Source organism: Thalassophryne amazonica, chromosome 14 (assembly GCF_902500255.1).
Source record: "Thalassophryne amazonica chromosome 14, fThaAma1.1, whole genome shotgun sequence".
NCBI lineage: Eukaryota > Metazoa > Chordata > Actinopteri > Batrachoidiformes > Batrachoididae > Thalassophryne > Thalassophryne amazonica.
Window position 1 is genome coordinate 61,052,591 of NC_047116.1, and position 288,358 is coordinate 61,340,948.

Genomic DNA, 288,358 nt, shown 5'->3' on the forward strand with positions numbered 1-288,358 from the left:
ATTGTAAAAGACTAAATAATTAAATTAAATTTATTTATATAGCACCACAACACAACAAAATCGCCCGAAGGCAGTTCACATGGGTAAGGTCAAACCTTCCCAACCCCCTGAGCAAGCACATAAGCGACAGTGATAAGGAAAAACTCCCTCTGGTGTTTTATGAGGAAGAGACCTCAAGTAGACCAGGGGCAGAGGGGTGTCCCACTGCTGACCACCGTTACACTGCTTCTACTGTTACAGCAGGTAAAATATTTTTTTTCTCAGTAAATATATTTTGAAAAGTGCTACTGAAATGAAATTTTCACCAGTTTCCACTAACAACCCAAGTAATCCACATATACAAAGAAATCAAACCATAAATGTCCATAAATTAAGTGTGATAATGTGAAATGGCACAGGAAAAAAAGGATTGAACACCTGAAGAGAGGGAGGTGCAAAAAGACATGGAAAGCCAACACAGCAGCTAAAATCTATCAGTAATTAGAATGCAATTCTGCCCCTTGTCAGTGCAAATTAATATCAGATGGTTCAGTTCCAACTGACGGCCTATAAAAAGGTGTCACTTTACCAAGGTGTCAAACAAGAAACATCTCATGGTGGGTAAAAACAAAGACCTGCCTCAAGATCTTCACAACCTTATTGTTGCAAAACATACTGATGGCATTGGTTACAGAAGGACTTCTAAACTTTCAAATGTTCCAGTGAGCACTGATGGGGTCATAATCTGAAAGTGGAAAGAACATAATTTCACCATAAACCGGCCACAGCCAGATACACCTTGCAAGATTTCTAACAGAGGAGTCAAAAGAATTATCAGAAGACTTGTCCAAGAGCCAAGGACCACTTCCGAAAGACCTGGAATTCGCAGGTATAACTGTTTCAAAGAAAAAAATAAGTAATGCACTCAATTGCTATGGCCTGTGTGCACGCTCACCATGCAAGACTCTATTGCTGAAGAAAAAGCTTGTTGAAGTTCATTTAAAGTTTACAACACAACATTTAGTTAAGTTGAAATAACTTTTTGAAATAAATTTTAAAATTCTATGCAAATTGTTACATCACTTTTTCTTGTTGAGACAGCAGTTCATTTTCTAGAGTGTGGTGTGGGGCTGTTTTTCAGCATACGGTACTGGTAAACTTCATAATTGAAAGAAGGATGAATGGAAAAATGTACAGAGACATGAGAAAAATCTACCAGGATGATGAAAATGAAACAAGAGTGGACCTGTGGCCCATTCTTGGGCTCGACTGTGCTGGAAATGATTAATCTTTCATTAACATCTGGATCTGTTCCTAAATGTTTCAAATTTGCAGTAATTAAACCATTACTTAAGAAATCTAATCTTGACATGAGTATATTGAAAAACTATAGGCCGTTATCAAATCTATCATTTTGCTCTAAAATTCTGGAAAAAGTGTTTTCACGGCAGCTCGTGGACCACCTTACTGAGAATCATTTTTTTGAGCCACTGCAGTCTGTTTTTAGAAAATATTCCACAGAGAAAGCTCTCACTAAAGTGGTGAATGATCTTCTGCTTGTAATGGATTTGGACACCACTACGGTTCTGGTGCTGTTGGATCTTAGTGCTGTGTTTGATACCATGGATCATCATATTCTACTCGTTAGGCTGGAGAATAATTTTGGGATTACTGGGAATGCCCTTGCATTGTTGACATCATACCTGACCAGTCGTTCTTGCTACCTCTACCTCTAACCTTAGTGACATGAAATTTGGGGTTGCACAGGGGTCCACTGCTTTTCTCCCTTTATATAGCACCCCTTGGGCACATATTGCAGTGTTTTGGGATTACCTTTCATTGCTATGCTGATGATACTCAGTGATACATGCTGATAACTACTGGTAATATATATATATATATATATATATATATATATATACTCAGAAAAATGCTCAGTGTGTTCAATGCTTAGTTTACTTGCAAGTAGGATGTCAATCACACATTACCAGCAATCCCAAATTGGTTCTCAAGCCTATCCAGTAGTAATCAATGATCCACCATTTCAAACACAGTGCTGAGATCTAACAATAGCAGAACTGTAGTAGAGTCAGAGTCCATTGCAAGCAGAAGGTCATTTTCCACATTAGTAAGTGCTGTTTCCATGGAATGGTACATTCTAAAAGCAGACCGCAGTGGCTCCAAGAGGTCATTCTCAGTAAGATGGTCCACAACCTGCTGTGAAACCACTTTTTCAAGGATTTTGGAGCAAAAGGATTGGTTCAATATTGGTCTAGAGTTTTTCAGTAAACCCAAATCCAGGTTAGTTTTCTTAAGAATTGGTTTAATCACTGCAGGCTTAAAACAGAACCTGAAGCTAATGATGGGTTAATAAGTTTCAACATAGTCAGCCTGTTGTGAAAGTGTAGGAACACGGACCCACAACAGGGGGCGCAATGAACGGACAATGGAGGAAGATAAATAACAAGGTTTACTATTGTGAAACAAGCACAATAAGTACAACAATCACAATTTGGGGTCGAATTTGCTGGTGTCGTGTGGGCAGGCTCGAAGGTAGGAGACGCCCGTCTCAGTCGAACCGGAACCACCCCGATCTCCTCTGCCACCGAACCCTGGAAATACTGGAACCGCCAAGTCCCGAATTCCCAGGTGGCCACTGCCTCCGCTCGTCGGATCCGGTACTGCTGGCAGGAGAGAGCAACAACACACAGGTGTGATGCGACAGCACCCAGTAACGAAGAGGGGAGAAGCCGCCTCCACCTCTTGTCAATGCACAACAGGAAGGTGAGTACTTATCCAAGCAATATAGCTTTTAGCAGTCAACAATCCTGAAAAGGTTTAACAAATGATTAGCTGGTTAATCAGAATAAGAATGCAGAGATACTACCTCAGTCTTAGGCGATATCTCGGCACTGAGGTGGAGACGCCGTCCTCCTGATATACCTTGGTGCCGAGTAGAAACAGCTGTGTCCAATAATGGGTGACAGCTGTCACCCTGGCTGCTCATCTCAGGTGGCGACGCCCTCTGGTGCCTGGAGCCCGCACTCCAGGCAGGGCGCCCTCTGGTGGTGGTGGGCCAGCAGTACCTCCTCTTCAGCGGCCCACACAACACAGCCCAAGAGTAGCCCACAGGTTCCCGAGACAGTTTAGTCAATGTAGAGTCAAAAAGACAGGTTGTGGTTTAAGTGGAAGTTAAAAGTTTTACCAGTATACCCAGCATAACAGTACCCAATTTGTCTCAGCATCCTATCAGAGATGGCCCCCACGTCAGTAGTGTGATCTAGAGGTGGAACTAGCAAAATGTTGGGATATATTTGACTTAATATCCTCTATTTTCTCTTCAAACTAATCATTGTAAATAAATAAATAATTTTCTGAAGAATCCCAGTTAGTGTTTCACATGTTTCAGAAATGTGATTCGTTTTCTGAAGCAGTTGTTTAATGTTCTGTTAATCATATTTAATTTTCATTTCATTTATATAGCGCCAAATCACAACAAAGTTGCCTCAAGGTGCTTGACACAAGTAAGGTCTAACCTTACCAACCCCTAGAGCAGGGGTGCTCAAGTTTGGTCCTTGAGAGCTACCTTCCTGATACTCTTAGTTGTCTCCCTGCTCCAACACACCTAAATCCAATGAAAGACTCGTTAGCAGGCTTCTAATGAGCCTTTCATTGGATTCAGGTGTGTTGGAGCAGGGAGACAACTAAGAGTGTCAGGAAGGTAGTTCTTGAGGACCGAACTTGAGCACCCCTGCCCTAGAGCAAGCACGCAGGTGGCAGTGGTAAGGAAAAACTCCCTCTGATGATCTGAGGAAGAAACCTCAAGCAGACCACCTTTTCAAAAAGGTGAATTGTTTGTGAAACATTTGTTAACTTTTTTGTTTTCAACATTTTCAACCAATCATTGTCTAAGGCAACTGATTCATCAACTTTTTTAATCAGTTTGAAACAGTGAGCCATATGATGATGAAATTGAAATTGAAGTTTTGTCAAAATCTTCAGTTTTCCAGCACCCATAACCATCCAGCAGGTGGCAAACCTATCTGCACGATATTACATTGGCAAAAAAAAGTTGTTTTTCAGTTTGATGTGGTGCATCAGTTAACCACCATCTAACCAGTTCATTGTCCTTATCTGCTTTTTTTTAATTTGATGACGTACAAGATGACAACATTTATTCTTTTTGAGTTATTGCTTACACAATCCTAGGATGGATGAACCCTGCCAGTCACTAACACCCTCATCTACAGTACATATTTGTTGTACAAGTTCTACGCTGTAACTAGCACATGGAATTATTTCTCAGATCATTTTCATGTGGGCTATAAGCCTTCAGACCAATACTTTGAGACACGTGGTGGAAGGACAAGATAATTTAGTGAATTAGATGATCCATTTCCCCAGGATACTTAACAAGACTTTTTCAAAAGATGTGGTGCAGTCATCTCTCTCAGCATTCGTTTTGAAAACCACAATGCCTCTCAGTGAGACATTTATTTTCAATGACAGAGAGTTCTAAAGCTTGCAGAGCTGCAGTGTGGGGACACCACAATTCCCAGACCAGCTCCAGTGTTAGGAAATGAGACAAAAATAAAAAGAACTTTCCACAGTCCTCCAGCTTCAACATGATTCTGGTGGGAACTGCAGGTAAAATTAATCCATGTCTGATGTAAACAGTAGACAACTGTATGAAAAAAACTAATCTGTTCTCATTTCCTATGGTGTTATGTGAAGGTGTGTCCTTTCACATCTGTACGGATGTGGTTAGTGTTTAGGTCAGTGGTGTTCAAAGTATTCCAGAAAGGGCTGACAGGGTGCAGGTTTTCCTTGCAGCCACTGACTCCAGCAGGTGATTTCACTGATTAACCCATCCCACCTGCTGAAAGTGATGTTAATCAGTGAAATCACCTGCTGGAGTCAGTGGCTGCAAGGAAAACCTGCACCCTGTCAGCCTTTTCTGGAATACTTTGGACACCACTGGTTTCCACTTTTGCTTATACAACTCCTGGCAAAAATTATGGAATCACCAGCCTCAGAGGATGTTCATTCAGTTGTTTAATTTTGTAGAAAAAAAGCAGATCACAGACATGACACAAAACTAAAGTCATTTCAAATGGCAACTTTCTGGCTTTAAGAAACACTATAAGAAATCAAGAAAAAAAGATTGTGGCAGTCAGTAACGGTTACTTTTTTAGACCAAGCAGAGGGAAAAAATATGGAATCACTCAATTCTGAGGAAAGAATTATGGAATCACCCTGTAAATTTTCATCCCCCAAATTAACACCTGCATCAAATCAGATCTGCTCATTGACATTGACCCTATGTGTCTTTTTGCAAGGAATGTTTTTGCAGTTTTTGCTCTATGGCAAGATGCATTATCATCTTTTAAATTGATGTCATCATCCCCAAACATCCTTTCAATTGTCCAAAATATCAACATAAACTTGTGCATTTATTGATGATGTAATGACAGCCATCTCCCCAGTGCCTTTACCTGACATGCAGCCCCATATCATCAATGACTGTGGAAATTCACATGTTCTCTTCAGGCAGTCATCTTTATAAATCTCATTGGAAAGGCACCAAACAAAAGTTCCAGCATCATCACCTTGCCCAATGCAGATTCGAGATTCATCACTGAATATGACTTTCATCCAGTCATCCACAGTCCACAATTGCTTTTCCTTAGCCCATTGTAACCTTGTTTTTTTCTGTTTAGGTGTTAATGATGCCTTTCGTTTAGCTTTTCTGTATGTAAATCCCATTTCCTTTAGGCGGTTTCTTACAGTTCGGTCACAGACGTTGACTCCAGTTTCCTCCCATTCGTTCCTCATTTGTTTTGTTGTACATTTTTCGATTTTTGAGACATATTGCTTTAAGTTTTCTGTCTTGACGCTTTGTCTTCTGACGCTTGGTCTACCAATATGTTTGCCTTTAACAACCTTCCCATGTTGTTTGCATTTGGTCCAGAGTTTAGACACAGCTGACTGTGAACAACCAACATCTTTTGCAACATTGCGTGATGATTTACTCTCTTTTAAGAGTTTGATAATCCTCTCCTTTGTTTCAATTGACATCTCTCGTGTTGGAGCCATGATTCATGTCAGTCTACTTGGTGCAACAGCTCTCCAAGGTGTGTTCACTCCTTTTTAGATGCAGACTAACGAGCAGATCTGATATGATGCAGGTGTTAGTTTTGGGGATGAAAATTTACAGGGTGATTCCATAATTTTTTCCTCAGAATTGAGTGATTCCATATTTTTTTCCTCTGCATGGTCTAAAAAAGTAACCGTTAGTGACTGCCAGAATCTTTTTTTCTTGATTTCTTATAGTGTTTCTTAAAGCCAGAAAGTTGCCATTTGAAATGACTTTAGTTTTGTGTCATGTCTGTGATCTGCTTTTTTTCTACAAAATTAAACAACTGAATGAACATCCTCCGAGGCCGGTGATTCCATAATTTTTGCCAGGGGTTGTAGTCACTGCAGCAGGTCTGGCAAGGACCATGATGTTGATTTGAAACCAGTTTTTTTTGTCAAATGTCCTTACGGACACAGTGCACAAAGAGAATGGCACCCAGGTGGTCTTGAACCATGGATCTTCACGTTGGCAAGCAATTGTTCAACCCAGCTGTGTCATCAGATTGCCCAAACATATGGGATTTTCAGATATTAACAAGACCTTTCCAAGAAACATGTCCAAGGTTACTTGTGCTTTGACAAATCAGTGTCTGTGGTTACTTTGGCTGCAATGTTGTGATATTAATCAGTTCACTGGAATGGGGGATTTTCAAGTTGCACCGCCTTCTTGAAACTGAGAGTGAGCGTCTCACTCGCATGTTTGGTGTCATTAGAAACAACAGATTGTTATGACGCCTCATGGACTGGCTGACCGTTCGGATGTTATGACCCCTCACGGAGCGGTTAAACAATCAGCTGTTATGACGTCCCTCACAGAGTGGCTGACCGTTCAGATGTTATGACCCCTCATGGAGCAGTTAACCAATCGGATGTTATGACGTCCCTCACGGAGCGGCTGACCGTTCGGATGTTATGACCCCTCTCGGAGCAGCTGACCAATCAGATGCTATGACGTCCCTCACGGCGTGGCTGACCGTTCAGATGTTATGACCCCTCACAGAGCGGTTAACCAATCGGATGTTATGACGTCCCTCACGGAGCGGCTGACCGTTCGCATGTTATGACCCCTCACGGAGTGGCTAACTGATCAGATATTCTACTATGGTCGCCCATCATCCAAAAACCTGCAAAAACAGGATGAAATGGCTTAATGTAGTTTGTCTCCTAACAGGCTGGCTTATAAATTGCAGAAGTGGCAACTGGCTGGATTCTAAAATGCAGAAAAAAAACAAAGTGAGAAGCTTCCCCCTCGGCCAGAGCAGTACCAAATGCTACTTCGGCCCCAAATTTCTAATTTCAAATTGAAGCCATTTCAAAATGAAGCCGTTAAGACTATGAACACCCAGAGGTTACCATGCATTAATGACGATTTTGCGAATTGGGGTGAAATTTTTGAACAGTTCGACCATTTCACCCCAAATTCAAAACTGGTGCTGTAACTTCTATGTATACAAAGCATAATCAAGACTGATAAAGATGGATCAAGAAGTTACTATGATGTTTCAAAATGCATCCCAATTTTCTCTTTGTGATGAAACGGGAAGAAATGGCTCTATGTGGAATTTCCCATTAACTTTGGCAAGCACCGTCTTCTTAGGTGGTTTGATACTTTGTTAAACTGCACAGCAGGTGATGGTATCTCAGATAACTGTAATAAAATGCTCAGAAAGAACAATCAGCCAACCCGATTTTGTTGTTATCAACAGCGACCAGCCTCTGCTAGACAGAGCTTTAATTCATTTGAAAGCTTGTCTCTTAGTCTTGTCCATCCAAATTGGAAGTCCCAAAAACCAGTTTTATTTGTTATTATCTATCGTCCACCTGGTCGTTACTGTGAGTTTCTCTGTGAATTTTCAGACCTTTTGTCTGACTTAGTGCTTAGCTCAGATAAGATAATTATAGTGGGCGATTTTAACATCCACACAGATGCTGAGAATGACAGCCTCAACACTGCATTTAATCTATTATTAGACTCTATTGGCTTTGCTCAAAAAGTAAATGAGTCCACCCACCACTTTAATCATATCTTAGATCTTGTTCTGACTTATGGTATGGAAATAGAAGACTTAACAGTATTCCCTGAAAACTCCCTTCTGTCTGATCATTTTTTAATAACATTTACATTTACTCTGATGGACTACCCAGCAGTAGGGAATAAGTTTCATTACACTAGAAGTCTTTCAGAAAGCGCTGTAACTAGGTTTAAGGATATGATTCCTTCTTTATGTTCTCTAATGCCATATAACAACACAGTGCAGAGTAGCTACCTAAACTCTGTAAGGGAGATAGAGTATCTCGTCAATAGTTTTACATCCTCATTGAAGACAGCTTTGGATGCTGTAGCTCCTCTGAAAAAGAGAGCTTTAAATCAGAAGTGTCTGACTCCATGGTATAACTCTCAAACTCGTAGCTTAAAGCAGATAACCCGTAAGTTGGAGAGGAAATGGCGTCTCACTAATTTAGAAGATCTTCACTTAGCCTGGAAAAAGAGTCTGTTGCTCTATAAAAAAGCCCTCCGTAAAGCTAGGACATCTTTCTACTCATCACTAATTGAAGAAAATAAGAACAACCCCAGGTTTCTTTTCAGCACTGTAGCCAGGCTGACAAAGAGTCAGAGCTCTATTGAGCTGAGTATTCCATTAACTTTAACTAGTAATGAGTTCATGACTTTCTTTGCTAACAAAATTTTAACTATTAGAGAAAAAATTACTCATAACCATCCCAAAGACGTATCGTTATCTTTGGCTGCTTTCAGTGATGCCGGTATTTGGTTAGACTCTTTCTCTCCGATTGTTCTGTCTGAGTTATTTTCATTAGTTACTTCATCCAAACCATCAACATGTTTATTAGACCCCATTCCTACCAGGCTGCTCAAGGAAGCCCTACCATTATTTAATGCTTCGATCTTAAATATGATCAATCTATCTTTGTTAGTTGGCTATGTACCACAGGCTTTTAAGGTGGCAGTAATTAAACCATTACTTAAAAAGCCATCACTTGACCCAGCTATCTTAGCTAATTATAGGCCAATCTCCAACCTTCCTTTTCTCTCAAAAATTCTTGAAAGGGTAGTTGTAAAACAGCTAACTGATCATCTGCAGAGGAATGGTCTATTTGAAGAGTTTCAGTCAGGTTTTAGAATTCATCATAGTACAGAAACAGCATTAGTGAAGGTTACAAATGATCTTCTTATGGCCTCGGACAGTGGACTCATCTCTGTGCTTGTTCTGTTAGACCTCAGTGCTGCTTTTGATACTGTTGACCATAAATTTTATTACAGAGATTAGAGCATGCCATAGGTATTAAAGGCACTGCGCTGCGGTGGTTTGAATCATATTTGTCTAATAGATTACAATTTGTTCATGTAAATGGGGAATCTTCTTCACAGACTAAAGTTAATTATGGAGTTCCACAAGGTTCTGTGCTAGGACCAATTTTATTCACTTTATATATGCTTCCCTTAGGCAGTATTATTAGACGGTATTGCTTAAATTTTCATTGTTACGCAGATGATACCCAGCTTTATCTATCCATGAAGCCAGACGACACACACCAATTAGCTAAACTGCAGGATTGTCTTACAGACATAAAGACATGGATGACCTCTAATTTCCTGCTTTTAAACTCAGATAAAACTGAAGTTATTGTACTTGGCCCCACAAATCTTAGAAACATGGTGTCTAACCAGATCCTTACTGTGGATGGCATTACCCTGACCTCTAGTAATACTGTGAGAAATCTTGGAGTCATTTTTGATCAGGATATGTCATTCAAAGCGCATATTAAACAAATATGTAGGACTGCTTTTTTGCATTTACGCAATATCTCTAAAATCAGAAAGGTCTTGTCTCAGAGTGATGCTGAAAAACTAATTCATGCATTTATTTCCTCTAGGCTGGACTATTGTAATTCATTATTATCAGGTTGTCCTAAAAGTTCCCTAAAAAGCCTTCAGTTAATTCAAAATGCTGCAGCTAGAGTGCTGACGGGGACTAGAAGGAGAGAGCATATCTCACCCATATTGGCCTCTCTTCATTGGCTTCCTGTTAATTCTAGAATAGAATTTAAAATTCTTCTTCTTACTTATAAGGTTTTGAATAATCAGGTCCCATCTTATCTTAGGGACCTCGTAGTACCATATCACCCCAATAGAGCGCTTCGCTCTCAGACTGCAGGCTTACTTGTAGTTCCTAGGGTTTGTAAGAGTAGAATGGGAGGCAGAGCCTTCAGCTTTCAGGCTCCTCTCCTGTGGAACCAGCTCCCAATTCAGATCAGGGAGACAGACACCCTCTCTACTTTTAAGATTAGGCTTAAAACTTTCCTTTTGCTAAAGCTTATAGTTAGGGCTGGATCAGGTGACCCTGAACCATCCCTTAGTTATGCTGCTATAGACGTAGACTGCTGGGGGGTTCCCATGATGCACTGTTTCTTTCTCTTTTTGCTCTGTATGCACCACTCTGCATTTAATCATTAGTGATCGATCTCTGCTCCCCTCCACAGCATGTCTTTTTCCTGGTTCTCTCCCTCAGCCCCAACCAGTCCCAGCAGAGGACTGCCCCTCCCTGAGCCTGGTTCTGCTGGAGGTTTCTTCCTGTTAAAAGGGAGTTTTTCCTTCCCACTGTAGCCAAGTGCTTGCTCACAGGGGGTCGTTTTGACCGTTGGGGTTTTACATCATTATTGTATGGCCTTGCCTTACAATATAAAGCGCCTTGGGGCAACTGTTTGTTGTGATTTGGCGCTATATAAAAAAAAAATTGAATTGAATTGAATTGAATCTAACACACACCTACATACAAACAAATTTACTGCGCTGCAAGCCGTGTAGAGGCATGAAGAGCTGTTAGGAGGAAGTTAGAATGAAAAGCTGGACTAATTTCTGACGTAATTTTTTTATTTTATTTTATTTTTTTAGCTGCACTGAGGAGATACAGGGTTGTTTTTTTTTTTGGAAGTACACAAAGTCGGTGCACAGCATTGCAGGACTTTATCGTTAGAATTATTTTTGGACTCTTATTTAAAGTTCAGGTTGGATTGTTGATGTCAAAGCAGCAGTGATGCACAAAAGCTGGACAAATTTCTGACGTGATTTTTTCACTGGAGTGAGGAAGTACACGGTCTTTTTTTTTGTGTTTTGTAAGTACACAAAGTCAGACGCACCAAAATGTAAGTCCCTTTTCTGTTGTTTGTAAATTAATATAATATCACTTGACAAGGATCTATTTTAGCCGTTATATGAAACAAATAATGAATGTTTTTATATTCTTTCAATGGAACAAATATTTAAGTTGTAGAAAGCTGGAACATACCATTCAACGCCTTGTTGAATGGTATGTTCCAGGGTTCAACAAATTAAACAATCGTACCACTGAACTCATTAACATTCATTATTTGTATATTATGAAGAAAATGAACACATTCTACCAACTCATCACATTTTAATACTGGGCCCCTTTGCGTCACCATGTAATGAGTTAGGTAGCCCCTTCGTGTCTTTAGCAACATGCGGGGACGGTTTTTTGACAGCTGCACCATTTATCTCTGACAGTATCCAAAACAATCTGCTTCACTTCCGTGTCATCAGGGAGTATTTTTCTATGTCTTGGTTATGTTATGGTCATGTTTAAGGTTATGGTTATGGTTAGCATTTCCCCAAACAGTGAAGCAAAGAGGCTACCCAACTTGCCACATATTGAAGTTCGGTCAGTATGAACCCTTTTGTGTCAAAATGTGATGAGTTGAGTGTAAGACGCCATTGAAATAATAATTCCCTGTTACAGTTGTTCATTCATTCATTCTTTCATTTTCTATACCTGCTTGTTCCAATTACGGGTCATGGGGTGCTGGAGCCTATCCCAGTGGTCATCGGTGTGCACTCTGAGCATACCCATAGGGCCCGTACAGCTGTCATAAAGAGGAAAACTAACTTTTTTTTTGGGGGGGGGGGAGCAAACATGTTTATTTGTGCTATAAATTTGGACAATTTAAGCTGCATTTACACATAGGCAGGGTGCGTTACGAATGTCATTTCTCTGTTATGCTCTGTTATTTCTCTGTTAATGCATCTGAATAGGGTTCTTAACAGTGCGTGTAGGTGTGTGATTTTCGTGGAGCATGTTTTTGGATGTTAAAAAATCTTCCACAAATGTCACGCAACACCCTCATTTCGCCTCATGTCTTGGAGCTCGTAACTGAGTTGATACCTCTTGATTAGTGGTGATCCTTAATAATCCAATCAAATCAAATCAATTTCATTTATATCGCGCCAAATCACAACAAACAGTTGCCCCAAGGCGCTTTATATTGCAAGGCAAAGCCATACAATAATTACAGAAAAACCCCAACTGTCAAAACAACCCCCTGCGAGCAAGCACTTGGGAAGGAAAAACTCCCTTTTAACAGGAAGAAACCTCCAGCAGAACCAGGCTTAGGGAGGGGCAGTCTTCTGCTGGGACTGGTTGTGGCTGAGGGAGAGAACCAGGAAAAAGACATGCTGTGGAGGGGAGCAGAGATCAATCACTAATGATTAAATGCAGAGTGGTGCATACAGAGCAAAAAGAGAAAGAAACTGTGCATCATGGGAACCCCCCAGCAGTCTACGTCTATAGCAGCATAACTAAGGGATGGTTCAGGGTCACCTGATCCAGCCCTAACTATAAGCTTGAGCAAAAAGGAAAGTTTTAAGCCTAATCTTAAAAGTAGAGAGGGTGTCTGTCTCCCTGATCCGAATTGGGAGCTGGTTCCACGGGAGAGGAGCCTGAAAGCTGAAGGCTCTGCCTCCCATTCTACTCTTACAAACCCTAGGAACTACAAGTAAGCCTGCAGTCTGAGAGCGAAGCGCTCTATTGAGGTGATATGGTACTATGAGGTCCCTAAGATAAGATGGGACCTGATTATTCAAAACCTTATAAGAAGAAGAATTTTAAATTCTATTCTAGAATTAACAGGAAGCCAATGAAGAGAGGCCAATATGGGTGAGATATGCTCTCTCCTTCTAGCCCCTGTCAGTACTCTAGCTGCAGCATTTTGAATTAACTGAAGGCTTTTCAGGGAACTTTTAGGACAACCTGATAATAATGAAATACAATAGTCCAGCCTAGAGGAAATAAATGCATGAATTAGTTTTACAGCATCACTCTGAGACAAGACCTTTCTAATTTTAGAGATATTGCGCAAATGCAAAAAAGCAGTCCTACATATTTGTTTAATATGCGCATTGAACGACATATCCTGATCAAAAATGACTCCAAGATTTCTCACAGTATTACTAGAGGTCAGGGTAATGCCATCCAGAGTAAGGATCTGGTTAGACACCATGTTTCTAAGATTTGTGGGGCCAAGTACAATAACTTCAGTTTTATCTGAGTTTAAAAGCAGGAAATTAGAGGTCATCCATGTCTTTATGTCTGTAAGACAATCCTGCAGTTTAGCTAATTGGTGTGTGTCCTCTGGCTTCATGGATAGATAAAGCTTAGTATCATCTGCGTAACAATGAAAATTTAAGCAATGCCGTCTAATAATACTGCCTAAGGGAAGCATGTATAAAGTGAATAAAACTGGTCCTAGCACAGAACCTTGTGGAACTCCATAATTAACCTTAGTCTGTGAAGAAGACTCCCCATTTACATGAACAAATTGTAATCTATTAGATAAATATGATTCAAACCACCGCAGCGCAGTGCCTTTAATACCTATGGCATGCTCTAATTTCTGTAATAAAATTGTATGGTCAACAGTATCAAAAGCAGGTCTAACAGAACAAGCACAGAGATGAGTCCACTGTCTGAGGCCATAAGAAGATCATTTGTAACCTTCACTAATGCTGTTTCTATACTATGATGAATTCTAAACCGTGACTGAAACTCTTCAAATAGACCATTCCTCTGCAGATGATCAGTTAGCTGTTTTACAACTACCCTTTCAAGAATTTTTGAGAGAAAAGGAAGGTTGGAGATTGGCCTATAATTAGCTAAGATAGCTGGGTCAAGTGATGGGTTTTTAAGTAATGGTTTAATTACTGCCACCTTAAAAGCCTGTGGTACATAGCCAACTAATAAAGACAGATTGATCATATTTAAGATCGAAGCATTAATTAATGGTAGGGCTTCCTTGAGCAGCCTGGTAGGAATGGGGTCTAATAGACATGTTGATGGTTTGGAGGAAGTAACTAATGAAAATAACTGACAGAACAATCACAGAGAAAGAGTCTATCCAAATACCGGCATCACTGAAAGCAGCCAAAGAGAACGATATGTCTTTGTGATGATTATGAGTAATTTTTTCTCTAATAGTTAAAATTTTATTAGCAAAGAAAGTCATGAAGTCATTACTAGTTGAAGATAAAGGAATACTCGGCTCAATAGAGCTCTGAGTCTTTGTCAGCCTTGCTACAGTGCTGAAAAGAAACCTGGGGTTGTTCTTATTTTCTTCAGTTAGTGATGAGTAGTAAGATGTCCTAGCTTTATGGAGGGCTTTCTTGTGGAGCAACAGACTCTTTTTCCAGGCTAAGTGAAGATCTTCTAAATTAGTGAGACGCCATTTCCTCTCCAACTTACGGGTTATCTGCTTTAAGCTGCGAGTTTGTGAGTTATACCACGGAGTCAGGCACTTCTGATTTAAGGCTCTCTTTTTCAGAGGAGCTACAGCATCCAAAGTTGTCCTCAATGAGGATATAAAACTATTGACGAGATAATCTATCTCACTCACAGAGTTTAGGTAGCTACTCTGCCCTGTGTTGGTGTATGGCATTGAAGAACATAAAGAAGGAATCATATCCTTAAACCTAGTTACAGTGCTTTCTGAAAGACTTCTACTGTAATGAAACTTATTCCTCACTACTGGGTAGTCCATCAGAGTAAATGTAAATGTTATTAAGAAATGATCAGACAGAAGGGGGTTTTCAGGGAATACTGTTAAGTCTTCAATTTCCATAACATAAGTCAGAACAAGATCTAAGGTATGATTAAAGTGGTGGGTGGACTCATTTACATTTTGTGCAAAGCCAATCGAGTCTAACAAAAGATTAAATGCAGTGTTGAGGCTGTCATTCTCAGCATCTGTGTGGATGTTAAAATCGCCCACTATAATTATCTTATCTGAGCTAAGCACTAAGTCAGACAAAAGGTCAGAAAATTCACAGAGAAACTCACAGTAACGACCAGGAGGACGATAGATAACAACAAATAAATCTGTTTTTTGGGACTTCCAATTTGGATGGACAAGACTAAGAGACAAGCTTTCAAATGAATTAAGGCTCTGTCTGGGTTTTTGATTAATTAATAAGCTGGAGTGGAAGATTGCTGCTAATTCTCCGCCTCGGTCCGTGCTACGAGCATTCTGGCAGTTAGTGTGACTCGGGGGTGTTGACTCATTTAAACTAACATATTCATCCTGCTGTAACCAGGTTTCTGTAAGGCAGAATAAATCAATTTGTTGATCCATTATTATATCATTTACTAACAGGGACTTAGAAGAGAGAGATCTAATGTTTAATAGACCACATTTAACTGTTTTAGTCTGTGGTGCAGTTGAAGGTGCTATATTATTTTTTCTTTTTTTTTATGCTTAAATAGATTTTTACTGGTTGTTGGTGGTCTGGGAGGAGGCACCGTCTCTACGGGGATGGGATAATGAGGGGATGGCAGGGGGAGAGAAGCTGCAGAGAGGTGTGTAAGACTACAACTCTGCTTCCTGGTCCCAACCCTGGATAGTCACGGTTTGGAGGATTTAAGAAAATTGGCCAGATTTCTAGAAATGAGAGCTGCTCCATCCAAAGTGGGATGGATGCCGTCTCTCCTAACAAGACCAGGTTTTCCCCAGAAGCTTTGCCAATTATCTATGAAGCCCACCTCATTTTTTGGACACCACTCAGACAGCCAGCAATTCAAGGAGAACATGCGGCTAAACATGTCACTCCCGGTCTGATTGGGGAGGGGCCCAGAGAAAACTACAGAGTCCGACATTGTTTTTGCAAAGTTACACACTGATTCAATATTAATTTTAGTGACCTCCGATTGCCGTAACCGGGTGTCATTACTGCCGACGTGAATTACAATCTTACCAAATTTACGCTTAGCCTTAGCCAGCAGTTTCAAATTTCCTTCAGTGTCGCCTGCTCTGACCCCCGGAAGACAATTGACTATGGTTGCTGGTGTCGCTAACTTCACATTTCTCAAAACAGAGTCGCCAATAACCAGAGTTTGATCCTCAGCGGGTGTGTCGCCTAGTGGGGAAAAACGGTTAGAGATGTGAATGGGTTGGCGGTGTACACGGGGCTTCTGTTTAGGACTACGCTTCCTCCTCACAGTCACCCAGTCGGCCTGCTTTCCCGGCTGCTCGGGATCTGCCGGGAGGGAACTAATGGCGGCTAAGCTACCTTGGTCCGCACCGACTACAGGGGCCTGGCTAGCTGTAGGATTTTCCAAGGTGCGGAGCCGAGTCTCCAATTTGCCCAGCCTGGCCTCCAAAGCTATGAATAAGCTACACTTATTACAAGTACCATTACTGCTAAAGGAGGCCGAGGAATAACTAAACATTTCACACCCAGAGCAGAGAAGTGCGGGAGAGACAGGAGAAGCCGCCATGCTAAATCGGCTAAGAGCTAGTAGCTGCGCTAAGCTAGCGGATTCCTAAAAACAGGCAAAGTGAAGAATTTGTAAATAATTTAGAGGTGATTCAACAAAGGGAGTGCTTTAGTTAAGGCACGTGAAGATTACACTGTGAAACAAATCGTTATCTAGTTAACTAGATCAATCTAACTGCGCAGATTAAACAGCTAACAGATACAGCAAAACACCGCTGTGCTCCGGAACAGGAAGTGATACAATACCGCAGTGAGAGCCAACCACCAGTAGAGGCAAGCCCAGAGGCATGACAGCATTCATAGTGGTTCCTGTGATGGCTCTCGGAGTGCATACTGTCACGCGTTGTTACAAATTGACACGGAAACTATCGTGTCACATTTTACTGTGCGCCACTACGAATCATTTCTCTCACATGTACACAATTAAATCCTGCTGCACTGCAAGAAGGACAGTGATGCCAAGTAGGCTAAATCTCGTTCCAATGGTCCTCAGCGCGGTCCTGCAGGTGCCATTTGTTGTTGTGCCTGATGTTCGGGAGAACGAGTCTGAGCCAGAGGAGAGCCTCGTGCAGCCAAACTAAGCATGTAATCACAAAGTTCTGGATTTTGAGAAGCAATCTGAGACCAAACTGTTCAGCAGCTCATGGGAGGATGAATATGGGGTGCGTGTGGAGACAATTCCCCTGATTCACAACGTGACAGGGCTGGATCAGGTGACCCTGAACCATCCCTTAGTTATGCTGCTATAGACTTAGACTGCTGGGGGGTTCCCATGATGCACTGAGTGTTTCTTTCTCTTTTTGCTCTGTATGCACCACTCTGCATTTAATCATTAGTGATTGATCTCTGCTCCCCTCCACAGCATGTCTTTTTCCTGTTTCTCTCCCTCAGCCCCAACCAGTCCCAGCAGAAGACTGCCCCTCCCTGAGCCTGGTTCTGCTGGAGGTTTCTTCCTGTTAAAAGGGAGTTTTTCCTTCCCACTGTTGCCAAGTGCTTGCTCACAGGGGGTCGTTTTGACCGTTGGGGTTTTTCCGTAATTATTGTATGGCCTTGCCTTACAATATAAAGCGCCTTGGGGCAACTGTTTGTTGTGATTTGGCGCTATATAAATAAAATTGATGTGATTTTGATTTGACAGAATGTAACTACAGCGCCGAACATTATTACTGACTGTGAGTAATGGTTCGTGATAATTCACCAATGATATGTGCCATTAATTGTAACGCATGGTAACAGGTTGCAACATTTCCTGAGGACTCCTGAGGCCTCTGCCCCGAATCATCACATTTGTGATCAGCAGCCAAAAATGTATACTTCATGGTATTCCTGACTGGTTGTCATTATGTGTAAATGCAGCATAATATAGATTTCTATAGGGACTAACTCATTCAAGTTGCCATACAAGGAACTGTAAGTTTTTCCATTTCCGTGTTGATAACCATTTGTAAAATCTAGGTGGCTTTTGATGGCTTTCAGTGGAGTGAGTATATGAGAAATTGTTTAACAGCAGGACATGTTCCAACTTGTCCTTAAGGCTTCCAATGGAGGTGTTTTTCCTGTGGCGGAGCGTCGTGGCGGCTGCGAGCCGACGCGCGGACCCGTCTGCACGTCTTTCATTAAAAAAATCTCCTTTAACAGTGGAATATCCGGATAAAATGCTGAAACCGACTTCTTCTGAAAGTTCTCTGTTCTCTCACGACGTCCTGGATCAATAGAGCCTGAAATGTGGAGGTTTTCAGCTTGAACAGGCTGACGACGGCGCCTGAGAGCGCTGAGCGACGTCTCGCACCGTGGGAAGTCCTTAAAGCGACAGAATCACCTCAAAATCTCTCATCAGCCATTAAAATTTTCACTGAAAACCAGCTTAATTTTTCGAACCGTGTCCACTTCGATGTGTCTCACAGGTTTAGAAAAAATTTTGATCAAACAAAGCGCCAGTCTCTCAGCAACTTCTCAGACAAAGGAATTCCGACGAGGGGCTGGACGACTCCTCCCACAAGGAGTGCTCACAGGCGAATGACGTCACCGACAGGCGTGGAAAAACTCACGCATGCGCACGAGGGTTCAAGCATGTCTGACGTAAAAACGTATGAATGAAATCCATATAGTTTTTGAAAAAAATAAAAAGGACCGTTACTTTATTGACAGCCCTCGTATGAAATATGAAAGGCTGTGTGCAACAGAAAAACAGAAAGAAAGAGAAACAGAAAAAAACAGTGCAGTGGGATGAGTGCAATTAAAACCAAAGTACATTGTCTAAAGTGACCCGTGATAAAATCATAAAGTGACAGAGTTAAGGTTAAGGTGACTGAGTTTGAGGAGTTCATGAGTCTAACGGCAGAGGGGAAGAAACTGTTCTTATGGCGGGAGGTTCTGGTCTGGATGGACCGTAGCCTCCTGCCCGATGGGAGTGGTTGGAATAGACCGTGTGCAGGGTGAGAAGGGTCGGCTGTGATCCGACCTGCTCGGCCCAGAGTCCTGGAGACGTGCAGGTCGTGGAGAGATGGAAGGCTACAGCCGATCACCTTCTCAGCAGAGGCCACAATGCGCTGCAGTCTGTGTCTGTTCCTGGCTGTGGCCCCGGCGTACCACACCGTGATGGAGGAGCAGAGGATGGACTCGATGATGGCCGTGTAGAACTGCACCATCAGCTGGACAGGCAGCTTGGCCTTCTTCAGCTGCCGCAGGAAGTACATCCTCTGCTGGGCCTTCTTGATGAGGGAGCTGATGGTTGACTCCCACTTGAGGTCCTGGGTGATGGTGGTGCCGAGGAAGCGGTGACAGTCCACAGTGGTGATGGGGCTGTTGGTGAGGGCGAGGGAGGGTGGGGGGGCTGTGGCTTTCCTGAAGTCCACGATCATCTCCACTGTTTTCTGGGCGTTGAGCTCCAAGCTGTTGCTGCTACACCAGGTCACCAGCCGGTCCACCTCCCTCCTGTAGGCAGACTCATCCCCATCCGAAATGAGTCCAATGAGGGTGGTGTCATCCGCAAACTTGATGAGCTTTACGGAGTCGTGGCTGGAGGTGCAGCAGTTAGTGTACAGGGAGAAGAGCAGAGGGGAAAGGACACAGCCCTGTGGAGATCCTGTGCTGAGAGCCTGAGTGTTCGAGACATTCTTTCCCAGCCTCACATGCTGACTCCGGTCCGTCAGGAAGTCTGCGATCCACCTGCAGGTGGAGTTGGGCACGTGGAGCAGAGAAAGCTTGTCCTGGAGCAAAGCCGGAAGGATGGTGTTGAATGGAGAGCTGAAGTCCACAAACAGGATCCTAGCGTAGGTTCCTGGGGAGTCCAGGTGCTGCAGGATGGAGGGCAGGGCCAGGTTTATGGCGTCGTCTACAGACCTGTTGGCTCTGTAGGCAAACTGCAGGGGGTCCAGGAGGGGGTCGGTGATGGACTTCAGGAGGGATAAAACCAGGCATTCGAAGGTCTTCATGACTACAGACGTGAGAGCCACAGGCCTGTAGTCATTAAGTCCAGTGATGCGTGGTTTCTTGGGGACTGGAACTATAATGAAGGACTTGAAGCAGACTAGAACATGGCATGACTCCAGGGAGGTGTTGAAGATAATTATTGTATGGCCTTGCCTTACAATATAAAGCGCCTTGGGGCAACTGTTTGTTGTGATTTGGCGCTATATAAAAAAAATTGATTGATTGATTGATTGATCTTGAAGACTGGGGCCAGCTCATCAGCACAGTGTCTCAGGGTGGCAGGAGAGACACAGTCTGGGCCCGGGGCCTTACGTGGATTCAGCCTTTTGAAATGTCTTCTCACGCCCTCCTCTTGGACGGAGAGGGCAACGGGGGGAGGGGGAGGGCAGCGGTGAGAGGGGGGAGGTCCAGGTTGTTTGAATATCCAGTTGTGTGGGGGGTGGGGAGGTGTAAGTCCTTGTCTTCAAAGCGTGAATAGAAGACGTTCAGGTCATTGGCCAGCTTGAGGTCGTCAATAGAACGAGGTGCTTTGGGCTTGTAGTTGGTGACTCAACTTTGCACCATGGGAGACAGGGCCTTTTGTTCAGCTGCATCTCATATATAGAACTCCCTCCCTGACCACCTGAGGGCTCCACAAACTGTTGACCCTTTTTTTAATGAAAGCCATAAGATGTACTTGTTTAGACAGGTCTTTCACAGCTAGCCATAATTTTGAACCATTAGCGTCTTATACTTTTTATTCAACTTTTATTATCCATTTTAGATTTTATTCCATTCTACTGACTCTTTTATTTTAAGATTTTCTGTTTTAATCTCTTACTAATCCTTGATTTTTTTCCTGTAGCATTTTGAGATTTTTATTAATGAAAGGTGCATTACAAATAAAATGTATTATTGTTATTATTATTATAGCTCTAGGAAGAGTCCTGGTGGATCTGTACTTCTTCCATTTATGGATGATGGAGGCCACTGTGCTCATTGGGACCTTCACAGCAGCAGAAATGTTTCTGTGCCCTTAACCAGATTTGTGCCTCAAGACAATCCTGTCTCGGAGGTCTACAGACAATTCCTTTGACTTCATGCTTGGTTTGTGCTCTGACATGCACTGTCAACTGTGAGACCTTCTATGTAGGTGTGTGTCTTTCTGAATCATGTCCAATCAACTGTTCTGGACTCCAATTAAGCTGTAGAAACATCTCAAGGATGATCAGAGGAAACAGGATGCACCTGAGCTCAATTTTGAGCTTCATGGCAAAGGCTGTGAATACTTACTGTATGTACATGTGATTCCTTAGTTTTTTTATTTTTTAAATACATTTTCAAAAAACAAACAAACAAACAAAAAAACTTTTTTCATATTCTCATTATGGGGTATTGTGTGTTGAAAAAATGAATTTCATCCATTTCTGAATAAGGCTGTAACGCACGCACGCACACACACACACACACACACACACACACACACACACACACACACACACACACACACACACAAAATAAATAAATAAATATGTGGAAAAGGTGAAGCATTGTGAATACTTTCTGGATGCACTCTACCTCAGTTGGCAAGTATAAAGATACAGTAAATTGTTATTATTATAACATTATTTCATGTGATGGAAGTTTACAATGCTACAAACAATTCAGTCATCATTTTGAGACTTTGAGGCTTTTGCTGTCACTGCCAGTCCATGACATTTAACTGCTTTCTTTATATAGACTTAACCCGGCCTAGACCTACACTTAGGTTTCCTTATGGCCCCAAGACTAAAAGGAGCCACAAACTGAGGCAGAGAAAATACAATAAGATAACAAGTGCTTAAATAAATTGTATCTCTGAGAATGACAGCATGGCTAACAAAAACAAGTGATAACTGAAAAAGAGTTGAGAAGAATGGAGAGAGTAGGGAGAGAAAGAGGGAGCATGGATCTGAATTCTGTAGTTCTGAGGAAACCACATAGAAAACCTCTGCGGCCAAAGCATCCATCATCCTCATGTTACTGCGATGGGAAGAGATTACTGACCTCACCAACAGATGTGCAGCCTGCTGGCTGGGCTGGGCTCGCCAGGGTTGGCCACAGTTTGACTGTTGACTGTTGAAGGAGCATTAATTTTCTAAGTTCTAAGATGGTCACGCTTACAACATATCGAAATGAAGAGTTGTGTTACTATTTTGTTTTTTGATAAATGATAAGCTATACATGAATATTCTTAGTTGATCTGAAGGACTTCTTGTTTAGTTGTCAAGAGCTTTATTTGCTCAGTGGATAACTAGTTCCTTTGTGCTGTGAACATGTAAAGTTAAACCTGTTAAGGTTTCTGCGGCCACAGTTGTGTCAGCTATTACACACTCCAGGCAGTTCAAAATTTGCATCTAGACTGCTTATTTGCTCCCATTGACAGTTCACTTATGCCTGGTTCACATGGCAAGATAATTAGACTGATATCGGACCCAATCTTCCCCTTCCGACAATCTTAAGGATGCCCCGGGAATTGTGATGACACTAAAAATTCCTGCTGTGTGTGGTGTGTTAAGAGCACTCTGATCTACACTGAAGGATGTCTGGGGTGCCCTGATCACAAATCGGGGATATTCAACATGTTGGATTGCCCGATATCGCAGTGTGTGTGGTGTCCTCTGACAACAAACTAGCATGCAGCCTGCTGAAAGTGAGGTGATGCTTTCTGATTGGCTGTTATGGCTTACCAGAAAGTCTAGTGGTTACACCATCTCCACTCCTTTAAAGAACACCTTTTCTTTTTCTTTTTGTATCTTTTTTCCCCTCTGTTGTAAATAGTCCACAAACTATCTGTTTGTTTACTCTGAAGTCACGTTTAATCTCGAGAGATTTTGCGAGATTTCCTGTCTGACCTGGGAAGGTTTGTGTGTGAAATCTGTTCATGTGTGGTGTTGTTGTCCTTACATTTGTTTTCCCTTTTGTCCTCTTGTTTTTTACTTTTACGATACTGGGTTTTTATCCTGTGGCTGTCTGATGCTTCAGACTGGCTTCTGATTGATTCTGCACAAATGGAAAGAGGACAGATCCTGACACAGCAACATGCAGTGTGGCTCTTCATTTTATTTAGCCAAGGTCAGACTAAAGAAAAAGGTCAGCGACTGTCTGCTTTTTCAGAGCGGTGGGCAAATTCTCTTGGCAAGAAAGTGCTGCAGAGTTGTTTGCTGTCCTCAACAATGCACTGAACACTGGCACAGTGAGAAAATGCTGTCAGCACACGGACATAGTGAGGAAGTATCACGTCATGATTCCCGAGTGAGCCGGACTGTCCACCTGTCATGAGTCTTGTAAGCACAACTCCTCCTAAACCATTTGGTGGGTTTCAGTGAAACCTTACACAGTGTTAGCACATCATCTGAAGATGTGCATGAAGGAAAATATGATTTAGCATCTTCAAGGGGAGATAACTGGACCTTTATGTTTATTTGATACATCATATGACATTGAATTCAAAATTTCAGCTCCCCCAAAACTGGTTTATGGATTTCTATGAAATTTCACAGGTGTTTAATCACAAAAGATTCACTACAACTGTTTTATAATATAAAAAAGCATTTACAATGGCAGAGTGAGGGTGGGGTGGTGAGCTTACTGCCAGATCTGTACTTCTTACAGTTAAATTGGGACAGGTGTTATTAGGCACTGTAGTCCATTGTGTACTACATCGTTATCTGAATTGGCACGTGGCTTCTGGAACAGTATCATACTATAATTTGAGAACCCAGAATTGCTCTTAAGGGTTTTTGAATGGTCAAAAAAAAAAAAAAAAAATTGGTTTATTTGTGTGTTTGTTCCCTGATTTCCAGCAAACTTGATATGTGGATGAGAGTCAATCCCTGTCAGGCTTCTAGGTTGTGGGGGTGGTTTTGGTGTTCGGTTTGTCTCTTTTTCTACTTTTATGCTTGGGTTTACTCTGTCCTGTTGTCTCTTGCCTTCTTCTCTAGGTTCTTGGTGGTGGGTGTCTCCTTCTGTCTGGCCATGCCCCAGTTCTGGGAGTTTCTCTACACACCTGTTCTATGTTGCAGTTGGGTGCTTTATAAGCTTCATGTTTTGACTCTGTCCTTCGCCAGTTTGATGCTCCTTGTGCCTTCTTACCAGCTCCGTTCTTGTATTCTTGCCTTGCTTTGTGTGCCTCATCGGTTTATGATGACTACCTGCTTGTATTTTGACCACGCTTTTTGCCTGATGTTCTTGATCCTGTTGCTTTGTTTGACTGCCTATCCATGTACCGACCCCAGCCTGTTTACCAAGTAAACGTTTTTCCTCCACTGAGCTGTGTTTCTGCGTTGTGCATTTGTGTCCAGCCCGTCCTGCCTATCAAGCCTAATAACCCCTGAATTCTCCTTAAATGGTTTGTTTTGGAAAAGGACAAAGTCATTAGGATAAAGGTCAAAACAGAGGTTTTTCCCTCTGATTTGCACCAAATGTGGCACACGTATGGAAGTGGGTCATGGAATTGGCCACGTGAGCACAAATTTGCCAAAGGTTAATCACTGGGGTCAAGATTATTTGGGTCAAAGATCAAAATATATTTCACTTTCAATTGTACCAGACTTGGTGCCTGTATACATACATGTATGAGGTCTGTTAGAAAAGTATTGGACCTTTTTATTTTTTTGCAAAAACCTGATGGATTTGAATCACATGTGCTTGCATGAGCAAACCTTGAACCTTCGTGCGCATGCGTGAACTTTTTCCGGCTGTCGATTGCGTCATTTCCTGGTAAGCAGCCTTTGTGTGGGATGTGTGCTGTGCGCTCGGCGGATTTTCATTTCAAGGAAAAAGACGGAACGACTGGAGCAGCGCCGCATCACATCACATTTTGCCAGAAACTGGGTGACAGCCAGGTGGAAACCATTCGGATGATTCAGACGGCTTTCAGTGACTTTTCAGTCGTGTGACTATCCGAGAAATTGTGGAAGAGGTGGGCATGTCACAGCATGTCCTGTGAGACTTCAACACGAAGGCGCTTTTGCTCCGCTGTCAGAAGCAGCATGAATTTCACAGCCACTCTTTTCATGGCCAAATCTTCTGTCTTCTACAGTGGAATGTACTGAAAAAGTGCTGATGTCCACCTCTTCCGCAATTTCTCGGACAGTCACACGATGGTCCCACATTACCACAGCGTTCACTTTGAAATGATCTGGTCATTTCAGCATGTTGATGGCCGACCGGAGTGTGGCTCGCTCTCTGCCGTTGTGCATACGTCTTTAAACCGGTTGTACCGCTCCTTAATCTGTGTGATGGTTTCCACCTGGCTGTCGCCCAGTTTCTGGCAAAATTTGATGCGGCGCTGCTCCAGTCGTTCCGTCTTTTTCCTTGAAATGAAAATCCGCCGAGCGCACAGCACACGTCGCACACAAAGGCTGCTTACCAGGAAATGACGCTATTGACAGGCGTGAAAAAGTTCACGTATGTGCATGAAGGTTCAAGGTTTGCTCATGTAAGCACATGTGATTTAAATCCATCAGGCTTTTGCAAAAAATAAAAAGGTCCGATACTTTTCTAACAGACCTCGTATACGTGTGTGTGTGTGTGTGTGTAGGCTATGGAATTGTCCACCAAGGTCAAATTTGCCAAAGATCAATCACTGGGGTCAAGGTCATCATCTCTGTTGACCTTATCCTGCCAGGTGCTTTTGCTGATATCATTGAAGATATATGTATGTATATGTATGTATACATGTATTTAAAAAAAAGTCATTTTGGCAAAGATCCAAATTTTGGAATTTCAGGTCAATTTAGGTCAAATGCAATACACACTTAGGTGGAGTCCCTGTCAAGGTCAAGAAGAGGTTAATCAAATAACGAATTAATCATTGAAATCAAATCAAATTAAATAACAGATTAGCATACCCATTTTTTTTTTTTTACCTTAAGTTAACCAGGTTAGTCCCATTGAAATTGAGCCCTCTTTTGCAAGGGAGACTTGGACAATTATAAAGTTTCCAATTCACCAGACCTGCATGTCTTTAAATGTGGGAGGAAACCCACACACAAACACAGGGAGAAAATGCAAACTCCACAGGTGGGAATCAAACCCATGACCTTCTTGCTATGAGGGAACAGTGATAACCACTAAGCCACTGTGCTGCCCGTTACTCTCTTTGTGCCAGTGATTACTGTTACCTAAATGATCACAAACTGATTTGTGCTTTCCTCATTAGAACTTCAGAGATATGATCTCTTTACTGAAGCTGATTTCGCTAAACATTAAGCACAAGTGTCAACTACTGAATATGACATTTTGGGACAAATTTCATAGACACAAAGTTAGTTGAAGTGCCATCTGTGAAATACAGTCTTTCTGAAGTGGTAAAGGGACAGTTGTTCCTAGTGAAACCAGTGCGATGTTTTGCTCTGTGATGACATCACAGGCTGGTATCATATATTTACTGAGCTCTACATAAAGGCACAAACTGGATAAAGTAAAACCTTAAAGATTTTCCTTCTTTCCTTTCTGCTTCATTCATTTAATGACACCCACTTCCTATCTGCTCTTTTTTTCCTCATATTTTCTTCTTTTTGTTCCTCTTTTTTTGATCTTACTCTGCTGCCTTCGTATCCCTTTATCCCTCCCTCCCTCTTGATTCCACCTCCCTCACTTCTGCTCTCTCGTGGAAAGTACCGAGTTTAGCCTCAGCACCAGAAGCTGTGGCAGTAGTGCATGGGTCACACTATTGAGGGGAAGGCACTTTGCTGGCAGCAGGCCTACCACATGAGAGAACTTTGGTTTATGTATGTGTGCATGTGCATGTATGTGCATATGCATGTGTGTCTCATAATAAGAGCCCTGCTGCCTGTCAGCCACAAGGCAGCAGCTGCAGAGTCCCACAGATTAGAGGCTTGAACTGCACTGGGCACTCTTCCTGAGTGGATGGATGGATGGATGGATGGATGCATAGATGGATATTAGGTAGCATATTGACGAACAGTTAAAAATAACCAACATAACAAAAAACAAACAGAAAACTGATGACATCTAATGCAGTGGAAATGATAAAATAAATAAATAAAACTGGCCATGCTTCAGTTTTTACCAGCAAGATGGACATGTATCTAATGCTGCACTCACATGTTGACAGGACAGCTGGTCCTTGTAGCTGAATGTGGCAAATGCTGATTGGAGACACAATACTTTACAGTGGTAATTAAATGGGCAATAATTTACTTAAACAACAGATGCAACAGTGTGTTTGCAATTTTTCCCAAGGTTAAAGTGTCTGTTGAAATTTATTGTTTATATATTATTAAGTGCACCACGGTGGCTTAGTGGTTAGCACTGTTGCCTCACAGCAAGACAGTCCTTGGATCAATTCCCACCTGGTCCTTTTTGTGCGGAGTTTTGCATGTCCTCCCCATGTTTGTGTGGGTTCCCTCTGGGTGCTCCGGCTTCCTCCCACCTCTTAAGGATATGCAGGTAGGTGACCCAATGACTCTCAATTGACCGTAGTTATGTGTGTGTGTGTATGTGTGTGTGTGTGTGTGTGTGTGTGAATGAGTAATGAGTTTGTCTGTCTATATGTGGCCTGCAATAGACTGATGTTCTGTCCAGAGTGTACCCTACTGCTGGGATAGAATCCAGCCATTTAGTGTAGTGTATTTTCATCATTTTATCATTTATTTTAAATTAATTTCTTGTTGTTGTGTTTTATTTTTCTGCTTTATTGCTTTAAATGTTATATTTTTGATGTAACTTTTTCATTATTGTTGTTGGTGGTGGTGTTTTTAATAAATTCTCTAGCCTGATGGTTTGTGGAGATATCTTGGAATATTTTAAAGCAGTGATTTGATGAGATTCAAAATTTAATCATCTGGAAACACTCACCTCAAGTATATTCACACCAAAATTCAAAGTGAGAGGATGCCTGAGGAGTGGAGATGAAATGTGCTGGTTCCTATTTTCAAGAACAAGGGTGATGTGCAGAGCTGCAGTAACTACAGAGGCATAAAGTTGATCAGCCACATCTTGAAGTTATGGGAAAGAGTAGTAGAAGCTAGGCTTATAAAACAGGTGAAGATCTGTGAGCAGAAATATGGTTTCATGCTGAGAAAGAACACTACAGATGCAATGTTTGCTCTGAGAATACTGTTGAGAAGGCCAGAAAGTGATACTTTGTGTGTTTGTGGACTTAGAAAAACCTTATGATAGGGTGCCAAGAAAAGAGTTGTGGTATTGTATAAGGAAGTCTGGAGTGGCAGAGAAGTATGTTAGGGTAGTGCAGGACATGTACAAGAATAGTGTGACAGTGGTGAGATGTGCAGTCGGAATGACAGACTCATTCAAGGTGGAGGTGGGATTACACCAAGGATCAGCTCTGAGTCCTTTCTTGTTCGCAATGGTGATGGACAGGTTGACGGATGAGATCAGACAGGAGTCACCATGGATTATGATGTTTGCAGATGACATTGTGACCTGTAGTGAGAGTAGAGAGCAAGTTGAGTGTAGTCTGGAGAGATGGAGATATGCTTTGGAGAGAAGGGGAATGAAAGTCAGTAGAAGCAAGACTGAGTACATGTGTGTGAATGAGAGGGAGCCCAGTGGAATAGTGCAGTTACAAGGAGTAGAAGTGGTGAAAGTAGATGAGTTTAAATATTTGGGGTCAACTATTCAAAGTAATGGAGAGTGTGGTAGAGAGGTGAAGAAGAGAGTGCAGGTAGGGTGGAGTGGATGGAGAAAGGTGGCAGGAGTGATTTGTGACCAAAGAATATCAGCAAGAGTGAAGGGGAAAGTTTACAAGACAGTAGTGAGACCAACTATGTTGTACAGCTTAGAGACGGTGGCACTAACAAAAAGACAGGAGACAGAGCTTTAGGTCGGAGAGCTGAAGATGTTAATATTCTCTTTGGGAGTGACGAGAATGGACAAGATTAGGAATAAACAAATCAAAGGGACAGCTCAGGTGGGATGGTTTGGAGACAAAGTCAGAGAGGCGAGATTGAGATGGTTTAGACATGTGCAGAGGAGGGACCCAGGGTATATAGGGAGAAGGTGCTGAGGATGGAGCCACCGGGCAGGTGGAGAAGAGGGAGGCCAAAGAGGAAGTTTATGGATGTGCTGAGGGAGGACATGCAGGTGGTTGTTGTGACAGAGGAAGATACAGAGGACAGGGTGAAATGGAAACAATCCATCTGCTGTGGCGACCTCTAACGGGAACAGCCGAAAGACAAAGAAGAAGAATTCATGAAAATCTGCTCACCTGTTCCTGAGTTATTTTGGGCACAGTCACATGGATGAGTGATTACAATACCCTCTCGTGCTGATGGGGTGCAGGGTATCAATGTTTCTGAGATCAGGAAGTCAGATGAAAAGCTTCGGTAGAGTGATAGCAAGTCAAACGAAACTGAGGTGCATACCAAGTCCATTTGTGAATTGATTCAGATTCAGACATCTTTATTGATCCCTAAAAGGGCAATTCATTTCACACCCAATTACTGCAGACAAAAATACTGCAATTAATCCACAATCATTACTAGCTGAACGTAATAATGGCAAACATCAGAATTAAAACAACCTCACATGTACATTTGATTGTTTATGTACGCGAAACTTTGAAACAATCCGTCATCCGAATTGAGGCATGTGAGTGTGTGTGTGTTTGTGGGGGGGGCTGCAGCAACACGTGATCGTGCAGCCAACTTGGGGGGGAACGGGGAGCTACAGCAACTAAAGCCGCGCTGCGTCCCAGAAGGGGAAGGGAGTGGCGTGAGCGGGGGCCAGAATGAGGCGTGGGTGGGGACAGGAACACAAAGGAGGGGTTGGGAGGTGGGAGCATGTGTATCAGTCAGTCCATGTGTGAGTGGCAGTTACTGTCAATGTCTGGAGTTGATGTCAAGAGATAAGAAGGCAGCCGAATGGTTCACCAAGACCATAGAAATTCTTCTGGAGGAAAACAACGGGGCGTTTTGACCTTCAGAGGCTGATAAGCCTGCCATGTTTAGGGCTGAGCAGAGAAAACACATTTGCAGCTCTCAGGAACAACCAAATCCAGTTAATGAGTATTCCCTGGTCTCCGACATCTTCCTTTCCAAGGCATACATTTGCTCTGAAATGTTATCCAAATTACGTCTAAGTTCAAGGGTTAACACCAGTGGTGGGCACAGATAACCAAAAAGTTAACTTCAATAGCAGATAATAAGATAACTGAAAAGTTATCTTTGATAAAGATAAACCGATAAAAAAATGTATCGGAAGTTACAGATAATCGATAACCGATAAATTCCGGTGTTGTCTATGGAACATTTGCAGTTACTAAAGAGCTGAAATTGATTTTTAACACAATCACTTTTGAAAGCATCAAAAGCAGTAAAAGACCTAAAGAACAAGCAAGAATATTTGACCATGCTGCCCCCTGCAGGAAGCAGCATAGACAAATCCTGAAAGCACCCACGAAACCAACTCTTCACTAATCATAATCATTTTTCTTTCAACATTCTGCCGCTGCTGGAAGCTCTTATTTACAACAGCGCTCCCACCACAGAGACACACCGAGAGCAACCATAAGGCCCACTCCCTATCAATTTCAACACTCCGGTCAGGTGGAGGTCTTGAAAAATAAAGACATACTAACTTATGGTTTTTTGAAAATACTCATAGAATAACTCCATTAATGTCAATTCTGTCATTTGTACAAAGTTAAAATATAACATATATATTTTAATGTTGAATAAGGCACTAATTCTGAGGTTTTGTAACAAACACGGACCGCAAAGCATTCTGGGTAAAAGTGCTAAACAGTGATTGGTTCAGTAATCCATTATGTAAACCAACACGTTAATGTGACATGTGTCGTGTGTTGGTTTAAAGATACATGTGCTTTGTAAAATATTCCATTTTTATTTGTAAAACAGGCATTTTTACGGAGCCCTGGAAGTGTCATCGCAATTGCATGTTTTAAAACTTTTATGATGTTGTAAAACGTGCACTCAATATTAGTAAGTAAGTAAGTAAATTTATTTATATAGTGCCTTTCACAAACATAAGGCCATGTACACATGTTGTCGGGTATTTGTAAAACCGAATATCTTACACTTTCAGTTTGGGGAAAAAACTTCATCCACACTACGTCGTTTAAAAAAAAATCCATCCACATCGAACCGTATAAATGTGTTGTAATTAGTCTGCCAAACCTTTGGGTGGTGGTACTGATTAAAAATCTCTCCAATCAGGAGCCTTATTCTCTTGTCGTCACTTCCACAAAAACTAAAAACATGGCGCCAACCTCGTTTGTGTGGACCGATAAGGAGTCGGAATTACTTCTAACCGTAGTTTTAGAATACAAAGTTAACAAATATATGCACACAAAAAGCGCCTGGACAATGGACAATACCAACACTTTGAGAGCAGCCATGTACCCAGACGTTTAATACTGCCATGAACACTCCTGGCCAGTAGATGGCAGTAGCGGCCTTGAAAAAATGTCAAAATTCCAGATAATCCGTGTCTGCTACATTTAAGATGCGTGGAATTTAACAAACGCAAATACACTAACGTCTATAAACCCAGAGAATATATTCACGAGAGTTTTAGGCACTAGAGTTTAATGCTGTTATCTGTGGACCCTGAACAGAGTGTCTGAAATGCATTTGTCCTGTCGAGAACGTCTGAGATTACCTTATGCTACCCATAATGCATTGCTGCCTGGCACAGCATGTGCTCACAAAACCTTAAAAATTAGCACATTACTTTAAAATGAAAACATATATCTGATATTTTCACTTTATAAACTTCAGACATGACAATAATTTTAAATAACTTGTCTAAAATGAGTGGTTAAAATTTGAACCATAAGTTAAACATGTATGCCTCTGGATGACTTGGTGACATTGTGATTATATTAGTATGGTGTTAAAGTAAATGACTTTTTTTTTGGTCACCAGTTCTCCTTTGCTTACAGATGATAGAGTGGTTTCTGTTTGCAGAGGATAGAACAACATGCCTATTAGGGAACTTTTAACAGGTAGGTCTCAACAGCTTTAACACTTTTAAGAATGTTTTTCACTGTTCAGCTTAGTTTAAAAGTTATCGGACGGTAATTCACTGGAAGATAATTAGTCCGATGATGGTTTTTAAATATATCTAAAAAGATAATCTGATAATGAAAACATTATCTTCGATAATTATCTGTTATCGGATTATCGGAAGTGTGCCCACCACTGGTTAACACAGTCTGAGAATGTATCGCGCTGCCCAACTCATTAATCATGACAGACAGGTGAGGGGTTGTGGTTCTGGTAACAGCCATTTTGCCAATTCTCCGGTAGGTCAGGGCAGCAGATAAACCAATAAGTACCAGCCCTCCTACGATAAAATACAAATATAAATAAATCTTCGATGTCCTCCACAGAGAATGGCACCAAGCATGTGACATGCCATTTCTCCCAGGTGTCGAGAACGTAGCCTGCAGGGTAGGTTCCATCTGGGCATGCAAGGTCCCCAAGCCCTGATTTCCTTGTTGAAAAAATGGTGTCAGTTGCGTTCAGAGACCGGCTGATCAATTCCATGGTTAATCCAATATAGTTTGAAGAATTCACAGTCTGGTGAAGTAGGGACTTTGAAGGTTAGAGCAGTGATAGAGGAGAGATGAGAGAGGAGGAGATGCGACTGTCCTCGCGGGAGTCCCAAGCAGAATTCAAAGATTGTCCAAGTCCACAGTGTTGTTTACACACTATGAGCACAAATTGGGGTGCAAGGTACAAAAGGGCTGTATTCAGTCACATAATTAGTCATGGCCATTTTGTCTAAAATTGAAAGACATTGTGCCACGCAACTGTGTGGCTATGCACTGTCTACCACACTCTCACACAGACGTGAGTGTGTCCTTCTGTTTCTTTTGAGACTGGAGTGGCATTAGTGTTTGTCGTCTGTTTTCATATCAAGCAAGGATTATTTCACATCTTAATCATGTATTATCAGCAGTGTACTTTTAATTTCGAACCATATTTGATGTTCAGACACACCAACTCCCCCGGTGTGCCATCCCGGGGAGGTAGAAAAACTAGCATAAAAAGATGTTAAGAACCAGATCTATCAAAGTTTTGGGTTTCCCCCATTAGTTATAAGTCTTTTCATTGATAAATGTTGTTTTCAATTCACTTTCATAGTAATATGATACAGTAATGAGCATCCCAGTGTGCAGAGTGTAAGTCCAAATTATTGGTATTTATCCAACAGGCAGATGCTGTTCGTATCAGTAAGTATCAGCTGAATAAATCCCACATGTTCTAAAGCACATACGTGTGCACATTCATGATCATCTGCATTCAGAAACACCCTCAATTAACCATATATGGTAAAAAAAAAAATTGTTGCTGATGCGCCTCATCAGAATAACAGCAAAGAGAATAAAGAAAATCACCTTTTATGAGACAGAGATTGACATGCCTGTCTTAAGACCTCTTCACACATAATGCAAAGATTGGTCGAATACGGCGAAACAGCGCAAAACAGTTCAAATTAGCGCACCACAAAGCATCACACCAACGGGCAGGCATGCACGATCCCGGTGTGAGGGTTTGTGCACACGACGGTGTCTTTTGAGCAGGAACACAGTGCAAGATGCACCACATTGCGCCGCTGATGTGGAATAAATAAAAAAATAAATAATTAAAAAAAATAGCACCCATGGGATTCGTACTTACACTTTACTGATTGCCAGCCCAAAACTTTACCACTGAGCTACCATCACTGGCCTGTAGATGGTGCGGGGAAAATGCCTGAAATCAACAAAGAGATGGACATATTTAAAAAAAAATACACCATAAACAACACAGTATTTTATATTGAATTCCTCTTATCAAGCAGGCAATACAAAAATGATCTGTCTGTTTCTCTGTAGATGACCCATGGTCACAGACATACAGTCATGAAATGACATGAATGGGAAGCAGTTCGCTCTTCTCATGTCCACATCTGCTGGCGCATGTCCAGCCGGCCTGCGCGCATGTCCTTCCCAACACACGTGTCTTGTGGACTTCGCGCCAGAACTGACACCGTGTCATATGGAACAGAGCTCACGTGGGTGACGCGAAAGTCAGATCGCCCGCTGCATGGTCTGATCTGACAGTCTGTTTTCATCCTGGGGGCAGCCTGTCAGTGGGCTACAGCGAAGGTGTGAGCACACGCTCGCTGCTGCCCACAGCATATATCGCCACAGCGATATATGTTTTTATTTATGTTCATGTGATGACAGCAAACAGACACACACGCGTCACAGTGAGCAGTTGTTACTCCATGTCTACCCAAACACAGTACGTGTTGTCCATCTGGGATGTCCAGATCGACAGATCTCCACAGCTGCTTCAGTGGGCAAAAATTACCTTTTTTGAGACAGAGATTGACGTGCCTGCCTTAAGGCCCCTTCACACATAATGCAAAGTTTGGTCAAATACGGCGAAACAGCATAACACACATTGTGTCAGTTCAGCGTACACACCAAAGCCACACTCGTGGGGAACTTAGATGAATTTCACTGCCAGCATGACAGTGATTGTCTGCAGACTGTTGTCGTGCCAAGACACATTTTCTAAGTGCCAAATGAGCGGTGCTAGATGTTTGTGCATGTCAGCTGGAATTTGGCCGACACCTGCTGCGGGAGGGATCGATGGGATAGTACAGCACACACACTGCTATTACTGCTATGTGGTACTACTGTTGCTACTACAACTACTATTACTACTACTACTGCTGATACTACTACTATTGTTACTACTGCTAGTGTTTCCTGCAAAAATGAAGAGGTAAAAAGTTGAAAGGAAAAAGAAGGGAATAGAATAGAAAGGTATGACACCAAACTTTTAGCACACTTGCCAATGATGCAGCACAAACATGTCTCTCCCCTTAACTGCTACTGCTACTATTACTACTACTAAAGTGCTCAAAAGCCTATGTCACTCCCTGTAGGTCAAAGTATACACTGAGGCAAATATGTATTTGATCCACTGTCAATTTTGCAAGTTTTCCCACCTACAAAGAATGGAGAGGTCTGTAAGTTTTATCATACGAGTGAAGTGTCGCGAAGCTCGCTCATGGTATAGGGAGTCCGAAAAGGAAGTGTCAAATTTTGAAATCTACGGTAACACAGGAAACCTTCAAATGTCAAACACTTCCTGGATTGACAGACGAGATCTCATGGAATCTTGCCGGCAACTCAGTGGCAAGCTCACAATCAAAGAGGAAAGTGCCAAATTTTCAGGCACAGTGAAACAGGAATGTCAAATGGAGGCCGGGGTTTCACTGGACTGCCCTGAATCTGATTTGACACAGATGATTGACATGTCACGGCACCGCACATTGTGGTTGAAAGAGTTGCATTTTGAAATTAGTGAGTCACATGACTGCTAGGTTCCTCTGTCCAGTAGTTGTGCTGTGTACCACAAAAACTTCTAATCCACCTTAGTAGAAGAAGAAAAATGTTTGCCTCAGATCTGAACTGAACACGTCGTTTGAACTATGGACTAATAATGACACCAAACTTATATTGGTGAGTAAACAACCGTATTTTATGCCAGAAATGAGGTCCAGGTTGTTAAAAGCAATATTTCTCCTTTAACTCGGGTTGCCTTATACACACATGTTTAAGCTAACAGACAGCAGCTGGTTCATGCTCTGGTTTATTAGTGCAGCAGATAACTGAAACAATCCTTCAAATGGTGATACAAGAATCAAATTCAGCACAAATACAGCTTAGACACTACACTTAAAAAAAAAAAAAAAAAACTTGAATTTTCAATAAGCGGTCAGGTTGGGGTCAATTGAAGAATTACACAGGGGTCAAAATTTAATAATGCTCAAATCAAATCGAAAACTACATCATGTTACTTGTCTGATTATAAAAATTCCAAAAAGGTATAGTTTGGGCTATCTATGACTGAATGTTATGGAGTTTTGGGGTAAAAATGGCAAGAATGGTGACAAAGGTCAATTTCAGTTTGTACAGGGGTCAAAAGAGTTGCTCTAATTTTGGTAAAAAAAAGTGATGCAAATTATTGGTTGAGGATTAATAAATGGAATAGTTTTGACAGTGCTGAATGCTTGGTCTTCAAACTAAATGTCAAACAACGTCAATGTCAATCAATCAATCAATTTTTTTTTATATAGCGCCAAATCACAACAACAGTTGCCCCAAGGCACCTTATACTGCAAGGCAAGGCCATACAATAATTATGTAAAACCCCAACGGTCAAAACGACCCCCTGTGAGCAAGCACTTGGCTACAGTGGGAAGGAAAAACTCCCTTTTAACAGGAAGAAACCTCCAGCAGAACCAGGCTCAGGGAGGGGCAGTCTTCTGCTGGGACTGGTTGGGCTGAGGGAGACTGGTTGGGGCTGAGGGAGTGAGAACAAGGAAAAAGACATGCTGTGGAGGGGAGCAGAGATCGATCACTAATGATTAAATGCGAGTGGTGCATACAGAGCAAAAGAGAAAGAAACAGTGCATCGTGGAACCCCCAGCAGTCTATAGTCATAGCAGCATAACTAAGGATGGGTTCAGGGTCACCTGATCCAGCCCTAACTATAAGCGATGTATAACCAATGTGCATTGGATTCTATGACATGTGACATATGTTACCCTGTAACATGAACTAAGCATGTCACATGATGCAAACTGTTACTTTTTAAAACCCGATTAACAGAAGCTGAAAGGTTTTAGTCATGCTCATGCTCCCAAGAACAATTTTACTGAAAAAAGTCTGAAGGACCTAAAGGACATGGTTAGATGGCGAGGAGCTTTACCAGGCATGTGAGAGGCAAATAAAGAAAAATGTTTAAAAAGACGGGGGTTCTGGGAGGGATTTACTCAAATTAAAGTCTGAAGGACTTCACTTGTTCATGTACGCGACATATGCATATTAGGACAGAATCTATTAAAAAAAATCTGAAAAATCACACAATTTTTATTTAAATAATTAATTTGCATTTTATAGCATAAAATAAGTATTTGATACAATAGAAAACCAGGCCTTTAATATTTGATACAGAAACCTTTGTTTGCACTAACAGAGTTCAGATGTTTCCTATAGTTCTTGACCATGTTTGCACACTGCAGCAGGGATTTTAGTCCACTCCTCCATACAGATTGCCTCCAGATCTTTCAGGTTTTGAGTTTCATCTCCCTCCAAAGATTTTCTGTTAAGTTCAGGTCTGGAGACTGACTAGGTCACTCCAGGACCTTGAAATGCTTCTTATGGAGCCACTCCTTAGTTGCCCTGGCTGTGTGTTTTGGGTCATTGTCATGCTGGAAGACCCAGTCACGACCCATCTTCAAAGCTCTTACTGAGGGAAGGATGCTGTTTGCCCAAATCCTACAAGACATGACCCCATCCATCCTCCCTTCAATATGGTGCAGTTCTCCTGTCCCCTTTGCAGAAAAGCACTGCCAAAAATGATGTTTTCACCCCCATGCTTCATGGTTTGGACAGTGTTCTTGGGGTTGTTCTCATCCTGTAAACACGGCAAGTGGAGTTGATGCCAAAAAGTTCTATTTCGGGCTCATCTGACCACATGACTTTCTCCCATGCCACCTCTGGATCATCTACATGGTCACTGGTGAACTTCAAATGGGCCTGGACATGTGGTGGCTTGAGCAGGGGGACCTTGGGGCCCTGCAGGATTTTAAACCATGACGGCGTTGTGTGTTACTAATGTAATCTTTGTGACTGTGGTCCCAGCTCTCTTCAGATCATTGACCAGGTCCTCCTGTGTAGTTCTGGACTTTCTCAGAATCATTCTTACCCCACAATGCGAGATCTTACATGGAGGTCCAGACCAAGGAAGATTGACAGTCATCTTGTGTTTCTTCCATTTTCTAGTAACTGAGCCAACAGTCTCTGCCTTCTCACCAAGCTGCTTCCCTGTTGTCCTGTAGCTCATCCCAGTCTTGTGCAGGTCTACAGTTTTGTCCCTGGTGTCCTTAGACTGCTCTTTGGTCTTGGTCATGGTGGATAGGTTGGAGTGTGATTGACTGAGTGTGTGCACAGGTGTCTTTTATACAGGTAACAAGTTCAAACAGGTGCCATTAATACTGGTAAAGAGTGCAGAATAGTTGGACTTCTTAAAGAAAAACTAACAGGTCTGTGAGTGCCAGAAGTCTTGCTGGTTGGTATCAAATACTTATTTTAGAATCAGAATCAGAATCGCATTTATTGTCATTGTAATTTGCATTACAACGAGATTTGAGTGCAACTCCAAAAAGGTGCTTTCCGTGGTGCGAGTAATTTTTAGCCAATATAAAAGATAGTGAAATTTAACGCTAAATTATTCAGAGTATATGTACAACTAATATAAACATAAGGTAAAATAAAATAAAATGTGGACCAAGTAAAATGTAAACTGAGAATTATATACAACTGTGGAATCATATTGCATGAGAAAATTGCACGTTTTACAGATACTGCACAAGAAACTTGAAAGGTGCGGATTAGCGTGATTTGTTATTGTTCACTGGAGTGATCGCTCTGGGGAGAAAGCTGTCCCTGAGTCTGTTTGTCCTAGTTTTGACTGACCTATACCGTCGGCCGGAGGGTAGTAGGTTAAACAGGTGGTTGCTGGGGTGGGATGTGTCTTTGCTGATGCTGGCAGCTCTGCTGAGGTAACGAGAGCTGGCAATGTCTTCCAGGCTGGGCAGAGAGCAACCAGTGATCCCCTGGGCCGTTTTGATCACCCTCATACAATAAAATACAAATGAATTATTTAAAAATCATACAATGCGATTTTCTGAATTTTTGTTTTTTTGTTTTTTTTAGATTCTGTCTCATAGTTGAAGTGTACCTACAATAAAAATTACACACCTCTCCATTCTTTGTAGATGGGGAAACTTGCAAAATCAACAGTGGATCAAATACTTATTTGCCTCACTGTGTGTGTGCAAAGCTTAGCCGAATTCTGCAGCACAACCCCAATTCCAATGAAGTTGGGACGTTGTAGAAAATGTAAATTTAAAACAGAATACAATGATTTGCAAATCCTCTTCAACCTATATTCAATTGAATACACCACAAAGACAAGATATTTAATGTTCAAACTCATAAACTTTATTGTTTTTGTGCAAATATTTGCTCATTTTGAAATGGATGCCTGCAACACGTTTCAAAAAAGCTGGGACAGTGGTATGTTTACCACTGTGTTACATCATCTTTCCTTCCAACAACACTCAATAAGTGTTTGGGAACTGAGGACACTAATTGCTGAAGCTTTGTAGGTGGAATTCTTTCCCATTCTTGCTTGATGTACGACTTCAGCTGTTCAACAGTCCGGGGTCTCCATTGTCGTATATGGCGCTTCATAATGCGCCACACATGTTCAATGGGCGACAGGTCTGGACTGCACTCTTTTATTATGAAGCCACGCTGTTGTAACACGTGCAGAATGTGGCTTGGCACTGTATTGCTGAAATAAGTAGGGATGTCCCTGAAAAGACGTTGCTTGGATGGCAGCATGTGTTGCTCCAAAACCTGGATGTACCTTTCAGAATTGTTGGTGCCATCACAGATGTGTAAGTTGACCATGCCATGGGCACTAACACACCCCCATACCATCACAGATGCTGGCTTTTGAACTTTGTGCTGGTCACAATCTGTGTGGTCTTTTTCCTCTTTTGTCCAGAGGACACATCGTCCATGATTTCCCAAAACAATTTTAAACGTGGACTCATCAGACCACAGTACACTTTTCCACTTTGCATCTGTCCATTTCAAATAAGCTCGGGCCCAGAGAAGGCGGCTGTGTTTCTGGATGTTGTTGATGTATGGCTTTCGCTTTGCAAAGCCATACATCAACTTGCAGCTACAAGTTTTAACTTGCAGCTACAAGTGCAAGTTTTAACTTGTAGATGTAGCGACGAACTGTGTTAACTGACAATGGCTTCCTGAAGTGTTCCTGAGCCCACGCGGGGAAGATCCTTTACACAGTGATGTTGGTTTTAATGCAGTGGCACCTGAGGGATCGAAGGTCACGAGCATTCAATTTTCAAACTTTCGGCCTTGCCGCTTACGTGTAGAAAGTTCTCCAGATTCTCTGAATCTTCTGATTATATTATGGAGTGTAGATGCTGGAATCCCTAAATTCCTCCCAACTGAACATTGAGAAACATTGTTCTTAAACTGTTGGACTATTTTTTCATGCAGTTGTTCACAAAGTGGTGATCCTCACCCCATCTTTGCTTGTGAACAGCTGAGCCTTTTGGGGATGCTCCTTTTATATCCAATCATGACACTCACATGTTTCTAATTTGGTGTTCTTTGAGCATTCATCAACTTTCCCAGTCTTTTGTTGCCCTGTCCCAATTGTTTTGAAACATGTTGCAGGCATCCATTTCAAAATGAGCAAATATTTGCACAAAACAATAAAGTTTATCATTTTGAACAGTAAATATCTTTTCTTTGTGTATTCAATTGAATATAGGTTGAAGAGGATTTGAAAATCATTGTATTCTGTTTTTATTTACATTTTACACAATGTCCCAACTTTATTGGAATTGGGGTTGTATTACTACTACTACTACTACTACTACTAATAATAATAATAATAATAATAATAATAATGATAATAATAAAGTGCTCAATAGCCTGTGTCACTCCCTGTATGTCAAACTATGTGTGCCAAGCTAGGCTCAGTTCTGTAGCACAAAGGTATCTCTGCCCTTACTACTACTAATACTAATACTACTACTACTAATAATAATAATAATAAAGTGTTCAATAGCCTGTGTCACTCCCTGTATGTCAAAGTATGTGTGCCAAGCTTGGCTCAATTCTGTAGCACAAAAGTGTCTCTCCCCTTAATTACTACTACTACTACTGCTACTACAGTGCTCAATAGCCTATGTAATTTCTTGTATGCCAAAGTATATGTGCGGCAAGTTTGGTTCAATTCTGAGGTGCCGTTTGGACAGGAGAGGGACATATACACACAAACAGTTGTCTCCTAGTATATAGATTTTAACAAGTTTTAAGAAGCTTTATTACACTCACCACAATAAATAGCATAGATCTTTTCAGTTAATTATTGGAATAAGTAGACAGATATTCATCATCAAACTTTCCCATAATCATTTGTACTTCCTTGACTACATTGTGCTGTGTTTATTAAGATAAAATCTCTCCTTATCAAATATGAGCAGCGAAAAAAACATGGGCACATTTTTGATATCAAATTGCAGGAGGGACATGATTTAATTCATGCTAGTGTAGCAGGTAGAGCTGCACACTTTGTCTCGATCAGGGGTGTGCAATAATGTGCCATGAAGTGCTGAGACACTGCAGGTTTTCCTTGCTACCAGTCACCTCAGCAGGTGATTTCATTGATGTTTAGGTGTTTATGTTCAGGGGAGAAGCACATCAGCAGCCCACCTGCTGAGATGATTGGGTGCAATGAAAACCTGCAGTGTCAAGGCCCTCATTGCCCCCTCCTGGTCTAGAAGATGGTGATAATCCACTTAAGTGCACCACTAATTGTGTTGAAATGTTGGTATGCAGGATTTAGGCAAGGTTTTTCTTGTCCACAGTGCATTTGCTTTCTGCTCAACACAATACCAGTGCACCTGCACTGTTCCTGACCACACCCCATTTTTGGGCCAACACACCAACACACCTGCCCTAGACGTGTTGAATGGTCTTGTGATTTTAAAGAAATCAAAACTACAACTTGTGCTGTCATGTCCTTGTGGTGGAATATATCACATGACAGAAACTAAAAATTCTCATATTTCTCATCAATTTCTAAATGGACTGCATTTATATAGCACTTTTCCATCTGCATGAGACGCTCAAAACGCTTTACAAATAATGCCTCACATGTACCCCGATGTGGGGGTGCTCCCATACAAGGCGCTCCCTACACACCGGGAGCAATAGGGGATTAAAGACCTTGCCCAAGGGTCCTTAGTGATTTTCCAGTCAGGCTGGAATTTGAACTGAGGATCTTCTCGTCTCAAACCCAACACCTTAACCACGAGTTAACCACCTTTCTACACAAGTGACATACATTTTATTCTATTATATAATAGATTTTTGAAACAAAATGCAAAACAAGCTTAAAAACTCTTCTTTCAAAACACTGTTTATTCTCTCAGTTACATGGCCTTTCTGAGTGTCCTTGTTTTCTGACTCTATACTGAAGTTGATTACTCATCTGTTGAACATATTTGAACTTTCGACCTTGCCTCAAAGTGCAAAATGTTAACAGTGAATGGATGTTCCTGCAGAAAAACACTTTATCTTTTTTGAGTTTGGTGACATATATCAACAATCAAGGTTTTCATTTGACAGCTGCAATAAACAGCAACACACTTCTTCTTGGCTTTTGTGTTATCTGACAATCAGCGTAACACAAAGACTCCAAACCTCCAGCAGAACCAGGCTCAGGGAGGGGCAGTCTTCTGCTGGGACTGGTTGGGGCTGAGGGAGAGAACCAGGAAAAAGACATGCTGTGGAGGGGAGCAGAGATCAATCACTAATGATTAAATGCAGAGTGGTGCATACAGAGCAAAAAGAGAAAGAAACACTCAGTGCATCATGGGAACCCCCCAGCAGTCTAAGTCTATAGCAGCATAACTAAGGGATGGTTCAGGGTCACCTGATCCAACCCTAACTATAAGCTTTAGCAAAAAGGAAGGTTTTAAGCCTAATCTTAAAAGTAGAGAGGGTGTCTGTCTCCCTAATCTGAATTGGGAGCTGGTTCCACAGGAGAGGAGCCTGAAAGTGGGGAGGATGCACCACCTGAAGAAAGACAATCATTGGAACAACAAGTTACAAACTTTTTATATCAAAAAGGTGTTGTCATCCATCAAGACACAATATCAGACTGTTATACTATTCCAACTAAAGATAGAAAAAATAAACTATCTAACATTGTTATACGATTTACAAGCAGAAAATATAAATATGAGTTATTAAGACAGGCAAAGAATTTGAAAGGAACGAGTGTCTATATAAATGAGCATCTAACAAAAAAAAAATGCAGATATTGCTAGGGAAGCAAGACTACTAAGAAAACAGAAACATATTGTTGCTACATGGGTCTGGAATTGTAGGGTGTGGATTAGAGTGAAAGAAGGAACAAACGGTATACAAATCAAAAACATGGAGGACCTTACGAAATACAGACCTGAATAGACAATCAAATATAACATCTGTTGGTAATTGGACCAACAAAAAATCAGATCAAACATGGAAACAGAGGATAAAATATATGACATAGACACTAATATTGATGAAAGTATATTTGACTTAAAAACGATTGGTTGTGAGTATTATACAGTAGAACAGCTGAATAGTGAAAAAATTGCAGAAGATACCCTGTCACTCATACATATAAACAGTCGAAGCTTGTATTGTAAAATGTCACAAATAAAAGATTATTTAAATCAGTTTAAAAATAGATTTAGTATTGTTGCAATCACTGAATCTTGGCTTAAAGATGATCTCATGGATGAAGTTCAAATGGAGGGATATGAGCTGTTTTTGTATACAGAAGATATAAAAAAGGCGGTGGTATTGCTCTGTATACAAAAACAGATCTGATGTGTACAATTGTTGAAGAAATGACAATTATGAATGATGTCATAGAAATTGTAACAGTGGAACTTGTACATGAAACATCTAAGAATATTTTAATTAGTTGTGTATACAGAGCACCAGATTCTTGTGTTGTGAAATTTACAGATAAAATAATTGAATTATTCCATCAAATTAAAAACAAAACGCTTTTTATGTGTGGGGACTTTAATATTAACATAGAAAGCTCCAGCTGCCAAAGATTAAGTGATTTTGTGAATACAATGTATAGTTTGGGGTTATTCCCCTTGATAACAAAAACCAACCAGAATTACATCGCAAAGTGCAACGGTAATTGATAATATATTTACAAACAGAACAGATGAAATTATTAAGAATGGGATCTTCATGACAGATATTAGCGACCATTTACCAATTTTTTCAATATTTAAATATAAAATAGGTACAACAAAAAACTGATATAAACTTTAAAAGAGATAAGTCAGTAAAAGCCTTAGAGGCATTAAAATATGACCTTAAAATCAAAACTGGGAAGAAGTTTATGTCAGTGATGTTAATGTAGCATATAACTCATTTATGAAAATATTGATGAAATCATACAATAAAAATGTAAATTAATTGAAATTAGTAAGAAAGAGTAAATAAACCATGGCTGACAAAGGGAATAAAAATGCTTGTGCAAAGAAAAACTATTTATACAGGTGCTTTTTAAAATTGCAAACAAAGGAATCAGAACATAAATACAAAAAATATAAAAATAAACTATTAACAATAATTAGGAAACAAAAAAAGATTATTACAGTGAAAAACTAAATAAGAGTAAGATAATATGAGGGTAACATGGGGAATTATAAAAAGTGTGATTGATAGTGATGGAACGAAAGAAACTATTCCAAATTACTTTGTTAAGGAAAATAAAGAGATATATGATATAAAAGAAGTTGCAAATGGGTTTAATCATTATTTTTCAAATGTAGGGTCAAGTCTGGTGGGAAATAAACCAATAATAGAAGATAAATTATGTACATTGGTAAATACGGTCAATAGTATTTTCCTGGACAATGTGGAAAAAGATGAAATAAGAAATATTGTAAAAAACTGTGTAAGCAAAAGATCAACTGACCATGAAGATTTAGACATGATGACTGTAAAAAGTATAATAGAAATTGTTATTGAACCATTTACTTATATTTGTAATCTGTCTCTGTCAACTGGGGTTTTTCCAGATGAAATGAAAATTGCTAAGGTAGTCCCATTATATAAAAATGGAGACAAACATAATTTTTCTAATTACAGGCCAGTATCATTGCTTCCACAGTTTTCTAAAATTATGGAAAAAGTTTTTGTAACAAGATTGGATAAATTTATTGAGAAACATCATATTTTAAATAATGCTCAGTATGGATTCAGAACAAAACATTCGACAGCTATGGCAATTATGGAACTAATAGAGAAAATATCAACAACAATAGATAATAAGGATTATTTTGTAAGTATTTTTATTGACCTGAAAAAGGCTTTTGATGTTATAGACCACTCAAGATTGCTCCACAAGTTACAACAATATGGAATAAGAGGTGTTGCACATCAGTGGGTAAAAAGCTACTTAGAAAATAGAAAACAGTTTGTTCAGATAATAATACCAAATCAGAATTGTGTAACATTATTTATGGAGTACCACAAGGATCGGTACTTGGACCCAAACTGTTTATTTTGTATATCAATGATTTTGTGAATGTATCCAATGTGCTTGGCAGCATTTTATTTGCTGATGATACAACGCTGTTTTACTCTGGATCAGATATACAGGAAGTAGCACAAGTGATAAATACAGAGTTGGAAAAAGTTAAACATTGGTTTGATATAAACAGATTGTCACTAAATATTAATAAGACAAATTTCATATTGTTTAATGATAGAGCGAAGAAATAATGTGTCATTACAAATAGATGGAATGGATATACAAAGGGTAAAAGAAATGAAATTTTTAGGAGTCATGATTGATGAAGATCTTACATGGAAGTCACACATAAATTACATAAAAGGAAAAATAGCGAAAGCCATTGCTGTTTTGCATAAGTAAAATATTCATTAAATAGTTATGGTTTATTAACATTGTACAATTCATTGATTGTCCCATATTTAACTTACTGTGTAGAAATCTGGGGATCAACATATACAACCTATATACAACCTTTATTTATTTTGCAGAAAAGAGCTTTAAAAGTGATTAGTAACAGTGGTTTTAGAGATCCATCTAATCCATTGTTTATTAAGTATAGGGTACTTAAATTTCATGATTTAGTTGATTTGAAAATATTACAAACGATGTACCAATTTATAAAAATACTTTACCAACAAACATTCAAAATATGTTTGAAAAAAGAGTAAGTAGTTATAAATTGAAAGGAATAGAAGTCTTTAAAAAACCAAGATTTAGAACCAAAGTAAAGAAAGGAGTATTGCAGTAAATGGTGTCAAATTATGGAACAATCTTAATAAAGAAATTAAAGAATTAAGGTCGCTTAAATTATTTAAAAAAACATATTAAATTAGATGTATTAAGTAAGTATGAAACTATGAAGTAAGTCAGTGGGCTGCAAGAAAGTCAAAAAAAAAAAAGTAAACTGTTAATAATGTTTGGAGTGTCTTAAGTTTAAATGTAACCTGTCAGTGATGTAATCTATTAATTTCTGGTCATAATTATGAAATGGGTCAGTGGTATGTGACAAGTTAAAGAAATGCAATCTGTTAAATAATGTTGACTATGATGCTGTATATTGAAAGATTGTATTGTTAAAAGGGGCAGAAATCATAAGACTTGTTCTTCTTTCTGCTCCTTTTCATTCTGGTATTGTGGTGCTTTTGTTTTTTGCTTTTCTGTTTTTCTTTTAAATGAATGAAATAAATATTAAAAAGAAAAAAGAAAGAAAGAAAAGAAAAAAAAAAAAGCTGAAGGCTCTGCCTCCCATTCTACTCTTACAAACCCTAGGAACTACAAGTAAGCCTGCAGTCTGAGAGCGAAGCGCTCTGTTGGGGTGATATGGTGCTATGAGGTCCCTAAGATAAGATGGGACCTGATTATTCAAAACCTTATAAGTAAGAAGAAGAATTTTAAATTATATTCTAGAATTAACAGGAAGCTAATGAAGAGAGGCCAATATGGGTGAGATATGCTCTCTCCTTCTAGTCCCCGTTAGTACTCTAGCTGCAGCATTTTGAATTAACTGAAGGCTTTTCAGGGAACTTTTAGGACACCTGATAATAATGAATTACAATAGTCCAGCCTAGAGGAAATAAATGCATGAATTAGTTTTTCACCGTCACTCTGAGACAAGACCTTTCTAATTTTAGAGATATTGCGCAAATGCAAAAAAGCAGTTCTACATATTTGTTTAATATGCGCATTGAATGACATATCCTGATCAAAAATGACTCCAAGATTTCTCACAGTATTACTAGAGGTCAGGGTAATGCCATCCAGAGTAAGGATCTGGTTAGACACCATGTTTCTAAGATTTGTGGGGCCAAGTACAATAACTTCAGTTTATCTGAGTTAAAAGCAGGAAATTAGAGGTCATCCATGTCTTTATGTGACAATCCTGCAGTTTAGCTAATTGGTGTGTGTCCTCTGGCTTCATGGAAAGATAAAGCTGGGTATCATCTGCGTAACAATGAAAATTTAAGCAATGCCGTCTAATAATATTGCCTAAGGGAAGCATGTATAAAGTGAATAAAATTGGTCCTAGCACAGAACCTTGTGGAACTCCATAATTAACCTTAGTCTGTGAAGAAGATTCCCCATTTACATGAACAAATTGTAATCTATTAATAAATATGATTCAACCACCACAGTGCAGTGCCTTTAATACCTATGGCATGCTCTAATCTCTGTAATAAAATTTTATGGTCAACAGTATCAAAAGCAGCACTGAGGTCTAACAGAACAAGCACAGAGATGAGTCCACTGTCTGAGGCCATAAGAAGATCATTTGTAACCTTCACTAATGCTGTTTCTGTACTATGATGAATCTAAAACCTGACTGAAACTCTTCAAATAGACCATTCCTCTGCATATGATCAGTTAGCTGTTTTACAACTACCCTTTCAAGAATTTTTGAGAGAAAAGGAAGGTTGGAGATTGGCCTATAATTAGCTAAGATAGCTGGGGTCAAGTGATGGCTTTTTAAGTAATGGTTTAATTACTGCCACCTTAAAAGCCTGTGGTACATAGCCAACTAATAAAGATAGATTGATCATATTTAAGATCGAAGCATTAAATAATGGTAGGGCTTCCTTGAGCAGCCTGGTAGGAATGGGGTCTAATAGACATGTTGATGGTTTGGATGAAGTAACTAATGAAAATAACTCAGACAGAACAATCTGAGAGAAAGGGTCTAACCAAATATCGGCATCACTGAAAGCAGCCAAAGATAACGATACGTCTTTGGGATGGTTATGAGTAATTTTTTCTCTAATAGTTAAAATTTTATTAGCAAAGAAAGTCATGAAGTCATTACTAGTTAAAGCTAAAGGAATACTCGGCTCAATAGAGCTCTGACTCTTTGTCAGCCTGGCTACAGTGCTGAAAAGAAACCTGGGGTTGTTCTTATATTCTTCAATTAGTGATGAGTAGTAAGATGTCCTAGCTTTACGGAGGGCTTTTTTATAGAGCAACAGACTCTTTTTCCAGGCTAAGTGAAGATCTTCTAAATTAGTGAGACGCCATTTCCTCTCCAACTTACGGGTTATCTGCTTTAAGCTGTGAGTTTGTGAGTTATACCACAGAGTCAGGCACTTCTGATTTAAAGCTCTCTTTTTCAAAGGAGCTACAGCATCCAAAGTTGTCTTCAATGAGGATGTAAAACTATTGATGAGATACTCTATCTCACTTACAGAGTTTAGGTAGCTACTCTGCACTGTGTTGGTATATGGCATTAGAGAACATAAAGAAGGAATCATATCCTTAAACCTAGTTACAGTGCTTTCTGAAAGACTTCTAGTGTAATGAAACTTATTCCCCACTGCTGGGTAGTCCATCAGAGTAAATGTAAATGTTATTAAGAAATGATCAGACACAATGGGAGTTTTCAGGGAATACTGTTAAGTCTTCAATTTCCATACCATAAGTCAGAACAAGATCTAAGATATGATTAAAGTGGTGGGTGGACTCATTTACATTTTGAGCAAAGCCAATTGAGTCTAATAATAGATTAAATGCAGTGTTGAGGCTGTCATTCTCAGCATCTGTGTGGATGTTAAAATCGCCCACTATAATTATCTTATCTGAGCTAAGCACTAAGTCAGACAAAGGTCTGAAAATTCACAGAGAAACTCACAGTAACGACCAGGTGGACGATAGATAATAACAAATAAAACTGGTTTTTGGGACTTCCAATTTGGATGGACAAGACTAAGAGTCAAGCTTTCAAATGAATTAAAGCTCTGTCTGGGTTTTTGATTAACTAATAAGCTGGAGTGGAAGATTGCTGCTAATCCTCCGCCTCGGCCCGTGCTACGAGCGTTCTGGCAGTTAGTGTGACTCGGGGGTGTTGACTCATTTAAACTAACATATTCATCCTGCTGTAACCAGGTTTCTGTAAGGCAGAATAAATCAATATGTTGATCAATTATTATATCATTTAGTAACAGGCACTTAGAAGAGAGAGACCTAATGTTTAATAGACCACATTTAACTGTTTTAGTCTGTGGTGCAGTTGAAGGTGCTATATTATTTTTTCTTTTTGAATTTTTATGCTTAAATAAATTTTTGCTGGTTATTGGTGGTCTGGGAGCAGGCACCGTCTCTACGGGGATGGGGTAATGAGGGGATGGCAGGGGGAGAGAAGCTGCAGAGAGGTGTGTAAGACTACAACTCTGCTTCCTGGTCCCAACCCTGGATAGTCACGGTTTGGAGGATTTAAGAAAATTGGCCAGATTTCTAGAAATGAGAGCTGCTCCATCCAAAGTGGGATGGATGCCGTCTCTCCTAACAAGACCAGGTTTTCCCCAGAAGCTTTGCCAATTATCTATGAAGCCCACCTCATTTTTTGGACACCATATAACATTAGTTATATCAATAAGAGAAAACCTAGCTCCTCCCATTCCCCCAGGTCAAATATGACTGTAAATCCATCCTGAAATATTAGTCTTGTGACCAGAGGATTTTCGGTTTGATTACCCAACACGCTCAATTAAAGGCCCCTTCACACAAAACACAAATGAGGCCGAATGGCGCACGAAGGAGGATTCAAACGACATTCATGGAAAGTTGAGCTGTATTTGAATGCCTGATACAGCAGTCGGCACAGCCGTTTGGCCACAGCACATGCACACTACAATCATGGCGTGCTTGCTTTGGAAACTCAACTGAATGGTGGTTTCGATGAGGTCGTACCACCATCTGACTGAAGTTGCAACATTCATACGGCTAGTCATACGCAGGTCTGATCATTCGGACTGTAGTTGAGGGGCTGTACCACGTCAAACCCTGGCCGAAAGTCATGATCAAGCCAGCCTTCACACCACAGCCTTCACCCACACTCAGCCAAAGTCCATGTGCAATCCAAAATCCTCCAACAGCACTTGCAATGTACTTACAACAGCTGGCTCCATTCGCACTGCCAGCTGCCAATGTAGTGCACATGACAATCAAGGTGCGGTCGATGTGCTGAACAGCTCGTAGGACGGGTGAAGAGCTGTCTTACTGCAGAATGACTGCAGCCAAGGCGACCGGAATGACACTCTGACACCAGTCGAAACAGTCAGTACAGGGCCAGGTGACATACTACAATGGGCAGCCACCATAGACCGTGGCCGAATTGGCGTGGGTGGGCATGGATGAGGTTGATCGACACCAGTCCCTGTCCCAATAACGGGGCCCAAGTGCAACACACATTGCGTTTGAGTGTGTTTTGTGTTCCCCCCCGAGCAACACGAACAGCCATCGGGTGTGTCGCGTCTCCCCCCAAGTGTCACGAATACCATCCGAGACTGTTGTGTGGCTCCCCCAAGCAAAACTTGCCTTTTTGCTAAAGCTTATAGTTAGGGCTGGATCAGGTGACCCTGAACCATCCCTTAGTTATGCTGCTATAGACTTAGACTGCTGGGGGGTTCCCATGATGCACTGAGTCTTTCTTTCTCTTTTTGCTCTGTATGCACCACTCTGCATTTAATCATTAGTGATTGATCTCTGCTCCCCTCCACAGCATGTCTTTTTCCTGGTTCTCTCCCTCAGCCCCAACCAGTCCCAGCAGAAGACTGCCCCTCCCTGAGCCTGGTTCTGCTGGAGGTTTCTTCCTGTTAAAAGGGAGTTTTTCCTTCCCACTGTCGCCAAGTGCTTGCTCACAGGGGGTCGTTTTGACTGTTGGGGTTTTTACGTAATTATTGTATGGCCTTGCCTTACAATATAAAGCGCCTTGGGGCAACTGTTGTGATTTGGCGCTATATAAATAAAATTGATTGATTGATTGATTGATTGACAGTAGCAAATATCCACGCAGCACAACAGGAAAACTTTTTTAATGCAGTATTTTCAGACTAAATGTAACGAGTAACGATGTCAGTTCCAGAAATGTAAGGAGTAGAAAGTACAGATAATTGTCACAAAAATGTAATGAAGTAAAAGTAAAAGTATGCATTTTTATTTTTACTTAAGTAAAGTACAAAATCCAGAAAAACTACTTAAGTACAGTAACGAAGTAAAAATACTTCGTTACATTCCACCTCTGTCTAACACACACAAAAACAAATCCACTCTGCAGTAAGCCGTCTGGAGGCATGTAGAGCACCGAGGATCTACACAGTCTTTTTTTTTTTGGAAGTACACGAAGTCAGAGCATGGTATGATGGACTACATTGTCACAATTTTAGACTCTATTTTAAAGTTTGTGTTGGACTGTTAAGCAGCAGTGGAACACCAAAATTTAATTTTATAAATGAATGAAATATCAAATGACAAGGATCTATTTTAGCCGTTATCTATAACAAATAATGAATGTTTTTCTCTTCTTTCAATGGAAGGAATATTTAATTTGGTGAAAGCTGGAATGTAGATGAATGGAACATTCCAGCTTTCACCTCATGAAATATTCATACCATTGAAAGAATATAAAAACATTCATTATTTGTATACGATTGACTTTTTTTTTAAAGGAAACTAGTACATTGGAGAGAATTTATGTGTTTTCTTTAGTTCTGGTTTTCTGTTCCACAGTCCAGTCCAACAGGAGATGATACTGCACCTATAAACTGGTGTAAACCCAGTAGAAGAAGAAGAATTAGTTTGGGCCTGGAGCTGAGTCTGAACAGTTCACAAAGGGTTTTACAATAGGAGCAGATTCACACCGTGCTTACACAAGCGGTCACTATGGAACACAATGTGTTGACTTTTTTTTATCCTACAGCGTGTAGGGTACTGTATATATCAACTGTCAGCTTGACGGTAAAATTTCAAGGTAATTTACGCAGTGATTTTAGATGTTATGATGCGGTTGCACTGCTTGATGGAAGCTCATTTCAGAACTGTACTACTTGTATGTACTGTACAATATACTCCCATTCACACACAAACCAGTGCTACCAAAATGTCTCAAGCACCCAGACCTTCAACAGACTGAGCTCCACTAAAAAAAAAAAAAAATGATGATGATGATTGTAGCTGCAAAACTAAGGGAGATGATATTGAACAAGACAAGTCGTGTTGCCACATTAAAAGCTATTCTTTGCCTGTCATTATTTATGGCTCTTTATTATGTTCCACTGAAATTTAATTAAAGTCTAATTCGCTTAATACCTGCACTATTGAGGAGAATGTGTCGGCTATATTTCCCACCTATGCCCAAAGTCAGTTTCAAGGTGGAAATCCCCTTTGTGCAGGATCCATCAGTGAGCACCCCCCACCCCTCCGGCCCCAACCCGCGCCCCACCCCATGAGCCTCTGTTGTGGTTTTTCTGGGTGAGATGAAGGCTATTGGCGTGACACTGGGAGGCAGGCTCATGCTCGGTGTCTGATCTCTTTGTTCGTTGCAAACTGGCATGAGCATACACAAAGGGAAATACACAAACGAAAGAATGTGGGAACACACAAATGCACACACAGGTTTGTTGAGCCCTGTAAGCGTATACTCTTTATGTCATGACCTCATTAAAGCTCAGGCCTCCAGATGTCTGCTGTGTGTCATTGTATCGGGCAGATCATGTGAGAGGAATTAATACCAGCTCCCTTCATCACTGATATGTCTCACGCCCCTCGTGCATGCACATACACACCAACACACGTCATCCAGCCAGAAGGTGTGATCATGTCAGTGGCACAGCAGTGATTTCACATTAGCAGTGGACACCTCATATGCAAAGGAATGCTGTTCAGAAGACATCTGGGGCAAAGAAAGCTGTTACCTAGTCAAATATTATGTCATGGTGTTCAGGTGCCGGTGATGATGTCACTGTCCATACGCCGTCTCCTGTTGCCTCACACACGCATTTATTTACAGTAAACCCAAACAGGTTTCAGATATTTGCAGGAAGCCATGACAGATGGTGTATGCCATGCACATGAGCTACAGTACCTGATACGGCCACTTATCCACAATATGATGTGATATATTTCATCTTAGCTGTTATATAGAGCCGTACATGAATCTGCATTGTGTGGATGTGAGTCTGACTTCTGTATCACCAGTCTTCAGTAAAATCCAGCAAAGGTAGGACGAAATCACTGTCAAGTCAAGTCTCAAGTCATGAATCTGCAAGTCCCAAGTCAAGTCTCAAGTCAGCGAGCAAACAGTTGGGGACATTATGACTTGAGACTTGACAGTGATTTTGTCCCACCTTTGCTGGATTGTACTGAAGATTGGTGATACAGAAGTCAGACTCACATCCACACAAACGCAGATTCATGTACGGCTCTATATAACAGCTATGATGAAATATATCACATCATATTGTGGATAAGTGGCCGTATCAGGTACTGTAGCTCATGTGCATGGCATACACCATCTCTCATGGCTTCCTGCAAATATCTGAAACCTGTTTGGGTTTACTGTAAATAAATGCGTGTGTGAGGCATCAGGAGACAGCATATGGACAGTGACACCATCACCGGCACCTGAACACCATGACATAATATTTGACCACGTAACAGCTTTCTTTCACCTCTACAATCCAGTGACAAAAGAATGATTTGCTGCCTTTCAATATCATGGGTGAAGCCCCAGGTCATGTTGTACAAGTGTATAGTCACAAAAGGAGACATCTCATAGAATGGAAAAAAAAGCATACAGTTCTCTATGTCAGATCTTGGTGCATGTGATGCCACGTGTTGCTGCAGACACCATATGATGGACCCACCTTTGGTCCAGGATGGCAACCACAGAGGCAGACAAACAGTCCATTCCCCATGTCTTGAAAGTAGTCATTTATTTGTCACAATGAGGTGAAAAATTAACATCCCCTTGGCCTTCTCCAGCTACTGAGGTGTGTAGAGTGCAGGCAAAGCATCTTGTAGGTGGGGAGCTGAAAATGCATCAGGCCTGAGGTAAGAACTGGGGAAAGTCCTAATTCAGTGACTGATCTGGGATCAGTAGAATCTCATACTCACTACTTGCAGTCTATTTTATTCAAAAGCCAGATTTGATCCTGTGAACAACCTCACAAAAGGTCCCGTTCATTATAAAACTGACAATGAAACTGACAGGTTGTTGTGCCTTTGGGTGCACAAATTGACACAACGAGGACTTCAAGATGTACAGATTCCCTTCAGATCTGAACAGAAGAAAAGTTTGGGAAAATAAAGTCAGCCATGTGGGATGGAAACGACTTCATCATCAAAGTTTTGCGAGGTAAATTTATTGTTCAGTCCCATGTACAGTAAAACTCACCTAAACTGTCATCGTACAAACCAGATGTTCGCAGACAAAAAAAACTCCCAGTGTTTTTGTATTGTTTTGTATGTAATAAACACTGTATATAATGGATTTTGTGTAACAGATTTTTCGCTCACATTGGATAAAATGTCCCATCTGATCTCAATGTATTTCCATTGCAAACCCCTCGCATGTTGGACCGGAGTCATTTCTGTGATTAAAAGGCCAGCCGTTTATTTTTTTCATACTATGCTCAGACTCGGACCCGCAGCCTGACATGCACCTGTTAAATCAAACACCACAGGCTGTAATTTGACACTTTTCTGGTTTTACCCCTTTGTGTGCCATCATATTTTAATAGTTTTTGCAGTGCAGACGCTGATTACATTTGGATCAGAAAAGTTCGCAACTCAGAAAAAGATGAAATTGTACACTTACCTTTGAATTAGAGGCAATGATTGTTAAAAAGAAAAGCTTGTTGTGGGTTAAATGAATCCATAATAAAGCATAATCCAGCGACAGAGAAATTTAAAATTGCCACGCATGTCATTGCTTCATTGACACTGACATGGAGTTACAGAGCTGCAGAAGCATAAATCAGGCTTTAAATTAATAAATTAAATAGCTTAACTAATTGATAGCTTAACTATTTTTATATTTATTTTGATAGCACCTGTTCCTGAATGTGTTGCTGTATGTGGTTAACTGATTTAAAAAAAATGTTGAAAACATAAAAAGTTAATTCAGTAGTTCAGTGCAGTTGGACCTAAAATGGCGCCATGTTCTGAGTTGACACTACTATCTCAATTAAGGGACTCTAGGTGTGGGTACCGCTGGGATACTAAACATCATTGTTGAGTCCTGTGGAGGTTGCATTGTCTGACAATCTTGTGTTGTGCTTTTATTTTATTTGTTCATATGGCTAAAGCAGATGATAACCTCACTGAGTCTGGTCTCCTTGAGGTTTCTTCTTATAGTCAAAAAACATCAAGGCAGTTTCCCTTCCCACTGACACAAAGCTGCTTGCTCATGGGTGGGTCAGGTCTAGAGTCTGTAGCTCCCTGAGATTGTCTAATATTCTTATTTGATGCTGTAAAAATGAATTGAACTGAAATGAAGCTTATCTACTGGGAGGTCTGCAGAAGTACACGGTGAGGTGACATATGTGTACAAACACACACTCACGCCTTCAACAGGTTTGAACACTGAGGTAACAATGAAGCCCTGGCACGCCCTTTCTGACATGTTCAAAACTGTTCTCATTCTCCACTTAATCTGCACCTGATCATTTCTATCACATGAAAACGTGCAGAGGAGGAGCAGAAAGATACATGTATTATTTGTGGTTTTCCACACTTTGGCATTTTGAATTTTATTATATTAGCGTCTTTCATTTCTGGGTTGCCTTTGATCTTGACTGGCAGCCTGTTCAGAGTTTATACCGCCTCTGGCCCAATGTGCAATTGGATAGACTCAAGTCACGACCTATCAGAATGAAGTGGTTACACATAATGTAATGAACGGATGGATTTCTGATCAGATAAGTGGATTAAGTGGAGACTAAATAGTAAACATTCAGTTCACAGCGTTGGTGGTGAGATGTAACATGTCAACTCTGTGTGTACCTCTGTGAATGTAAGGATCAAAGTTTAAGCATATATTCTTTATTTTCACATATGTATGTATGTAAATTTGTGAAGCAAAGTGTATATTCTGTGTTTTCAAAGTGTAGCTAGTGTAAACAAGACAGGTGATTCCACCTTTTCCCAGCATATCAGCCTCCGTTGCACCACGTGGTGCAGGCAAAGTTGCCCTACAGGGGAAGAATACAGAAAAAAGAGGGGATGGACAAGAGGGATAGAAGGAAGCAGGAATGCAAGGAATGACGAGTGAGCTCAGCCCGGCAGGTCTGTGCAGAGATAACATATGCAGTGAACTCTAGGTGAGGTAGCATGGCCCAAGGACACATCTTTGTCTCTGCATCTTCACAGAGAACTCGCTTGCTGATTACTGTAGATTTAATGAACTTTGTCATCCTTTTGTCCTTATTAACCCTTTCTTTGTCCTTCTTATTGCTGTGAATTTGAAACATACAGTAAGACAAGGGGTGTTATTGCTATGGTGTGTCTCAGTATTAAAAACAGGTTTGAGAAAAAAAATTACCAGATGGATTATAATTACAAATTACAAAACAAAATTAACTCTGTAGTCAGGAGTTAATGTTTAAAGCAAAATTAATTATTGCTGGCTGAATGTTATTAACTCTCTGGAGTCGAATGATGCGCCCTCGTGTAAAAAGTCACATGACCTAATTAAGCGGATGTAACACTCAAACTGCTGCACTCTGAGGCTCCCTTTAAAATGTGTGGTGAATGTGGAGAATTCAACCTTTATAGCACTTTTAAATTTTGTTAATAGGCCTAGTATAACCTGACTTCTGAGTATTTTTTACACCATGCATTTTCATGAATAGTCATTTGTTTATGTACACCCACGCAGCCAAAAGGATCATTTCCTTCTCTACTGCAGCAGCGACAGTGGTGGGAAGAAATATAACTCCTCCTTTCTCACTGGTTGGCTGGTTCATGAAATTTCCACCAATCAGAAGTCACTAACCCCACGTGTTCACTAAATCAATCAATCAGTTTTATTTATATAGCACCAAATCACAACAAACAGTTGCCCCAAGGCGCTTTATATTGTAAGGCAAGGCCATACAATAATTACGTAAAAACCCCAACGGTCAAAACGACCCCCTGTGAGCAAGCACTTGGCGACAGTGGGAAGGAAAAACTCCCTTTTAACAGGAAGAAACCTCCAGCAGAACCAGGCTCAGGGAGGGGCAGTCTTCTGCTGGGACTGGTTGTGGCTGAGGGAGAGAAGCAGGAAAAAGACATGCTGTGGAGGAGAGCAGAGATCAATCACTAATGATTAAATGCAGAGTGGTGCATACAGAGCAAAAAGAGAAAGAAACACTCAGTGAGAAAGAAACACTCAGTGCATCATGGGAACCCCCCAGCAGTCTAAGTCTATAGCAGCATAACTAAGGGATGGTTCAGGGTCACCTGATCCAGCCCTAACTATAAGCTTTAGCAAAAAGGAAAGTTTTAAGCCTAATCTTAAAAGTAGAGAGGGTGTCTGTCTCCCTGATCCGAATTGGGAGCTGGTTCCACAGGAGAGGAGCCTGAAAGCTGAAGGCTCTGCCTCCCATTCTACTCTTACAAACCCTAGGAACTACAAGTAAGCCTGCAGTCTGAGAGCGAAGTGCTCTATTGGGGTGATATGGTACTATGAGGTCCCTAAGATAAGATGGGACCTGATTATTCAAAACCTTATAAGTAAGAAGAAGAATTTTAAATTCTATTCTAGAATTAACAGGAAGACAATGAAGAGAGGCCAATATGGGTGAGATATGCTCTCTCCTTCTAGTCCCCGTTAGTACTCTAGCTGCAGCATTTTCAATTAACTGAAGGCTTTTCAGGGAACTTTTAGGACAACCTGATAATAATGAATTACAATAGTCCAGCCTAGAGGAAATAAATGCATGAATTAGTTTTTCAGCATCACTCTGAGACAAGACCTTTCTAATTTTAGAGATATTGTGTAAATGCAAAAAAGCAGTCCTACATATTTGTTTAATATGTGCTTTGAATGATATATCCTGATCAAAAATGACTCCAAGATTTCTCACAGTATTACTAGAGGTCAGGGTAATGCCATCGAGAGTAAGGATCTGGTTAGACACCATGTTTCTAAGATTTGTGGGGCCAAGTACAATAACTTCAGTTTTATCTGAGTTTAAAAGCAGGAAATTAGAGGTCATCCATGTCTTTATGTCTGTAAGACAATCCTGCAGTTTAGCTAATTGGTATGTGTCCTCTGGCTTCATGGATAGATAAAGTTGGGTATCATCTGCATAACAATGAAAATTTAAGCAATGCCGTCTAATAATACTGCCTAAGGGAAGCATGTATAAAGTGAATAAAATTGGTCCTAGCACAGAACCTTGTGGAACTCCATAATTAACCTTAGTCTGTGAAGAAGATTCCCCATTTACATGAACAAATTATAATCTATTAGATAAATATGATTCAAACCACCGCAGCGCAGTGCCTTTAATACCTATGGCATGCTCTAATCTCTGTAATAAAATTTATGGTCAACAGTATCAAAAGCAGCACTGAGGTCTAACAGAACAAGCACAGAGATGAGTCCACTGTCTGAGGCCATAAGAAGATCATTTGTAACCTTCACTAATGCTGTTTCTGTACTATGATGAATTCTAAAACCTGACTGAAACTCTTCAAATAGACCATTCCTCTGCAGATGATCAGTTAGCTGTTTTACAACTACCCTTTCAAGAATTTCTGAGAGAAAGGAAGGTTGGAGATTGGCCTATAATTAGCTAAGATAGCTGGGTCAAGTGATGGCTTTTTAAGTAATGGTTTAATTACTGCCACCTTAAAAGCCTGTGGTACATAGCCAACTAATAAAGATAGATTGATCATATTAAGATCGAAGCATTAAATAATGGTAGGGCTTCCTTGAGCAGCCTGGTAGGAATGGGGTCTAATAGACATGTTGATGGTTTGGATGAAGTAACTAATGAAAATAACTCAGACAGAACAATCGGAGAGAAAGAGTCTAACCAAATACCGGCATCACTGAAAGCAGCCAAAGATAACGATAGGTCTTTGGGATGGTTATGAGTAATTTTTCTCTAATAGTTAAAATTTTATTAGCAAAGAAAGTCATGAAGTCATTACTAGTTAAAGTTAAAGGGAATACTCGGCTCAATAGAGCTCTGACTCTTTGTCAGCCTGGCTACAGTGCTGAAAAGAAACCTGGGGTTGTTCTTATTTTCTTCAATTAGTGATGAGTAGTAAGATGTCCTAGCTTTACGGAGGGCTTTTTTATAGAGCAACAGACTCTTTTTCCAGGCTAAGTGAAGATCTTCTAAATTAGTGAGATGCCATTTCCTCTCCAACTTACGGGTTATCTGCTTTAAGCTGCGAGTTTGTGAGTTATACCACGGAGTCAGGCACTTCTGATTTAAAGCTCTCTTAAAGCTACAGCATCCAAGTTGTCTTCAATGAGGATGTAAAACTATTGACGAGATACTCTATCTCACTTACAGAGTTTAGGTAGCTACTCTGCACTGTGTTGGTATATGGCATTAGAGAACATAAAGAAGGAATCATATCCTTAAATCTAGTTACAGCGCTTTCTGAAAGACTTCTAGTGTAATGAAACGTATTCCCCACTGCTGGGTAGTCCATCAGAGTAAATGTAAATGTTATTAAGAAATGATCAGACAGAAGGGAGTTTTCAGGGAATACTGTTAAGTCTTCAATTTCCATACCATAAGTCAGAACAAGATCTAAGATATGATTAAAGTGGTGGGTGGACTCATTTACATTTTGAGCAAAGCCAATCGAGTCTAACAATAGATTAAATGCAGTGTTGAGGCTGTCATTCTCAGCATCTGTGTGGATGTTAAAATCGCCCACTATAATTATCTTATCTGAGCTAAGCACTAAGTCAGACAAAAGGTCTGAAAATTCACAGAGAAACTCACAGTAACGACCAGGAGGACGATAGATAACAACAAATAAAACTGGTTTTTGGGACTTCCAATTGGATGGACAAGACTAAGAGACAAGCTTTCAAATGAATTAAAGCTCTGTCTGGGTTTTTGAGTAATTAATAGCTGGAATGGAAGATTGCTGCTAATCCTCCGCCTCGGCCCGTTGCTACGAGCATTCTGGCAGTTAGTGTGACTCGGGGGTGTTTGACTCATTTTAAACTAACATATTCATCCTGCTGTAACCAGGCAGAATTCTGTAAGGCAGAATAAATCAATATGTTGATCCATTATTATATCATTTACTAACAGGGACTTAGAAGAGAGAGACCTAATGTTTAATAGACCACATTTAACTGTTTTAGTCTGTGGTGCAGTTGAAGGTGCTATATTATTTTTTGTTTTTTAATTTTTATGCTTAAATAGATTTTTGCTCGTTATTGGTGGTCTGGGAGCAGGCACCGTCTCTATGGGGATGGGGTAATGAGGGGATGGCAGGGGAGAGAAGCTGCAGAGAGGTGTGCCAATTATCTATGAAGCCCACCTCATTTTTTGGACACCACTCAGACAGCCAGCAATTCAAGGAGAACATGCAGCTAAACATGTCACTCCCGGTCCGATTTGGGAGGGGCCCAGAGAAAACTACAGAGTCTGACATTGTTTTTGCAAAGTTACACACCGATTCAATGTTAATTATAGTGACCTCCGATTGGCGTAACCGGGTGTCATTACTGCTGACGTGAATTACAATCTTACCAAATTACGCTTAGCCTTAGCCAGCAGTTTCAAATTTCCTTCAATGTCGCCTGCTCTGGCCCCCGGAAGACAATTGACTATGGTTGCTGGTGTCGCTAACTTCACATTTCTCAAAACAGAGTCGCCAATAACCAGAGTTTGATCCTCGGCAGGTGTGTCGCCGAGTGGGGAAAAACGGTTAGAAATGTGAACGAGTTGGCGGTGTACACGGGGCTTCTGTTTAGGGCTACGCTTCCTCCTCACAGTCACCCAGTCGGCCTGCTTTCCCGGCTGCTCGGGATCTGCCAGAGGGAAACTAACGGCGGCTAAGCTACCTTGGTCCGCACCGACTACAGGGGCCTGGCTAGCTGTAGGATTTTCCACGGTGCGGAGCCGAGTCTCCAATTCGCCCAGCCTGGCCTCCAAAGCTACGAATAAGCTACACTTATTACAAGTACCATTACTGCTAAAGGAGGCCGAGGAATAACTAAACATTTCACACCCAGAGCAGAAAAGTGCGGGAGAGACAGGAGAAGCTGCCATGCTAAACCGGCTAAGAGCTAGTAGCTGCGCTAAGCTAGCGGATTCCTAAAAACACACAAAGTGAATAATGTGTAAATAATTTAGAGGTGATTCAGCAGAGGGAGTGCTTTAGTTAAGGCATGTGAAGATTACACTGTGAAGCAAATCGTTATCTAGGTAACTAGATCAATCTAACTGCACAGATTAAACAGATACAGCAAAACACCGCTGTGCTCCGGAACAGGAAGTGATACAATACCGCAGTGAGAGCCAACCACCAATAGAGGCCTAAACCCAAGTGTGTGTGAGATCACAGCCCACCCACCCACATGGGTCTGAATGTGTGGTTGCTTTCTCTTTATTGCTGGTGGAAAGCATGTGTGATTAGTGTTTTGTTGCTGTTTGTGGTGTTTTTGTAAAAATGAGATGTTTTATGAATGTGCAGCAAGCGCTTCAGTTATTTTTTGAACTGGAGTAAGACGGCGCACGCAGCACATTGTCAGAGTCTGAAACAGACAGTGAGGATTCTGGTGCTGAAAGAGATGATTCCTGTTTTGTTCTGCAGGAGCAACCAAAGCAGGTGCATCCACCAACATGCACACAGAGATCTGAACAGAGGGAGGCGCGCGCTTCTGTTTCCAGATCCAGATCTCCGCTCGGACGCGCAGCAGAGACACGCCCCAGCGCTGACCCCTAGAACAAGGAGGAGGACGCGGAGAACACCAGGAGTCCAGGTTGATACACTTTCCACCCATAGTCCAAAACACCTTTTTCTTTTGTTTTTTGCAACTGACACAATTAGAACAATTTCCACCAACACCAATAAAATTGCTGCAAAAAACAAGGCATTAGGGAAAAAATACAACTGGACAGACATTGAAATGGAAGATCTGCACAAATTCTTTGGATTTTTGATATACATGTCATCAGTGTCACTGGCAAGTCTCAAATCTGAAAGAAGATCTATAAGATGGATAAGCGAGAGGCCTCTGGTGTTTGTGAAGTGGATGGGCACACTGAAGGTGTCTGCGTGCTCCACCATCCATCACGCGTTTTCAGGTGAGACAGTGCGGAGAAGGGTGAAGGATGGGAAGGATTGACGCTAGCCACTGAAAGACATTCCTTGTCCTACCCCAGTGTTGGCTTATAATAAAACATGGATTATATGTATATGTCACGGACATGAACGAGTGAAGCTCTTCAGAATCTCACTGTCAATTACGTCCTTCAGATTTTTTTTCAGTAAATGCTTCTGGGGAGCATTAGCATGGCTAAAAACATTCAGTGTCTGGGGGCTTTGCCTTCAAGACCCCCCAGTCCCAGTAGACCTCTGAGACAGGATTGTCTCGAGGCATAAATCTGGGGAAGTGTACAGAAACATTTCTGCTGCTTTGAAGGTCCCAGTGAGCACAGGTGCCTCCATCATCTTTAAATGGAATAATTTGGATCCATCAAGACACTTCCTAGAGCTGGCTGCCCATCTAAACTGAGTGATCTGGGCAGAAGGACCTTAGTTAGGGAGGTGACCAAGAACCCGATGGTCACTCTGTCAAAGCTCCAGTATTCTTCTGTTGGAGAGAAGAGTGTTATGATCTGCCTGGACTGAATTGGACCAAACTGCAGAGAACAGAGAAAGTGATGAACCACAGGATTTATGTGGTTCTGATGAAACTGATGAAAATATGCAACAAAATCAGGATGATGCAAGGTGGCACTCACAATTGTCAATTAAACAACAGAGAGCAGTAGAAGCGTTAAAACACCCAAGTCTGAAGACAGAAAAAACTCTGCGTAGGAATGCACAAAAGCTCTATACAAATCTGATAGAGAGGCCAGGTACCAGGTTGAGGAAACTCGGTTTCTGGTGCAGGTGGATGTGTTGAACTGGGTTAAATACTGTCATTTACGTCCTTCAGATTTTTTTTCAGTAAATGCTTCTGGTGAGCATTAGCATGGCTAAAAACATTCAGTGTCTGGGGGCTTTGCCCCCAGACCCCCCAACTACGGCCCTCTTAACCCCCGCCATTTTAAGCATTTTTCTTTACTTTCCTCTCACATGCCTGGAAAGTCCTCACCATCTCCTTTAGGTCCTTCAGACTTTACTTTCAGGATATGATTTTGGGGAGCATTAGCATGGCTAAAATATTCACCTTCTGGGGGCTTCTCTCACATGCCTGGAAAGTCCTCACCATCTCATTTAGGTGCTTAAGACTTTATTTTCACTAAATGCTTCTGGAGAGCATGAGTATAGCTAAAAAAAACAAAACAAAAAAACAACTACAGGCCTCTTAGCCTCCTGCCATTTTAAGCATTTTTCTTTATTTGTCTTCTCATTGCCTGAAAAGGCCTCATCATCTCATTTAAGTCCTTCTATTTTCAGTACATGCTTCTGGAGAGCATTAGCATAGCTAAATACCTTCAGCTTCTGGGGGGCATCACTCCCCCAGAACCCCAACTATGGCCCTCTTAACACCCAGCTGTTTTAAGTATTTTTCATTATTTGCCTCTCACCTGCCTGAAAGGCCTCACATCTAATGATGTAATTTAGGTCCTTCAGACTTTTTCTCAGTAAAGGTTCTGAGGAGCATTAGCATGGCTAAAAACTTGCATGGCTAAAACATGCAATTTACACACTAATAGTCACTGACTGACCTTATGTGCTGTCAAGGTGTGCGCTGCTCTCACTTTAGTGTTCCCAGATTCAATGTAGACTCAACATTTAGCATTCCTGTTTTCCTGCATCTCCTCTACTCACGTGAAATCTCCTCTTCCTCTTTTTTATTATTTATTTTAATTGAGACAAATAAAAAGTTCCACAAAAACCTTACAGAGGATAAACATACCAGAACAAAAACAACATAATGAAAAACAGGTTAATATCCTCTGCTGCAGCTCCATGAAGCGTTCAACATTTGACATTTCCTGTTTGGCTGTGGGCTCAAAATTTGGCACTTCCTGTTTCAGTTTCAACTTGTCACTGAATTCCCACGAGATCTCCTCTATTGTCGATCCAGGAAGTGTCACTCCAGGAAATGTTCAACATCTGACATTTCCTGTTTCCCTGTGGCCTCAAAATATGACACTTCCTGGTTGGAGCTCTCTATACCATGAGTGAGCTTGCGGCACTTGCACCTCACTTCACTTGTATTATTATTACTTTGATTATTTAAAAATGTATTACAATAAAGTGAAACCCAAGTCACGTCTTGAAGCATGCACTAGTATAGTACATCACTGCATCCACCACACAACTGACCCATCTTGGGTCCTGGATGGCAACCACCCAGGCAGAGAACAGGTCTATCCCCAATTGTCAAAAGTACCCAACAGATAAAATGTGGGCATCTCCTTGGCCTTGCCCATCAGCCTGGATCCTCAAAACAGATGCACTCGTGCAAAATCATGAGAGAAATGCACCACATGGTAAAAATGTCACAGGTGCAGCTGTCTCAAGATTCAATTCACTCTCCTCATTTGAGTCTCTCCAAGTAAGCACACAGTTCATACAGCATCATTGTAGTGGTATCCAAGATTCCTCCAAAGAGACCTGGTACCACAGACATCGAGTCTTCACCCTCTGTCACTGGTTAGCATCCAAGTCTCTCAACCATACAGTAAGAAAAGAAACACCAGGACCCTAAAGTCTCCTGACTATCCTGACTAAATATTCACAGTGCTGCACTTTTTCCAATGTGTTTTTAAGTTACACCCTTATTCCAAAATGGATTAAATTCATTTTCTTCCTCAAAATTCGACACACAATACCCATAATGACCTAATGAAATTTGTTGAAGATTTTTTGCGCAACACACACACACACACACACACACACATATATATATATATATATATATATATGATATAGCTGATCATCCTTGAGATGTTTCTACACCTTAATTGGAGTCCACCTGGGGTAAATTCACACTCACCTGTCAGCATATAAGATCCCATAGTTGACAGTGCATGTCAGAGCTCAAACCAAGCATGAAGTCTGTAGACCTCTGAGACAGGATTGTCTCAAGGCATACATCTGGGGAAGGGTACAGAAACATTTCTGCTGATTTGAAGGTCCCAGTGACCACAGGTGCCTCCATCATCTGTAAATGGAATAATTTGGATCCATCAAGACACTTCCTAGAGCTGGCTGCCCATCTAAACTGAGCAATCTGGGCAGAACTGATGAAAATATGCAATAAAGTTAGGATGATGCAAGGTGGCACACAATTGTCAATTAAACAATGGAGAGCAGTAGAAGCGTTAAAACACCCAAGCCTGAAGACAGAAAAAACTCTATACAAATCTGATAGAGAGGCCAGGTACCAGGTTGAGGAAACTGAGTTTCTGGTGCAGGTGGATGTGTTGAACCGGGTTAAATACTGTGCACCGTGATGAGTGGCAGGTGTGATAATCCCCAATCAGCTCTGAGAAAAAACAGAAACCAGGCAGGCCCCAAGGCAACACACCACAAGGAGAACCTTCCAGAATGACAACCAACTCAGCAGCAATCCACCTGTCATGCCTGTATGGTAGATTGGCCAGACAGAAGCCACTTCTTAGTAAAAGGCACATGGCAGCCCACCTGGAGTTTACTAAAAGGCACCTGAAGGACTCTCAGACCATGAGAAACGAAATTATCTGGTTTGAAGAGACAAAGATTGAACTGTTTGGCATGAATACCAGGCATCATCTTTGGAGGAAACCAAACACCATCCCTACAGTGAAGCATGGTGGTGGCAGCACCACTTTCTCCTTGATGTAAGAAATTGCTAAAATTTACCACCCTCTGCTGGATTGGCATGTGAGTCTATAATACAATCCATCCTTGTCCCAAAATACATAAGCATACCAAACGGCAATGTCAGCTCTTCCTTTTCTGCGTGATTGAAATTTGACACACTTGCATGCACGCACGCTCCCACACACACACACACTCGCGCGCACACACACACACACACACACACACACACACATACATAGCTGTTTAGTTTTTTATTCATTCTGCTGTAAGCAGGTGCTTTTAATTTGACAAACAGAGACGGTGGCGAAACACATAAAATCCACTACACTTTTCACTGATGGTACTAACATAACACTTAACTAAACTGACGAAACCAATTGAACTTCAAAAACACAACAAATCAACAATACTAACAACTGTTGTCATTAGAGGTCTGGATGGGAAGGGACCGGTTCAGGCGATGGACTCAAATGCTGGGAGCAAGGATGAGACAGGACTGAATGAAAGGAAATTTATTTACAATAATGGATTAACGTGCTGAAGCTGGAGCTGGTGCCTGCAGAGCTGAGACAGGGCCACTTGTAGTGGTGGAAAGCCAGGAACTGCAGTGCACATGGAGCCAGGCTTGAGAGTTAGTGAATGGGAATGAAACCCAGGAGTGTGGTACAGGAACTGGAGCCAGGTGGGATGCTCAGAGCCAAGGAGGGAGGAACGTGCTGAGAAACAAAGAGAACAAAGGTGACTTGTAACACTGGAAGCCTTTAACAACAGAATGTTCACAGGAAGGCTTAATGCAGGAATGTTCACAGTTCAGGAATTATTCACAGTTAAGGAATTGTTCACAGAGGTCAGAGATCAGCAGTAGCGCATCTTATGACACAGTTCAATTAAGCTTGACTTGGCTTCAGGAATGACTTGAAAGTTCTTAGTAGTTCTGCATAACAGTTCATACAGTTCTTGGTAATGCACAGTCACTGACAGGAGCAGAATGAGAGGCAGAATCTCTCAAACTCAGAGGCGGCAGGAACTTAGCTGAACAGAGCAGAGCAGCATGCTCTGAGGCTGAGTACTGAGGAGCAGCGGCACAGCTGTGAATCCAAAGTGATGTAGTGCAGGTAGTGCCGTGGAAGCCAGGAGACATTGCAGCATGAAGCTGCGCAAGGAGGCGTCTGGAAACACCAAAGGTCAAAGAGCTCTATTATGGAAAATAGAGGTGCTAGGTTACCTTTGAGAAGAGCTGCAGGAAGCTCAGACGTCACACCGAAGTGTCTCAGGGAATCTCTCAGAAGACTGAGTGCATGGAAGCATCAAAGTCAAAGTAACGGTAGTCTCAAAGTAGTATCTGGCCAAGACTGAGCTCATAGCTGGGGTTTAAGTAACCTGCTCCTGATCAGGAGCTCATGAGCCTCAGGTGCGAGGAGATGATGAGTTGCAGGTGCTCCTCGGCCCTGCAGCGCAGCACCCGGAGGGAAAACTGACAAACAACACACAAGAGAGAGAAGGGAGTGGAGAGAGGCAGACAAAGGCAGCCCACAACAAACAACGCTGTTAAACTAACATGAAGCACAATAACAACATTTAAATTCACAGGGTGCATTGCAGCACAATATCCATTGCTCACTGGTTAGCTAAAATTGCTAGTTTCTCAGAAAATATTTGTCCTATCAACTTTCCGTTTTTCACGGCATTCATCCTTGACATAAAACAAATAAGCATACCAAACGGCAAATGTCAGCTCTCCCCATGATTTCACCATGATTGAAGCCATATACACACACAGACACGCACGTAGGCACACATGCGGGTACGCACGCACACAGAGGCTGCTTGGTTATTAAAATATTGATGTTTTTAGAATCATATACCTTAGAATTCAACAGTTTTTGAAGAACTCAACGCTATTATTTTCTTTTAATTACATTATTGTTAATGTTAATTTACTGTCTTAATATTTATAAATTGTTTAGGTTCTTGTTATCATATACACATTATTATTATCAGTATTATTATTATAATTATTATTAATATTGTTATTACTGCCATTATTATTATTTTATGTTTACTTCTATTTTGTCATTTGATTTTTATTTTGATTTATTTATTTGATTTTGGACTACAATGGAAAAAGTCTTTTCACTTTCTTGTATCATCCACGTTTTAACATATTTGCAATTATATATGTACTTACATGAACTTGGGGCCTGATCAACCCCAGCTGGGTTGCCTGGGTGAGAGTGTATGATGTTTGAAAGACATAAAACACTCTGTAACCCCAAGAAACATCACAGATGATGTGTCCAGGGTGCATCAAGTTGATGTATGTTGCAAACTTACTAAATAAAATCACACACTCGCACTTTTAATATAGAGTGATTCCTAAGTGGTTACTAAGATTTACCACCCCTTGCTGGATTGGCATGTGAGTCCACATTGTAAATATCAGTGTCCATTGGTCAGTGTTGTTAGATAACATATGTACTGTAGCTTCTCTAAAAATATGTCCTATCAACATTCGGATTTGGCACAGTTCACGTTTGACCCAAAATACATGCCAGACAGCAAATGTCAGCTTTCCCCAGTTTGTGCATGATTAAAATTGCAAGCATGCATGCACTCACGCACAGCTGTTTGTCTTTCTATATTTTGCTGTATGCAGGTGTTTTTAATTTTGACAGAGACATAGCGGAAGACATTAAAAGCACTATACATTTCACTCATGGTGCCAACATGACGACTCACTCATGGTGACAGCAACATAACACTTAGCTAAACTGACTAAACCAATTGGACTATAAAACCACATTAAATCAATAATACTAACAACACTGCTAAACTGACATGAACCAGAACAAAAACATTGAAAATTCCCAAAACCGCAAATTCCCACAGTGCATTGCAGCACAACGTCCATTGTTTATTGATTAGCTAAAATTGTTAATGTCAGGTTCCTGGTTTTTTTTGGGTTGTGTTTGTATTCTCTGTCTCTTGTTCTGTCTCTGTTCTATCCTTCTGCTTGGGTTTTCTCTGTTCTGTTGTTTCTTGCCTTTCTCTCCTGGCTCTTGGTGGTGGGTGTCTCCCTCTGTCTGGCCACACCCTGGTTCTGGGAGTTTCTCCACACACCTGTTATGAGTTTGCAGTTAATCACCTGGTGCTTATAAGCCTCACAGTTTGTCACTGTCCTCTGCCAGATCGATGTGCCTTGTGCCTCTTTCCAGCTCAGTTCCTTGTGTTTTTGCCTTGATTGCTTCATCTTGTTTTTAATTACCTGCCTGTGTACCCCGACCATGTCTAAGCCTGATGATTTGGTTACTGTTGCTTCTTTTGGACTGCTTATCTGTGTACCGACCCCTGCTCCCGAACCAAGTAAATGCGTTTACTCCACTGAGCTGTGTACTCGCCTCCTGCATTTGTGTCCAGCCTGCTTCACCAGCCAACCCTGATAGATCGATCTGGCCAACTATGGACGCAGCAGACGCAGACGCTTTCCAGCAGGCGGTACACCACCACAGCTAGGAGCTATCTCAACAGGACCAGCTTGCCACCCTGAACACTGGTATTAGCGCACTAGCAAAATGACAAGACACCTTCATGGCCTCCGTGAGCTCTCTGATGGAGCAACTACTGTCAACCATGAAACATCAGGCTATGACCGACACGGTTCCTGCCGCCTCACCATTTCTGGGACTGTCAGCAGCCCCGCCGGCTTCCGTACCCATCTCTGACATCTATAATCAACTCTCCTGACCTGAGCGGTTCTCCGGAGAGTCAGGGGACGTGAAACCCTTTATTACACAGTGTGAGTTACATTTTGAATTGATGTCACCAATGTTTCCTTCTGAAAGGGCGAAGATAGCATTTGTGATCACTCACCTGACCAGCTGGGCAGCAGTGTGGGCTACAGCTGAGTGGAGCCACAATTCACCATCTTGCTCCTCCCTCGCAGCTTTCACCAACTCACTGCAGCAGGTATTCCAACACACCTCTCCGGGACACGAGGCGGCGCGCTCGTTGATGAAGCTACAGCAAGGCAATCACCAGGTGTCCGACTACGCCATAGATTTTTGTATTTTGGCCACAAAGAGTGAATGGAATCACACGGCGCTCCACGATGTGTTTTTCCATGGCCTGAATGACAGCATCCAAAGTCTGCTCATAGCAGTATATTTGCCCGAAAATCTTGATGACGTCATCTCACTGGCGATCCGAACCGATCGTCGCTTATCGGACCAACCTCGACAGGACTGCCGTCATCCCACTCCAAGGGCTGCCTTCATGGCCGACCGGTCATCTTCCTCCAGTTACACAGGAAGCCATGCCTCTTCCGGTGCTCCTCTAGAGCCCATGCAAGTGGGAAGAGCATGTCTTTCTAATGAAGAACGAAAGTGACGCCATGTGGAGAGACTCTGTTATTACTGTGGTCAATCAGGTCATGTTCTCTCACTTTGTCCTGTAAGGGGTGCCCCCGTGCGGCCGAGATCAGTGGTGCGGGTGAGTCAGAACTCAATCGCTCCTTCCTCACAAGATGCTCTTATTGCAGAATTTAAGTCTGATCATGTTATCTTGTCCAACCCCGTGTTTATTGATTCCGGAGCTGATTCTAATGTTATGTTGTCATCTCTTGCCAGGTTTCTCAGCCTTAAATTGCATCGGCTTTCACGGCCTTTGGTAGTGCATGCCGTGGATGGCCGAGAGCTGGGCCAAATTGAATTTCGCACGCAATCTGTTAGTATGACCATTCCTGAAAATCATACTGCACAAATTAGCTTCCACGTATTTGATAAAATGACTCACTCGGTTATACTGGGGCATCCCTGGCTTCAACTCCATAAGCCACGTCTTGATTGGTCTAGGGGGAAAAATTGAGTCATGGGGACCTGCATGTAATGATTCCTGTCTGACAATGTCCGTTGTACCTTCAAGGGAAATAAGGTCAGATCTCGAGGGGGTCCCATCTTGCTATCATGATCTCGCTGAAGTCTTTAGCAAAACTAAGGCTAAGTCACTTCCACCCCACCGCGACTATGACTGTGCTATAGACCTTCTTCTGGGGACTACACCACCCCGGGAAAGTTGTTGAAAGTTGTCTGCACCAGAGCATCTAGCTATGAACACCTATATTCAGGAGTCACTCATGGCCGGGTTGATACGTCCTTCATCTTCACCCACAGGGGCAGGATTCTTCTTTGTAGAGAAGAAAGATAAGACCCTCCACCCTTGTACTGATTATCGAGGACTTAATGACATCACAATCAAAAATCGGTACCCTTTACCACTTATTTTCTCTGCCTTCGAATTGCTAGAAAAAGCCATGGTTTTACAAAGTTAGATTTATGGAACGCATATCACCTGGTACGCATCCGACTGGGGGACGAATGGAAGACCGCTTTTAATACACCCACAGGCCAGATTGGGTGGTCCAGAGTTGCCGTAAGGACCTCCAGAGGTTCCTTGGTTTCGCCAACTTCTATCGTAAGTTTATCCATAACTTCAGTACCATCGCAGCTCCTCTACATAATGCTACCTTCTCGCAACAGTTTTTTGTATGGACCCCAAAATGCGAGGAGGCATTCCAGAACCTAAAGCATTGTTTTACAACGGCCCCAGTGTTACTCCTTCCTGACCCTGCCCGGCAGTTCGTGGTCAAAGTCGATGCATCTGACATTGGAATTGGGGCTGTTCTCTCTCAAACAAAGCCCAGCGACAATAAATTGCATTCCTGTGCATTTCTGTCCAAAAAACTCTCTGCTGCAGAAAGAAATTACAGCATCGGTGATTGCGAACTGCAGGCGGTCAAAGTGGCCTTGGAAGAGTGGTGCCATTGGTTGGAGGGGGCACAGCTGCCTTTCCTAGTTTGGACCGACCATAAAATTTTAGCCTATCTCCACACAGCGAAACGGCTTAACGCTCGACAGTCCAGGTGGGCCATATTCTTCAGCCGCTTCAATTTATTTATGTTATCTTATCATCCAGGGTCTAAGAATGGGAAGCCAGATGCTCTTTCCTGTCTTGGTGACTCTTCTGATTCCACCCCTAATCCGGAAACTATCCTTCCCGAAACCTGTTTTGTGTCAGCACTTACCTGGGATGTTGAAGCGAAAGTAAGGGCAGCGCTAGTTAATACTCCAGTTTCCTCGGACTGTCCCTTTGGCAAATTATTCATTCCGACCCCTCTTAGGGGTGAGGTAATCCGTTGGGGACATGATAGTCGATTCTCATGTCATCCAGGTATCCAGAGAACCATGTTTGTGTTAAAGCAGATATTTTGGTGGCCGCACATGTTAACTGATGTCCAAGAATATGTTAATGCTTGCTCTGTTTGTGCTATGCATAAATCCTCTACTCGCCCTCCTGCGGGTGCTCTGTTACCTCTGCCCATTCCTGTCCGACCATGGACACATATCTCTGTTGACTTTGTGACTGGGTTGCCAGTTTCAAGAGGCAACTCAGTAATCATGACTGTTGTGGATCGTCTGCCCAAAATGGTGCATTTTGTACCTTTTCCTAGGCTCCCCTCAGCCAAGGAAATGGCTGAGGCTCTGTTAACTCATGTCTTTAGGCTTCACGGGTTGCCGCAGGATATTGTCTCTGATCGGGGTCCTCAGTTTGTTTCAGTTTTGTAGGGAGTTCTGCCGTCTTCTCGGGGTCACATCCAGCCTCACATCTGGTTACCATCCCCAAGCTAATGGTCAAACAGAATGCCTCAACCAGGAACTTGAAAAGGGTCTACAAATCCTAGCCTCCCAATGTCCTGCCTCTTGGTCCTCTCAGTTACCATGGATAGAACTAGCCCACAACAGCCTTCCTACGTCTGCCTCTGGTTTTTCGCCATTTCGCCATGTAGTTTTTGATCATCAACCATCCTTGTTTAATTCCACAGATCTACGTTCACCGGTACCTGCAGCTCTGGGACTCATCTTACATTGACAATGAATCTGGGAGCAGGCTCGGAGAGCCCTGCTGCGGTCTTCACAAGCATACAAGGCTGCAGCGGATCGCAAATGGTCGATCGCACCCTTCTACGCCTTGGGACAATGAATTTGGCTTTCCACTCGCCACCTGCCACTGAGTGGAGTGTCTCGGAAACTAGCTCCTAGGTTCGTTGGCCCATTCCCGATATCCAAGATCATTAAACCTGTCTCTGTCCGTTCATCCTACTTTCCATGTTAGCCACCTGAAGCCTGTGCGGTCCAGCCCTTTGTGTCTGCCGACTGATACCCCGCCTTCTGCCCGCTTCATGGATGGGGGGCCCCGCGTTCACGGTGCGGCGCCTTCTGGGTTCCCAGCGGCGGGGTCGTGGTTTCCAGTATTTCGTGGATTGGGCGGGTTATGGCCCCGAGGAGTGGCCCTGTATTTCCTCCCGGTTTGTGTTGGATCCCGCCCTTATTCGTGAGTTTCATGCTTCTCACTCTTCTGCTCCTGGGCCATCGGGGGTCGGCCCTTGGGGGGGGGGGTACTGTTAGGTTCCTGGTTTTTTGGGTTGTGTTTGTATTCTCTGTCTCTTGTTCTGTCTCTGTTCTATCCTTCTGCTTGGGTTTTCTCTGTCCTGTTGTTTCTTGCCTTTCTCTCCTGGCTCTTGGTGGTGGGTGTCTCCCTCTGTCTGGCCACACCTTGGTTCTGGGAGTTTCTCCACACACCTGTTCTGAGTTTGCAGTTAATCACCTGGGTGCTTTATAAGCCTCACAGTTTGTCTCTGTCCTTCGCCAGATCGATGTGCCTTGTGCCTCTTTCCAGCTCAGTTCCTTGTGTTTTTTGCCTTGATTGCTTCATCGTGTTTTTAATTACCTGCCTGTGTACCCCGACCACGCCTAAGCCTGATGATTTGGTTAATGTTGCTTCTTTTGGACTGCTTATCTGTGTACCGACCCCTGCTCCCGAACCAAGTAAATGCTTTTGCTCCACTGAGCTGTGTACTCATGTCCTGCATTTGTGTCCAGCCTGCTTTACCAGCCAACCCTGATAGTTAATTTTTCCAAAAAATATCTGTCCTATTAACTTTCCATTTTCACAGCATTCATCCCCAATATACATAAGCATACCAAACGGCAAATGTCAGCTCTCCCCGGTTTTTGCGTGATCGAAGCTGCACGCATTCACGCACAAACGCATACAGCGGTCACTTGGCTGTTATACAGCTACATTCAGGTTTTCAGTGACGAATGAACCATAATTAAAACTTCCACTTTGTCCACGTTGTCTAATTTCTCCTTTTTTTTTAAAAAAAAAAATTACATTTATCTCCTTGTTGATTTTAGGCATTTTACACTCCTGTTATAAGACAGTGATTGTAGTGCAGTGGTAAATTTTCCATCTGTTAATCAGAGCTTTTGTAAATTGCAGGTTCAAATCCTGTGAGTGGCATATATTTTTTATTTAACCAGGGTTATTTAAGCGCAGGGTTCTGTATTGGGTCCCCTTTTATTTATTATTTATATCAATCCAGCGATTTTCACTAATTATACACCAATATCTAACGCATCACTGTCCAGCGATTGTAGTAATTATTTATGTACCAGGCTGAACATAATAAGACATAATGAGAGCGCACTGCTTCATTCATGTCACTTCATGACTGTATGTCTGTGACCATGGGTCATATACTGAGGCACAGAGGGATCATACCTGTATTGATTGCTCAATAAGAGAGATTAAATATTGGACATTGCAGTGTTTTTATGGTGTGTAGTTGATTTTTTGTTTCTCCACAGCAGCGCGCGATGTGGTTCCACACATTCCAGCTGTATTTTTGTTTTTTCCCCCACAACTCGGTGGACACCAATATCAAGTTCACACGTGAGGATGCCAGAAACAACAATTTAGCCTTCTTGGACTGTGATGTTATGATTGGAGAGAACAGGCAGTTCCAGACAGGGGTTTACAGAAAACCAACTCACACTGACCAATATCAAATCAAATCAAATCAGTTTTATGTATATAGCACCAAATCACAACAAGCAGTTGCCCCAAGGCGCCTTATATTGTAAGGCAAGGCCATACAATAATTACGGAAAAACCCCAACTGTCAAAACGACCCCCTGTGAGCAAGCACTTGGCAACAGTGGGAAGGAAAAACTCCCTTTTAACAGGAAGAAACCGCCAGCAGAACCAGGCTCAGGGAGGGGCAGTCTTCTGCTGGGACTGGTTGGGGCTGAGGGAGAGAACCAGGAAAAAGACATGCTGTGGAGGGGAGCAGAGATCAATCACTAATGATTCAATGCAGAGTGGTGCATACAGAGCAAAAAGAGAAAGAAACACTCAGTGCATCATGGGAACCCCCCAGCAGTCTAGCAGCATAACTAAGGGATGGTTCAGGGTCACCTGATCCAGCCCTAACTATAAGCTTTAGCAAAAAGGAAAGTTTTAAGCCTAATCTTAAAAGTAGAGAGGGTGTCTGTCTCCCTGACCTGAGTTGGGAGCTGGTTCCACAGGAGAGGAGCCTGAAAGCTGAAGGCTCTGCCTCCCATTCTACTGTTACAAACCCTAGGAACTACAGGTAAGCTTGCAGTCTGAGAGCGAAGCGCTCTATTGGGGTGATATGGTACTATGAGGTCCCTAAGATAAGATGGGACCTGATTATTCAAAACCTAAGTAAGAAGAAGAATTTTAAATTCTATTCTAGAATTAACAGGAAGCCAATGAAGAGAGGCCAATATGGGTGAGATATGCTCTCTCCTTCTAGTCCCTGTTAGCACTCTAGCTGCAGCATTTTGAATTAGCTGAAGGCTTTTCAGGGAACTTTTAGGACAACCTGATAATAATGAATTACAATAGTCCAGCCTAGAGGAAATAAATGCATGAATTAGTTTTTCAGCTAGAGGAAATAAATGCATGAATTAGTTTTTCAGCATCATTCTGAGACAAGACCTTTCTAATTTTAGAGATATTGCGCAAATGCAAAAAAGCAGTCCTACATATTTGTTTAATATGTGCATTGAATGACATATCCTGATCAAAATGACTCCAAGATTTCTCACAGTATTACTAGAGGTCAGGGTAATGCCATCCAGAGTAAGGATCTGGTTAGACACCATGTTTCTAAGATTTGTGGGGCCAAGTACAATAACTTCAGTACAATATCTGCTCTTTGGCTCAAACCACCCCCTTGAACACAAGATCGGGGTGATCAGTACGCTTCAACACAGAGCCCTACAGGTGCCCACAACTGCAGAGGGAAGGGCTAAAGAACAACAACGTGTCTGGAAAGCCCTCACAGTATGTGGTTACCCACGATGGTCCCTGGACAAAGTGCAGAAGTCCCAGAGAACGAAGAGACCAGATAGACAGGAGACAGAAACAAGAAGAAGAAGAGTGTCTCTCCCTTATTTAGCAGGAGTAGGGGAAAAACTACAGAGGATCTTCAGACAGCACAAAATCCCAGTTTACTTTAAACCGGTTAACACCTTGAGACAGAAATTAGTTCACCCTAAGGACATGATCCCTAGTTACAAACAGAGCAATGTAGTGTATTCTATCAGATGTCAGGAAAACTGTAACAAACACTACATAGGTGAAACGAAGCAACCTTTACACAAAAGGCTATACCAGCACCGCAGAGAGGGCGCCAGTGGACCTCAGTCTGCGGTTCATCTCCACCTTAAAGACAGTAACTGCACGTTTGAGGACAAGGAAGTTAAAATATTAGCCAGAGAGAAGAAATGGTTTGAGAGAGGGGTCAAGGAGGCATTCTTTGTAAAACGTTTGAAACCCAGCCTTAACCGGGGAGGGGGTCTGAGACATGCTTTATCCCCTGTTTACAATGGGATACTCAGGTCAAAGGAGTTTCAATCTTTTGTTCATGGTAATGAGTCATTCATGTCATCAAGGGAGCCATCAGAAAGGCATCCATCCCATCATTAGAGGGACAGCTGTCCTGTCATTAGGTGTGCTAACTAGAGCACAATAGTTGCTAATTAGAGCTATTGTTTAGTCACTAGCCTATAGCAGTCTGCCTCTCAGTAGGAGGGGTCTGGTTAGGTTTAAAACTCCAGCTTTTGTTGGCTTCTGTTTTATTCTTCTCTACAAGAGTCAGACAGAAGTCAGACTTCCAGAGCAAGAATTTTAGCTGAGGAAGCTTCTGCGATTTGAAGCGAAACGTCCTCGCGTCAAGCAACCCAGTCCAGTCGAAGTTTCAAGCTTCTCTACTAGAGGCTGCACGATGTTGTTCCACACAAAAAAGAAAACCTCACATTTCACCTACAGTGTCAATTTCAGCTCCATGGGAGACATAAGCATAGATTTGATCACTTTTCTGCCCCACTCAGCCAGGAAGCTGTGACTGCTGATTCATGCATTCATTTTTTGCTGCTCATCCAGGTCTGAGTCACGGTGGCAGCTGACCAAGGAGCTCTTCCCACACTTCACTATCCTTGGCCAAGTTCTGTAATTCTTCCCGGGGGGATCCCAAGGCATTCCCAAGCCAGCTGGGAAATATGATCCCTCCAGCATGTTCTGGGTCTTCCCCGGAGCCTACTCACACTAGGACGTGCCTGGAAGACCTCCATGCCCAGATAAGCAGCAGAAAATGAATAAATGTAATGAGTCTGGAATATATAAAACTTTCATTTCACCATCTGACAAAAAATTGTCTTTTTTTTTTTTTTTTGGTGCACCTGTTTACTTCAGCTCCATCATCACAAAACTGCCATGATCGAAGTCAAAGATCAAGGTCAGAAGATAAGAAAAAAAAAAATTCATAATGTAAACACTGCATGTATGACATTAACTAGACAGTAAGCATGGCGGGTCAGAAATTTTCCAACAATGCAAGTAAATACCTGACATTTGAAGAAAGATCACCCAGATAAAAATCAAACATCAATGAAACATTAGGACCAATCCGTTGATGGGCAAATATTCAGGAGATCAGATGTAGCTTTTCTTTTTATATCAGTTAATTCTCTCATGTAATCATCATAATTAGAAAAATACTAGTTCAGAATCACCTTCAGATCTTCTCAATTTCACCTGCAACTGTTCTGCAAAGCAGTTAAATGGAAAGTAGCCTTGTACTTTGGACATATTTGCGCTTAGTCCTCGCAGCGGTCTGCCGTATCCGCTTTGGAAGTAACTTTGCACAGTAATAGAAGAGATATTTCATTTTCCCCAAAATGTACTGATCTAAAATCAAACACCTACACACTAAAGCAATTGTTAGATGAAGTGGTTAAATTTAGCATGGCTGCAGATGCCATGATACTGCATATCTCTTGACATGTACAGGACCTCAGTGAGAAAAGGTCCCACCATCAGGGACATCTGGCTGGACTACAGCGGTTTAATGCCCTCATATAACAGCTCTTCCTGCAAAGGAATGTTGACCATCACTGATCAATATTTTAAGGAAATTGCTTCTTGTGTCACTTCGTATCTCCTAAGCTGACCAAGACATGTGCAGGTATGTGAGGTTGAGCTAAAGTGAATCAGTCAGCAGACCCATACCACTACTCTACACTGTCTTATCCCCTGTCAGCCATCAAAGTAAGTAGACCTCAGATCCGGTGCAGCAAATGTCAACTTAGGTCGAGAGGGACATGTTGCAAATGGTGTTAAAAGCATGTACTCATTGGCCTTGGTCATCAATAATAAATAACAGAAAGCACGCAAAAATGATCCTAGTTTCCTCTTCTAGTCTTCCCTGGTGGAAGAGGACATGAATTAGTAAAACAGATCAAACTGCAGTGTTAGCGCAGATCAAGTATTTGTAAAGAAGCTGAAATGACTATATACAAGAGAGGCCCTATGAGATCATGTGGATGTGCTTTGCATGCCTCCTATTCTTGCCCTGTTCAATTTTTTATTTGGAATTAAGCAAAGTATGATGAATTAGTTATCAAAACACAAGGCCTATCTTTAGACAAGAAAGTCTTTGGTAAGAGGTTTTAACCATGCTTTTTCCCCCAGAAATGTTTAAATTAAATGATTTAGAAAAAGAAAAAGACAGTATAATTTTCAGTTTTGTAAATATTCATCTTCAATACATCATCAGACTAGTAAAAATCAGTCAGCAGATAGCTTTAACTGTATTTCTCTGTGGTTTGTTCTGCTGCAGCACTAACTGGGTCAATCTCTCCTCTCTTATCAGTCCTCATCCAAGGCAAGTTTTTTTAAATAACACACAATATTTGTGCTAGCAGGTATTAAGCAATCTGGTCTGTGTAACACATGAAAAAGGCATTAAATAATTACCATGTAATGGGCTAATGATGCATTCAGGTTGTACCCAATCTTTGCCCAATGTATGCTGGAATATGTTCCAGTATCACAACAAACAGGACTAGTTAAATGGATAGATTAATGGATAGATGGATCATTTGATCAATGGACTGATTTAACACAAAGTCAGTTTACTGGTACTCAGGAATTCTCTGGAGAGACCAGCTACTACCCAAGACATCCACTCATCCTCTGATGCTCTGATTTCTGGATCCACCTTTAGATCTTGTCCATTTCATTTAAATCTTTCTAAAAATTTGGTTGACTCCAATTAACCCATTAGTGTAAATAATATTTAATATGTTACACAAAGGGCAGCACAGTGGCTTAGTGGTTGGCACTGTTGCCTCACAGCGAGAAGGTCGTGGATTCAATTCCCATGGCCTTTCTGTGTGGAGTTTGCTTGTTCTTCCTGTGTGTGCGTGGGTTTCTTCCGGGTGCTCCGGTGTGCAGACATGCAGGTTAGGTGGATTGGAATCTTTAAATTGTCCGTAGGTGTGTGTGGGTGTGTCTGTGTTTGTTTGTTTGTTTGTGGCCCTGCGACATCCTGGCGTCCTGTCCTGGGTGTACCCTGCCTCGCACTCTATGTCTGCTGGGATAGGCTCCAGCCCCCCACAACCCTTGATTGGACTAAGCGGTAGAAGATGAATGAATGAATGAATGTTACACAAATTTGAATCACCCTAAATCATTTGAACGTTAACAATTGAAGTACTTTATGAGGTTGGTTCAAGAATTCATTTTTTTTTTCCCCTCACATGCCATTTTCTAAGTGCCCTCTCATTTATTGGTTCATTTGGATTTTGTCCCTTTTACAAGCGTAGCCATAATATTTTTCAACTAATCTCCATAAAGCCTAGTAAAATGATTGACCTAATAAGCCAGTTTCGAGTTTTCAACGCCACGGTGGCTGCTGGGTAAGTTCAAAGGTCAATGCATATAAACATTGTACATTCCCAGGATCATGGCAGCGAAGTGCGGCCAAATCTGCCTGTGGAAATGATAACAATTACAGCAGTTATTTTGTGCAACGGGTTTACCAGTGACTGGAAGAGTGGAGGAGCTTTGGGCTTTAGTGTTCAGTGCTCAGTTCTTCAGTGTGCCGGTAAAACCCACGGCAAAAATGGAGAACCAACTCCAAGCTGCTCAGTTTGCCAACAGAGAGGAGAAGGACCTGCAGACAGGCTCCTTACAGACGACAGAGAAGGAAAAGCCAACTTCAATTCAGAGTGGTTGCAGGTAGTGTATTACCATCCATCTCGATTCTGTTTACTGCTTTTTAAAAGCAGACTGCACCCCTTCTACAACCCCTGGCAAAAATTATGGAATCACCGGCCTCGGAGGATGTTCATTCAGTTGTTTAATTTTGTAGAAAAAAAGCAGATCACAGACATGACACAAAACTAAAGTCATTTCAAATGGCAACTTTCTGGCTTTAAGAAACACTATAAGAAATCAGGAAAAAAAATTGTGGCAGTCAGTAACGGTTACTTTTTTAGACCAAGCAGAGGGAAAAAATATGGAATCACTCAATTCCAAAGTACAAAGTTATTGTACTTGGCCCCACAAATCTTAGAAGCATGGTGTCTAACCAGATCGTTACTCTGGATGGCATTTCCCTGATCTCTAGTAATACTGTGAGAAATCTTGGAGTTATTTTTGATCAGGATATGTCATTCAAAGCGCATATTAAACAAATATGTAGGACTGCCTTTTTGCATTTACGCAATATCTCTAAAATCAGAAAGGTCTTGTCTCAGAGTGATGCTGAAAAATTAATTCATGCATTTATTTCCTCTAGCCTGGACTATTGTAATTCATTATTATCAGGTTGTCCTAAAAGTTCCCTAAAAAGCCTTCAGTTGGTTCAGAATGCTGCAGCTAGAGTACTGACGGGGACTAGCAGGAGAGAGCATATCTCACCCGTGTTGGCCTCCCTTCATTGGCTTCCTGTTAATGCTAGAATAGAATTTAAAATTCTTCTTCTTACTTATAAGGTTTTGAATAATCAGGTCCCATCTTATCTTAGGGACCTCGTAGTACCATATTACCCCATTAGAGCGCTTCGCTCTCAGACTGCGGGCTTACTTGTAGTTCCTAGGGTTTGTAAGAGTAGAATGGGAGGCAGAGCCTTCAGCTTTCAGGCTCCTCTCCTGTGGAACCAGCTCCCAATTCAGATCAGGGAGACAGATACCCTCTCTACTTTTAAGATTAGGCTTAAAACTTTCCTTTTCGCTAAGGCTTATAGTTAGGGCTGGATCGGGTGACCCTGGACCATCCCTTGGTTATGTTGCTTTAGACGTAGACTGTGGGGGGGGTTCCCATGATGCACTGTTTCTTTCTCTTTTTGCTCCGTATGCATCACTCTGCATTTAATCATTAGTGATCGATCTCTTTTTCCTGGTTCTTTCCCTCAGCCCCAACCAGTCTCAGCAGAAGACTGCCCCTCCCTGAGCCTGGTTCTGCTGGAGGTTTCTTCCTGTTAAAAGGGAGTTTTTCCTTCCCACTGTGGCCAAGTGCTTGCTCATAGGGGGTCGTTTGGACCGTTGGGGTTTTTCATAATTATTGTATGGCCTTGCCTTGCAATGTGGAGCGCCTTGGGGCAACTGTTTGTTGTGATTTGGCGCTATATAAGAAAAAAGTTGATTGATTGATTGATTGATTGAATTCTGAGGAAAAAAATTATGGAATCATGAAAAACAAAAGAACGCTCCAACACATCACTAGTATTTTGTTGCACCACCTCTGGCTTTTATAACAGCTTGCAGTCTCTGAGGCATGGACTTAATGAGTGACAAACAGTACTCTTCATCAATCTGGCTCCAACTTTGTCTGATTTCTGTTGCCAGATCAGATTTGCAGGTTGGAGCCTTGTCATGGACCATTTTCTTCCACTTCCACCAAAGATTTTCAATTGGATTAAGATCCGGACTATTTGCAGGCCATGACATTGACCCTATGTGTCTTTTTGCAAGGAATTGCAACTGTGAAAAAAAATTTCACAGTTTTTGCTCTATGGCAAGATGCATTATCATCTTGAAAAATGATTTCGTCATCCCCAAACATCCTTTCAATTGATGGGATAAGAAAAGTGTCCAAAATATCAACGTAAACTTGTGCAATTATTGATGATGTAATGACAGCCATCTCCCCAGTGCCTTTACCTGACATGCAGCCCCATATCATCAATGACTGTGGAAATTTACATGTTCTCTTCAGGCAGTCATCTTTATAAATCTCATTGGAACGGCACCAAACAAAAGTTCCAGTATCATCACCTTTCCCAGTACAGATTCGAGAGTCATCACTGAATATGACTTTCATCCAGTCATCCACAGTCCACGATTGCTTTTCCTTAGCCCACTGTAACCTTGTTTTTTTCTGTTTAGGTGTTAATGATGGCTTTTGTTTAGCTTTTCTGTATGTAAATCCCATTTCCTTTAGGCGGTTTCTTACAGTTCGGTCATAGACGTTGACTCCAGGTTCCTCCCATTCGTTCTTCATTTGTTTTGTTGTGTATTTTCAATTTTTGAGACATATTTCTTTAAGTTTTCTGTCTTGATGCTTTGATGTCTTCCTTGGTCTACCAGTATGTTTGCCTTTAACAACCTTCCCATGTTGTTTGTATTTGGTCCAGAGTTTAGACACAGCTGACTGTGAACAACCAACATCTTTTGCAACATTGCGTGATGATTTACCCTCTTTTAAGAGTTTGATAATCCTCTCCTTTGTTTCAATTAACATCTCTCGTGTTGGAGCCATGATTCATGTCAGTCCACTTGGTGCAACAGCTCTCCAAGGTGTGATCACTCCTTTTTTATATGCAGACTAACGAGCAGATCTGATTTGATGCAGGTGTTAGTTTTGGGGATGAAAATTTACAGGGTGATTCCATAATTTTTTCCTCAGAATTGAGTGAGTCCATATTTTTTTTTCCTCTGCTTGGTCTAAAAAAGTAACCGTTACTGACTGCCACAATTTTTTTCTTGATTTCTTATAGTGTTTCTTAAAGCCATAAAGTTGCCATTTGAAATGACTTTAGTTTTGTGTCATGTCTGTGATCTGCTTTTTTTCTACAAAATTAAACAACTGAATGAACATCCTCTGAGGCCGGTGATTCCATAATTTTTGCCAGGGGTTGTATGAACATACACAATCTTCCACACAAAGTTTGGGTGTGTCTCATAAAGAAGACAGGGAAGGTTGTCAGTGGCTGCTGCACTTGCTTTGCTTGGATTGCCAGCCAAATGATTAAGAACTGTATTATAAATGGCCATGTACAACTATAATATTCAATTCCAATAATATGCACATTGCACATTACAGTGACAGTGTTCAGATGACCAAGGTCTCATCTGCTAAATCTTCATGCAGATCCCCCTCCACCCCCCCACCCCCACACACACACACCTTTCACCACATAAATAAATAAACTGAGAATTAAATGTTTCCGACTTTGTGTACAGTGCTATTAAGAAAGCATTAACTCAAGACTTGCATTGAAAAAGGGCCCTAAAATGTTTCTTGGGCTGGAAACCACTACCTATCACATTCAGTATGCCAAGTAAGTATGAAATATACAAAAAGACAAAACTTTGTGGGAAATGACAATTTTGAATGAATTTGTCTTTAGTCGCATCAAAGGGGAGCAGACTTCCACATCGCTTATTTGTTCCTGGATTAAGATCACATGCATTTGATTTCCATATGTTCAGCTTGTAGTCCCCATTGCCACATCCTTTTACTGCACAAATTGTCATTTCTGAGGGGGAAAAATGAAAAACATTAGACTTTCCTTAAACCTCTCAGTGACCTCTCTAGTCTGAAGGTGAAAAAGCTTCTTATTTCAATGACACAGTGTTACAAAGGTGACTCAATGTTTTGAAAATAAAACTCTTTATTTCTCTTCTCTGCTTTTTTCAATATATTAAAATAAGAACAAAGCTACGTTTATAACCTAGTATGTTGTTTGCATAAGTGAAAAGCTGATACATACAAAGATAAAAAAAACCTGACATAATTATCAATATAAATATATACAACAGTTTCAGCAGTTTAGCTGTTCTGAGAGTATGAGAACAACATACTTTCACAACAAACAACAGGGGTCCATTCCATAAAACAGGATTAAGACAGTCAAATGAAATAAACATGGTTTATTTGGTAATCCTGTTTTATGGAACGGACCCGTGGTCTTGCACGGTAAAGTGTTCCCAGCCTGATCACTTTGCTACCTTGTTTCCAAACACTGGAAGTGGCTCGTCATGGAACGGGCCGACATGGTCCAACTACTGACTTTAGAAATGTTTACATACCATTTTCTCTCCACACTGTAACTTCTTTGGGCTCTTTAAGCTGTTATGTTGCTTCAAAAACACTGTCTTCTTACCAGCGTGAATGGCGTCAGCAGTCTGTTTATATGCATTGACCTCTGAACCAGAAGTGTTAGGAGCTTTCTGCGCATGCACACTGAGAAACTCGAAACTGGCTTATAGATTGCTAGAAAGTATATTGTAGAATCATGTTGTTGAGTGGGATTGTAGATACTTTTTTCTGTATAATGCATTGGGTCATTTTTTGATATTTGAGACAAACACTAATACTAAAACTGTCAGTCACACATATCCCATAAGACTATCAACAAGTGATTTTTATTTTCCAGATAATGATAAAGATCTGGACATACAGACAGGTGATGTCATTTACAACAGTCCTGTGGTAAATCAGTGTGCAAGATTTAGAGATTGTTGCCTTGGCAGAAGAAAATGATGTCTGAATATTATTCAGTTGTTGCTGCAGTGTTTTCCCTACTTATGCAATTAGTCCATGAGCCACAAGATAATGTTGACCCAGTTATTACCACATAGTTTTGACTGTGTTGAATGCTTGGTTGCCAAAGTAATGGTCAAACAAGTTCAACATTCATTGGATTAAAGAACATGCGTTACCCTGTAATATACAGTAATAACTAAACATAGTAGATGGTGCTATTCCTTTTTATAAACCACAATATGTTGTGTGTTGGGGGGTTTGGCTGGACGTTTTGGTGTTGTTTTCTTTTCTTTGCTCTCCAGGTGGTATGCAAACTGGTTTTTGTCTGTGGAGAAGGTGCTGGCAGAAGAGTCCTTCACCCTCATCAGCATTATTGGCTGCACTTGTGGAGGATGTTCACGTGCAGGCCTAGTGACTTGCAGCACCTGTGGATGAGGCTCACGTGCAAACTTAAAGACTTTCAGCTGAAGCAGATAATGAGATGGCATTCTGCTTTTAAGCCATGAGTGATTCGAGCAGAATTGCTGGGAACTCGACCTTGTGATGTTCGTTTGTGAGACGCTGAGGACCGCGCCTGGGTTTGACACATCGTGCCTGTGAAGGAGGACGGGTGAGGGACACATGCTGTCAGCACACATCAGAGGTGATGATTGTCTGAATAAGTGTTAACAGTAATTTGGTATTTTGTTACGCAGTATATTTGAACATTGATGAGAATTGTGCAGCTCGCTTCTCACTGCCGTGGCGTATGGAATGATGATCCTCCACCTGTTGTGAGAAGCTGCTCATTTACATAAAGCTTAAATTCAGACCTGAATGTGTTGCTGATAGTGTGTGCCTTTGAAGGATATTTGTTGTAGCTGTTGACTTACCTCACCTTTTCCATCCTTCACAGAGTCAGTTTGTCGTATCCACCTGGGGGGTGTTCGGCGGTGAGTTTGGGTCCAGAAGCGTCGGGCTTCGATCCATTTGGGCGCTGGAGAGCGCGCCGTCCTTCACCTCACCATAAGCACATTTATGTTGTACACAAATTATTGCACAGAGGGGAAATAAATTTGTTTTGTTTTTGGAACCGCTTTCTGGTTATGTAGCGCTGGGTTCAGTCAGAAGCTGGTCCGCTCCTCAACTCGCGTCTGCACATAACACAATAGCCCAGTCAAAGGTGTAACTTTTAAGTAAAATTTGAGCAACTTTAACTTTTGACTCCTGTACAAACTGAACTTGACCTTTGTAACAATTGTTGCTGTTTTTGCACCATAACTCCGTAACATTCAGTCATGGACAGTTCAAGCAATAACTTTTTGTAATCTTTATCAGATAAATAATATGAAACATTTTGATCCCTGTGTAATCATTGAAGGACCACTACTTGGCTATGGCTACCACCCTGGGATGGTTATCATACATTTTGTCAAGACTGTGGTATCCTGAGGCTGGATTGTAAGTGTTGTTTTGTTACTGTAAGTGGTACTGGCAATCTGTTTGACCTATGGACAAAATACAGTATTCTCCAAATGGCTTGTAGGGACTAGTTCCTCAGATGTAGTCTTTTCAATCTACGCTTCAGGAGAAAAGCAAAGAGAACATTTATTCATGATCAACCTGGTAGCAACTAGCTATCTGTCTGAATCCTCATGCGTGACCGCTTGTCTCTGTGTCTATCTGCTTGTCTAGTTTGGACTTGTTCACTTCTAATTGACCATCTGTAGCAGATGATTTTTTTTTTTTTACATTTTATGCTTCATGGACTGGGTTTTATTTTCTTTTGGTCATGCAGCAGAGACAAGGTTTATCTTGTTTTATATAATGCTCTGCACATGCCCACAAACAAGTGATCTCATGCTTAAAAGTGCTGTAATCACAGGAATGAATGAACAAATGCTTGTGCACAAACTCAAATGTCTGCGAAAGACGCAGGTGTGATATTTTTCTTACCCATTTTGCCACCTGTTTACAGATTGTGGTTTTGTTGCGTCTAGGATGTGAGGTGGTGGGTGGGGAGTTGGGGTTGGGTTTGGGATGGGGGGTTGATCTGACAAAGTCAAACACATCTATAAATGTTGGAGATGATAAAATGAAGACTGTCACATCATGCAAAAGTTTGGACACCCCTGATAATTTTCATGATTTTCCTTTATAAATCATTGGTTGTCTGGATCAGAAATATCTGTTAAATATATCATATAGCAGAAGAACACACTCATATTTGAAAAGTGAAATGAAGTTTCTAGTATTTACAGAAAGTGTGCAATAATTATTGAAACAAAATTGGGCAGGTGCATAAATATGGGCACCCTTGTCATTTTATTGATTTGAATACAGTGAGCACTAATTATTGGAACACAAAATTGGTTTGGTAAGCTCACTGACCCTTGACCTCCTTATACAGGTGAATCCAATCATGAGAAAAGGTATTTAAGGTGGCCATTTGCAAATGTTTCTCCTCTTTGCATCTCTTCCAATGAGTGGCAACATGGGGTCCTCTAAACAACTCTCAAATGACCTGAAAACAAAAATTGTTCAACATCATGGTTTAGCGGAAGGACACAAAAAGCTATCTCAGAGATTTTAGCTGTCAAGCTATCTACAGTAAAATTTGGAGGTTGTTCCATCATGCTGTGTGGCTGTGTGGCCAGTGCAAGTACTGGGAATCTCATTACAGTTGAGGGTCACATGGATTTCAGTCAATACCAGCAGATTCTTGAGAACAATGTTCATGAATCAGTGACAAAGTTGAAGTTGCGCCAGGGCTGGATCTTTCAACAAAACAACAACCCTAAACACTGCTCAAAATCTACAAAGGCATTCATGCAAAGGAACAAGTACAACGTCATGGAATGGCCATCTCAGTCCCCAGACCTGAATATTATTGAAAATCTGTGGTGTGATTTTAAGCTGGCTGTCCATGCTCAAAAACCAACAAACCTGGGATGTTTTGTAAAGAAGAATGGTCCAAAATGCCTTCAACTACAATCCAGACTGTCACTGGAAGCTACAGAAAGCGTTTAGAGGCTGTTATTTCCGCAAAAGGAGGATCTACTAAATATTGATGTATTTTTTTCTGTTGGGGTGCCCAAATTTATGCACCTGCCTAATTTTGTTTAAAGAATTATTGCACACTTTCTGTAAATCCTATAAACTTCATTTCACTTCTCAAATATCACTGTGTTTGTGATATATTTAACTGAAATCGCTGATCCAAACAACCAATGATTTATAAAGGAAAATCATGGAAATCATCAGGGGTGCCCAAACTTTTACATACATATTTTACATACAACTGTACCTACAAAAGAACAAATCTCAGAGCTTTAAAAATGAATCTAAACATATTAAAACTAGAGCACTGGCTTGTAGATCACAAACCTCCACCAACATTAGTTTCCAATTGCACAAATTCTTACCATGCAAAAAATTTTCAAGGTGAAAGTCCTGTTAGAAGTGGCTTTTCATAAACTAAATTAGAGGTGCTCAAATGTCAGGAGTATGTATTTAGTTCATGCACTTGAATCAAAGGTTTTTTGTTGTGGTGCTGTCAGTTTTTTTTTTTTTTTTTTTTTTTTTTTTTTTACTTTTTCAGTTTCTGGATTTTTTTTTTTTTTTTTTCAGATAACTTTTAAATTTAAATTCTTTGCATTTTGACACTTGGTTTCTGACTGATAACTGGAAGATAGAAAAACAGGAATAAAATTGCAACCTCCATCCAATTTTGGTGGTGTAGGTAAATCCATAACAAAAAATAAGAGTGATTCAGGCACTTGTAAAATGTACACTAAATGAGCTTGTCAATATTCAATTCAAATGTCCACAAAATCCACAATCAAACTTTGTCAGGCGATAGTAAGTGTTAGTCTGCGCCTCACTTTTAAATGTAATAGTGACTGGGGTACATTTGATTATGTTGTAAAATATACATTAAATGGGGTTTTCAGTGTTAAATTTAAATGGCTACAAAATCTGTAATCTGGATCATATCTGGATCAAGCACTGGCAGTTGATAAAGGATACCATACTACATAACACTCTCAAATATGAAATAAATGGCAAGTTTTTTGAGTTATGAATTCTTGAATATTTGTTCAATGTTAAAGGATACAGATTTTTCCAATTTTCCTGACTTTGACCTTTGACCTTAAAAATTGAATCACTTCTTGCCATGTGTTGCTGCTGGACAGCCGAATTTCTCCTTCAGGGGATCAATAAAGTATCTATCTATCTATCTATCTATCTATCTATCTATCTATCTATCTATCTATCTATCTATCTATCTATCTATCTATCTGTCTATCTGTCTATCTGTCTATCTGTCTGTCTGTCTGTCTGTCTGTCAGGATATGAATCCTCTGCAAAAATGTTATCACAATGTATGAAAAATTGATTTATGAAAAACAAACAGTGGTTAAAACATAACGAGAAGATAATGAGAAGATTTTTGTTGGACACATTGTTGTGTTGAACTTGTATGCAAGTCATTTTGCACACGTTGTCACATGTTACTACATGCTTGGAAAGTGCCAGTTCAGGTACCACTGCAATAACAATACAACCCGATCTCTTCCCAGAGCACAGCAAAGAATAGCTTACTAAGTGATGCAGACCTGTTAGTTCATGCGATACGATCACAACATACTGTAATAAATCTTCATGTTGTTTTAGCTCAATCTGCAGTCATTCTTCAAATAAACTTCACAAACAAGTCCAGGCCTGGTGTTTCTGACATTCACAGGCAGCTATTTTGTGAAGATGACTCTTTTTCCTTCCTGTTACTGTATGTGATGTGCAGCAAGTATTTAAAGTATCACTTCAGGCTTTGCAGTTTTCCATCTGATTGCATGCAAGACCAAGAAGCAACGAGAAGGAAAAGAAAAAATGCAACAAGGAAGCTTTGATTAAATTTATCTGGCACTGAAGACAAATATTACATGAGCTGATTAATATTTTCACTTTTGTTTGACAACTTTGCATCACGTCAGTGTTACCACATACAGTCAGGTTTACACATAGTTTGACCAAAAATAGAGTTAAAACTAGAGCACTGTGCTTATAGAGCACAAATCTCTGTCAACACTAGTTTCCATTTCCACAAATTTTTACCTTTGAAAAAGGTTTCAAGGGCCAAGTCCTGTTAGAAATGGCTTGGATGTGCTACTGGGACTTCAAAATGTACTGGACTGCAGTCATTTTGAATTATTTATGCAATATTTTTTTTTGAATCCCGTTGGATTAAAGCTAAAGCACACACACGTCTTTGCTGTTTCATATTAGCCCCATTGTTGAGGTTAGAGGACCGGTACATGGTCTCAAACACTGGTAGCAAGAACCAGAACAGGCTGTGAAAGAAAAGAGCTTTATTTACAACACTAAATAACTCAGGTGCTGAGCTGGAGGAAGCCTGCTGAGTTGAGACCGGCCCCACATATAGTGGTGGAAGTTCGGGAGCCACAGTACACACAGGGCCAGACTTGGGAGTCTGAGAACGAGCTGGAGTCCTGGAGTATATGGAGCTGGAATCGGTACCAGGTGGAACACAGAGAGCCGAGGATGAGGAACTAGGAGGACCGAGGAGAACAGAGGTGAGTGATTGCACTCGTAACACTGGAAGCCTTTAACCACAAACAGTTCACTGTAGGCTTTAGGCAGGAACATTCACTCTTCAGGAATTGTCCTCAGAGGTCAGATGCTGCAGTTCCAATTAACCCCTTAACGCCCGAATTTATATAGCTGTATATAAAAAAAATGTTTTGTGTGTGTTTTTGCCTTTAAGTAGATGGTAAATAATGTTGAGATTATTAATTTCACTTTTGCACAAAAACTAGATAGTAATATTGGGTATTCTGGTAATGACTTTATGTTATAATGTTATAATAATGATGGTATGTTGCAAATTTGCGACAACAGGCATACAGGTCAATTTGGTAAGTTGCATATTTGAGTCAGAGATTGTAGCATATATGCGACGATGGGCGTTAAGGGGTTAAGCAGGACTTGACTTCAGAAACAACTTGAAAGTTCTTAGTATTTCAGCAACAGAGTTCATACAGTTCTTGGAAAACAGTTCTTGGAAATAGTTCTGGGTACTAGTTCTTGGAAACAGTTCTTGGAAACACGTACTAGTTCTTGGAAACAGTACTTAGTCATGCACAGTCACAGACAGGAGCAGCGTGAGAACGGGAACTTAGCTGTATGATGGCAGAGCGGTGCGCTCTGAGGCAGAGAGCAGAAAGAGTTTCCAAGAGATGTCGTGCAGAGAGTGGCATGGGATCCACGCAGGGAAGTGTCTGGAAACACCAAAAGATCAATGAGCTCTAATCCAAGAATTAGAGATGGCCAGGATACCTGGAGATGAGCTGCAGGAAGCTCAGATGTCAGAATGCATGGAAGCGGCAAGAATGAAGCAGCCTAGCCTCATGTTTTTTTTCGTACTCCCGTCACAAAATGAGTCAAATTTTTGGGACAGGGTTTTTTTTAACTCCGACCGGTCAGGGTCATGGAATACTCTCACGGGTCAGAGTCACCGAAGACTCTGGCCAAGAGTGAGCTCTGAGCCGAGCTCAGAGTTTAAGTAGCCGGCTCCTGATCAGGAGCTCATGAGCGGCAACAAGATGAGCTGCAGATGTTCCTCAGCTCTGCAGCACGCCACCTGGAGGGAAAACAGACAAACTACACACACAGGGTTAAACAGGGCAAAGGCAGAGCATGACACACATTGTGTTGGTGTCCATAAACAAAATTACAAAAATTGTGTTATTGTCCAAATATTTATAGACCTGTAATCCAGTCAGCATGAATTATAAGTGCACACGAGATGCACTGGAAAATATTCTTTGTATGCTAAAGTTTGAATACAGATGATGCTTTGCAGAAGACTGAGGTGAAGGATTGAAAAAAAATGAAGTGTTTTTTTTTCTGACTGAAACTGAGCAGTATTTGTAGATAAGAATAGAATGACATGGCCCTGAAATAGCACCTTTGTGCTGCACATCTGTTTGCACTGAGTGCATATCTCTTGCATTGTTACACTTGAATTGGAAACTTCATCGCTTCCCTGCAGGGCACAGAATATATAAGTGAGTGTGGACGCTCAACGGGATTTCTCTTTGCACGCAAGCAGCAACTGGTAAGAGAGTGTCTGCATGTGATGGCTGACTTGTGTTCCTGTTCTCCAACTACAAGTTCCTAACAAAACATTAGGTACAGTCACAAGTAATTACTGTAATACTGAAATTATAGCTCGCTACAGAGGCCAGCTATTCCAATTCTATGTGTTTTTAAAAGTCCTTCAGGTCATTTAGTAAAGGCTGAAAGTACGTATAAGAACTTCCACACATGTTGCCTCCAGCAAATTCCACATTTCTGTCAAAGAAGACTGTACTAAGAATAGTATTTACTTCAGTGCACCATCAATAACTGGACTGTATTTATACTGCACATTTGATCTAGATGCCCAGCGTGCTTTCAAATGATGAGTCACATTAAGCCATTGACATACAGATGTTGTGCTGCCAGGCAAAGTGCAAACTGGGAGCAATTGGGAATTGAGGACGTTGCACAAGTGCACCTTATTATTTTCCTTGTCTGGTTGAGGGAATCAAATCTGTGTAAGTAAATAAGTAAGTCCCTTCGGCTGCTCCCTTGTTTGCACTCTGGGTCGCCACAGCAAATCCAAGGGGGATCTGCATGTTGAAGTTTTACGCCAGACGCTCTTCCTGACACAACTCCACGCATGGTGAAAGGTGGCAGGGGTGGGATTTGAACCGGGAACCTTCCGCACTGAAACCAAATGCATTAACCACTTGTCCACCACCCCCTAGGAAATTGAATCTGTGACCTTGTCAAAATTTCTACTTCTTGATGTCATGGTTTGGCCCTGTTCAAGGCTTTGATTCCTTCTTTTTTTTCCTCCACTTCGGCTCCTGCTTTGTTTTATTAGTGGATTATTTTCATCATGTGTTTATTCTGTGTTCCATTTTGCTTTGTTACTTGGTCTCTTTGTCACTTTGTATTTCTTTGTCATGATTCAGTTCCATTCTAGTTTTGTCCTGCCAGTTTGTTTTCATTTTTTATCATGAGTTTATCACATTTATGGTATATGCTTAGTCACATGTTATTATTTTTTAACTTTGGTGTTGCTCATCAGATTATGTTCCATTTGTTATTCATGGCATTTTCTGTTCATCAGTTATCTTGTTTTATTCATTGCATTATTCTGTATTCTCTGGGTTTTGGTTGTTTGCAGTTTAATCCATAGTCGTTGTGCCTTTGTCAGTTATTGTATTCTCTTGTCTGCCAGTATCTGTTTCATCCTAGTTTGGTTTAATTCAAAGGTCCTTGTTTTTTCTCTCTTTAGACTTGTCACCATATTTCTTATTCCTGCCCCTTTTGGTTTCACTCACGCATTATTGTTTGTCTAGAACATGTCATGTTATTCAGTTAGTTTTTCTGTCACCTACTTATCTTGCTTTGCATGGGTTTGTTTTGCAATCCTGCACTTTCTTGTCTTTCTTCCCTCTTCTTTTTCACTAAACCACACCTCCTTCCACACACCTGCTCCACATCAACCTGATTAGTTTGCTCCTCTTTAAAACCCTCACAGTTCCACAGCTCGTCTTGTCCAGTTTGCGCTCTAGTATGTTTGACCTTGCTTGTGTACTCCGTCCTCCTCCTCGCCATAGCCCTGAACTCTGCCTGTTTTTTGACTCTGCTTTTGCTCTGCCTGCTATACTCCTTGACACCGTTGGTACGAACCCTGCTTGTTTCTTGGCCACGACCCTGCCTGTTCCATGTCTGATACCTCTGCCTGTATGTCTGACTTCATGTGTACTGAATCCACTTCCTGGGCTTCAGATAAAGTGACTTATTCTCCACAACCAACCATGTCTGCGAGTTTGCATTGGTCTCCTACTGCTTCTTGCATCAAACCATCACCTGCCCTGACACCTGAGATGTATGAGGAATAAAGGCACTACATTAGATTACATTATATTACATTACATTAGATTAGATAGAACTTTATTGATCCCTTGAGAAGACTTTACAGAGAAATTGAGGTTCTAGCAGCATTGTAGAGCAGCACACAGGGTAAGAAGTACACAGAGTATCAAACAGGAAAGTAAAAAACAAAAAGCAAAAAAAAAAAAAAAAAAAGAACAGTTGGCAAATATATATAACTACACAAATATAAACACCAGATATGAGGTTTGTTAGAAAAGTATCAGACCTTTTTATTTTTTTCAAAAATCTGATGTATTTGAGTCACGTGTGTTTGCATGAGCAAACCTTGAACCTTCGTGCGCATGCGTGAACTTTTTCACGCCTGTCGATTGCATCATTTCCTGGTAAGCAGCCTTTGTGTGGGACGTGTGCAGCGCGCTCGATGGATTTTCATTTCAACGAAAAAGACGGAACGACTGGAGCAGCGCCGCATCAAATTTTGCCAGAAACTGGGCGACAGCCAGGTGGAAACCATTTGGATGATTCAGACAGCTTTCGGTGACTTTTCAATCATGTGACTATCCAAGAAATTGTGGAAGATGTGGGCATGTCACAGCATGTCCTGTGAGACTTCAACATAAAGGCGCTTTTGCTGCGCCGTTGGCAGCTTCATGCCAAAGCCATCGGCATGATTTTCACCGCCAAATCTTCTGTCACAGTGGAATGTACCGAAAACGTGCTGATGTCCACCTCTTCCGCAATTTCTCGGATAGTCACACGATGGTCCCGCATCACCACAGCGTTCACTTTGGAAATGATCTGGTCATTTCAGCATATTGATGGCCGCTCGGAGCGTGGCTCGCTCTCCACTGTTGTGCGGACGTCTTTAAACCGGTTGTACCGCTCCTTAATCTGTGTGATGCCCACAGGATTGTCACCGAAAGCCGTCTGAATCATCTGAATGGTTTCCACCTGGCTGTCGCCCAGTTTCTGGCAAAATTTGATGCGGTGCTGCTCCAGTCGTTCCTTCTTTTTCCTTGAAATGAAAATCCGCCGAGCACACAGCACACGTCCCACACAAAGGCTGCTTGCCAGCAAATGATGCAATTGACAGGCGTGAAAAAGTTCACACATGCGCACGAAGGTTCAAGGTTTGCTCATGCAAGCACACATGATTCAAATCCATCAGGTTTTTGAAAAAATAAAAAGGTCCGATACTTTTCTAACAGACCTCGTATACTGATCAATATACTGGTTTACTGGCTACTACTTTTCCTCTCCTTCCCATCTTCTGTCTTCCTGTTACTCCTCCCCTCGAGTGAGGAGTTTTTCAGTCTGTTGGTCCTACACTTGGGAAGGAGCAGTCTGTGGCTGAAGAGGCTCCTCTGGTTGCTGATGATGGTTGTACAGAGGTTGACTGTCATCGTCCATAATGTCCAGCAGTTTGTCCACTGTTCTCTGCCATCGTTGCCTCTCTTCTCTAGTATTAGTATTAATAAATTATATTATTTGTCATAAACTCCCAAGAAAAACAGTGTAATGTAATACCTGACAATTAACTCCAAATACTAATTGAGGCCTAGAAGTGGGTCCTTTGTACTCCCCCCTGCTTCCCAAGTCAAAAAATGCTGTTTTTTCCAAGCCTCTGGATCTAATAAACATAAATCTGAATGTTAGCACTGAGCGTATTGGGGTGTAATCCATGTATATTTACTGTTTATTTATTTTTCCTCATTATGGAAAACAGTTATTAAGAAAAACTCCACTTTCATCATTTCAATACATGTATTTTATGGATACACATTTAAATGAATGTAAAGTTTTTATTTGGACTGGAGTACCACAAAAACCTGTTTTGGGGTATTGCGCATGAAATGAACTTGTCTGATATACTGTATGCTAAAATCCAAAGTTTACTGACTAAGTTAGTGGACATGTATGAAACATGGTTTAAAATGAAAACCTACAGTGGTGTTAATGAATCAATATGATGACATACTTTGATACACAAACACATTACACGCACTCATCACAAAGTCCAACATTAACAGAAATTGTTACAGAACTGTTACACGACAGTGAGCGGCGCCTACCGTGCGGTGGCCCGTGCAGCTTTGGGACTGTCAGATCACGTGATGGTCCACTTGATCCCCACGTACAGACAGAGACTTAAACTCTCTAAACCTGTTGTGAGGACGTCTAAAGTGTGGAGCAATGAAGCTGTAGAAGAGCTATGTGCGTGCTTGGCCACCACGGATTGGGATATGTTTGAGGCTTCAACAGACTGTCTAGATGACTACACGGACACTGTGACGTCATATATTCATTTCTGTGAAGACAGCATCATCCCACAGCGTACCAGGGTGAGATATAACAATGACAAACCCTGGTTCACACCTAAACTCCAGCAGCTCTGTCAGCAGAAAGAGGTGGCTTTCAGAGAAGGAGACAGAGACAGCTATAGAGGTGCAAAGTACAGATTTAGCAAGGAGGTGGCAAAGGCTAAATCCATGTACAGTTCACATCTGCAGCAAAGGTTCTCTGCCAACGACTCGGCCTCTGTGTGGAGGGGGTTGAAAGAGATCACCAACTACAAGCCCAAAGCACCTCGTTCTATTGACGACCTCAAGCTGGCCAACAACCTGAACGTCTTCTATTCACGCTTTGAAGACAAGGACTCACACCTCCCCACCCCCCACACAACTGGATATTCAAACACTCTGGACCTCCCCCCTCTCACTTCTGCCCTCCCCACTCCCCCTGTTGCCCTCTCGGTCCAAGAGGAGGACGTGAGGAGACATTTCAAAAGGCTGAATCCACGTAAGGCCCCGGGCCCAGACTGTGTCTCTCCTGTCACCCTGAGACACTGCGCTGATGAGCTGGCCCCAGTCTTCACGGGGATCTTCAACACCTCCCTGGAGTCATGCCATGTTCCAGTCTGTTTCAAGTCCCCAATCATAGTTCCAGTTCCCAAGAAACCACGCGTCACTGGACTTAATGACTACAGGGCTGTGGCTGTCACGTCTGTAATCATGAAGACCTTCGAATGCCTGGTTTTATCCCACCTGAAGTCCATCACCGACCCCCTCCTGGACCCCCTGCAGTTTGCCTACAGAGCCAACAGGTCTGTAGATGACGCCATAAACCTGGCCCTGCACTCCATCCTGCAGCACCTGGACTCCCCAGGAACCTACGCTAGGATCCTGTTTGTGGACTTCAGCTCTGCATTCAACACCATCCTTCCAGCTTTGCTCCAGGACAAGCTTTCTCTGTGCCACGTGCCCAACTCCACCTGCAGGTGGATCACAGACTTCCTGACGGACCGGAGTCAGCGTGTGAGGCTGGGAAAAAATGTCTTGAACACTCGGGGTCTCAGCACAGGATCTCCACAGGGCTGTGTCCTTTCCCCTCTGCTCTTCTCCCTGTACACTAACTGCTGCACCTCCAGCCACGACTCTGTAAAGCTCATCAAGTTTGCGGACGACACCACCCTCATCGGACTCATTTCGGATGGGGATGAGTCTGCCTACAGGAGGGAGGTGGACCGGCTGGTGACCTGGTGCAGCAGCAACAACTTGGAGCTCAACGCCCAGAAAACAGTGGAGATGATCGTGGACTTCAGGAAAGCTACAGCCCCCCCGCCCTCCCTCACCCTCACCAACAGCCCCATCACCACTGTGGACTGTCACCGCTTCCTCGGCACCACCATCACCCAGGACCTCAAGTGGGAGTCAACCATCAGCTCCCTCATCAAGAAGGCCCAGCAGAGGATGTACTTCCTGCGGCAGCTGAAGAAGGCCAAGCTGCCTGTCCAGCTGATGGTGCAGTTCTACACGCCCATCATCGAGTCCATCCTCTGCTCCTCCATCACGGTGTGGTACGCCGGGGCCACAGCCAGGGACAGACACAGACTGCAGCGCATTGTGGCCTCTGCTGAGAAGGTGATCGGCCGTAGCCTTCCATCTCTCCACGACCTGCACGTCTCCAGGACTCTGGGCCGAGCAGGTCGGATCACAGCTGATCCTTCTCACCCTGCACACGGTCTATTCCAACCACTCCCATCGGGCAGGAGGCTACGGTCCATCCGGACCAGAACCTCCTGCCATAAGAACAGTTTCTTCCCCTCTGCCATTAGACTCATGAACTCCTCATAACTCAGTCACCTTAACCTTAACTCTGTCACTTTATCATTTTATCACGGGTCACTTTAGACAATGTACTTTGGTTTTTAATTGCACTCCTCCCACTGCACTGTTTTTTCTGTTTCTCTGTTTTTCTGTTGCACACAGCCTTTCATATTTCATATTTCTTTTTTTTATCTTATATTTCATCTTATTTTGACACATTATATTTTTTCTTAGCATTTTATCTCTTCTTGATGTTGCACCATTGTACCGAAGCAAATTCCTAGTCTGTGAATCCTGTTCACTGGCAATGGCAATAAACTTCTTCTGATTCTGATTCTGAAAAACTACCTCACTCCATGTGCAACATTGTGCACAACGTGCACTGACATTCCATTTACAGAACAAGTGAGCAATTTTTAACTTACCTTTAAAAATGTGATACAGGTCACACATCTTGCTGTGGACCTACAAACCTTGAATATCCATTCATCAGGAATTCATGTTTTTGGTCAGTGAAAAATCTTCATAAATGGCAGCGGGTACAACTTGTGTTGGTCCTGTTGTCACAAAAATCAATTTAATGTCCGGCATTGTCTTTTTGCCAGCTGATTCCTCACACTAACAGATCTGTTACCTCACTTCTCAGTGCACTCTGTCAATAGCAATGCACAAACATTTGGCACACTTTTGCCTTAAAGACAGTGCCAGATGCCACTCTGATTCCATACTGTGACATCAACACGCGCATGAATAATATGGAGATTTAATCCAGCTTCTTTGTGTACAGCGCCCTGGCTGGCACTGAGATTTAGCACAGTGTAAAACGTAATGTGTCAGTGCAAAATATAGCCGTATTTGATTTAATACATGTATTAATTGGTAACATAAAATGTGTAGAGTTGGAGGAAATTGAGTGTGGATATTTTAGCCAAGGTGTATTTAAACTTGTAGCCAAGTGTAATGAAAACAAACCCATCCGTAAACACAAGATGCATTTTTAAGATGCATTGATTTGTTGCTTAAAGAATTGCTTCATGCATACGGGCCCAGGTGTTCAAAACCCACAGTAGTAGGTGCTCTTATTTTTCAGATAAAACAACATGCATCAAACAATCAAACATGATACACTTTTCGCTTATGGTGACAACATGGTGACACTTAACTCACTAAACTAATTGAACTACAAAAACACAATAAATCAACAACACTAACAACATTTTTAAACTAACATGAACCACAATAGCAACATTTAAAACCCCAAACTCAGAACTCCCATAATGCATTGCAGCACAAGAATTTACAGGTTTAGCGACCAGCCTGGTGATTGCTCCAATTTAATTTTGAGTATCATCATCATGGCATTATTTTCATGATTACGCATTTCTTAATGCAGGTATATGATCGATTGATTTTACTGTTCATTTATATGTAGGAGCACACAGTGCATTTATTTTTTATTTCCCCTTCCCTTTCCGTGACAACCAATCACAGCCCTTATAGGACCACATCATACCTAGCAATGGGGTCAACCTCGCCTCCTCATTAAGATAAGAGTTTCAGTCTCCTTCTTGCTCAGACTCGCTATCAGACACCTCCTCGCTCACTCTTTAGCTAAGATTCCTTGCCAGAAAATTAAGTTAGGAGCTCTTTGAGATGATATTGAGATGCTTTGTGCTTACGGGCCCCCTGGAGTTGTGTTAGGAATAAGGGTATCTGGTGCAAATCAACATGTGGATTCATACAACTGCTGTTTTGACCCCAAGCAGCCAAAAGAATCACATTAAATGTTGTAAATGCACTTATGTACACCCAAGGAAGAGCAGCTATTGTATGTGTAAGAGCAGATAGTGAAGAAAATATACAGACGGTACTGCAAAACATTGTTTTTCATTTTTAGAAAGTTGACAGTGACAAACACACAACAAAATAAAACTAATAGGCTGTTTTTCCAGATGGAACATTGTCATGTATTTTATTATCACATTATAACCCCTTTCAATATTATGCTCTTTACTGTCTTACAAATATTAAGTTATCCACAAAAATAAAATAACTTAGATAATACTCATATTAAAACATAAAAATACTTACATTACATTTTCGACATGAAAAATGCATATTGCTGACATCCTCATAGGTTTTCCTGGACATACATAGTTCTGCATGTGCAAATGACTAATCTCTGTCAAAATAATCTTTGTCAAAACACCAGTGACATATTTCCAGATTTTAAAAGTAAAAAATAAATAAATTAGAGGGATGATAAGGAGGAGCGCTTAGAGATGTTTATCAAGACCAAATATGATCTTAAACATGTGCAAGAGCACAAATCCACACCAATTTTGTCATTTATACACTTGGAAGTAAACATCAAGACATCCCCATTTGATAAGGTTTTTTTTTTTTAGATATGCGCATTTTAAATAAGATGAGTGCAGATATATTACAAAGAGCTCACAGTGTTGCACACAGCACATTATATTACAATACAGGAAACATTAGGATTGATGACAGCTTCATGTGTTTATAATGTGTATGAACTAAAACCTCTTGACATGCACTCAGTTTCCTGAAGCATTTAAATTTTATTGTGTAGCATCTTTTTTCTTGTATGTACAATTTTGAGCTGAAGATGAAATGTGAGGATATTTGGAAAATATAGGTCAGAATTTCTATAGAATGTGATAAGAGTTATGCTGGTGAAATTTCATGTAACACAGCACATTACACAGACATCTAACCTGGAAAGCCTTACACAGATTGTAATACAATGCTTCAAAACAACTGTAAAAACTTGGAAGAGATTCACAAATACAACCTTACATAACACAGTTATATTACTTTGTCTCATTCTGCAACAGATTTGTGTTCATTTAAAAAAAAAAATATTATTATTGAAGGGGTCATATTATGTAGCATTACAGCAAGCTGATACTGTCTTAAAACAGGTATTAAGTGTGCAGCCAAAAGTACAACATACACTGCTGTGATGCATGTTGAAGCCCATTTCACTCAACTGAAATGAAAAGAAAATCTCACTAAGTTGTTTCACTTATTCTTTAGAGGTGCTTTCTCCTATTGATGAAAATTAGGTCATAGTTCATGTACCCTCCAAAATGGACTTAACATAATAACTCATACTGAATATATGCGTACTATCATCTTGCAACTCATCAAATTAAAAGGGCATATAATGAGTACAAACATTTTCACATCTGGTGAAGTTTAATGGACCAGATCAAACAAAAAATATAGAATGCAAAGTACCCTCGGCTGTATGAGCATGTAATCAATGAAAGAGTGTGAAGAAACAATGAGACCTTGTGACTTCTTAGAATAGGTCAAGGTTAGCCATCTTTGAACTTGTCCAAGGTCTGTGTCCCAAGAATGCTCCCTGTGAATTTGAAGACCCTGGCAGGAATAGGACTGGACTAATGCTGAGTACAGACAGACAGACAGACGGGCCAGATGCAAAGTCTTTGCAACACCTGATGGCCGTCATCTTGGGAAAATATGCGGTAGCCCATAGCTGTTCCTGCCACCTGCTATATGGTTCATGGATGCTGATGACTCATTAGGAAATGGCATAGCTGGCAATGAGAAAGAGAGAGAGAGAGAGAGAGAGAGAGAGAGAGAGAGAGAGAGAGAGAGAGAGAGAGAGAGAGAGAGAGAGAGAGAGAGAGAGAGAGAGAGAGAGAGAGAGAGAGAGAGAGAGAGAGAGAGAGAGAGAGAGAGAGAGAGAGAGAGAGAGAGAGAGAGAGAGAGAGAATGCTTCCACACACAAATGTCCTAAGTCAGAGAAATAAATAACTCTTTTCTGGTTGTTTATCAGTGGTTACTAGTGATGCCCAGGTCAGGGATTGTTTTCTTAACCACCTACACTCACCCGATCCTTCAAGGGAGCCAATCTGCACTGCAAAACATATGAATAATGACCCAACCAGACCCGACCGGTGATGGAGTGTAAACACTCACACTGGATGCACTGGATACACAGCTCTGCTTTAGCCAGCATGGAGAGGAGAGGGTATTCAAAATGGCAATCCCTCCAATAGACAAGGGTGTCTTCATGATTGGGTGCAGAGAGATTGTGAGATGTAGGTTACACTACTTAATGCAGACAATATCAAGCAGCCCAGAGCGCGTCCTCTGGCTCTCACACACTTGCGAGAGGAAGATGGGAAGAGAAGATGGAAGTAATCAGATCTTAGCCTGTTTTACACCATTTAAATAGCCTATAGCATATCTGTATATTATTAATTACTTACTAATTTGTCCCTTTTTACCCGTCCCACCTGCACCCGCAATATTTTCTGACTAAGCTCATCTATTCCCACCCGACACATAGGTTCTGCACATTACTAGTGGTTACATCATGGTGCTGGTGCAACTCACAATTATTAATCACTTATGATATCAGACATCTAATTGCATCTACCATATTGTGTGGATCCCGTAGAGTCACCATTTTTCCACACACCTACGCACACCTACATTCATGTAAGTAATGTTCACTCACTATACTGCATAACTCATGTAAAATTGTGCATTCTTATTTTGGCTGGAGTCATTATGAGCATCTCTCATATTAAACATGGTCACTCATATCAGAGTGACATACACAGAAAAAGGCAGGGGGAGGGAACAAAACAAACATGCAGTTACGTTGTAAAAGTCAAATAAGAAGGCTGCATGTCCGCATAATGTGGCCAAAGGAGGCGCTTCTCTTGCTCTCTGTTTCTCTTAACACCTGTGTAGTTTTAAAAACTTGAAATGACATTGTTTGTCAGTTTGTTTTGTTTCCAAAGCCTATGTCTAGTGGCCACTAGACATACGTTTGTGAGATCCTATGTAATATATTTGAGATGCTAAGTTATAATTGTGAAATAATGTTAAATAATTTATATATAACCTTGTGTCATAATTATGAATAACTGTCCCATAATCATGAGTTAACATACAGCACCATTATAATTAATTATTATCTCATATTATGGCCCATAATCTCATATTTGTATCACCTCATAGTTCTGATTTACCACTTCAGACCTGAGAAAGTGAGAGAGAAAGTGAGAAAGTGTCACTAAAGAATGAGAGACAACGTAGCACAGACATAGGATGGACATACAGTGCTGTATATAGGTTTTAGGAATCCTCAAATTTTGGCCCAAATATAGTGTCTGGTTTTATTTTATTTTATCTCTTTTTTTTATCATTTCTACAAGTATGCTCATGGGACTGTGGGGATGCATGTAAAAGACAGCTCAACATTATTTTGCACAATATGACCCCTTTCTTTAAGCCTCTGTTGCTTTGCTTCATTCTGAGTGAGGTTTTCATGCTGAAACTCACCAGGTATGTCAGAAAATGTTTTGAAATCAGGTGTGTCTGTTCACTGTTCATATATGTATTATTACAACACACAGCATAGTGATAATACTGATAGAATTGTGTCAGTTCATGTGGAAGATCCCTTGATTTCCATTCATCTATTCCAGCTGTAACATGATAACTGGCAGAAACAACAAACCGTTGCAGCTTGCCCTTCGTAAACATCACAAAAAAATCCTTGTGTGTTGTTCTGTGACAAATCTTGTGCAGTGCACGGTGACTCTTGTATCAGAAAGCAGACACAGTGAGTAATGTGGAACATCGCTGTGTTTATGTTCTGCATCATGATTGCATCATCGGAGGGACTGCAATGTGCAATTTGTTTGTTTCGTTACGGAAGGGTTAGAGAAGCATACAACATCATCGTTTCCTTTCCCGGCTTGCAACAGTGATATAAAGCATTGTTCTGATGTTCCTGCAAGCTCTTGCATACGCTCACCTTCTTCTTCATTCATCCATGCAGTCGCTTGTCACTCAGCAGAAACCATTTGAATCCATTTGGTGTCCATTTAAATATTTCAGTTTTCGGACAATCAGTTGGTGCAGTTGTGGTCATTTTTCTCAAGAGGAAGGCATCAAGCAACATGCATATCTACCTGGCCTCAAAGTTTCACAATGTCTTCTTCTGTTCTGCAAAGGAATAAAATAATCCAATGCAAACAAAGAATGGGGCACATATATTGCAGTCATATCCCCCATTCAAAATAATAATCACAATTTAAATGTGTCTGCATTGTTTTTTCCTTATCGTGCACAATATCTGGGTACGTTTCTTCATTTACAGACACTGACCCACTCTGTTATCCTGCACTCCTCACAGACCACATAACAACACCAGTGAAACTTGCAGTTGCAGCGTTCCCTCCGTGTCTGTTGCAGGATGTTGTGGCCTCTCCCGCAGCACAGACTCTCACAGTTGTCCATGCCGGGACTAGTCTTGTTGCAGATCCGGCCTTGCGTGCCGGCTGAGTCCGAGACCAGGTCCCGCTCACAGAAATCTGGCGACTTTTCAAAGTAGATAAGCTCATTTATGCTTGGCCTCCGCCGATGTGTGTGGTGGTTGTTGTTGTGATGGTGGTGGTGATGGTGGTGATGATGATGACGATGGTGGTGATAATGGTTGTGGTGGGAATGGTCGAGCTGACCAGTGTTTCGGTTGTGGGCCTTGATGAGTGTGGCAATGTGGAAACGATCTTTAAGAATTGCACCAACTGCTCGGAATTCTGGCGTGACCTGCCAGCAGGTCTTCAGCTGACAGCTCCCTGATGTCCCGTGGCATTTGCACTTCCTCCTCATGTGATCAATGACCACCTGCAAAAAGCACAGGAGAGAAAAAGCGGCATAAAGAAAAGCCAAAGGAGGAGTGAATATGAAGATTTGTGTGTTCCTTCTGCCTTCCAATTTCAAACAGTACTCCACTGTACACTAAACGACACATAACTCCCTGAAGAAACATCAGTCCCACAGTTAGTTAGCCAGGTGGTCTAACTCTAAGCCCATTGTCAAACATCCTGATATCAAATAACAATGATGGATGCAGGCGTTACCCAAACACATAATACTGTCATTATTCATCTACTGGCAGCAAGTAATGATTCCAAGCACGACCCACATACTGCTGCACATTACGCATCAGAGCACTCCAGTATTTACATATTTCACCTAATGGTTTAATGGTGGGTGGTGAATTTCTGGACCATGTATTATGTATGTGGCTCATGCACAAAAAAGTATACTACAGGGTGCAGAATACAGATAGAGCTAAGCTTTACAGATTGCTTGGTCTACAGTAGGGCTATCTATTTTGGGGCAGACTGGCCACATTTAGCTTGTACTCCCTGTGTTTTGGCTCCCTGTGGGAAAAGAAAAGCTCTCTGCAAATGAATAAATTACAACCCCAATTCCAGTTTTGTTGGGATGTTGTGTAAAATGTAAATAAAAACAGAATACAATGAGTTGCAAATCCTCTTCAACCTATATTCAACTGAATACACCACAAAGACAAGATATTTAATGTTCAAACTGATAAACGTTGTTGTTTTTGTGCAAATATTTGCTCATTTTGAAATGGATGCCTGCAACACATTTCAAAAAAGTTGGGACAGGGCAACAAAAAGACTAGGAAAGTTGATGAATGCTCAAAGAACACCTGTTTGGAAACAAGTGATTGATTGGGTATAAAAGGAGCATCCCCAAAAGGCTCAGCCATTCACAAGCAAAGATGGGGTGAGGATCACCATTTTGTGAACAACTGCGTGAAAAAATAATCCAACAGTTTAAGAACAATGTTTCTCAATGTTGAATTGCAAGGAATTTAGGGATTCCATCATCTACAGTCCATAATATAATCAGAAGAGTCAGAGAATCTGGAGAACTTTCTACACGTAAGCAGCAAGGCTGAAACCAACATTGAATGCCCGTGACCTTCGATCCCTCAGGCGGCACTGCATTAAAGGATCTTACCGTGTGTGCTCAGGAACCCTTCAGAAAACCAGAAACAGAACAGAAAAAAGACCATCCAGATTATTACCAGTGCAAATGTCAAAAGCCAGCATCTGTGATGGTATGGGGGTGTGTTAGTGCCCATGCCACAGATGTGTAAGTGCAACATACACATCTGTGATGGCACCATCAATGCTGAAAGGTACATCCAGGTTTTGGAGCAACACATGCTGCCATCTAAGCAACGTCTTTTTCAGTGACGTCCCTGCTTATTTTAGCAAGACAACGCCAAGCCACATTCTGCACGTGTTACAACAGCGTGGCTTCGTAGTAAAAGAGTGCGGGTACTAGACTGGCCTGCCTGCAGTCCAGACCTGTCGCCCATTGAAAATGTGTGAAGCATTATGAAGCGCAAAATATGACAACAGAGACCCCGGACTGTTGAACAACTGAAGTCGTACATCAAGCAAGAATGGGAAAGAACTCCACCTACAAAGCTTCAACAGTTAGTGTCCTCAGTTCCCAAATGCTTGAGTGTTGTAAGAAGGAAAGATGATGTAACACAATGGTAAACATACCACTGTTCCAGCTTTTTTGAAATGTGTTGCAGGCTTCCATTTCAAAATGAGCAAATATTTGCACAAAAACAATAAAGATTATCAGTTTGAACATTAACTGTCTTGTCTTTGTGGTGTATTCAACTGAATATTGGTTGAACAGGATTTGCAAATCATTGTATTCTGTTTTTAATTTACATTTTACACATCATCCCAACTTCATTGGAATTGGGGTTGTAATATTCAGAGCTTTACAAGTGAAATGATTAATTTTTCTGCCACAAGATGTCACAATAGCTCAAGTTTTTCAGGACCAAACAAGGCTTCTCTCCTCTGCCACTCCTCCCCAACCTTCCCCACTCTGTATTGAGCAGAAGAATTCCAGCTAGAGCTTTTTGATCTAATGGGTCTCCCTGTGGGAAAACTCAGACTTAAGAGGCATTTTTTTAACCTCTGTATGTGGTTTTCTAGAAAGTCACAACTGTCCGTCATACTGAATGGAAACAGCTATGTGTTGATTGCTTGCCTCTACTGGTGGTTGGCTCTCACTGCGGTATTGTATCACTTCCTGTTCCGGAGAACAGCGGTGTTTTTCTGTATCTGTTAGCTGTTTAATCTGCGCAGTTAGATTGATCTAGTTATCTAGATTACGATTTGTTTCCCAGTGTAATCTTTACGTGCCTTAACTAAAGCACTCCTTCTGCTGAATCACCTCTAAATTATTTACACATTATTCACTTTGCGTGTTTTTAGGAATCCGCTAGCTTAGCGTAGCTACTAGCTCTTAGCCGATTTACCATGGCGGCTTCTCCTGTCTCTCCCGCACTTTTCTGCTCTGGGTGTGAAATGTTTAGTTATTCCTCGGCCTCCTTTAGCAGTAACGGTACTTGTAATAAGTGTAGCTTATTCGTAGCTTTGGAGGCCAGGCTGGGTGAATTGGAGACTCGGCTCCGCACCGTGGAAAATTCTACAGCTAGCCAGGCCCCTGTAGTCGGTGCGGACCAAGGTAGCTTAGCCGCCGTTAGTTACCCCCTGGCAGATCCCGAGCAGCCGGGAAAGCAGGCTGACTGGGTGACTGTGAGGAGGAAGCGTAGCCCTAAACAGAAGCCCCGTGTACACCGCCAACCCGTTCACATTTCTAACCGTTTTTCCCCACTCGACGACACACCCGCCGAGGATCAAACTCTGGTTATTGGCGACTCTGTTTTGCGAAATGTGAAGTTAGCGACACCAGCAACCATAGTCAATTGTCTTCTGGGGGCCAGAGCAGGCGACATTGAAGGAAATTTGAAACTGCTGGCTAAGGCTAAGCGTAAATTTGGTAAGATTGTAATACATGTCGGCAGTAATGACACCCGGTTACGCCAATCGGAGGTCACTAAAATTAACATTAAATCGGTGTGTAACTTTGCAAAAACAATGTCGGACTCTGTAGTTTTCTCTGGGCCCCTCCCCAATCAGACCGGGAGTGACATGTTTAGCCGCATGTTCTCCTTGAATTGCTGGCTGTCTGAGTGGTGTCCAAAAAATGAGGTGGGCTTCATAGATAATTGGCAAAGCTTCTGGGGAAAACCTGGTCTTGTTAGGAGAGACGGCATCTATCCCACTTTGGATGGAGCAGCTCTCATTTCTAGAAATCTGGCCAATTTTCTTAAATCCTCCAAACCGTGACTATCCAGGGTTGGGACCAGGAAGCAGAGTTGTAGTCTTACACACCTCTCTGCAGCTTCTCTCCCCCTGCCATCCCCTCATTACCCCATCCCCGTAGAGACGGTGCCTGCTCCCAGACTACCAATAACCAGCAAAAATCTATTTAAGCATAAAAATTCCAAAAGAAAAAATAATATAGCACCTTCAACTGCACCACAGACTAAAACAGTTAAATGTGGTCTATTAAACATTAGGTCTCTCTCTTCTAAGTCCCTGTTGGTAAATGATATAATAATTGATCAACATATTGATTTATTCTGCCTTACAGAAACCTGGTTACAGCAGGATGAATATGTTAGTTTAAATGAGTCAACACCCCCGAGTCACACTAACTGTCAGAATGCTCGTAGCACGGGCCGGGGCGGAGGATTAGCAGCAATCTTCCATTCCAGCTTATTAATTAATCAAAAACCCAGACAGAGCTTTAATTCATTTGAAAGCTTGACTCTTAGTCTTGTCCATCCAAATTGGAAGTCCCAAAAACCAGTTTTATTTGTTATTATCTATCGTCCACCTGGTCGTTACTGTGAGTTTCTCTGTGAATTTTCAGACCTTTTGTCTGACTTAGTGCTTAGCTCAGATAAGATAATTATAGTGGGCGATTTTAACATCCACACAGATGCTGAGAATGACAGCCTCAACACTGCATTTAATCTATTATTAGACTCTATTGGCTTTGCTCAAAAAGTAAATGAGTCCACCCACCACTTTAATCATATCTTAGATCTTGTTCTGACTTATGGTATGGAAATAGAAGACTTAACAGTATTCCCTGAAAACTCCCTTCTGTCTGATCATTTCTTAATAACATTTACATTTACTCTGATGGACTACCCAGCAGTGGGGAATACGTTTCATTACACTAGAAGTCTTTCAGAAAGCGCTATAACTAGGTTTAAGGATATGATTCCTTCTTTATGTTCTCTAATGCCATATACCAACACAGTGCAGAGTAGCTACCTAAACTCTGTAAGTGAGATAGAGTATCTCATCAATAGTTTTACATCCTCATTGAAGACAACTTTGGATGCTGTAGCTCCTCTAAAAAAGAGAGCTTTAAATCAGAAGTGCCTGACTCCGTGGTATAACTCACAAACTCGTAGCTTAAAGCAGATAACCCGTAAGTTGGAGAGGAAATGGCATCTCACTAATTTAGAAGATCTTCACTTAGCCTGGAAAAAGAGTCTGTTGCTCTATTAAAAAAGCTAAAAAGCTAAAAAATCTACCCACAGCAACTCCTAAAGTGTTGCATGTGTGTGCAAACATTTCACTTCAGACTGCTTTCTCAACCATAGTCCAATACAAACAGTCTATGACCCAAATTCAAACTTAGGAGCTGTAATTTTGAGCCTTTTATGTTGTTTTATGGTGTGTAGTGTGATAGCCCATTCTATGTGTGGTTGGTAGCATGGCAGCTAATGTAGGTAACAACAGGGCAGACAACATAACAACATAGACAACAATGAATACCCCTGGGTTAATATTGCACTGGATTTATAGTTCAAAAGCAGATTTGACTGATATACAAAAGAGTGTTTAAATCTGATACGTTTGAAAGAGGGAACTCTGAAACGTCTGCCTGAAGGCACAAGTTGGTATTCTCTATATAAGACGTGAGGAGTCAGCAGAAATTTTCCTGGCTAATCTAAGCATGCTCTTGTCATGGGCTTCCTGAAAAGATCGATCCACAGGTAGCCCAATGATTTTTGAACAGATTTTAATTTGGTTGTGTACTTTTGCTTCATCTTTAACTGCTAGGCTACTCAACCAAGCTGTACTGCAATAGAGCATGTCACTCTGAATCACTGATGTAAAAAACAAAAAATTTATTTCGCTCCTGGCGCCAAAAGATTTTAGTCTCCGAAGAAAATAAATATGCTGGTGTATCTTTTTACAGATATACTCTATGTGAGATGTCCATGACAGATTTTCATCATGACACCTAAATATTTGTAGACTTGGACTTGGTTAATGTCTGACCTTGATTCTTTACTGGGGGTACATGGCAGTTTGGTTTACCAAATATGGTTTCCTCAGTCTTCACAGTATTAATAATAAGAGCGTTTTTATCACACCACTCAACTAGCCAATCCACCTTACCTTGATACAGTGTTGGGTCATCATGATCTGTGAAGAGGGTCAGTAGGGTGGAATCATCTGAATGTTTTAAAAGAAACTGGTTTGACAGACTGGTAGTGCAGTCTGAAGTATATAGGGTAAACAACAAAGGGGAGCTAATACAGCCCTAGGGTGCTCCAAGATTAGTTGTATTTGGAGTGGATAGTGTATTGTTTACCTTAACTAGCTGAACCCTGTTTGTGGTAAAAGAAAAGTACCAATAAATGATATTGGGATTAATCTGTAACTGAATCATTTTTGCTAAAAGTAAGTCTGGTTGAATAGTGTTAAACGCAGATGAAAAATCAAGAAGCAGAGCCCTGGCATATGTTTTTGATTGAAGATGTTTGGAAATGAGGTGCACCAGTGTAACCACTGCATCCTCAGTACTACGACCTTCTTTATATGCGATTTGGAAGGGATCTCGTTGCTTCCATAGAGACCTATTGAGATGTTGTACAATTTGACTCTGCAGGTCACTGTGAGAAATGCTATGGGCCTGTTTAGCTTCAAATTCAAATTCAAATTTATTAATTTATATAGCGCCAATTCACGACAAAATCGTCTCAAGGCGCTTCACAACATAAAAAACAATTAAAAATTTAAAACACAATAAAAACAACCATAAAAGAAAGACAGCAGTAAAAGAATACAAGATTAAAAACACATCATAACACTAATGATAAAACAGGGAAAAAATAAATGAGTCTTTAAACGTGATTTAAAGGTCTCCACAGTGTGCGACTGCCGAATGTGTGCCGGCAGATTGTTCCACAGAGCTGGGGCACGATAGGAAAAAGCTCTGTGACCGGCAGACTTTTTATTCACCCTGGGAACACACAGAAGTCCTGCACCCTGAGAACGCAGGGCCCGAGCTGGTACATAGGGGCTTATCAAGTCAGCCAGATAGGGAGGTGCAAGTCCATGAACAATTTTATAAACTAAAATCAGTACTTTAAAATCCGATCTTGCAGAAACAGGAAGCCAGTGCAGGGACGCCAAGATTGGCGTAATGTGGTCAAACTTTCTGCTCCGTGTCAAAAGTCTGGCAGCAGCATTCTGAACCAATTGAAGACCCCTGATCCTGGACTGCGGTAAGCCAGAGAATAGAGCATTACAATAGTCCAATCTAGAAGAGACAAACACATGAATCAAAGTCTCAGCATCAGCCATAGACAGAATAGGACGAATCCTCGCTATATTTCGCAAATGGAAGAAGCCAGTCCTTGTAATGTCTCTAATGTGGAGATCAAAGGACAATGCAGGATCAAAAATTACTCCAAGGTTCCTCACTTTATCCGTACGATGTATAACACACGGACCTAAGCTAAATGCTAGCTGATCAAATTGATGCCGATGTCTCGCTGGACCAAAAACCATAACTTCAGTCTTATCAGAATTTAAAAGCAGGAAGTTACTAGACATCCAACTTCTTACTGATGCAAGACAATCTTCCAAGGATTTTATGTGAGTAAGATTACCAGCAGTTATTGGCATATACAATTGAGTGTCATCAGCATAGCAATGAAAGGGAATCCCTAAACGCCGCAATATATTCCCGAGGGGTGCTACATAAAGAGAAAAAAGCAAGGGGCCCAAAACGGATCCCTGAGGAACCCCAAACTTCATGTCTCTATGATCGGAGGAGGTTCCATTACACAATACACCGTAGGAACGACTGGACAGGTACGACGTCAACCATGCAAGAGCAGTTCCAGTAATCCCAAAGTGACTCTCCAGCCTATTGAGTAGAATATGGTAATCCACAGTGTCAAATGCAGCACTAAGATCCAGCAGCACCAGGACCATAGTGATATCCGAGTCCATTGCTCGCAAAAGGTCATTCACTACTTTAGTAAGTGCTGTCTCTGTGGAGTGAAATTTTCTAAAAGCAGACTGCAGTGGCTCAAAAAGATTATTCTCAGTGAGGTAGTCCACGAGCTGTTGCGAGACCACTTTTTCCAGGATTTTAGAACAAAATGACAGATTTGATATCGGTCTATAATTCTTCAATACACTAGGGTCGAGATTAGATTTTTTAAGTAATGGTTTGATCTCTGCAGACTTAAAACACTTAGGAACAGATCCAGAAGTTAATGAGAGATTTATAATTTCCAGCACAGTTGGTCCAAGAATGGGGCACAGGTCCTTAAACAGTTTTGTTGGTATAGGATCAATTAAACAGGTTGTGCTTTTAGTAGACGTCACAAGCTTCGTCAGTGCGCCTAGCGAGATACCATCAAAATCTGTAAATCTGGATACCACCTCAGTGGGCGCATCCACCTCCACAGCAGTATGCAGTGGTTGGGCCAAAGCCTGCTGAGATATACTCAACCTAATATCCTCAATTTTCTTCTCGAAGTAATCCAAGACGTCCTGTGCTGAGAAAGGAGAGTGAATAACAGGTGGCTGTCCATGAATAAGAAGTGCTACAGTTTCAAACAAAAACTTGGAATTATGCTTATTTTTATTAATCAAATCAGAATAATAGGCATAATAATAGGCTCAGCTTCCCTGAGTTTGTCGCTCAACTCCTTCTCTAGTTGTTTACATTTTATGGTGTGTTTATTTTTAAAAGCCATTTTCTTTGAGTTTATGATTCTCTTAATGTCCTTAGACACAAACCTTTTGTTGTTTGGGTAGATTTTTATTCTTTTCATGGGAATAACTGACTGCACACAGAAATTTATGTAATCAGTCGTAACTGAGGTGGTCTCATCTAAGGTCAAACTATGAAATAGCTTCCAATCTGTCAGGTCAAAACAAGCTTTAAACTCCTCCTTAGCATCAGAGGACCAACACATTGACACCATGACAGACAGAAAGAGTGGAAAATAACTACAACATGGGGAAAGGCGTGGACTTGTTTATGTGTGATCATTTTGCTCACAGCGCTGTGGACACAAGGCTCCTCTCAGCTAATCTCCGGCCAGTGAATCAATGCCACCTGGAAGTGACAGTGGCTCAGTGCACACAACGTAAAGTAAGTCCCTTCAGCTGCTCCCTTGTTTGCACTCGGGGTCGCCACAGAAAATCCAAGGTGGATGAATTGGCACAGGTTTTACGCCGGATGCTCTTCCTGACACAACTCCATATTACATGGAGAAATGTGGCAGGGGTGGGATTTGAACCCGGAGCCTTCTGAACTGAAACCAAGCGCATTAACCACTTGGCCACCACCCCTTCAGTGCACACAACATGTTAAATTAAAAACACACAGAACAGAGCCAGGACAATTAAATAAATACATACAACAATAACTACATATATAATTACATAACAAATACATAAAATATATAATCACATAACAAAGGAACAGAGAGTGAGACTTTTTTTCTGTGAGCTGAGTTGTCGACAGGTTCTGCCAGCTGCTGCTGTTGAGATCTGTGGACTCTAAAGGGTTAGGGTTAACATACTGTGCCATGAAGGATATGACCTGACAACACTCCACCATGAGTTGCGTGCATGTGCATGCTGTCCTCACGTGGAAATACATAAATCCTTTGCAATGGACAGGACCGGCAGGCTGTCCCATGTGAAAAGAACCATCTGATCATGTGTACACTCAGCTGGCGATCTGAATGTCACTTCTACCATGTCAGCTATGGTCCACATGACGTGGTGTCCTTTGGCGCACCGCTCGATGGACATGCGGTGCCGGCTGGACATGCGGGACCTTCTGGACACGTGGCGTTGGCAGATGTGGACACAATAAGAGTGCATGGCTTCATTTGTGTCAGTTCATGACTTTACATCTGTGACCATGGCTCATATACAGATGAAAAGAAGGATCATATTTGTATTGTCCACTCGATAAGAGGGATTAAATATTAGAAATTGCAGTGCTTTTTTTTTTTTGGTGTGTGTGTGTGTGTTTTTTTTTTTTTTTTCCCACAGCAGTGGCACGATGTGGTGTCACACTTTCCAGATGCTTGCACTGTGGTCATGCGTGCGCATGAGCGTGCACAAATTGTTCACACCTGTCCGAGCGTGTGTCCCTCCCAACAGCAGGTAGAATGTTTCGCGGTTCCCCATTTCCTTTTTTGTGTTTTTGTGTTTGTGTTTTTTTTTTCTTTTTCTTTTTTTTTTGTCTGGTTCCTGCTTCTTTCACCCAACTTCATGTTATGTGTGAAGGGGCCATAAGATTTATTATAAATCACTTCCAAATCTACCAGATGTTCGTCAGAGCATATGAAGCATATGATCCCTTTAATTTCTCCCCCTCAGGGGTTGAAATTCTAAATTGTTTCCAGACAGCATGAATTTTGCTCATACTGGCAATATTATATATTATGAATCCCTTATCTAAATGCAAAAGAATACAATTGTGCCAAAGAAAATTGTTTTTATGACTTACTCTCTCTAATCACTCATCTTTAACCGCTTATCCAGGATCAGATACTGGGGGCAACAGCCCTAGCAGGGGATCCCAGACTTCCCTTTCATGGGCCACATTGACCACATCTGACTGGGGGATCCCGAGGTCTTCCCAGGCCAGAGTGGAGATATAATCTCTCCACCTAGTCCTGGGTCTTCTCCAGGGGCTCCTCCTAGATGGACGTGTCTGGAACACCTCCCTAGGGAGACGCCCAGGGGGCATCCTTACCAGATGCCCAAACCACCTCAGCTGGGGCCTTTCAATGCGAAGGTGCAGCGGCTCTACTCTGAGCTCCCCACGAATGACCGAGCTTCTCACTCTATCTATAATTTCAATTTAATTTGTTTCATTTATATAGCGCCAAATCACAACAAAGTTGCCTCAAGGCATTTCACACAAGTTACGTCTAACCTTAACAACTCCCCGAACAAGCACACAGGTGACAGTGGTAAAAAAAAATAAAAAAACTCCCTCTGAGGAAGAAACCACAAGCAGACCAGACTCATAGGGGTGACCCTCTGCTTGGGCTATGCTACCGACACAATAGACAATACAGGAAATTATACAGGAAATTTTGGGAGATTTTGGGAGACCATGCTGGTGCACAAGACTGGAGGTCTGCAGAAGAAAATGCTCACTCCCATCTCTGGATGGAGCTGCACCTCAAACAGAGAGAAGAAACAGAATCAGGTGGCAAGAAGACAACAAATACAGTATAATTTATCAGCATTTAGCAACAAGAAAAACAGAAGCAATAATAAGGTGATCCCTCCACACCCAGAGCCTTCAGCATTTCTGGACGGATCTCATCAATCCCTGGGGCCTTGCCACTGCGGAGTTGTTTGACTGCCTCAGTGAGTTCCACCAGGGAAACTGATGATAATCCTTCATCAGCTTTTTATGACTTAAATCTTAAAAAACCCAGTGGCACTATACCTTTAATGTTGTATCTGCATTTATTTTGGTGACTTTTGTGTGTATTCAGCAAGTGCTCCTTTCCATCATGTTGTCTCTGTGTTATCTTTTGTGTGTTTTGTTCCTGTATGATTAAATTATGTGTTGATGGGTGTACAACTTGTCACCCGATTCTGTCACTACACGCCTGCTTTGTGTTTTCATTTGTGCACCTGTCTCATATTGTCTGTCTCATTTTGTCATTGTGCATGTTTTACAATTCTTTGGTTTTGAATTTAACTTTTTCAGATCATTAGGTCTCATGCCCCAATGCTCGTGGTGTTTTTCTCTTTCTTCTCTTCAGGTATATTTAACAGCATGGCAGTATCAAGACTGTCTAAATTCTAATCTTAGCAATATGTTCCAGGTCTATCCTGGTGTCTTCTCCCAGTTGAACCTCTGTGAAAATCTAAGCGAGGCATCCAGAATCCATCCACATCAGATGCTTAAACCAAATCAACTGAGTCCTTTCAATGCAGAGAAGCTGTGGTTCGAGTGTAAGTTCCTTACAGATTTAAGAACTGTTTGCATTGCAAAGGACAGTAGTTATTGTACACACCAAGCCTTGTGATGCAGTTGTGTTGTATGTCTTCCCCCAATTGCCTGACTCTCTGTTTGAGGTTATGATGTAGTTACAGTATGATAAAGGACTGATTTCAAAAAAATCAATGCAATGAAAAAGATTGTTTGAGCATGTGTGTATGTGTAGCTGTACAGTGCATGTTCATGCATGTTTGCATGTGTATTACTGTATGTGAGTGTGGGTGGATGCCTGTGTGTGCGTGCAGAAATAATCCTGTCAGCTCTTCTTGCATTGCTTTGAAGTCTACAGCTCCACGATTAAGGGTATTTTGTGGCTCATATTCCTTATTAAGAAGTACACAGCCAACTGTCATTATCATTTAACAAGGATCTCATCCATTATCCTGTTAAAATCCATCAGATCCAAGGTGATCCATCTGACCTAAAGCCCATGTTAATGTACACACAAAAATTGATCCCACTAATAGTAAATTCATAAATATTTGTCTTTATACAGTAAGTATTTTTTCTTGATTTATTGATGACATATCTTGAACTATCATCATAAAGGGTTGAAGGTGACAACACAAAATTATCATTGTTAATTCATTCATTCATTCATTCATCCATCTTGTACCACTCAGTCCAAGTAAGGGTCGCGTGGGGCTGGAGCCTATCACAGCAGCCATAGAGCGCGAGGCGGGGTACACCCAGGACAGGACGCCAGTCTGTCGCAGGGCCACAAACACACAAACAAACACAGACACACCCACACACACTCCTACGGACAATTATAGATTCCAATCCACCTAACCCGCATGTCTTTGGATGTGGGAAGAAACCGGAGCACCCGGAGGAAACCCACGCACACACGGGGAGAACATGCAAAAACCACACAGAAACACCACGGGAATTGAACCCACAACCTTCTCGCTGTGAGGCAACAGTGCTAACCACTAAGCCACTGTGCTGCCCCATTGTTAATTTAAGTCTTAAAAATTAAATTAACAGCATTTCTGAGATTATATACAGTGCATCTGGAAAGTCTTCACAGCACTTCACTTTTTCCATTTGTTAGGTTACAGCCTTATTCCAAAATGGAGTAAATTCTTCCCCTCAAAATTCTACTCACAACACCCCATAATGACAAAATGCAAAACTTTTTTATTTTATTTATTTATTTATTTATTTTGCAAATTTATTAAGAATAAAAAAGTGAGAAATTGCACGTACATAAGTATTCACACCCATACTCAAAACTTTGTTGATGCACCTTTGGCAGCAATTAGAGCCTTAAGTCTACTTGAATATGATGCCACAAGCTTAACGCACCTGTCTTTGGCCAGGTTCGCCCATTCCTCTTTGCAGCACCTCTTAAGCTCCATCGGGTTGGATGGGGAGCGTCAGTGCACAGCCATTTTCAGATCTCAAGATTCAAAAATGGAAATGTTTAAATCAGATTCAGGTCTGGGTCTGTCTGGGCCACTCAAGGACATTCAGAGTTGTCCTGAAGCCACTTCTTTGATAACTTGGCTGTGTGCTTAGGGTCATTGCCCTGGTGAAAGATGAACCGTCACCCCAGTCTGAGGTCAAGAGCACTCTGGAGCAGATTTTCATCCCAGATGGCTCTGTACATTGCTGCATTCTACTTCCCTCAATCCTGACTAGTCTCCCAGTTCCTGCTGCTGTAAATAAAACTATCCCCACAGCATGATGCTGCACTACCATGGTCATGTTTTTAATTTTTAATAAATTTGTAAAAATTAAAAAAAAATAACTTTTCATGTTGTCATTATGGGGTGTTGTGAGTAGGATTTTGAGGGGAAAAATAATTTCCTTCATTTTGGAATAAGGCTGTAACCTAACAAAATGTGGAAAAAGTGAAGCACTGTGAATACTGTACTGTTGATTAGGGCTAATAGAAGCCAAGAAGCCCACTTCAGAATAGTCCAATGTTTTGTTCTTAGCTTTGTATGTTTTTAGCTGTGCGTTTTGGGGCATTAGCCTGGTTGAGGACCCATGACCTGCAACTGAGACCAAGCTTTCTGATGCTGGGCAATACTGCCTTAATAGTCTTGAGATTTCATTGTACCCTGCACAGATTCAAGACACCCTGTGCCAGATACAGCAAGGCAGCCCCAGAACATAACTGAGCCTCCTCCATGTTTCAGTGTAGGTACAGTATTCATTTTTGCATCTGTGAATGTACAGCTGATGTGACTTGCCAAAAAGCTCAAGTTTTGTCTCATCTGTCCAAAGGACATTCTCCCAGAAGCCTTTTGGCTTGTCAGTATGCATTTTGGCAAACTCCAGTCCTGCTATGATTTGCTTTTCAACAGTGGTGGTCTTCCATTCAGTCCACTTTGGCTCAAACAGTGATGGTTGGTATGATTTGACACTGATGTACCTTGACCTTGGAGTTCAACCCTCATCTCTTTGGAAATTGTTCTGTTTCGTTCTCATTCGTATTATCCGTGTCTTCAATTTGTCATCAATTTTCCTCGTGTGGCCACGTCCAGGGTGGTTGGCTACAGTTCTGTGGACCTTAAACAGCTGAATAATTGTCACCTTTAAATAGGCAGACTGACTGATTACAAGTTTGAAGACACCTGTGATGCTAATTACAGGACACACCTTAGTTGGACATGTCCCTATGGTCAAATTATTTTTCATCTTTTCTAGGAGTACCAAAATTTTTGTCCAGGCCAGTTTCATTAATTTGTTTATTATTATTATTATTATTATTATTATTATTATTATTATTCTGTTGAATCGCAATTCAAAGGCAATGACTGATTTTGATTAGCTAATTTTCAGCATTTTTTTTTTGTCACTTTTGTCAGTTTCATTATTTTACTGACCATTGTCAGTTTTCTGTCTTTAACGGAAGCGTACCAACAATTGTCTCCACATGTACAACTGTACAACTCCTCACTCGAGGGGACGAGGAGTAACAGGATGACAGAGGACAGGATGGAGAGGAACAGTAGTAGCCAGTAAACCAGTAGCAATTAGTATGTCTGGTATTTATATTTGTGTATTTATATCTTTCACATTTGATGCTCTGTGTGCTTCTTACCCTGTGTGCTGCTATACAATGCTGCTGGAACCTCAATTTATCTGAGGGAGTCTTCCCAAGGGATTAATAAAGTTCTCACTCACTCATCTTCAACCACTTATTCCAACCATGGGTCATGGTGGTGCTGGAGCCTATCCCAGCAGTCACAGGGCATGAGGCGGGGTACACCCTGGACAGGATGCCAGTCTGTCACAGGGATTAATACAATTATATCTAATCTAATCTAATCTACATAGAGTTTTAAACCCCATTATGTAAGACATATCGAAGTGTTCTGCCAGTTATATTAAGAAATACACAGCAGTGGTGCTCTAAGGACCAAATGTTTTCTCACACTGGATGATATGTAAGGTGTCATCTCTGTGTCTGACCATACCTCATTTTTAGATCAACAGTCCCACAGGAGTGTATCTCGAGTTGGGTGTCAAAATAACAACTGTTTTGGGTGAAAACTAACAATAACTGTTGTATTGCACTGTGTGCTGCTTTGCATCCATTTGGCCTAAGAGTAAAGAATAAAAGAAACATTTCCCTCTGAAATTTTAAGACTCCAGTTTTTGCTGTGCCACAATAAGATCATAAGGACAGTTGGAAAAAGTCATTTAAAATGTAACATATGTGTTTTATATCTATCGAGTTCATGAATTTTGGTAGAACAGATGCTGCCAAGAAAAGATGGCAAACACAGAGACAGAAGCATCTTTCCTGAGTCAGAGCATGAATGAATGGAGTGGAGGAAAAAAGAATGAAATAGTGATCAATGTTGTTTCTGACTCATGAGTGCAACTGCAGCGAAGAAAACACTCCTGTTTGTCATGGAGCCAAAGGTAATAGTGATCAGTCAGTTGAACCTGTGAAGTAGAGAGGGCAATGACACGCACCTAACAGACTGTGTCAAATTACCCAGAAAATATTCCTAGACCTGTAGGGCATTCAATTTACTGCATGACAATATCACTATAAATGAAACACAAATTAAAATGTAGGTGATATGATATGTAATTCTTTTGAGTATTTAAGACTAAAATGAAACAACAGTTTGAAATTTATCCTTTCCTTTACTGAGGAGATAAATATTTGGATTTTGAACTGTGTGCCAATAAAAACCATGAACTTGGTGTCTGCAGCTTCTCCACTCTACATGGGGGCAAAACTGAGTATTTACACATTATGTTATTTTATTTTACTTTATTGCTTTGTGGCTCATACGATAATTTTGTCATGTGCAGACTGAGACGTTATGAGCAGATGAGGGACTGGGAGTCTTTTAACTGGTGGCACAAAACAGCCCATGGTGGAACAAGAGGATCCAACCGCAGATGCAATTAACGGATTACACCTGTAGTTGACTGTGCTGCTCCCGTATCGGTACAGCAGAGACTCGATCCATTACGACCAAAAAGCTGGCAAAAAGGTTTTCCTCCATGGTTTCTTCTCCCTTATTGTCATCTAAATGAGGCTCAAAACCATAAGCCCGTGTCCCCCACAGCTTCTTTAAAAACACCTTCAGACTGAACTTAAAAAAAGCTCCACGCTAGGAAAAAAAATAGTCTGAAAACAGCTCGACCTCCGCCGTGTTTAGAATTGATTTGGGCTTGAATCAGTAGGTGCCGTTCTGATGATGACGTAGCAACAATATGGCCACGGCTGAGGGCTGAAATAGAGCGCAGGCTTCAGACAGCTGTTGTTTATCTTTCACCTGCGCACTTATCGACTTTTGTTGTTCAGGATTTTTTAAAGTATCAACATTTCCTTATTTTTAGTGATGCACATTTTTGGTGTCACCTACACTTTAATCTTCTGTGATATAACAGTGCATATTAAACATGTACAAACCTGAAGCACAACTGATCTCTTAGAGCCACTTAAAATTATGTTTTTGCTAAATGTTAACTATTTAAACCCCACAGTCCAAAAGTAGGTTTGAAATGCATGTTTTCTTTAAAATAAACAAACAAATAAATAAGTCAACAAAAATTTCCCTGTTTATCATAGCCAGCCAGAAAGTCTGAAAAAATTGTTGGGTTTTTCTTATTTCTGACCATCCATGAACTAATCATGTTCTACTAATATCTTTAATGAATATCTTCAACTAATATTTCAACAAAATCGCTTTATTCTACATTCCATGTTGTATTTATGAAATGTCTTTTGCATGAACCAGGTACTGTTAAAAACAAAAAGAGAATTGGTGCTCGCTTCTTAGTGCAAGTGTGAACTAGATTCTTGCTAAGATTCAGGGCCCTATCTTTACATCCTATGGCATACAGTCTACTGTGCAGACTGCAAGTCCATATGGGGCCTGTCCACTCATTTTTGCTATTTAGAAGGTGTATAATCTGACTGGTAAAGGGTGCAAAAACGATTAGATTTAGTCTCTTAATTAGTCATGGGTGTGTTTTGGGCTGAACATTTAAGAGCTAAGTGCACTTGACGCACTCCACACAGACTGTTATTTCAAAAATGGACTAAGGTAAGATGTTTTCTGGAGAGTTAACAGATTTGTACCAACATAGTGTGGGTACATTCTACAGGTGGAAGATAGAGCCCTATTAGGGCTGTCAAAAATTCAGTGACTCTTCAACTGAAATGGAGGCTCTTAAATTTTTCAATTTTTGAAAAATAAATTATGAAAGAAATATTTCAACTTTTATGATTGAATATGTGTGTTAGAAAATTCTTAGTTCTGATAACCTTTGTTGTTGCTTCAGTAGAGGTGCAGGACTTGCAGGTGCAGTGAAAAATGAACCCCCAGTGAGTAAAAATGTGGTGGGAGCAAAAGGAAAAAAAAACAAACAAACAAACAAACAAAAAAAACATCAACAAAACACCCAGAAACAGTTTGGGTTTTAGAATAATAATAATAATAATAATAATAAAGTATTTAAATTGTCAGTATGATAATTATTACCGGTATTAGGTATGTTAGGAAAACACTAACAGAGAGACCACAGACAACACAATAATACTTTTACTCAGAAAAGAAAGCACAGTAAAGCAGTGACCAGGGTTGCAGAGACTACTAGAGAGTTTATAAGCAGCATTGCACTGAGTTCAGAGTGCAGCATTGGCCTCATTTTTTTTAAACAGGCAACCCCAGAATCCCAATCCTGCTGGTCTTAAACACACTGCAAAGCCTGTAATCATAAAACTCTCCAACCCACTTAAACCATAGAGACACAAAGTGACCTGGGAATCATAATTGCATCCATATTTCTACTGTTTAAATTCTGAGCTGAACAGAGTAGTATAGTAGCCTCAAAGGACAATTATAATACAAGTACAATTATGAGTGTAATATCTAATCAGATTTGCTCATGCTGTTTGAGAAAACAGAGAAGTAAAAGACCAATAGGGGAAATGTAGGAAATTATGAAATGAGAACAGAAGCATTCATTTAATCAGTTGCTGCACACTGCTACTACAAAAAAATCACTGGATTCTTCTGCACCATCTTTATAGGCTCAAAGAGGACTAGCACCCAGTTTAAGAATCACACTGTGCAATTTTCAGACAAATTTGCGATTAAACCAGCACCATATGTCAGCTCTGTGATGCACGCTTTGTGCTCTAACTGGGCAGAGCTTAAAAAGAACTTACGGGTTCCTCAAACCTCAACAAAAGGGCACAAAGTAATATGTGTATGTGTATGTGGGTGTGTGTGTGTGTGTGCGTGTGAGAGAGAGAGAGAGAGAGAGAGAGAGAGAGAGAGAGAGAGAGAGAGAGAGAGACAAGTTGAATGTGCCTCTGACACACAGCTGAGAGGAAAACTGGTAAAATCTAATACCTGTCATACATATGAAAAAGGAAAGGTATATGTTTTTTAACATATTCGTAGCATTAAATCATACTATAACAGTGAGATACTTCTCTAACTGCAAAAGAAATCACTGAAGACATTACTCCTATTTTGTCATTTGATTTTTAAATGGGCCACAACAGAAATAAGTGTTTTCACTTTCTTGTGTCGTCCATGTATTTTTAACATATTTACAATTATATTATGTACTTACATTGAACATACTAAATAAAATCATGTTTACATATGCATGCAAGAGAGAAAACTGACCCACCTTTCGTCAAAAAAGTGACAGCTGCCAATCAAAATTGGCCACGTCACTAAGCCCCGCCCCCTCTATGACGTCATAGCCAATCAGAATCGATGACGTCACTATGTCCCGCCCCTAAGCCCCTCCCCTAGTCCCGCCTCCAAGCCCCGCCCCTTATGACATCACAGCCAATCATAATCGATGACGTCATTATGCCCCGCCCCTAAGCCCCGCCCCTGATCCCGCCTCCGAGCCCCCGCCCCTTATGACGTCACATCCAATCAGAGTCGATGACGTCAGTATGTCCCGCCCCTAAGCCCCGCCCCCAGCTCCTCCCCTAGTTCCGCCCCTGGCTCCTCCCCTAGCCCCACCCCCAAGCTCCTCCCCTAACCCCGGCCAAGCACCGCCTCCAAGCCATACCTCCCCTCCCACCCAGGGTCTAATATTTTAATGTCATTTTATTTCATGAATTAAAGAACGATTAAAAATACCTAGATCTTTTTAATGTATTAAAGAATTAACTAATTCTGAAATAATTAAACATAAATCACTGTCTATTATTTAATGACCCTTTAATATCTTTAATTCTTAAATTATTACGTTTCCTTTTCTGTTTTTTAATTCGTAAATTAAAGAAGGGGAACAAATACCCGTCTCTCTCGGCTGTAAGTCTTTGCAGCAAGACGGTCAAATACCCACGCATAGAGCCGCTCGCGGAAACATGACCCCACGGCTGTAAAACCTGTTGCAGACGCTGTGTCTGTGTGAGTGCGTGTGTGTGTGCGTGTGTGTGTGTGTGTGTGTGTGTGTGTGTGTGTGTGTGTGTGTGTGTGTGGCGGGACACCCGCTGAGCGGAGATGCTGCCCCGAGGTGATGAACCCGAAGAACAATAAACAATGCTCCTTATCACTCACGCCAGATGATGTTTTCTTTTAAGATATTAGCCGATCGATCATGGGGCGCGGGACACCCGCTGAGCGGAGATGCTGCCCCGAGCCCGAACAATAAACAATGCTCCTTATCACTTACGTCCCTGGGAACGAGTCAGCGAGCATTTCCACTACGACCGGTGAAGAGTGAAGATGCCTGGACCCCCAGCTATGGGTATAAAATAGAATAAATTTGCGGAAAAAATCCTGGAAAACCATGTTGTTTAATTAAGTTTTCTTGTCTTCGAGCAGAGTGCGAAAACAGCATCAGCTTTCAGGGTAAGTGATTTAAGTAATCTGTTTTGATAGAAATGAGTGTTTTTAAATGATGCACGCCGTCTGAAACTGTTTTTTTTTTTTTTTTAGACAAAACCACGCAGACGGTCCAGAGCGCGTTCGGACCCGTCCTCGGTAATATATTTGAAATAGTACAGAATATCCGCTTGCGAGGGTGATGCTTTGTATTCATTTATTTATGTTAATTCTAGAAATCAAGTCAGAGCCCCCTGAAGAAGTTCGAAGGCTGGAAGCCCCGACTTCACCACGCAGATGTAAGTACAGCGATCGAGATTAAATCACGATTAAAACTCTGGAATAACCCGATTTTTTCTGTCACAGCCCATGGAGAAGCGGGTCAGTGGGAGAGACCCGTAAAACGATCCGCGGATGTACACGGTAAGGAGTCGGAGTTTATGTATTTATTTATTTTAAATATTTAATAACTAACGATTTTCTCTTTTTTCAGCACGCGGTGGAGGGAGACCGTCTATTTTCCACAGAGACGCAAGGCTCGAAGATATTCTGAGCTGGGATTAACCTCATCACGCAACTTTCTTGAAAATGTGTAGTCTGTTTTTATTTTTTTATTTTTTCTCTTATTCCGATGGAACGGGAGAATTCATTTTGAAGAGGTATATTAACTGAATTTCTTGAGGTAGATTCTTCCTGCTACAGATTTTAAAAGATGGAAGGAGAGAATTCACATCGGGAAAATAACTCGGACGTGTATTGGATTTAAACGCTTCAATAATCGACTCAGCGGGGAGCGCTCCTGGAGCAGATGGTCCATTACCCGAGGCGTTAAATTCGCCGCCTCAAAATAACATCGAGTCCGGAGAGAGACTTTTAAGCCGTGTTCGTTTAACACCGTTAAATGAGGCTCTTAACAATTTAGCGGCTGAACGAGAATCGGAAGAAATTAACCCCTACATCATTTCTGCGATTAACGCTATAAATTCGACGGTCCAGTCTGATACTGAAGAGCCCCCTGACCCCCCGCACACCTCACCTCCAGACGAGTCCGGTCCCGCGGCGTTGAACCAGGTACGTCTGACTCCGTTAAATAACGCCGTAAACCTCCTCGCGTGTGAAGTTAATCCTCACGTCCAATCCGCGGTGGATGAATTAAATCAAACGCCTAACGACGCTCGCGCTTTTTCACCTTTAAGAAGTCCCTCCCCGCGCAATGCGCGCGGAGAAGAGATTTTAAACAGAGCTCGTTTAACCCCGATAAACGCGGCGATCTCTGTTTTGATGGAAGACGGAGATGATGCACGACCGGGACCCAGCCGACACTCTCCCATGACGGGTGGTGGGGCTGCTAACGTCATCAGGAGACCTGCTTTTAACAATATCGAAATCAGGCTGCCTCTCAATTTCCAGCGCGCCGACGAAATTCCCGACTACGCGGAATTTTACCGTAACGTCGTAGGGGCTCTTCATAACTCGGTCGAAAAGGCTTTAACACACGCCAGGGCCGGGGACTTTATCCAAATGGAGATTCGTGGGGACTCAGTCTACAACGAGGCCGCTTTGATCAGCTCATATAACGACGCTGGCGATGTGACGGGCTTCCAAAATCTGTTAGAACGATTGATACAATCAAATTCCAACGTTTTAGCCGACGAGTCTCTGGAATTAGTGGTTCAAGTCATCCGCAACCAGAACGGCGCGGGGAAGCGCAGAATAGATGACCTCCTCCATCACGAGGTTCTGAGGAAAAAATCCAAATGCCTTAATATCGTGTATAATCCTGACAACAGTTTATGTTTCGCGATAAACCTCGTTCAGTTATTGAATCCTCATCTGAGTACGCACGAGGCAGAGCAGCGCGGACTGGCTTTACAAAATAGCGTCGGATTAACGGAAGCTACGCCGGTATCTTTAGAGCAGGTGGGAAAATTTGAAAACGCTCTGGGTTGTAAAATTGTGGTGTTTTTCAGAGCCGAAGGGGAGAGAAAGCTGACAAAATTCCAGACAGGAATACCGGCGCAGCAGAAAACTCTTTTCGTTTTTCTGTTTAATAATCATTTTTACGGAATCATCGATTTAAAGAGATTTTTGGGAGTGAAATATGTATGTAAGTTTTGCTTTGAGGGGTACAATAACCACGCCTCCCATAATTGTCCGTCATATTGTAAAATTTGTGAATCCACGCAGTGTTACGAGAAAAATAACCCTGTATTCTGCAGCGAATGTAACAAGGAGTGTCGCTCTCCCACCTGTTACAGCCTGCATAAACAGCCGAAGTATCGTCCTTCCGCCGGTAAGTTCGTTAATGTGTGTGATAACAGAAAAAAATGCTCTCGATGTAAACGTGAGTATTACATAGCGTTTTCTAAAAACAGCGCTCCGCACGTGTGTAAGCAGAAGAGGTGTCATATATGCGGCGAGGCTCTCCAGGAGCCGGGCGAGGGTCACCTCTGCTATATGACCCCGCTCAAAGCTGAAGAGACGCATTCAGAGAAATATGTTTTTTATGATTTTGAAACGTATGTCGATAATAACGGGGAACACGTACCGTTTTACGTCAGCGCTGTAACAAAGACGGGTGATTTTTGGAGCGCATGGGGGACAGACTGCGTAGCCCGCTTCTTTAAACATTTTAGAACGAGAAAATTCAAAGAATACGTGTTCATCGCTCACAACTCTAAAGGTTTTGACGGCTATTTGCTTCTAAAGTATTTAGTCCAGCAGGGCGTAACCCCCGCTGTGATTATGACCGGGAGTAAACTATTACTCATGACAGACGCCGCCTTTAAACAGAAATATATAGATTCGTTATCTTTCCTTACAATGCGCTTATCTCAGATGCCTAAAGCCCTGGGGATCCGGCTGAAAGACGAAATCATCCGCAAAGGTTACTTTCCGCACCTGTTCAGTTCAGAAAAAAATCTGAACTATGTCGGTCCGTACCCTGACTCAGCGGCTTACGGGGTCACAAATATGTCAGAGGGAGAAAGAGAGGAATTTAACGCGTGGTACGTGCGGAAAAAAAACGCAATTTTCGATTTTAAAGCCGAGGCCGTTATGTATTGTGATAACGACACAAAAATCTTGGCTGCAGCCTGCTCCAAATTTATGTCTGAATTCATCGCTGAAACACTCGTGGATCCTTTTACCTGCGTTACAATCGCCTCGGCGTGTATGAAAGTCTTCCAAACTAACTTTCTTGCTCCAAAAACGCTGGCGATCCCCTCCGCCGACAATTATAGAACGAGGCATAAAAAATATTCGGACGTGGCCGTGCAATGGTTAGAATGGGTTGCTGAGACGCAAAACATTATCATCGATCATGCTCTAAACAGGGGCGAGAAAAAAATAGGAGGTTATTATGTTGATGGGTATGCTCAGATTGACGGCCGGATAAAAGTGTGGGAGTTTCTCGGATGTTTTTACCACGGGTGTGCAAGGTGTTTTACACAGCATGAAATAAACCCTCTCACAAACACCTCATTTGGAGAGCTCCACGCAGCGTGTCAGAAAAAAATAGCCTTTCTGCGGGCTATGCCGGGCGTCACCCTCAACGTAATTTGGGAGCATCAATGGCTTGAAATGAGGCTGAGGGATGAGAGCGTTCGGTGTTTCCTCGCCCGCAGGGGGTTACCGGCCCCCCTCGAACCTCGCGACGCTTTATACGGCGGTCGGACTTGCGCGGCCCGTCTGAGGTACACGGCTGAGCAAGATGAGACGGTCTATTACGTCGACGTGACCTCGCTGTATCCTTACGTTAACGTAAATTTCACATATCCCACGGGGCATCCGGAAATTATAGAGAGAAATTTCAGAGACCCCAGGACTTATTTCGGGCTCATCAAAGCCATCGTGTACCCGCCCCAGGGGCTAAAATTCCCCGTCCTCCCACACAGAACTCCTCATGGTAAACTGGTGTTTACTCTGTGTCGCACCTGCGCTGATGAAAATAATCAAGCTGCAGCGTGCACACACAGTCAGCAGCAGAGAGCTCTGTCTGGGACTTGGACGACCCCGGAATTCCACAAAGCTCTGGATACAGGCTATGCTGTAGCTAAGATTTTTGAAGTCTGGCATTTTGAGGAAAAAAGTGATAAAATCTTTGAGGGGTACATAAACACCTTCTTAAAACACAAGCAGGAAGCCTCTGGTTTCCCTCCCGAATTTGATAAAGACTCCGAGAGCAGAGAAAAATACATCACGGACTACTGGCTGAATCAGAAGATTCGTTTAGACCCAGAAAAAATCAGTCACAATCCGGCAAAACGTCAGATGGCTAAGATCTGCCTCAACTCCTTCTGGGGGAAATTCGCCCAGAGGGCAAATCTGACGCAGACCGCGCTCGTTAAAAATGCTGACGATCTGTTCAGGTATCTGTTTTCTGAAGAGTACGAGGTCACATATCTAACATTCCTCAGCAGTCAGGCGGCTATGGTTCAATGGAGGTACGGCCCGCGGCACGTCAGCCGACCGGGTAAAACCGTCAATATTTTCATCGCGGCGTTTACAACGGCGTACGCGCGTTTGACCTTGTACGGTTTTATGGAGGCTGTGGCAAATCCTGACAGGATTCTGTATTATGATACCGATAGCCTGATTTACGTTTGTAGGCGGGGTGAAACCCCGCTGCCTACCGGTAATTATCTGGGGCAGCTCACCGACGAGTTGAACGGCGACGTCATCACAGAGTTTGCAGCGGCGGGACCTAAAAGTTACGCATATAAAACCGCACGAGGTAAAACGGTCATGCGTGTGAAGGGGATCACTCAAACCCACGAAAGCTGTCAGAAAATAAACTTTGACAGCGTCAAAGATCTGGTCGAGGGTTATATAAAAGATCCCGCCCTCGCTGCATCTATCATAACGCCGCAGCAGGGAATTAAACGTCATAAAAGCAGTTTCAGTTTGACAAACGTGTCATTTCAAAAATCCTTCAGGGTGGTGTATGACAAGCGGCGTCTTTTAAAGGACGGGGAAACCGAACCGTTCGGATTTTGAAACATGTCTCACTCTGGAAATACGGTGGAGATTGACCCCAGACTTCAGCTCCCATTCTCCTGTCTCATCGTTGGACCGAGTGGTTCGGGAAAGACTGTGTTTGTGAAAACATTGCTGGAAAATTGTAGCCACGCTATGAGACATGTGCCTGACAACATTGTATGGCTGTATACGTCTGAACAACCTCTGTATTCTGAACTGAAGAATAAAAATATTAAATTTGTAAGAGGACTCCCTGACTCATTTCTGGACGACAGCCTTTTCCCTGAAGGTCAGAGCCATCTGGTTATTTTGGACGATCTCATCTTTCAAGCAACGGATCATCCTGAAGTTGTAAGAATTTTCACCCAGTACAGACATCACCGGAATATGAGCGTCATCATGATCACACAGAACGTGTTTCATAAAGGGAAATACAGTCGAACCATCAGTTTGAATTGTAATTATATGGTGCTGTTTAAAAATCCCAGAGACAAGTTACAGATGAACATTCTGGCTCAGCAAATGTTTCCCGGCAGAAAACAAATTTTTTTGGAGGCACTTGATGATGCTACGAGCGTACCTTACGGGTATTTATTACTGGATTGCACGCAGGAGTGTCCAGATCAGTTCAGACTGAGATCGGGATTACTCCCGCACGAGTGGCCCACAGTTTATTTACAGAAAGATAAACGGATATGAGCTCTCTTTTAAAAAGGAACGCCCCCGCTCTTAAAGCGCTAATCAGAGCCGGGGCGAGGGAGCGTCACCACAGCCTGAAGACCTGCAGGGCGGAGCTTCTGAAAACTTTATCCGAGATCGCTTTGAATATATTAAAGGGGAATATCGCCTTGAGCGACTCTCAATTCCGGGCCTTGAAAAAACGAAAAAGAGTTTTACGTCTTCTGGCCGACAGAAAAACCAGTTATAAAAAGAAGCGGGGAGCGCTGATTCAGACGGGCGGCTTTCTCCTGCCTCTGCTCGCCGCGGCCCTGCCCGTTATAACGAGTCTAATAGTACCCAGAGGATAATGGCGTTCAAAGCGGCGCAAAAGATGTTTTTACTCACTCCACAGCAGATGCTTCAACTCAGTCATTCCGTTCCGCCGAGCGGAAATAACATCAGACAAACGGCGGAAAATGATTTAGACTCGCGAATGCGAGGTATACTGGAAGAACGTACTCACTCTCCTTATGAAAAAATTAAAAAGTATGAGGCTCTGCTGCAGCGCTATTTAACCCTGATCAAGCAGGGGGAACTCGAATCACGCGTTTCACCCCCGCAAGAGACTCGCGTCGCTAAGCAACCTGAGGAGGAGGGGGTGGAGGAGGAGGAGGAGGAGGATGAGACTGTCACAGAGGTCCTGAAGAATATCCCCTCCAGAGAGCGTAGAAACGCTGAATATATTATGAGGAAATTATCGAAGGGTGATACGCGCTGGAGTCCGTCGGGGGAATTTATTTACAAGGGGAAAGTCGTGAGGGGGTCTCACGCCATAGATCTTATGAAACATCTCGGATCCTCGTTCAAGAAATCGAGCCCTCCTACAGGCTGGGTGAAGTTCCTCAATATTTTACAGGAGCGGAACATCCCGGTGGCGTGCGTATCAAACCCGCAAGCCCGCGAGCAGCTTCAGAAGCTTAAAAAAGGCCGGAGCAGCTCGCCGGATGAATCCCTTCTTTTAACCGATTCGCCGGCCAGGAAGAAACTTAAGAAAAAAAAAGACTTCCAACGCTGGGAAGGTTTCTCACCATAAAAGGAGGGTATCGAATTAAAAACTGACTGGATATTATGATCAAGATTCTTTAAAATACATCGCAGTCAGTCACGTTTTTGTATATTGTTACTAATAAAACACAGACTGAGAGAAAACTGACCCACCTTTCGTCAAAAAAGTGACAGCTGCCAATCAAAATCGGCCACGTCACTAAGCCCCGCCCCCTCTATGACGTCATAGCCAATCAGAATCGATGACGTCACTATGTCCCGCCCCTAAGCCCCTCCCCTAGTCCCGCCTCCAAGCCCCGCCCCTTATGACGTCACAGCCAATCATAATCGATGACGTCATTATGCCCCGCCCCTAAGCCCCGCCCCTGATCCCGCCTCTGAGCCCCCGCCCCTTATGACGTCACATCCAATCAGAGTCGATGACGTCAGTATGTCCCGCCCCTAAGCCCCGCCCCCAGCTCCTCCCCTAGTTCCGCCCCTGGCTCCTCCCCTAGCCCCACCCCCAAGCTCCTCCCCTAACCCCGGCCAAGCACCGCCTCCAAGCCATACCTCCCCTCCCACCCAGGGTCTAATATTTTAATGTCATTTTATTTCATGAATTAAAGAACGATTAAAAATACCTAGATCTTTTTAATGTATTAAAGAATTAACTAATTCTGAAATAATTAAACATAAATCACTGTCTATTATTTAATGACCCTTTAATATCTTTAATTCTTAAATTATTACGTTTCCTTTTCTGTTTTTTAATTCGTAAATTAAAGAAGGGGAACAAATACCCGTCTCTCTCGGCTGTAAGTCTTTGCAGCAAGACGGTCAAATACCCACGCATAGAGCCGCTCGCGGAAACATGACCCCACGGCTGTAAAACCTGTTGCAGACGCTGTGTCTGTGTGAGTGCGTGTGTGTGTGCGTGTGTGTGTGTGTGTGTGTGTGTGTGTGTGTGTGTGTGTGTGTGTGTGTGGCGGGACACCCGCTGAGCGGAGATGCTGCCCCGAGGTGATGAACCCGAAGAACAATAAACAATGCTCCTTATCACTCACGCCAGATGATGTTTTCTTTTAAGATATTAGCCGATCGATCATGGGGCGCGGGACACCCGCTGAGCGGAGATGCTGCCCCGAGCCCGAACAATAAACAATGCTCCTTATCACTTACGCCAAACGGTGTTTTTAGAGCAAAAGGTAAGGAATTACGCCCCGCGGACGAAGAAGGGTTTAAAAATCCCCTTTCGACGATAGAGTGACATACAGCATTCACCATGGCGAGACGAACTCCGATCCTCCGCTACATCTGCGAGACCCCGGTTAACATCACCATGACAACAGAAGGCTCGCTTGCCCCAAAAAAAGCGAGAATGTACGTCAGCCGTCTGAGCCAGCCGATACCGGAGGAAGATCTGACGTACAGCCTGGAGGGGCACGAACGTTTAACTTACACGTTCGACCCGTATTATGCCCAAGTAAGTTTCTTCACTCTGGCCGAGGGTGAGACTGCCACTCGAGGAACCCCACGGGTGGCGCTTACTTCCGCCGATTGGGGTGTCTTCTCCGCGGCGGCGGGCTCGATGATTCGCGACACGGTCAACCCTGAACCTCCAGGAGATCGGACGCCGGAAAAGAAGAAAACACGCTTCCAACTCACCTGGCTCAGCGCCCAGGGGCCTCGCTATAGGGTGATATTCCAGCGTGGACCTCCTGACACTGTCTCTGAGGGTGAAATTAAGTTGGAGCGGGTTAGTGCCAGCGGCCACGTCAGAAGCGTCACAGCTGCGGCTGAGAGCTGGCATGAGATGTTCAACACCTGCAACGACAGGATTACGGGCCTCTTTACAAGGTGCCTGGCCTGGAGGGACGTTATCGAAGTCCGAAAAAACTTGGCCCCTCTTTTTACTTAAAAAAAATAAATAAAAAAATAAAATAAAAAATAAAATAAAAAAAAATAAAAAAAATAAAAAAAACTCTGACGTAGCTCCTCCCCGCATGCACGGGGATTTCTATAAAAACCAGGGGACCACATCTCATTCAAGCATCGGACGACGAACCAGCATGAGCTCCTCAACCTCTCCCATTGCAGCGGCCGACGACATCGCTTGTGACTGCGCGCTCGACTGTGGAAGAGACCGGCCCTCCCTGAGCCAGGCTTCACGGACCCGCGGTGGGTACGAGAGCCCGTGGGGAGTTCAGCTCGAGGCGGTCTGGGGCGAGATCCATCCTTCTCACGCGCTTTCCAGCCCGGGAGGCGTGGGGTCTCTTCCCGCTGTCACGGAGGCCGCGAGTCCGCGGGAGGTACAAGACCTCGAGCCAGCTGAGAAATACGCCACATCTTTCGCATCTGACCGGCCTGACGGGTTCCTGTCAGAGGAATTCCTGAAAACGGTGAAAGTCGGCGTGGCACACTTACTTTTGGCTGTGATCAAAAGTTACAGACAAAAACTCTGTTACGGGTGTGAGATCGATCACCCCAGCCAGCGCCAGCACGAGTGCCTGGACCCGTTAAATGAATATTTCTTTACCGGACATTTTGAGAGATTAATGGTGAGACTCTGGAGACCGACCTTCATCCCGGCTGTGGTAAAGCTCCTAGCCCAGCGCTTCCTCAACCCATCGGCTGCGAGGGTTCAGGGGGTGGTAGAAAACATCCTCACTGAGCTGAAATACACTGATACTTTTGAAGCAAAGATCAACGAACTGTACACATGTTTCGGTGAAGACGCAGATCTCGACCTGGAGGGGATGGTAGCCGTCTATAACCCAGACGACTGAAGAAAAACCTGCTTTTTTTTTTTTTTTTTTTTTTTTTTTTTTAAATATCATTATATTGTTTTACAGTCATGGGTAATTGTGTGATGATTCTCTTTCAAAGCTTGCGGGAAGTTTATATTATACGTGGACTCTCGTATAAGCTGGAGCGGGTAGTCATTCGCAGGCTGGAGATCCCAGACGCCCCGCCTTTATGCGCTATGGAGAGGGTTTTCGACGTTATCAGACGTCGCCCCGGGCCCGGAGTCTGGACAGATCATATCTACAGCGCGGCTCTCCATTCATCTGAAAAATCTCTGTACAACGTATTACTGAAAATCTCTGTTTTGACCACTGACGATTTTACACGGTGTAATACGATGCATCTGCTTACATTATACACTCTGTTTGTGGATGTGATAGCGTGCCGGGTGAAACAGATGGGGGTGTCCAGAGGGGAGATTGTTCCTACACTTTTACAGCTGAATACTGAAATAAACCGTAAATGCGGGGGAGATGTATTACTGAGAGTTTTCCAGTTTTGTACGTGAACGTATGCTTTTTTCCTTCACGTATGCTGTGTTTAATAAACATGAACAATTGCTTTTTTCTCTGTGTGTGACTTTAATGAATGTAATAAAGCACATATTCTAAACCTTATACGGCCTGTGTTCTTTCCTATAATATTGTTGAAAAAGGGTGAAATGTTTTTCATATTGCAAGACAGAGTCATACAAACGAGGTTTTGGTGGAAAAAAGGTGCTCGTATGAATTAATGAGGGGTTTTAACACGGTCTCATTAAAAGCTGGAGGCTGCTCTGTGAGCGCTCTCCGCGGTGCTGAATCAGAGTTCAATTTAACGTTTCCAAGAGCTCCTATTTAAAACGTATACTTTTTTCCTTCACACATGTTGTGTTTAATAAACATGAACAATTGCTTTTTTCTCTGTGCGTGACTTTAATGAATGTAATAAAGCATATATTCTAAACCTTATACGGCCTGTGTTCTTTCCTATAATATTGTTGAAAAAGGGTGAAATGTTTTACAAATCAAATTTATATAGTGCCAAAACCACAACAAAACAGTTGCCTCAAGGCGCTTCATATTGCAAGACAGAGTCATACAAACGAGGTTTTGGTGGAAAAAAGGTGCTCGTATGAATTAATGAGGGGTTTTAACACGGTCTTATTAAAAGCTCGAGGCTGCTCTGTGAGCGCTCTCCGCGGTGCTGAATCAGAGTTCAATTTAAAACAAAAGACTAATATTTATGGTCGCTAAAACATATAAAAATGCAAAAGGACTATCCGGTTCATCATTCTGAAGAGATCCGTCTTAAAAGATGGGTGATGAGGGTTTAATGAAGGATGTATATTATAGTCCGGTAAATCCGGGGAGTTTTGGAGGGCCGGAGCGTTTACGCAGGGCTCTGCATGATCAACACAGCTCTAAAATTCGTATGAAGCATATCAGAGATTTCCTGTCGGGGGAAGATGCATACACATTACACAAACCTGCCAGGACGCATTTTCCAAGAAATAGAGTATTTGTCACAAACCCGCTTAACCAATTTCAGGCGGATTTATGCGACATGCAGGGGTTATCAGATTTTAACGACGGGTACAAGTACCTGCTGACCGTTATCGATATCTTCTCAAAAAAAGCGTATGCCAGACCTCTGAAGTCAAAGCAAGGGCGCGAAGTCTCACAGGCCTTTGCCTCACTCTTAAAGCAGAGCAGGGTGCCTCTGAAGATGCAGACTGATGCCGGGAAAGAGTTTTTTAACAAACCGTTCAAGGATTTAATGAAAAAACACCGGATTCTACATTTTGCCACCGCAAGTGATCTGAAAGCCTCGGTTGTCGAGAGGTTTAATCGCACGCTAAAGACGAGAATGTGGAGATATTTTACTGCTAAAAACACGAGAAGATACATCGACGTCCTACCGTCTTTACTCACGGCTTATAACGAGAGTTATCATAAAAGCATTAAGATGAGGCCGAATGAGGTTAATGATCGAAATGTCGATCAAGTGTTTCAAAATTTGTATGGGGCATCCACCCTACGCAGGAGGCCTGTGAAGTGTAAATATAAGGTCGGAGATATAGTCAGGGTCTCCAAGCTCAGGGGAGTTTTTGATAAAAAATATGAACAAAGTTTTACGGATGAAATGTTCACGGTGTCAGAATGTATACAACGTACGCCGCCCGTTTATAAATTGAAAGATTATGACGGTGAGATCATTGAAGGCTCATTCTATGAACCGGAATTGCAGAAGGTTAAAATAGCAAAAGACAGACCGTATCAGGTTCAAGAAATTATTCGTGAACGTTTTACCAAGGGAAAGAAATTTGTATTTGTCAGATGGAAAAATTGGCCCGAGAAATTTAACTCCTGGGTTCCCGCGGACCAGCTGATGGCCGTATAAATATGAGAACTTCCATCTTCAACCGACATATGAGAAATGGATCGGGATCTGAAACACGGATTTTATATGACTCTGCCTTCAAACGCCAGCCTAAAAGTATTCCCGGACAACACAATTTCATGCTACCAGGTGGACTTGGCTCGACACCTGGATCTAGAGGGTGACTGGGATGTGGCGCTGACGGAAATTTGTTATCCGCACACCTGGTTAAATATCCCGGAAAAGCCTTCCTGTACGTTCCAGGTGATGAAAATTACGGGCAAGAACAAACTCGCCGTTCACTCGCGATATTTTGACACGGGATATTATGATAACTTTGAGGTTATTGCAGGGCTGATAAACCCTCGTTTGAAGACTATAGATCCGAATCTGACTTTAAAATATGACGATATCCAGAAAAAGTTTCTGTGGGAAGGAGACGGTACCAGCCAGGTATATTTTGAAGCCCCGACGGCGTACATGCTGGGGATGCACCCTAATCAATGGCTGAGATGCGGACCCGGGGTCACGAGCTGTCCCCGCTACCCCGATATAAAAGCAGGGATGTATCACCTGTTCTGTTATACAGACGTTGTACAGCCTCAGGCGGTGGGTGACGCTTTTGCTCCTCTCCTCCGAGCGTTCGAAATTGGAGGTCGTTTCGGGGAAATAATTACAAAGAAATTCAACCCCGCTTATTACATCCCGGTCTCCAAAAGACATATTGAGACAATACGCATCGAAATCAAAAGCGATCAAGATCAAACGGTGGATTTCAGATACGGTAAAGTGGTTGTGACATTACATTTTAAACCGGCGGGATAAAAAAAAAATGGCTGGGGCAGCGCACAAAGCCGACATTTATAGATTTGTGCCTTACTATGAAAATCAAGTCGGGAATGGCCTTCACGGCTTCCACGGCGCTCCTGTTATGTACGGGCGCGGGCTCGGGAACATATTTTCGAAACTGTTCAAATTTGTGTCGCCGCTGATTAAACAAGGATACACGATCGCCAAACCTCACCTGAAAAACGCAGCCCGAAGCATCGCTTCCGACGTAGTGAGCCGCGTTGTTGAGAGGGCCGGACGGAGTCAGGAGCCCGAGCAGCAGCGGGGGTCCGGGATCATGGTGCTCTCAAGAAGGCCCCGGAAACGCCCCCCGGGGAAACGGGTCAAAACAGTTAAAAAGCGAAAGACCCCCGGAAAAAGCAGAACAGTTCGAAGGAAGCATAAGAAGAGGAGGTTGTCCGGGGATATTTTCTCTTAAACAATGTCTCTTTTGCGAAATAATTCCCCCGAATGCACCATGAGCGAATTGGATTTATTCTGGAGGTTCAGGGTTGACCGTGTCGCGAATCATCGAGCCCGCCGCCGCGGAGAAGACACCCCAATCGGCGGAAGTAAGCGCCACCCGTGGGGTTCCTCGAGTGGCAGTCTCACCCTCGGCCAGAGTGAAGAAACTTACTTGGGCATAATACGGGTCGAACGTGTAAGTTAAACGTTCGTGCCCCTCCAGGCTGTACGTCAGATCTTCCTCCGGTATCGGCTGGCTCAGACGGCTGACGTACATTCTCGCTTTTTTTGGGGCAAGCGAGCCTTCTGTTGTCATGGTGATGTTAACCGGGGTCTCGCAGATGTAGCGGAGGATCGGAGTTCGTCTCGCCATGGTGAATGCTGTATGTCACTCTATCGTCGAAAGGGGATTTTTAAACCCTTCTTCGTCCGCGGGGCGTAATTCCTTACCTTTTGCTCTAAAAACACCGTTTGGCGTAAGTGATAAGGAGCATTGTTTATTGTTCGGGCTCGGGGCAGCATCTCCGCTCAGCGGGTGTCCCGCGCCCCATGATCGATCGGCTAATATCTTAAAAGAAAACATCATCTGGCGTGAGTGATAAGGAGCATTGTTTATTGTTCTTCGGGTTCATCACCTCGGGGCAGCATCTCCGCTCAGCGGGTGTCCCGCCACACACACACACACACACACACACACACACACACACACACACACACGCACACACACACGCACTCACACAGACACAGCGTCTGCAACAGGTTTTACAGCCGTGGGGTCATGTTTCCGCGAGCGGCTCTATGCGTGGGTATTTGACCGTCTTGCTGCAAAGACTTACAGCCGAGAGAGACGGGTATTTGTTCCCCTTCTTTAATTTACGAATTAAAAAACAGAAAAGGAAACGTAATAATTTAAGAATTAAAGATATTAAAGGGTCATTAAATAATAGACAGTGATTTATGTTTAATTATTTCAGAATTAGTTAATTCTTTAATACATTAAAAAGATCTAGGTATTTTTAATCGTTCTTTAATTCATGAAATAAAATGACATTAAAATATTAGACCCTGGGTGGGAGGGGAGGTATGGCTTGGAGGCGGTGCTTGGCCGGGGTTAGGGGAGGAGCTTGGGGGTGGGGCTAGGGGAGGAGCCAGGGGCGGAACTAGGGGAGGAGCTGGGGGCGGGGCTTAGGGGCGGGACATACTGACGTCATCGACTCTGATTGGATGTGACGTCATAAGGGGCGGGGGCTCGGAGGCGGGATCAGGGGCGGGGCTTAGGGGCGGGGCATAATGACATCATCGATTATGATTGGCTGTGATGTCATAAGGGGCGGGGCTTGGAGGCGGGACTAGGGGAGGGGCTTAGGGGCGGGACATAGTGACGTCATCGATTCTGATTGGCTATGACGTCATAGAGGGGGCGGGGCTTAGTGACGTGGCCGATTTTGATTGGCAGCTGTCACTTTTTTGACGAAAGGTGGGTCAGTTTTCTCTCTCATGCACGCTTTTAATATATATAGATGATTTACCACCCCCTGATGGAATGATGTGTGAGTGCAGAATGTAATTATCAATGAACATTGTTCATTGTTTTTAGCTAATATCTGTAGTTTTTCCAGAAATATAAGTCCTATCAATGTGCCATTTTGGCGGCATTCATCCTTGACCCAAAATACATAAGCATACCAAATGGCAAATGTCAGCTATCCCCAGTTTGTCTGTGATCAAAGTTACACACACACACACACACACACACACACACACACACACACACACACACACACACACACACACACACACACACACACACACACACACACACACGCATGCATGCGCACAGAGCTTTTTGTCTTTTCTGCATTCTGCCGCAAGTAGGTGCTTTCATTTTTACACACCCACAAACAGAGACAGTGGCAGAAGACATCAAATGCACAACAGTCCTCACTCATGGTAATGGCAAGATGACACTTAACTCGCTCATGGTAACAGCAACATGACACTGAACTAAATTGATTAAACCAATTGAACGACAAAAATACAGTAAACCAATATCACTAACAACACTGTTAAACTATCATGAACCACAATAACAACATTTAAAACACCAAAACCCAGAACTCCCATGATGCATTGCAGCACAACATCACTGTTCACTGTTGTTTGCTAATATTGCTAATTTCCCCCAAAATATTAGGCCTATCAACTTTCCGTTTTCGCAGTGTTCACCTTTGATCAAGAATACATAAGCATACCAAATGGCAAATGTCACATCTCCCCAGTTTCTGCGTGATCAAAGCCATACACACACACACACGCATGCAGAGGCCACTTGGCTATTATAATATAGATACTCCACAATGTGCATCACATATCCATGGCACCCATATCATGCAACTTCCTGCCAGGACGTCACACTCTGCATACTCACTACTCCACCTGTACAGTTGCTGCCATTTGTAAAGTACACACTCTGTTGCCAGTAATCCTGCAACATTGCTTTTACAACAAGCTGCTGGTTTTGCAGTGTTTGAGCTGATCCACCTCCAGCACAGCAGTCACCTGCAGACTCAGACTGGTCGGAGTGATGAGGCAGAACCTTCAGCCATCTCCTACCACACTTAAATAAATAAAAATCTCTGTGAGGTGACAGATCAAACTGATTACTCTTCTTGCATTTCAGTTTTTGACTATACACAATAAAATCACCAGTGTTAAATTAACACTGGAACATATGTTCACTGGCAGTGTTAATTTAACACTGTCAGTGTTAGTTTTACACTCGTGATTTTACTGTGTACTTGCACAGATCTTTGTGTCTCTTATGCCCACGTCTCACATAGCAAGAATGTGCTACACACGCACACACGTGTGTAGCACGTGTTAGGGCAAATATTGCCATAACCAGATGCAGTCAGGAGGAAAAGAGGCGTGGTCAGCAGTGTCAGAACGCAGCCAGACTACCTCGTCCACACCTGCATGATGGCATCTAAAGCATATGTAGACAACACTTAGATGACACGGACTGATGTCAGATGGCCATAAAAGGCACTGAAGAATGTCTAATGTCCACGTCTGGATAGCATACACGGGACCAGGGTGGGAGGGAGTGCTGTGTTCCTCCCTTTGCACAGTCTCTGCTGGTACTGGACACCGGAGTACAACCAACATATGGCCCAGACCCACGCCATATGTGTCAAAGCCAGCATTGGTGCAGTCACTCACTCAGTCATGCAATCACATCTGCACTCGTCCTCTCCTTCCCAGTGCTGCTGACCTCACGTGTGTGTGTGTGCATGTGTGCGTGGGGCACACATGCTGAAATGATCACTCAACTGTGTCTGTATTCATAACAGCTGCATGAGCCATTAAGCATGTGTGCATGTTTGCAGCAGCCACACCATGCGTCAGGCGCAGCCTTTCCAGTGAACTTTAATTTCTTTTTTGCTCACTTCAGCAGAACAATGCAACTCTGTGCACCGTGATGTTTGTTGGATTATCACATGGGATTTAATTTTTGCCGTGGTTATTTGCACCACACAGCAGCCGGGTGAGTGGCCTGTCACTACAGGCTGTGGATCCTGTGCGCTCTGTGCTCTCCTGGTTAGTCCTGGAGGTGAGTTTCATGTTTAATAATGTTGTAATGGCCTGGCGATACAGTTCCACATCGCATCTCCTACAGAGTTTAGATGGTGGTCAACTAATAATATGTATATTCCACCGGTGAGATCCGTTCAGCTCTGATATGTGCGATGACGAGTTACTGCTCATGAGACCACGGAGAGGCACAGTGGCACACGGGAGTTCAGATTGATTGCGTGCTGTTCACATTCACTGTGTATGATGAATGTGTGCCACATACATGTTATTACATATCAACATTTCCTTTGCCCTCTCTGGCCGGGGTCCAGTGGAGGTGGACATACATGGCACAACATGCTGTGACCGATCGATCTCAGAGCTCAATCAACCACAATCAGATCATTTTAGATGCTGTTATGATGTCATCAGAATATGTAAACTATGATCAGATGATGCAACAATTGCACATAGACCACCATCAGATGTGCGTCCCATCTTGATGTCCCAATTCACTCGGGACTGCCGAGTGAATTGGGACCAAATATGTACACAGACTGCTGTCCGTTGGGCTTCCGACCGCACCTCAATATTTCCCGATTGTGGCCGGATGTGTCTGAGGCAATTCGGCTTCAATCAGCGGATGTGTGAGAGGGTTTTTACAACCCTCTCACACATGGGACACAAAGCCTACAACAGTTTGAAGGAGATCAACTGTAACTATAAGTTGCATGTTGCAGGTAATCATCTAGATCTGTCATGATTCTCAGGGGAGCTGGGCAGTGCAGTGGGTCTGGTACACAAAAAGGCAGTCAACAAGGCAGTCAACAAGGCAGAGATACAGGCAGATGTAAAGCAAGGGCATCGTCAAAAATACAGGCTGAGGTCCAATCACGGCAAACAGAGTCACAAGGTTTGAGACAAAGGCAAGGTCAAAAAACAGGCACGGTCGGCAACAAAGAACTCTGGCTAGGAACTAGGATGCGTGAGCTGGAACAGAGACAGAACATCAACGAACAAGCACAGAACACACAACTCAAAGGGTTTAAATACACAGAAGATAATTAGCAGTGATGTGACACAGGTGTGGTGAGCTGGCAGGAGGAGGGTGTGGACAAACAAAGATGAGACACTGTGAGGCAAGAAAGTGCAGTGACAAGATGACAGACAAAACAGGGTGTGGCCAAGAGAGATGAGGAAGTGCAGGACAAGAGAGTGCAGGGATCAGAGGGAGACAGTGATACAAATGAAACTAGGCGTGACTATAACAGAACAGCGATGTGGAGTGTAGACAAGGGAGTGCAGAGACAACATGGACATGACTAATAATCATAAACTAGCAATACTAAAATAACAAGACTGAGAACTAATGAACAAAGCATGGACTCTTGACAAGAAAAGATTCATACGAGACCAGAAATAGAAAAGCAGGCATCAAGAAAATCAAAGGACCGAAACCAGAACAGAACTGACAAATAATGCAACCGAAGACTAATGTGATAAACCTGACAAATCAAACTAGTGATATAAACAAATCATGAAACAATCAAAAACAGTGGATCAACACTAAACTAAACAAGAACAGAACTCAGAAGTGTGATGAACAGAAAACAAGCTGTGACAAAAGTAATGATTAACAAAAATCAAAGACAGTGGATCAAAGACTTAACCAGAATGAAACTCAAGACGTGGGAGAAATGTGATGAACAGAAAACAAGCAGCTGTGAGAAAGCAAAATAAACAGATGATCAAAAAAGCAGACAAAAGGACTCAATAAAGACAGACTGACAGAAAATCATAATGATCACAGATGGAGCAGGGGCAAATCATGACAAGATCAAACTGATGTTACAACAGGCTTCTGCAGATTTTGAAAATGTTCAACAAGTGTTTTAAACCATAAACTATTTGGAAGTTCACTGTAAAGCTGTCACCAGCTGGTGCACACTGTTGAGGCATAATGACAGAAAAGAAATAACGCAATACAAAATAAAGGCAGAAAACCCAAGAACAAAAGTATGATGACCATAATTTGTAACTTATAATCGTACAAGCACACAACCTGTTATACAATCAGCCATTATACCTGCAGTAAAACTGCAAGTCTGTCATAATATTGCATACATGTAAATGAAATTCATATTCATATGCATGTACATGCAATTGAATTGAAATATAAATGTACCTTTAAAATCATTATTGAACATAAATGAAAAACAATAAATCATACACTCTATAAATGGATCATTTAAATCCAGAAAATATGAATCTCTATTCCGCTCTTACAGATTGGAATATTACAGGTACAGTTAAAATTACAGGAGAGATGTTTAGATTTTAAAATCAGTCATAGACATTATGTGATTTTTTTTTCCCATCATGTTATTAGCCTGCAGGGTATTCCATCTGAAAGAAACAAATTATTAAAAGGGTTGTATATTGTGTAACATCATGTAACATTCCCCCGGAGGAGCTGGGGGAGGTGTGTGTGGATCGGGAGGTCTGGGCGGCTTTGCTTGAGCTGCTGCCCCCGCGACCCGACTCCAGATAAAGCGGAAGAAAATGGATGGATGGATGGATGGATCATGTAACATTTAGATGTATATTAAAGGATTATTAACCAAGTAAGCGAGTCATTTATTATGTGGCTATTATATACAAACACGCAAATTTACGGTATCCTGAATATGAAAGCTGTTGACTGTGTTGGGCTCATAGTCAGACCTGTTCGCTTTCTTCACCTCCATGAAGAATTTGCTAACAGATGGTCCAGTCGTTAGCTGGTAAGCTTTCAATCTGTGTGGTCGGACCTTTTTATTTTTTTCAAAAACCTGATGGATTTGAATCACGTGTGCTTGCATGAGCAAACCTTGAACCTTCGTGCGCATGCGTGAACTTTTTCATGCCTGTCGATTGCATCATTTCCTGGCAAGCAGCCTTTGTGTGAGGTGTGTGTCGTGCGCTCGGCATTTTTTCATTCCAAGGAAAAAGATGGAACGACTGGAGCAGTGCCACATCAAATTTTGCCAGAAACTAGGCGACAGCCACGTGGAAACCATTCGGATGATTCAGACGACTTTCGGTGATGATGCTTTGGGCATCACACAGATAAAGGAGTGGTACAACTGGTTTAAAGATGTCCGCACAACAGTGGAGAGCGAGCCACGCTCCGGTCGGCCATCAACATGCGGTGGTGATGTGGGACCGTCGTGTGACTATCTGAGAAATTGCGGAAGAGGTGAACATCAGCACTTTTTCGGCACATTCCACTGTGACAGAAGATTTGGCCATGAAAAGATTGGCGGTGAAAATCATGCCGATGGCTTCGGCACGAAGCTGCCGACGGCGGAGCAAAAGTGCCTTTGTGTTGAAGTCTCACAGGACATGTTGTGACATGCCCACCTCTTCCACAATTTCTCGGATAGTCACATGACTGAAAAGTCACCGAAAGCCATCTGAATCATCCAAATGGTTTCCACCTGGCTGTCGCCCACTTTCTGGCAAAATTTGATTCGGCGCTGCTCCAATCGTTCCGTCTTTTTCCTTGAAATAAAAATCCACCGAGCGCACAGCACACATTCCACACAAAGGCTGCTTACCAGCAAATGACGCAATCAACAGGCGTGAAAAAGTTCATGCATGCGCACGAAGGTTCAAGGTTTGCTCATGCAAACACACGTGATTCAAATCCATCAGGTTTTTGAAAAAAATAAAAAAGTCCGATACTTTTCTAACACACCTCGTATTTAGCTTTCTGGTTTGTAACAAATCTGATACACGATCTGGACCGATTGTCATGGTAATGGTGTGATATGGGAAAATATCAGATCGGAAATCAGCCATTCAGAGTGTGCATGGCGTTGTAGCCATATAATATGTATACGGATGGTGTGTTGGGTGTTTACTTAAAAAGTTTAATGATAAAATTCTAAAGCAAAATTGTATCTGACATAACAAAAATGTAAAGTGAATCATTTACTTTTTGCTTCCTCCTGTAGGTTCTGCAGGTTCTTTTGATGGTCTTATTCTTCTTCAAGCACTCTTGGGAACCACTGGAGTCTTAAACTGTTGTACTTGTATACCTTATCACATCTCTGTTTATGTATGGCGCTCTGTATTATGCGCCTTGTATCTGTATCAGCCCTCATCCTTCGGCCATCACAAACTTGGTGTGAGATCCAGTTGCTTAATGTGTACTTACAAACATACCTTTGTGAACTAAAAAAGGGGCCAATTTAGTCCCAAGAAGTAATGAGACAGTACAGTTACAAATATACTTTAAAGTGTACTTAGGACATAAATGTTATACAGTTCTGTAACCTTTAAGCATACATTTTTGTCAGGTTAGGCTCAATGATTTTGTCCTGCTGTTATCAACCATAAATCAGTTGTAACTAATGTTGCATAACCTGTCACAATGAGCACTTTGAGTAACGTCTGGGACAATTCACACAAACTATGAAAAGCTTGCTTTGAAAGACTTCATATAACAATCATGTTGCCTATAAATGTTTGCAGAGGGGCACCCAGCATTGGGGTTTAACAAAATTTAAGTAGGCACTGTGTTCAGCAGGGAAATAATCTGATAATTTTTGAATGAAACAGTAGACGTGATAAGTTCTCTGCTGCCACACCAGCTGGTGAGCATTACAAATGTATCTTTTGAAAACATTGGTTAGTGGAGAATAATATCAAAACCTGCTGTTATGTGCTGCTCTCTGACTAGTCATTGGCTTGCACTGCACTTAAACAAGTAGGATGTAATTGCTTCAAATTTACTGGTGGACCGCAGTTAGAAGCAAACATCTGGTAAGTTTTAATTGGCTTGGAGAGTGAGACAGAGGCATCTATAAAACAGCTCCAGACAAAGATCAAATACACCATGTTGGTGGCAGATTAGGACTGCAGGCTACGTAATACAGTAAACTGGAGGGCAGTACAACATCATGGGGTAGAGGAAAGCAGACTACTGTCTAATGAAGTACAGAGAAGTGGCCGAGAATGACAATTACTCAAAATGAGCAGTGCGACAAGAAGAAAGTGTTGAATGTAGTGTTTGGTCATCAGTACCAGTCTAGCAGTCAAATAGTTTAGATTTACATTTATTGACTGATCATAAAAAGGAAGAAAATGTCTGTCATGAGAATATCTTAATTTCTGTGGAATTTTTCAATGTTTTATTTTATTTTGTAAACTAAACAACATTTCTTTATTACTGAGGACCAGCACAATTACCATTGCCTTAATATTGTGGTAATGTTGGCCTGAACCTAGCACACACTGATAAAAGGAAACATGACTTAGGGCCCCTTCACACCCAACACGAATAAGTAGGAATCAGGGTGAGTCATGGCAAAACAGCCTGAATGAGCAAACCCCAAAAACACTGAGCCGACTTCGGGAGGGACACACAGTCAGGCAGGCTACATGAACGATCCCGCTGTGACGGTTTTGTGCACACACAAAAGCGTACACGAACACAGTGCGAGCAGCTGGAGTGTGTGGAACCACATCACGCTGATCATACAAGTATGATCCCTCTGTGCCTCTGTATATGACCCGTGGTCACAGACGTACAGTCATGAAATCAATCAATCAATCAATCAATTTTTTTTATATAGCGCCAAATCACAACAAACAGTTGCCCCAAGGCGCTTTATATTGTAAGGCAAGGCCATACAATAATTATGTAAAACCCCAACAGTCAAAACGACCCCCTGTGAGCAAGCACTTGGCTACAGTGGGAAGGAAAAACTCCCTTTTAACAGGAAGAAACCTCCAGCAGAACCAGGCTCAGGGAGGGGCAGTCTTCTGCTGGGACTGGTTGGGGCTGAGGGAGAGAACCAGGAAAAAGACATGCTGTGGAGGGGAGCAGAGATCGATCACTAATGATTAAATGCAGAGTGGTGCATACAGAGCAAAAAGAGAAAGAAACAGTGCATCATGGGAACCCCCCAGCAGTCTACGTCTATAGCAGCATAACTAAGGGATGGTTCAGGGTCACCTGATCCAGCCCTAACTATAAGCTTTAGCAAAAAGGAAAGTTTTAAGCCTAATCTTAAAAGTAGAGAGGGTGTCTGTCTCCCTGATCTGAATTGGGAGCTGGTTCCACAGGAGAGGAGCCTGAAAGCTGAAGGCTCTGCCTCCCATTCTACTCTTACAAACCCTAGGAACTACAAGTAAGCCTGCAGTCTGAGAGCGAAGCGCTCTATTGGGGTGATATGGTACTACGAGGTCCCTAAGATAAGATGGGACCTGATTATTCAAAACCTTATAAGTAAGAAGAAGAATTTTAAATTCTATTCTAGAATTAACAGGAAGCCAATGAAGAGAGGCCAATATGGGTGAGATATGCTCTCTCCTTCTAGTCCCCGTCAGTACTCTAGCTGCAGCATTTTGAATTAACTGAAGGCTTTTTAGGGAACTTTTAGGACAACCTGATAATAATGAATTACAATAGTCCAGCCTAGAGGAAATAAATGCATGAATTAGTTTTTCAGCATCACTCTGAGACAAGACCTTTCTGATTTTAGAGATATTGCGTAAATGCAAAAAAGCAGTCCTACATATTTGTTTAATATGCGCTTTGAATGACATATCCTGATCAAAAATGACTCCAAGATTTCTCACAGTATTACTAGAGGTCAGGGTAATGCCATCCAGAGTAAGGATCTGGTTAGACACCATGTTTCTAAGATTTGTGGGGCCAAGTACAATAACTTCAGTTTTATCTGAGTTTAAAAGCAGGAAATTAGAGGTCATCCATGTCTTTATGTCTGTAAGACAATCCTGCAGTTTAGCTAATTGGTGTGTGTCCTCTGGCTTCATGGATAGATAAAGCTGGGTATCATCTGCGTAACAATGAAAATTTAAGCAATACCATCTAATAATACTGCCTAAGGGAAGCATGTATAAAGTGAGTAAAATTGGTCCTAGCACAGAACCTTGTGGAACTCCATAATTAACTTTAGTCTGTGAAGAAGATTCCCCATTTACATGAACAAATTGTAATCTATTAGACAAATATGATTCAAACCACCGCAGCGCAGTGCCTTTAATACCTATGGCATGCTCTAATCTCTGTAATAAAATGTTATGGTCAACAGTATCAAAAGCAGCACTGAGGTCCAACAGAACAAGCACAGAGACGAGTCCACTGTCCGAGGCCATAAGAAGATCATTTGTAACCTTCACTAATGCTGTTTCTGTACTATGATGAATTCTAAAACCTGACTGAAACTCTTCAAATAGACCATTCCTCTGCAGATGATCAGTTAGCTGTTTTACAACTACCCTTTCAAGAATTTTTGAGAGAAAAGGAAGGTTGGAGATTGGCCTATAATTAGCTAAGATAGCTGGGTCAAGTGATGAAATAACATGAATGAAGCAGTGCACTCTCATTATGTCTTACTATGCCCAGCTGGGTATATACATAATTACTATAATCACCGGAAACTAATAGATTAGATATTAGTGTATAATTAGTGAAATTCACTGGGTTGATATAAATAATAAACAAAAGAACCCTGGGGTTAAATAACCCTGGTTAAATATAAAATAAATGCCACTTGCAGGATTCGAATCTGCAATTTACAAAACTCTGATTAATAGACAGAAACTTAATTACTGCACTACAATCGCTGTCTTATAACAAGAGTGTAAAATGCTTAAAATCAACAAGGAGATAAATGTATTTTTTTTAAAAAGAGAACAGGAAGTTTTTGTCGCCTTTATAGTGAAAAAAGTGGCGTAACAACTGACAAAATGCAATTGTTACAGCGTATTTTTTGTGACACGTGACAGAAAGTTGAGTATTTGCCACACTGTTGGCTTGTCATAGTCCTGCGGTACGCTGCTCACAGGACACGTGTATGTGTGAAGGGGCCTTTAAATATGCACACTGTGTGTACATGATCCAAATGTGTCCAAACAACACATTTCTTATTAGAATTAGAATTGTCTCAATTAGAAACATAAGTAAATCATGCTTTTTCAGGGCATATTGCTTTAAATGATAACAGCTATAAATACCAGCACAGCATACCAGAAGGATCATTTATGTGATATTACAGATTAAAACTGCCTTAACAATTAAACCATTTGAAAGTGTTTATAGATGAATCACATTAACTTGTATTAGATGGCTATTAACTGAATTGCTTAGTCCAGATGACAGTATCACTTGAATGGAATATTCATTTTAATCCATCATCACAATGCCCCAGTTGCTACATTTTAAACATTAACATGGTGTTAGAATGCTAGAGTGTACCTCCCAGGAGGTACAGCACCATCATACTCTAATTTTCAAGAGACAGCCCCTTTGAATAGCATAATGATATCACCTTATGTCAAACTAATTTATTAATAACATCAAATCATAATGTAGAGAAAGGGTGTGCAAAAGGACCAATGTACATTCGTAGCCAGTCAAGTGATTGATTTTCTCATATCCCTTGTCATTTATTTATTGCCCTTTGGGGTTACAAAGTTCCTACCCAAAGGCAGGGTTGGGTAGGATTACTTTGAAATGTAATTCAAAAGTTATCAGATTACAAGTAATCCAAATATATGTACATACATACATGTAATCCACATGTATTCTTTCAAAGTAATCCTACCCAACCTTGCCAAAAGGTTGCAACAGTATCACTGTTTCTGACATGGCAGCATCCTTGTGCTCCTCACCCCACTGGAATGCCAGTGAAATGAATGAAAGTTATTTATACTGAAATACGAAAATATTACAATTTCACTTAATTTATATTTCTATCAAGCTAGTGTGTTGACTACACATTACTACATAATGGTAAATGCCACTATTGGTCATAACTATTAGAAAGAGAAAGAGAACTAAGAATCCTTTTTATACAATTTTTTCTCACACTGTCTTTCACATAAAGGACTTCTGGAGCTCTTTATCTGCCAGTTCTTGGATTAACCTTTTCTTTCCTGAGCTTGGATGCCCTTCTCTTTTATACTGCAGGAGCTCTTCCTTTCCTTCACCAGATTTTGAATATCACATTTTTATTCTTTCCTTTTGTTTTGCCAGCAATTCTTCCTTTTATTCAGCTGACATTTTCCTCCTTTCAGTGGTCTGCAAACTTTCCTTTGATATTCCTATTAATGTGTGTTTCCTTGTCATTTTGAAGTTCTGCAATGAAGTAAAAAAAAAATTGAAGCACATGTAACATGTTACAAAATGCATAAAACATAGGGGAAGCTTTTAGAATTGGTAGAAAAATCATTTTAATTAATAAATATGCAATATGTAAAAAATGGACACATAGTTTTATACTGGAACACTGTTTAAAGGAAAACAAAATTCTTACCTAATAATAGGACTTTATCAATCACTGCATCAAAGTTACAACCACTCAATCACTGATACTATGTCTATTGTCTACATCAACAAACAGCTTGTGATATAAGTTGGGAAGAGTATTGTGTGCAACTTAAAATACTGAATCATTTGAAAATGGTGAGTGACTGGATTATTAGTAGTCAATATACCATGCCATTCACCTATGTTTTCTTTATCTTTGTTTGTTTATTGCTGAAGTGAAGTACCATGCCATTGGCCTAAGTTTTCCAAAAGAAATGGTCAATGAATTTTCCAAAAGAAAAAAATAGTCAAAATAGTGGCATGCAACAGGAAACTTTTTAAGGATAGAGAAACAAAGAACTTGCCTCAGCACAACCCCAATTCCAAGGAAGTTGGGGTGTTGTGTAAAATGTAAATAAAAACAGAATACAATGATTTGCAAAGCCTCTTTAACCTATATTCAAATGAATACACAACAAAGACAAGATATTTAATGTTCAAACTGATGAACTTTATTGTTTTTCTGCAAATGTTTGCTCATTTTGAAATGGATGTCTGCAACACGTTTCAAAAAAGCTGGGACAGTGGTATGTTTACCATTGTGTTACATCACCTTTCCTTCTAACAACACTCAATAAGCATTTGGGAACTGAGGACACTAATTGTTGAAGTTTTGTAGGTGGAATTCTTTCCCATTCTTGCTTGATGTACGACTTCAGTTGTTTAACAGTCTGGGGTCACGTTGTTGTATTTTGCCCTTCATAATGCGCCACACATTTTCAATGGGTGACAGGTCTGGACTGTAAACAGGCCAGTCTAGTACCTGCACTCGTTTACTACAAAGCCACGTTGTTGTAACACGTACAGAATGTGGCTTGACATTGTCTTGCTGAAATAAGCAGGGACGTCCCTGAAAAAGACGTTGCTTGGATGGCAGCATGTGTTGCTCCAACATGTGGATGTACCTTTCAGCACTGATGGTGCCATCACTGGTGTGTAAGTTGCCCATGTCATGGGCACTAACACACCCCCATACCATCACACATGCTGGCTTTTGAACTTTGCGTTGGTAACAATCTGGATGGTACTTTTCCTCTTTTGTCCAGAGGACACGACATCTATGATTTCCAAAAACAATTTGAAATGTGGACTCATCAGACCACAGCACACTTTTCCACTTTGCGTCTGTCCATTTCAGATGAGCTCGGGTCCAGAGAAGGCGGCGGCATTTTTGGATGTTGTTGATGTATGTCTTTCGCTTGAATAGTAGAGTTTTAACTTGCACTTGTAGATGTAGCGATGAACTGTGTTAATTGACAATTGTTTTCTGAAATGTTCCTGAACCCACACGGTAAGATCCTTTACACAGTGATGTCAGTTTTTAATGCAGTGCCGCCTGAGGGATCAAAGGTCACGGCATTCAATGTTGGTTTTCGGCCTTGTCGCTTACATGTAGAAAGTTCTCCCGATTCTCTGAATCTTCTGATTGTATTATGGACTGTAGATGATGAAATCGCTAAATTCCTTGCAATTGAATGTTGAGAAACACTGTTCTTAAACTGTTGGACTATTTTTTCACACAGTTGTTCACAAAGTGGTGATCCTCACCTCATCTTTGCTTGTGAACGGCTGAGCCTTTTGGGGATGCTGCTTTTATACCCAATCACGACACTCACCTGTTTCCAATTAGCCTGTTCACCTGTGGAATGTTCCAAACAGATGTTCTTTGAGCATTCATCGACTTTCCCAGTCTTTTCTTGCCCCTGTCCCAGCGTTTTGAAATGTGTTGCAGGCATCCATTTCAAAATGAGCAAATATTTGCACAAAAACAAAAAAGTCTATCAGTTTGAACATTAAATATCTTGTCTTTGTGGTGTATTCAATTGAATATAGGTTGAAGAGGATTTGCAAATCATTGTATCCTATTTTATTTACATTTCACACAATGTCCCAACTTCATTGGAATTAGGGATGTATAATCTATGAGACATAATGATAATTAACTTTCTCTCCACCCTCCCATCTTATAGTTGATTTCTGTGTTGTTTTTCTTTTCTTTTCTTCCTTTGAAGCCCAAATGTGAAAGTGATATCTGCTTGTTGTTATTGTCATATCCATGTGGTTTCTGGGGAATTCCCTTTGGCAGCAGAATGTAAACAAAACCACATGACCCCCAGCCTCAGTTAAACATCATAACAATGAGGTGTTTTCCCATAATGGATCCCAGTATTTTGAACAGTTGGGTTTATATCTGATCAAAAAAAGGCTAATTCTGCCAAAGGTATGTGGAACTATTTGCTATAACTTTGGTGAATCAGCTTGCAACCATCATTTGTTTTGTTTGTTAACAAATTCTGTGAACCTTGAATTGACTGAGATTTTGCAGTTTTATCTTATCTTTGACAGGTTTTGTGCCAATGATAGATACAACATCTAAGGGCTGTACTGAGCGTACTGTGAATGGGAGTGAATAAGCAGCCTGCATGCAAATTTTGAGCTGGCTGAAGTGTGTAACAGCGGAAATAACTGTGACCACAGAAGCATTAACAGGTTTATATATACAGATCAATCAATTCAATCAATCAATCAATTTTTTTTATATAGCGCCAAATCACAACAAACAGTTGCCCCAAGGCGCTTTATATTGTAAGGCAAGGCCATACAATAATTATGTAAAACCCCAACGGTCAAAACGACCCCCTGTGAGCAAGCACTTGGCTACAGTGGGAAGGAAAAACTCCCTTTTAACAGGAAGAAACCTCCAGCAGAACCAGGCTCAGGGAGGGGCAGTCTTCTGCTGGGACTGGTTGGGGCTGAGGGAGAGAACCAGGAAAAAGACATGCTGTGGAGGGGAGCAGAGATCGATCACTAATGATTAAATGCAGAGTGGTGCATACAGAGCAAAAAGAGAAAGAAACAGTGCATCATGGGAACCCCCCAGCAGTCTACGTCTATAGCAGCATAACTAAGGGATGGTTCAGGGTCACCTGATCCAGCCCTAACTATAAGCTTTAGCAAAAAGGAAAGTTTTAAGCCTAATCTTAAAAGTAGAGAGGGTGTCTGTCTCCCTGATCTGAATTGGGAGCTGGTTCCACAGGAGAGGAGCCTGAAAGCTGAAGGCTCTGCCTCCCATTCTACTCTTACAAACCCTAGGAACTACAAGTAAGCCTGCAGTCTGAGAGCGAAGCGCTCTATTGGGGTGATATGGTACTACGAGGTCCCTAAGATAAGATGGGACCTGATTATTCAAAACCTTATAAGTAAGAAGAAGAATTTTAAATTCTATTCTAGAATTAACAGGAAGCCAATGAAGAGAGGCCAATATAGGTGAGATATGCTCTCTCCTTCTAGTCCCCGTCAGTACTCTAGCTGCAGCATTTTGAATTAACTGAAGGCTTTTTAGGGAACTTTTAGGACAACCTGATAATAATGAATTACAATAGTCCAGCCTAGAGGAAATAAATGCATGAATTAGTTTTTCAGCATCACTCTGAGACAAGACCTTTCTGATTTTAGAGATATTGCGTAAATGCAAAAAAGCAGTCCTACATATTTGTTTAATATGCGCTTTGAATGACATATCCTGATCAAAAATGACTCCAAGATTTCTCACAGTATTACTAGAGGTCAGGGTAATGCCATCCAGAGTAAGGATCTGGTTAGACACCATGTTTCTAAGATTTGTGGGGCCAAGTACAATAACTTCAGTTTTATCTGAGTTTAAAAGCAGGAAATTAGAGGTCATCCATGTCTTTATGTCTGTAAGACAATCCTGCAGTTTAGCTAATTGGTGTGTGTCCTCTGGCTTCATGGATAGATAAAGCTGGGTATCATCTGCGTAACAATGAAAATTTAAGCAATACCGTCTAATAATACTGCCTAAGGGAAGCATATATAAAGTGAATAAAATTGGTCCTAGCACAGAACCTTGTGGAACTCCATAATTAACTTTAGTCTGTGAAGAAGATTCCCCATTTACATGAACAAATTGTAATCTATTAGACAAATATGATTCAAACCACCGCAGCGCAGTGCCTTTAATACCTATGGCATGCTCTAATCTCTGTAATAAAATTTTATGGTCAACAGTATCAAAAGCAGCACTGAGGTCTAACAGAACAAGCACAGAGATGAGTCCACTGTCCAAGGCCATAAGAAGATCATTTGTAACCTTCACTAATGCTGTTTCTGTACTATGATGAATTCTAAAACCTGACTGAAACTCTTCAAATAGACCATTCCTCTGCAGATGATCAGTTAGCTGTTTTACAACTACCCTTTCAAGAATTTTTGAGAGAAAAGGAAGGTTGGAGATTGGCCTATAATTAGCTAAGATAGCTGGGTCAAGTGATGGCTTTTTAAGTAATGGTTTAATTACTGCCACCTTAAAAGCCTGTGGTACATAGCCAACTAACAAAGATAGATTGATCATATTTAAGATCGAAGCATTAAATAATGGTAGGGCTTCCTTGAGCAGCCTGGTAGGAATGGGGTCTAATAAACATGTTGATGGTTTGGATGAAGTAACTAATGAAAATAACTCAGACAGAACAATCGGAGAGAAAGAGTCTAACCAAATACCGGCATCACTGAAAGCAGCCAAAGATAACGATACGTCTTTGGGATGGTTATGAGTAATTTTTTCTCTAATAGTTAAAATTTTGTTAGCAAAGAAAGTCATGAAGTCATTACTAGTTAAAGTTAATGGAATACTCAGCTCAATAGAGCTCTGACTCTTTGTCAGCCTGGCTACAGTGCTGAAAAGAAACCTGGGGTTGTTCTTATTTTCTTCAATTAGTGATGAGTAGAAAGATGTCCTAGCTTTACGGAGGGCTTTTTTATAGAGCAACAGACTCTTTTTCCAGGCTAAGTGAAGATCTTCTAAATTAGTGAGACGCCATTTCCTCTCCAACTTACGGGTTATCTGCTTTAAGCTACGAGTTTGTGAGTTATACCACGGAGTCAGACACTTCTGATTTAAAGCTCTCTTTTTCAGAGGAGCTACAGCATCCAAAGTTGTCTTCAATGAGGATGTAAAACTATTGACGAGATACTCTATCTCCCTTACAGAGTTTAGGTAGCTACTCTGCACTGTGTTGTTATATGGCATTAGAGAACATAAAGAAGGAATCATATCCTTAAACCTAGTTACAGCGCTTTCTGAAAGACTTCTAGTGTAATGAAACTTATTCCCTACTGCTGGGTAGTCCATCAGAGTAAATGTAAATGTTATTAAGAAATGATCAGACAGAAGGGAGTTTTCAGGGAATACTGTTAAGTCTTCTATTTCCATACCATAAGTCAGAACAAGATCTAAGATATGATTAAAGTGGTGGGTGGACTCATTTACTTTTTGAGCAAAGCCAATAGAGTCTAATAATAGATTAAATGCAGTGTTGAGGCTGTCATTCTCAGCATCTGTGTGGATGTTAAAATCGCCCACTATAATTATCTTATCTGAGCTAAGCACTAAGTCAGACAAAAGGTCTGAAAATTCACAGAGAAACTCACAGTAACGACCAGGTGGACGATAGATAATAACAAATAAAACTGGTTTTTGGGACTTCCAATTGGATGGACAAGACTAAGAGACAAGCTTTCAAATGAATTAAAGCTCTGTCTGGGTTTTTGATTAATTAATAAGCTGGAATGGAACATTGCTGCTAATCCTCCGCCCCGGCCCGTGCTACGAGCATTCTGACAGTTAGTGTGACTCGGGGGTGTTGACTCATTTAAACTAACATATTCATCCTGCTGTAACCAGGTTTCTGTTAGGCAGAATAAATCAATATGTTGATCAATTATTATATCATTTACCAACAGGGACTTAGAAGAGAGAGACCTAATGTTTAATAGACCACATTTAACTGTTTTAGTCTGTGGTGCAGTTGAAGGTGCTATATTATTTTTTCTTTTTGAATTTTTATGATTAAATAGATTTTTGCTGGTTGTTGGTGGTCTGGGAGCAAGCACCGTCTCTACGGGGATGGGGTAATGAGGGGATGGCAGGGGGAGAGAAGCTGCAGAGAGGTGTGTAAGACTACAACTCTGCTTCCTGGTCCCAACCCTGGATAGTCACGGTTTGGAGGATTTAAGAAAATTGGCCAGATTTCTAGAAATGAGAGCTGCTCCATCCAAAGTGGGATGGATGCCGTCTCTCCTAACAAGACCAGGTTTTCCCCAGAAGCTTTGCCAATTATCTATGAAGCCCACCTCATTTTTTGGACACCACTCAGACAGCCAGCAATTCAAGGAGAACATGCGGCTAAACATGTCACTCCCGGTCCGATTGGGGAGGGGCCCAGAGAAAACTACAGAGTCCGACATTGTTTTTGCAAAGTTACACACCGATTTAATGTTAATTTTAGTGACCTCCGATTGGCGTAACCGGGTGTCATTACTGCCGACGTGAATTACAATCTTACCAAATTTACGCTTAGCCTTAGCCAGCAGTTTCAAATTTCCTTCAATGTCGCCTGCTCTGGCCCCCGGAAGACAATTGACTATGGTTGCTGGTGTCGCTAACTTCACATTTCTCAAAACAGAGTCGCCAATAACCAGAGTTTGATCCTCGGCGGGTGTGTCGCCGAGTGGGGAAAAACGGTTAGAGATGTGAACGGGTTGGCGGTGTACACGGGGCTTCTGTTTAGGGCTACGCTTCCTCCTCACAGTCACCCAGTCAGCCTGCTTTCCCGGCTGCTCGGGATCTGCCAGGGGGGAACTAACGGCGGCTAAGCTACCTTGGTCCGCACCGACTACAGGGGCCTGGCTTACTGTAGAATTTTCCACGGTGCGGAGCCGAGTCTCCAATTCGCCCAGCCTGGCCTCCAAAGCTACGAATAAGCTACACTTATTACAAGTACCGTTACTGCTAAAGGAGGCCGAGGAATAACTAAACATTTCACACCCAGAGCAGAAAAGTGCGGGAGAGACAGGAGAAGCCGCCATGCTAAATCGGCTAAGAGCTAGTAGCTACGCTAAGCTAGCGGATTCCTAAAAACACGCAAAGTGAATAATGTGTAAATAATTTATAGGTGATTCAGCAGAAGGAGTGCTTTAGTTAAGGCACGTAAAGATTACACTGGGAAACAAATCGTAATCTAGATAACTAGATCAATCTAACTGCGCAGAGTAAACAGCTAACAGATACAGAAAAACACCGCTGTGCTCCGGAACAGGAAGTGATACAATACCGCAGTGAGAGCCAACCACCAGTAGAGGCCTAAACAGGCGCCTCTCAGCTGAACGCCAGAGAAAGGCAGCCGCGACTTCTTCCACGACTCGGGCCAGTCTATGATCATCACCGCCACTCCACTGCAGTCCGGTCTACATGAGTAATGTTTAAACCTTGCTCAACCCTTGAGCAAGTGCAACTCAATCAGGTGTTTTTAAATTATTATTAATAATTACTATTAATAATAATAATAATAATAATAATAATAATAATAATAATAATAATAATAATAATAATAATAATAATAATAATAAATTGAGGTGGCACCTGATGTTTTACGGATAATGTACTGGACTGTCATGGTGAGGTAAGAGTCGATTCAAACTCCTAACATTACCAATAGTCATGAAGTTTAGGTAATGGCCAAAAGAATAAGGTCACGGGTACATGCAGCGGAAATGAGATTCCTCCATGGGGTATCTTTGATTACACTCCTGGACTGGGTGAGAAGCTCGACTATCCAGGAGGGACTCGGAGTCGAGCCACTGCGTCTTTGCGTGGAACGGAACCAGCTGAGGGGGGTCGGACATCTGGGGAGGGGATGCCTCCTAGTCATCTCCCTCAGGAGCTCCTGTCCAACACAGAGGAGGCCCCGGGGTAAGACCCAGGACATGCTGGAGGGATTATATTTCCCAGCTGCCTTGGGAACATCTCAGGGTCGCCAAGAAAGAGTTGCAGGACTTGACTGAGAATAAGAAAGTGTAGGATGAGCTGCTTGGTCTGCTGGCACCGTGACCTGGACCCGGCAGAAAATGAGGGACTGAATGAATTAATTAATAATTAATTATTCATTTATTTTGCTGTGTTTTGAATAATACTGATTTTATGGCATTTGGTAATTGTGATAAACGATGGGCCTATTAAAATTATGTTATGCCATCATGTCTTTGGGGTATTAATTGCTAGTTCTTTACTTTAATAACTCGAAGTGTAATGAGCAGATTTTGCAGTATTGATGAAATAACAGCATATTCACCATACGGTAACATTGTAGTTGAGCATCTTCACCCACTGTCATTATGTGATTAATTTTACTATTATGAAGTCACTTGAGAGGCTCGTCCTGAGGCACCTCCACACAGTTGTTGAATCATTGCTGGACACCTGGAAGTTTGCGTACCAGCCCAACAGGGGAGTGAAGGATGCCATCATTTTCATGCTGAACAGAGCTTACTCTCACCTGGAGGAGGCAGGCAGCACTGTGAGAGTTTTTTTTTTTTTTTTTAATTCTCCAGTGTGTTCAACACCATCCTGGCTGACCTGCTCAGCGATAAGCTACGTGACATGAAGGTGGAGGCTCTACTGATTGCCTGAATTACCAACTACCTCACAGGCTGCCCACAGTAGGTCTGACTTTGGGACATTACATCCAACACCATCAAGAGTAGCACTGGGGCACCACAGGGAAAGGACCTGTCTCCCTTTCTGTTCACACTCTATACCTCAAACTTCAGGTTCTGATCATAGTCCTGCCACCTGCAGAATGACTCTGCCATTGTGGGCTGCATAGGCAGGGACTAGGAGGCTGAGTACAGGAGTGTGGTGGACAGGTTTGTAGAGTGATAGAGACACAACCACCTGCAGCTAAATGTATCTAAGATAATGGAGCTGGTGGTGGACCTCAGAAGATGGAAGACCTGTCAAAAATCTAGTTACTATTAATGGAACTGAGGTGGACATTTTGGACTACTTGTAACTAGGTACCTGGGTGTCCACATAGACAAAAAAAACTTGACTGGACTGTAAACACAGATGATGTGTACAACAAGGGCCAGAGCCAACTGTACTTCCTCAGGAGGCTCAGATCTTCTAATGTCTGCAAGAAATATGTTGCCGATGTTTTAACACTCAGTGGTCTTCAGTATCATCTTCTATGCAGTAGTGTGCTGGGCCAGCAGGCTGAAGGCAGCTGATATGAACAAACTCAACAAGCTCATCAGGTGGAGCTGGATTCTGTGGTGGAGGTGTCAGACAGGAGGATGTTGAGGAAACTGCTTACAATCCATGACAACACCTCCCACCCCCTGCATGCCACACTGACGTCCTGTCAGATCACCTTCAGCCACAGACTAAGACTACTGAGGTGCACCACAGAACGCCACAAGAAGTCTTTCCTACCTGTGGCAATCAGACTGTATAATTCCTCCCCCTTCAGAAGGATGAATACATAATGAACAGTTACTCAGTTATTCAGAGTTATGTGCAATATTGCAGAACATCTTGTGCAAATGTCTTTCAGTCATTTCACATAAATTTGTTGTTTGTAAAAAAAAAAAAAATTCCTTTGGGATAAATAAAGCTGATTTTTTTTTTTCTTGTCTTTTACACTTTATTCTCTCTTTCCATATGCTCATTGCATTAAATCATAGATCATTTCTTGTGTTACAACCATGAAGACATTTTGGGGAACTCCCTGCCTAATATGTATGTGGCCCATGGTCGTACCTGTTCTCTGGCAGGCATCAGACTTGTCTGCATGCTGCCTCGTGTGTTTGTAAGTTCAAAGGAGATCTACTAAAGGACCCTTAAAGCCAAGCAGAAAGCCTAGGTGATATCAAAGCGCATAAACAAATCCCACGGCAGCACATTAAGCCCAGACATCACTTGAAACAAATCAAACGCCTTGCATCAAAAGAACACTTAAGCGTATGCAGACAAATACACGTGCACACATTCAAACACAATCACAAGCAATTACTGAAAAATGCATATGCTGTTATACTACAATGTGCACCGTACACAGCGTCCACAGCTCTAATTTGGAGACACCAAAAAAATGTTATTACAGCATAAGCACTTCCACCTGTTGATTTTTTTTTTCAACACTAAAACCTCTGCATGCATGTGTATGGGTGCATTCTGGGATATCCCCTTTGTTCATCTGTGTATAGAGTGTGGTGGGTCACTTCAAACGTTTGTCCTTGCAGTACTGTCAGAACTATGGAATGTCCTGCACACCACTGATGATATGAAATAGCCTCGGAGAGGCACAGAATTAACTCAGCACTAATGCTGGTATTTTTTGTTCAAAGGCTCTGTGCTTTTTGTGTGGGTTTGGAGTCAATGAATCAACGTGAATGTGCTCTTAAATGGTTTATCGTGGCTCAAGGGTTAAATTAAGCATTAAAGGATCCCACAATCCTGCTACTGCTGGTTTGATTCAAGCCAGAAGGGTGCAGATCCCGACTCAGTGTTCTTCAAATCACTTTTCTTGTATTGCACTTTCATTTATTTTGTGAAGAAACAGTATGTTTACGCTGCAATTTCACACCTAAAAGTCTGAATCAAGGGCCTGTGTGAAACCATACCATTTGATTATGCAAGTGCACCAAAGTTGTTGACACAGACATGCGTGCCACACGAGCTGCAGCTCCCTGTACGTGTAACTGATTGGTTTGTAGACAGACGTCTGTCTGATGTCGGGTGTTGTCGATGGGGATCCGCCTGAGAGCTATTTTTAGGACTACCACATTTGTTCCGACCATATGCGCAACAGGAAGTGAGGCATAGTCTGTAAACAAAGAAAGGAGTGAAGGGGTTTGTTTGTGTCTTGCAGCATTTGGAACATATTTTGGTTATTTTATGACACTTTATGTATTTGAACTCTGGTATACAACAAACATTACTGTTATGATGACAGTAAAAGCAGCTTTTTAATTTTTTATTATTATTATTATTTGTTGCTAAACAGCACAGACAGTCTGTATGAATGCCATTTGTGTGAAAGCAGTATGCTCAAGAATATTTGCATAGATGTAGAACTATAGCATAAATTGAAAATTGTATGGATTACAACCAAAGAGGGAATGTGTGGCTTGCAATGATTGGACTTTTGGTTGTTCAGGGTTACCACAGTGGCTCATGTATCTCCTGCATGAACCCCAACGTTTACGACCTGCACATAGATTTGTTTTCCACCAAATACTACTCGTCATGCAAGATCTACACTGAGAAAGATGCTTATTTGTATCAAAACAGCAGAGCTGATCACAATGGGAAGCAAGCATTTTTTTATCACTATTTCTAATCATGCGGTAGCTAGCTTCAGAAAATCTTCTTGCAGCTTCTCCCTTTTTACTTGGGGTCGCCGCAGGAAATCCGAGATAGAACTGCATGTTGAGTTGGAACAGGTTTTGTGCCAGATGTCCTTCCTGATGCAACTTCACATTACATGGAGAATGGGCACAGATGGTCTTGAATCAGGAGCTTTCTGTTTTGGAAGCAAGTACACAAACCACTTGGCCACCAAACCACTCAGCAGCTAGCACTGGAAAATGCATGGTGAAAATGTCCTTAATATAGTCATAGTTATTCACTCGTGTTCTGATCTTGGTAGCACAAAATTGTTTTTGTGGAGAAAAAAACATAACAAAAGTACATTCACAGGACCAAATGGCGTAAGAGACTGTGATTAGATTTTTTTTTAAATACAGATTTTTATTTATTTATTAATTATTAAAATGTATTTTTGGTTACTGCAAGGGTCAAGCTACCAATGCTGCTAAAACATTAAATTAGACAAGGCTATCACTCAGCATGAATATTGCAGCAGGGGTGTCTTAGATGATACATTGGAGCGTTTTGCTACACAAGCCATATTAGTCCAGGTATTTGTAACTAAACGCTAAAAATAACATGCACAAGAGCTAGCGATTGTACTGAGCGGCCTCTAAACTCCCAACACTATGAGAGTCGGAACTCGGCTCAGCAGTTGTCACTCAAAGTAACCACACCATTAATTATGCATACTTTTCTGGCTTAAAACATCTCAAACTAGGCTGAAAACATGTTTATTTCTGCTCTAAAGCTGGACATTTTAACATGGACTTAAACCTGCTCTCTTCGGAAAAGGAACTGTATCTTTTCCTTCTTCCAGGTGGGCCTCATCTGACACCATCAAAGTTTACCACTTGAGTAATTATAGTAAACTAATGACCATGAGGGGTCCTCATAACTTATCTGTCACTTACCTATTGTTTTTTTTTTTTTTTAGCACTTTTCTGTCATAGCGCATACACACAACCTGCCAGGTATCTATAGTCTGTATGTCTGAGCTCCAGTAATAGATGAACAAACAGAATTTGTCTCTGCTTTTGGATTTGAAATTGTTTTCTCGATTGCTTGGGTTGCCTGAGTTTTGGTAAAATAATAAGAGCACGGCATGTTAATGAGATACATAACATCACACTGAAGCCATTTCAAGACGATTACAGTCTGAATCAAAGAGGAAAATGTATACCAGTTGGCTTAAGTTCATTTTGTTGCTATTGTAAGAGCATTATTATGGTATTATTACCACCAGTAACAACCTCTTATGCAATAAGCCAGACTATTTCTGGTACGCCAATTGTGTCAATGCCGACAGGAAAAGAGGAGAAGAGTGCGAATAATCCAACAAGCTATGACGGTTCTGTTTTGGGAGAGACCAATAAGGTGAGTGATGACAGCTTACTTGGCTGAAACTTCATGTAAATGGCCCAAAATGTCCAAATCAATCACAAAAATGCTTTCACACAGCAAACAAACTGGACCATGGTACAATTTGATTGGGATCAAAACCACCTGTGTTGGTTCGTTGCTTGGTCAGGAGAAGCCCTTCTACTAAAGTGAAGTGTTCAATAGTCTGACACAAACACAATAGGGGTAAAAAGCATGCTATAGGAAAAATGTTTTCTCTGAAAACTAAAGTTCTTATCGTGATACAGTGTTGTCAAAGTAAATTACTGTTCAAGGACTCCAAAACTACTTATTATTCTTTCTCTAACCCTAACACATGTTGACAATTAAATGTGAGATGTGCATTCTGCATGCACATAGAAATTAATAGGAATATACACCAGATATTTCACTTAACTTTTCATATGTTACATGAAGTAAATAATAAGAAAATATTGCAGAGGTCTTCAACTCATTCCAGAAATGGCCAAGAGGGTGCAGGTTTTCTTCGCAGCCACCCACTGCACCAGATGATTTCACTGATTAACTGATTCCATCTGCTCAAAGTGATGTTAATCACACCTCTGATATATTGAATGCTATCATGCAGCCAAACACAGATGACGGTGTATCCACAACAACACTCGCCATGAGGTAGATGAGCTTGAATTTGGGCCATGCACAAGGCTGCTGGCAGCAGTGATGATGGAGGCTGTCGCACAAGACTCAGGAGATGTGATTTGACAGTACAGGCAGAGCCTGGGCCCGTTTGCCAATAACTATAACTGGTAGATGTAATGTAAAATGAATTACAAGCATTCCAAAACCAGTTTGCACGGAAAAAAGTGACATGCCAACGTGACGGCACATTGAGATATTTTTTAAATTACTGAAAGTACATCACATACAGCCGGTCTGCTCTGTGCCAGCCTGATCCCATCACATCTCAAAAGCTAAGCAGTGCAGCATCTGGTTAGTACTTGGATGGGAGACCTCTTTGGAACACCAGCGGCTGTGTGTTTCTCCAGGTAAAACTAGAGTTGCGTCAGGAGGGGCATCCGGCGTAAAACCTGCGCCAAATACCAATGCGGATCTGCCTGTATCCGCTGTGGCAACCCTGAACAAAATCGGGAGCAGCAGAAATGACAAAACACACACACACACATTGAAAGTACATCACATAACTACCAAAATCACTGCACAAAATGATAGTCAGCATTCACTCAATAACACTGTCGTGCCTGCTGAGGGTATTTAAATTTTGTTATAGTACAACCACAAATTCTTTCAGCTGCTTGTCTGTTTACAGATAAGTGATTCAAACAGAACTAACATCAGTTACAGCTGATCAACAGCCTTTTGGTTTGTTTCCTTTCATTTCCTTTTCTTTACTGTGACAGAGTCACAGATGACACCGATTTGCTGGTAAAAAGTGAAAATATAATGCAATGCTAAAATACCCTTGGCTGTATGAGCATTGTGTTCTTTATAATTTGCAGTTGTTTTAATTAATTGTTAAGATACTATTATCTTACGTACAATTTGTACATGTTCAAATCATCATTTGTTCATGTTGTGCAAATCCAAGAATATTTGTAGATCACCCTCTGTGCACTGGCAGTTATGAATGAGACAAATTTAACTCCATAGGAAGTTAGCTTTGAATTAGCAAATGTTAGCGTGTAAGCTAACGTCCGCAAAATGTCTTGCAAATTACTCCAGAGGTGTTATCAGGTTACAAAAACAGCATTTTCAGTTTTGCATGTGTTTTCTCACTAGCTTTGCCATAATATACCCCAAACAAAGCTGTTAGCAAGTAGCTAAACCAGGAAGTGATGTCACCACGCTAACCTCGGCAAAATGTCTTATAAATAAGGTCAGAAGTGTTATTAGGTTCCAAAAGAGACCAGCGACTGATGTCACGGTGCAGCTCTACTGTGATTGGCTGTCACCCGCGTCACTCAAAAACAAAACGGATCAGATTGAAACAGAATGGGACTTTTTAACTTCTTAAAATACCTCATGGTTAGCCATCTTTGAACTTGTTTAAGGCCTATGTCCCAAGAATGTTCCCTGTGAATTTCAAGAGTCTGGCAGTAATAGTATTGTGTCAGATCAGTGACAAAACCCCACTCACGTAAAAAATGCGTTCACGCATAGATATTGACTGTGCGTGTGCAATTATCACTCCGTGCTCACAAATTATCTCTGCACGTGCACAACAGTGCTATGCGCGAGGACCAGCACTCTCCGTGCCTGCTTGAACTTGATTTCTGCTCATGCGTAGAGAATTCCTGCTCGCTCACTTGAAACTTATGGCACTATAGGGGCAGGATTATGGCACTATGGGGGCAGGATTATGGCACTATGGGGGAGGGAACCAGGTCGGCACTGGCTATGCTGTGATTGGCCGTCTCTGAAGAGCGACAGCCCTCCTCTCTGACACGGAAGTCAGTTGGAGACAACGGTGTTAAGCGATTATCACCTCGTTTCTGTTTAAAACTTCACTCCAGTCATCATCTATCTCAGCAACAGATCTCTGAACCTTCTGTACAACAATTGTTTCCACATAAATTCAGCATTATTTAATAACAAATTACAGAAAGTCCTAAAAATCACCTCCTGACACCGGCGCGTCTGCAGACTGACTCTGTCCACCCAAACCAATCAAAGGGAATAATGCGATTATTAACCATCAGATGACAAATTAAAACCTCTTAAATCACATGCAAACCATGACGCCACCATCACCCTGAAGGAGACAACGGTGTCTCCTTTAAAAAAAAAAATTATAATTATAATGAATTTATTTATGAATCAAATCCAAACAAAACAGGTCCTGTACAAAATCCTGAAATAGCTGTATACATGAAAATACGAATACAAGAACATAAGGGACTTATTGAATAGTAAGTCCCTTCAGCTGCTCCCTTGTTTGCACTCGGGGTCGCCACAGCAAATCCAAGGTGGACTTGCATGTTGAATTGGCACAGGTTTTACGCCGGATGCCCTTCCTGACACAACTCCACTTCACATGGAGAAAAACGGGACTTATTGAATATTATTTACAAATAATAAAAGAAAAGAAAATATATCGGGAGTCCCAAAAAAATATGCAACATTTTATCAGCAAAGAAAATGGTCAAAGCATATGTCTAGGAAATACATTTATGGCTGGATAGAAAGCTGAAAGGTTGAAGTTTTTCATACCAATGTCAATATTGGCCCTGCATTTTGTCAGTCTAACATAAAGTCGCTGCACCTGTTTGACACTCTTGGTCTGGTGCCAAAACTCAATAATTTTTGTTCGCTGTACTATGGTTAATCTTGGCATTTTCCTGAGTCTTAAGGTGCGTTTACACATAAGAAAGATGCGTTACGAATGTCATTTTTCTGTCATTCGTGACACATTCCTGACATTCTTAATGTGACTTAATGCATCTGAATAGGTTTCTTAATAGTGCGTGTTGGTGCGTGATATTCTTGATATTCGTAGAGCATGTTTTTGCCTGTCAAAAAATCTTCCACGAATGTCACACACCACCCTCATTTTGTCTCACGTCGTGGAGGTCGCAACTGAGCGTATTGATCCTTCTTGATGAGTATTGATCCATAATAGAATGTGACAACATTCATGGTGGTTCCTGTGATGGTTCTTGGAGCCCAAACTGTCACGCGTTATTACGAAGTGACACGGAAACTAAGTTTTGACATGACTTACAACACAGCGTCACATTTCACTGCGCGCCACGACGAATCAGTTTTCTGTCACGTGCGCACAATTAAACTGCATGCACCAGACGAGAGCCGCATGAAGCCACACATCTGGTTCTGTCCTCCTCCTCCTCTCTGCGCTACTCCATGGCACAGAGCCCAACTACGCATGCAGTCACAAAGTTCTTCTGAAAAACTGGAGCGATGTGAATTCGGTTGGATGAATATGGGTGTGTGTGTGGAGACAATTCACCTCGTTCCCAACGTGACAGAACTTAACGATGCACTGTTACGCGTAGCGCGTAACAACGCGGAACACTATTCTTGACCGTGCGTAATGGTTCCTGATAATTCTCCGGCAACATGTGCCATTAATCGTAACGTGTGGTAACATGTTGCAGCAGTTCTGATGCCTCTGCCCCGAATAATCACATTCGTGATCAGCGGCCAAGAATATGTACTTCGTGGCATTCGTGACTTGTCGTCGATGTGTAAACGCAGCATTACTTGGCATCAACATAAACTTCAGAGTCTCTGCAAGTAAAAAAGAAACATAAGTGATCAAGTTTGTAGCATTTAAGGGTCAAACCAAGTGTTTTAAATGTTGTTTATTTTCTTGGGACACCCTATATTTGCGCGCGTGGAGTTATTATTTGCGCAGTTAATATCTACGTGTGAACGCCTTTTTTATACGAGTGGGGTTTTGTCACTGATCTGATACCATATAATAGGACTGGACTTATGCTGAGCACAAATGGACAGACGGACGGACAGACAGATGGACGAACAGCCAAAAAGCCTTCGCAATACCCAATGGCCATATTTGATGGCCTCAGGTAAAAATAAACTAAAATAAACAGCTGGAAATCTGATTACAGTTTTGAACAACAGTTACTTTCTGGTGTGTGTGTGGGTGTGTGGGGTATTCTCTGAAAAGGAGAATTCCCCTGAAGCTAGACTATGATGGTAAATTGTAATTGCAAGAACATACTTGCCGGTAATACTGCAGAATGTTACATAGGCAGCAAGATCAGCACAATGAACAGGCAGGATTCAACAGCTCCTCAGTATGACTGCAAGGTTCACAAGATGAAAGCATTTGTTGTTGGGGTGTGCATCTTAAAATGAACTTGGAAAAACATTGCCAAAAAAAAAATGTACTGGCCTGGTGATTGTGAACCAGGCCAGTATGTGTTTGTGAACGTGCTTCTAATGTTTTAGCATTCATAGTTTGCATCAGAAGTGAGTTCGCTGTGGTGCAACATCCAGACGTAGGACAAAGTCACTGTCAAGTCATTCTCAAGTCATCAATCTGCAAGTCCCAAGTCAAGTCTCAAGTCAGCTTGCAAACAATTGGTTTTAATTATGACTTGAGACTTGACTTGGAACTTGCTGATTCATGACTTGAGAGTGACTTGATGGTGACTTCGTCTCACCTCTGGCAATCTCATTTAAATGTCATCTATTCATTCCTATACCCCCTTAGCCCAATTGGGGGTCATGGGGGGTGGGGGAGCTGGAGCCTATCCCAGCATGAGGCAGGGTACACCCCGGACAGGGCGCCAGTCTATCACAGGGCCGCATATAGACAAATAAACACATTCACCCCCGCACGCACACCTACAGACAATTTAAAGTTTCCAGTTCACCTAACCTGCATGTCTTTTCATGTAGGAGGAAGCCGGAGCACCCAGAGGGAACCCACTCAAACACGGGGACTCCGGGGGACTGTGTGCAAACTCCACACAGAAAGGCCTCAGGCGGGAATCGATCCCATGACCTTCTTACTGTAGGACAACAGTGCTAACCACTAAGCCACTGTGCTGCCCATTTAAATGTCAAATGATTTCAAATTAAATAATTACACTATGACTAAGATGACATGGAGAGTGCTCCAAGAGATAATCACTGACTTGGAAATGTTCTTGTTTACATTCCCTAACTTATCTAAAAAAGAACTCGCTGTCAAAGTGATGATTTAAATGTGTTATACTAAAAGGCTGCAAGTTTGTACTTACATATTTTTACTGCACTGGGGGATTGTATTTTCAATACAATATTTAGAAAATATGTATTTTGGATTGTTCATAATAGTGTGTTGTGGTTGACCAATACTACACTGTACAGGAGGAGGTTATGGAAAAAAAGCTATTTTATTATACTATTTCCTAATTTTTCCTAAGAGAAAAAAAAAATCTCTGTTTGAAACAGATGCCACCCTATTCGAGCTATTTGGTTATGATTCCCAGTACTTCCTGTCCCAGCACTGCTATCCAACTGCACACTGGAAGTAACTGGGGATTAAGGGCCTTGCCTAAGTGACTTCCCAGTCTGACAGGGAGTTGACTCAAGCACACCACTTTAATTTTTTAGACCATCACCTCTGATGCTGGTCCACTGATAGGATTTCTTGATGTTAGCCACCCTCTCTATCAGATGGTGGTACATCCCATGGAGGGGCTTCACCTTCCACGATGTCTACTCTCTGTCTTCTGCTGTTTGACATACTTGCCGAGCGGTTTGTTCACAGGAGACAGGTTTGGGATGTATTCCAGGATGCAGCTTGTATCATCTTGGATGGTGGTTTTTCCACTTATTAGCCCCATCTCACTTCTTTCTACTGATAGGGTACTAGACTTCAGGTGGAACCATCCAAGCATTGTGAGAAGCTTACATGTCTTGACATCTGTGGCATCATTCTCTTCCTGTGATTCTAGCTGGGTATCTGATGACTGGTAGGGCATATATATGTTGATGGCTAGGAACTTACTTCTTCCAATTAGTTGGGTTGTTAGTACTTGCCTTACCTGTGGAGGTACTTGACTATTGCTGTTCTCCTGTCTTCATCATTATGCTTTCCATTTCCCTGTGGGATACCAAGATACTTATAACTGTCTTGTATGCCTGTAATCCTGCCTTCTGCTAACTTCACTCTATCGAGATTAACCACCTTCCTTCTCTTTGCCACCATTTGGCCTCACTTGTACAGTTCAACTGTCATGCCTATGTCATTTCAGAACACCCTGATCTTTGCATAGAGTTTGATGTCATCCATGTAGAGGAGGTGGCTGATAGTGAAACCACCCATGAACCTGTATGAATATTCAGTTTTTACAATGATCTGGCTGAGGGGAGTTCAAGCCTTTACAAAATGTCACCTTGATATATGCCACACCTGATAGTCACCTGTGTGATAAGATGAGAGTTGTCTCTGGTGTTGTTGTCCACAGTTCCTGTTGTGTGGGCCGCCAGAAGAGGAGGTACTGCTGGCCCACCACCAGAGGGCGCCCTGCCTGAAGTGCGGGCTTCAGGCACGAGGGGGCGCTGCCACCTTATAGGAACAGCCGAGGTGACAGCTGTCACTCATCAACTATGACAGCTGTCACTGATCATCTGCACTTCACCCCGGATAAAAGCAGGATGACACCTCCACCACGTCGCCGAGATATCGTACTTCTTTGGAGGTAACTTTCTCTGCCTGTGTATTGTAATAAGTGATTTCAAGAGCTACTTTGTTGCAGCTGTCTACCCAGAGGACCGGCGTGGGCCGCGACTGTTTCGTTCTACTTCCCACCAGATAAGTGGTTACTCAGACGCTGCACGAGTGTGTGTTAGAGGTGGAGGTGGAATTCCCACCGTTGTTGTTATGGGGTGTACACACACCCACACTTGACTGTCTTTGCTCTTCGCCAGCAGTACCAGATCCGACACGCTGAGACGGTGGCCACCTGGGGGACTCGAGACCTGGCGGCTCCAGTATCCTTCGGGTTCGGTGGCGGTGGAAATCGTGTGGTTCCGGTTCTTCTCCAGACGGACGTCTCCTATCGTCGAGCCTGCCCACACGACACCTTTATCCATTGACTTGTATTTATTCTATAATCTGCTGTGTGTGGTTGTGACATTCACAACAGTGTTCATATTTAACTCCCTCTATTGTCCATTCATTTATGCCCCCTGTTGTGGGTCCGTGTCACTACACTTTCCCAACAGTTCCATGGACTTCCTGAGGAGCTGATTTGTCTCTCTTGTTCTGAGAGACTAATCATTCCACCAGACACTGAAAGCAGACCACATTGAGGTTATGGGATATCTCTTCTGTGTCCACTCTTGTGCCACTGTTTCCATGTACAGCAGTTATGACCACATTTTAGATGGCTCTCTGGAGAAGTCATTCATTCCATTTATTCTCTTGGCTTCTGCTTCCCTGATGTATTTCTTCAGCTTTTTTGCCAGACTTGACAGTCTTTGTTTGACAATTTCCAGGGCCTCACTTATAGATAACCTGATGTCCTTCAGTGCTTTTCAGTGATGATCCATCCTTCATCACTTCCTATTGATCATTTGTTAGTAGGCTTGTGTCTTCCTGGACAAAATTTATATCAACCCCAGCTGGGAGGTACTGTATATTGATCCTTTATATGTGCTGTGCAGTGCGCCCCGTAATGACAACATAAAAAATTTTGATTGAAATTTTTGCCAATTCATTAAAAATAACAATAATAAATTAATAAATCACGTGTACATAAGTATTCACAGCCTTTGCCATGAAGCTCAAAATTGAGCTCAAGTACATCCTGTTACCACAGATCATCATTGAGATGTTTCTACAGCTTAACTGGAGTCCACCTGGGGTAAATTCAGTTGATTGGACATGATTTGGAAAGGCACACACCTGTCTACATATAAGGTCCCACAGTTGACAGTGCATGTCAGAGCACAAACCAAGCATGAAGTCAAAGGAATTGTCTGTAGACCTCCAAGACAGGATTGTCTTGAGACACAAAATCTGGAAGAAGGGTACGGAAACATTTCTGCTGCTTAGAAGGCCCGAATAAACACAGTGGCCTCCTTCATCTGTAAATGGAATAAGTTTGAATCCACTAGGACTCTTCCTAGAGCTGGTCACTCCATACTAAAAGGCAAATGGCAGCCCTTCTAGAGTTTGCCAAAAGGTACCTGAAGGACTCTCAGACCATGAGAAACAAAATTCTGTGGTCTAATGAGACAAAGATTGAACTCTTTGCATGAATACCAGGTGTCATATTTGGAGGAAGCCAGGCACCATACCAATAGTGAAGCATGGTGGTGGCAGCATCATGCTGTAGGGATGGTTTTAAGCAGCGGGAACTGGGAGACTAGTCAGAACTGAGAGAAAGAAGAATGCAGCAATGCACAGGGACAACCATCAATCAATCAATCAATCAATTTTTTTATATAGTGCCAAATCACAACAAACAGTTGCCCCAAGGCACTTTATATTGTAAGGCAAGGCCATACAATAATTATGTAAAACCCCAACGGTCAAAACGACCCCCTGTGAGCAAGCACTTGGCTACAGTGGGAAGGAATAACTCCCTTTTAACAGGAAGAAACCTCCAGCAGAACCAGGCTCAGGGAGGGGCAGTCTTCTGCTGGGACTGGTTGGGGCTGAGGGAGAGAACCAGGAAAAAGACATGCTGTGGAGGGGAGCAGAGATCGATCACTAATGATTAAATGCAGAGTGGTGCATACAGAGCAAAAAGAGAAAGAAACAGTGCATCATGGGAACCCCCCAGCAGTCTACGTCTATAGCAGCATAACTAAGGGATGGTTCAGGGTCACCTGATCCAGCCCTAACTATAAGCTTTAGCAAAAAGGAAAGTTTTAAGCCTAATCTTAAAAGTAGAAAGGGTGTCTGTCTCCCTGATCTGAATTGGGAGCTGGTTCCACAGGAGAGGAGCCTGAAAGCTGAAGGCTCTGCCTCCCATTCTACTCTTACAAACCCTAGGAACTACAAGTAAGCCTGCAGTCTGAGAGCGAAGCGCTCTATTGGGGTGATATGGTACTATGAGGTCCCTAAGGTAAGATGGGAAAGAAACAACCTCGATGAAAACCTCCTCCAGAGTGCTCTTGACCTCAGACTGGGGCAGCGGTTCATCTTTCAGCAGAACAATGACCCAAAGCACACAGCCAACATACCAAATGAGTGGCTTCAGGACAACTCTGTGAATGTCCTTGAGTAGCCCAGCCAGAGCCCAGACCTGAATCCGATTGAACATCTCTGGAGAGATCTGCGCACTGACACTCCCCATTCAACATGATGGCGCTTGAGAGGTGCTGGAAAGAGGAATGGACGAAACTGCCCAAAGATAGGTGCACCAAACTTGTGGCATCATAGTCAAGAAGACTTGAGGCTGTAATTGCTGCCAAAGGTGCATCAACAAAGTATTGAGCAAAGGGTGTGAATACTTGTGTACATGTGATTTCTTAGTTTTTATTTTTAATAAATTGGCAAAAATTTCAAATAAACTTTTTTCATGTTGTCAAAAGTGAAGCGCCGTGAATACTTTCCGGATGCACAACATGAAGTATACACACACACACACACACACACACACATATATATAACTATTTCTTCTATGGTCTGTCTTACTACGACAAAGCTGGAAGAGGAGGAGGCAGTGAACAAGAGGGGGAAGAGGGGAGGGAAGGAAGGGCGAATCTCTTTCTACTTTCCGCCCTGGCGTTTGAAGTCTAAAATCTGTTGCAGGGTTTTAAACATCTGTTTCCAAACTGCCAGCAGCCACTAATTAAGGGTAAAAACAAGACGGGACGTCGTGAGAACCCTGGGGTGGGCATGAGGCGACATGCACACCCCGCTAAAAACCACCGCATTCCTCCGTTTAAAGACTCCTGCTCTAAAAGGGGGAGCTGGGTGGAGGGGTGCAGTGTTTGTGGCAGGTCGAGGGGAGGACAGACACTCAGGAAAGGTGTAGGCATTATTTTGAGCACCCACCTGTCACTGTTTTCTGTTTGATTCTAGGGGCTCTGTGTGTGCATGTGCAGGCAGCTTGGTCTGAGAAGGGTTTCGTTGTGGCTTTTGTGCCATTTGAAGTCAGTAATGTACGTGGCATTCTGCACTACAACAGGACTGTAATGACTCATATTAGGCTTGTTCACATCTCTTTTTTGTTGTCCTCTTGTGGCTTTCCCTTTCAGCCTCTCATGTTTATGTCTGTACATTACACCACTTATCAAATAAATCTACAGCATTTCATAAACTGGGAAAAAGCCAAATATTCTGACAAAAGTTTTTGGGTTCATATAAAATAATTTTCCCTGTAATCTTACATTCTGTCCCCAAGTTTCATGCACCTGAAGCAAATGAAAACACACCCCATAATCATAAAATAAGGACTTCCTGCATGCTAGCTGTGTTTTTCTGTTTTTGTGTGTGTGTGTGTGTGTGTGTGTGTGTGTGTGTGTGTGTGTGTGTGTGTGTGTGTGTGTGTGTGTGTGTGTGTGTGTGTGTGTGTGTGTGTGTGTGTGTGTGTGTGTGTGTGTGTGTGTGTGTGTGTGTGTGTGTGTGAGTGTGGGTTTGGTTATTCTTTCACTGAATCAACAGCAGTAAAGTTCGATGTGATGAAAATTAGGCAAACACATTATATTCGGGGGAAGCCATTTCAGCAGGAGAACGTCAAAGCAAATTCCAGTTCTTCATTATTGCTCAATGCATTTTGTGGGTTTATTCAAAGAAGTCCGAGTAATACAACATTTCAAGTTCCTGTCTTGGTAATATTGACAACAGAGGCACTGGACGTAAACAATATCAAAGCAAATATAATGCAATGCTAAAATGCCTTGAGCATGGTCTTCTTCATAATTTGCAGTTGTTTAATTGGTATCCCAGTGCAAACTATATATATATATATATATATATATATATATATATATATATATATATATATATATATATATATATATATATATATATATATACGAGGTCTATTAGAATAGAAACCGACCTTTTTACTTTTTTTAAAAACTATATGGATTTGAATCACGTGCGATTACGTCAGACAAGCTTGAACCCTCGTGCGCATGCGTGAGTTTTTTCACGCCTGTCGGTTGCGTCATTCGCCTGTGGGCAGGCTTTGAGTGAGCACTGGTCCACCCCCCTCGTCAGAATTCCTTTGTCTGACTTCTTCCTGAGAGACTGGCGCTTTGCTTGATCAAAATTTTTTCAGAAACTGTGAGACACATCCAAGTGGACACCATTCGAGAAATTCAGATGGTTTTTCGGTGAATTCGGTGAATTTTAACGGCTGATGAGAGATTATGGAGTGTTACTGTCACTTTAAGGACTGCCCATGGAGCCGGACGGCGCGCCGTGCCCCGAGCCGCCGTCGTCAGCCTGTTTCAAGCTGAAAACTTCCAAATTTAAGCCTCTGTTGACGCAAGATGTCGTGAGAGAACAGAGAAGTTTCAGAAGAGCTCGGGATCAGCAGTTTATCCGGACATTCCACTGTTAAAGGAGAATTTGTAATGAAAGGCGTGCGGACGGATTCGCGCGTCGGCACCCAACCGCTCATGGCACAGCGCCACAGCAAAACACCTCCGTGTTGATAACCATTCGTAAGATTCAGGCAGCTTTCGATGGCTTTCAATCGAGTGAGTATCCGAAAAATTGTTTAACAGCTGGGCATGTTCAAACTTGTCCTGTAATGCTTCCAACGGAGGTGTTTGCCATGAGCGTTAAAATTTTCACCGAAAACCGTCTGAATTTCTCGAATGGTGTCCACTTGGATGTGCCTTACAGTTTCAGAAAAAATTTTGATCAAGCAAAGCGCCAGTCTCTCAGGAAGAAGTCAGACAAAGGAATTCCGATGAGGGGGGTGGACCAGTGCTCACTCAAAGCCTGCCCACAAGCGAATGACGCAACCGACAGGCGTGAAAAAACTCACGCATGCGCACGAGGGTTCAGGCTTGTCTGACGCAATCACACGTGATTCAAATCCATATAGTTTTTGAAAAAATAAAAAGGTTGGTTTCTTTTCTAATAGACCTCAGAGACAATCGCTGAAGACATCAAATGCACTACACATTCCACTCATGGTAACATGTCACTTAACTAAAGTGACTAAACCAATTGAAATACAAAAACACAATAAATCAATACCACTAACAACACTGTTAAACTAACATGACCCACAATAACAACATTTAAAACCCCAAACTTCCATGGTACATTGCAGCACAACATCCATGGTTCAGTGTTGTTAGCTAATATACCTAATTTCTCCAAAAATATTAGTCCTATCAACTCTTAATTTTCGCAGCATTCATCCAAAAACATACCAAACGGTAAATGTCAGCTCTCCCCACTTTCTCAGTGATCAAAGCCACACACACACACACACACACACACACACACACACACACACACACACACACACACACACACACACACACACACACACACACACACACAGAGGCCATTTGGCTATTATAATATAAATGATATATTCCATTAAATTGTGTAATTGTGGTTACAGCTTTTGCATGACAGCAGCATGTAAATTAGAAATATTAAAGCTAATTGGTTTGTCTTTCATCTAAAACCATATTGTTTCAACTCAGCAGGTTGTGACATATAATCATCTCCACATGGTTGCATATTACTGCTACATACTATTTAAAGAAATACAGGATTTTTCAGCAGTCTATGTTTGATGCTACATCAAGTAAAAAAAAATCAAATATATTCTCAGACTGTTACAATAACTAGTCACACTGACCTGTTATTCAGTGCTTTGATCAAAACTATTTCATTATACACAGCTGCAATACTTTAAGAAAAGAACATGGTTGGCCTCAAACCTTGGACCTGCCATCTTCCTATTACGAATCATTATAGGTAATAAACAAAATGAAGGCAACAGTGTGATTTCTTAACCTTCTTTGCCAAAGCCAAATATAAAAGTAGGACCCCCAAAGGCAAATTATAGTCTCTTATCCTAAGATTTGAAGTCATGAAATCATTACTACGTGTGTCATGTCAACCTGCTCCCAGGGTTTACGAGGGCTGTCCATAAAGTATAGGTCCTTTTTATTTTTTTCAAAAACTATATGGATTTCATTCATATGTTTTTACGTCAGACATGCTTGAACCCTCGTGCGCATGCGTGAGTTTTTCCACGCCTGTCGGTGACGTCATTCGCCTGTGAGCACTCCTTGTGGGAGGAGTCGTCCAGCCCCTCATCGGAATTCCTTTGTCTGAGAAGTTGCTGAGAGACTGGCGCTTTGTTTGATCAAAATTTTTTCTAAACCTGTGAAGTGGACACGGTACGAAAAATTAAGCTGGTTTTCGGTGAAAATTTTAACGGCTGATGAGAGATTTTGAGGTGATACTGTCGCTTTAAGGACTTCCCACGGTGCAAGACATCGTGCAGCACTCCCAGGCGCCGTCGTCAGCCTATTTCAAGCTGAAAACCTCCACATTTCAGGCTCTATTGATCCAGGACGTCATGAGAGAACAGAGAAGTTTCAGAAGAAGTGGGTTTCAGCATTTTATCCGGATATTCCACTGTTAAAGGAGATTTTTTTAATGAAAGACGTGCGGACGGGTCCGCGCGTCGGGACGCAGCCGGCGCGGTGCGGGGGCACAGGAAAAACACCTCTGTGTTGATAACCATTTGTAAAATCCAGGCGGCTTTTGATGGCTTTCAGTGGAGTGAGTATATGAGAAATTGTTTAACAGCTGGACATGTTCCAACTTGTCCTTAAGGCTTCCAACGGAGGTGTTTTTCTTGTGGCGGAGCGTCGTGGCGGCTGCGAGCCGACGCTGAAATCCGTCCGCACGTCTTTCATTAAAAAAATCTCCTTTAACAGTGGAATATCCGGATAAAATGCTGAAACCGACTTCTTCTGAAACTTCTCTCTTCTCTCATGACGTCCTGGATCAGTAGAGCCTGAAATGTGGGGGTTTTCAGCTTGAAACAGGCTGACGACGGCGCCTGGGAGTGCTGCACAACGTCTCACTCCATGGGAAGTCCTTAAAGCGACAGTATCACCTCAAAATCTCTCATCAGCCGTTAAAATTTTCACCGAAAACCAGCTTAATTTTTCGAACCATGTCCACTTCGATGTGCCTCACAGGTTTAGAAAAAATTTTGATCAAACAAAGTGCCAGTCTCTCAGCAACTTCTCAGACAAAGGAATTCCGACGAGGGGCTGGACGACTCCTCCCACAAGGAGTGCTCACAGGCGAATGACGTCACCGACAGGCGTGGAAAAACTCACGCATGCTCACGAGGGTTCAAGCATGTCTGACGTAAAAACATATGAATGAAATCCATATAGTTTTTGAAAAAAATAAAAAGGACCTATACTTTATGGACAGCCCTCGTACGTCCAAGATGAGAACACTAATTAGAATTTATGTAACTGCCGTAACTCTGCAACTGTTTCCAACATTAGCACTACTAATGCTGTTGAATTCAGCTGTCGTGCTCAGCATTTGTGTTTTGTCTGCATAATCAAGCAAACCAGAAGTACACTGATAAAAAGATACAGGCTCAAATTGCCCTGGAGGAAGTTGGGAACAATGAACAATTTAAAGTCACATCTTGTCTCTGTTCACTCACAGTGCTGGACAACAAGAATGATCACTCTTATTTAAAGGTTTGTCATCACCAAAGGCCAGAATCTCTGTGGAATATGTTGTAGAAATTGTAAAGTCAACTGAGACTAATTTGTTATTTTGGGCTTTTGAATTGGCCTTCTCAGCCGTTGTGTGAAACTAAATGGGAGAACGCACGTCAAAATACAGAGTATAACTTTTTTGTGTTTGTAGCTTACTTGTATTCTATTGTGTAACCCATCCATCCATCCATTTTCTTCCGCTTTATCTGGAGTCGGGTCACGGGGGCAGCAGCTCAAGCAAAGCCGCCCAGACCTCCCGATCCACACACACCTCCCCCAGCTCCTCCGGGGGAACCCCAAGGTGTTCCCAAGCCAGCCGAGAGATGCAGTCCCTCCAGCGCGTCCTGGGTCTTCCCCGGGGCATCCTCCCAATGGGACGTGCCCGGAACACCTCTCTGGCGAGGCGTCCAGGGGGCATCCAGAAAAGATGCCCGAGCCACCTCAACTGACTCCTTTCGACGTGTAGGAGCAGCAGCTCGACTCCGAGCTCCCCCTCTAGCTGCCACCTTATCGTGGTGGGGGAGTTTGCGTACCCGGATGATCCTAGGAGCTATGTTGTCGGGGGCTGTGTGCCCCTTGTAGGGTCTCCCAAGGCAAACAGGTCCTAGGTGATGGGTCAGACTAAGGGCAGTTCAGAACCTCCATGACCAGTAAAAAATCAAGGACCAAGACGTCACCCGGTATGGCGGAGCCAGGGCCCCACCCTGGAGCCAGGCCTGGGGTTGGGGCTCGCGTGCGAGCGCCTGGTGGTCGGGCCTTAGCCCATGGGGCCCGGCCGGGCTCAGCTTGAAAGAGCGACGTGGGCCCGCCCTCATGTGGGTTCACCACCTGCAGAGGGGGCCATGGGGGTCAGGTGCAGAGAGGATTGGGTGGCGGTCGAGGGCGGGTGGCCCGGCGGCTCGGTCCGTGCTCACAGCCACTGGCTGTTGGGACATGGAATGTCACCTACTGTGTAACCATATAGTAAAAATAAATGAATAAATACAGTGGTATTTTAAATGCTATGTATTATGACCAAAATTTGAGAAATACCTCCATTGTCAGAAGTTAGCATTGCTGAAATCTGAATTGGGAAAAACTACATTATTTCTCAGATTGATTAGTGTGTAAAACAAACTATTGTCTGACATACCAGCTAAACTGGCGCAAATCACCAGACCACAACAAAACATTAAAATAAGAGTCTTCAAAGTATTAAGGATGTTGGATGCAATAAATAATTTGTAAGGTAGATACAAGCCAGAATAAAGCAGAGGTTTTGGCACTGTCTCAAATATGTATAGAGCCATGTTTGCACCTTGTTTTTATCATTCCCTTGAAAAATGTGAATTTTAAGATTTATTTTTATATTTATTTATTCATTCATTTTCTGTACCCACTATCTCAATGGTCTTTGGGTGAAAGGCAGGGAACACCCTGGACAGGCCACTAGTCCATCTCAGGGCCACATATAGACAGACAAACACATTCACAGTCACAGTAAATTTTATAATTTGTAAAACTGCATCTTTTTGGAAATGGGGAGATACCAAAGCACCCGGAGGGATTCCACACAAACATAGGGAGAACATGCAAACTCCATACAGAAATGACCAGGTGGGAAGCGTTCCCAATTCTCAAACAAAAAAAAACATAAAATTTGGGGCTTGACAAATTCTAATAGCCTAATATCCATCTTACAGTCACTATGCCTTTCAGGGGACACATATATACACTTTCTAGTCTTAAACACTTTCGATTTTGCTACATAAAACTGAAGTCCAGTATCAAACCGTTTCGCTTTGTCTGTTAATATCTTTGTTAACAAGTTACAAGTTGTAAAGCTTTACAAGTACACATACGAGAGTCTGAGACATACATACACATACACACATTTCCTCTCACTATTATCTTTCCACTCTCCACTCACCTGTCTTCCAACTCTGTTATTATGCAGCCTCATGCGAGCGTGGATGTCTTTATAATTCTCACGAGCATCCAGGAAGTCCCGTGAGAACCTCTCTCCATATTCCACATCAGGGCTGCAGCCGCCCCACTCCCAGGAATCCTGGATTCCTGGCAGTTCAGTGGGATAGTGCTCCATTACACCATGGACCATACCCTTGCCACGGTGGATGGCTTCCTGCTGCAAGCGGAGCAGTTTGATTCGAAAAGCCTCCTCATCACCACGCCGCTTCTCGTCACAGCCACATACCTTCAGTTTGCCCATAGAGCAGGCGTTGGCCACTGCATGCACAACACCTGCTGCTGCAATAGCATAGGCGAAGGCACTCTCTCTAAAACCTGTGAGCGAGAGGAGAGGAACAGTTAATTTACCTTAATCTACACGTAAAGGGTTAAGAGTGAATAATCAGGAAATAGATCTGGTCAATGAGTAAGTTTTGGAGAAGAAACCCTGGGATATTGTCTTACATAACACAGATTGTTTGCTTAATCCATGACATATTTTCTTTTCAAACAGCAGCTGCCAAGAGGAAAATGGAATTCAAACTCTGTAACTGATAAAGTGTTTCAACTGCTATGTCAAAAATGATATGAGAATCACTTTTGTAAACTGACAGGAGGATTGTATCAGTATTCAGGAATGTGCTGTGTTTCTTTAAAGAAAGCAGCAATATGAGGATTTTACCAATATGTCAGTGAGCTCTGGCCAGAGAATCCCAATGCATATGTCATTTCAGCAGTAGACAACATGAGAAAAGTAAGACAATGATGGGATTTGTTGGACTAGTATTGAAAATCCGATGGCTAAGGGCAGCATGCAGGAATTCTTTCAATTAACCTATATTTTTAAGAATTTATTCAAATTTTGTGTAAGAAAGAGTGTTTTGCATTTCTATTGTTTCATACACTGTAAGAAAGACTGTGAAAAGTTTCTACTGAAGTATTTTAATAAGGCCATGCATCCTGTAGTATTTCACTGTATACAGCCATTTATGCCAAGTCTCATAAAAGCAGGAGAAAGAGCTGGGACAATATATTTGAGTGTTCCAAACACTTTCGTATTGCGTCTCAGAGGACTGGCTGAAATTGTGCAGAGCTCCACCACTCCCATCAGAGGACTCACACATTGTTCTTGAACAGGGCTGTGCCTCTTTGTCCTGCTGTTCAGATACAGAGTGTGAGCACTGTGCGGGTGTTCACATTATGAGTAAGTGCTGAACAAGTCCTCTAGGGTGTTTTGAATCACTGTGGATGTATTTCCTAATACCTTCTGCAAAGTCTTTGGCTTGACTTTCACCATTAACACTTCTTTCTTTGGTGATGATTGCAGTAAGTCTATAAGGTCGCCCTAAACAGAGGTAGTTCTTTAACTCGCTGTCACATCACAGTGAAGGTTTAGGAGCAAAGCCCTGTACAGTACGCCTAATATTTTAAATATGGTTAAATGACTAAGTCGATGTCATGACTTGATGCAACATCTGACTGTTTTTGTTATTACATACAATCACATGCTTTATTGCTGTGACTAATTGATCAGTTGACTTTAATGTTCTGCAAAAAAGCTTTAAGACCCATCACACATAGCAAGAATGTGCAGGAACCATGCCCAACATGGCAAATATTGCCATAATCCGCAGTCGGGAGGAAAAGAGGCGTGGTCAGCAGTGTCAGAATGCATCCAGATTACCTCGACAACAACTGCATGATGGCATCCAAAACGTATGTAGACAACAGGTAGATGACACAGACTGCTGTCAGACGGACATAAAAAGCACTGCAGACTGTCCAATGTCCAAATGTCTGGATGATAAACACGGGATCAGAGTGAGAGGCAGCGCTGTGTTCCTCACGTGCATGTGTGTGCTAGTACCCAGCGCATGTGGGGTTACAATTATCACTCAGCCGTGTTTCTGTGTGTGTGTGTGTGTTTGTGTGTGTGTGTGTGTGCATAATGCTGCATGAGCCACTAAGCGTGCGCAGGGCGCATATGTGCGTGCATGCCCCTCAACAGCTTTGCTGGAAGTTTGCTGGCAGTGTGACATGCTGTTCCATGCATCAGATGGAGCCTATCCAGGGAAATTTAATTTCTTTTTTCTTTTTTGCTGACTTCAAGAGCACAACGCAACTCTGGACACCGCAATGGTTGGATTATCACATGAGAGGTATTTTTGCATTGTTGATTACAGCACACAGCAGCCAGGTGAGAGGATTTTAACCACAGGTTGCGGTCCGGCTCCACGTCCATGTCCACGCTGTGAAACACTCCTGGGCCATTGTTTGAGGTGAGATTCATGTTTATTAATGCTGTCACATCCTGGCACAACAGTTCCATGTCATATTTCCTACAGAGTTAGAAGGTGATCATATATTACAAGGTGAGATTTGTTCAGTTCTGAGGCTGATGCGTGCAATGATGCATTACTGCCGTGCCAGTTCCATCTCAAGGTTCTCTCATATGCACTCAAATCATTTTCGATGCTGTTTTGCTGCCATCGGAATATGTAAATTAAGGTCAGATGGTCCTCAGATTGCACATGGACTGCCATCGGATAGGTGTCCCATTTCAATGGCGCCCAGAGGGTTTTGAACATGTGCATCACACTCGAGCCCGCCGGCCGATTTTGACCAACTGTGTGGACTCTCACAGATGGCTGTCAGAATGTTTTGGAACTGAAACCCGACACTTTTCGGATATGCGCTGATTCGTCATTCTGACGCCATTCTGTGTGATTCTGGTTATGTGTGACAGGGGTATTAAGTTTGACAGCCTCCATCACGGGAGTCACACACAACCTGACCTGGAAGTTAGAGAAGCAGGTCTAGGCCCTTTCCACTGCAGGGACTTTGTAGTCGGTCTAAAACCTTTGCACATATGTCTCCACTACAAGAACCACCACTAAAAAGTGATTTTTCTGAACCGTTTTGTGGTGAGGTAAGTCCCTGCTGTGGGGGTACACACTGTGGGCTCACTGCTGATTGGTCCAACTCATCCACAAGAAGGCAACAGCAACAAGTGTCATTTGTGAAAATCAACACAAACAAGTAAAAGCACTGCAATGGAGAGCAAAGACTACATATAAACTGATGAGGAGGTACAGGTAATGGACCAAATCCAGTGTGGATTTTAATCCTCAAAGAGGAATGCAAAACTCTACGTCAGCACACCTGGATATTTATGGAATTAAACACACCATGAAACTGTGCAGAGAGAAAAGACAAATGTTGAAGCACGACTACAAGCTCCTGGATGACCACAACAAAGTGGCTCAGACTGCAAAACCAGCGAAACACTGTTCCGCAGAGCTTTGTACACCTGCAACAGGTGTACAAAAGATTTGCTGTTTTTTTTGTTTGATGACAGATGTTGCATTGGAAAAGATGCTGCAATCAAGAGCCTTAACACGGCTCTCTGGCTTTGGAAGGCAGAAGGCTTGTGAGGTATGTTGCATGAGGTACCCATTTGAACTTCTCCAGATGCATCCATTTTGTGTTTTTCTGCTTCAACTGTAATTAAATATCTCTCTTGGCATCGTACAATCTGAATTATGTGATCCTTACTCCGGCTGTTTTATATCCATGTCTGACATCATGAGAAATTTCACAATAGTACCCATTTACAGTAAGGCAGTGGTGGGCACAGATAACCAAAAAATTAACTTCGTTAACAGATAATCAGATAACTGAAAAGTTATCTTTGATAAAGATAAACCAATAAACCACCCAAAAATGTATCGGAAGTTACAGATAACTGATAAATTCCAGTATTGTCTCTGGTAAATTTGCAACTACTAATAAACTGAATTTGAGTTTTAACACCATGATTGCTTTCAGAAGCATCAAACGCGACAAAAGACCCAAACAATGAGCCCGCACTTCTATGTTTGAACATCCTGCTGCCTGCTGGAAGCTCTTGTTTATTACACAGCTTCTAGCCAGCCGCAAGAGCAGCCACAAAGCCCAGCTCTCTACCAATCACAAGGCTTCGGTCAGGCAGAGGTCTTGGAAAATGAAGTCATGCTGACTTATGGTTTGGTGTGAATACTGACAGAATAACTCCATTAATGTCAATTCTGTCATTTGTACAAAGTTAAAATATAACATATATCTTTTAATGTTGAATAATGCACTAATTCTGAGGTTTTGTAACAAACACAGACAGATCACAAAGGATTCTGGGTAAAAGTGCCTCTGCTAAATACTGATTGGTTCAGTCATTCATTATGTAAACCAACACATTAATGTGACGTGTGTCGTGTGTTGGTGTTTACAGATAAATGTGCTTTTGTAAAATATTCCATTTTTTATTTGTAAAAACAAGCATTATTACGGAGCCCTGGAAGTGTCATTGCAAAATGTTTTGCATGTGGAGAGAATGTGCTCTCATTTTATTAGTGCTGTGTGCACGTTTTATGATGTTGTAAAACGTGCACTCAATATTGTCTTGACACATAAATGTTGGCTTTACGCTGTGCGAGTTTTGGCTCTTTTTCGTGCAAGAACTGTTTGGACGAAGTTTCAGGTTAATTGCGCGTCCTGCATCATGTAGTGTACATGGAGTAACAAGCTGCATTTAACATCTCACAACCACCTCCTGATCGCCTGATCGTATGGTCGAATGAAAATCAAACCTGTTTGATATTATTCTGGTCGGACATCGTGAGGGTATACTGCTACTGAAGAGCTACAAGCATCCAACCGCTCGCACTGTGCATGTGCAAACACCGCAGACCTGTCTTGTAATGTTTTTTTTTTGTCGTTTTGTTTTGTTTTTAAACTTTGATGTCTCCCATCGAGAGTTTTTGTAAATTAAGTTTGAAAAAACTTAACGTGATTAAAAATATCATACAGTGCTTGCTCAGCTTCTGGACGAATACTGCCATGAACTGCCATGAACACTACTGGCCAGTAGATGGCAGCAGAGACCTTGAAAACTTGCCAAAACAAAATTCCAGATAATCCGTGTCTGCTACATTTAAGATGCGTGGAATTTAACAAATACAAATACAATAACGTCTATAAACCCAGAGAATATGAGAGTGTCTGAAATGCATTTGTCCTGTCATGAACGTACTGAGATTACTCTATCCTACCCATAATGCACTGCTGGGCACAGCATGTGCTCACTAAAACCTTAACCCCTTAACGCCCATCGTCGCATATACAAGGCTGTCAATAAAGTATAGGTCCTTTTTATTTTTTTCAAAAACTATATGGATTTCATTCATATGTTTTTACGTCAGACATGCTTGAACCCTCGTGCGCATGCGTGAGTTTTTCCACGCCTGTCGGTGATGTCATTCGCCTGTGAGCACTCCTTGTGGGAGGAGTCGTCCAGCCCCTCGTCAGAATTCCTTTGTCTGAGAAGTTGCTGAGAGACTGGCGCTTTGTTTGATCAAACTTTTTTTTAAACCTGTGAGGCACATCGAAGTGGACACGGTTTGAAAAATTAAGCTGGTTTTCGGTGAAAATTTTAACAGCTGATGAGAGATTTTGAGGTGATACTGTCGCTTTAAGGACTTCCCACGGTGCGAGACATCGCGCAGCGCTCTCAGGTGCCGTCGTCAGCCTGTTTCAAGCTGAAAACCTCCACATTTCAGGCTCTATTGATCCAGGACGTCGTGAGAGAACAGAGAAGTTTCAGAAGAAGTCGGTTTCAGCATTTTATCCGGATATTCCACTGTTAAAGGAGATTTTTTTAATGAAAGACGTGCGGACGGGTCCACGCGTCGGGACGCAGCCGACGCGGTGCGGCGGCACAGGAAAAACACCTTTGTGTTGATAACCATTTGTAAAATCCAGGCGGCTTTTGATGGCTTTCAGTGGAGTGAGTATATGAGAAATTGTTTAACAGCTGGACATGTTCCAACTTGTCCTTAAGGCTTCCAACAGAGGTGTTTTTCCTGTGGCGGAGCTTCGCAGCGGCTGCGAGCCGACGCTGCAATCCGTCCGCACGTCTTTCATTAAGAAAATCGCCTTTAACAGTCTCTCAGCAGCTTCTCAGACAAAGGAATTCCGACGAGGGGCTGGACGACTCCTCCCACAAGGAGTGCTCACAGGCGAATGACGTCACCGACAGGCGTGGAAAAACTCATGCATGCGCACGAGGGTTCAAGCATGTCTGACGTAAAAACATATGAATGAAATCCATATAGTTTTTGAAAAAAATAAAAAGGACCTATACTTTATTGACAGACCTCGTATGCTACAATCTCTGACTCAAATATGCAACTTACCAAATTGACCTGTATGCCTGTTGTCGCAAATTTGCAACATACCATCATTATTATAACATTATAACATAAAGTCATTACCAGAATACCCAATATTACTATCTAGTTTTTGTGCAAAAGTGAAATTAATAATCTCAACATTATTTACCATCTACTTAAAGGCAAAAACACACACAAAACATTTTTTTATATACAGCTATATAAATGTGGGCGTTAAGGGGTCAAAATTAGCAGATTACTTTAAAACTAAAACATATATCTGATATTTTCACTTTATAAAACTTCAGACATGACAGTAATTTTAAATAACTTGTCCAAAATTAGTTTGGTTAAAATATGAACCATAAGTTAAAAATGTATGCCTCTGGATGACTTGGGTGATATTGCCAGCGTATCAGTATGATGTTAAAGGAAATGATTTTTTTTTTAATCCAGTTTTTCCTTTGCCTTCAGAGGATAGTGTAGTTCTTCATAGAAGCAGCTGTCTTCTGTTTGCAGAGGGTGGAACCATACATCTGTTAGGAAACTTTTATCAGGTAGGTGCTCAACTGATTTTCAATTTTAGAAATGTTTGCTGCTGTTCAGCTTTGTTTACTACATTATCGGTCTAAAAATTATTGGACAAAAATTTATCAGAAGATAATTAGTCCGATAATGGTTTTTATAGTTACCTAAAAAGATAATCCGATAATGAAAACATTATCTTCGATAATTATCTGTTATCAGATTATGGGAACTGTGCCCACCACTGCAGTAAGGTGAACTGAGATCAGACCTTGACTCAAATACTGGGAGCCCAACACATAACCAACGGAGCCTGCTCTCTCATGATGGAGATGAAAAGCCTTAAAGCCGGCAACACACAGCATAATCCAACAAGATCAGGAGTAGTACTGAGTGCAATAACCTGTAATCGGGATAAGAGATGCTAACCTAGTTTTTCAGTGCAGAAAACTGTTGGTGTAACAAATGACTGATGGCCTGGTTGAAAAAGGACAAAGTCTGACAGGGATCAGGCACAGCTGTCTTGCATGCACAGGTACCTGTGCACAGTGGTGGAATGCACAGACAGCTGGCTGCATGCCATCAGAACGCACCTCTCTGTGCGCACAGTTGTGTGTTTCACCAGCGAAAAAACATGCGCACAGCACACACATATACTGTGTGGAATGATATTCCACACAAACCCCAAGATGTGTGTGTGTGTGTGTGTGTGTGTGTGTGTGTGTGTGTGTGTGTGTGTGTGTGTGTGTGTGTGTGTGTGTGTGTGTGTGTGTGTGTGTGTGTGTGTGTGTGTGTGTGTGTGTGAGAGAGAGAGAGAGAGAGAGAGAGAGAGAGAGAGAGAGAGAGAGAGAGAGAGAGACAGCTTGACAAATCAATGATTGTAATTATCTTGAGTTGCAGCAAAATGTACTCTGGTCCGCCTGTTATGTATGGAGACATTTATTCTTAAAGGAGTAAACTGTTAAAATCTTTAAAATATGCTTGATGACTACAATGATTTTTTTTTTTGAAGTACGACAAGGCAGTAGTCTGTGTGCTGCTGGAACAGCAGTCTGTCAAGCCCAACAAATTAATACTAAGCTGTCAAAGTCACAAAATACAGCTGGAATCAGCACTTGCTGAATTTACTTTGACCTTGATAAATCATGTTGCATGCACAAACCTGACATATCTGCATATTCCCTCCCTGAATTTTGTACTCTCATGTAGACAAACCCCAAATTGCATATTCATCAAGGCAAACACACTAAATTGACAATACGCATTATTTTACGCATTTGACAGACACACTTCCTGTTGCGCACTGTTAGCAAATCAGCATGCAGGTGTATTTGCATGCACAATGGTGTTTTCACACATGTTCACACATGCAAACCTTTCATGAAACAGACGCTTAGTGTTCTTAGTGAACTGTGTGTTGTTCTCCTCCTGTCCTGCAGATGGCTCTAGCTTCATGAACAGTGAAGTATCATTCTTTCATGGACAGATATCAAAGAAATAATCTTTTAAGTGACCAAAAGGTTGCAAGGATTCATTTGCTTCATTTATGTACACTGTTTTCCATCAATTGGCTCAATCAAACAATTTGACTTAATGTTTATTTAATCGCGGACTAATTCATTGCTGCTCTTTTTGGAAAAAGGAGTGAATGACAAACAGGTGTTTGCTAGATTTTGAGTTCAAAAGACGATGCATTTGCTGGCTGTTTAAAACCTTGTTAAAAAAAATTCCATCAGAAAATGATTCAAGTCTTGAAAGACTTAAAATCTTGTTTCATAGGCGCAGGTGCTTCTGTGGCAAATTCATTTGCCACCCGAAAGACCGGTGGATTATATCCTAGTTGTGACGATTTGAAGCTCCATATATGTGTACACAGATAAGAATTTTTTTCTGCTTTGTCACAGTGCACCCAGCTGTCAACCTTGACAGCTGGGTGCACTGTGTAACTTGTTTGGCTGGGGGCTAAATCTGCAACAGTGTCATTGCTGTCAGTTACTTTTCACTGCAGAATTCAATAACCTCTGGAGATGATTGGAGATTACTGCAGGCATTAATCAACATTTGGTTGTGCATGTGGTCTCATGCACAAATCTTCACTGAGTTCAAACTCACTACCCAGGTCATTCCCCTTAACAAACAAATACAAGTGCTCAAAATACTTAAATATTCATACTTGAAGCACAAAATGAAACAAGAAGATGCGACTTAGGAAATCCCCAACATACGTAACATACATAACCTCATGATCTAAATAGGAAGGTCATCTAGCCATTGTAGGTTATGTCAAAAAGTTTGTGTGCCATGCCTAACTATTATAGTCCCTATGAGCCAAAGTAGAATTTTACACATGCTACCCCCATGACCTAATTAAAATATAAATCAGGCCACTGCTATGATGATCATTCTCCTCACTGGGGCTACTTGTGCCAAATTTGGTTAGTTTGGACACAAAGGCCTTGGAGATATAGTGCTAAATGCTTGGACATATGCATTTACGGATGGCGCTGTCAACTACGCTGTATTTCCAGCTAAAACATTGTTAGTCGGAGGTTAACAAAGGTTTTACAAAATTTTTCATTGTTATAAAACACGAGTAAGAAAAAACAATGTGTGCACCAAGGAATCTCTACAATTGTTGTGCTCTGGACCTCATTCTCATTTAAATCCTTTTATGGTGTCATCATTTTGTAGGTCTTGGGTCTGGTGTTCCTCTAGAAAGTCTTACTTGGAGTGAGCATATGTCATTGTTACAACAAAAAATTTGTAATGAAGAAAATGAATGTGAGTTTTCTTACAAACACACCCACAAAAACAAAGACTTCCAAAATGTACACTCAAACACATTCACTCTAGTCATATTGCAATATTATACTGCAAAAAACAACACCAACATAAACAAAACCTAATTGTGGAAGTGTCACCAGTACTTGCATTCGTACCCTCTTCAGATTGCTTAAATGTTTGTTGGTGGAGTTCATCACACCCTCATGTTCTATAAAAACAGCCCTAAAGGCAATCACTTACTGATGTAGAACACTGTGAAGATTATAATGGAAACTTTTAAAGGTTACATGAAAGAAAGCACTCAAGAGTTTATAGCATGCTGCTTTTAGGGGAAATGATTCAAGCTGCTTGTTGGAGTCAAATGAAATACCATTAACTAGATGTGCCACTTTTAGCAACATTAGTTACATTTTAAATATGTGTCATGGGGTTTATTTCGTGATATGATCTAATGAAAGATACATTCATGGGCAACTACACTTATCTGTTTTTTTTTATTCTTATACTCGACTGAAGGAAATTCAAGGCAGTGAGAGAGCCAGATCAGGCAAAAGAATTGAAATTTGCCCACAAAATAAACTGACAAGTAAATGGTCAAATCAAGTCAGTTGAACTGCTTTGCTTTGCATGAACATGCAAAGCAACTCTTTAAATCTAAATCAAATATAAATAAAATACTTAACAGTGCCTGATTTGCCAACATCATACGAGTGAAGCACCGCGCAGTGGCACGAAGCTCGCTCATGGTACAGGGAGTCCCAAACAGGAAGTGCCAAATTTTGAGTCCACAATGAACCAGTAAATGTCAAATGTCAAACACTTCCTGGATCGACACTTCTTGGATTGACAGACAAGATCTCATGGAATCTCATGGGAACTCAGTGGCAAGGTCACACTAAAACAGGAAGTGCCAAATTTGAATCCACAGTGAAACTGGAAGTATCAAATGTTGAACACGTCCTGTCATGGGTGGATCAAGAGCAGAGGCCAGGGTTGCACTGGACTCCCCTGAAATCTGATAAGTCACAGATGATTGACATGTCACGGCACCGCACCTCTGGTTGAAAAGAGCTGCATTTTGAAATTAGTGAGTCACATGGACTGCTAAATTCCTCCTGTCCACTAGTTGGTGTTGTGTACCAGAAAAAAAGTTCTAATCCACTTTAGAAAAATGAAGAAAAATGTTCGCCTCAAATTTCAACTGAACACATCATTTGAACCATGGACTAATAATGACACTAAAGTTATACTGGTGACTAAACAACTGTATTTTATGCCAGAAATGAGGTCCAGGTTGTGAAAAGTGGCATTTCTCTTTTAATTCAGGTTGCTTTATATATACGTGTTTCTCCAGTGATTTTTAAACGAGCAGGCACCTGCTGATTAAATAAACTCTTAATTTTGCTGTCTGAAGGAAATAAATAACCACTTATTTTTGCTCTCTAAGTAACACCAGGATGATGCATTTCACTTAAAAAAAAAAAAAAAACATGCCACGGAGTGTTTCTCAACTGTACTCAAACGTACTGGCATTTCACACATTTTAATTTGTTTATGCCATTTCAAATACAAATAAATCCATAAATCTAAAGTTATCTTCCTTAAACTCAAACTGAAAGTAAATGTCTACAACTTGATATAAATTAATTAAAAATATAAAATACAGCTTCCTGATGAAGAGGTGTAGAGGAGGATTTTCTTAAAAAGAAGACCTGAACATTCAACTACAATTTGCCAGAAAGTACATCAAGATGCAAGCCTCAATTTGATGTTTTGGTGAAAGAAACTTTTGTAGTTCTTCATAATTGATGTAAATAAAGTCCCAGACATATTCAGTGACTTGGAAATGTTCATATTCCCATCCCCTGACTTGTCTGAAGAAAACTGGCAATAAAACTGATTATTATTTACAGGTATTATCATGTTTTAGACATTTGTTTGAGAGATTCTTTATATTTTTTGTATTTCTTGAATTTGAAATGGCATAAACAAATTAAAATGTGTGAAATACCAAGTGTTCCAATACTTTTGGAGGGCACTGTATACTAACTTTATGATGTTTTGTTTAAAAATGTTTAATTTTCACTGTTGCTGCACTTTCTGGGAAATCATAGTCATATCATATATCATATTGACCTGACAATATTGAGATATGATAATTTGGCCAAAATTGTACAGCCCTACTGTCAGCTAGCTGAAAACTTTGAATATTAATTTACATCTACATTAAAAAAAATGCTTAAAGGCTGTAATTAGTAGGGTCTGGGGGGAGCGCAGATCCCCTACAGAAGCTGAAAGGTTTTAGCCATGCTCATGCTCCCAAGAACCATTTTCCTGAAAAAAAGTCTGAAGGACCTAAATGACATGGTTAGATGCTGAAGAGCTTCACTCGTTCATGTCTGCAACATATACATATTATTTTGCTGATTTGATCTGATGTCATGGAGTTTGCTTTGCTGGTTTTTCAAAACTAGCCCTTCTATTGATCAAACACAATGCATTCCGAAAATATTCACATCCCTTTTCAAAATACTCATACCAGGAATAATAGAAAAGCATAAATTGCCAGCATGACTACATATATAGTGCGCTTCACTTTTTCTACATTATGTTACAGCCTTATGTCAAAATGGTGCAAATTCATTTTTTCCTTCAAAATTCTATTCACAACACCTCATAATGATTTGCAATGCCCTAATATGTAACTGTGGTGAAACTTTTGTTAAAATCCATGCAATAGTTTTGATGTATTCCTGCTAACAGACAGACAGACAAATAAATAAACGCATCCTTGGCAGAAAAAAGAAAACAAAGAAATCACATGTACATACGTATTCACAGTCTTTGCCATGAAGATCAATACTGAGCTCAGATGCATCCTGTTTCCACTGATCATCCTTGAGATGTTTGTACAGCTTAATTGGAGTCCTCATGGGGTAAATTCAGTTGATTAGACATGATTTGGAGAGATGCACACACCTGTCTACATATAAGGTCCCACAGTTGACAGTGAATGTCAGAACACAAACCAAGCATGACATCAAAGGAATTGTCTGTAGACCTCCAGTACAGAATTGTCTCAAGGCAGAAATTTTTTTAAGGGTACAGAAACATTTCTGCTGATTTGTAGGTCTCAATGAACACAATGGCCTCCATCATCCATAAATGGAAGAGGTTCGGATCCACCAGGACTCTTCTGGATGCTGGACACCCATCTAAACTGAGACATTGGTGAAAGAAGGGCCTTAGTCAGGGAAGTGACCAAGAACCCGATGATCAGTCTGTCAGAGCTCCAGCATTACTCTGTGGAGACAGAAGAACCTTCCAGAAGAACAACCATCTCTGCAGTAATCCACCAATCAGCCCTATATGATAGAGTGGCCAGACAGAAGCCACTCCATAGTAAAAGGCATATGGCAGCCTGCCTGGAGTTTGCCAGAAGGCACCTGAAGGACTCTCAAACCATGAGAAATGAAATTCTCTGGTCTGATGATACAAAGATTGAACTCTTTGGTGTGAATGCCAGGCGTCATGTTTGGAGGAAACCAGGCACCATCCATACAGTGAAGCATGGTGGTGTTTTTCAGCAGCAGGAACTGGGAGACTAGTTAGGATTGAGGGAAAGATGAATGCAACAATGTACAGACACATCCTGGATGAAAACCTGCTCCAGAGCTCTCTTGACCTCAGAGTGGGGCGACAGTCCATCTGCATCAGAAGTTCAAAACACTTACAATGATGCCTCCCATTCATCCATTCACACAAACACACTCACACACCGATCTCAGGGTGCTGCTATGCAAGGTGCTCACTACACCAGGAGAATTAAGGACCTTGCCCAGCAGCCCTTAGTTGTCCGGCCAGACTTGAACCAAGGGTTGAACTAAGGATCCTCTGGTCTAAAGCCTAACACTTAACCACTAGACTATCACCTTCCCTATCAAAGATATCTTTAAGATATCCAAGGAGTGGCTTCAGGACAACTCTGTGAATGTCCTTGAGTGACCCAGCCAGAGTCCAGACCTGAATCCGACTGAACATCTCTGGAGAGATCTGAAAATGGCTGTGCACCACTGCTCCCCATCCAACTTGATACAGCTTGAGAGGTGCTGCAAAGAGGAATGGGGAAAACTGCCAAGCTTGTGGCATCATATTTAAGAAGACTTCACACTGTAATTGCTGCCAAATGTGCATCAACAAAGTATTGAGTAAATGGTGTGAATACATATGAACATGTTATTTTTTTTTTTTTCATAAATTTGCAAAAATTTCAAAAAATCTTTTTTCATGTTGTCATTATTTGGTGTTGTGAGTAGAATTTTGAAGGAGAAAAAAAAATAATTTACTCAATTTTGGAAAAAGGTTGTCACATAACAAAATGTGAAAAAAGTGAAACATTGTGAATACTTTCTGGATGCTTTGTATGTAAGTGGTTTTATACACTCTGATTGCACAGTGCAATCTCACACCCAATTCATTACATTTTGAGACAAAAAAAAAGTTCATTTTGACTGAATGTCAATATGTTGGGTGGCCCCTTTGCATGACTATGTGATGTGTGAGGAAATGATAACCCCAACCATAACCATAACCAAAACATAGATGACGGCTCCCTGAGGATGTGTAAGTGAAGCAGAGAGCTCTGTGCGTTGGCAGAGAGAAATGGCACGGCTGTCAAAGCTAGTTAACATTGGACACAAGGGACACAAAGGGGCAATAAAAAGGCATAAAAATGTGACAAGTTGGGAGTGACAATGTGTTATCTTCTACACAAAAGGATTCCTGTTAGCACTTCAAACTACAAACTATAATGAAAATGAAATGAAAATGAAATTTATGAATGAAATAAAAGTAAACAATGGGAAAAAAAAAAACTTTAATTGCTCTGATGTGTATCACTTTTATGCTGGTTTTGTGGGTTCAAGCAGGATGCATGAAAATGGGTCTGGCCATGGCATGATCCAGATGCTAGTTGGTGGTTTGGGAGGTTGTCTCACTGCTTCACCTCAGGGAGCTTTGGTGGCTGCTCCCTTAAATGATCCGCTTGCAAGCTTAAATGCTTGACTCCACAATCTAAGTAGCAATGCATCAGTTTCAAGTACACCCTATCCTAAAGGCAGTTACAATTGAGTTGAATGTTTGAAAAAGAAACATTTGCTTTGGCTGTTTTTGTTTGTAAAGCCTGGGAAAGGAGGTGTTGTACCCAGTTGTACCTTGAAATTGCGCAACTTGTGACATGTATGTGCTTATTTTGTTTTGGATATGGAGTGTCTTATGAGTCCATGTGGGCTGGGCATCAGTGGTGCATGATGCTTTAATAAAAATCAATCAATCAATCAATCAATCATTACAATTGACAATCTGGACATGCCCAGTTGATACACAATGCCTCTTTCGTTTTTAGAACATTTGTTTTTCAGAACATTCCATGTGGACAGACATGGTGGCCAGGTGGTTAGTGCACTTGTTTCCCGAGCAGAAGGTTCCCAGTTCCACTGTTGTACATTCTCCATGTAATATGGAGTTGCATCAGCAAGGGCATCTGATGTAAAATTTGTACTAAATCAACATGCAGATCCATCTGGGATATGCTGTGGTAGAATAAGAGAGAAGCCAAATTAATGTTCCAAATTGTTGTGTTGTCTTTGCCCATTGCTTGTGAAAAGCCTCAGACTGATTTTCTGTTTGTTTGTTTTTTCTCAATTTCAAAATGGCTTGGTTTTCTTTCACAGACATCTTGAGAGCTACTTTCCTTTCTTGAAACACCTGAGTAACCAGAAACACCTGTTAGATACATGTGCTAATATTTCTGCTCCCCTAAAAATGTGGCACTCTGATTTCTTAAGCAACTATGCTCTATGTTGCTTAATGCATCACAATGAAATTATCACTTAATAAAAGCTTGAACCTCTTCATACTTTCTTCTTATATTGAACTTTTGATCTGAAACACCAGCACAGCAAGAATAGTCATTACCATTCCAATACTATCAAAGGGGACTGCATAGTGTTGCCGTGAGTATTATGGTTTCTGTGTAAGCTTTTTTTTTTTTAGTAATTAGTAGTGTTCAGTTAAATTTTAAGAAAAAAATGAAGTGTAAAATTCTGAAAAATATGGTGTATGTATATATATATATATATATATATATATATATATATATATATATATATATATATATATATATATATATATATATATATACACACACACACACACACACACACACACACACACACACACACACACACACACACAGTTGGCTCATAAGCTTACATACCCTGGCAGAATTTTAGATTTTTTTTTTCCTGGGGGGGGATTGTCAGAGAATATGAATGACAACACAAAAACTTTTTTCACTCATGGTTCATGGTTGTGTGAAGCCATTTATTTTCAAACCACTGCGTTTACTCTTTTTAAGTCATAATGACAACTGAAACTAACCCAATGACCCTGATAAAACATTTACATACCCTGGTGATTTTGGCCTGATAACATGCACACAAGTTGACAAAAACAGGCTTGAATGGCTACTAAAGGTAACCATCCTCATCTGAGATCTGTTTGCTTGTAATCAGTGTGTGTCTATAAAAGGTCAGTGAGTTTCTGGGCTCCTGACAGACCCTTGCATCTTTCATCCAATGCTGCACTGATGTTTATGGTTTCTGAGTCATAGGGAAAGCAAAAGACTTATCAAAGGATCTGAAGGGAAAAGTAATTGAACTGTATGAACCAGGAGGGGAATATAAAAAGATATCCAAGAACATAAGAATGCCAATCAGCAGTGTTCAAATTCTAATCAAGAAGTGGAAAATAAGGGAAGCCAAACCAGGGTCAGGTAGACCAACAGAACTTTCAGCAACAACTGCCAGGAATATTGTTCGGGATGCAATGAAAACCCACAAGCAAGTTCAGCTGAAATACAGACCTCTCTGAAAGAAAGTGGTGTGGCTGCACAGTAAAGGGGCACTTGAAGAAAAATGGGCTGCATGATTGAGTCACCAGAAGAAAGCTATTACTACGCAAATGCCACAAAGTATCCCACTTACAATACACCAAACAGCACAAACTCATTTGGAGTGATGAGACATAAACTGAACTTTTCTGCCACAACCATAAATGTGACATTTGGAAAGGAGTCAACATGCCTATGATGAAAGGTACACCATTCCAACTGTGAAACACAGAGGTGGATCGTTGATGTTTTGGGGATGTGTGAGCTACAAAGGCACAGGAAACTTGGTCAAAATGATGAATGCAGCATGTTATCAGACAATTCTGGAGGAAAATGTGCACTCATCAGTCTGGAAGCTGTACATGTGATGTACTTGAACGTTCCAACATGGCAACGATCCAAACACAAGGCCAAGTCAGCCTGTCATTGGCTACAGCAGAATAATATGAAGGTTCTGGAGTGGCCATTTCAGTCTCCTGACCTTAATATCACTGAGCCACTCTGTGGAGATCCCAAACGTGCAGTTCATGCAAGACAGCCAGGAATTTACAGGAACTGGAGGCTTTTTGCCAAGAAGAATGGACAGCTTTACCATCAAAGTAAAGAGCCTCATCCACAACTATGACAAAATACTTCAAGGTGTCATTGATGTCAAAGGGTGCAATACAGGATATTAAGAACTGTGGTATGTAAATGTTTGATCAGGGTCATTTGGGTAGTTTCTGTGTCATTATTAATTCAAAACAGTAAACACAGTTTTTTTCACAATGAATGGCTTCACATAACCACTAACCATGAGTGAAAGTTTTTGCGTTCTCATTCATATTCTCTGAAAAATGGCCAAAAAAATCTAAAATTCTGCCAGATTATGTAAACTTATGAGCACAACTCTGTGTGTGTGTGTGTGTGTGTGTGTGTGTGTGTGTGTGTGTGTGTGTGTGTGTGTGTGTGTGTGTGTGTGTGTGTGTGTGTGTGTGTGTGTGTGTGTACATGTTTTACTGTAAAGCTGCTTGCCACATTTGACAAACTTCCTAAGCACGAAATGCAACCTGAGTCTCGCAGATATTATCAGAAATCAAGTTCACCAATGAATCCGGCCTCAGGGTGTATGGTTTTATGATGGCTTTTAGAACTAACAAATTTAATTTTAACGATCAACCTACAATGTTGGACACAAAAAATTATTAATAGTGACTCACCAGTATTTCACAGTTCCTCTGACCACGCCTCTTCGTCATGGCGCCACTCCGCTGTCCGGATTGGCTGATTACTCAGGTGGTATGAAAAATATTACCTGTCTGCAAAAAGGGTGTATTGCTATTTATTCTTTAGTGTTTTATCCAATCATATTGGCGTATCATTTATAGGTATTTGATAACATGGCCTCATACCCAGGGGTCAGCCATATTTCAACACACTAATATTCAATAGGTTTTGTACCAGTAACGCAAATAAGATGTTCACAGACATGATAACTTTGAAATGCTACAAACGTGACTCAGGCACTCATCCTTTGTCTCCCTGATGTGCTGCAGTTGCATTTTTGTACTCCTTGATCCAAGAAGAGAAAACCAGGAGAAGGTATGGTATGGGAGAGAAAAGGACCACACTCAGACGTTGTTCTAGCTCCTCCTCTGCTCTGAGCTGGCTCTGCGATACAGGGTCCCAGAAGACTGGCAACAAATCAATCTAACAAATAATTCACTGGCTGTGGCATGCCTGGCTGAACTGATGGCAAAGAAAGTGGCAAAATGAATTAAAGATTCAAAAGAAAGTGTCACTTTGTGTTGCAGAAACCGACTAAACAGGTTTATGCTTTTTCCGCCGAGAGTTGGGAAAGTGCTGAGAGCAAATTCACAAGCACTTGCACTGACAAGGGCCGTAAAAGCATTAGGAGCAACGCAACGAAGGACACTGCTAGAGAAAGAGAGAGAGAGAGAGAGAGAATCTCCTATTCCTGTCCTACTGTTTCTGAGTAACTTTCTAATCAAGGTTTTACTGGTTGCAAAGTAGATCAACCAACAAATGACCACATTCCAAGACACTAGAACTAAGAACTAAAACCAAAAATGATCAGCAAAGACGGCAGTACAAATTATCTGGTATCTTCAAAAACCATTCATAAACATGAGACAACAGAAGATGAAAGAGCAAATATTCTTATCAGTTTGTGTAAGAATGACTTTAATAGGTAATGGTTTCTCTTTATTATGTATGTTTTCATATATGACACATTGCAAATTTCTAAAACTTTACCAAGAGTAGTTAAAGTTGATTTATGAAGCAAAAAAAAAGGTGTGTGTGTGTGTGGGGGGGGGGGGGGGGGGAATAGGCTGGTTTCACATTTTTCTAAACTAATCTGCTGTACCCTGAAATAATGTATACTGTCTGTGAACATGTCATGTTGTGAACAGGTCTGATTTTTTTCCCCCTAAATCATACCTATAATAATTACTGTAGTACATGAACTTGTATCAATTTTTTGAACAGATGAATTATCAATTTTAAGGAGGTTGTTTGAGACAGTGGTTTGGAGTTTCTGCACCCAAGGCAAACCAGTGATGCCAGACAACTAGCAACTGCCTCATCTGGAACTGACAAACAACTTCGACCTGAGTCAGTGAGGAGTGAAAGTGGGACCATAGGTTTGAAGGTGAGAATCACTCTAAGTCTCACTGTGGGTCACACAGTGAGACTGGCCATCATCAGTAAGATTAAAATGCATTTAGTCAGGCAAATAGCTGCTGAACAAACAATAAAAACAGCCTAAAGGTGTCGCCGGTGTTGGAATTGGAACAAAGTAGTAATACTTTGTTACATAATCAATGTATGTTGTTGAGAATTGGTATTTTACTTAAGTTTATATATATATATATATATATATATATATATATATATATATATATATATATATATATATATATACATACGAGGTCTGTTAGAAAAGTATCAGATCTTTTTATTTTTGCAAAAACCTGATGGATTTGAATCATGTGTGCTTGTATCAGCCAACCTTGAACCTTCGTGCGCATGCGTGAATTTTGTCACGCCTGTCGATTGCGTCATTTGCTGGTAAGCAGCCTTTATGTGAGGACATGTGTAGTGGGCTTGGCGGATTTTCATGGATTTTTACTGGAGCAGCGCCGCATTAAATTTTGCCAGATACTGGGCGACAGCCAGGTGGAAACCATTCGAAGGTTCAAGGTTGGCTGATGCAAGCACACGTGATTCAAATCCATCAGGTTTTTGCAAAAAATAAAAAGGTCAGATACTTTTCTAACAGACCTCATATATATATATATATATATATATATATATATATATATATATATATATATATATATATATATCTACTGTACAGTGATGCCAGTAACGCATTACTTAGTAACGCGTTACTCTAATCTAACCACACTTTTTAGTAACGAGTAATCTGACGCGTTAATCTTTCCAAATCAGTAATCAGATTAAAGTTACTTCTCCAAGTCACTGTGCGTTACTATTATTTTTGCATTGTGGGTCGATAGCAGCATTAAACTTTGTCGTGGGCAGGGGGTCGGGTTCAACTGAACTGCCCACTTTAAGCGAGCTGTGAGCTTTTCATCCGCAGTTTTCTGCAGCAGCTACGACTCGTACTTACCTCTTAAAGCACGCTGACAACAGCACACCTGCACTGAGCTTTAAAAGACATGTTTATGCTTTTTTCTCCTTTATTTAGAATTCTGAGCTGAGCCGCTTCGTATCTGCGCGCTAAAAACAGCTGGTCCACCGCAACGCGTCAACAACTGACACTATTTTCAACTCAAATGCACCTAAACTCTCTTTCTGAGGACCACATGATGTGAAAAAGCAATAAAACTTTCTTACCTGTAAATCTGGTCATGTTTTCTGCATAAATAAATGTTATCCATTCTTTGTGCTCAAATGTCGAAGCAGGGGCGAATCCAGGTGGAATGGGGGCGTGGGGCATTGATGTGCCCCCCCCCACAACACCCCTAGATTAAAGGTCCAGTTTTGAAGCCTTTTTTTTTTTTTACTACAACTACTAATACTACTTATAATAATAATAATTTCGACAAGTAAAATGTTTAGAGAGAATTTAAATGTTAGAAAAATGTTAGAAAGAATTTAATAGTTACATTTATAAACAATGTAGGTTAGAAATTGCAAATTTTACTGTTACAGTGCTGTCAACAGTTAAATATGAGGTCAAGAAAGATGTCTTTATTTTACTTTTTGTAAAACAAGTATTTATTTTCATTGAAGTCAAGAAAGGGTGACTATAAATTGAGTTTTGGCAAAACAAGTAGTTGAGGTGGCAGAGGGTTGTTGTCAGCAGCTGGGGAAAGTAACTAAAAAAGTAACTAGTAATCTAACTTAGTTACTTTTATAATTGAGTAATTAGTAAAGTAACTAAGTTACTTTTTCAAGGAGTAATCAGTCATCAGTAATTGGATTACTTTTTCAAAGTAACTGTGGCAACACTGTTCCTCTCCCGCTCTTCCGCTCCTCTCTGAGCTCCCCACAATGACTGAGCTTCTCACCTTATCTCTAAGGACTCCATCACACTGAGTACAAATGAGCACGAGCCAGGTCGAATCAGACAAAACATCAAAAAAGCCACAATTCCTGTCACATCTGGCAGGGAATAAGAATGGTGGAGAACAGCCCTCCGAATACCCAGACTGCACTCTGACCCGCCCCGACTGATACATGCACATGCCATACACTTAAGCCTCTGAACACAGTACAGATGTGGGTGGAACACATTGGGCCTCATGTATCAATGTTGCGTATGGCGATATTTGAGCGTATATGGGGTGTACGCCAAAACGGCTGCGCTACTTGGCATTTATCAATGTGGTCGTTGGCGTACGTTGCGCTGAAAATATACACCAGGTTGAGAGGTGGCGTATACACCAAAATGAACCAGCGCTGGAATCCACATAGAAATGAAGATGATCAACATGATAAACAGTGCCATTATACAAATCAATGCATATGTTACATAAATAACACTTTCCTGATTATACTACATAATAATCAATACAAATCCCACCTTTGCGGGATTGTTATGGAGCACGATCCGTGGCTACAGCGCTGACTCCAAAGACAGCGCTGCCCGCCTTTTTCTCCAGACTCCGAGCATGGAGCCAGAGCAGCGCTGAGCTTAACTTTATGTGGTGTGATCGTTTTAAACTATGAAATTGATAATAATAACTGTAGTTTCGTTATTCCCTTAATTCGCCCGTGCTGCAACCAGGTTTTCCTGTCTCCATTCGATTGTCACAATAAAATAAATACAGAAATACATTTAAAAAATAAAGAAATCTGACAGATTAGGCGTGTCTTATTAATTGAGCGAGCAAATATCCAAATGTCAAGAATTATTGACATGTGAAAAGAGAATACAGTGGTCCCTCGCTATAACGCCATTCACCTGTCGTGGCCTCAGAGTCTCGCAGAGTATTTAGTCCAATTTTGCATGCCTTTTTTTTTACAGTGTTCTGTGTTCTGCGTTTATAAGAATTCTGTTCTGTTTATAAGAATCTTGTTGCCCAGAAGAGAAAAGAGCGCCAACAACTACTCTTAACTGTGTTTGTCACACGGAAACACACACCTGCTGCAGCCAAGTGTGAGTGGAAAAGGCGCAGCGCCAGGAAGCACAGGCCCGATCTGTGAAATACTGGTGAGTCACTATTAATCATTTCTTATGTGTCCGACCTCGTTCGTTGATCGTTAAAATTAATTCGCTAGTTCTAAATGCCATCATAATTATTTATAGGAAAACGTTCTATTTTTATTTCTCAAACAAATGTTTGGGCCTGAAAACAGTTTGGTATTATTTTCCTACTAAGGTTTGAACTTTGAGAGTGTTTACACACGAGAGAAAAGTGAGAAAATGTTCATGCCTGATTGAGAAAGTGTATAAAGTGGTTTTACAGGGGTTTTACAGCTTTGAAACGTCTATACTAATTGTAAAAAATAACACTGACTATGTCGCAGTTTCGCGTATTATGGGCTATTTTTTAGAACGTAACTCCAGCGATTAATGAGGGACCACTGTAACACTTTATTGATTATATACTACAAAACAACTGATACGACGGCCGCTTTTGATGCTCTATTGGCACGCGTCGTGATTGGTGGAGTTCTTTTTCATTGCCGTCTTCCGGCTTCCATGTCGTAAAATGAGGGTGTGTCTGAAGCGGAGTCTGAATATTTATGGGCGTGTTTATTATAATTACGATCGTTTCCACCCGCCGCATTTATCAAGATCACGTCAGGCATACGCCAGAAATGGGCAGGTGCGCACTGCTTGATACATGTCACGGCGACTTTGGTGTATTTCAAGTTTACACCGTAAATTTATGCCACAAGTGTGCAACATTGATACATGAGGCCCAGTAGGATTATCCAGACAGCTGTCAGAATGTAGTGAGAATATGATGAATGCAGTTATTTTGCTGTACGAGTGAGGTCCAATTGCGGGTGGTGGAAATATAATCCAACAGCACTCAAGCTGCGCTCGTGCTGTGTACCTCGAGTGCTTTGCGGCCACAAGAATTTGCCCAACAATTTAGACTGCTCTCGAAATGCTGTCCCACATTCTCAAATGCACCTCGCCACTTCCGGAATGTGGGCCAAACTTTCATTCAGATGGCACTTGGTCTCTAGTGTGATGGGGGTATAAGGGAGACACCAGCTACCATTCTGCGGAAACCCATTTCATCTAATTGTACCCGCAATCTAGTTCTTTTGGTCATGACTCAAGCCTCATGACCATAGGTGAGAGAAGGAACAAAGATTGACCAGTAGATCAAGAGCATCACCTTTTGGCTCAGCTCCCTTTTCGGCACAACAGCACAGTTGAGGGCATGCAACACCACCCCTGCTGTGCCGATTCTCTGGCCTCGTTGTCCCTGAGCCCACTAAACTGAAGACCCTCCTCCCCTGACTACACCTCAATCAATATTCTGCTCATGAATATCACCAACAGGACTGGTGACTTACTACAAAATAAAATCAGAAAAAAGTAATGAGGTTTCACATAGTTTGTGAGTGTGTGGCTTTGGTGAATCGTATCCTCACTTACCAGAGAGATATAAATTAAGAGATAAATACTCACTTTAGTCATTCATTTAGAAATACTATATATCTTCATATTTATACGGTGCCTTTAAAGCAATGCTTTCACAAGAACATACCATACATGTTTGCTGTTCAGCTGCCACCGTTTCATCCAGTGGAGTGGCTATACGCCCAACCGTTGGGTCAATAAAGTAAATTAGCGAGCATATACGCCCAACCACAACCGACCAATGAGCGCGCTTGTAAGCTCACTTCCAGTTTCAACGCAGGGAGAAAAACATTGGGATTTGGCACAAGGTTATGCCAGATGCAACTCCAGTTTTGACCTGGAGAAATGCACACTGCCACTGGTCTTCCTAAAATGTCTCCATCCAAGAATTAATGAAGACATACTCTGCTTAGCTTGTGAGATCTGATGGGATCTGGAAAACACAGAGCAGAATGGCTGCTGCCATACCATACCACATCTTCATGTCTAGTCCTTTCTGCATGGAGTTTGCATGTTCTCGCCTTGTTTGTGTGGCTTCCCTCTGGGTGTTCCAGGTTCCTCACACTTCCAAACACATACAGACAGTGGTGGGCACAGTTACGCTAATCCGCTAACAGCTAATTATTGAAGATAATGTTTTCATGTTTGGATTAGCTTTTCAGATAAAAGCTTAACAATTACAAACATTTATTAAGTCTAAAATCAGTTGAGTACTTACCTGTTAAATGCTTTGCTGTAAATGTGCAGTTCTATTCTCTGCAAACAGAGGAGAGCTGGTTCCAAAAGAAACTGCTCTATCCTCTGCAAGCAAAGGAGAACTAGTCATAGAAAAGAAAAAACTCATTTCTTTTGACCCCATACTGATATGCTGGCAATATCACCTAAATCATCCAGAGGCATACCGTTTTAACTTATGATTAGAATTTTAACCAAACTATTTTCGGACAAGAGGCAGCACGGTGGATTAGTGGTTAGCACTGTTGCCTCACAGCGAGAAGGTCATGGGTTCAATTCCCGTGGCCTTTCTGTGTGGAGTTTGCATGTTCTCCCCGTGTTTGCGTGGGTTTCCTCCGGGTGCTCCAGTTTCCTCCAACATCCAAAGACATGCGGGTTAGGTGGATTGTCCTTAGGTGTTTGTGTGGGTGTGTCTGTGTTTGTTTGTCTGTTTGTGGCCCTGCGACAGACTGGCATCCTGTCCTGGGTGTACCCTGCCTCGCGCCCTATGACTGCTGGAATAGGCTCCAGCCCCCCGCGACCCTTAATTGGACTAAGCGGTAGAAGATGAATGAATGAATTTCGGACAAGTTATTTAAATTAACATCACGTCTGAAGTTTAATAAAGTGAAAATAACAAATATATGTTTTAGTTTTAAAGTAATGCGCTAATTTTGAAGGTTTTAGTGTGGACATTCTGTGGCGAGAGGTGCATTATGAGTACTCTCAGTACATTCACAACAGAAGAAATGTATTTGAGATGCTCTGATCAGGCTCCACATGGACAACAGCATTAAACTCTTTGTATATCGTGCCTAATACTCTCATGAATATGTTCTCTGGGTTTATAGACACTGTTACTGTGTTTTACGCATCTTAAACGTAGCAGACCCGGATTATATGGAATTTTGTTTTGGCAAGTTTTCACGGTCTCTACTACCATTTACTGGCCAGTAGTGTTCATGGCAGTATGAGCGTCTGGACGCCAGGAGATGGAAGTGTTGTATTTATTTTGACACCGGTTATATCAGACGGTTATTTAATTACAACTTGACTTTTTTTTTTTGCAAATGTATGGAGCCCACCAGGGGACATGGTGGTTAATTTTTTTGGCTCAGATTATTGCATTCCCTTGCAATACTTTCACGTTCCATCGCAATATTATTGCATTCCCACGCAATAGTTTTTGCGTTCGCTTGCAATAACCTATCATATGAAAGCTCATGCCTATCAGAGCACACAGTGAGTGAAATCAGGTGGGGGGAGACTGAACACATTCTTTTCATTGCCGTCTCCCGGCTTCCATGTTGTAAAATGAGGGTGTGTCTGAAGCGGAGTCTGAATATTTATGGGCGTGTTTATTCTAATTACGATCCTTTCCACCCGCCGCATTTATCAAGATCACGTCAGGCGTACGCCAGAAATGGGCAGGTGCGCACTGTTTGATACATGTCACGGCAACTTTGGTGTATTTCAAGTTTACACCGTAAATTTACACCACAAGTGCGCAACATTGATACATGAGGCCCACTGTGTGCTCTGATAGGCATGAGCTTGAATATGATATTAGGTTATTGCGAGGGAACGCAAAAACTATTGCAAGGGAATGCAATAATCTGGGCGAAAATACAATTAACCACCATGTTCCCAGGCGGGCTCTGTACAATGCCTTTTTTTTTTACAAATAAAAAAATGGCATATTTTACAAAAGCACATTTATCTGTAAACACCATCACATGACACACCTCACATTAAAGTGTTGGTTTACATAGAATGAATGAGTCAACCAATCAGTGTTAGCGGAGGCACATTTTACCCATAATCCTTGCCATCTGTCTGTGTTTGGTTACAAAACTTCAGAATTAGTGCATTATTCAACATTAAAAGATATATGTTATATTTTAACTTTGTACAAATGACAGAATTGACATTAATGGAGTTACTGTATCGGTATTAATTTTATTTTTAACTCCAAACCATAAGTCAGCACTGCTTTATTTTCCCAGCCCTCCACCTTACGGCGAGGCTGTTATTGAATAGAGAGTTGAGCTTCACTGCTCCTCTCAACTGTGTCTCTGCTGCAAGCTACATAGTAAACAGAAGCTTCCAGCAGTGGGCAGGGTGCTCAAAGACAGAAGTGCTGGCTTATTGTTTGGGTCTCTCATCGCCTTTGATGCTACCAGAAGCGATCATGGTGTTAAAACTCAAAATCAACTTGTTAGTAGTTGCAAGTGTACCGGAGACAATACTGTAAGTTATCGGTTAGCTGTAGCGTCCGATAAATTTTTGGGTGGTTTATCGGTTTAGCTTTATAAAAGATAACTTTTCATTTAGCTGATTAGTTAGCTGTTAACCTTTTGGTTAGCTGTGCCCAGTGGTGGGCACAGATAACCAAAAAATTAACTTCGATAACAGATAATCAGATAACTGAAAAGTTATCTTTGATAAAGATAAAACAATAAACCACCCAAAAATGTATCAGAAGTTACAAATAACCAATAAATTCCAGTATTGTCTCTGGTACATTTGCAACTACTAAAAAACTGAATTTGAGTTTTAACACCACAATCTCTTCTGGTAGCATCAAAAGCGACAACAGACCCAAACAATGAGCCCACAGTTCTGTCTTTGAACATCTTGCCCCCTGCTGGAAGCTCTTGTTTACTACAAGGCTTCCAGCACAGAAGCAAGCTGAGAGCAGCTACAAAGCCAAGCTCTTTAACTAATCACTACGCTCTGGTCAGGCGGAGGTCTTGGAAAATGAAGCAGTGCTGACTTATGGTTTTGATTTATAAATAACATTAATACAGATAGAATAACTCCATTAATGTCAATTCTGCCATTTGTACAAAGTTAAAATATGGGTAAAATGTGCCTCTGCTAAACACTGATTGGTTCAGTCATTCATTATGTAAACCAACACGTTAATGTGACGTGTGTCATGCGTTGGTGTTTACAGATAAATGTGCTTTTTAAAATATTCCATTTTTTTATTTGTAAAAACAGGCATTTTTACTGAGCCCTGGAAGTGTCATCGCAAAATGTTTTGCATGTGGAGAGAATGTGCACTCATTTTATGATGTTGTGCACACGTTTTATATTGTAAAACGTGCACTCAATATTGTCTTGACACATAAATGTTGGCTATTCGCCCTATTGACGTTTCAAATCCCGCAAAACCTCGGAGAGGTCGCTGCGCTGCAAGATCTCAGTAACATTGAGAACTGCATTGAGACGCTCTGTTCACGCTGCACTAACTGCTGCACACAGACAACACCATTAACATCACAACATAAAACTATTTTTATATTGTGCCTAAAACTCTAGTGAATATATTCTCTGGGTTTATAGACGTTATTGTGTTTATTTTATGTAAACATGCGAGAATCACAGGCTGTCTCTTCGTTATTTTCAAAGGGAGCTGCTGTGAGCTACGCTCACTTCCTGTTCATGTCGTTCTGGGTGAAAGTGAAGTTTGCTCTTTAACATCTTGAATATTGTTCTTTACAGCACTGTTTGTCCTCTTTGTTCCAGACTAATATATAATATATCTGAAATTCGGTTTGCGTTTATTAAATTCCACGCAGATTAAACGTAACAGACACAGATTATTTGTTATAATTGTTTTAGCAAGTTTTCAGGGTATCATGCATATGCAGTCTCTTATTAACGTGGCGAAAAGCATAAAAAAATGCATTTTTGTAGTATAATATTAATTTACAATTGTCATCGTGGTGATTCTCTATATTGTTTGACTGCAGCGACTCTCTGGCACGCAAGGGATTATGGGCAGGGTTGGGAGGGTTACTTTAAAAATGTATTCTGATACAGTTACTAGTTACCTGTTTAAAAACGTAATCAGTAACGTCATCCAAGTACCATAATATTAAAATAATTTAATTTGATTACTTTCAATTACTTCTGGATTACTCCAATATCAAATATGCTAATACAGACAAGAAGACAAAAGAAACTAAATATAAATAGTCTTGACTACATAGTACAGTTTATTAAGCAAAAATAAAACTGTTTCTTTTACATGGCATGCACTGTTTTACTTCACATTATGAATTAAGAGCACCCACAATATTGTTTTAAACACACCCAGTGTTCACCTGCTAAATTTTCAACAAAAAATGCCAAACAAATGAAGGATAATGAAAACTCAGGCGTGTGCGGATGAATTTGTAATTAAAAGTGGCTTGCAGAACAATATACAAAACAAAAAAAAAAGTCTACTACTTGTTCAGTAAATTCGCACCATGTTTAAAATATCAGTCCACTTATTGAACTTTCAAAATAAGAACAAACGCATAATGAAAACCATTAAGTAAATACTGTCAGTAAGGAGGCGTGGTCGCCATTTTAATTCCGGGCAAGTTGTTGTGTGTTGGGGGGTTTGGCTGGATGTTTTGGTGTTGTTTTCTTTTCTTTGCTCTCCAGATGGTATGCAAACTGGTTTTTGTCTGTGGAGAAGGTGCTGGCAGAAGAGTCCTTCACCCTCATCAGCATTATTAGCTGCACCTGTGGAGGATGCTCACGTGTAAACTTAAAGACTTTCAGCTGAAGCAGATAATGAGATGGCGTTCTGCATTTAAGCCATGAGTGGTTCAAGCAGAATTGCCGGGAACTCAAACTTGTGACGTTCGTTTGTGAGACGCTGAGGACCGCGCCAGGGTTTGACACATCGTTCCTGTGAAGGAGGACGGGTGAGGGACACATGCTGTCAGCACACATCAGAGGTGATTATTGTCTGAATGATCATTAATAGTAATTTGGTATTTTGTTACGCAGTGTATTTGAACATTGATGAGAATTGTGCAGTTTGCGTCTCACTGCCGTGGCGTACGGACTGATGATCCTCCACCTTTGTGAGAAGCTGCTCATTTACATAAAGCTTAAATTCAGACCTGAATGTGTTGCTGATAGTGTGTGCCTCTGAGGGATATTTGCTGTAGCTCTGTTGACTTACCTCACCTTTTCCATCCTTCACAGAGTCAGTTTGTCGTGTCCACCTGGGAGGTGTTTGGCGGTGAATCTGAGTCCAGAAGCGCCGAGGCTTCGATCCTTTTGGGCGCTGGAGAGTGCGCCGTCCTTCACTCCACCAGACAAACCACATATTTATGTTGTACACTAATTATTGCACCGGAGTGGAAATAAAATCGTTTTGTTTGTGGAACCGCTTTCTGGTTATTTAGCGCTGGATTCGGTCAGACGTTGGTCCGCTCCTCAACCTGCGTCTGCACATAACACAAGTTAGTGATTTACGCACATAGAAGTTCGGGAAACAGGTGGAATATGCCGGAAAGCTGCGCATGTTGGCAAAGTCACAAACGGAGGAACAAGGGAGACAATATTTCCTTCCATAAGTAAGTGGTTTTGGTTCTTCTTGTCACTTTGTCCGTGATATTTGGATGATAAACAGCTGTATGTCTCCTGCCGTACCTGTGTCGCCCGATGACACTGACCATTAACTCTTCACTTATGTCTAGTTGATATTTTCCACTGCTAGACCAATGTCTAGTTAAAATACTTGTCGTTAGTGATTAAAATTGTTCGACAAAACTGGGGATTTTTTTTAATTTGCACCTTAAAATAATTAGATTATAATGACCTGCGCTGTGCCGCTCACAGTCACACCCACACATAGAGATGTGTACCCACACCACTGACTTCATGAATGAAACTCGGTCAATAAAGGGTAATTGTGTAAAAATATAATATGTATATAAATGTATTGTAACGGTTTTAGGAGCCGCGCTGCGTTGAACACAGCTGCTGCAGCAGGACGCCTCAGCTCAGCAGATTGAACAATGGAGATCCGTGTAACTTTCAACACTAATATTTGGGAATGTGTGTGTGTGTCCGAGTAAGTTTAATACTTTCCAGACATAATGTAATGTAATTTAATTTTACTGGATCAATATCCAGGTCAAAATGGCATTTTAACACATATTTTGTGAGCATTTTTCTGAGTGTGTCCAGTCGCGGATCTCCATTGAAAATGCATTAACATCCGGGTACTTCATCAATATTTTGCTCAGTTAGGAGACGTCATGTCGCTATCCATGAAGGGACATTTTCGTTTCAAAGAAAAAAAAAATTATGTACAGATAATATCATAAAATGCATTAAAATTGTAATCCTGCGAAGTAATCCCCATTTTTACTAAATATACCTGTAATCTGAATATGTCTTTTTTTCTGTAACTGTAGCGGAATACAGTTACCCTTTTTTGTATCCTAATTATGTAACGCCGTTACATGTATTCCATTACTCCCCAAGCCTGATTATGGGATAGGTCAATAGGGCGAATGAACACTACTGGCCAGTAGATGGCAGTAGAGACCTTGAAATCTTGCCAAAACAAAATTCCAGATCATCTGTGTCTGCTACATTTAAGATGCATGGAATTTAATAAACGCAGACACAATAACAACATCTATAAACCCAGAGAATATATTCACAAGAGTTTTAGGCACTAGAGTTTAATGCTATTGTCCGTAGAGCCTGATCAGATTTTCAAATGCATTTGTCATGTCGTGAACGTACTGAGATTACCCTATCCTACCCATAATGCACTGCTGGGCACAGCATATATCCACACTAAAACCTTAAAAATTAGCTCATTACTTTAAAACTAAAACATATATCTGATATTTTCACTTTATAAAACTTCAGACATGACATTAATTTAAATAACTTGTCCAACATTAGTTTAGTTAAAAGTTGAACCATAAGTTAAAAATGTATGCCGCTGACTTGGGTGATATTGCCCGCGTATCATTATGTGGTTTAAATGAAATGTTTTTTGGGGGGGAGGGGGGGCCTGTTCTCCTTTGCCTGCAGAGAATAGAGCATTTTCTTTTTAAAGTAGCTCTTCTCTGTTTTGCAGAGAGTAGAACTACACTTCAGATATGAAACGTTTTAATAGGTAGGTGCTCAACTGACTTTAAGTTTTATAAATATTTGTAGCTGTTCAGCTTTATTTACCACGGTATCGGTCTAAAAATTCTCAGACAAAAATTTATCGCAAGATAATTACTCCAATGATGGTTTTTAAAGTTATCTAAAAAGATAATCCAATAATGAAAACATTATCTTCGATAATTATCGGTTATCGGATTATCGGAACTGTGCCCACCACTGCATGCAGGTTAGGTGAATTGGTGACTCTAAATTGACCATAGATATGTGTGTGTGTGTGTGTGTGTGTGTGTGTGTGTGTGTGTGTGTGTGTGTGTGTGTGTGTGTGTGTGTGTGTGTGTGTGTGTGTGTGTGTGTGTGTGTGTGTGTGTTCCCACCTCGTGCCCAGTGACCACTGGGATTGGCTGCAGCTCCCCTGTGAGCTTTAATTAGAATATGTGGGTATAGAAAGTGAATGAATTGGTATTATTAACAAACATAGGTAGCTCAGTGGACTAAGATGGTTGGGCAACCATTATGTTGTATTAATTTCATGCGCATGCTACCTGTATGAGGCCTGTGTACCCAACTTATAAATAGGTACTTGACTGGGGAACTAACCAGTATCGGACTGTCATCCCATCCGGGGGAGTTGTAGACTCTTATTCACTTCACGCTACAAAATCTGGGCATATGTACCCATACCAATGGGTCTCATGGCTTGCATAGGACTAACTTCTAACAGAATATCCTTCAACCTTTACTTTCAATTTTTAGCTACATTCAGCATGAAAAAATAACTTCTGATGTTTAATAACAGTTGATGCAGCTAAGCTGGTCTGTTTGCACCTCAGCCTGTCAGTAGTACTTGGCTAGGCATGGTGGCTTAGTGACTAGCACTGATGCCTCACAGAAATAGGTCGTGGGATCAATTCCCACCCTTTCTGTGTGGCGTTTGCATGTTTTCTTGTGTCTGTGTGGGTTTCCTCCCACAATAAAAACATGCTTATTTAGGGTCTGCTCCTTTCTCTGCCCCTGATCAAGGCAGAGTCTCTACATCTGGAGTTGGTCTCCGGGTGCTGGAATGTCGCTGCCCACTGCTCCTAGTAGATGGGTTGTGTCTAGCTGTAATTAGTATAGGTTAAATGCAGAGGGCAAATTTCATTGTATAAATGTACAATGATGAAAAAGGAAAATAATATTATAAGGAACACCAGGGGCTGTGCATGTTTCTCCATACAGAGTTGCATCAAAAAGGGCATCCGACATTAACTTTGTGCCAAATCCCAGTGCAGACTGGGACTGGATCCACTGTGTGTGAAGCAAAAAGGCACACAACAACTTAAGTATAGCTGATGTCAGATACTTTGGGATTTTTTCTCAGGTGATCATCTAACAGGTGACTTTAACTTTTATCTTTAAAATATTCAGAGCTGAAGATGAACAGATCTTCAGGCTATTAGGATACAGATGGTTTTTGTGTCCAATAACCTGAGATGATGATGGTTTAACTGCAGCTGAGATCCTCTTTCGTCCATTGTGGCTGACTTATAAAGCTTCACTACAAAGCATCAGGTGTAACCGATCCAAGCTAGGTTTGGTAATCATAAAGTGACTAACTGCTTTTGAGGTTTGCAGTTCTTTTGTTCAAGATGGGCTGGTTAATAATGTATTTCAGTTAGTGGTCTGCAAGATGTAATCTGACCAATATACTCCTGGCAGGGAACACTGTGATGAAAAGCCATCTCTTTGATATTGTTGTGGATAAATTTGGAGAATCAGATTATATATGCTGTGTGTTTGAGGTCACTAATCTTTTTAATCCTCTGTTTGCAAGGTGTCCTATCAAAGCTTGTTGGTGGTTGAAACAAAATCTGTTTGAAGGCCAACCTTTTGAATTGTGTAAGTAACAGACAGCCTGTGCTGAGTTCTCACCTTTTGTTGTATTTGTTAAAAGAATTCATGTTACACAGAATTAAAACTGCTGTCTTCAGTAAAATATCTCATTAATGCAGAATTGTCATCATTTTGCTGCTTTAAGTGCATAAAGTCAATGCTATGGTTTGTGCAACAATCACAAAACTGACCTCTTTTAAAGACCACACTGTCGTAGGGTATTTTATTCCGAGTTTCCAAGCTGGAGCAGTTCCACCGATGACCTCTGAATTGGTGCTGGCACTCATGAATACCAATCTGGATTCCCTGGATAGCCGATGCTGTCACGTCTGGGTTGCGCATGCACACCTCCAGTTGGCGTCGTGTCAGCCCCGGCAGTGTCAGACACACCGTGTTCGCGTTCAGGATGGGATCGATGTTGGGGAGCTTCAGACCCAAGATTTCATTAGAGTCTACCCTGCACGTAACACACATACCAGGTCACTGACACAAAATGATGCAAATTTTAGGACTTGTGTTTGTGTTCTGTTCAAGGGGGCTCAGTTGGGAAAGATTGTTCCTGAATTTGTCATACTTGGGTCCTGTTTGCTTTCCTACTGTGCCTACCATACCAAAGAAAGGCCCTGACTTCCTGGTCAAAAATGGCTGCAGTAAAACTGCAAGTTTTTTTTTTAAAGGCTATTGCCACTGCTTTGAAATCTGTTTAATTCAGTTAATGTTGTTTATGACCATGGGGAAAAAGAGACTTTACAAGGAACTTTGTGCTACAATTTAAATGTATAAAATAATTTTGTTGACACTTTTAGTGGGAGAGGTGGTCAATGTAGCACAGAAAAGGGAAGTCTGGAGCTGTTCCCCCACGACCTGAACCCGGAACAGCGGTTGAAGATGAATGAGTGATGAGTGAGTGTGAGAGTGATCTCATATAGATCATCCATTATTAGCATGAAAATTAATTTAATTGCTTTGAGAATATTTTTCAGGAAGACGGAATTCTATACTTCATTAACCAGTCGCACTTTACATTAAAGTCCTTATTAGTTATTTATTCCCTTATAAGTCCTTATAAGATGCTTATTAGCACAGTTATAGTCGTATGTTAACAAGACGATATGTGTCATTAATAGCATAATAAGCATGACAATTGTTACATCATTAGACATTCATAAGAGCCTACAACAAGTTTGTTAGCAGTTTATAGTCTGCATAAGTTATAGTCGTATGTTAACAAGACGATATGTGTCAATAATAGCATAATAAGCATGACAATTGTTACATCATTAGACATTCATAAGAGCCTACAACAAGTTTGTTAGCAGTTTATAGTCTGCATAAGAATGTTAATAAAACCCTTATGAGTTTCTTCTAATTTTTTACAATACTTTTTAAAACAATTTTATTCATTTATTACCAATTAGATTTCTCATTATCCAGATAAGAGGTATCTAAAATTTTAGTCTACAGTAACTGGAGTTCTTGTTGAGCTTTAAACATTTTTACCACAAATCCAAATGGCGTTTTCAGTTTTGAAAAAGTGAAGGAACCATTTGGATAAGTTAATTTTTAGGTATTTATTAAGTTTAACTCATATACCAATACCTTAAATGATAATTTTGTCATTACTATTTTTTTTTACTGCTTTATTGATATTATTATTAATACATCATCAATTATGCATTTATTATTTGTTAAGTATCCACTTCTTAATATTTATGCCTTTTGCAGCTTCCAGTTTTAAAACGAGAGGAATACTTTGTAATCTAACAATAAATGTGTTTATGATGTTATTAATAACACTTATATAATCTTATCGATACCTAATAATGTTAATAGGCATTATATAAAGCTTATAAAGGTCTTATTACCAGTTGAAGAACACTTATTCCCAGGACTTTAATATAAAGCTTTAACCAGTTACCTTCTGCGGCTCAATTGTGTGTCATTCAGCCTCAGAGGAAAACAGTGACAGCACTAACAGGAAAAGCATACACTGCACTTATGATGGCTCGAAAGCTGAAAGGCGGACAGCTTCTCTTTTTGTGATCACCACAAGTAAAACACAGATTTCCAGTACTGCATGTATGACTGTGGACACAGCTGCACACACACAGGACAAGAGAGTGCAACACACACACACACACACACACACACACAAGTTTGCATGGAGATCTTTCAATATCATTTCTTTATGTGGAACATCTATGAGTTTATAAGAGAACATTCATCAACCTGACTGTTCTGGAAAAGGAAACAGACACATTGATTAAAGTGCACTGATACAAATAATCCCATACATCTCACCGAAACTGTATGATTTTTGTAATTGCAGTTTCGTTTCTGTTTCCAACTGTTGTGTTTGCTATTTTAACAGAAGACCTGTTTCATCTGCTATGTTCAGAAGGGCAACTTTTTCCTTGATGAGCAACACTGTGTGCTACGAATTACAATAATAGTAAACTGTATAAAAAAGTACAGGTTTCCTTATATACTTCATGTCTTGCATAAATGAAAAGCAGACATCAGCCAGAATAGTGTGCCTAACTTTCATTTACTAAAATTGTATGAAAAATAAGTATTTATTCTATCAAAGCAAAAATAAAATAAATATAGTTTTTGGGTTAATTAAAACAGCAAGAGAAGAGAGTGTCACTTAAATTATAATAAATATATTAACTATGTCGTGCGTATATCTTAAATTAAAAGCTGTCTTCTTAATGCCAACTTACCTTTTTTCTAGGACACAGATGACCACCAAGACGCACGCCGTGCGGAGGATTGCGCGTTCCATTTTGTACCTTTTTTAAAACTTTGTTTTTAATTAAATATACAACAGTTTGTTAAACGCAAAGATTCCGTGAGGATTTTTCAGAAGAGGAAGAAAAAATAAACCATCACAGGGAAAAATCCAGATAAAAGTTGGCGGCTGGATGACAGCTCCGAGCAGCCTGCGTCCAGATGTGCCAGCCAGCGGCAGAATGCTCATTCAAGAAAAGTTTCATCAGTCCCTCACTTTACTGAATGGAGGAGAGTGCTGCAAGTTTGAGGGACGTCAGTTTGAGCGTTTTCACAAACACACATCCGTGTACGTGCCCGTATTCCCGCCAAGGTATTTGCACTATATAACATCCGAAAAGAGACGCAGACGCACGAAATGAAGCCTGCGTGACTATGTTTGAGTGCGCACTGATAGTCCTCTAAACTACGACACTTAGCGCTGCGCCAGCCCACTTTTTTTGCGTCACTCAGAGAGAAGCAAAGCTCTGAGGGAGGTCAAGTGCCTCGTTAAACCAGGATAGAGATCCGTGCAGATAAGCAAACCAGCCTGTGCCAACCGTGACGCGCGCAATTTTTATTCTGTGCAGGAGCGTCACTGAGGATGAGATGTGTTCAGATTATTTTTCTTTTTTTAAACCCAGGTGTGATGAAAACAGCATGCATTTCATACACATTTATGAACGTGCAGTGAGATTAAAGGGGTATTACACACATTTTCTGCAAACGAATATAACATCATTTTAAAGTTTGTAGATATACCGAGGCCGCATACTGAGGTGATGTATCTCAAAATAATCCCTAACTAAATAATAACTGACTTCTTTGCACACCTTCCGGTCTATTTTACAACATAGCGAATGGGATTCTTTTATGCAATGCCTATATGTTTCTAAATCTTAATCTGTTTGAGACTTTACATTGTTTGCAATGTTACTATGAACAAGACGATTGTGTTTTATTTATTACCAACATTCTGATGTTGATGCTAACCTGATTATGATATGTGCTGCCACCTTTCTTGACCAGGTCGTCTTTGTAAAAGAGGTTTCATTCTCAATGGAATTCTACCTGGTTAAATAAAGGTTATTATTATTACACAAAATCATCTCAAGGTCTTCAAGAGGTGACCTGTTTCTGTTGCTTTAAATGGAAAGGAGTTTCTGCTGCCAACGCCTCTTCTTAGCAAGTGTAATGTAACGGACAAACAGTACACGCTCTCCCACAGTTCATGTGTACTTTGCTCAGAACAAGCAGGAGTTCAGATATGTTGTTATGTGACATATGTCCCAAAGAAGTTATTTTTCACATTAATTATACCAATAGCAAAATGGGATTTTTTTTAACTGTAATTTTTTTAATTCAATTGTTACAAAATAAGGCCCTTTGAGGAAAATCATTAAAAAGATTATATTTTCCACCCTTTGTTGTTGTGAGAGCAAGACAGACAGAAAGCAAACCTGGGGACAGTTGAAATGGTATTCTGCGGCATTAGTGGAGCAGATAACTGTAATATTTGTTCATTTCTGGGAAAAAAGCACCAAAATTGGTATACATAATCCTTAGACATTAGTCTTTTGAAAAAACTGAGTATCCACTTGAATTTTCAATAGGCAGCCAGGTCGGGGTCAATTGAAGAATTGCACAAGGGGCCAAATTTAAAAATGTTCCAATCATATTGAAATCATATTGAATCATATTACCTTGCAGACCAAGCATTCAAGATAGTCAAAACTATTCCATTTATTCATCCTATTAGTTCAACCAATAATTTGCACCACTTTTTACCAAAATTGGAGCAGCTTTGACTTCTGGCCCCTGTACAAACTAAAGATGACCTTTGTCACCATTCTTAATGCATTTACCACATAACTCCATAACATTCAGTCACAGATAGTCCAAACTATGCCTTTTTGAAATATTTATGTTCAGACAAATAATGTGGTATAGCTTTCAATATGACTGGAACATTTTTAAATTTTGACTCCTGTGTAATTCTTCAATTGGCCCCTACCTGACTGCCTATTGAAAATTGAAGTGGATACTGAGTTTTTTGTTTTGTTTTGTTTTGTTTTTTCAAAAGAGTAATGTTTAAAGAGTATGTGTGACAACTTTAGTGCTTGTATCACCATTTGAAGGATTTCTGTTGTGTGGGCCGCTGAAGAGGAGGTACTGCTGGCCTCCACCAGAGGGCGCCCTGCCTGAAGTGCTAGCTTCAGGCACGAGAGGGTGCTGCCGCCTCTTCAGGACAGCTGTCAATCATCATCACCAACAGCTGTCATCTATCAACCACTCCATAAAGCCGGATGACATCTCCACCTCGCTGCCGAGATATCTTCAAGCGAAGAAGGTAAAACTCTCAGCCGTGTCTGTGCTGAACGCACTTATCATTGTCTTTTGAAACCTTTGCAGGAGTACCTGTTATCTTCAGTCAGCTGGGAGCTGGGTTTTGGACGTGGAAGAGTGACGGACTTCACTCCTCTTTCCAAACCAGAGAAGTAACAGTCGTTCTCTGCACGTTTCTGTGTTTTTGTGTCGGAGGTGGAGATTCTCCCACAAAAGGAGAAATCTAACGGATGTGACTGTGTTACTGGGTGTGTACACACCCACTCTTGATTGTTTCTGCTTCCTGCCAGCAGTACCAGATCCGACAGCCGGAGACGGTGACCACCTGGGGACTTGGGACTTGGCAGCTCCAGTATTCTCCGGGTTCGGTGGCGGTGGAAATCGTGTGGGTTCCGGCTCCTCTCTGGACGGACGTCTTCTATCCTCGAGCCTGCCCCCACGTCACCTTTGTAGATTGACTACATACAAATTCTGTAATCATCTGTATTTCGTTGTGCACATTCACAACAGTAAAGTATTCTATTTTCGGCTCATTCATTGTCCATTCATTTACGCCCCCTGTTGTGGGTCCGTGTCACTACACTTTCCCAAAAGGATATCTCGGCCAACGTCATGGATCCCGAGGGGCATCAACCATCTGTTGGACAACCAATGGAAGAGCAGGGTGCACAGGCATCTGCAGGAAGCGTGATTGGTGAGTTGCAGCAAATCCTCACCGCCTTTATTGCTCGGTTGGATCTGATGACCGAGCAGAATGTCATCCTCAACCGCAGGATGGAGGCTCTCACTGCGCAGGTGGAAGCGCGCGCTCAGGGCGCTGCTGCAGCTCCTCCTCCTGCTGACCCGGTGCCGAATATAGACATTCCAAAGGTCATTCAACGACCCCCCCCACCATCCCCTGAAGCATACATAAGTCCCCCAGAGCCGTACGGAGGTTGTGTGGAGACGTGCGCTGACTTTTTAATGCAGTGTTCACTCGTCTTTGCACAGCGTCCCGTGATGTACGCGTCAGACTCCAGTAGGGTGGCTTATGTGATTAATTTGCTTTGAGGTGAGGCACGCGCTTGGGCTATGGCAATTTGGGAGCAGAATTCTCGACTCCTTACCACTTATACTGGGTTTGTGAGGGAGCTCAGAACAGTTTTTGATCACCCTAACAGAGGCGAGGCCGCGTCAACCGTGCTGCTGTCTATGAGACAGGGGCATCGGAGCGCAGCTGAATATGCAGTCGACTTCCGCATCGCGGCTGCGAGGTCCGGCTGGAATACGACTGCGCTCCGCGCCGCCTTCGTAAACGGACTGTCGTTGGTCCTGAAGGAGCACCTGGTGGCCAAGGAGGAACCGCGGGATTTGGACGGACTTATCGATCTAGTCATATGATTAGACAATCGATTAGAAGAACGCCGTCGGGAGCGAGACGAAGGACGTGGCCGGGCACGCACCATCCCTCTCCCTTCCGGGTCCTAAAAGGTTCCGCCCTCCCCACGCTCCACAGCCTCGGCGCTCCGTGTGGCAACAGCTCCCCCTGCTGACGATGCTATGGACACGAGCAGGGCCAAATTAAGATCATCTAACAGACAGAGGAGACTGGCCCGTGGGGAGTGCTTTATCTGCAGCTCGAGTGAGCATCAGCAGAGAGACTGTCCCAAGCGGTTAAACACGAACACCCGCCCTTAGAAACTGGGTTAAGGGTGGGCCAAGACATTCACGTGGAACATACACGTATTTCTACACGTCTCCCAGTTACGATCCTGAGCGGGGATTTAACCCTTCAAGCCCCAGCACTGGTGGACATGGGGTCAGAAGGGAATCTGCTGGACAGCAGATGGGCAAGGGAGGTAGGGCTCCCTCTGGTGGCGCTTCCTTCGCCATTGAAGGTACGGGCACTAGATGGCACCCTTCTCCCTTTAATCACACACAAGACACAACCAGTAATTCTGGTGGTGTCTGGGAATCATCGGGAGGAGATTGAGTTTTTTGTTACTCCTTCTACCTCACGCGTGATTTTGGGCTTCCCGTGGATGGTAAAACACAATCCCCGGATTGATTGGCCGTCTGGGGTTGTGGCTCAGTGGAGCGAAACCTGCCACCAGGAGTGTTTAGGATCCTCGGTTCCCCTCAGTTTAATTGCTAATGAGGAGGTTAAAGTTCCCCCCAAGCTGACGGCGGTGCCGGTTGAGTACCACGATCTTGCTGACGTCTTCAGCAAAGATCTGGCACTCACCTTTCCACCGCACCATCCGTACGATTGTGCCATTGATTTGATCCAGGGCATTGAGTACCCGTCCAGCAGGCTGTACAACCTCTCACGCCCTGAGTGTGAATTAATGGAGACCTACATCCGGGACTCATTAGCTGCCGGGCTGATCCGGAACTCCACCTCCCCGATGGGTGCAGGTTTCTTTTTTGTGGGCAAGAAAGATGGCGGACTCTGTCCATGCATTGACTACAGAGGGCTGAACGAGATCACGGTTCGCAATCGATACCCTTTGCCCCTGCTGGATTCAGTGTTCACACCCCTGCATGGAGCCCAAATTTTCACCAAATTAGATCTTAGGAATGCGTATCACGTGGTTCGGATCCGGAAAGGAGATGAGTGGAAGACGGAATTTAACACCCCGTTAGGTCACTTTGAGTACCTGGTCATGCCGTTCGGCCTCACGAATGCTCCCGCGACGTTCCAAGCTTTGGTTAATGACGTCTTGCGGGACTTCCTGCACCGATTCATCTTCGTATATCTAGACGATATACTCATCTTTTCCCCGGATCCTGAGACTCATGTCCAGCATGTACGTCAGGTCCTGCAACGGTTGTTGGAGAACCGGCTGTTTGTGAAGGGCGAGAAGTGTGAGTTCCACCGCACTTCTTTGTCCTTCCTGGGGTTCATCATCTCCTCCAACTCCGTCACCCCTGATCCGGCCGGTGCGAGATTGGCCCCAACCCACAAGCCGTAGGAAGCTGCAACAGTTCCTCGGCTTTGCAAATTTCTACAGGAGGTTCATTAAGGGCTACAGTCAGGTAGTTAGCCCCCTGACAGCCCTGACCTCCCCAAAAGTCCCATTCACCTGGTCGGATCGGTGCAAAGCCGCATTTAGGGAGTTGAAACGTCGGTTTTCGACTGCACCAGTTCTGGTGCAGCCCGATCCTTGCCGCCAGTTTGTGGTTGAAGTGGACGCCTCTGACTCAGGGATAGGAGCCGTGTTATCCCAGAGCGGGGAGTCCGACAAGGTTCTTCACCCCTGTGCCTACTTTTCTCGCAGGTTGACCCCAGCTGAACGGAACTATGACGTGGGCAATCGGGAACTACTTTTGGTGAAAGAGGCTCTTGAGGAGTGGAGACACCTGTTGGAGGGAGCTTCGGAGCCGTTCACGGTTTTCACAGACCATCGGAACCTGGAGTATATCAGGACCGCCAAGCGGCTGAACCCCAGGCAAGCCCGCTGGTCATTGTTCTTCGGGCGTTTTGACTTGCGGATCACCTATTGCCCTGGGACCAAGAACCAGAGATCGGATGCCTTGTCCCGGGTACACGAAGACGAAGTCAAAACAGGGCTGTTGGTCCCCAGTTCTCCTCTCAAGTCTGGAGGAGTTTCTGCAGAGAACTGGGGGCCACCGTGACCCACAGACAAATGGACAGGCAGAGCGGGCTAACCAGGAACTGGAACAAGCCCTTCATTGTGTAACATCCGCGCACCTGATGGCCTGGGTTACCCATCTGGCCTGGATCGAGTACGCACATAACATCCAGGTGTCCTCTGCCACTAGCCTCTCCCCGTTTGAGGTGTGTCTGGGGTACCAGCCCCCATTGTTTCCCGTGGTGGAGGGAGAGGTCGGTGTGCCCTCGGTCCAGGCCCATCTGCACAGATGCCGTCGGGTGTGGCGCGCTGCCCATTCTGCCTTGCTGAAAGCCCGGATGAGGGCTAAGGCCCATGCAGACCGCCGGCGCTCCCCGGCCCCTGCATACCAGCCCGAGCAGGAGGCGTGGCTTTCTACAAAGGGCATCCCCCTCCAAGTGGACTCACCCAAACTACAGGACAGATACATCGGTCCATTCAAGATCCTCAAAGTCCTCAGTCCGGCCGCAGTGAAGCTCCAGCTCCCAGCTTCACTGCGGGTCCATCCGGTTTTTCATGTTTCCAGGATCAAGCCTCACCACACCTCGTCCCTCTGTGCTCCTGGACCGGCGCCACCTCCTGCCCGGATCATCCATGGGGAGCCGGCTTGGACGGTCCGACGGCTCCTGGACATCCGTCGGAAGGGCCGGGGGTTCCAGTATTTGGTGGACTGGGAGGGGTATGGACCTGAGGAACGCTCCTGGGTGAAAAGGAGCTTCATCCTGGACCCGGCCCTCCTGGCCGACTTCTACTCTCGACACCCCGACAAGCCTGGTTGGGTGCCAGGAGGTGCCCGTTGAGGGGGGTCCTGTTGTGTGGGCTGCTGAAGAGGAGGTACTGCTGGCCTTCACCAGAGGGTGCCCTGCCTGAAGTGCGGGCTTCAGGCACGAGAGGGTGCTGCTGCCTCTTCAGGACAGCTGTCAATCATCATCACCAACAGCTGTCATCTATCAACCACTCCATAAAGCCGGATGACATCTCCACCTCGCTGCCGAGATATCTTCAAGCGAAGAAGGTAAAACTCTCAGCCGTGTCTGTGCTGAACGCACTTATCATTGTCTTTTGAAACCTTTGCAGGAGTACCTGTTATCTTCAGTCAGCTGGGAGCTGGGTTTTGGACGTGGAAGAGTGACGGACTTCACTCCTCTTTCCAAACCAGAGAAGTAACAGTCATTCTCTGCACGTTTCTGTGTTTTTGTGTCGGAGGTGGAGATTCTCCCACAAAAAGAGAAATCTAACGGATCTGACTGTGTTACTGGGTGTGTACACACCCACTCTTGATTGTTTCTGCTTCCTGCCAGCAGTACCAGATCCGACAGCCGGAGACGGTGACCACCTGGGGACTCGGGACTTGGCGGCTCCAGTATTCTCCGGGTTCGGTGGCGGTGGAAATCGTGTGGGTTCCGGCTCCTCTGTGGACGGACGTCTTCTATCCTCGAGCCTGCCCACACGTCACCTTTGTAGATTGACTACATACAAATTCTGTAATCGTCTGTATTTCATTGTGCACATTCACAACAGTAAAGTGTTCTATTTTCGGCTCATTCATTGTCCATTCATTTACGCCCCCTGTTGTGGGTCCGTGTCACTACACTTTCCCAACAATTTCTCTGTAAATATTCTGTTATCTGCTGCACTACATCTGGTCAGTGCTGTAACATTGTCAGCCAGAAGCTACAATTTTCATTTAAATTCTAAATTAAAATAGTTGTCTCAAACTCAAATGACTGGCCATGTTATGACTCCCCCCCACCCCACCCCCGGGGAGGAAGACTGGGGTATAATTGAGCCTCCAAATATGTAATTGAGCCACCTTAAATGTGGATATCCTCTGCTGACCTAAATCATTATTTTATGATGGATCATGTCAGCTGCATAAGTCTGACACAGAGTTCCAAAGTTGAAATATGTATATACATACATTTTGATTTTTTTGTTAAAGGTGTGGGCGTTTACGAGCTTTGCTTCTGCCTACACCCATTCAGGCACATGGGTATGTTGTTAAATTGTTCATTCATTCATTCATTTATTCTAATTGTCCAAAACACAACTGTTACTGTAAATGCCTCTGATCGCAAACCACTGGTCTGAAACACCTGTTTACTCTGGAGTCCCCATAAAAATGATAATTTCTGCATTAACAGTCACAGAATGGCAGGACGTTGAGGATGTTCTCCATGAAACCCCACCCATAGATAATTATAAAAGATACATAAAAATGTACTGTGCATGATTTTTTTTACAGAAAAGCTGCTGAATTTATAAGGGAATCATGCCATAATAAAACACCTGCAATCCCCAATACCTTTAACCCTTAGGGGTCCAGAAACATAAACAGAGCACGCCGGCAGGACAGTGGACCCCTGAGGGTTTTAAACTCACATGAAAAGGCCAGTTTGATAATTCACTGTATATCAACTTTAATCTGCACATGAATATAAAAACGAGAGCTGAACTGGTGAAATATAAAACACACTTCATCAATATAATACAAGACTAAAATCTACTTTATGATTGGACAATAACCTTTTTATTTATATGAATACGAACTGATGTGTTTGCATGTTTTTTTTCACCTCCAGACTGTGAAATCTTGTCTGTGTGTCTCCCTGCACAGCAATAAAGTATCAACTGAATCACACACAAAACCCCGGCACTGTTGTTGGTATTCAGATGGTGTTTTACTTTATTATTGAATTAAATGTACACCAGAATCATATTTCATGTGGGAGAAATGAAAAATGCACAAAAAAGTCAAATGGGTTACAGAGAAATCATGTTAACAAATGGGAGCTGTGAAGCTGGAAAGCCATGCTGGTAGTAATAAAAATAATAATAATCGTAATAATAATCCTACCTATAATTTATGGGCCCCCGCATTATTCCGCCAACAACTTGAACAACAACATTGAAATAGGTAGGATCCCAGCCAAACTGTGCCGAGGAGTGTATTATCATGGCCTTTAGGACTGGTAATTTTTTAATTGCAATTTTGCGCCAGTCTGAAGCGCAGATTCTGTTATGTATTTCCAAGACTATATCTTTGCTGCCATAACTGCTTTGGTCGTGCTAACATGTCACGGGCCACCAGACTTCAGTATGATTGCCTCTTTCAGTGCATGTGATCAGTTATATCCATCGTGGATCACTACCTTTGTCATTTTGTCAGCCATAGTCTGTAAATAAACTTAACACTTACCAAGTAATAGCCTCTTTGTGTTTATGTGCAGATTGCAGACCCGATTTAGAGGTGCATAGCGCCACCTACTGTACCTGAGTGTGTGAAATGATGGCATTAATTAGTCTAAGTCAATACAATACAGAATGTGAAACAATCAAATGAAAAATAAAATAATCAAACTGTACAATAAATATCATCACTTAGGGCACAGCACAAGCTTGATAATTTTAAGTCTTACAGCATTTTTACAAGACTGAACAAGAGCAGTCGGTGAGTAATTTATTTGTAGCCTTAAACCACAGGCCAAGCTAATAATAAAATAAATAAATAATTATAATATAGGGCTGTCATGGTACACAGAAGCCACGGTTCGGTTCACACCATCGTTTTGACATCACGGTTCAGTACAGGTTCAGTTTTTGAAAATTCTTCACATCTTTATACAGTAGCTTTACTCTGTGAGCAGCAGAGAGTTGCCCTCAGCTACTTTAGCACTGTGAGACAAAGTGTAAATGTTAGCTTTCTTTTTCATTAAATGCTTGTTATCTGTTTCATGTTTCATTCATGTTGGGATGAATTTACTGTGTAGTGTGTTGTGTTTTGTTTTTTTGTTTGTTTATTTTTATGTCACGCAACATGTCATGCCAGACCACTTTCAATGTTTTGTTCATTTTAAGTTTGCTAAAATTTTGCTGAAATGGCGGTATCTTTATAAATCCTGACTCTGTACAAATCTGAAATCATTATACGCAATGTTGCTATTCAGCGTCCATCTCATCCATGAAACTTTAGACTAATTCATATAAAACATCAACTTTTGTCATAAGTTGGTGGGGTTGCTTGTCTAAACTTGAATGACTGAACTGACCTCATCTGGGGACGCAAACAAAAATGACACTCAAATGTGGATTGGTGTGCTTTCAGTTTTAGGTTCATATTTTGGAAGAAAAAGGGAAAGTTTCTGGGTGGAATAATGCAGCTGCTTGCTTTAACTGGCTTGTTTGCAGGTTGAGGGGGCTGACCACGCCTTCCTGCATTGGGGTGACTGACCACACCTCCTGCATAGAGTATGAGACTAGAGTGATATCACCTGCATGAGTAGCGCTATTTGCTGAAATATCAGTGAATGATGGAGACAAATATGTACGTTTGTACAATCATACTGTACAGAGTTGTACTGTGTATTTTGTGTAGAATTTTGTGCACTGATCTGTCGCATGTGTACTGTACAATTCAATACAAATACATATACTGTGACACCCCTACTCTCTTGATACAAGAGTGAAGTTTGAATGAATGAATGAATGGATTTATTCGGCACACACACAAATCCGAAAGAACAGAAACATACCAATAATATGAATGTTATATAAACAAGCCTGTGAGTCCGAAAGGGTGTGGGCAGAAGCAAAGCTTATCAACGCCCACCCCTGCTATAATGAGTCCAACAATTATAACAGTCATAACAACATATACACAAATTCACAACACACTACATATCAACACAGACATACACTTCAATATTCAATTACATTTCAATTCATGTATAAGTATGTTATGTATAAAGCGCCAAATCACAGCAAACTTGGCCCAAGTCACTCCATTTTTAACCCTGCCGACCCCCAGAGCAAGCACTAGGCAACTGTGGTGAGGAAAAACTCCCTCTTAGGAAGAAACCTCAAGCAGACCAGGCTCTAGGGAGTGACCCTCTGCCTAGGCCGTGCATATATACCTGTATACGTACATACATACACACATTATATACATATATACACACACATACACACTCACATATATACCTATATACATACCCACTAACACATAAATAAATATACAATACATATATATACACATACATACATTTATACCTACACATACATATACATACCCCTACACATATACACATATATATACACGCACACATATACATACATACACACACACACTTGTATACATATATACACATACATACTACATATATGCATATACATATATACACACACATATACACGTACATATACATACATATTGACTGATTGATCATTTATTTTGAGTTTTACAAAATAAGCATTTCTTTGACATCTACATTTACCCACATTGGGTTGAAAAGAACAGGAGTTACAAACATACACGCATACATACCCGCGCACTTAACCCGAAAAGGGGTGGGATGAAGACGAACTTATTTAATCCCACCCCCAAATACCCATACGTTATTATGACTACCGAGTGTGACCAATATTCCTTTTTATTACTATGTAATTGATATCATATATTAGTGATGAGTATCTATAATAATAATAATAATAATAATAATAATAATAATAATAATGATAAAAACAATTCCCACCATAATAGACAGTAATAATGACAATAATTATTGTCAATCAAAAATGTTTTTTTTAAATTTCTATTATTATTATTACTACCTTTTTTTTAATTGCTATTGATATTGCTGGTGTCATTCCTTAAGCCATTTTCATATGTCAATAAATTCCCCACATTTACTCAGAAAATGACTAATTAAAAGGACTATTCTTGTGTGTGTCGATGGTAATTCTGTCTCAATATATATATATATATACACATCATACATGCGAACATACATACACAAAATACACACATCACCTATACACACATGTATACACACAATACATATACATATATACAATTATGCTACATTCATTTTATTTTATTAATTTAATTACCTTAACTTAGTTGAAGTGAGCCAGGCACAAAACTGGGTTTACTGAGTGTAACTGACCAAGAATGTATTCTCCAGTGAACAATGATAAGGAATAATGTGTGCATGCATGTACAATTTCCTTTTCTTTCTTAACAAAATCCATCAATGCTGCAGTTCCAAAGCATGATATGTAACATGCATGTGCTGTGACCTGCTAGTACTTGAACTTTGCTGTTGAAATTAAACAAGGAGCCAACCAGGTCCCAAAGCTGTCATTTAGGAAACATTTTAAAAAAAGACATTTGTTAAAGGCAATGGTGAGAAAATAATTTGAGGTGAAACTGTGGAGACTGATGTCCACTCTGAGTAAAACTTTATTTCTAAATTTGATTTGTGGTTTACATTAAGTAGCAATGCACAGTAAAGAAAATAAGAATCGCTTTTAATATCTGTTCATTATTTGGCCTCATTGGCCCACATTCAGCAGTGACATAATGCTGTTTTTGACACCCTCAACTCTTATTCATGTAACTCTAATTTAGAAAGCAATTTCATTCACAATAAAATGAATAAATAAAGAAAGAAAGAAAGAAAGAAAGAAACACTCTGTTGCAGGACCAAACTCAAAGTCACCAAAACCGCAGATCCTACAAGGAACTTTTGTAAATGTGCCTTGAAATAATGAAACACACAGTTGCCATCCTTGTCTAATCACCCAGGTCTGAGAGCTGTGGTAAATCATTCTGGGAGAAAAAAAAAATGGATGTGGGATTGTGACCCCAATCCTCTAAATTTGTATACGGCAACTTAATTGCATTTGAATACTCAACTCATGTTGTGTTTTACTACTCTGATGACTGCATGCTGGCAGATTGTTTGTTTCCCTCCTTTTGTGGCAAAAATGTCTTCATTTGTGGTTTTGGAGTCTTTAATTAAGCACCAAAGCGCCGAGATGAGTGATTTTATGTGGTATTCATCTACAAGGGAGCCTTTTGTTATACTTTATAGACATTTGAATTAAAAGATTAAAGGCTCTGACACATAACGTCTTTGAGCAAAGGTAAATTATGACAGCAATTTTATCAAGAATGTCTTTGTGATCGTTTGTCAGCATATTCATGCCTGCAATGGGATTTTCACCTGGCGAACTCCCATTTTTTTCATGTAGGTTTATGAGCAAGAACTTCATAATTATATAATTGTTCAAGTGAAAAAGACAGGTTTCAGACTCATGTCATGATACACCCTGACACAAGGCGTGCCCCACTGCATTTCTCCTGAGACTCTTTAATTCAAGGACACGGTTACATTAAAGTTCAGTTAAATCCTGCTGAAGTTGTCTGACCAGACTTATTTTCCTTCATATGCATCTTTATATAGTGTGTTTCTGTTGTGTGAAGTTCATTTGAAATCCAATAAACCAGTTTAGGAGGAGTTGTGCTCACAAGAGTCATGAACAAAGGACAGATGGATGGAGGTGGTGTACAGACAGCAGCGTCTCTTTCCATACAGAAATATAAGTCCCCAAAATCTCAAATGTGTTGTGTTTTAAATCAAGAAGGCCTCATGTTCTCAGCTTGGTGAATATTAGATCACCATCTTCTAAATTACTGATGATAAATTATGTAATTTTAGAACATTGGTTTGATATGATCGTCTCATGTGAAACTTGGATGTAGCCTGACGTTCATTTATACTCTGTTTACATACATAAATCTATACGTGTGTCTGAAATGATGGAACAGTTACTGCGTTCATAATTCCATACATCCTTTAGATGTTAAGCAATACATCCGTTAGAGGACACATGTTGCTGCAGAGACTCAAGTTTCTGAAAACAGCAAACATAGCGATGACCAAAGAGGTCTAAAAAAATGCAAAAAAAAGACAAAAAAAAGACAAAACCTAGGTCGTGGTGCTGGTGAAGGTCTGCAAAGGCCATTAAATACTTCATAATAAGATTTTTTTTTATTTATAAAGCATTCATCATTTTTTCCCAGACATTTTTAAACATCTTCATTTTGTGTCTTGTTTGAACTATTGGCTACGCTGTCCCCATGTTTTCTAGTTGTTCTGCTCCATTTATGGACAAAATCAATGCGAATGTTGGACAGAAGGCTCCATCCTACCCTCCAGTTAATGTGGATTATAAATGCAAACTTGTCTTGAATTAAGTTCATCCAACTAGACATACAAATGTTCATGTTGCTTAATTTATAAAACAAGGAGGGTAAGTATCTTAAAATAACAATTCTGGCTTTACTTTAATTTTTGTTGCTTGTTTTTTAGATGACCCTATTTGTTCAAGTTGAGGTTGATTCAGGTGAATCTAGAAGAATTTTGTGACATTATTTCAGTTTCGGTGACTCCTAATTGTTGTTGAAATCAACATCCACGTTAATACGTTTTCAGATTCCCTCTGTCTCGCTTGTTGTTGATATTTATTCAGGGGCAACCATCTGTAAATTGTTCACATTCACAGCTCCACATTTCTTGGATTATTTTGACAAAAAAAGGATATTATGATTAAAATATCTGTTAAGTTTTGTCAGGTTGGATCATCCAGTAATAAAATCAAGTGTTGATTCTGACATATAGCAATCTCAGTTATCTCATTTGGCATGTTTTCTAAAAAAACAAAAAAAACAAACAAAACAAACAAAAAAACAAAAAAACAAAACAAACAAACAGAAAGAAAGAAAAAAGAGACAAAATTTCAAAATCATTTTGTCACTTCGACCAACTGCCAACTAAATTGTTTAAAGACATGTCCATCTGTGGTAATTATGTGGTTGTTTGTCTTAAAAAAGATTAGTGACCATCATTTGGATCCACCATGTTGAGTTTTGTTATTCTGTCAAGACTCACAGTGTTCCTATTTGTTTTAAAATTAGCATGATTAAACCTTTTCTTTAAAAGTGAGCCTTGATCCAAGATTGTTAGCTAATTACAGATTGGTCTCAAATTTTCCTTTCTTGTCAAAAATTCTTGGAAAAGTAGTTTTAGACTGGACATCCCATATATTATAATTGATTTAATGCTCCTCGATTGCACACTAAAGCACCTGCTTCAGATTAAACACCAGCTTCCCTTTGACCACTCTGTGCAGGATGCCATTACACCACTACATATTTAGTCAAAATTTTATTTTAAATTTAAATTTAAATTTAAATAGACTTGAAATCTGTTTTAGCATTTACGACCAGGTTAGGATCATATTATAGCATCACTTCTAATTTCTCTACATTGAGATATGGGTTACCTTAGGGTCTTGCATGGTTTTGATTTCCCTTTGTTATTTGTGCTTTACATCACACTTCTTGGACAAATAGTGTGAAGCTTTGGAATTACTTTTCACTGTTATTAACTTTGCATTTGCATTATTGCAAATAATTAGTGTTGTATAGCTCCATTATGTAGTAGTTAAATTACTTTTTTATTTAGCATTTTAGCAGAGTGTCTGGTTTCATTGTAATGTAATTTCCTATTTCTAAATTCAGAGAAGATTGAGTTAATGGTTAAACAACACCAGTATGATCAGCTGACATTGTCATTAGATGCATGTGTTATTCATCATAGCAATAAAGCTAAAAATCTTTGGGTAATCTTTGATCCCACTGAGTACTTTTGCTGGTAGATGAGATACTTCCAAGAATTTCTTTTTCCACTTGTGGAATATAATAAAGATTCGGTAACACTTTACTTGAAGGTATTGTCATAATAGTGACATAACACTGTCATAACTGTTACATGACACAGTCATGAACGTATCACAAACATTATGTCAATTTAATAAATTGACAAGTTGACAAGTTGCCATACAGCCAATGACCAAAAAGGTCAAAGACAACTTCTGGTCATGTCACTTTGATTAAAGTCAAGTTGTTATAATCAAGACAACCAATAAATGTCAACTTGTCATTATAAAAACCAAGTGACACTTAATCACAGCAGTCATAAATGTTTATGACATTGACATAATGTTTATGACACCTTTATGACTGTGTCATGTAAGATTTATGACAGTCAGTGGTGGGCACACTTCCGATAATCCGATAACAGATAATTATCGAAGATAACGTTTTCATAATCGGATTATCTTTTTAGATGAATTTAAAAACCATCATCCGACTAATTATCTTCCGATGAATTACCGTCCGATAACTTTTAGACCGATAACGTACTAAACTAAGCTGAACAGCAAAAAATATTTTTAAAACTGTTAAAGCTGTTGAGACCTACCTGTTAAAAGTTTCCTAATAAGCATGTTGTTCTACCCTCTACAATCAGAAACCACTCTATCGTCTGTAAGCAAAGGTGACCAAAAAAAAGTCATTTTCTTTAACACCATACTAATATAATCGCAGTTATTTAAAATTATTGTCATGTCTGAAGTTTATAAAGTGAAAATATCAGATATATGTTTTCATTTTAAAGTAATGTGCTAATTTTTAAGGTTTTGTGAGCACATGCTGTGCCAGGCAGCAATGCATTATGGGTAGCATAAGGTAATCTCAGACGTTCACAAAAGGACAAATGCATTTCAGACACTCTGTTCAGGGTCCACAGATAACAGCATTAAACTCTAGTGCCTAAAACTCTCGTGAATATATTCTCTGGGTTTATAGACGTTAGTGTATTTCCGTTTGTTAAATTCCACGCATCTTAAATGTAGCAGACACGGATTATCTGGAATTTTGTTTATTTTTTCAAGACCGCTACTGCCATCTACTGGCCAGGAGTGGTCATGGCAGTATTAAACGTCTGGGTACATGGCTGCTCTCAAAGTGTTGGTATTGTCCATTGTCCAGGCGCTTTTTGTGTGCATATATGTTAACTTTGTATTCTAAAACTACGGTTAGAAGTAATTCCGACTCCTTATCGGTCCACACGAACGAAGTTGGCGCCATGTTTTTAGTTTTTGTGGAAGTGACGACAAGAGAATAAGGCTCCTGATTGGATAGATTTTTAATCAGTACCGCCACCCAAAGGTTTGGTAGACTAATTACAACACATTTATACGGTTCGATGTGGATGGATTTTTTTTTTTAAACGACGTAGTGTGGATGAAGTTTTTTCCTAAAATTGAAAGGGTAAAATATTCGGTTTTACAAATACCCAACAACGTGTGTACATGGCCTTATGTCTGTGAAAGGCACTATATAAATAAATTTACTTACTTACTTACTAATATTGAGTGCACGTTTTACAACATCATAAAAGTTTTAAAACATGCAATTGCGATGACACTTCCAGGGCTCCGTAAAAATGCCTGTTTTTACAAATAAAAATGGAATATTTTACAAAACCACATTTATCTTTAAACCAACACACAACACGTCACATTAACATGTTGGTTTACATAATGGATTACTGAACCAATCACTGTTTAGCACTTTTACCCAGAATGCTTTGCGGTCTGTGTTTGTTACAAAACCTCAGAATTAGTGCCTTATTCAACATTAAAAGATATATGTTATATTTTAACTTTGTACAAATGACAGAATTGACATTAATGGAGTTATTCTATCAGTATTTTCAAAAACCATAAGTTAGTATGACTTTATTTTTCAAGACCTCCGCCTGACCGGAGTGTTGAAATTGATAGAGAGCTGTCCTTATGGCTGCTCTCGGTGTGGCTTTGTGGTGGCAGCACTGTTGTAAACAAGAGCTTCCAGCAGGGGCAGAATGTTGAAAGAAAAATGATTATGATTAGTCAAGAGTTGATTTCGTGGGTCCTCTCAGGGTTTGTCTGTGTGCTGCTTTCTGCAGGGGGCAGCATGGTCGAACATTCTTGCTTATTCTTTAGGTGTTTTAACGCTTTTGATGCTTTCAAAAGCGATCGTGTTAAAAATCAATTTCAGCTCTTTAGTAACTGCAAATGTCCCATAGACAACACTGGAATTTATCGGTTACCGATTATCTGTAACGTCCGATACATTTTTGGGTGGTTTATCGGTTTATCTTTATCAAAGATAACTTTTCAGTTATCTCTTATCGAAGTTAATTTTTTGGTTATCTGTGCCCACCACTAATGACAGTGTTATGTTTCTATTATGAGGATACCTTCAAGTAAAGTGTGACCAAAGATTCTGACTATTCTGTCGACAGCTGATGCAGAGACAGTAGTTCCATTTCATCTAGGAATAATTGTAGTCAAGAAAGTTCTTTCACCTTAGTTTTGCCATACCAGAGCCAGTATGCTTGATGCTGGACTTTTTTCCTGGCACAGTTTCATATTACCTGGAGAACAGGGACAAGTGGCCTTGAACTACAAACTTTCTGTTTTGGAAGCAATTGCATAATCACTTGGCCTCCACACTGATTCTAGAAATTATTGTAATGTTTTATTATCTGGAACCAGCCAAGAGTACAAAATTTGACCATTTCACCATAATTTTAGTTTCACTTCATTGGTTTCTTGTTCATCTTACATGAGATTTTAAAGTTGTGCAGAAAACATATAACATTCTAGATGCTCAAGCCCTTCCTATCTTATAGGCTTTATAAATCCATATGAACCTGCTCTGTTGCAGGTAGCCTGTCCTGTCCTCGTAGCCGCCAGGCACTCAGATAATGGGCCTCTAACAGCCTCGTTCTCACCACTAACATGCCTCTAACATCCTTGTTTGTCCTTGTAGTACCTCGTACACAAATTGCCCCTCGCTATTTTTGCTCAATTTTGAACTTCACAAAATTACTGCCACGCTCAGAGATGCGCCTCGTTAGCTGAATAATTTACCTCTAAGAGCCCATACGAGCCAATATTCTCCCATGTTCCTTGACTAACTCGACTTGCACAAAGAAATTCATGCTACATTGCTCATTATTCATCATTCATTATTCAGTCTGACCAGGGTCTTAATCTGCATTGCCTCAGTCCACACAGCTGCATATGAATACTGGCCTTGGTTGGGAAAGTAATCTGTGACAGTCTGGCATCACATCTAAGGGTTGCTGTGCACTCTCATCCTTTTCAGTGTATGGAATCCAGAGATACGTACCAGTACCAGTGGGTCTCTTGGCCTCTAGAGGGCTTACTAGACTGAAGACAGATCTGTTATCTGGAGCTTAAATTGTAGTTGTAGTACATCACTGGATTTTCTGTCATCATTATTAGTCACAATGGCAGTGGGAGAGGATTTGATTAAGCTAATTTTGGACTGTATTAGATGAGTATAGGACTCTCCTGGGTGGATTTCCTCCGGGTGCTCCGGTTTACGCCCACATTTAAAAACGCAGGTTAGGTGAATTGGAAACTTTAGAATTGCCCATCTCCCTTGTAAAAGAAATCTTGATCTCAATGGGACTAACCTGGTTAAATAAAGGCTAAATTAAAATTAAATTAAATTAAATCATGGCAAGATATTTAAAATATATTAAATTAATGTTAAAGTTTTTTCACTATTAATTGTTTTGCTTCCTTCTTGCCAAGCTGTTTTCTTGGAGACTTGCTCTCTGTGCCTCTTTGGCCATCTGCAGGAACATGACCAAGCTGTTGTCATCTTCTTCATTGTGCCATATAGACTACCCAGCTACTCCTAATTCTTCAGTCTACCTTTGTTGACTTTGATCTACATGATGGCCAAACCACAAACTGAGCTCAGGAAAAGCCATTTCCTGGATATCTGCAACTAACAGAGTGAGACTGCCAATAACTGAATTATTTTCTTGTTACTACCACTCTGATATCATGAAATGAGTGTCACGCTCTTAAGGGCCTTTCACACCGCACAATTTCCACGCGTCAGGCAAGGCTTCCCAACGCGTCATGATGTCAAACGCTTCGCTTCGGAAGCGGCAAGGGGGCGGAGATTGCCACATCACACTCTGTTTCCACAACCTGAAAAAAGTTGAGTGATCGCCATCTTGAATTTGCATCCCCTGAACCACACAAAAGCTTTAAAATACAGCAGCAGAATGATTCTCCCATCACCCTGCTGGGAGAAGCTTTTTTTTTCCAGCTACTTTTCAGAGTGACGCCAACCGAGGGAGGACTGACGACTTGGTGGGATATTGATCAAACCGCGACAGCGGGCCGACCCACATGGAGAACCCGGAGTTCAGGCATCGTCCTTGTGCAGAGGGAGGCAGGCAGCCGGAGTGATGGAGCAGACCCACTCAGTCCGAAATCTTCCACTTTTTGGATATATATTCGAACTCCCAGTTTGACCAGCGGAGCTGAGTTGTGCAGCTTTATTGATATGAGAATAATATAAAAATAAAACATGAGGTTTACTGCACTGCTGTGAAGGTTTAATGATCGGCTAACGTATTTATTTAGTTAGTTATTTTAATTACAAGTGTTCTCAACTTTTTTTAACAGTAATCAGAAATTTTGAGGTAAAAAAAAAACATTTGCAAGGATTTTTCTTCAGAAAACTGCTCTATAAATGAGCAGTCCTGTGACGCGTTTCTGTTTTGTACAGATCAGATCCGGTGTGAAAGGCCCTTTAGTGTATAGTATGAAGTGCATGCACAGGGTGTATCACCTCACTGATGCATTTCATTGACATCATGCATGTGGTGATACTATTATCCCCTGTAACAAGCCCAGACCTGGAAAGCATGTAGAAGACAAACCACACGTCAATACAAACACACCTGCTCCTAATTTTCATTATCAATCCCACATCCACTCGCCATCCAGCCTGTGGTAGGCATGTCAGTGGAATAGTATTACATAAATCAAACAAACTTGCTTTTAGGATTAATGTGATGCATCAAAAAAATCAACTTTAATCAGTTCATCCTCATGATATACCCTTTTAGTTTGTACAAAATGATAGCATTTCGTGTTTTTGAATTAATGTGTTAATAAGCTGAAGTGGAAGGAGTCATTCATATAATCTATTCAGTCACCATATGTGGAAGGCACATGCATTACTTTAGGTTTTAACTTGAATGCTGCACAGACATAAGCATCCAAATGAAATCACAGAAGAGCCATTTAAATGTGTTTGACAGTTCAGTAATTGCAGTGGTAAATCCCAACATATGTCACAGTTTTCCAACTTGTTTCAATTTTGTGGTTCACATCTAAGGTATATACACTCAACAAAAATATAAACGCAGCACTTTTGGTTTTGCTCCCATTTTGTATGAGATGAACTCAAAGATCTAAAACTTTTTCCACATACACAATATCACCATTTCCCTCAAATATTGTTCACAAACCAGTCTAAATCTGTGATAGTGAGCACTTCTCCTTTGCTGAGATAATCCATCCCACCTCACAGGTGTGCCATATCAAGATGCTGATTAGACACCATGATTAGTGCACAGGTGTGCCTTAGACTGCCCACAATAAAAGGCCACTCTGAAAGGTGCAGTTTTATCACACAGCACAATGCCACAGATGTTGCAAGATTTGAGGGAGCGTGCAATTGGCATGCTGACAGCAGGAATGTCAACCAGAGCTGTTGCTCGTGTATTGAATGTTCATTTCTCTACCATAAGCCATCTCCAAAGGCGTTTCAGAGAATTTGGCAGTACATCCAACCAGCCTCACAACCGCAGACCACGTGTAACCACACCAGCCCAGGACCTCCACATCCAGCATGTTCACCTCCAAGATCGTCTGAGACCAGCCACTCGGACAGCTGCTGGAACAATCGGTTTGCATAACCAAAGAATTTCTGCACAGACTGTCAGAAACCGTATCAGGGAAGCTCATCTGCATGCTCGTTGTCCTCATCGGGGTCTCGACCTGACTCCAGTTTGTCGTCGTAACCGACTTGAGTGGGCAAATGCTACATTTGCTGGCGTTTGGCACGTTGGAGAGGTGTTCTCTTCACAGATGATGCGAAGGAGATGTGTTGCACTGCATGAGACATATGGTGGTCACACCAGATACTGACTGGTATCCCCCCCCCCCCCCCCAATAAAACAAAACTGCACCTTTCACAGTGGCCTTTTATTGTGGGCAGTCTAAGGCACACCTGTGCACTAATCATGGTGTCTAATCAGCATCTTGATATGGCACACCTGTGAGGTGGGATGGATTATCTCAGCAAAGGAGAAGTGCTCACTATCACAGATTTCGACTGGTTTGTGAACAATATTTGAGGGAAATGGTGATATTGTGTATGTGGAAAAAGTTTTAGATCTTTGAGTTCATCTCATACAAAATGGGAGCAAAACCAAAAGTGTTGCGTTTATATTTTTGTTGAATATAAATGCAACACTTTTGGTTTTGCTCCCATTTTGTATGAGATGAACTCAAAGATCTAAAAGTTTTTCCACATACACAATATCACCATTTCCCTTAAATATTGTTCACAAACCAGTCTAAATCTGTGATAGTGAGCACTTCTCCTTTGCTGAGATAATCCATCCCACCTCACAGGTGTGCCATATCAAGATGCTGATTAGAAACCATGATTAGTGCACAGGTGTGCCTTAGACTGCCCACAATAAAAGGCCACTCTGAAAGGTGCAGTTTTATCACACAGCACAATGCCACAGATGTCGCAAGATTTGAGGGAGCGTGCAATTGGCATGCTGACAGCAGGAATGTCAACCAGAGCTGTTGCTCGTGTATTGAATGTTCATTTCTCTACCATAAGCCGTCTCCAAAGGCGTTTCACAGAATTTGGCAGTACATCCAACCAGCCTCACAACCGCAGACCACGTGTAACCACACCAGCCCAGGACGTCCACATCCAGCATGTTCACCTCCAAGATCGTCTGAGACCAGCCACTCGGACAGCTGCTGAAACAATCGGTTTGCATAACCAAAGAATTTCTGCACAAACTGTCAAAAACCGTCTCAGGGAAGCTCATCTGCATGCTCGTCGTCCTCATCAGGGTCTCGACCTGACTCCAGTTCGTCGTTGTAACCGACTTGAGTGGGCAAATGCTCACAGTTGCTGACGTTTGCCACATTGGAGAGGTGTTCTCTTCACGGATGAATCCCGGTTCACACTGTCCAGGGCAGATGGCAGACAGCATGTGGCATCGTGTGGGTGAGCAGTTTTCTGATGTCAATGTTGTGGATGGAGTGGCCCATGGTGGCGGTGGGGTTATGGTATGGGCAGGCGTCTGTTATGGATGAAGAACACAGGTGCATTTTATTGATGGCATTTTGAATGCACAGAGATACCGTGACGAAATCCTGAGGCCCATTGTTGTGCCATACATCCAAGAACATGACCTCATGTTGCAGCAGGATAATGCACGGCCCCATGTTGCAAGGATCTGTACACAATTCTTGGAAGCTGAAAATGTCCCAGTTCTTGCATGGCTGGCATACTCACCGGACATGTCACCCATTGAGCATGTTTGGGATGCTCTGGACCGGCATATACGACAGCGTGTACCAGTTCCTGCCAATATCCAGCAACTTCGCACAGCCATTGAAGAGGAGTGGACCAACATTCCACAGGCCACAATTGACAACCTGATCAACTCTATGCGAAGGAGATGTGTTGCACTGCATGAGGCAAAATGGTGGTCACACCAGATATTGACTGGTATCCCCCCCCCAATAAAACAAAACTGCACCTTTCAGAGTGGTCTTTTGTTGTGGACATTCTAAGGCACACCTGTGCACTAATCATGGTGTCTAATCAGCATCTTGATATGGCACACCTGTGAGGTGGGATGGATTATCTCAGCAAAGGAGAAGTGCTCACTATCACAGATTTAGACTGGTTTGTGAACAATATTTGAGGGAAATGGTGATATTGTGTATGTGGAAAAAGTTTTAGATCTCTGAGTTCATCTCATACAAAATGGGAGCAAAACCAAAAGTGTGTTGCATTTATATTTTTGTTGAGTGTATATATATATATATATATATATATATATATATATATATATATATATATATATATATATATATATGTCCACTGTGAGAGACATATTCTAAAAAAAAATCCGGAAATCACAATGTATGATTTTTTTAATAATTTATTTGTATGTTACTTTATTCTGCACTCTTTACCTGTATTAATTGCACCTGTTTGAACTTGTTACCTGTATAAAAGACACCTGTTCACACACTCAATCAATCACACTCCAACCTGTCCACCATAGCCAAGACCAAAGAGAACTTGCAAAATCACAGGGTGTTATACCCATGATTTAGCTTTTGAATTATGAATTAGCTTAGCTGTCTAAATTAGGCGCTTTTTCTCATTTCATTCACGGACACCTTTGCACAATTGATTGCTTACTCTGTTTTAGTTGTAAGTATTAATGTTACATCTATATAAATTTTCATCTGAGTTTCATACAAATATATCCCAGGCATATACCATCAGAAATCTTATCAAATGAATTCATTCATTCATTTTCTATGTTCAGTTATTCCAATTATAGGTCATGGAGTCAGGGTACACCGTGGATGGGCCACCAATCCTTCGCAGGGCACTGAATTAATTAAAAAATAAATATATATGATCATAGCTTCATTGTTCAAATCAAATCAAATCAAATCAATTTTATTTATATAGCGCCAAATCACAACAAACAGTTGCCCCAAGGTGCTTTATATTGTAAGGCAAGGCCATACAATAATTACAGAAAAATCCCAACGGTGAAAACGACCCCCTGTGAGCAAGCACTTGGCGACAGTGGGAAGGAAAAACTCCCTTTTAACAGGAAGAAACCTCCAGCAAAACCAGTCTCAGGGAGGGGCAGTCTTCTGCTGGGACTGGTTGTGCTGAGGGAGAGAACCAGGAAAAAGACATGCTGTGGAGGGGAGCAGAGATCAATCACTAATGATTAAATGCAGAGTGGTGCATACAGAGCAAAAAGAGAAAGAAACACTCAGTGCATCATGGGAACCCCCCAGCAGTCTAAGTCTATAGCAGCATAACTAAGGGATGGTTCAGGGTCACTTGATCCAGCCCTAACTATAAGCTTTAGCAAAAAGGAAAGTTTTAAGCCTAATCTTAAAAGTAGAGAGGGTGTCTGTCTTCCTGATCTGAATTGGGAGCTGGTTCCACAGGAGAGCAGCCTGAAAGCTGAAGGCTCTGCCTCCCATTCTACTCTTACAAACCCTAGGAACTACGAGTAAGCCTGCAGTCTGAAAGCGAAGCACTCTATTGGGGTGATATGGTACTATGAGGTCCCTAAGATAAGATGGGACCTGATTATTCAAAACCTTATAAGTAAGAAGAAGAATTTTAAATTCTATTCTAGAATTAACAGGAAGCCAATGAAGAGAGGCCAATATGGGTGAGATATGCTCTCTCCTTCTAGTCCCCGTTAGTACTCTAGCTGCAGCATTTTGAATTAACTGAAGGCTTTTCAGGGAACTTTTAGGACAACCTGATAATAATGAATTACAATAGTCCAGCCTAGAGGAAATAAATGCATGAATTAGTTTTTCAGCATCACTCTGAGACAAGACCTTTCTAATTTTAGAGATATTGCGTAAATGCAAAAAAGCAGTCCTACATATTTGTTTAATATGCGCATTGAATGACATATCCTGATCAAAAATGACTCCAAGATTTCTCACAGTATTACTAGAGGTCAGGGTAATGCCATCCAGAGTAAGGATCTGGTTAGACACCATGTTTCTAAGATTTGTGGGGCCAAGTACAATAACTTCAGTTTTATCTGAGTTTAAAAGCAGGAAATTAGAGGTCATCCATGTCTTTATGTCTGTAAGACAATCCTGCAGTTTAGCTAATTGGTGTGTGTCCTCTGGCTTCATGGATAGATAAAGCTGGGTATCATCTGCGTAACAATGAAAATTTAAGCAATGCCGTCTAATAATACTGCCTAAGGGAAGCATGTATAAAGTGAATAAAATTGGTCCTAGCACAGAACCTTGTGGAACTCCATAATTAACCTTAGTCTGTGAAGAAGATTCCCCATTTACATGAACAAATTGTAATCTATTAGATAAATATGATTCAAACCACCGCAGCGCAGTGCCTTTAATACCTATGGCATGCTCTAATCTCTGTAATAAAATTTTATGGTCAACAGTATCAAAAGCAGCACTGAGGTCTAACAGAACAAGCACAGAGATGAGTCCACTGTCTGAGGCCATAAGAAGATCATTTGTAACCTTCACTAATGCTGTTTCTGTACTATGATGAATTCTAAAACCTGACTGAAACTCTTCAAATAGACCATTCCTCTGCAGATGATCAGTTAGCTGTTTTACAACTACCCTTTCAAGAATTTTTGAGAGAAAATTGATCAACATTTTGATTTATTCTGCCTTACAGAAACCTGGTTACAGCAGGATGAATATGTTAGTTTAAATGAGTCAACACCCACGAGTCACACTAACTGCCAGAACTCTCTAGCACAGGCCAAGGCGGAGGATTAGCAGCAATCTTCCACTCCAGCTTATTAATGAATCAAAAACCCAGACAGAGCTTTAATTCATTTGAAAGCTTGTCTCTTAGTCTTGTCCATCCAAATTGGAAGTCCCAAAAACCAGTTTTATTTGTTGTTACCTATCGTCCACCTGGTCGTTACTGTGAGTTTCTCTGTGAATTTTCGGACCTTTTGTCTGACTTAGTGCTTAGCTCAGATAAGATAATTATAGTGGGCGATTTTAACATCCACATAGATGCTGAGAATGACAGCCTCTGGCTTTGCTCAAAATGTAAATGAGTCCACCCACCACTTTAATCATACCTTAGATCTTGTTCTGATTTATGGTATGGAAATTGAAGACTTAACAGTATTCCCTGAAAACCCCCTTCTGTCTGATCATTTCTTAATAACATTTACATTTACTCTGATGGACTACCCAGCAGTGGGGAATAAGTTTCATTACAGTAGAAGTCTTTCAGAAAGCGCTGTAACTAGGTTTAAGGATATGATTCCTTCTTTATGTTCTCCAATGCCATATACCAACACAGGGCAGAGTAGCTACCTAAACTCTGTGAGTGAGATAGATTATCTCGTCAATAGTTTTATATCCTCATTGAGGACAACTTTGGATGCTGTAGCTCCTCTGAAAAAGTGAGCCTTAAATCAGAAGTGCCTGACTCCGTGGTATAACTCACAAACTCGCAGCTTAAAGCAGATAACCCATAAGTTGGAGAGGAAATGGCGTCTCACTAATTTAGAAGATCTTCACTTAGCCTGGAAAAAGAGTCTGTTGCTCTATAAAAAAAGCCCTCCGTAAAGCTAGAACATCTTACTACTCATCACTAATTGAAGAAAATAAGAACCCCAGGTTTCTTTTCAGCACTGTAGCCAGGCTGACAAAGAGTCAGAGCTCTATTGAGCCGAGTATTCCTTTAACTTTAACTAGTAATGACTTCATGACTTTCTTTGCTAATAAAATTGTAACTATTAGAGAAATAATTACTCATAACCATCCCAAAGACATATCGTTCTCTTTGGCTGCTTTCAGTGATGCCGATATTTGGTTAGACTCTTTCTCTCCGATTGTTCTGTCTGAGTTATTTTCATTAGTTACTTCCTCCAAACCATCAACATGTCTATTAGACCCCATTCCTACCAGGCTGTTCAAGGAAGCCCTACCATTAATTAATGCTTCGATCTTAAATATGATCAGTCTGTCTTTATTAGTTGGCTATGTACCACAGGCTTTTAAGGTGGCAGTAATTAAACCATTACTTAAAAAGCCATCACTTGACCCAGCTATCTTAGCTAATTATAGGCCAATCTCCAACCTTCCTTTTCTCTCAAAAATTCTTGAAAGGGTAGTTGTAAAACAGCTAACTGATCATCTGCAGAGGAATGGTCTATTTGAAGAGTTTCAGTCAGGTTTTAGAATTCATCATAGTACAGAAACAGCATTAGTGAAGGTTACAAATGATCTTCTTGCTCACAGGGGGTCGTTTTGACCGTTGGGGTTTTTCCGTAATTATTGTATGGCTTTGCCTTACAATATAAAGCGCCTTGGGGCAACTGTTTGTTGTGATTTGGCGCTATATAAATAAAATTGATTTGATTTGATTTGATAGCTTGTGCTAATTTATACACCACCCCCACCCCCACCTCCCTCTCTGTAATTTTGACATTTAGACCTCTTTCTATCTCATCACATGCACCACCAGTCATATAGTGGCAGCCAGGTCACATTATACAGTAGTATACATAAGTTCTATTCCTCACACCCTTTCACTGTTTGTTTCTCTGAGGAGGGAGTTCATGCTAAGTTCATGTTTCTTGGAGCATTTTGGACTGAGCCAAGAGAATGAGCAAAGCAGAGGAGAGCACGGCGCAGCAGAGGTTAGTCAATTACAAGGCTCAACTCTCATAACAAACTTCTAACAAGCAAATCCTGGCTCCATGCACATGTGTGCACAGCAAAGAGAGAGAAAGAGAGAAAAAGTGTCAGTGTGTTTGAGGAAAAAAAAAATACAAGTGTATTTGAACGTGTCCCTCACAAGCTCTTGTGTGTGGCTTTGTTTGTCCTTCTTTGAGAGGTGGACAGAGGACACGGCAGGACAAACAGTGCAGAATAACTGTGCAATTATGCCGTAACGAGCTGGGACAAATGACAGGCCTGCAATCAGTATTTCAGATCGATGGCATCTATGATTGAAATGTTTTTCAAGTGTGCTTGAAAAAGAGAAAGTTAAAAACAAAACATTTTCTCCTCTACCTACACAACAAATGCCCACTCCACCTCACTTTCTCATAATTTGGTCTTTGTCTACGACAGTTGAATTGAAACAACATCACACTGCACTAAAGCACCAGAGGGATGTTGTGGTCATGACATGTTTGGGTGTGAAGCATTTCTGTTGCATTATTTAAAGTGCTGTGTTTGCAGCTGACCTTTTGAGATGTATCTCAATAATAAAGATGATGCTTATAAAAGACATGATTAATTCATGTTTGTTATATGAGTATTGCACGATGAAAGAACAGGTGTCCCTCTTTGTATCTGTTGTGTTGGAAAATGTCGTAGCCAGTAAAAGTGTTATGCCTAATCGGAGTCTTCCTAAGTTGTCATTTGACACAAAGTCCTTCAAGTGGTAGCCAAGGTTCCTCCAAAGAGTCCTAGTAGCAAAAACATCCATTAGTCACGTCAGGTCATTGGTCTCACAACCATACAGTAAGCATTGGGACCCTAAAGACTTTGTATTGTTGCAAAGATATCAGCATCACTAAACATCTTTGACCAGTGACCTCATAAGTTCATCCCAGACATCTCTTGATCTCAAAGGTCAAACTCTCAGAGATATGAAAGTCACTACTGAAATAAATTACTCTGTCTCCAAGTTTGACACTGTCACAGCATGCAGATACACTTCTGATACACTTGTGTGCAAATAAAAGCAGTTTAAAAAAATCACCATTCTTGATATTTACAGCACAAGTTTACTTACACCATGGCAAAAAGTTTCAAACTCGGCTTTCGCTCACTGCACCATTCCAGTTCATTAAACAGTATGTCTGTAAAATTACTCAACATCACCTTTATGTCTGTATAAAGCTATTTTAGAATATTTAATATTGTCAATTTGTGGGTGCTTTGCTGCTTCAGACAGGTGGGCATGTCACTCGTCAGTGATGTGATGTCCATATTGACATAATCACATGTGCTCACACCCACAACAGTTATGCATTTGTCAGGGGACTGTCGTTGAAATGCAATCATGTCGTGGGTTGGATGTCATTCGAAATGAAGCAGGGAGGGAGCTCACCACGGCCAGTGACTGCATTCCTGCAACTTCAATAAATCAATCAATCAATTTTTTTTTATATAACGCCAAATCACAACAAACAGTTGCCCCAAGGCGCTTTATATTGTAAGGCAAGGCCATACAATAATTATGTAAAACCCCAACGGTCAAAACGACCCCCTGTGAGCAAGCACTTGGCTACAGTGGGAAGGAAAAACTCCCTTTTAACAGGAAGAAACCTCCAGCAGAACCAGGCTCAGGGAGGGGCAGTCTTCTGCTGGGACTGGTTGGGGCTGAGGGAGAGAACCAGGAAAAAGACATGCTGTGGAGGGGAGCAGAGATCGATCACTAATGATTAAATGCAGAGTGGTGCATACAGAGCAAAAAGAGAATCAAGCATCATGGGAACCCTCCAGCAGTCTAAGTCTATAGCAGCATAACTAAGGGATGGTTCAGGGTCACCTGATCCAGCCCTAACTATAAGCTTTAGCAAAAAGGAAAGTTTTAAGCCTAATCTTAAAAGTAGAGAGGGTGTCTGTCTCCCTGATCTGAATTGGGAGCTGGTTCCACAGGAGAGCAGCCTGAAAGCTGAAGGCTCTGCCTCCCATTCTACTCTTACAAACCCTAGGAACTACAAGTAAGCCTGCAGTCTGAGAGCGAAGCGCTCTATTGGGGTGATATGGTACTACGAGGTCCCTAAGATAAGATGGGACCTAATTATTCAAAACCTTATAAGTAAGAAGAAGAATTTTAAATTCTATTCTAGAATTAACAGGAAGCCAATGAAGAGAGGCCAATATGGGTGAGATATGCTCTCTCCTTCTAGTCCAGGTTAGTACTCTAGCTGCAGCATTTTGAATTAACTGAAGGCTTTTCAGGGAACGTTTAGGACAACCTGATAATAATGAATTACAATAGTCCAGCCTAGAGGAAATAAATGCATGAATTAGTTTTTCAGCATCACTCTGAGACAAGACCTTTCTGATTTTAGAGATATTGCGTAAATGTAAAAAAGCAGTCCTACATATTTGTTTAATATGCGCTTTGAATGACATATCCTGATCAAAAATGACTCCAAGATTTCTCACAGTATTACTAGAGGTCAGGGTAATGCCATCCAGAGTAAGGATCTGGTTAGACACCATGTTTCTAAGATTTGTGGGGCCAAGTACAATAACTTCAGTTTTATCTGAGTTTAAAAGCAGGAAATTAGAGGTCATCCATGTCTTTATGTCTGTAAGACAATCCTGCAGTTTAGCTAATTGGTGTGTGTCCTCTGGCTTCATGGATAGATAAAGCTGGGTATCATCTGCGTAACAATGAAAATTTAAGCAATACCGTCTAATAATACTGCCTAAGGGAAGCATGTATAAAGTGAATAAAATTGGTCCTAGCACAGAACCTTGTGGAACGCCATAATTAACCTTAGTCTGTGAAGAAGATTCCCCATTTACATGAACAAATTGTAATCTATTAGACAAATATGATTCAAACCACCGCAGCGCAGTGCCTTTAATACCTATGGCATGCTCTAATCTCTGTAATAAAATTTTATGGTCAACAGTATCAAAAGCAGCACTGAGGTCTAACAGAACAAGCACAGAGATGAGTCCACTGTCTGAGGCCATAAGAAGATCATTTGTAACCTTCACTAATGCTGTTTCTGTACTATGATGAATTCTAAAACCTGACTGAAACTCTTCAAATAGACCATTCCTCTGCAGATGATCAGTTAGCTGTTTTACAACTACCCTTTCAAGAATTTTTGAGAGAAAAGGAAGGTTGGAGATTGGCCTATAATTAGCTAAGATAGCTGGGTCAAGTAATGGCTTTTTAAGTAATGGTTTAATTACTGCCACCTTAAAAGCCTGTGGTACATAGCCAACTAATAAAGATAGATTGATCATATTTAAGATCGAAGCATTAAATAATGGTAGGGCTTCCTTGAGCAGCCTGGTAGGAATGGGGTCTAATAGACATGTTGATGGTTTGGATGAAGTAACTAATGAAAATAACTCAGACAGAACAATCGGAGAGAAAGAGTCTAACCAAATACCGGCATCACTGAAAGCAGCCAAAGATAACGATACGTCTTTGGGATGGTTATGAGTAATTTTTTCTCTAATAGTTAAAATTTTGTTAGCAAAGAAAGTCATGAAGTCATTACTAGTTAAAGTTAATGGAATACTCAGCTCAATAGAGCTCTGACTCTTTGTCAGCCTGGCTACAGTGCTGAAAAGAAACCTGGGGTTGTTCTTATTTTCTTCAATTAGTGATGAGTAGAAAGATGTCCTAGCTTTACGGAGGGCTTTCTTATAGAGCAACAGACTCTTTTTCCAGGCTAAATGAAGATCTTCTAAATTAGTGAGATGCCATTTCCTCTCCAACTTACGGGTTATCTGCTTTAAGCTGCGAGTTTGTGAGTTATACCACGGAGTCAGGCACTTCTGATTTAAAGCTCTCTTTTTCAGAGGAGCTACAGCATCCAAAGTTGTCTTCAATGAGGATGTAAAACTATTGACGAGATACTATATCTCACTTACAGAGTTTAGGTAGCTACTCTGCACTGTGTTGGTATATGGCATTAGAGAACATAAAGAAGGAATCATATCCTTAAACCTAGTTACAGCGCTTTCTGAAAGACTTCTAGTGTAATGAAACTTATTCCCCACTGCTGGGTAGTCCATCAGAGTAAATGTAAATGTTATTAAGAAATGATCAGACAGAAGGGAGTTTTCAGGGAATACTGTTAAGTTTTCTATTTCCATACCATAAGTCAGAACAAGATCTAAGATATGATTAAAGTGGTGGGTGGACTCATTTACATTTTGAGCAAAGCCAATAGAGTCTAATAATAGATGCGAACTTGCGCCATTCCACATCACAGCCACTGCGTCAGCGCAATGCAAAGCTGGGGAACGTATAATGTCACATGTGCTCCAGTCGCCCATGTACAAGGCACGGTGGTACATGCGTGCCTGCAAATGATGATCACATGGGAAAAAAACACATATAACCTTTGGAACACTTCTGATACACTTAGCCAGTGTGCAGATTAAAGCAGTTTAAAAAAAAAATCACCACTCTTGATATTTACAGCACAAGTTTACTTACACCATCGCAAAAAGTTTCACACTCAGCTTTCCCTCACTGCACCATTCCAGTTCATCAAACAGTATGTCTGTAAAATTAGTCAACATCACCTTTATGTCTGTATAAAGCTATTTTAGAATATTTAGTATTGCTAATTTTGAGTAATGACTTCCTCCTTCATTGACAGCCTTTTAGGTCATGTGATTTAGTGCTCTCTTGGTGGTTAGTGGCGTCACATTTCTATCGGATGCCTCCAACTCCTTAAATTCCTTCATTGTGATAATGAGGTTCTGTTGGTGCATTAGAACAAAACACCTGTTGATTCTTCAGTAATTTGGGCTTCCTTCCACAATGATGTAAATCCTGTGTGCTCCCAAACTTTGGATATTTTGGAAACAGACTGTTCAGTTGCTTGTGGTACCATGATATTTTTAGAGACAGTTCCAATGGGAAAACCTAATGTTTGCTGCCTGGATGCACAATATGGTAACCGGGCAGTTTCAGCCTTAACCAATATCACAAAAGTCAGGTACGTTAATAAGGATGTTTCTCATGATATATTCAGACACTTATGGCACAGAGACTGTCTCTGAAAGACATTTATGGGTATTTGAACAAAAGAAATATCACAACAAAGAGTTTTAAAAAGACAGAATTAGGTCAAATTCCCGTTCATATGAATACTGCAGCAATAAAACTTATATTGAAACCAGAAAAAGACCCTACTCTGACCTCTAATTACCGTCCGCTATCATTAATAAATACCGATATAAAAATGATTGCTAAGGCATTGGCATCTTGCTTAGAAAAAATAATGCCATCAATAATACATAAGGACCAAACTGGGTTTATTAAGGGTCGACATTCTACCAATAATGTCAGAAGACTTCTCAATCTCATTGACAAATCACAGCGTAGCAATACAAAGGCAATAGTGGTGTCATTGGATGCAGAAAAAGCCTTTAATAGAGTCAGTTGGAGTTTTCTTATTAGAGTACATCATTAATTTGGCTTTGGAGAATCATTTATTCATTGGATCACAACTCTATATAACTCACCAAAGGCCACAGTCACAATAATGAGATTACCTCTCAAAGTTTCACTTCGCAAAGACGGACTAGACAAGGCTTCCCACTCTCACCGCTATTATTTGCAATATTTATAGAACCACAATCAAATGGTCAAGCCCGCAATCAAATGGTTTCAGACTTTAGATTCGGCCATCTCAAAGTTTTACTGGAAAAATAAAAAAAGCTAAAATTAGTCTCACTACTCTTCAGAAAAATAAATCTCAAGGAGGTCTGGAAGCACCAAATTTCCTCCATTATTATCTGGCTAACCAGATACAATACTTGATTAAATGGATTCATCCCGATCCAGTCCACAGCTCCTGGAATGAATTAGAACAGTTAGACTGTAACAACATCAAACTCTCAGATTTACCTTTTATTACTGCTTCCATTAAATGCCATAAATGCTTTAAAAATCCTTTGATTTCTTCCACTTTGACTGCCTGGTGGAAAACCTTAGAAATTACAAACTCACTAATGGAAATCTGTACAGATGTTCCTATTTGGCACAACCCAGACTTTAAGATCAATAAAGCAACTCTTCATGTCAGCACATGGGAACAGAAAGTAATCACACACCTGCATCACCTCTTTCAAAATAAAAGGTTTATACCATTTAACAACTTGATGCAGAGGTTTGGAGGGAAATTTTATTCATTACAATCAAGTAAAGCACGCTGTGATGTCAAAAATTCAGATGCATCAGTGCCTGCCAGAACCACCCACATTAGTGACAGAAAGAACCTCAAGAACCTCCTCCCAATAAAGAAAACCTTGTCTAAGGTATATAAGTTAATATCAGGCATAGACACTGTCTTACATTTACCCAGTTTAAAATGGGGGGTGGACTTCCTCCTCACCTCTGACCCTGACCACTGGACACAGATCTGTAAAAACACATTTTCAATGACAAAAAACACCAACTTACAACTCATCCGATACAAAGTTCTTCATAGAACACACATCACACAATATAAGATGTATAAAATGGGCTTCTCAGACTCTGATGTTTGTTCACAGTGTGAGCTAGACACCACTGATACCTATTATCATGCTCTTTGGCTCTTTTTACCTGTCCAGTGTTTTTGGTCAAAAGTAATTGAAAAATTGTCCTCTATCTTGGGATATACAACCCCTGGCAAAAATTATGGAATCACTGGCCTCGGAGGATGTTCATTCAGTTGTTTAATTTTGTAGAAAAAAAGCAGATCACAGACATGACACAAAACTAAAGTCATTTCAAATGGCAACTTTATGGCTTTAAGAAACACTATAAGAAATCAGGAAAAAAAAAAATTGTGGCAGTCAGTAATGGTTACTTTTTTAGACCAAGCAGAGGGAAAAAATATGGAATCACTCAATTCTGAGGAAAAAATTATGGAATCATGAAAAACAAAAGAACGCTCCAACACATCACTAGTATTTTGATGCACCACCTCTGGCTTTTATAACAGCTTGCAGTCTCTGAGGCATGGACTTAATGAGTGACAAACAGTACTCTTCATCAATCTGGCTCCAACTTTCTCTGATTGCTGTTGCCAGATCAGCTTTGCAGGTTGCAGCCTTGTCATGGACCATTTTCTTCAACTTCCACCAAAGATTTTCAATTGGATTAAGATCCGGACTATTTGCAGGCCATGACATTGACCCTATGTGTCTTTTTGCAAGGAATGTTTTCACAGTTTTTGCTCTATGGCAAGATGCATTATCATCTTGAAAAATTATTTCATCATCCCCAAACATCCTTTCAATTGATGGGATAAGAAAAGTGTCCAAAATATCAACGTAAACTTGTGCATTTATTGATGATGTAATGACAGCCATCTCCCAAGTGCCTTTACTTGACATGCAGCCCCATATCATCAATGACTGTGGAAATTTACATGTTCTCTTCAGGCAGTCATCTTTATAAATCTCATTGGAACGGCACCAAACAAAAGTTCCAGTATCATCACCTTGCCCAATGCAGATTCCAGATTCATCACTGAATATGACTTTCATCCAGTCATCCACAGTCCACGATTTCTTTTCCTTAGCCCATTGTAACCTTGTTTTTTTCTGTTTAGGTGTTAATGATGGCTTTCATTTAGCTTTTCTGTATGTAAATCCCATTTCCTTTAGGCGGTTTCTTACAGTTCGGTCACAGACGTTGACTCCAGTTTCCTCCCATTTGTTCCTCGTTTGTTTTGTTGTGCATTTTCGATTTTTGAAACATATTGCTTTAAGTTTTCTGTCTTGACACTTTGATGTCTTCCTTGGTCTACCAGTATGTTTGCCTTTAACAACCTTCCCATGTTGTTTGTATTTGGTCCAGAGTTTAGACACAGCTGACTGTGAACAACCAACATCTTTTGCAACATTGCGTGATGATTTACCCTCTTTAAAGAGTTTGATAATACTCTCCTTTGTTTCAATTGACATCTCTCGTGTTGAAGCCATGATTCATGTCAGTCCACTTGGTGCAACAGCTCTCCAAGGTGTGATCACTCCTTTTTAGATGCAGACTAACGAGCAGATCAGATTTGATGCAGGTGTTAGTTTTGGGGATGAAAATTTACAGGGTGATTCCATAATTTATTCCTCAGAATTGAGTGAGTCCATATTTTTTTTCCCTCTGCTTGGTCTAAAAAAGTAACCGTTACTGACTGCCACAATTATTTTTCCTGATTTCCTATAGTGTTTCTTAAAGCCAGAAAGTTGCCATTTGAAATGACTTTAGTTTTGTGTCATGTCTGTGATCTGCTTTTTTTCTACAAAATTAAACAACTGAATGAACATCCTCAGAGGCTGGTGATTCCATAATTATTGCCAGGGGTTGTAGAATTCCCTTATCTCCTAATTTATGTTTACTTGGAGACATGACAATTATTGAACTGCCAACTAAACAATCTAAAAATATACTTATAGCACTGTCTATTGCCAAAAAAAACTATTTCGCTGAATTGAAAAAATAAACAATCAATCAATATTAACCACTGGTCAAACCTCCTTATCGAATATATATCGATGGAAAAAAAAGTCGCTTCATCAAAAACCAAGTACCAAAATTTAATGAAACATTTATCAACTCATTAAATTTGAATTTGGAGGGCTAATAAAATAAATAAATAAATAATAAAATTCTCTTCTTTTCTTTTTGCCTGTTAGGGAATGCCACTTTTGCACCTGTACTGTATTAATATTAGATTATCATTTGTTCCTATTATTGCTGACCTACTGACTTTTCTCTCTCTTGTGCCACTGATCCAGGTTGCAGTTCTTTGGGGTACTCTTGTTGTCAGAGACTGATACTGTGTGGTTTTGTTTTCTTTTTTTTTCCTCTTCTTTTCTTGAATATGACTGAATTGGTGGAGGAGAGAGATTGTGTGTTTAAGAGTGGCTGGCCCCTCGGGCACGGCGGGGCTGTGCGGCCTAGCCGTGTGTGGATGGTTTGGTGTCCGGGTGTTGGGTCCTGGGCTTGCTGGGGGATTTGGTGTTGGGGGTGGAGCTTGGGGGGTCTGGGGGGATTTGCTTCCCGGTGCTGCCGGTTGGCGCCGCGGGCTTCCGGGGGGGTTGGGTCGGGTGCTGGCCCACGCTCCTTTCAGCTCCTCCCTTGCGTGGCGTGGGTGCGCCTCTGTGCCTGGGGGGGGCTGGCGGCTGGCTGGTCCACCGGTGGGGGTCCGGGTGCCGCGCCGCGGGGCCTCTGGTCCTATTGTCGGTGGGGGTGGGGATGGGGGTGGCAGTGGCAAAGGGGGGAGAGTTTGGTGGCCATCGTTCCTTTTCAGTTGGGTCTGTCTGCTCTACCATTGGTGGGTTGGGGTCTGGTGCCTGGGCGGGGGGTGGTGTCTCTCCCTGTGGCTCGGGTGTGCATGGGCCCCCATGCCCCGGCCTCTCCCTCCAGGTTTGTGGGGCCTGCCTGTCTCCCCTCTGCTCCTTGGCTGCCCCTGCCGCTCCAGGGTCTCATCCTGCACCTTCCCTGGTTCGAGGACCTCCGGGAGGGGTGGCCTGTCCATCTGTGGCACCTTGGCCCCCTGTCCCCACTGTTGGTTTGCTCCTCCCTGGACTCCGGTGCTCCTCGGGACTGCCCGCCTGCTCCCCCTCCCGTGGTTTCCCTGGCACCTCCGCCAGATCTGGAGTTGGGCTGGGGCCCGGTGGGGCCGGTGGGGGTGGCCTCCTACCCTTGCCACACCTCTCCCTCCACCTGCTGCTTGGGGTTGGGCCTCACGTGTCACACCCTTTTAATGCACTTCACCAGGTTAGTACCTACACGCACATCATATTGGGTTGTAAATAGCACATTGTAGGGTTCACATGATTTGCGGTAGGGTGTTGGGGATGGGTTTGCAGGGCAGTCTGTGGCACAGCTGTGCGCTGCAGCCTTCCACTGCGATCTCCATCCGCCACCCCTGCCTTGCAATTTTAATGCACACACCTTCCTTCTACACGTTTAGTAAACACCTTCACCAGTTTGGAGTTGGGGTCACTTGGCGGTGGTGAGTTTGCAGGGCTGGCTGTGGCCCAGCGGTGTGCCGTGGCCACCCATGGCTTTCTGCCACCTGCCGTCTCTTGCCCTGCTTTTAATGCAGCACTTAATCTTTGCACACTTAGGGGGTCGTACACAGCAAGGAAGATTAATCAAATCAAATCAAATCAATTTTATTTATATAGCGCCAAATCACAACAAACAGTTGCCCCAAGGCGCTTTATATTGTAAGGCAAAAACCATACAATAATTACAGAAAAACCCCAACGGTCAAAACGACCCCCTGTGAGCAAGCACTTGGCGACAGTGGGAAGGAAAAACTCCCTTTTAACAGGAAGAAACCTCCAGCAGAACCAGGCTCAGGGAGGGGCAGTCTTCTGCTGGGACTGATTGGGGCTGAGGAGAGAGAACCAGGAAAAAGACATGCTGTGGGAGAGAGCAGAGATCAATCACTAATGATTAAATGCAGAGTGGTGCATACAGAGCAAAAAGAGAAAGAAACACTCAGTGCATCATGGGAACCCCCCAGCAGTCTAAGTCTATAGCAGCATAACTAAGGGATGGTTCAGGGTCACCTGATCCAGCCCTAACTATAAGCTTTAGCAAAAAGGAAAGTTTTAAGCCTAATCTTAAAAGTAGAGAGGGTGTCTGTCTCCCTGATCCAAATTGGGAGCTGGTTCCACAGGAGAGGAGCCTGAAAGCTGAAGGCTCTGCCTCCCATTCTACTCTTAAAAACCCAAGGAACTACAAGTAAGCCTGCAGTCTGAGAGCGAAGCGCTCTATTGGGGTGATATGGTACTATGAGGTCCCTAAGATAAGATGGGACCTGATTATTCAAAAACTTATAAGTAAGAAGAAGAATTTTAAATTCTATTCTAGAATTAACAGGAAGCCAATGAAGAGAGGCCAATATGGGTGAAATATGCTCTCTCCTTCTAGTCCCAGTCAGTACTCTAGCTGCAGTATTTTGAATTAACTGAAGGCTTTTCAGGGAACTTTTAGGACAACCTAATAATAATGAATTACAATAGTCCAGCCTAGAGGAAATAAATGCATGAATTAGTTTTTCAGCATCACGCTGAGACAAGACCTTTCTAATTTTAGAGATATTGCGCAAATGCAAAAAAGCAGTCCTACATATTTGCTTAATATGCGCATTGGAGGACATATCCTGATCAAAAATGACTCCAAGATTTCTCACAGTATTACTAGAGGTCAGGGTAATGCCATCCAGAGTAAGGATCTGGTTAGACACCATGTTTCTAAGATTTGTGGGGCCAAGTACAATAACTTCAGTTTTATCTGAATTTAAAAGCAGGAAATTAGAGGTCATCCATGTCTTTATGTCTGTAAGACATTCCTGCAGTTTAACTAATTGGTGTGTGTCCTCTGGCTTCATGGATAGATAAAGCTGGGTATCATCTGCGTAACAATGAAAATTTAAGCAATGCTTTCTAATAATACTGCCTAAGGGAAGCATGTATAAATTGAATAAAATTGGTCCTAGCACAGAACCTTGTGGAACTTCATAATTAACCTTAGTCTGTGAAGAAGACTCCCCATTTACATGAACAAATTGTAATGTATTAGATAAATATGATTCAAACCACTGCAGTGCAGTGCCTTTAATACCTATGGCATGCTCTAATCTCTGTAATAAAATTTTATGGTCAACAGTATCAAAAGCAGCACTGAGGTCTAACAGGACAAGCACAGAGATGAGTACACTGTCTGAGGCCATAAGAAGATCCTTTTGTAACCTTCACTAATGCTGTTTCTGTACTATGATGAATTCTAAAACGTGACTGAAACTCTTCAAATAGACCATTCCTCTGCAGATGATCAGTTAGGTGTTTTACAACTACCCTTTCAAGAATTTTTGAGAGAAAAGGAAGGTTGGAGATTGGCCTATAATTAGCTAAGATAGCTGGGTCAAGTGATGGCTTTTTAAGTAATGGTTTAATTACTGCCACCTTAAAAGACTGTGGTACATAGCCAACTAATAAAGATAGATTGATCATATTTAAGATTGAAGCATTAATTAATGATAGGGCTTCCTTGAGCAGCCTGGTAGGATTGGGGTCTAATAGACATGTTGATGGTTTGGAGGAAGTAACTAATGAAAATAACTCAGACAGAACAATTGTAGAGAAAGAGTCTAACCAAATACCAGCATTACTGAAAGCAGCCAAAGATAACGATATGTCTTTGGGATGATTATGAGTAATTTTATTTCTAATAGTTAAAATGTTATTAGCAAAGAAAGTCATGAAGTCATTACTAGTTAAAGTTAAAGGAATACTCGGCTCAATAGAGCTCTGACTCTTTGTCAGCCTGGCTACAGTGCTGAAAAGAAACCTGGGGTTGTTCTTATTTTCTTCAATTAGTGATGAGTAGTAAGATGTCCTAGCTTTACGGAGGGCTTTTTTATAGAGCAACAGACTCTTTTTCAGGCTAAGTGAAGATCTTCTAAATTAGTGAGACGCCATTTCCTCTCCAACTTACGGGTTATCTGCTTTAAGCTGCGAGTTTGTGAGTTATACCACAGAGTCAGGCACTTCTGATTTAAGGCTCTCTTTTTCAGAGGAGCTATAGCATCCAAAGTTGTGCTCAATGAGGATGTAAAACTATTGACGAGATAATCTATCTCACTCACAGAGTTTAGGTAGCTACTCTGCACTGTGTTGGTATATGACACTGGAGAACATAACAAAGAAGGAATCATATTGTTAAACCTAGTTACAGCACTTTCCAAAAGACTTCTACTGTAATGAAACTTATTCCCCACTGCTGGGTAGTCCATTAAAGTAAATGTAAATGTTATTAAGAAATGATCAGACAGAAGGGGGTTTTCAGGGAATACTGTTAGATCTTCAATTTCCATACCATAAGTCAGAACAAGATCTAAAGGATGGTTAAAGTGGTGGGTGGACTCATTTACATTTTGAGCGAAGCCAATTGAGTCTAATAATAGATTAAATGCAGTGTTGAGGCTGTCATTCTCAGCATCTGTGTGGATGTTAAAATCGCCCACTATAATTATCTTATCTGAGCTAAGCACTAAGTCAGACAAAAGGTCTGAAAATTCACAGAGAAACTCACAGTAACGACCAGGAGGACGATAGATAACAACAAATAAAACTGTTTTTTGGGACTTCCAATTTGGATGGACAAGACTAAGAGTCAAGCTTTCAAATGAATTAAAGCTCTGTCTGGGTTTTTGATTAATTAATAAGCTGGAGTGGAAGATTGCTGCTAATCCTCCGCCCCGGCCCGTGCTACGAGCATTCTGACAGTTAGTGTGACTCGGGGGTGTTGACTCATTTAAACTAACATATTCATCCTGCTGTAACCAGGTTTCTGTAAGGCAGAATAAATCAATATGTTGATCAATTATTATATCATTTACTAACAGGGACTTAGAAGAGAGAGACCTAATGTTTAATGGACCACATTTAACTGTTTTAGTCTGTGGTGCAGTTGAAGGTGCTATATTATTTTTTCTTTTTGAATTTTTATGCTTAAATAGATTTTTGCTGGTTGTTGGTGGTCTGGGAGCAGTTACCGTCTCTACGGGGATGGGGCATTGGGGGGATGGCAGGGGGAGAGAAGCTGCAGAGAGGTGTGTAAGACTACAACTCTGCTTCCTGGTCCCAACCCTGGATAGTCACGGTTTGGAGGGTTTAATAAAATTGGCCAGATTTCTAGAAATGAGAGCTGCTCCACCCAAAGTGGGATGGATGCCGTCTCTCCTAACAAGACCAGGTTTTCCCCAGAAGCTTTGTCAATTATCTATGAAGCCCACCTCATTTTTCATAATTTCTTAACTGTAACAACTATGGTGGGGTTGGTAGGTAGGGTGAGTGTGGCACGTGGGGTTGGCTCCGGGTGGCTGTGGTCTGGGGTAGGGGGTCTGCCTCGCCGGTTCTGCCATGGTCCCCTGGCCCTGCTCTGGGCCTGTGGGGCCGGGGGTCCCGCAGCCCGTTGTGGTGTTGGGTGTTGGCGGTGAGACGTGGGTGTTGGCACTGGTGGGCGGGCGGCTGCTGGGGGGATGGGGGGTTGTGGTCTCCGTGGGATGGGTCTCACTCGGGCGGTCTCCTGGTCATGGGCTTTGTGGCTGCGGTGGGATCCGGGGTGGGGGGTAGGTTGGGGGAGCTTGGGGAGCACTACTCGCTGTGCTGGGGGGCCTGACTGTCAGGGGGCTTTGTGCTCTACCTGGCCCCGGGGTCGGGCCTCGCCTCTTGTCTGGGGGCTGGGCCCCTACATCATGTGGCTCAGTGGTCCCTACCTTGTGCTTTGGATTCGGTTGGGGTAGCTCCTTTGCTCCCCGTCTTTGCCGCCGCTCGCTCCCCCGGCCCCGTGGCCCGGGTGGCATGGTTCTGGGGCTCCCCCTATTGGTGGGCCCATGGCGGGGCCCTGTATGCTTCCCTCTGGTTTGGGGCGGCTCCCTGCGACCCTGTGGGGTGAGGGGTATTGTCGGGGGTGCGTTCCGGCGCCATCGGGCCGCTCCGCTGTTGGTTTGCTGTGCTGTCCGGTGGCTCCAGGGGCTGCCTTTCCTGGCCCCGTGCCCTTCCACTGCCTCTTTTCTCCTGGCTCCCCCGGGGCCCTGCGTCCTGGACCCACTTCCGTCGTCACTTGCGGCCGGCCGTGTGGCTTCTGATGTGCCGGAGTGGTCCATGTCATATGGTAAGTTTCTGTACTCTTGTCTTGGCCCAACACACCAGCCACAGTAGTGATCGGATATTTAGCTGTGATCTGGATCTCTGTGTGTGGATGGTTGCGTGTTTGTGGCCGTCACCACAATTCGGTTTTTGGGTGCTCTTAAGGGGATTAACACTATGGTGTTCTAGATTAGTGTATGGATGCTCACTAATTAGACAACAGACTGTTGCTGTCACTGTTTGTTCATGTGTGGTTGTTTGTCATGGTATGTCGTATGGTTGGGACCCCATCTCCTCGGTGTCTCACGTCACAGTTATTGTCTTCACCACTTGTCTCTCGTTCTTGTCTGTCTTTGTGTTGTTTTGGTGGTTCCTGATAGAAGCTGTCGGTTGGCTTTGAGTAGGATGTTGTAGGCTGATCGGGAAGGGCGGATGGGGGTCACACACACACCACATTCACTCATGCACTACATACCTTCTGTCTTGCAAGAATAAATTGCATATATGCGTATTAATGTTCATAAATGGTTCTGCCAGGGTGGCATTTACCATTACTATATATGCAGACAGCGGAAAAAAAAAAAAGCAGAATTAGCTGTTTGCTGGTTGAGCTAAGCTAAAGCTTGCCGTTCTGTCATGGTAAAAACTGCCTGTGTGTGATGATCTGCTTAAAATATGCAACTTTGTGCTTCTTTGTTCTGGGTTGCTTGATGATAAAAATAAGAAGTAACTTTGTTTTTTACATCCAGCATTTTTTTTTTCACCAGGTGCATCTCAGCTATCTGCTCGCGTGTACGTGAGGACTTTCACAGAGCTGACAGTACAGCCTGTGTGGCGCTCACAGACGCCTATGCACGCAATACATACACAGCAAGAGAGAGAGAGAGAGAGAGAGAGAGAGAGAGAGAGAGAGAGAGAGAGAGAGAGAGAAAGAGAGATACATGTTGCTGGAGTGCTCCATAATGCACTTCCTGGTTAACTTTTTCTCCTTAATTTACCAATTAACTTAATGTCCGATTTCTATGCTTTATCTTTACTTTAATTTTTATAATAACCAATTATTATTATTATTAATCAATAATTATTAATAACTGATTATCAGTGTTATTAAAATAATACCGATCTGACATAATTTAACTGCTTTGCGTGTGGTACAACATGAAACACTCCGTTACTGCTAAACATGCCACACAAAAAAATGCACCACTGAGTGACACATGATGCTTTACAAATCACCTGATACATGCCACAATGGTAACACTTACTTGAAGGTATCGTCATAATAGTGACAAGCCACTGTCATAACTGTTACATGACACAGTCATGATGGTGTCATAAACATTATGTCAATGTCATAAACATTTATGAATGCTGTCATTAAGTGTCATTCGTTTTTTTATAATGACAAGTTGACATACAACCCAAGACCAAAAAGACCAAAGACAACTTCTGGCCATGTCATTTTGATTAAAGTCAAGTTGTTATAATCAAGATAACCCAAAAAAATGTCAACTTGTCATTATAAAAACCAAATGACACTTAATGACAGCAGTTATAAATTTTTATGACATTGACATAATGTTTATGACACCTTCATGACTGTGTCAATTGACAGTTATGACAGTGGCATGTCACTATTATAATGATACCTTCAAGTAAAGCATTACCCTGCAAGGCCCATTTTTGCAGCTACTCACATAACCACTAATACACACAACAGGATAAGACCACCCACCTGGGGCCAGTCGAGTGCGGGATAAGTGCAGACCAAAAAAGGGAATCAGGGCTCTTCTGTGGTGGCCGGTGCATGTAACAACCGCTCGGCAAGACCCCAGTGCTGTGTAAATACACAGATGGCTGTTCTCATTGCAGGCAAATCACAATACAGCATCGGTTGATTTTGACACTCATCTGTGGATCATTTATTTTTGAGTCCACTTACCACATAAACACACGGGGAGGGTTCTCCGCAAGGTGCAAACCCAACAATACCCTGGCAGAATTCAAATTTTTTTGTCCCTTTTTCAGAGAATATGAATGATAACACTTTTTTTCACTCATGGTTTAGTGGTTGGGTGAAGCCATTTATTGTCAAACAACTGTGTTTATTCTTTTTAAATAATAATGACAACAGAAACTACCCAAATGACCCTGATCAAAAGTTTACATACCGCAATTCTTATAGCCCCTTCACACATAACATGATTGAGGCCAAATGTTGCACGAAGGAGGACTCGAATGAAAGTCGTGAAAAATCAGAGTCACCTCAAATGCCTCATACAGCAGTCGACACAACCATCGGCCACATTCATGTCACGCTCATGCTGGAAACCCGATCGAATGCCATCAAGATGAGGTCTACTGCCATCCTGACCGTGGTCACAACATTCGTATAGCATGCCGTATGCAGGTCGAACCATTCAGGCCGCAGTCGAGAGGCTGCATGAAATGATCGGTCACATCAAACCTTAGCCAAATGTGGTGAACAAGCTAGTCTTCACACCAGTAGCCGAATGAGTGTGAATGGCGCCGAATGGCCATTCAACCCATGCTCCAGCCAGAATCGAAGTGCCACCTATGAACTTCCAGCAGCAGCCGCTGGGCACTTAGAGAATGCAAGGCTATTCACATGGCCAGCATGAAATGTAGAGCACAGGACAATTACTTTCGAGCTGCAATCCAGGTGGTGAAAGCCTTAAAGGGTGGTCAATTTGTCGTGTCCACCCCCAAGCAACACAAATGGCGTGCGAGTGTGTCCCCCCCCCCCCCCCCCCCCCCCACACACACACACACACCATGATCCAACATTAATGCAGTGCAATCGCTCTCCAGCGGCTGTCATGTCCATGATGGAACAGCTGACAGCTGTGGAACACCCATCATGGCATATCCAGCATGTCCCGCTGGAGGTGGAATCACCAGCCAGCAGCATGCCCCAGAGTTAAAAAATAAAAACCCAGCTACTCCAGCTGTGCCAGCACACTTTCCAACCAGACAGGCACATCACATAACACGTGATCACTGATGATCACGGCCCAGGCGTGCCCACAGAGACAATCAGATGATGCCACCATACGCGGATGTACCAAAGCCGTCAGATGATCACACTCGCATTCACCCAGGCGATCATCATGCTGCAGCTGATCAATGTGTCATCACTACTCACAGCTTGAGAACACATATAGTGCCATGAAGAACATTACCTCTCAACACGCCACCATGATGCACATGTGTAGGCAGGCTCTCATGACATGGTAAAAATAAAGACAGCTCACTGTGCCTCATGTGACACTCAATTGCAAGGTCCACACAGTCCGTCCATCATGTGACAGCCTATCTGAGAGCCTGACTGACAGACAGTGCGGGCAGCTCATTCGCTCCACATCCTGGAGCCGTGAGCACATTCATGTGGGTTCTTTGCTGCTCTAGACAGGTGGACATGTCACTCATCAGTGATGTGATGTCCATATTGACATAATCACATGCGCTGACACCCACTACAGTTATGCGTTTGTCAGGGGACCGTCGCTGACATGCAATCATGTCATGGGTTGGATGTCATTCAAAATGAAGCAGGGAGGGAGCTGACCACGGCCAGTGACTGCATTCCTGCAGTTTGCGCTGCTCCACATCACAGCCACCGCATCAGAGCAACGCAAAGCTGGGGAACACACATTGTCACATGTGCTCCAGTCACCCATGTACAAGGCACGGTGGTACATGCATGCCTGCAAATGATGATGACATGGGAAAAAACACATATAACCTTTGGAACGCATTCAGCTGTGCCTCAGTGTGCACTGCAGACATCATCAGCCAGGCTGCCCCACTTGAAAATATCCCTCTGATCATGTGAACAGCAGCTGGCGAGGCAAATGTCGCATCCACCATGTGAGTTAGAGTCCACATGATGCGGTGTCCTTCAGTATGTCGCATGCCGATTGGCCAGAGACAGCTGGACGTGCGGAGCTGGCTGATGTGTTAATGATGTGAGCATATGAATTCATTTATGTCAGTTCATTAATTCCTTGTTTACGTCCACGGGCATGGTTCATGAACAAAAGGAACAGCAGGACAATAATTCTTGTATTCTCTGCTCTTTATAACAGTAATTAAATTTTTTAACAGACAAAACGAAATCCATTTGATTCCTAAAATCCAACACAGACCATGAAGTCATCAAGCATTAATTACACATCATTACTAGTAACATGATTGTCTTACATTTAAACAGTACATTCATTGTTCTTATAATGTTCTGTGCTCTCTCATTATGTTGCGCTTACACGTTTTCTTCACTTTATGTACATTTGTACAACATTTAATGGCTTCCACTGTTGTGTGAGCGTAATGTGGTATTACACCTTTCACGACTGTGTTCATGCGTGTGCACATGAGCATGCACAAAACTGCCACTGCGGGATCATATGGCATCCATTCACGGTTGTCTGACCGTCTGTCTCTCCTGGCAGTGGCTACAATTTTTCGAGGTTCACCAATTCTGCCTTTTTTTGGCTGATTTCATCCTTTGTGTTATGTGTGAAGGGACCATTAATACAGTGTATTGCCCCCTTTAACATTAATGACAGCTTGGAGTCTTTTGTGGTAGTTGTGGATGAGGCTCTTTATTTTCTCTGATGGTAAAGCTGGCCATTCTTCATGGCAAAAAGCCTCCAGTTCCTGTAAATTCTTGGGCTGTCTTGCATGAAGTTTGAGATCTCCCCAGAGTGGGTCAAAGATATTGAGATCAGGAGACTTGAGATCACTACTTCAGAACCTTCATATTATTCGGCTGTAGCCAATGACAGGTTGACTTGGCCTGGTATTTGGATCGTTGTCATGTTGGAATGTTCAAGTACATCTCATGTGCAGCTTCCGGGCTAATGAGTGCACATTTTCCTCCAGTATTGTCTGATAACATGCTGCATTCATCCTGCCATCAATTTTGACCAAGTTTTCTGTGCCTTTGTAGGTCACACATCCCCATAACATCAGCGATCCACCTCCGTGTTTCGCAGTAGGAATGGTGTATCTTTCATCACAGGCCTTGTTGACTCCTCTCCAAATGTAACATTTATGGTTGTGGCCGAAAAGTTTAATTTTTTCCAAATGACTTTGTGCTGTTTGGCGTATTGTAAGTGGGATACTTAGTGGCATTGCATAGTAATGGCTTTCTTCTGGCGACTCAACCATGCAGCCCATTTTTCTTCAAGTGCATTATTGTGCATCTTGAAACAGCGACAACACTTTGTTTCAGAGAGTCCTGTATTTCAACTGAAGTTGTCTGTGGGTTTTTCTTTGCATCCCAAACAATATTTCTGGCAGTTGTTGCTGAAAGTTCTATTGGTCTACCTGACCGGGATTTGGCTTTTGGCTTTCCTCATGTTTCACTTCTTGATTAGAGTTTGAGCACTGCTGATTGGCATTCTTAGGTTCTTGGATACCTTTTTATATCCTGTTCCTGTTGTTTACAGTTCAACTACCTTTTCATTTACAATTCTTTTGCTTTCCCTATGACTCAGAAACCAGAAATATCAGTGCAGCATTGGATGAAAGATGCAAAGGTCTGTCAGGCACCCAGAAACTCACTGACCTTTTATACACACACTGTTACAAGCAAACAGAACACAGGTGAGGATGGTTACCTTTTGTAGTCATTCAAACCTGTTTCTGTCAACTTGTGTGCATGTTACACAGTAAAAGTGTTAGTTTTACATTTGATTTTACTGTGTATCAGGCCAAAATCACCAGGGTATGTAAATTATTGATCAGGGTCATTTAGTTACTTTCTGCTGTCATTATGATTTAAAAAGAGTAAACACAGTTGTTTGACAATGAATGGCTTCACACAACCACTAACCGTGAGTGAAAAAAAGTTTTTGTGTTGTCTATGTTCTCTGAAAAATGGCCAAAAAAAAAAAAAAGAAATGTAACAATGTGTAAACTTTTGAGCACAACTGTAAGTCTTTCAGCTTTTCAGAGTCACCACAGCAAATCCAAGCTGGATCTGCATGTTGAACTGGCACAAATTTTACACTGGATGCCCTTCCTGACACAACTCCAAATTACATGGAGGGGAATGCGGCAGGGGCGAGGTTTGAACCAGGAACCTTCTGTAATGAAACCACTTGGCCACCACCCCTGCATATATCTATATGGGTGTGCAGGGAGTGCAAAAAAATCCTTATTTTTCAACAAATTTCTGATATCTTACTTTGATGATTGCCATGTGACAGTATTGTTCTGTGTTGACTGTCATAACTCATACAGGTCATGAAGGTCAAGTGAACACAAACCTGTAGTCTTTAAACTAATAACATTGTGCCAACCCAACAGTTTGCTTTGCCTCACAGCCACATGCCAGACCACATAAAAACAGTGCATGAACCCAAATTCACTGAACCTGCTTTTACTGACATACAAAGTGATTAAAAAAAAAATCTACTACTAAATCTATGTTACAGTTTAGGCAATATACAACCAGGTCCATAAGTATGTGGACAATCACTTTTTTCTTCTTTTTCTACCTCTTACACCTCCACAATGGCTATGAAACAGTCAAGACATTCAAGTAATACAACTTGATGGGTGGACTGGGGCTGAGAAGAATTTTCTTAAAAAGAATAAATTAATTTTCAACAGATTGCCAGAAGGCACATAGGAGACTAAAAAACTGGATTTGTTCTGTTTTCTTGTATGAAAATCCTTCTCTTTACCACTGTACTATAAAGCTGCATTATCCAGTTTCTCTAATCCCAGCCGGAAGTGTAAAACTCAGATTTGCCTAGGTGTCTTGGTGGCTTCCCTCTTCAATCTCATTCTTGCACAGACACTCAGTATTTAGGTACTGCCTACTCCAGACAGATTTATGGCACAGTATGATATTGGTTGTCATTCCTGATCCCATAAGATCTCAGAAGTGGAGCTGAATAGGTCCTGAATAATACTGAAGGCTGGAGCCAGGGCCTGTGTTTGTTTCTCCATGCTGAACTTGAGTTGCGCCAGGAAAGGTCCACTGTGACGACCATGAACAACCAGGAGCAGCCGAAAGACAAACAGCAATAAACACTGTATTTGTTTTTTGTAATGATCTATATCAATAAACACCATGACGCATTCAGAGAGTTGGAAATCTTCATTTATCCAACACTTGACTTTTCTAAAGAAAACTGACTGTAAAAGTTATTTGTATTTTTTTTAATGCTTCGACATAGTTTGTGCAATTACTTATGACCTCTAAAAATAGAGGGACTATGTATATGAAGGTGGGCAAGTGTGCCATGAAAGGCCAACACAGTGCAGGGTTTCCTTACAATTGATCACTTCCTAATTGCTTTCTCCTCAACTTCAAGTCCTGATCATCTGTTGCCTGCTGACAGGTTTGGCAGTATGGTAAATCTGGACCACTTGGCCATTAATGGCTCGCTGTTGCCTGTACCTGATGTACAATATCTGTAATCCCTAAATGGTTTATGCAATAGTTTTGTTAACACCTTGAAAAAAGCTAAAAGTCTACACTATTGAAATACTTATGGAAAACCCAAAAGGTAGAACTCTGCCCATATGGCAAAACTGAAACATATGCAAACAACAACAACTTGGCACTGTCCCACTGTGTAGATGAATCGGAGGTACACACATTACATACGTTTACACACAGACTGGCTAAATCATTTGAACTCAATTTTCCAGTGCAATGTAAATAGTGCATTTTATCAAAGAATATTTGTGTTAATTCAGATACAACCCCAAAGTTGAGGCAGTATCGGAAATGCAATCCCCCCGACAGAGATTCTTACTTTGACTCCCTTGCAGACATTATGATTCCAAAAAAATTAATGTTTTGTGTCATCAGCTTTTTTCATTTGTTAATATACATCCATTCCTACATTTTAGGCCAGTAACACACTCCAAAAATTTGGAAACGAGGCAATTTAGGGCTAGGAACGAGGCAAAACAAGCAATACTCGGCTGAGGTATCCCCACCCTGTTATGCTGATACGGCATGGTGACAAATTAAACAAATAAGCATGGACACATTTATGGAAGCATTCACACCCTTTGCTCAAGAGCGCTCTGGAGCAGGTTTTAATCAAGGATGTCTCTGTACATTTTGCATTAATCTTCTATTGGGTGATATGGTACTATGAGGTCCCTAAGATAAGATGGTACCTGATTATTCAAACCTTATAAGTAAGAAGAAGAATTTTAAATTCTATTCTAGAATTAACAGGAAGCCAATGAAGAGAGGCCAATATGGGTGAGATATGCTCTCTCCTTCTAGTCCCCGTTAGTACTCTAGCTGCAGCATTTTGAATTAACTGAAGGCTTTTCAGGGAACTTTTAGGACAACCTGATATAATGAATTACAATAGTCCAGCTAGAGGAAATAAATGCATGAATTTGTTTTCAGCATCACTCTGAGACAAGACCTTTCTAATTTTGAGATATTGCGTAAATGCAAAAAAGCATCCTACATATTTGTTTAATATGCGCATTGAATGACATATCCTGATCAAAAATGACTCCAAGATTTCTCACAGTATTACTAGAGGTCAGGGTAATGCCATCCAGAGTAAGGCTGGTTAGACACCATGTTTCTAAGATTTGTGGGGCCAAGTACATAACTTCAGTTTTATCTGAGTTTAAAAGCAGGAAATAGAGGTCATCCATGTCTTTATGTCTGTAAGACATCCTGCAGTTTAGCTAATTGGTGTGTGTCCTCTGGCTTCATGGATAGATAAAGCTGGTATCATCTGCGTAACAATGAAAATTTAAGCAATGCCGTCTAAGAATACTGCCTAGGGAAGCATGTATAAAGTGGAATAAAATTGGTCCTAGCACAGAACCTTGTGGAACTCCATAATTAACCTTAGTCTGTGAAGAAGATTCCCCATTTACATGAACAAATTGTAATCTATTAGATAAATATGATTCAAACCACCGCAGCGCAGTGCCTTTAATACCTATGGCATGCTCTAATCTCTGTAATAAAATTTTATGGTCAACAGTATCAAAAGCAGCACTGAGGTCTAACAGAACAAGCACAGAGATGATCCACTGTCTGAGGCCATAAGAAGATCATTTGTAACCTTCACTAATGCTGTTTCTGTACTATGATGAATTCTAAAACCTGACCTGAAACTCTTCAAATAGACCATTCCTCTGCAGATGATCAGTTAGCTGTTTTACAACTACCCTTTTCAAGAATTTTTGAGAGAAAATTGATCAACATTTTGATTTATTCTGCCTTACAGAAACCTGGTTACAGCAGGATGAATATGTTAGTTTAAATGAGTCAACACCCACGAGTCACACTAACTGCCAGAACTCTCTACACAGGCCAAGGCGGAGGATTAGCAGCAATCTTCCACTCCAGCTTATTAATGAATCAAAAACCCAGACAGAGCTTTAATTCATTTGAAAGCTTGTCTCTTAGTCTTGTCCATCCAAATTGGAAGTCCCAAAAACCAGTTTTATTTGTTGTTACCTATCGTCCACCTGGTCGTTACTGTGAGTTTCTCTGTGAATTTTCGGACCTTTTGTCTGACTTAGTGCTTAGCTCAGATAAGATAATTATAGTGGGCGATTTTAACATCCACATAGATGCTGAGAATGACAGCCTCTGGCTTTGCTCAAATGTAAATGAGTCCACCCACCACTTAATCATACCTTAGATCTTGTTCTGATTTATGGTATGGAAATTGAAGACTTAACAGTATTCCCTGAAAACCCCCTTCTGCTGATCATTTCTTAATAACTTTACATTTACTCTGATGGACTACCCAGCAGTGGGGAATAAGTTCATTAAGTAGAAGTCTTTCAGAAAGCGCTGTAACTAGGTTTAAGGATATGATTCCTTCTTTATGTTCTCCAATGCCATATAACCAACACAGGGCAGAGTAGCTACCTAAACTCTGTGAGTGAGATAGATTATCTCGTCAATAGTTTTATATCCTCATTGAGGACAACTTTGGATGCTGTAGCTCCTCTGAAAGTGAGCCTTAAATCAGAAGTGCTGACTCCGTGGTAAACTCACAAACTCGCAGCTTAAAAGCAGATAACCCATAAGTTGGAGAGGAAATGGCTCTCACTAATTTAGAAGATCTTCACTAGCCTGGAAAAAGATCTGTTGCTCTATAAAAAAAGCCCTCCGTAAGCTAGAACATCTTACTACTCATCACTAATTGAAGAAAATAAGAACCCCTTTCTTTTCAGCACTGTAGCCAGGCTGACAAAGAGTCAGAGCTCTATTGAGCCGAGTATTCCTTTACTTTAACTAGTAATGACTTCATGACTTTCTTTGCTAATAAAATTGTAACTATTAGAGAAATAATTACTCATAACCATCCCAAAGACATATCGTTCTCTTTGGCTGCTTTCAGTGATGCCGATATTTGTTAGACTCTTTCTCTCCGATTGTTCTGTCTGAGTTATTTTCATTAGTTACTTCCTCCAACATCAACATGTCTATAGACCCCATTCTACCAGGCTGTTCAAGGAAGCCCTACCATTATTTTGCTCGATCTTAAATATGATCAGTCGTCTTTATTAGTTGGCTATGTACCACAGGCTTTTAAGGTGGCAGTAATTAAACCATTACTTAAAAGCCATCACTTGACCCAGCTATAGCTAATTATAGGCCAATCTCCAACCTTCCTTTTCTCTCAAAATTCTTGAAAGGGTAGTTGTAAAACAGCTAACTGATCATCTGCAGAGGAGGTCTATTTGAAGAGTTTCAGTCAGGTTTTAGAATTCATCATAGTACAGAAACAGCATTAGTGAAGGTTACAAATGATCTTCTTGCTCACAGGGGGTCGTTTTGACCGTTGGGGTTTTTTCCGTAATTATTGTAGGCTTTGCCTTACAATATAAAGCGCCTTGGGGCAACTGTTTTTGTGATTTGGCGCTATATAAATAAAATTGATTTGATTTGATTTGATAGCTTGTGCTAATTTATACACCCCCCCACCCCCACCTCCCTCTCTGTAATTTTGACATTTAGACCTCTTTCTATCTCATCACATGCACCACCAGTCATATAGTGGCAGCCAGGTCACATTATACAGTAGTATACATAAGTTCTATTCTCACAACCCTTTCACTGTTTGTTTCTCTGAGGAGGAGTTCATGCTAAGTTCAGTTTCTTGGAGCATTTTGGACTGAGCCAAGAGAATGAGCAAAGCAGAGGAGAGCACGGCGCAGCAGAGGTTAGTCAATTACAAGGCTCAACTCTCATAACAAACTTCTAACAAGCAAATCCTGGCTCCATGCACATGTGTGCACAGCAAGAGAGAGAAAGAGAGAAAAGTGTCAGTGTGTTTGAGGAAAAAAAAAATACAAGTGTATTTGAACGTGTCCCTCACAAGCTCTTGTGTGTGGCTTTGTTTGTCCTTCTTTGAGAGGTGGACAGAGGACACGGCAGGACACAGTGCAGAATAACTGTGCAATTATGCCGTAACGAGCTGGGACAAATGACAGGCCTGCAATCAGTATTTCAGATCGATGGCATCTATGATTGAAATGTTTTTTCAAGTGTGCTTGAAAAAGAGAAAGTTAAAAACAAAACATTTTCTCCTCTACCTACACAACAAATGCCCACTCCACCTCACTTTCTCATAATTTGGTCTTTCTACGACAGTTGAATTGAAACAACATCACACTGCACTAAAGCAACCAGAGGGATGTTGTGGTCAGACATGTTGGGTGTGAAGCATTTCTGTTGCATTATTTAAAGTGCTGTGTTTGCAGCTGACCTTTTGAGATGTATCTCAATAATAAGAGATATGCTTATAAAAGACATGATTAATTCATGTTTGTTATATGAGTATGCACGATGAAAGAACAGGTGTCCCCTTTGTATCTGTTGTGTTGGAAAATGTCGTAGCCTAAAGTGTTATGCCTAATCGGAGTCTTCCTAATTGTCATTTGACACAAAGTCCTTCAAGTGTAGCCAAGGTTCCTCCAGAGTCCTAGTAGCAAAAACATCCATTAGTCCGTCAGGTCATTGGTCTCACAACCATACAGTAAGCATTGGGACCCTAAAGACTTGTATTGTTGCAAAGATATCAGCATCACTAAACATCTTTGACCAGTGACCTCATAATTCATCCCAGACATCTCTTGATCTCAAAGGTCAAACTCTCAGATATGAAAGTCACTACTGAATAAATTACTCTGTCTCCAAGTTTGACACTGTCACAGCATGCAGATACACTTCTGATACACTTGTGTGCAAATAAAAGCAGTTTAAAAAATCACCATTCTTGATATTTACAGCACAAGTTTACTTACACCATGGCAAAAAGTTTCAAACTCGGCTTTCGCTCACTGCACCATTCCAGTTCATTAAACAGTATGTCTGTAAAATTACTCACATCACCTTTATGTCTGTATAAAGATTTTAGAATATTTAATATTGTCAATTGTGGGTGCTTTGCTGCTTCAGACAGGTGGGCATGTCACTCGTCAGTGATGTGATGTCCATATTGACATAATCACATGTGCTCACACCACAACAGTTATGCATTTGTCAGGGGACTGTCGTTGAAATGCAATCATGTCGTGGGTTGGATGTCATTCGAAATGAAGCAGGGAGGGAGCTCACCACGGCCAGTGACTGCATTCCTGCAACTTCAATAAATCAATCAATCAATTTTTTTTATATAACGCCAAATCACAACAAACAGTTGCCCCAAGGCGCTTTATATTGTAAGGCAAGGCCATACAATAATTATGTAAACCCCAACGGTCAAACGACCCCCTGTGAGCAAGCACTTGGCTACAGTGGAAGGAAAAACTCCCTTTTAACAGGAAAAACCTCCAGCAGAACCAGGCTCAGGGAGGGGCAGTCTTCTGCTGGGACTGGTTGGGCTGAGGAGAGAACCAGAAAAGACATGCTGTGGAGGGGAGCAGAGATCGATCACTAATGATTAAATGCAGAGTGGTGCATACAGAGCAAAAGAGAATCAAGCATCATGGGAACCCTCCAGCAGTCTAAGTCTATAGCAGCATAACTAAGGGATGTTCAGGGTCACCTGATCCAGCCCTAACTATAAGCTTTAGCAAAAAGGAAAGTTTTAAGCCTAATCTTAAAGTAGAGAGGGTGTCTGTCTCCCTGATCTGAATTGGGAGCTGGTTCCACAGGAGAGCAGCCTGAAAGCTGAAGGCTCTGCCTCCCATTCTACTCTTACAACCCTAGGAACTACAAGTAAGCCTGCAGTCTGAGAGCGAGCGCTCTATTGGGGTGATATGGTACTACGAGGTCCCTAAGATAATGGGACCTAATTATTCAAAACCTTATAAGTAAGAAGAAGAATTTTAAATTCTATTCTAGAATTAACAGGAAGCCAATGAAGAGAGGCCAATATGGGTGAGATATGCTCTCTCCTTCTAGTCCAGGTTAGTACTCTAGCTGCAGCATTTGAATTAACTGAAGGCTTTCAGGGAACGTTTAGGACAACCTGAAATAATGAATTACAATAGTCCGCCTAGAGGAAATAAATGCATGAATTAGTTTTTTCAGCATCACTCTGAGACAAGACCTTTCTGATTTTAGAGATATTGCGTAAATGTAAAAAAGCAGTCCTACATATTTGTTATATGCGCTTTGAATGACATATCCTGATCAAAAATGACTCCAAGATTTCTCAGTATTACTAGAGGTCAGGTAATGCCATCCAGAGTAAGGATCTGGTTAGACACCATGTTTCTAAGATTTGTGGGGCCAAGTACAATAACTTCAGTTTTATCTGAGTTTAAAAGCAGGAAATTAGAGGTCATCCATGTCTTTATGTCTGTAAGACATCCTGCAGTTTAGCTAATTGGTGTGTGTCCTCTGGCTTCATGGATAGATAAAGCTGGGTATCATCTGCGTAACAATGAAAATTTAAGCAATACCGTCTAATAATACTGCCTAAGGGAAGCATGTATAAAGTGAATAAAATTGGTCTAGCATAGAACCTTGTGGAACCCATAATTAACCTTAGTCTGTGAAGAAGATTCCCCATTTACATGAACAAATTGTAATCTATTAGACAAATATGATTCAAACCACCGCAGCGCAGTGCCTTTAATACCTATGGCATGCTCTAATCTCTGTAATAAAATTTTATGGTCAACAGTATCAAAAGCAGCCTGAGGTCTAACAGAACAAGCACAGAGATGAGTCCACTGTCTGAGGCCATAAGAAGATCATTTGTAACCTTCACTAATGCTGTTTCTGTACTATGATGAATTCTAAACCTGACTGAAACTCTTCAAATAGACCATTCCTCTGCAGATGATCAGTTAGCTGTTTTACAACTACCCTTTCAAGAATTTTGAGAGAAAAGGAAGGTTGGAGATTGGCCTATAATTAGCTAAGATAGCTGGGTCAAGTAATGGCTTTTTAAGTAATGGTTTAATTACTGCCACCTTAAAAGCCTGTGGTACATAGCCAACTAATAAAGATAGATTGATCATATTTAAGATCGAAGCATTAAATAATGGTAGGGCTTCCTTGAGCAGCCTGGTAGGAATGGGGTCTAATAGACATGTTGATGGTTTGGATGAAGTAACTAATGAAAATACTCAGACAGAACAATCGGAGAAAAGAGTCTAACCAATACCGGCATCACTGAAAGCAGCCAAAGATAAGATACGTCTTTGGGATGGTTATGAGTAATTTTTTCTCTAATAGTTAAAATTTTGTTAGCAAGAAAGTCATGAAGTCATTACTAGTTAAAGTTAATGGAATACTCAGCTCAATAGAGCTCTGACTCTTTGTCAGCCTGGCTACAGTGCTGAAAAGAAACCTGGGGTTGTTCTTATTTTCTTCAATTAGTGATGAGTAGAAAGATGTCCTAGCTTTACGGAGGGCTTTCTTATAGAGCAACAGACTCTTTTTCCAGGCTAAATGAAGATCTTCTAAATTAGTGAGATGCCATTTCCTCTCCAACTTACGGTTATCTGCTTTAAGCTGCGAGTTTGTGAGTTATACCACGGAGTCAGGCACTTCTGATTTAAAGCTCTCTTTTTCAGAGGAGCTACAGCATCCAAAGTTGTCTTCAAGAGGATGTAAAACGATTGATGAGATACTAAATCTCACTTACAGAGTTTAGGTAGCTACTCTGCACTGTGTTGGTATATGGCATTAGAGAACATAAGAAGGAATCATATCCTTAAACCTAGTTACAGCGCTTTCTGAAAGACTTCTAGTGTAATGAAACTTATTCCCCACTGCTGGGTAGTCCATCAGAGTAAATGTAAATGTTATTAAGAAATGATCAGACAGAAGGGAGTTTTCAGGAATACTGTTAAGTTTTCTATTTCCATACCATAAGTCAGAACAAGATCTAAGATATGATTAAAGTGGTGGGTGGACTCATTTACATTTTGAGCAAAGCCAATAGAGTCTAATAATAGATGCGAACTTGCGCCATTCCACATCACAGCCACTGCGTCAGCGCAATGCAAAGCTGGGGACGTATATGTCACATGTGCTCCAGTCGCCCATGTACAAGGCACGGTGGTACATGCGTGCCTGCAAATGATGATCACATGGGAAAAAACACATATAACCTTTGGAACACTTCTGATACACTTAGCCAGTGTGCAGATTAAAGCAGTTTAAAAAAAAACACCACTCTTGATATTTACAGCACAAGTTTACTTACACCATCGCAAAAGTTTCACACTCAGCTTTCCCTCACTGCACCATTCCAGTTCATCAAACAGTATGTCTGTAAATTAGTCAACATCACCTTTATGTCTGTATAAAGCTATTTTAGAATATTTAGTATTGCTAATTTTGAGTAATGACTTCCTCCTTCATTGACAGCCTTTTAGGTCATGTGATTTAGTGCTCTCTTGGTGGTTAGTGGCGTCACATTTCTATCGGATGCCTCCAACTCCTTAAATTCCTTCATTGTGATAATGAGGTTCTGTTGGTGCATTAGAACAAAACACCTGTTGATTCTTCAGTAATTTGGGCTTCCTTCCACAATGATGTAAATCCTGTGTGCTCCCAAACTTTGGATATTTTGGAAACAGACTGTTCAGTTGCTTGTGGTACCATGATATTTTTAGAGACAGTTCCAATGGGAAAACCTAATGTTTGCTGCCTGGATGCACAATGGTAACCGGCAGTTTCAGCCTTAACCAATATCACAAAAGTCAGGTACGTTAATAAGGATGTTTCTCATGATATATTCAGACACTTATGGCACAGAGACTGTCTCTGAAAGACATTTATGGGTATTTGAACAAAAGAAATATCACAACAAAGAGTTTTAAAAAGACAGAATTAGGTCAAATTCCCGTTCATATGAATACTGCCGCAATAAAACTTATATTGAAACCAGAAAAAGACCCTACTCTGACCTCTAATTACCGTCCGCTATCATTAATAAATACCGATATAAAAATGATTGCTAAGGCATTGGCATCTTGCTTAGAAAAATAATGCCATCAATAATACATAAGGACCAAACTGGGTTTATTAAGGGTCGACATTCTACCAATAATGTCAGAAGACTTCTCAATCTCATTGACAATCACAGCGTAGCAATACAAGGCAATAGTGGTGTCATTGGATGCAGAAAAAGCCTTTAATAGAGTCAGTTGGGTTTTCTTATTAGAGTACATCATTAATTTGGCTTTGGAGAATCATTTATTCATTGGATCACAACTCTATATAACTCACCAAAGGCCACAGTCACAATAATGAGATTACCTCTCAAAGTTTCACTTCGCAAAGACGGACTAGACAAGGCTTCCCACTCCACCGCTATTATTTGCAATATTTATAGAACCACAATCAAATGGTCAAGCCCGCAATCAAATGGTTTCAGACTTTAGATTCGGCCATCTCAAAGTTTTACTGGAAAAATAAAAAAGCTAAAATTAGTCTCACTACTCTTCAGAAAAATAAATCTCAAGGAGGTCTGGAAGCACCAATTTCCTCCATTATTATCTGGCTAACCAGATACAATACTTGATTAAATGGATTCATCCCGATCCAGTCCACAGCTCCTGGAATGAATTAGAACAGTTAGACTGTAACAACATCAAACTCTCAGATTTACCTTTTATTACTGCTTCCATTAAATGCCATAAATGCTTTAAAAATCCTTTGATTTCTTCCACTTTGACTGCCTGGTGGAAAACCTTAGAAATTACAAACTCACTAATGGAAATCTGTACAGATGTTCCTATTTGGCACAACCCAGACTTTAAGATCAATAAGCAACTCTTCATGTCAGCACATGGGAACAGAAAGTAATCACACACCTGCATCACCTCTTTCAAAATAAAAGGTTTATACCATTTAACAACTTGATGCAGAGGTTTGGAGGGAAATTTTATTCATTACAATCAAGTAAAGCACGCTGTGATGTCAAAAATTCAGATGCATCAGTGCCTGCCAGAACCACCACATTAGTGACAGAAAGAACCTCAAGAACCTCCTCCCAATAAAGAAAACCTTGTCTAAGGTATATAAGTTAATATCAGGCATAGACCGTCTTACATTTACCCAGTTTAAAATGGGGGGTGGACTTCCTCCTCACCTCTGACCCTGACCACTGGACACAGATCTGTAAAAACACATTTTCAATGACAAAAAACACCAACTTACAACTCATCCGATACAAAGTTCTTCATAGAACACACATCACACAATATAAGATGTATAAATGGGCTTCTCAGACTCTGATGTTTGTTCACAGTGTGGAGCTAAACACCACTGATACCTATTATCATGCTCTTTGGCTCTTTTACCTGTCCAGGTTTTTGGTCAAAAGTAATTTGAAAATTGTCCTCTATCTTGGGATATACAACCCCTGGCAAAAATTATGGACTCACTGGCCTCGGAGGATGTTCATTCAGTTGTTTAATTTTGTAGAAAAAAAGCAGATCACTGACATGACACAAAACTAAAGTCATTTCAAATGGCAACTTTATGGCTTTAAGAAACACTATAAGAAATCAGGAAAAAAAAAAATTGTGGCAGTCAGTAATGGTTACTTTTTTAGACCACGCCGAGGGAAAAATATGGAATCACTCAATTCTGAGGAAAAAATTATGGAATCATGAAAAACAAAAGAACGCTCCAACACATCACTAGTATTTTGATGCACCACCTCTGGCTTTTTATAACAGCTGCAGTCTCTGAGGCATGGACTTAATGAGTGACAAACAGTACTCTTCATCAATCTGGCTCCAACTTTCTCTGATTGCTGTTGCCAGATCAGCTTTGCAGGTTGCAGCCTTGTCATGGACCATTTTCTTCAACTTCCACCAAAGATTTTCAATTGGATTAAGATCCGGACTATTTGCAGGCCATGACATTGACCCTATGTGTCTTTTTGCAAGGAATGTTTTCACAGTTTTTGCTCTATGGCAGATGCATTATCATCTTGAAAAATTACTTTCATCATCCCAAACATCCTTCAATGATGGGATAAGAAAAGGTGTCCAAAATATCAACGTAAACTGTGCATTTATTGATGATGTAATGACAGCCATCTCCAAGTGCCTTTACTTGACATGCAGCCCCCTATCATCAATGACTGTGGAAATTTACATGTTCTCTTCAGGCAGTCATCTTTATAAATCTCATTGGAACGGCACCAAACAAAAGTTCCAGTATCCTCACCCTTGCCCAATGCAGATTCCAGATTCATACTGAATATGACTTTCATCCAGTCATCCACAGTCCACGATTTCTTTTCCTTAGCCCATTGTAACCTTGTTTTTTTCTGTTTAGGTGTAATGATGGCTTTTCATTTAGCTCTTTCTGTATGTAAATCCCATTTCCTTTTAGGCGGTTTCTTACAGTTTCGGTCACAGACGTGACTTCCAGTTTCCTCCCATTTGTTCCTCGTTTGTTTTGTGTGTGCATTTTCGATTTTTTGAAAAATATTGCTTTAAGTTTCTCTGTCTTGACACTTTGATGTTTTCCTTGGTCTACCAGTATGTTTGCCTTTAACAACCTTCCCATGTTGTTTGTATTTGGTCCAGAGTTTAGACAAGCTGACTGTGAACAACCCAACATCTTTTTGCACATTGCGTGGATGATTTACCCTCTTTAACAGAGTTTGATAATACTCTCCTTTGTCTCAATTGAATCTCTCGTGTTGAAGCCATGATTCATGTCAGTCCACTTGGGCAACAGCTCTCCAAGGTGTGATCACTCCTTTTTAGATGCAGACTAACCGAGCAGATCAGGATTTGATGCAGGTGTTAGTTTTGGGGCTGAAAATTTACAGGGGATTCCATAATTTATTCCTCAGAATTGAGTGAGTCCATATTTTTTTCCCTCTGCTTGGTCTAAAAAAGTAACCGTTACTGACTGCCACAATTATTTTTCCTGATTTCCTATAGTGTTTCTTAAAGCCAGAAAGTTGCCATTTGAAATGACTTTAGTTTTTGTGTCATGTCTGTGATCTGCTTTTTTTTCTACAAAATTTAAACAACTGAATGAACATCCTCAGAGGCTGGTGATTCCATAATTATTGCCAGGGGTTGTAGAATTCCCTATCTCCTAATTTATGTTACTTGGAGACATGACAATTATTGAACTGCCAACTAAACAATCTAAAAATATACTTATAGCACTGTCTATTGCCAAAAAAACTATTTCGCTGAATTGAAAAAATAAACAATCAATCAATATAACCACTGGTCAAACCTCCTTATCGAATATATCGATGGAAAAAAAAGTCGCTTCATCAAAAACCAAGTACCAAAATTTAATGAAACATTTATCAAACTCATTAAATTTGAATTTGGAGGGCTAATAAAATAAATAAATAAATAATTAAATTCTCTTCTTTTCTTTTTGCCTGTTAGGGAATGCCAACTTTTGCACCTGTACTGTATTAATATTAGATTATCATTTGTTCCTATTATTGCTGACCTACTGACTTTTCTCTCTCTTGTGCCACTGATCCAGGTTGCAGTTCTTTGGGGTACTCTTGTTGTCAGAGACTGATACTGTGTGGTTTTGTTTTCTTTTTTTTTCCTCTTCTTTTCTTGAATATGACTGAATTGGTGGAGGAGAGAGATTGTGTGTTTAAGAGTGGCTGGCCCCTCGGGCACGGCGGGGCTGTGCGGCCTAGCCGTGTGTGGATGGTTTGGTGTCCGGGTGTTGGGTCCTGGGCTTGCTGGGGGATTTGGTGTTGGGGGTGGAGCTTGGGGTGGTTGGGGGATTTGCTTCCCGGTGCTGCCGGTTGGCGCCGCGGGCTTCCGGCGGGGGTTGGGTCGGGTGCTGGCCACGCTACTTTAAGCTCCTCCCTTGCGTGGCGTGGGTGCGCCTCTGTGCCTGGGGGGGGCTGGCGGCTGGCTGGTCCACGCGTGGGGGGTCCGGGTTTGCCGCGCGCGGGGACCTCTGGTCCTATTGTCGGTGGGGTGGGGATGGGGGTGGCAGTGGCAAAGGGGGGAGGTTTGGTGGCCATCGTTCCTTTTTCAGTTGGGTCTGTCTGCTCTACAATTGTGGGTTGGGGTATGGTGCCTGGGCGGGGGGTGGTGTCTCTCCCTGTGGCTCGGGTGTGCATGGGACCCCATGCCCCGGCCTCTCCCTCCAGGTTTGTGGGGCCTGCTGTCTCCCCTCTGCTCCTTGGCTGCCCCCTGCCCGCTCCAGGGTCTCATCCCTGCACCTTCCCTGGTTACGAGGACCTCAGGGAGGGGTGGCCTGTCCATCTGTGGCACCTGGCCCCCTGTCCCCATCTGTTTGGTTGCTCCTCCCTGGACTCCGGTGCTCCTCGGGACTGCCCGCCTGCTCCCCCTCCCGTGGTTTCCCTGGCACCTCCGCCAGATCTGGAGTTGGGCTGGGGGCCCGGTGGGGCCGGTGGGGTGGCCTCCTACCCTTGCCACACCTCTCCCTCCACTGCTGCTTGGGGTTGGGCCTCACGTGCTCACACCCTTTAATGCACTTCACCAGGTTAGTACCTACACGCACATCCATATTGGGTTGTTAAATAGCACATTGTAGGGTTCACATGATTTGCGGTAGGGTGTTGGGGATGGGTTTGCAGGGCAGTCTGTGGCACCAGCTGTGCGCTGCAGCCTTCCACTGCGATTCTCCATCCGCCACCCCTGCCTTGCAATTTTTAATGCACACACCTTCCTTCTACACGTTTAGTAAACACCTTCCCCAGTTTGGAGTGGGGTCACTTGGCGGCTGGTGAGTTTGCAGGGCTGGCTGTGGCCCAGCGGTGTGCCGTGGCCACCCATGGCTTTCTGCCACCTGCCGTTCTCTGCCCTGCTTTTAATGCAGCACTAATCTTTGCACACTAGGGGGTCGTACACAGCAAGGACGATTAATCAAATCAAATCAAATCAATTTTTATTTATATAGCGCCAAATCACAACAAACAGTTGCCCCCAAGGGCGCTTTATATTGTAAGGCAAAAAAACCATACAATAATACAGAAAAACCCCAAACGGTCAAACGACCCCTGTGCGCAAGCACTTGGCGACAGTGGGAGGAAAAACTCCCTTTTAACAGGAAGAAACCTCCAGCCGAACCAGGCTCAGGGAGGGGCAGTCTTCTGCTGGACTGATTGGGGCTGAGGAGAGAGAACCAGGAAAAAGACATGCTGTGGGAGTGAGAGCAGAGCTCAATCACTAATGATAAATGCAGAGTGGGCATACAGAGCAAAAAGAGAAAGAAACACTCAGTGCATCATGGGAACCCCCCAGCAGTCTAAGTCTATAGCAGCATAACTAAGGGATGGTTCAGGGTCACCTGATCCAGCCCTAACTATAAGCTTTAGCAAAAGGGAAAGTTTTAAGCCTAATCTTAAAAGTAGAGAGGGTTGTCTGTCTCACTGATCAAATTGGGAGCTGTTCCACAGGAGAGGAGCCTGAAAGCTGAAGGCTCTGCCTCCCATTCTACTCTTAAAACCCAAGGAACTACAAGTAAGCCTGCAGTCTGAGAGCGAAGCGCTCTATTGGGGTAGATAGGTACTACTGAGGTCCCTAAGATAAGATGGGACCTGCTTATTCAAAACTTATAAGTAAGAAGAAGAATTTTAAATTCTATTCTAGAATTAACAGGAAGCCAATGAAGAGAGGCCAATATGGGTGAAATATGCTCTCTCCTTCTAGTCCCAGTCAGTACTCTAGCTGCAGTATTTTGAATTAACTGGAAGGCTTTTCAGGGAACTTTTAGGACAACCTAATAATAATGAATTTACAATAGTCCAGCCTAGAGGAAATAAATGCAATGAATTAGTTTTTCAGCATCACGCTGAGACAAGACCTTTCTAATTTTAGAGTATTGCGCAAATGCAAAAAAGCAGTCCTACATATTTGCTTAATATGCGCACTTTGGAGGACATATCCTGATCAAAAATGACTCCAAGATTTTCTCACAGTATTACTAGAGGTCAGGGTAATGCCATCCAGAGTAAGGATCTGGTTAGACACCATGTTTCTAAGATTTGTGGGGCCAAGTACAATAACTTCAGTTTTATCTGAATTTAAAAGCAGGAAATTAGAGGTCATCCATGTCTTTATGTCTGTAAGACATTCCTGCAGTTTAACTAATTGGTGTGTGTCCTCTGGCTTCATGGATAGATAAAGCTGGGTATCATCTGCGTAACAATGAAATTTAAGCAATGCTTTCTAATAATACTGCCCTAAGGGAAGCATGTATAAATTGAATAAAATTGGTCCTAGCACAGAACCTTGTGGAACTCATAATTAACCTTAGTCTGTGAAGAAGACTCCCCCATTTACATGAACAAATTGTAATGTATTAGATAATATGATTCAAACCACTGCAGTGCAGTGCCTTTAATACCTATGGCATGCTCTAATCTCTGTAATAAAATTTTATGGTCAACAGTATCAAAAGCAGCACTGAGGTCTAACAGGACAAGCACAGAGATGAGTACACTGTCTGAGGCCATAAGAAGATCCTTTTGTAACCTTCACTAATGCTGTTTCTGTACTATGATGAATTCTAAAACGTGACTGAAACTCTTCAAATAGACCATTCCTCTGCAGATGATCAGTTAGGTGTTTTTACAACTACCCTTTCAAGAATTTTTGAGAGGAAAAGGAAGGTGGAGATTGGCCTATAATTAGCTAAGATAGCTGGGTCAAGTGATGGCTTTTTAAGTAATGGTTTAATTACTGCCACCTTAAAAGACTGTGGTACATAGCCAACTAATAAAGATAGATTGATCATATTTAAGATTGAAGCATTAATTAATGATAGGGCTTCCTTGAGCAGCCTGGTAGGATTGGGGTCTAATAGACATGTGATGGTTTGGAGGAAGTAACTAATGAAATAACTCAGACAGAACAATTGTAGAGAAAGAGTCTAACCAAATACCAGCATTACTGAAAGCAGCCAAAGATAACGATAGTTCTTTGGGATGATTATGAGTAATTTTATTTCTAATAGTTAAAATGTTATTAGCAAAGAAAGTCATGAAGTCATTACTAGTTAAAGTTAAAGGAATACTCGCTCAATAGAGCTCTGACTCTTTGTCAGCCTGGCTACAGTGCTGAAAAGAAACCTGGGGTTGTTCTTATTTTCTTCAATTAGTGATGAGTAGTAAGATTGTCCTAGCTTTACGGAGGGCTTTTTTATAGAGCAACAGACTCTTTTTCAGGCTAAATAAAGATCTTCTAAATTAGTGAGACGCCATTTCCTCTCCAACTTACGGGTTATCTGCTTTAAGCTGCGAGTTTGTGGGTTATACCACAGAGTCAGGCACGTCTGATTTAAGGATCTGTTTTTCAGAGGAGCTACAGCATCCAAAGTTGTGCTCAATGAGGATGTAAAGCTATTGACGAGATAATCTATCTCACTCACAGAGTTTAGGTAGCTACTCTGCACTGTGTTGGTATATGACACTGGAGAACATAACAAAGAAGGAATCATATTGTTAAACCTAGTTACAGCACTTTCCAAAAGACTTCTACTGTAATGAAACTTATTCCCCACTGCTGGGTAGTCCATTAAAGTAAATGTAAATGTTATTAAGAAATGATCAGACAGAAGGGGTTTTCAGGGAATACTGTTAGATCTTCAATTTCCATACCATAAGTCAGAACAAGATCTAAGGATGGTTAAAGTGGTGGGTGGACTCATTTACATTTTGAGCGAAGCCAATTGAGTCTAATAATAGATTAAATGCAGTGTTGAGGCTGTCATTCTCAGCATCTGTGTGGATGTTAAAATCGCCCACTATAATTATCTTATCTGAGCTAAGCACTAAGTCAGACAAAAGGTCTGAAAATTCACAGAGAAACTCACAGTAACGACCAGGAGGACGATAGATAACAACAAATAAAACTGTTTTTTGGGACTTCCAATTTGGATGGACAAGACTAAGAGTCAAGCTTTCAAATGAATTAAAGCTCTGTCTGGGTTTTTGATTAATTAATAAGCTGGAGTGGAAGATTGCTGCTAATCCTCCGCCCCGGCCCGTGCTACGAGCATTCTGACAGTTAGTGTGACTCGGGGGTGTTGACTCATTTAACTAACATATTCATCCTGCTGTAACCAGGTTTCTGTAAGGCAGAATAAATCAATATGTTGATCAATTATTATATCATTACTAACAGGGACTTAGAAGAGAGAGACCTAATGTTTAATGGACCACATTTAACTGTTTTAGTCTGTGGTGCAGTTGAAGGTGCTATATTATTTTTTCTTTTTGAATTTTTATGCTTAAATAGATTTTTGCTGGTTGTTGGTGGTCTGGGAGCAGTTACCGTCTCTACGGGGATGGGGCATTGGGGGGATGGCAGGGGGAGAGAAGCTGCAGAGAGGTGTGTAAGACTACAACTCTGCTTCCTGGTCCCAACCCTGGATAGTCACGGTTTGGAGGGTTTAATAAAATTGGCCAGATTTCTAGAAATGAGAGCTGCTCCACCCAAAGTGGGATGGATGCCGTCTCTCCTAACAAGACCAGGTTTTCCCCAGAAGCTTTGTCAATTATCTATGAAGCCCACCTCATTTTTCATAATTTCTTAACTGTAACAACTATGGTGGGGTTGGTAGGTAGGGTGAGTGTGGCACGTGGGGTTGGCTCCGGGTGGCTGTGGTCTGGGGTAGGGGGGTCTGCCTCGCCGGTTCTGCCATGGTCCCCTGGCCCTGCTCTGGGCCTGTGGGGCCGGGGGGTCCCGCAGCCCGTTGTGGTGTTGGGTGTTGGCGGTGAGACGTGGGTGTGGCCACTGGTGGGCGGGCGGCTGCTGGGGGATGGGGGTTGTGGTCTCCGTGGGATGGGTCTCACTCGGGCGGTCTCCTGGTCATGGGCTTTGTGGCTGCGGTGGGATCCGGGGTGGGGGGTAGGTTGGGGGAGCTTGGGGAGCACTACTAGCTGTGCTGGGGGGCCTGACTGTCAGGGGGCTTTGTGCTCTACCTGGCCCCGGGGTCGGGCCTCGCCTCTTGTCTGGGGGCTGGGCCCCTACATCATGTGGCTCAGTGGTCCCTACCTTGTGCTTTGGATTCGGTTGGGGTAGCTCCTTTGCTCCCCGTCTTTGCCGCCGCTCGCTCCCCCGGCCCCGTGGCCCGGGTGGCATGGTTCTGGGGCTCCCCTATTGGTGGGCCCATGCGGGGCCCTGTATGCTTCCCTCTGGTTGGGGCGGCTCCCTGCGACCCTGTGGGGTGAGGGGTATTGTCGGGGGTGCGTTCCGGCGCCATCGGGCCGCTCCGCTGTTGGTTTGCTGTGCTGGTCCGGTGGCTCCAGGGGCTGCCTTTCCTGGCCCCGTGCCCTTCCACTGCCTCTTTTCTCCTGGCTCCCCGGGGCCCTGCGTCCTGGACCCACTTCCGTCGTCACTTGCGGCCGGCCGTGTGGCTTCTGATGTGCCGGAGTGGTCCATGTCATATGGTAAGTTTCTGTACTCTTGTCTTGGCCCAACACACCAGCCACAGTAGTGATCGGATATTTAGCTGTGATCTGGATCTCTGTGTGTGGATGGTTGCGTGTTTGTGGCCGTCACCACAATTCGGTTTTTGGGTGCTCTTAAGGGGATTAACACTATGGTGTTCTAGATTAGTGTATGGATGCTCACTAATTAGACAACAGACTGTTGCTGTCACTGTTTGTTCATGTGTGGTTGTTTGTCATGGTATGTCGTATGGTTGGGACCCCATCTCCTCGGTGTCTCACGTCACAGTTATTGTCTTCACCACTTGTCTCTCGTTCTTGTCTGTCTTTGTGTTGTTTGGTGGTTCCTGATAGAAGCTGTCGGTTGGCATTGAGTAGGATGTTGTAGGCTGATCGGGAAGGGCGGATGGGGGTCACACACACACCACATTCACTCATGCACTACATACCTTCTGTCTTGCAAGAATAAATTGCATATATGCGTATTAATGTTCATAAATGGTTCTGCCAGGGTGGCATTTACCATTACTATATATGCAGACAGCGGAAAAAAAAAAAAGCAGAATTAGCTGTTTGCTGGTTGAGCTAAGCTAAAGCTTGCCGTTCTGTCATGGTAAAAACTGCCTGTGTGTGATGATCTGCTTAAAATATGCAACTTTGTGCTTCTTTGTTCTGGGTTGCTTGATGATAAAATAAGAAGTAACTTGTTTTTTACTTCCAGCATTTTTTTTTTCACCAGGTGCATCTCAGCTATCTGCTCGCGTGTACGTGAGGACTTTCACAGAGCTGACAGTACAGCCTGTGTGGCGCTCACAGACGCCTATGCACGCAATACATACACAGCAAGAGAGAGAGAGAGAGAGAGAGAGAGAGAGAGAGAGAGAGAGAGAGAAAGAGAGATACATGTTGCTGGAGTGCTCCATAATGCACTTCCTGGTTAACTTTTTCTCCTTAATTTACCAATTAACTTAATGTCCGATTTCTATGCTTTATCTTTACTTTAATTTTTATAATAACCAATTATTATTATTATTAATCAATAATTATTAATAACTGATTATCAGTGTTATTAAAATAATACCGATCTGACATAATTTAACTGCTTTGCGTGTGGTACAACATGAAACACTCCGTTACTGCTAAACATGCCACACAAAAAAATGCACCACTGAGTGACACATGATGCTTTACAAATCACCTGATACATGCCACAATGGGTAACACTTTACTTGAAGGTATCGTCATAATAGTGACAAGCCACTGTCATAACTGTTACATGACACAGTCATGATGGTGTCATAAACATTATGTCAATGTCATAAACATTTATGAATGCTGTCATTAAGTGTCATTCGTTTTTTATAATGACAAGTTGACATACAACCCAAGACCAAAAAGACCAAAGACAACTTCTGGCCATGTCATTTTGATTAAAGTCAAGTTGTTATAATCAAGATAACCCAAAAAATGTCAACTTGTCATTATAAAAACCAAATGACACTTAATGACAGCAGTTATAAATTTTTATGACATTGACATAATGTTTATGACACCTTCATGACTGTGTCAATTGACAGTTATGACAGTGGCATGTCACTATTATAATGATACCTTCAAGTAAAGCATTACCCTGCAAGGCACCATTTTGCAGCTACTCACATAACCACTAATACACACAACAGGATAAGACCACCCACCTGGGGGCCAGTCGAGTGCAGGGATAAGTGCAGACCAAAAAAGGGAATCAGGGCTCTTCTGTGGTGGCCGGTGCATGTAACAACCGCTCGGCAAGACCCCAGTGCTGTGTAAATACACAGATGGCTGTTCTCATTGCAGGCAAATCACAATACAGCATCGGTTGATTTTGACACTCATCTGTGGATCATTTATTTTTGAGTCCACTTACCACATAAACACACGGGGAGGGTTCTCCGCAAGGTGCAAACCCAACAATACCCTGGCAGAATTCAAATTTTTTTTGTCCCTTTTTCAGAGAATATGAATGATAACACTTTTTTCACTCATGGTTAGTGGTTGGGTGAAGCCATTTATTGTCAAACAACTGTGTTTATTCTTTTTAAATAATAATGACAACAGAAACTACCCAAATGACCCTGATCAAAAGTTTACATACCGCAATTCTTATAGCCCCTTCACACATAACATGATTGAGGCCAAATGTTGCACGAAGGAGGACTCGAATGAAAGTCGTGAAAAATCAGAGTCACCTCAAATGCCTCATACAGCAGTCGACACAACCATTCGGCCACATTCATGTCACGCTCATGCTGGAAACCCGATCGAATGCCATCAAGATGAGGTCTACTGCCATCTGACCGTGGTCACAACATTCGTATAGCATGCCGTATGCAGGTCGAACCATTCAGGCCGCAGTCGAGAGGCTGCATGAAATGATCGGTCACATCAAACCTTAGCCAAATGTGGTGAACAAGCTAGTCTTCACACCAGTAGCCGAATGAGTGTGAATGGCGCCGAATGGCCATTCAACCCATGCTCAGCCAGAATCGAAGTGCCACCTATGAACTTCCAGCAGCAGCCGCTGGGCACTTAGAGAATGCAAGGCTATTCACATGGCCAGCATGAATGTAGAGCACAGGACATTACTTTCGAGCTGCAATCCAGGTGGTGAAAGCCTTAAAGGGTGGTCAATTTGTCGTGTCCACCCCCAAGCAACACAAATGGCGTGCGAGTGTGTCCCCCCCCCCCCCCCACACACACACACACACCATGATCCAACATTAATGCAGTGCAATCGCTCTCCAGCGGCTGTCATGTCCATGATGGAACAGCTGACAGCTGTGGAACACCCATCATGGCATATCCAGCATGTCCCGCTGGAGGTGGAATCACCAGCCAGCAGCATGCCCCAGAGTTAAAAATAAAAACCCAGCTACTCCAGCTGTGCCAGCACACTTTCCAACCAGACAGGCACATCACATAACACGTGATCACTGATGATCACGGCCCAGGCGTGCCCACAGAGACAATCAGATGATGCCACCATACGCGGATGTACCAAAGCCGTCAGATGATCACACTCGCATTCACCCAGGCGATCATCATGCTGCAGCTGATCAATGTGTCATCACTACTCACAGCTTGAGAACACATATAGTGCCATGAAGAACATTACCTCTCAACACGCCACCATGATGCACATGTGTAGGCAGGCTCTCATGACATGGTAAAAAATAAAGACAGCTCACTGTGCCTCATGTGACACTCAATTGCAAGGTCCACACAGTCCGTCCATCATGTGACAGCCTATCTGAGAGCCTGACTGACAGACAGTGCGGGCAGCTCATTCGCTCCACATCCTGGAGCCGTGAGCACATTCATGTGGGTTCTTTGCTGCTCTAGACAGGTGGACATGTCACTCATCAGTGATGTGATGTCCATATTGACATAATCACATGCGCTGACACCCACTACAGTTATGCGTTTGTCAGGGGACCGTCGCTGACATGCAATCATGTCATGGGTTGGATGTCATTCAAAATGAAGCAGGGAGGGAGCTGACCACGGCCAGTGACTGCATTCCTGCAGTTTGCGCTGCTCCACATCACAGCCACCGCATCAGAGCAACGCAAAGCTGGGGAACACACATTGTC

The 288,358-nt window shown here is 41.6% G+C and overlaps 1 protein-coding gene and 2 long non-coding RNA genes across 3 annotated transcripts; 1 reads left to right on the top strand and 2 right to left on the bottom strand.

The window, feature by feature from the left end:
• Positions 1-100,550: 100,550 nt before the first annotated feature.
• On the bottom strand, positions 100,551-216,576 carry wnt10a (wingless-type MMTV integration site family, member 10a). The gene is made up of 4 exons (XM_034186788.1): positions 216,148-216,576; positions 213,613-213,878; positions 180,323-180,696; positions 100,551-104,843 (listed from the first exon to the last, which is right to left on the bottom strand). The coding sequence occupies exons 1-4, from the start codon at positions 216,207-216,209 to the stop codon at positions 104,307-104,309; spliced, it is 1,239 nt and encodes a 412-aa protein (XP_034042679.1). The 5' UTR covers positions 216,210-216,576; the 3' UTR covers positions 100,551-104,306.
• On the top strand, positions 174,601-188,060 carry LOC117524983. The gene is made up of 3 exons (XR_004564928.1): positions 174,601-174,610; positions 187,048-187,051; positions 187,948-188,060. It is a non-coding gene; the product is annotated as an uncharacterized LOC117524983 (long non-coding RNA).
• A 49,133-nt stretch (positions 216,577-265,709) lies between the features above and the next one.
• On the bottom strand, positions 265,710-276,556 carry LOC117525424. Its single transcript, XR_004565046.1, has 3 exons — positions 276,401-276,556; positions 276,163-276,171; positions 265,710-265,723 (listed from the first exon to the last, which is right to left on the bottom strand). It is a non-coding gene; the product is annotated as an uncharacterized LOC117525424 (long non-coding RNA).
• Between the last annotated feature and the right edge of the window lie 11,802 nt (positions 276,557-288,358).

Bases quoted from the DNA above. Each gene is read 5' to 3' on its own strand.
- wnt10a (XM_034186788.1), bottom strand. From the start codon at position 216,209: ATGGAACGCGCAATCCTCCGCACGGCGTGCGTCTTGGTGGTCATCTGT. The intron at 213,879-216,147 runs GTAAGTTGGCAT...TGTTACGTGCAG, and splicing joins ATCTGTGTCCTAGAAAAAAG to GGTAGACTCTAATGAAATCT. The intron at 104,844-180,322 runs GTGAGTGGAGAG...TGCTTTTTGCAG, and splicing joins ATAACAGAGTTGGAAGACAG to GTGGTCATTGATCACATGAG.